This window comes from Andrena cerasifolii, chromosome 2 (genome assembly GCF_050908995.1).
Source record: "Andrena cerasifolii isolate SP2316 chromosome 2, iyAndCera1_principal, whole genome shotgun sequence".
NCBI classification, from domain to species: Eukaryota; Metazoa; Arthropoda; class Insecta; order Hymenoptera; family Andrenidae; genus Andrena; species Andrena cerasifolii.
The window spans coordinates 23,366,255-23,611,569 of NC_135119.1; the positions used below are offsets into that span (position 1 = coordinate 23,366,255).

General features: G+C 41.9%; 17 protein-coding genes and 3 long non-coding RNA genes across 35 annotated transcripts; 9 read left to right on the forward strand and 11 right to left on the reverse strand.

Annotated features, from left to right (window-relative positions):
* The first annotated feature begins 8,885 nt into the window (after positions 1 to 8,885).
* On the forward strand, positions 8,886 to 12,373 carry LOC143378450 (uncharacterized). Its single transcript, XM_076830159.1, has 5 exons — positions 8,886 to 9,064; positions 10,904 to 11,161; positions 11,471 to 11,708; positions 11,821 to 11,999; positions 12,122 to 12,373. The coding sequence occupies exons 1-5, from the start codon at positions 8,924 to 8,926 to the stop codon at positions 12,323 to 12,325; spliced, it is 1,020 nt and encodes a 339-aa protein (XP_076686274.1). The 5' UTR covers positions 8,886 to 8,923; the 3' UTR covers positions 12,326 to 12,373.
* A 60-nt stretch (positions 12,374 to 12,433) lies between these two features.
* Positions 12,434 to 15,618, reverse strand: Lac (septate junction protein lachesin). 2 transcript variants are annotated; one of them, XM_076830157.1, is made up of 6 exons: positions 15,462 to 15,618; positions 14,920 to 15,161; positions 14,587 to 14,843; positions 14,115 to 14,518; positions 13,516 to 13,633; positions 12,434 to 13,394 (listed from the first exon to the last, which is right to left on the reverse strand). In XM_076830157.1, the coding sequence occupies exons 1-6, from the start codon at positions 15,505 to 15,507 to the stop codon at positions 13,373 to 13,375; spliced, it is 1,089 nt and encodes a 362-aa protein (XP_076686272.1). In that variant the 5' UTR covers positions 15,508 to 15,618; the 3' UTR covers positions 12,434 to 13,372. The 2 variants fall into 2 exon arrangements, with proteins under 2 accessions (XP_076686272.1, XP_076686273.1); XM_076830158.1 differs by lacking the exon at positions 13,516 to 13,633.
* A 2,895-nt stretch (positions 15,619 to 18,513) lies between these two features.
* On the forward strand, positions 18,514 to 29,520 carry LOC143378956 (anoctamin-4). Of its 4 annotated transcripts, none has more exons than XM_076831145.1 (14): positions 18,514 to 19,944; positions 20,504 to 20,831; positions 21,560 to 21,707; positions 24,095 to 24,377; positions 24,473 to 24,627; positions 24,738 to 24,983; positions 25,047 to 25,246; positions 25,319 to 25,456; positions 25,532 to 25,749; positions 25,846 to 26,154; positions 26,473 to 26,782; positions 26,850 to 27,055; positions 27,395 to 27,682; positions 27,906 to 29,520. In XM_076831145.1, exons 1-14 carry the CDS (start codon positions 19,906 to 19,908, stop codon positions 28,215 to 28,217), a joined length of 3,180 nt encoding a protein of 1,059 aa, XP_076687260.1. In that variant the 5' UTR covers positions 18,514 to 19,905; the 3' UTR covers positions 28,218 to 29,520. The 4 variants fall into 4 exon arrangements, with proteins under 4 accessions (XP_076687260.1, XP_076687261.1, XP_076687257.1 ...); XM_076831146.1 differs by having other exon boundaries at positions 24,476 to 24,627; XM_076831142.1 differs by having other exon boundaries at positions 27,395 to 28,220.
* Positions 29,403 to 38,313, reverse strand: Sos (Son of sevenless). Of its 4 annotated transcripts, none has more exons than XM_076831114.1 (21): positions 38,048 to 38,313; positions 37,296 to 37,455; positions 36,150 to 36,413; positions 35,981 to 36,064; positions 35,776 to 35,856; positions 35,521 to 35,670; positions 35,238 to 35,446; positions 34,973 to 35,156; positions 34,650 to 34,896; positions 34,331 to 34,555; positions 33,899 to 34,262; positions 33,629 to 33,821; positions 33,309 to 33,545; positions 33,082 to 33,237; positions 32,812 to 32,994; positions 32,617 to 32,734; positions 32,258 to 32,547; positions 31,959 to 32,184; positions 31,473 to 31,798; positions 31,072 to 31,324; positions 29,403 to 30,989 (listed from the first exon to the last, which is right to left on the reverse strand). In XM_076831114.1, exons 2-21 carry the CDS (start codon positions 37,401 to 37,403, stop codon positions 30,898 to 30,900), a joined length of 3,990 nt encoding a protein of 1,329 aa, XP_076687229.1. In that variant the 5' UTR covers positions 37,404 to 37,455; positions 38,048 to 38,313; the 3' UTR covers positions 29,403 to 30,897. The 4 variants fall into 4 exon arrangements, with proteins under 4 accessions (XP_076687229.1, XP_076687230.1, XP_076687231.1 ...); XM_076831115.1 differs by having other exon boundaries at positions 38,042 to 38,313; XM_076831116.1 differs by having other exon boundaries at positions 37,296 to 37,547; positions 38,042 to 38,313.
* A 1,468-nt stretch (positions 38,314 to 39,781) lies between these two features.
* LOC143378924 (uncharacterized) lies at positions 39,782 to 44,016 on the reverse strand. The gene is made up of 5 exons (XM_076831050.1): positions 43,752 to 44,016; positions 43,531 to 43,635; positions 43,096 to 43,218; positions 42,692 to 42,802; positions 39,782 to 40,101 (listed from the first exon to the last, which is right to left on the reverse strand). The coding sequence occupies exons 1-5, from the start codon at positions 43,832 to 43,834 to the stop codon at positions 40,098 to 40,100; spliced, it is 426 nt and encodes a 141-aa protein (XP_076687165.1). The 5' UTR covers positions 43,835 to 44,016; the 3' UTR covers positions 39,782 to 40,097.
* LOC143378918 (uncharacterized) lies at positions 40,583 to 146,091 on the reverse strand. Of its 2 annotated transcripts, XM_076831036.1 has the most exons (8): positions 145,522 to 146,091; positions 144,301 to 144,468; positions 143,894 to 144,146; positions 143,641 to 143,757; positions 139,313 to 139,593; positions 138,871 to 139,221; positions 136,710 to 138,788; positions 40,583 to 41,937 (listed from the first exon to the last, which is right to left on the reverse strand). In XM_076831036.1, the coding sequence occupies exons 2-7, from the start codon at positions 144,421 to 144,423 to the stop codon at positions 138,174 to 138,176; spliced, it is 1,740 nt and encodes a 579-aa protein (XP_076687151.1). In that variant the 5' UTR covers positions 144,424 to 144,468; positions 145,522 to 146,091; the 3' UTR covers positions 40,583 to 41,937; positions 136,710 to 138,173. The 2 variants fall into 2 exon arrangements, with proteins under 2 accessions (XP_076687151.1, XP_076687152.1); XM_076831037.1 differs by lacking the exons at positions 143,641 to 143,757; positions 143,894 to 144,146; positions 144,301 to 144,468; positions 145,522 to 146,091 and adding exons at positions 139,879 to 140,444; positions 140,747 to 141,026.
* LOC143366402 (uncharacterized) lies at positions 51,086 to 65,448 on the reverse strand. Its single transcript, XM_076807470.1, has 4 exons — positions 65,086 to 65,448; positions 61,345 to 61,467; positions 55,216 to 55,336; positions 51,086 to 52,820 (listed from the first exon to the last, which is right to left on the reverse strand). Exons 1-4 carry the CDS (start codon positions 65,199 to 65,201, stop codon positions 52,773 to 52,775), a joined length of 408 nt encoding a protein of 135 aa, XP_076663585.1. The 5' UTR covers positions 65,202 to 65,448; the 3' UTR covers positions 51,086 to 52,772.
* On the forward strand, positions 109,175 to 115,373 carry LOC143378921 (putative fatty acyl-CoA reductase CG5065). The gene is made up of 7 exons (XM_076831044.1): positions 109,175 to 109,458; positions 110,877 to 111,193; positions 111,668 to 111,915; positions 112,406 to 112,589; positions 113,712 to 113,897; positions 113,987 to 114,247; positions 114,342 to 115,373. The coding sequence occupies exons 1-7, from the start codon at positions 109,210 to 109,212 to the stop codon at positions 114,418 to 114,420; spliced, it is 1,524 nt and encodes a 507-aa protein (XP_076687159.1). The 5' UTR covers positions 109,175 to 109,209; the 3' UTR covers positions 114,421 to 115,373.
* On the forward strand, positions 116,635 to 120,592 carry Gnptab (N-acetylglucosamine-1-phosphate transferase subunits alpha and beta). Its single transcript, XM_076831035.1, has 7 exons — positions 116,635 to 116,859; positions 117,051 to 117,472; positions 117,551 to 117,762; positions 117,844 to 118,627; positions 118,724 to 118,895; positions 118,972 to 119,159; positions 119,221 to 120,592. The coding sequence occupies exons 1-7, from the start codon at positions 116,707 to 116,709 to the stop codon at positions 119,528 to 119,530; spliced, it is 2,241 nt and encodes a 746-aa protein (XP_076687150.1). The 5' UTR covers positions 116,635 to 116,706; the 3' UTR covers positions 119,531 to 120,592.
* LOC143378922 (uncharacterized) lies at positions 120,633 to 123,694 on the reverse strand. Of its 2 annotated transcripts, none has more exons than XM_076831045.1 (5): positions 123,358 to 123,694; positions 122,592 to 122,850; positions 122,246 to 122,475; positions 121,311 to 121,658; positions 120,633 to 120,929 (listed from the first exon to the last, which is right to left on the reverse strand). In XM_076831045.1, the coding sequence occupies exons 1-5, from the start codon at positions 123,611 to 123,613 to the stop codon at positions 120,784 to 120,786; spliced, it is 1,239 nt and encodes a 412-aa protein (XP_076687160.1). In that variant the 5' UTR covers positions 123,614 to 123,694; the 3' UTR covers positions 120,633 to 120,783. The 2 variants fall into 2 exon arrangements, with proteins under 2 accessions (XP_076687160.1, XP_076687161.1); XM_076831046.1 differs by having other exon boundaries at positions 121,320 to 121,658; positions 123,358 to 123,688.
* Positions 124,319 to 128,554, forward strand: Iswi (nucleosome-remodeling ATPase imitation SWI). The gene has a single exon (XM_076831033.1). It carries the CDS (start codon positions 124,471 to 124,473, stop codon positions 127,501 to 127,503), a length of 3,033 nt encoding a protein of 1,010 aa, XP_076687148.1. The 5' UTR covers positions 124,319 to 124,470; the 3' UTR covers positions 127,504 to 128,554.
* LOC143378923 (CUE domain-containing protein 2) lies at positions 128,843 to 134,941 on the reverse strand. 3 transcript variants are annotated; one of them, XM_076831048.1, is made up of 5 exons: positions 134,803 to 134,941; positions 133,789 to 133,878; positions 133,359 to 133,695; positions 133,106 to 133,279; positions 128,843 to 132,883 (listed from the first exon to the last, which is right to left on the reverse strand). In XM_076831048.1, exons 2-5 carry the CDS (start codon positions 133,875 to 133,877, stop codon positions 132,623 to 132,625), a joined length of 861 nt encoding a protein of 286 aa, XP_076687163.1. In that variant the 5' UTR covers position 133,878; positions 134,803 to 134,941; the 3' UTR covers positions 128,843 to 132,622. The 3 variants fall into 3 exon arrangements, with proteins under 3 accessions (XP_076687163.1, XP_076687162.1, XP_076687164.1); XM_076831047.1 differs by lacking the exon at positions 134,803 to 134,941 and adding an exon at positions 134,085 to 134,570; XM_076831049.1 differs by lacking the exon at positions 134,803 to 134,941 and adding an exon at positions 134,079 to 134,102.
* Positions 134,654 to 136,594, forward strand: LOC143378925 (uncharacterized). 2 transcript variants are annotated; one of them, XR_013088387.1, is made up of 3 exons: positions 134,654 to 134,794; positions 134,898 to 135,752; positions 135,857 to 136,594. It is a non-coding gene; the product is annotated as an uncharacterized LOC143378925 (long non-coding RNA). The 2 variants fall into 2 exon arrangements; XR_013088386.1 differs by having other exon boundaries at positions 134,898 to 136,594.
* Positions 146,092 to 146,809: 718 nt separating the features above from the next.
* Positions 146,810 to 207,827, reverse strand: Far1 (fatty acyl-CoA reductase 1). 4 transcript variants are annotated; one of them, XM_076831039.1, is made up of 6 exons: positions 207,666 to 207,827; positions 154,369 to 155,081; positions 153,855 to 154,103; positions 152,169 to 152,518; positions 151,153 to 151,749; positions 146,810 to 150,650 (listed from the first exon to the last, which is right to left on the reverse strand). In XM_076831039.1, the coding sequence occupies exons 2-6, from the start codon at positions 154,579 to 154,581 to the stop codon at positions 150,509 to 150,511; spliced, it is 1,551 nt and encodes a 516-aa protein (XP_076687154.1). In that variant the 5' UTR covers positions 154,582 to 155,081; positions 207,666 to 207,827; the 3' UTR covers positions 146,810 to 150,508. The 4 variants fall into 4 exon arrangements, with proteins under 4 accessions (XP_076687154.1, XP_076687156.1, XP_076687153.1 ...); XM_076831041.1 differs by lacking the exon at positions 207,666 to 207,827 and adding an exon at positions 206,013 to 206,032; XM_076831038.1 differs by lacking the exon at positions 207,666 to 207,827 and adding an exon at positions 186,066 to 186,277.
* Positions 207,828 to 213,037: 5,210 nt separating this feature from the next.
* LOC143378920 (putative fatty acyl-CoA reductase CG8306) lies at positions 213,038 to 216,263 on the forward strand. Its single transcript, XM_076831042.1, has 7 exons — positions 213,038 to 213,407; positions 213,971 to 214,222; positions 214,363 to 214,612; positions 214,695 to 214,887; positions 214,970 to 215,209; positions 215,291 to 215,548; positions 215,638 to 216,263. Exons 1-7 carry the CDS (start codon positions 213,216 to 213,218, stop codon positions 215,774 to 215,776), a joined length of 1,524 nt encoding a protein of 507 aa, XP_076687157.1. The 5' UTR covers positions 213,038 to 213,215; the 3' UTR covers positions 215,777 to 216,263.
* A 3,601-nt stretch (positions 216,264 to 219,864) lies between these two features.
* Positions 219,865 to 223,966, reverse strand: LOC143366202 (actin, muscle). Its single transcript, XM_076807057.1, has 3 exons — positions 223,827 to 223,966; positions 221,204 to 221,354; positions 219,865 to 221,111 (listed from the first exon to the last, which is right to left on the reverse strand). The coding sequence occupies exons 2-3, from the start codon at positions 221,327 to 221,329 to the stop codon at positions 220,107 to 220,109; spliced, it is 1,131 nt and encodes a 376-aa protein (XP_076663172.1). The 5' UTR covers positions 221,330 to 221,354; positions 223,827 to 223,966; the 3' UTR covers positions 219,865 to 220,106.
* A 3,010-nt stretch (positions 223,967 to 226,976) lies between these two features.
* On the reverse strand, positions 226,977 to 231,636 carry LOC143366203 (actin, clone 205). Its single transcript, XM_076807058.1, has 2 exons — positions 231,513 to 231,636; positions 226,977 to 228,386 (listed from the first exon to the last, which is right to left on the reverse strand). The coding sequence occupies exon 2, from the start codon at positions 228,357 to 228,359 to the stop codon at positions 227,229 to 227,231; it is 1,131 nt and encodes a 376-aa protein (XP_076663173.1). The 5' UTR covers positions 228,360 to 228,386; positions 231,513 to 231,636; the 3' UTR covers positions 226,977 to 227,228.
* On the forward strand, positions 228,405 to 230,024 carry LOC143366204 (uncharacterized). Its single transcript, XR_013084687.1, has 2 exons — positions 228,405 to 229,762; positions 229,796 to 230,024. It is a non-coding gene; the product is annotated as an uncharacterized LOC143366204 (long non-coding RNA).
* A 5,087-nt stretch (positions 231,637 to 236,723) lies between the features above and the next one.
* LOC143366178 (actin, clone 205-like) lies at positions 236,724 to 238,791 on the reverse strand. The gene is made up of 2 exons (XM_076807019.1): positions 238,701 to 238,791; positions 236,724 to 238,032 (listed from the first exon to the last, which is right to left on the reverse strand). Exon 2 carries the CDS (start codon positions 238,009 to 238,011, stop codon positions 236,881 to 236,883), a length of 1,131 nt encoding a protein of 376 aa, XP_076663134.1. The 5' UTR covers positions 238,012 to 238,032; positions 238,701 to 238,791; the 3' UTR covers positions 236,724 to 236,880.
* A 146-nt stretch (positions 238,792 to 238,937) lies between these two features.
* On the forward strand, positions 238,938 to 240,021 carry LOC143366181 (uncharacterized). The gene is made up of 2 exons (XR_013084684.1): positions 238,938 to 239,243; positions 239,351 to 240,021. It is a non-coding gene; the product is annotated as an uncharacterized LOC143366181 (long non-coding RNA).
* The last annotated feature ends 5,294 nt before the right edge of the window (positions 240,022 to 245,315 follow it).

Genomic DNA, 245,315 nt, shown 5'->3' on the forward strand with positions numbered 1-245,315 from the left:
TGTGTAGAACATGTGCCATTTCGGCGCAAACCTCTGATATGGTCCGTAAAAATTCGAGATTTTCATAAAAAAATTAAGAAGCCACCGGATTTTGGTAGCGCACCTTCATTGTTTGTGTGCTTCGCCGGTGACTTCTTAATTTTTTTATGAAAGTCTCGAATTTTTACGGACCATATCAGAGGGTTGCGCCGAAATGACACATGTTCTACACATCCTGTAATTTTTTCCAAGTCGATCTGAACCTCAATTCGTTCACAATCACGAAAAAAACGAAGAGAAAAAATATTCGAGAAAAACGCATTTAAAGTTTCTGGGCAAAGGCGACGCTATATGTTGCCGCTTGACGTTTTTAGCTGTCAAATCTACAATTTTGCGAATTTTACTATAAATCAAGCGGCCTTTTATTGAGAAAAGATAGTACAATTTCAATAAAAAAATACAAAAGAAAAAATCAATTTTTCGACTGCCTAGTCCCCTTAAACCTTCAAACATGAAGTGTAATGATCTTGGAAGCAGCAACGGAGTGCCTACGTTCGAAGGGAACCATCAATCCGTAGACTAAAAATAGGAGAAAGAAAAGAAGGTGGCTTCCAATCAATCCGAATTAAAACTGTCCACCTAATCTCATCCCTCTAAGAATCACCCTCTGCGGTTGCAACGTGTAGAATCATCTCCTTCAAAAATGCTCCAACAATTCCCACCCTTTTAAAAGACAGAGCTTCAAAGAATTCCATTTTCGGAGAGAACTTTCCTGCACTTCAAGCCGTTTGCACGAAGTGCGAAAAGTTCGAAGTTGGGGATGAATTTCCCGGCGATATGCGTCGCAACGAATCTTCGAGGCTTGGGTGGACAGGCACGAACGAATGTTTGGCTTCTATTCTCGTAACCCTCGTCCTTCGGACCCCTTTTCCGCAGGAAAGGAAAGAGGTCGTACATTTCCGGCTTACGGTGGCTCGAGACGATTCTCAAAGGACGAACCGGTGCCTCGCCCCCTTTTACAACGGCATACATACACACGGCCATGAATAAAACTCGCGGATATACGAGCCGCTTCAATTCTTCGCGGCACTGTGTCTCGACCCGCTGACACTGCACGCACGCTTCCCCACTCGTTAGAAACGTTGAAAATCATCATTCCCTACGGTACAGAAGATAACGTACCATCTTCAAAATAACAGTGACGGGAACACGCGCAATTTCCGAAATCGTAATTTTAATCGAATGCAGAATCTCAGTGAAACAAAAAATGAAGCGTGTCGTAGAATCGTTGGCTTGCAAAAAATTAGGGATCGCAGGAAAAATCTAATTTGCATCCCCTTTCTTTTTTATTATAATATATAATTCGAGAATTATGTCAGCGTGTAAGGAAATTAATATTCGACAAGTGTATCTGTAATGGACACAAGGATAATTTAAACTATCGTTTTTACGAATAATACTTATAAAGATATTTATACAATTAAACTAAGAATATTGGAGATCCAACTGTTTTAACTTGACTCCGTGACTGACACTGGTGGCTTTTGGTATAGTAATGCCGTAGGATAAGGGACTGTGATGAGTTTTAAAGGTTTCTGAATGTGAGAGAGGGGGTGACGGGGTAGGGCAGAATTGCAGGATTTTGGATAGGCGGCGCATTGGCTAAGATAACGATGGGTAGCAGGGATGACGCGGTATTTACATTTACGCAGCATTTGGGTAATTAGTGCGAATCGTACTTACAGAGAAAGTCTGAGAAAAACGATAAGAAAGGGTCAGTACATTACGTATCTACACCAACAGTTTTTAATCCGCTCGATAGATTTAGAATTTTCGCTTCTTTCTTTTCCCCGCGGCAATTCACGCCTTTCCAGACTTCCCCGTAATCGAGTGTCACATGTACTCGGAAATGGAGCCGAATCTAATTATAATTCATCGTCGCGTTTGTGAAGGCCCTGGAAGGGATTGTCGATTCGACGCGAATGTGGGTGAACAAAGGAAGCTGGCTTTGAATGAATCAGAAGAAGAGTCGAACGTGTCCACGTCACAGGATATGCAACCGACACCTGCCTCCTTCTCTGTGATTAATTCGTAGCTAAAGCCCACGCCTTCCTGCCCCTTTTCCTTTTTCCACTTCCGTCTGTCCAACATCTGTCCCCGCGATTTCTCTCCCCACCGTTCAAGAGACGACGCGGGCGTCGTATTTCAGATCGCGGGGGACGTCGCAGTATCTATTCTTACCGCGTTGCATTAACCCCTGTAATCTTCTAACTCCTGCCTGTCGCGGACTGACAATGAGTCCGGCGAAAAGTAGCTGCATAAGCTTTTTATAACACCAACGTGCACCGTGCTTGCCAGACTGGTAGCTTTCAGCAGTCGTAAATAATATAGACAACTCTATTCTTCGGTTGCTTGGATTCTGTAAATAATCTCTTATCAGCGACATTCGGACAAAAACGACGCACCAATTGTCAATTCCATGCAGAAAGCGACAGAGTGTCCTTTCTTTGGATTCCTATCTACAGCTGGTTGCTTGAAGAATTCTAAATCCCTTTACAATCTCGAATGCGAAAATAAACGAACAATCTCCTGCTACAATTTCCGTAGGTGGATAAACATCTCAGTGTACTAGTTATATGAATCAAGTCAATGGCCAAATATACAGGTAAACGCTCCGCTCGCGAGTTACGTAGGTGGACGAACGTATTATCCCTTTGCTAATCAAGTAATTCGCCTTATCTGTTACACAACTGAATAAGCGTTCCACTTGCAACTTACATGGCTGGATAAACATCTCCCCGCTGGTTGCGTAACTAAACAAATATTTTCCTCCGCCAGTTACGCAAGGGGACGAGCATTCTATTCAGTCGGTCGAGGATAGAGTCGTCAAAGCCCACGTTATCGCGACGATTCGATAAAACGAAGGGCAAGTGTGCCGTTTTCAAGGGCCAGCATAGTGGCGCCGCGGGGTACCCGGTGTGTAACAGTGCGGCGTATCAGGGGTTGCATGAATCGGAGGGAGGGGGATGCTCGAGATGCGGCTCGTGGGCTGCGTTTCCTCGAACGGGGAATACATATCGTTTCCACGATCCGATCGTGGGAGAAGGGGTGAGCTGGCCCGGTGACCTAGTTTATTCCCGGGGGTTGAATGAACGGCACTGAACGCGATGACGTCATTCCCGACCTCATTTCCGGTTCCCCGGCACAGCCAGCTATCCCAGCTCCGTCCCGTTGACCCGAAATTTCTCGTGAATCGAAGGACGCTCGTTCATCCCGAGCCATTCTAGCCGGCCATGAATGAATTTTCCGCATGCACGTTGCACGCTGCCCCGGGGAAAAAAACGCTGCGAGCCTCGGGGAATCGGCCATCGCATGCTGCTCCGTGCAGATGGAACGGTGGCCGCGTATAAACAATTCGCGCTCTACTCTGCCTTTTTAGACGCTTTGTTTAAATGCACGAGCTCGTGGGTCCAGCGTACGATGGGGTAGGGCAGATGTCTGTTCGCGGAATTTTAGGGTGAGATTTTGGGAGGCGAGAACCTCGCGCGAAAAGGGGTGGATTTTTCTTTTACGTTGTTGGGGTGGATTTTTCTTTTACGTTGTTGGGGTGGATTTTTCTTTTACGTTGTTGGGGTGGATTTTTCTTTTACGTTGTTGGGGTGGATTTTTCTTTTACGTTGTTGGGGTGGATTTTTCTTTTACGTTGTTGGGGTGGATTTTTCTTTTACGTTGTTGGGGTGGATTTTTCTTTTACGTTGTTGGGGTGGAGGTTGATACTGCACTCCCCAGTTAAACTGTCCTATCTAGCATTTTTTCATTTTTCCAGATATGTTGAAATATTTGTTCCACGCGTCTTTTACCTTTTAAGTAAAGTTAGAAAACTCTACGTGCTTCGTAAAAGTTTATAAACAGTGTAATGTATTTAACCTAACTTATTTCCAAATGGTTATAATATCCTATCTAAAACAATTAATCAATTGGTACGGTAATAATACGTCACCTACCGGTACACCTATTACAAAAAATTATATTAGGCTGTTACGAAATAATGACAACATGTTTTAATTTAAATGAAGGAAAATAAGGACGGTACGAAGTAAATGATAAAACTTCAGTTTTCTCGGTTGTTTCAAAATGTTAGATAGGACATTTTAACTAAAGAGGGCAGGATAGTGGACTCGGAACTTTGGAGGGAAGTTGCTTGACAAACAGGTGGCTGCTAATTCAGCGTCGCGTTTTTACAGGAATAATACCAATTTCGCTGCAATGCGTGCACGCAGTTGGTGCGTTACGTTTACAGGATTGGAATATTCGTTTTGACTGGGAGAATGAACGTACTTACATGTGTGAATTTTAGAGTTAGTTTCGTTTAACAGAGGTAACAGGGGATGGGAAACCTGTTTCAATTTTTCATTGCCCGTAAATTTCACTGCATTGGCGTCATTATGTGGATCGACCTCCTAAAAATTCATGATCTGTTGTAAAAATTTTACTACACCGCTATGAAAGCTTATTTATCGCCATGTATCCAACCAGGCACTAAAGGGGGTCGTACAGTTTCACATAAGGTTCTCATCGACTGAAATCCACTTGTATTCAATTACGTACTGATCAAATGCATCCACTGTGACCCACAAATCAGGCCTTTTTTAGCCTCTTTTTGGTCCCACGATTTTGGAACGGAATTTTGTGCCAAATGATACCTTATTATGAGACATCAATCACAACAAACTTTCGAGTTGAGATGACAATTACTTAGTTTCTGGGATATGGAAGGTCAAAGAAGTGGAAATTCGTTAACGCGTCAACCCATACGTTTCGATGTACGAACTTCTACGTCAGTCCGATAATTTAAACAATTTTTTCCAGGCGTTTTGATGACTGCTAACAACGAATTTGAACTTTGATTTTCAAAATTCACGAAAAAAGAAATAAAAATCAAGAAATATAAATGTCTGTGTAGTGGGTGTTTTTTTTAAATATATCGTCCACCATATTGAATCGGCCATTATGAGTTTTACTGACTACTAACAATAAATTTGAATTTAGATTTTCAAAATTCACGAAAAAAGAAATAAAAATTAAGAAATATAAATATCTGTGTACATAGTTGGTGATTTTTTTAATATATCGCCCACCACGTTGAATCGGTCATTGTGAACTTTGAAAATCTATGTTCAAATTCATTGTTAGCTGTCAGCAAAACTTACAATGGCCGATGCAATATGGTGGACGATATTAAAAAAACACAGTCATTTATATTTCATGATTTTGATTTTTTTTTCTCGCGAATTTTGAAAATCTAAGTTCAAATTCGTTGTTAGCAAAACTCCTGGAAATAATTGTTTAACCTTTAGAGGGCCGGGCTGGACACTATAGTAGCCACCTAAGAATTTGGATATTTTGCCGGCCATTTTGGTGGTATATATACACAATTTTTAAGTAAATAAAATTTACAATTTCAATGTAAAAATCCCGGCCCTCTAAAGCTTAACGAATTTTCACTTCTTTGACCTCCCATATCTCAGAAACTATTTGTCACCTGAACTTGAAAATTTCGTGTGATTGATGTCTCATCATAAGGTATCGTATCGCATAAAATTCAATTCCAAAATCGTGGGACCAAAAAGAGGCTATTTTTGGGTCTCTCTTTATACACGACTCGATAGTTTATATGTTGAGACTTATATGAAAAAAAAATCCTCCCAATTGTTTCTCACCCTTTATTAACCAAAATACAATTATTCACGACTGAGCTCTAGATGAAAATACAAGGAACAAACTAATCTATCTCCTATCCACATTGCTGTCTGCGATTCTGTCCGCTTCTCAAGGAAATGCACAAGTGAAAAATGGTGATACGGAGGAAAAGCTCGACGCTGTCGGGGCTCATCATTTTTGAAGGGTCTCACTTTCATAGTGTTGCCTCTCGACAGAAGGTTTACATTGTAACGCGATGCCCATTGTCCTCGGGGATCACTTTCCTCTACAAGATTTACAACCGCGGTGCTGAAATTGAACGAAACCTCTCTCAGACTCGTAGCAACTGCTGCGGACTGAAATTCGCGAAAATATCCATACTCGTACGATTCTGATTTGCCACATACGCCCCTGGGAAAAATACAAAAATTATCCTATATTCGCGTACTCCACGGTACATTGCCCAACGCCTCGTCAAATGTGATAAGAAGCAACAAACTGATTCGTAAGAATTCTGATTAACAAATATTTCATACTTGAACAGAGATAGGACCAGCAAGAACAGTAACAAAGGAATCAAATTTAAATGGCTATTCTGAGAAAAATCAATTTATTTACTTCGCGAGGGTGAAGGGTGAAAACACCCCTAGCACAGCCCTGATCTTCCAAGTCCATTGAAGGTGTTGGTGTCAGCCAGGCTTTTGAAGCTTCGCTTGTTAACGAAGTCGATTGTCCAGTGAAATATACACCATGAATCGCGTGTATACCTGCTGCAGCCACCTTTTCATCCCATGGCGGTACAGGTGTCGTTTCAGGTACCAAGTCCACAAATCACGAGCGTGCCAAATCGAGCCAAAAGCTTTCTCTACCAGGGACAGGTCTGCCCGGCTCGGCATTGTTGCTCCTCGGAAGAAGAATCGTCCGAAAAGAAGCACCCCCCGAACATTTTCGAGGTCGGATGAACCGTACGATTTTCACGGGACTCGAGGTGCAACCGATACGCGTGACGAAAATACCTTTTCCAGCTTTCCAGCTGCACCACCTGTGATCTTACCTGCCTCACGAAATTCTACAAGATCCAAAGGTCCATCGTCCATCTTCGGAAAGAAATGTATTTTCAGACAAACCTTAGAAACAGAGTTGGGCAAAATGTAATCAAATTACAAATTACGATTAAAATGTAATTGTGTAATTGACTACACATTATTTTCTGTAATCGTTAACTTAGGTAGTTGGCCACAATTTTGTCAACTACCTAAATGATTACAGAAAATAATGTGTAGTCAATTACACAATTACATTTTAATCGTAATTTGTAATTTGTAATCGTAATTTTAATCGTTAACTTAGGTAGTTGGCCACAATTTTGTCAACTACCTAAATGATTACAGAAAATAATGTGTAGTCAATTACACAATTAAATTTTAATCGTAATTTGTAATTTGTAATCGTAATTTTAATCGTTAACTTAGGTAGTTGGCCACAATTTTGTCAACTACCTAAATGATTACAGAAAATAATGTGTAGTCAATTACACAATTACATTTTAATCGTAATTTGTAATTTCTAATCGTAATTTTAATCGTTAACTTAGGTAGTTGGCCACAATTTTGTCAACTACCTAAATGATTACAGAAAATAATGTGTAGTCAATTACACAATTACATTTTAATCGTAATTTGTAATTTGTAATCGTAATTTTAATCGTTAACTTAGGTAGTTGGCCACAATTTTGTCAACTACCTAAATGATTACAGAAAATAAGGTGTAGTCAATTACACAATTACATTTTAATCGTAATTTGTAATTTGTAATCGTAATTTTAATCGTTAACTTAGGTAGTTGGCCACAATTTTGTCAACTACCTAAATGATTACAGAAAATAATGTGTAGTCAATTACACAATTACATTTTAATCGTAATTTGTAATCGTAATTTTAATCGTTAACTTAGGTAGTTGGCCACAATTTTGTCAACTACCTAAATGATTACAGAAAATAAGGTGTAGTCAATTACACAATTACATTTTAATCGTAATTTGTAATTTGTAATCGTAATTTTAATCGTTAACTTAGGTAGTTGGCCACAATTTTGTCAACTACCTAAATGATTACAGAAAATAATGTGTAGTCAATTACACAATTACATTTTAATCGTAATTTGTAATCGTAATTTTAATCGTTAATTTAGGTAGTTGGCCACAATTTTGTCAACTACCTAAATGATTACAGAAAATAATGTGTAGTCAATTACACAATTACATTTTAATCGTAATTTGTAATTTATAATCGTAATTTTAATCGTTAACTTAGGTAGTTGGCCACAATTTTGTCAACTACCTAAATGATTACAGAAAATAATGTCTAGTCAATTACACAATTACATTTTAATCGTAATTTGTAATCGTAATTTTAATCGTTAATTTAGGTAGTTGGCCACAATTTTGTCAACTACCTAAATGATTACAGAAAATAATGTGTAGTCAATTACACAATTACATTTTAATCGTAATTTGTAATTTATAATCGTAATTTTAATCGTTAACTTAGGTAGTTGGCCACAATTTTGTCAACTACCTAAATGATTACAGAAAATAATGTCTAGTCAATTACACAATTACATTTTAATCGTAATTTGTAATTTGTACTCGTAATTTTAATCGTTAACTTAGGTAGTTGGCCACAATTTTGTCAACTACCTAAATGATTGCAGAAAATAATGTGTAGTCAATTACACAATTACATTTTAATCGTAATTTGTAATTTGTAATCGTAATTTTAATCGTTAACTTAGGTAGTTGGCCACAATTTTGTCAACTACCTAAATGATTACAGAAAATAATGTGTAGTCAATTACACAATTACATTTAATCGTAATTTGTAATTAGATTAAATTTTGCCCAACTCTGTTCAGAAGCAATTAAGAATTTTCTATACAAAATCGACTAAGTAGTGCTCCCGTTATTTCCCCAAACTAAAAAAGATGCCATTTTTGAATTGTTCCCACCAACCTAACGCTTTATCAGAATTTACAATCCTCGATCGCAAATTAAATAGACACTGGGATTTCGTCTCGTTGCGTTTGTTCTCCAAGCTATTAGCTCGTGAGTAGGCGCTCGCGAGCATTCGGCGAATAATGTCGGCGCACGGCACCAATATATAAACATGAATCTCGCAATAGGGATATAAATGTTAGATAACTGGCCAACGCGGTTTAGTACGGCCGTGTGTCTGCGACAGGCACGATGGAATTTTTGAGCTTCAACGTGGCGAGCAAGACACTCGATCTGAAAAAGCGTAAGGACCTGCCTGTACCTAAACAGGACGAAGTACGAGTCAGAGTAGCGTACGCTGGCATCTGCGGGACCGATCTTCACATACTAGACGTGCGTCGTTACCATAACGGTTTAAATATTTCTTCATTATTACCTCCAACACAAGTCTCGCATGAACTGCATGTGCCTTTATTTACATTAAAAAATAACATGCCTTTTTCGTCGATGCACGCAAGTGATTATATATCAGAGATGTCCACCAGATTGCATATAATAATATTTCTAAACTTTGCGTACCATGTCGGTGCCATCAATTTTAGCTCCGTTTCATTTGGATATCAAGCAGTTTTATTTTCGTACGATTCGAAGCCCGCGTAAAATTCACGTCGCGTTTCACTGTGCGTTTCGCATCCCCGCCGCGGCTTCTTCCCGTCCATCCGACTTCCGAGCTGTCGCAGCAGATTTAATACCCCAATTTCCATTCGCCCACGACCAGCGCCTCGGTTTTATCGTTCGATTTACATATTTCGAATACCCGTTCGAAATGAAATGCAAACTCGACGCGTATCTGTACGCGGCAAGAACAATCCCCGTCGACGTGTTTCGCGTGGCCCCGCGGACAGAGTTCCCTGGCTTTTATCTAACGTTACGTGACTTGAAGAGCTTGTACACCGATTAATGGCTCGTGCCCGTGCCACGGAAAAGCGTCGCGTAATTTCTTAACACGTATGGTAAGTACAAGTATTTAAAAGCAACAGAGATTACGGCCCCGCTGTACAACGTGCTTGTTGATAAATATTAACCGAGCACAGTGTCGGCTGTTCGCAATGCGAACGTGTTGTTGCGCTGGTGATTGAACTGATTGGAATATTCCCGCGATAAGTAATAATTTTCATATCTCTCGCTGGCTTAGGTTCTTGCGAAACTAAATATGTAACATCTGTTGAAAGAGCAAGTAAGTAACGTGTTCTAAATTTGTCTCGATTTACATTTGAGTTATTTCATAATTTAGGAGGAGGAAGCAACTAACAGAGGTAAATGAAAATATAAATAATTAAATAATAGAAGCACTCTGCATTTTATTTAACACTTTCATACTTAACTTACACAGCATGTTAGCTTTTAAATGGAGCTTCAGGTACCCCTCTAAATTAGCCGCAGGACCAATTAGTCCTTCGAATGATTAAGGGGTTATGCCTAGTCAGCTTTCGAAAAAGAACGCGAGATTCGGGAATTTTTTGTGCAACATCTACTGTATATTTTTTTTACAACTATTCGCTTATTTTAAATGTACATATATGCAGCAACTCTCAGTAATTTTGTTATAGAAAAACATTAAAAAATGAATAAATAACAGCCATTCTCGCGGAAGCTGTTTTAATATCGGTGAGCAAGATATTTCGGAAACCGCTGTATCGATTGACCTAAACGTTTGCAGACTTCTTTTATATACCAAAGACTAGTAGATGAACGAAGGATTTTTTATTTGAACAAGAACTCTATTTTTAATTAACGAGAAACAATTCAGGCATAGAAAAAACCTGGCTTTGCGTTAAACCGCCGTCATTTTGTTAAAAATTAACTTTTTGAAAAAGCCTTCGTTCATCTACTGAATTCAACCATACATTAACCAGAATATTTTTGAATTTTTAATTTTACATGACTCCGATCAGAGAAAACTTGCTAACCGCACAGCGCCTTTATCAAAACAGCTTCAGCGAGAATGGCTGTTATTCGTTTATTTTTTAATGTTTTTATATAACAAAATTACTGAAAGATACTCCATACATGTACTTTTAAAATAAGCGAATAGTTGTATAAAAAATATACAGTAGATATTCCACAAAAAAATTCGGGAAATCGCGATCTTTTTCGAAAGCTGACTAGGCATAACTCCTTAAACAGGAAAATCCCTACCTCGTATTAATTGCAAAGAACTCTATTGTTTAGGGATCGTTCCCATGCAAATCGGAAGGTTCTTTGACGCTCGGCCATGAATTTTCGGGCACGATCGACGCCGTTGGATCGGCAGTCAGGAGCTTGAAAGTCGGCCAAAAAGTCGTGGTCGACCCGAACAGCGGCTGCAACACGTGCGATTACTGCCACAACGGGAATTACCACTTTTGCAGCGTCGGTGGCATAAACAACACGATTGGAATCTACAGGGATGGCGGTTGGGCCACCCACGCTCTCATACCGGAGACGCAGGTTCGCGCCGGTTCCAACGGCGTTCATTTTTCCATCGAGCCTCGTCGAGGTTTAAAAGCGCGTTTAGAGAAGCTATTACTGTACAGTTTCACTACATCTCTGTGAACTTTCGCTGGGGCTCGTTACAACCCCGTTAGGTGAAAGGGCTAACAGGGGTGCAACCCTTACGTCGCGCGTCATCCAAGTCTATTTAGTAAAATAGATTGCTCGTCTATTTCAACGTGCATTTAATTCTGTCGAAGAGGACGAATATAGAAGAATAAGCTAGAGAGCTTCCTTCAAATGCTTTTATATTCTTATCGGTTTAAGGTCCACTTGTTACCCGACGGAGTCGACATGAGCCAAGCCGCGCTCACCGAGCCACTCTCGTGCCTGGCGCACGGCTGGGATAAGATTAATCCTGTTAACGTAGGTCTTAACGTGCTTGTAATTGGCGCGGGAATAATTGGACTTCTGTGGGCTTGCTTGCTGCACTTGCACGGGCTCAGGAGAACCGTGACGGTCAGCGAGCCCCAGGAGAAACGGCGGAAGATGTTACCGAAACTTGGTAATTATACTCCCAGCACACGGCCAACCGTGTGGATGAGAACGCAGTGATAGTGTCCAATACGCTGTAACAAATCCATATGTCGACGTGTAATCAAAGTTACATTTAACAGATTTGGATTACGAGGTGAAGAGCCCGGAACAATTGAAGGAGGGATTCGACCTGGTCGTCGATTGCAGCGGTTCAGGCCCAGCTATGGAAGCAGCTGTACCCTTGATAAGACGAGGCGGTCGCTTATGCATCTTTGGTGTCGCCAGTCCTAAAGCGAAGTTGACCATCGAGCCATTCCAGGTAGTCACTGAATCACTACTGTGCGTCGTCACTTTCCAGATACTTGAATCACCTTCCTGGTAACGACTCCTCTACCAGAACATTCGAAGAGAACAATTAATGGAATTTCCGTTTCTCGGCAGGTTTACATGAAGGAGCTGAATATCGTGGGTGTAAATATAAACCCTTTCACATTCCCCAAGGGACTGGCTTTATTACAGGCGATGGCCGATAGATACCTTAATTACGATAAACTGGGCATCAAAATATATCCTCTGCGCGATTATCGCGAGGCGTTGGTAGCACTGAGGCAAGGAGACATCAGCAAAGCGGTCTTCAAATTGTGAAATCATTAGACAATTATCGAAATAATAAAATGCTGAAGGACTCTGTAATCATCTCGTTTAATTGACTTCGCCCCGAACAGATGTCATGGAGATAAACACAAGGCTGAGTTTCGAGGCAATTGTCGTTTATTAAAGTTCACATTAGTGTAGAAGTAAATATAAAAATGCAAACTCGTAGAAAGGTCATACAAAATCTTACATATTGAGATTCTATGCTCCTACCCTTATAATATCGCGGATGCGTCTGAAAGAGACGGAAAGAAGATAATCCCTGTTATGAGTATGCAGTCTATGTGCTACGTAACAAACACATAAAATATCCTAGTCACAATCGTATAATAATTTCGTGTACAATATACAACCGTCACTCTAGGATCCTACGAACAAATTATACGCTCCGTAACACGATCAAGGTACTAACGTGTATATCAACTTCTTCGTTCTTCTTCTTCTCTCTTTTTTTTTGTTCATTTGCCGAACTTTATATAACAAGGCAGCTATAAAGTATTACTACTGTGACTTCTAATAGAGAATAGAGCATCAACAAGTATTTCAGTGATTAAGTTGTATTGCTGCATTTTTGAGCTCCTACCAGCTTGTGTCTGGAAGGCGGTATTGATATATTCGTAACATTATTATCAATCACTTCCTTTGTGTTTATCAGTTGCACTGATACATGAAAGGACCACATAATAATATATGTATATATATATATATTTATCAAACTATTGTTACGCAATATTAAATTTTTTTTTCTCTTTCACTATGCATCACTATGTACTTCAATCTGGAATGTTAGTTTGTACCTTGCCAACATCTCTTATAAAGCTGGCCCCTAATAGTTTTATATATTTGCTAATATACTTCAATTTCGGTTGTAAATAACTACAAAAATAATCATCTAAGAAGAGTTAAAAACAAATCAGGCCCCTAGAAGTTATCTTATGATGTGTCTAGTATCTATTGTATACGCTGAACCACAGTACTATCAACAGCCACTTCGACAAGCTGCACTGACTCGCTGCTGCCCACCGGAGTCCAGGGTAATTAATATTTGGCGTAGAAATTTCTGAAAATCATCCAGACACATTTTATTGTACATACACGGCGAGACGGCTTGATTGGATGTTTTAAATAGCAAGCCCGAGGAAGCATACGATGCGAACGAATGTATACTTCGGATAACATACCTTATAACAACTGTAAGAAATAAAACTACGACTACCAATGGTCCTGAAGAGATTGGCATTACTCCAGCCCCATAATGGGCTTGACCACAAGCTGGTGGACACACGGGGACAATGGTTTCTGCGCAAAGAAACAAGGAATGTCTAGAACATGCTAGCTACAGAACTAAATAAATGAACGCATGAGAAATCAAATTGCTGAATGGGATCGTGGCTTGCGAATGTTCAAATTAAATAGACCTATGACATTTAAAGGGGAATATCAAATATTCTCATGCACAAACAATTAATGCGTATACATTTATCTAGCCAACATTGCAATTAGGAGAACGAAGTCAGTACCATGCCCGGATGGAAAGAAGTCGGTTGAAATTTCACAGGGGCAAGAGGAGGAGTTCTTCGCTCGCACTGGCTCCCGCCGCCAGTGTCCCGTTTGCTTACTTCGTATTCGTCGACGTTGTCGCGCCGGCCAATAGGAATATACTATTCGGACCTGATATTCAGACCCTAGAGTTTCTCAACCGACTTTCCATCCAGGCACAGTACATATATATAATTCCATTCCAACTATGATGTATTCACATAAAGCTCGCGATACGTACCAAATAATTCAAGTTTCGTTTCTGCGGTTCCCAATTTATTAGCAGCCCTGCACACATACTCTCCGTATTGTCTCTTTTCGATCGTAATCACTCGAATCGTTGTATCGGTAAATTGGTCCGCTGTTGCAAAATGTGATACGCTGTAATGCTGATTGTTCGACAATTGAACATCGTCCTTCAACCATGTAATAGCTGGTGGAGGATAAGCCTCTACGTGACACTCCAAATCCATATCGTACTGTAAGGCTTGACCGAGTCGAGGTCTAGGCGCCGTGATCACAGGTGAAAATTCAACTTCGACGTTGATATTACGTCTAGCACCGCGCCCTACCCCATTTTCAGCGACGCAATAGTACGTTCCTCGGTCTTCTTTGCGGATCGCTGGGATTTTCAATGTATTTCCGCTGGAATGTTCTGATTTCAGAAAACAGTTCGTACAAGTATTTTGAGCAATGCGAAATTGATTATCTACCGGTAAATCGATCCACCAGTCGGTAAAATGGCATTGTTCTCCCTGCGCCACGAGATTCTCGGCGTAGGAAATCCACCGGCGTAACAATCGAGCTGCACCGGTTGCCCCTCGCTGACGACGAGAGATCTAGTCGAGTTATCGCTTATAATTGGTGGTCTGCGGACTTGTAGCTCGACGTTTGCGGCTACGTAATTATTCAAAGATATCAGAACTTTGCACTGATAAAATCCAGCGTCAGTTTCTTGTATATCTTTTACCTAGAGCATTCGTCGGGTCAATATTTTTTTATCAAAAAATACCAAAGCTTGCTACATAAATCCGAAACAAAATTACCTGCAATATAAAGGTGGACGTAGCCTCGTCGTACCTAAGAGCGAATCTAGTATCCCTTATAATTAAAGAGCTACCATGCGAAAGTGGCAATTGGTCATTGGCGATATCTTTATTAATCTTTGTCCACACGACTGGATATTCCTGAGCATATTGAACGGAGCAGCGAAACTCTACAGTTTCGCCGATGTCTTTAATTTGTTCCTGAGAGATGTACGATATTGTTGGTGTACGTTGACCCTTGACTGAAAAGACAAGACAGTGAAATCTTCTGATACAAATACTTAGCGTTGGAGATCAGAATACTAGATGCACCGGATCGTAAAACGAGTAAATACGAAATGCAATCCAATATGTGACCTTGCGTTATCACATCACATTTATTAGAATGCACAATCGGTTCGGTAAACATTAAATTGCGTAAAAGGGTTATCGGTATTCCGCTCCATCGATCACCCCTCGATAAAGACGCGAGCTTGTGAGAGAACATGAAAATTCTACTACGTACAGGATAGTACGTGCGAATAAATCGTTTGTTTATTTACCTGCTTGAAAAACGGCGAGCGCCAATACTGTATAAACAATCTTCATTATGACACACCCAGTACTGGTCTAACAACGCCCGAATAACGTTCACCTTTTTTTCTGTTGCGACGCTTCGTTGCTAGTGTTCCACAACGCCATCAGAGGTCTCCTAACACTTATTATTTCTCACAAGTACCTACTCACGATCACGATCTTAAGTACGACCAGGGTTGCCAGGAGGAGAAACATGGCCGTGAAGAGGGAGAATTCTTCCGGCAATACAACTTCCAGCAACCTCTAATTATCTCGAGCATCTGAGGCAGGATCTGTCCGCGTCATTCCCTCTGACGAATCTGTAGAGGATGCCCCAGACAGAAATCGGGCCTCCTCTCCACCATTCCATTTCCTTTTGTCCCTGCAGCCTTTCAACTCTCCAGGTAGCTGAAAAAGCTGGGTCCTGGGCCTTTTAGGCTCGGTGGACGCCGGAAATTGGGACTATTTAAGTCCCAACTGTTCGTCCAGCAGCGGCAGTTCTGGACGTTACGCTGACTTGTATATGTTACATAATATATCCACTGGTTTCTTGTTTCATCGGACATGAACTCCCGAACATGCACTATAGATACTCCCGTATCACTTGTACTTAGGGATAGCCTTTAAATTATCTAAGGCTTTTTGGGGGGAGGGGGTCGCGAATTTCTTACGATTTCTTACAAGGGGGAGGGGGGAGTCAGGTAGCGTCTTACGTAATATTTTTTAACCTAATTTTCAATAAGTACAAATTCTATCATTAACGTTCCAGAAAAGTAGTTTTAGTTTAAATTTCCCGAAACCGAGTTTTGAATGAATTATATAAACCTTTAAAAGAATTTTAATAACTGAAAAAATTAAATGTGAAAAATATTACGTAAGGAGGGGGTTGGGATATCAAATCTTACGAATTCTTATGCTAGGGCAGGGAGGGGGTAAGAATTCGCCAAAATTACCCTTACGTAGTTCCCTCGTGGGAACAAAATTGTTGCGAAACGATCTAAGATAACGGTAATTTATATATCGTCGCGTTGTTGTCAAATCAACGCGAGTAGACGGGGATCAGAAGGAAGTAATGCTCACAGGTGTTTGTTGATATGACAAAAACAGATATGACGAATAACGCGTTGACTTTCAGGCATTTTGCTATTTAGAATTGTTCACTGAAAGACATCATTTAAGTTCAATACGAATATCACATTCGTACCGCCACATTCGCGCAGCAGTAATAAATTAAAACTAGTGCAAATTAAACGGACAATGATTTAAAAACAGATGATTTGGTCCTGGCAAAGTAGAAAGAGAGTTTATGAATAAATCCTGATTAATAGATGGCGATACTTATAAACGTTGCAAAGTGATGAAGATGGATCGGAACATAACAGGATTTATAATACGTACGTTACTTACAAGCTAACAATTAAGTATAAGGAAACATCACTAGTGATAAAAATTTTCTATCAATTATTTTTTTACAACTATTATTTTACGTGACTTTCAAGTGCGCCCTGTTACGAAGGTTGGGTTATTTAGGTTATGGATAGTACGAGGAATCTAGTTCTGTACTATTTCAGGAACGGCGGGTGTACTAAACCTCGTAACTAGTTCAAGACAAACTTATTGCCATCAGTACACGCGTAATGTCATCTTGGCAATGAAGAAACTGGAGCGCCCTAGAAATAGGACTATGCACACCCTTCGTAATATATTGTTATCCTGCTACAATCTCCCCTCACGATCGCTACGACCGCAACATAATGACCATACTCCGGACGAGGGAAATTAGACTTTACAATTCCAATATGTAAATTTTATTAATATCCGTAATTACAATTTACGTGCTAACGTGAATTATAATTGTAGCCCTCAGCTTTTATACTTATTCGCACAGTTACCGGTATACAAAACCGTGTAACCATAGGTCACATACAACTGCCACAGACGAGCTGGCCTGTGTAGACCCCCCAAACCGGTGACAGAGAAATGCATCGGTTGATAGGTCCATCCTATACCTCGTCTGCGCAACTACACCACTTTTTTATTTCCTCGAGTGTGCACAGACTATAGGGGAGACCGGGGCAAAGTGAACCTCGGGGTAAAATTCGCTTTCTTAATTTATTCTTTAATAGAATATATTTACAAATTTGGTGACGTAATAAATGCGCGTAATGCCACAATGATAATTATTCACATTCAGATATCGCAAGATGGAAATTCATTTAAAAAATTAAAAATGAAGTTTCAGAGACTTCCAATTGGTTTTCTTTTCAATTTAGCTTTTTGGATAAATGAGTCTGAAATGTGTTATTTTAACTCCAAATTCTTTCTGCGTGATCTAGTATCGTCGCGACACGCGCACACGCGCCCATTGCTCCGCCGGTGTTTCAAGTTCGCGAGAGAGCCGATCGGTAATTGCACTGTACAGACACGATACCTAACGTATGTGTGTTGTGATCATTCCGTAACCATAGCGATACGAAAAACCTCGTGGCTCGTTGTTCCGTGTACTCCCTCGATTTACACCTACACGAGGGCTCGAATCCACGATAGCTTCTCGCGTGCGTGAACGCGTGAGTCTGTGGTTATCCGCACGCACGGAAAAGTAAACGTGCGCACGTGGTGTACATAGCCAGCATACGAATGTTTCATTACGAACATTGCTCGTATCTGCTGACACACGTGAACCTAGGTACACACTGTGCACGCTAGACAGGAAATCCTGAATCGTGTACACCGAGAAGCTATTTCATTTCAGCATTGCACGAGACAGCATGATGAATACCCGCGAAAAAACGTTCGTGACCATCCGTAGGCGCACGAGCGGAATCGCATGTACAGTATACGTTTGCGTGTAGAGCGCACGTCCAGCCGCGAGTATAGAAGAATACCGAGGCACGGGCCATACTCGCAAGTACATGTGTGCCTATCCGTGCCGAGGCACGTATATAGTCGCCATTCGTAAATAACACACGCATGGCCGTACGTGCAATGTATAAGTCTCATCCTGACACGAGGAGGTCAGTACGTGTCACAGTTTTGCGGCGGAAGCGGCCGGCGTCACCTGACGGGCACGAACATCGTTTGACAGTTGCGGATACTCCGTGGAATTTCGAGGGAAGCGATAAACATCGATCGTTCCACTACGCCAAAACGGAAAGGACTTCTGCTGGCATTTGGGTCTCCCGGTAACGTTGCTGGGTAGAGTGAACTTCCTCCAACATAGCCTGTCCTCTCGCGAAAGAAAACGGCACTTGTTGAGAATGCTAATTAAGAAACGAGCGACACGTGGGACCGATCTTAAAACACCTCGGAAGATCGAACGCTGTCGTCTGCCTCCCGCGTGACACTGAAGCGCGATCTAGGCATGTCTCGTCGGTTCAGAGATCCGCACGAGCAAGTGTACACCTACATATATTTCGCAACGCCAGTGCACGTACACACTTGCACATCAGCTTCTTGGACAACTTAGCATGTCGCTGTAGATCAACGAAGCAGTGACGACACTCGATAGTGCAAGTATGGGCCATAAATAAGGGCCAAGTATAATTACCTACTACGAATGTATAATAGGACCGGCTATAGCAGCGAAGGGAATAATTATAAACGAAGAGAGGAAGCGGCGACGAAGGGGCAGCGGTCGAGGACCAATGCATGCGACGAGGCTTCTAGACGCCGAGCCGCGGAGGTCGTACTTGGCAGTCGAAGACGCTTTAGTTTCGTGCGGGGGATCTATAGATTTTCGTCGGATCCGACAGCGAGGACTCGACCGGAATGTCAGCACGTTTCCTCGGCGGCCAAGGGCGCGCGGGCCTGCCCGGGTCGCGGAAGGCGATAACTATAGAGCGGACGACCAGTGTTCCATTCATAATTAAGAAAGAATCCAACCGAGCCGAGGCCGCAGCCTGGAACGAGTGATCGATCCTCGTTCATTCAGCGACCACCGATCAGAGCAGATTAACCGAGAGGCTTTACGCCCGCGGACGTCGATCGAGGAGGAATCGAATTTTTCTCCTTGCGAAACGCGATATCGCTGAACAACTCGAAGACAAAGTCCCGTGCATCTTCTTAACGGAATGTGCTGTGTGCTGAGTTCCCTCAAACGCGATGTGATCCCGCGAGTGCAACATCGTGGCGCCTCTCGCAGCCGCGTGCCGTTCTAATCACGATATCTGTCACCGGGATCAAGAGGATTGTCAGAAATTACCGATCGTCGGTGTCGATAATTTAAGGATGATTATAGTGTTCCGTGTAAAGCCCTGCTGCGAAAACAGCTGCACTGTGTTCTTGTTGGAAGGAGACGCGGTATTTTAGTGTCGTCTCGGCTATCAGAATGACAGGATCCAACAGGATCGTCGCGGAGTTTGCCTTTTCCTTAGCTGTCGATGCGGACAGACATTTGTTGCCGACGCTGTCCGTTAATTTCCGTTGATCACGATGGATAGCAGTGAACTTCGGATGGAAGATGATACACAGGTATGATATTTAAAATACACACACCCGAATTCCATTTTTTTTTTGCACCGAATAGCTCGAGTTATGACATACGTGTACGATTGATAGAAATTTTCAGTAACTTCTTTGTCGCGGGGTATATATAGGTTCTACGATCTTCGCGCGAAGAAATGAGACCGCGGCGTGCATTATGTTTGTAAACTGATTTAAATATCATCGCGTTTATAAAAAGACACCGTGACGAGGGAAACGGTGAATATTTAAGCGGTCGTTTTAGTTGTATCCGATTGATGGATCGCGTCGATACGGCCATTATCCGAGTAATAAATCTAAACAGGCCACGTTACATCTAGATCGGTCGTTTAATTATACGCCGCGGTACAAAAAAAAAAGGAGCGCACGTTACTGAATTATCCAGGGCTTACGAGGCCTTTTGCGTCAAACATATTTCTGCAGCTAAATATCGCTCTATCGATTTTCAACTTGCATTACGTTAAAATAATCGCGAACGCGAGTAACTTTTTTTTCACGACTGCGCGCTATCGTATTGTAACCATCGTTCATCTGTCTTTCTTTTTAGAATAATTATAGCAGACGGTGGAGCGTGCCCACTAACAATACGAATCCCGTCGAACTCAGTCCAAATGGGTCCCAGTCGAATGTAAAGACAGAGAATGCCTCGTCGAATTTGTCTCCAGCGTACTCGACGCCCGAAAAGACGAATTCTTCGACGGCGACGAGTTCGTCGAGCGTGAACAAGAGCACGCAGGTAGACGGGTACGGCAGGGAGATGGTGTACGAGATGGATAGAAACGGTATTCAGCCTGGATCACCGAAGATCATTAAACAGCTGTCTAGAAGCAGCGTTTATCCATCCGGAACGAATCTGACTGCTCGAGACGCTTTCGGTGAGTTTCAGGTACACCATTCCTGAACGTGCTTTCGCGTTTCAGGCGAAACACGCGAGGAGGTGATATATCCTCTACCTGCGATGTTTTCTCCATGCACTCCACTCTCATTTTCGAGGACTAAATAATTCAATTGGCCTTGTGCGTTTTAATCACTTAGGGAATAGATTGAAGAGCACACAGAGGATGTATATTACTTAAATAGGCACTCGTGCAATAAGCACACATAGAGGCAGGTATTCCTGACAACGTTAGCCTAGTAATAATAGTGGAAGTAGGTCTAAGTCAATAAACTACGATCAATATGCATACGAATGTCACTATGTCACGAAACGTGGGCTTTAATAATTAATGCACTTCACCGTGGTTATAAAGACCCCGCGTTCGCCGGACCATTGGCAAAGAAACACGTGTAATGTATTATTATCCTTTCTTTTTTTTTTTCGCTGACAGAACGTGAGCATTTCCTTGTACCAGTAATGGCACCCTTACCCCGTGTATGTCTGTCAATCTGTACTTTCTGTATGTTACCTTCGACGCGCAGTCTTCAAACACCAAATAAGCGGCGCAATGCTATCGCGCCGCCAATCCACTCTGTAGATTTAAGGCCGCGAGAAATTTTCACGCAACAGGTGCTCAACTATGTATTCGCGTGCGAATGAAAAACGACTCCGCTATTAAAAGCTGGCTTGGTCTTTTAACTCAATGCAATTGCGACCCTTTCGCAGGCCCTAAGCTCACAGTACCAACTACTCCGGAAGAAACGCCGCCCTTGTTAGAGACTCCAATATTCCCGGACGATGTGCCGAGGGACGCGTTGCTGCGGAAGGACTCGTCGTCGGACGTGGAAGTGGATCCTGAAACGCTCTACTTTCGGTGCGTGATGAATCTATTTATAAGGTATTATAATTCGCGAATATTGCCGAAAGTTGAAGCACTAGGTTTTCTTTTTTAACCGACTTCAAAAAGGAGGAGGTTAAATTCAGCTCGTATGTATTTTTTTTATGTTTGTCACCGCATAACTCCTCAGCATATGGACCGATTTTGATGATCTTTTTTTTTATTTGAAAGAGGGCGATGCTCCGGTGGTTCCGTTCTGCACTGCATCAATATTGGCCCAATATTCTGCCAGTTCTGGTTAATAATAAAGACTATTGTCACTTAATTATTATTATTTTATGTACGTACGCGCATATCTCCTCAGCATGTTGTGTCAATATATATAAAAATAAAAAGTCAAAAGTAAAACAATTAAAAAAAATTAAAACCGACTTCAAAAAAATAAAAATGCAGTAAGACGTAAAAAATTATTTTTCCCCTTGTTTAATCTACGACTCTCATATTTTTTAAAAGATTAAACTCTCATATTTTTTAAAAGATTAAACTCTCATATTTTTTAAAAGATTAAACTCATATTTTTTAAAAGATTAAATAAAAAAAAATTTTAAAAATTAAAACCGACTTCCAAAAAATAAAAATGCACTAAAACGTAAAAAATAATTTTTCCCCTTGTTTAATCTACGACTCTCATATTTTTTAAAAGATTAAACTCTCATATTTTTTAAAAGATTAAACTCTCATATTTTTTAAAAGATTAAACTCATATTTTTTAAAAGATTAAATAAAAAAAAATTTTAAAAATTAAAACCGACTTCCAAAAAATAAAAATGCACTAAAACGTAAAAAATAATTTTTCCCCTTGTTTAATCTACGACTCTCATATTTTTTAAAAGATTAAACTCTCATATTTTTTAAAAGATTAAACTCTCATATTTTTTAAAAGATTAAACTCATATTTTTTAAAAGATTAAATAAAAAAAAAAATTTAAAATTAAAACCGACTTCCAAAAAATAAAAATGCACTAAAACGTCAAAAATAATTTTTCCCCTTATTTAATCTACGACTCTCATATTTTTTAAGTCGGCGTCACATCATTTGCAGTGTGAACATCTGGTGCCAACTTACAAAATATGAGAGTCGTAAATTAAATAAGGGGAAAAATTATTTTTTACTTTTTAGTGCATTTTTATTTTCTTGAAGTCGGTTTTAATTTTTTTATTTAATCTTGGCGGAGTCGAGTTGAGCGGCTAAAAATATTTTTAATGCAAATTAAATAAAATTCATTAGATGAGTAGAAAATTTATTTAAAGAATATAATCGATTTTTTTCATTTTACAAAGCTCTTGATTTTCTTCAGTCGCGATTAACTTCCCCTTTCCTTTTTCTTTGTGGGGTGTCAGGAACCCTTGCCCCTCCCCATTAGAGTGCGCCCGTTTCTGATACATTGATAAAATTTTACAATTTTTACTTATTTCTTTATTCTATGGCGCCACCAAAACTTCAATTTCCGAATTTAAACCTTAACAGAGAGGATTTTTCTGCCATTATGTTCATTAATATGAAGTGGCGGGAAGAGAGAAACTGAGCCAGTACATTTCTCATAAAAAAATGAACCCCTCGTATACCTATGTTAATTTGGACTTTCAGTGCAATCAAACCTTCGACATATTTGTTAAAGACAGTAAATTACTTAATAATGCAAAGTGCACATAACGTGTTTTATTTTTATTGTGTACATACTACTTTCCTCTGAAAACTAGGTACATACTATAATATTTCACAATGTACTATATTCTTTATCCCATTTAGCCGTAAAGTGCTAAATTTCCCATAAAAAAGGTGGCAACCCTAATTGGACTAACACTCCCCCTGTACACCCCAACGTCATCTTTCATTTGCAGAAGTTCCTAAGTTCCTTAATTTCGTGAAGTTGCTGCTGAATGATTCAGGAATTAAAACGAGACCTCAACGGACTCATTGGATTGTCTACCTCTCCAATGCAATGTGTAACTTCGTACTTGTTTCACGGTCACGTATAGATCATCCCTGTACAAGAAAAGGAAAGGCAATGAAATGACCGTTCGCAAAGGCCAGCCTTATTTTTAGGCCGGTAATTGCCGGCAATGTTGGAAAAGCCCTGAACACGCGTAAAAAGGACGTTTACATAATTAATCGGCCGGTGGAGTTGTATCGTAAAGGCACCGCGGGCGAATTGGGCAATTGCAATATTATCTTTTAATAAGCCCACGTCATTGCCTTTAATTTTAGCTCCTCGTTCTGGTCACGGTATCGTTTCCTCCCCCGTGTCTCTCTACAGATACCGTGCACGAACCCCCTCGTACGCAACGCGATCGATCGGCTTGTAATTGTGCCTGCCGTGCGTTATTAACGGGCTGTAGATCTTTATCCTGACCGTTTACAGGGATGGTCGCAGGCGAATCGACATGGTGTTGGTGTACCAGGAGGACAACAACGGGGTGATGACTGAAATAGAAGCGCGACGGAAGGAGCAGAGGCGCGTGTTCCAGCAGAACCTGTTGAAGGAAGGGTTGCAGTTGGAGCTGGAGTCTAAGGAGAGCTCCTTCGATGGGAAAACGTACTTCCTGAAGTTGCACATACCGTGGAAAGTGAAGATCCAGTACGCGGAAGTGATGAACCTTAAGCTACCCACCAAGAGGTTCATCACCATCTCTGTAAAGGCTTGGGTAGGCTTGTCCCTAAGTTGATAAAAGAAAAAATTCGCGTGGAAGTTGGACGCCAGGATTGTACGAAGGATCGATACTATTTCTCTCTTCATTAGCAGGATAACGAAGATGCGAAGGAGAGACCGCGGCTCTGGGAAAAGTGGAAGACTTGGATAAGGTGGATAAAAAAGTTACACACCTGGGACACAAAGAAGTATCCAGAGGAGCCTAGCTTCTACGACAGCATCGATTCTGGGGATCGCGAAGAAAGGTACTGGCGCTTATTATACAGAGACAGATACAGAGTCCTTCTAATAACTTCAGAGGAATGCTGCACCCAACTTGGAGGTTCCTTTTCAATCATTATCCTTCCCTGCGCAGATTCGTGGTGAAAGATAGGGACACAGCTTACACGCCTGCTCAAAGATCACTGATAGTCATGCAAATATTACTGAGAGCACGGTACGACGAAACCCACGAGAAAGCTGGCATCCGCAGACTTCTGGCGGACGGCACTTATCTCGATTGCCTTTCCCTGCACGAGGGTCCTTACAATAAACCAGGGCTCAACGATGAAATCCTCGATAGGCATCTATTGTACCTAATATGGGCCAGACCTTCTCAATGGTAATCCCGCGGACAATACAATTACGCTACTTAGGAAGCGGGAACATAGCTCTGTGCTTCCAGGTTCAAAAAGCAACCGCTCTGGTTGATCAGGCGATACTTCGGCGAGAAAGTGGCGCTTTACTTCGCGTGGCTGGGGTTTTACACAACGTGCTTGTACGCGCCAGCGATAGTCGGGCTGCTGTGCTTCATGTACGGCGTAGGAAGCATGGAAGGGAGCGACAATATACCCAGCAAAGAAATATGCGATTCTAACGTAGCGGGTAACTTTCCTCTCGGCACCTTTTTCTCCTAGAATTCCGCTTTGTCCGATTCAACAGTCTAAATTCCTTTAGGAAATATCACGCTGTGCCCCCTCTGCGACGAAGCGTGTGCCTACCAGAAGCTTGGCGATTCCTGCATCTTCTCCAAGCTCACTTACTTGTTCGATAATCCTGCCACTGTGTTCTTCGCCATCTTCATGTCGTTCTGGGGTACAGTATGCCAAACGTATTCCTTCGTCCTTAGCGTGGCAGACGTTTTATATTCCCTGCTAATGTTCCACGCAGCCACAACATTTCTCGAGCTGTGGAAACGACGCCAGGCAGTGATCATCTGGGAGTGGGACCTGCAAAACGTTGAGAGCGACGAGGAGCCCAGGCCCGAGTTCGAGACTACGGTGAAAACGTTCCGAGTGAACCCTGTGACCAGGGAAAGGGAGCCTTACTTACCGTCGTGGTCGAAAGCGTTGCGTTACTGCGCCACGGGCTCTATAGTATTTTTCATGGTAACTGAACAATCCTCAGCAGAATGGAGTAGCATATGACAGGCCCCCGAGTGTGCGTAGTCCAGCAAACTATGTTCATCTAATTGATCCCCATAGATATGCGTTGTCTTGGGCGCTGTACTGGGAACCATTATTTATCGTATATCCCTGGTAGCCGTGTTTTACCGTGGCGGTGGTCCGTTCCTGAAGAATCACGCGAAGATATTCACCTCGATGACCGCCGCCCTCGTCAACTTGGTGATCATCATGATCCTCACGCGTGTGTACCATCGCCTAGCACGATGGATGGTCAACATGGAGAATCCGAGGACTCAGACCGAGTACGAGTCCAGCTTCACCTTCAAAATATTTCTCTTTGAGTTCGTCAATTTCTATTCGTCCCTGATCTACATTGCCTTCTTCAAGGTTCGTAGGCTAACAAGCGTCTGCCGCCCTTTCCGCGAAATATCATCAACTATTTTAATTTAAAAGAGTCGAGATAACGTCAAAATTAATTCAATATAGCAGCTCACGTAAGAGATATTGCTACCTCGTTATATGAAAAAGAAGTGTACTGTTTTTAAAGGTGTCTCAAGCCTCCGTCTTTAAATCTTTCCCAATTTCTTTCGCCTAAAATTTGCCACTCCCCAAAATATGCCTATGCACAAATTCGCTCCCGCAAAGCTCTACGAAATTACCAAGCGAAATAGATCGCAGTTGCTGAAGAGCCACGGTTATTTACAGGGGAGATTCTTCGTCCATCCTGGAGACGCGGACGCAAGGTCCTCCGCGTTCTTTCGCATAAAGACGGACGTGTGCGACCCAGCCGGTTGCCTCTCAGAAGTGTGCATACAGCTGGCTATAATAATGGTAGGCAAACAGTGCTTCAACAATTTCGTAGAGATACTGTCGCCGAAGATGTGGAACTGGTGGCGGAAAAGGAACCACGTAGCCGCCACGAAGGACCACGACAGACCGTACACCTGCTGGGAAAGGGATTACCAGTTGCAGGATCCTGGCAGGCTCGCTCTGTTCGACGAGTATTTAGAAATGAGTAAGTGCGTTCAATTCTCTGGACATTCGAAAGATAAATTGCTCAACCGCTGCCTCTCTGCCTGCAGTATTACAATACGGATTCGTCACGCTGTTCGTAGCGGCGTTCCCATTGGCACCGTTGTTCGCGCTGTTGAACAACATCGCGGAGATACGATTGGACGCTTATAAAATGGTGAAGGAGGCGAGGAGGCCGTTGGCAGAGAGGGTGGAGGATATAGGGGCTTGGTACGGCATACTCAAGGGAGTGACTTACGTTGCAGTAGTGTCAAACGTACGTAGCGATGATAATACAATATGAATATTCAGTGGCGGATTTAAGAAAAAAGGCCCAGGTGGCAAACATTCTGAGGGGCCCATTTCTTCGGGAAAATGAAAAGATAGTTTACTAAAAACGGGCCAAGTGTAGTAGTGCGAAAAAATATGTAGTGTTTGGATACCTATACCTAATCATAATTTTTTTTTGGAGATGGGGCCCTAGGGGGCCTTCTGAGCAGGGGCCCAGGCGGCAACTGCTCATCAGCTGCTCTGTTAAATCGGCCTCTGAATATTACTTGCAAGAATTTCAATTTACCGTGTCAGAATCGCGGAATGAAAGAATGATTGGTTACAGGCATTCGTTATCGCTTACACCTCGGACTTTATACCACGGAGCGTTTACGCTATCGTTTACTCTCCGACCAACGACCTGGTCGGTTACATCGACAGCTCTCTGTCGGAGTTCAACACGTCGGATTACAGGGAAGACATGAAGAGCGACACGGACGACAAGCACCCGGAAACCTGCCAGTATAGAGGCTACAGAAACGGGCCGGAGCACACAGACCCATACGGACTCAGCCCGCAGTATTGGCACGTCTTCGCGGCGCGTTTAGCATTCGTTGTCGTTTTCGAGCACATCGTGAGTCTCAGGCAGTTGAAGCTTCGAAGCAAGTTCCCCTTTCCTTTGATTTCACTTCATTCAAAAATTCAATACGAGTGCCGTCTCTCAACGACAATCTTACTCCACTGTTATTTTGAACGCCACTGTTTTTCCCCGCCTGCACAGAAAAATAATCACGCTGCCAAAAGAAAGCTGTTTAATGAAATTCCAGGCAATAGTAACACCCCTAATTTCGAATCAGGTTTTCGCTCTGACTGGCATAATGAGTTACGTGATACCAGCGGTGCCTCTGTCCCTGGCGACGCAACAGCAACGCGAGCGGCTGCTCGCACAGGAAGCCAAATACGAGAAGGGCTTGAAGAAGAAGGAGGACGAAGACGATATCCTGTCGATGCTCAGGGAAGCAGGGAGCATCGGTAGGCCCGGAGGCGGCGGTAGAGGTAGCTGGGGGAGACGTTTTAGCAAACTCAGCGACGGATTGGATGCCCACGTCGACCTCGGCGCCAGGACCAATAGAAACAGTGATGGTTCAACTGTGTGGGAGGTCACATAATTCCTTATGTGATCCTCTCCCGTGAAGTGTATATGCTTAATAACATTTCTCTTCGAAGTGCTTTATTCATTCACGACAAGACTTCTTAGGTGACTTATTGTACAGGATGCCTCGTAACCGACGGTACAAACGGAGGACGGTGGATGCTATGTGAAAAGATAAGGGGAAAATATAGATCAAACTCTTTCCGTGGCTCGCTTCGTTCTCGAGAAAATTAAGTTCGAAATTCGGTCGCCCGATGCTCGAAGGGTGTACTGCAGTAAGGAGGACGTTTTTCACTTATCGTAGGGCCTACGAGTAGTTATACTGTACACAACGTAAGCATTGAAGTACCGAGTACAAATTTTAAACACGAACGATACGGCGATTGTGATATTTTAAACACGTGTGTACTTACGTAATGTGTATCTGAAAGGGAAGCAAATGAAATGAATAGTATTAGTAATGAGGTGATAAATGCCAAAATATGTATTTCAAAACTTATTCAAGTAATTGATAACCTATGCAGTGGCGGGTTTAATGCCCAGAAAGCCCCCAGGGTCCCATTTTCAAAAAAAAAAATGATTTTACCCAAACACTATACTTTTTTTCTGTACTACTATACTTAGCCCGTTTTCAGTAACCTACCTCTTCATCCCCCACCCCATACACACACACAAAATGGGTCCCTCGAAATGTTTGCCACCTGGGCCTTTTTCCTTAAATCCGCCATATGAGTCTGTGCTTGATGAAGTAGGAAGAGTATTTATAAAAGATCAATAATGTGCGTGTGATTCATGACACAAACGTTATCAGTATTAACTTACAGTAATCTTCTTTTATAATGCTTAAATCCTGTAATTTATTTTCTACACTGACATTTTATGGAAGTAGCTTTAGAATGAAATATTACTGTAAGTACGAATAGCGTCGATTGGGAAGTAAGCAGTATCTGTTCCTAATTTCCGGATCTCATAGCTGGTTAATGTTAATCAAAATGTGAAAAAGGTTGTGCCTTGCATTTAAATAAAAACTGTGTACATATACATGTAAGTATAACTTGATAGGCATTGAATTATCTTTTTATGTCTTACCAGTTGTCTGAATCTTGTTAAAAGGTAGCGGTCGTCGTTTAGATTTCTAGATGTTCTCCATAATCACGAAGTTAAGTAGGACGAATGGGAACTGTAAGGAATTTTCCCAAAATCTACACAATATACTCTTTATTGTACATAATTTCAATATTTCATTTCCGTCTTACGCTCGACATTATTACAATAATTACTATAGAATATATTTATAATAATATACATGTACATATTTACTTCTTTGCTATTGATCAATTTATATGTATAATTCTATATGTATATTGGCCTATGATTCATTCCATACTGCACTTTCTTGCATCTTCTGCTTCCTTTTAAAATCTAAAAGTGTATCACAGTTGTGTTGAGGGATAGACAGGGATTTTAAAGAAAAAGGAGACCGTTCAGACGACTGGAATCGATATATAGCCCATTCAGTCAGATTCCCGCGGACCCGACGGCCACGTAAACATTTATAACGCAACTCGGCGAACAGCTGCGATGAAATGTATCCTACATTCCCAATCTGCGAAAGCGATCGTTATCCTAATATAAAAGCAGTCTATGTCACTTCGAAATATGAACTGTCATTTTCACTAGGAGACAAATCATAAGAATAGTAATTTCCATCGTACGCCACTTAGAAAACGAGAAAGAACATTGTGTGCGTTCCAGTACTTTCCCCTAAGTTTATCTAGAAGTAAAATAATTTACAACAGCCTGCCCTATCGTAAAAAAGACACACTCTTGTAAGTAATATTATTGCTTCGGTACTAAAGTTATGTTAATAATTTCATAGAATCTTGTAATGGAAAGTGTTATTACAGTATCACCTTTCGTTAGTTGTAAAATTTACCAGGCAAAATTGCTTTCCAGCGCAAACTCGCCGCGATCGCGTCACTGCAACGTTCGCCGCGCCGTTCTATTTTACTTGCAAACGTATTAAAGCTATTGTGCATTATGCAGACACAGGAGACCTCGAATATGCAAAATTTTCGACAGCCCCTCGTTCGTACTGTCGATTTACAAAAATATTTCGCAGACATTTCTTTAAACATTCTGTACACGTTTCTCTATCTTTGGATATTTTCTTCCCTCGGGATAAATGTAGTTTCAACAGAGTTACTCAATCGCGTGGGATACAAGGCCTTACATCTACCGATTATACATCCGCCTCATCTTCGTTATCGATAAAAAAATCTCTAAAAATATACTATATGCATTAAAACATTCTATATCCTCTCGAAAAATAAACTTTCAATAAAAGATAGCGTCACCAAGTATTAAAAGGACTAATTGTAAAGAGGAATGTGACAGCATCTCATCACACGTGGGCCGTGTGTCGAAAATGTTTCACGTTAAACGAAAGGCCCGCATTAACGTGTTTACCGATCGTGTGCCTTGAGTGTCGGCTAAGGTGCAGCAGTAAATACATTAACGCGAAGCCGTAGATAAGTTCCATTCGCGAAGAAGAGAGGCAGCGCTCTCTCCTCGCGAACGAGTAACGTAGCGGTGTGAATTTACATTGCCAGCCGATTAATCCTCCTGAGTGGACTAAATCTCGATTTCCAAAAAGATGCGTTTTAATTTAGGTAAGAGGTAGGAAGATGTAACACTTAACTAGGTCCAGGAGGAGCATTGAAATTAAACATGGTAGTTGGTGGACGTCCCGGCAATGGTTTTGGCGGTAGTCTTGGAGTTACCGATCCTGAAATTCGATATACAATGGGAATAGTGGATATAACGTAACACTGCACATTTCCATCTAATTCCGTTATACAGTTTTTTACCATTAGGTTGCGTAGGTGGAAGTTTGGTAGGGCTGGGCCCGTTGAGAGACGTGTGCCTTCGTAAGTGTACGGTGGTCGAACATGTGTTCTCCAGCGTGGAATTCCGCCTTGCGAGCAGTGCTGAACTACTTGGGTTCAGTGTAAGAAGTCGAGGCGGTAGAATTACTGGCGGCAGGTCTCTTCGCGGTGGTAACGGAGGAGGAGACGTGCCGTCCCTTGGAGGAAGTATTGGCGCGTTTGGAGCTTGTCTCGCCTGTGCATCCAGTTACAGAAATAGTACTTCACAAGCAGCACGACATTTAAGCTACATATATCCGCATTCCATTGGTACATCCATGCTATGCCCTATCTAACAATCTAGCCACGAACCTACTGTAGAATTCAATTCCCTTGTAACTTACTTGTTGCGGCGACTCGCTTATGGAACTCTCTCGTTTCCTATGAGATCTGGGTGGCAAAGGTGGCGGAGGTTGATTGAGAGGTACGTGACTCGGTGACGGCGGGGGCGGCATCGCTGCGCCAGGGCTGCCACCGGACGACGACAGATTAGTCAGAGCTCCCATTATACCTATCGTACCGGAATTGAAGCCGAAGTGACTGTTCTGCGGCTGATGATGGGGGACAGGCAAGTGGCCAGGGGATCCCAATTGCGGGCTGCTACCGGGCGAGCTGATCGAGAGCCCCGACAAGCTAAGAGGACCTGGCGAACCTGGAGGTGGACCTGTGCCTGTATTAACAGTAAAGTACGTCTGCTACCTATGCAAGCACTTTGCGCAACGGAATGAAACCTGTTCTTTCTCCGGTCCATTGAAAATAAGTGTAGAAGAAGCAGCCTACAATCATGTACTAGACCCAAGGCACTAACTTCGCGCTAGCTTCGCACTAACCTCCCAATAAAACAGGTGCAAAGACACTGTGGTCCCCTATGTGAGAAACTGTGATGTGCGACGTGTGCGGTGGAGTCTCTGGTAGTTCTGGCGGCGGAGCTTCCGGCGGAGGATCGTGCAGCCTTACGCTGGAGGCGACGGCTTGCAACGGAGCTGGTAACTTCCCGCTTAAACTTCTAGCTTTAATGCCAGGCGATTTTAAGTTCAAGTCGGGCCATTTGCGAGGCTGCAAAGTTGATACACGGGGTAAACAACGTTATCACGTTTACGCGGCTCGTGATGATACGAGGAAGACTTACGACTCTGGGTGGTTGCCTACATCCCCTCGGCTCTACCTCCAAGCTTTTATTGTACAAATAATTGCTTATGTCCGCATCTTTCATGTTGGGATCGAAGGGCGACAAGTTCTCAATGAAATGTCTTATCCTAGTCTCCACAGAAAGACAATACGGCTGGTTTTGGTACTGCTGAATTTCACCGGTTATTTCCGCCACTTTCCGCCGTTTGCTGAAATTTATCAGCTCCGGACTCCCCGGCAGATAATCTGGGTTCCCTTCCTCAATGTGTAAAATGTTGGTCAGGTACATGCCTGGAGAAACAAACGATCGTTGGAAATTTATTCGAGCCGTCAGATAATACTGCTTTCTCTATTATTTACCAAAGAACGGTACGCAAGGTGGATTTATGGATCGTAATTTTTCTTGATATTTTCGAAAGTGATCGTTATTCAGATCTCGCGCCTCCTCCAGGGCTTTTTCCAATCGTGCCGGTATTTGCTGCAAATAAACGAAAATTCGTGATCGAGTTGGTTACGCTTGAAAGCGTTCTACGAATTAATATTAACAGAACGTACTTGGAAAGTGAATTTTAACCTAAATACAGATGCAGATCCCATAGCACTAACAATCGCTAGGACGCCGTTAAAATTATTAAGATCTTGAAGCACCATCATAATTTCGATTGCTCGCGACACAATCGCTATTCGCTCCTCCAGATTTTCAGCTTCCACTATAGTTTTCTCAAGCCACCGAGTGAACTGTACAATAAAGCAGCGATAACTATTTAATTTCCCAAAGTATATTGTACACAAGTACGGTTAGCTGATTCTCAAAACGCAACTTACGTTCGTCGTGTGCTTTATCATTTTCAGTAAATTGGGAGATGTCTTTTCTTTATCTTTCTTTGTCCATACTGACCCTACCAATTCTGAAGGCTTCACAGTTCTGTACAATTCGAATTCTAGGAGAGTTAACTGCCTTGCTAATTCAATTGGATGTAACTGGAATTTCGAGAAAATCCTTTATTTTATTGTTATCGATCCCCGCGATGATTTGCATCCGTAAATCGTACCGTTAATATTCCCCATTCTTCTTCCGGAACTTTTAGGTGCCATTCAATTGGCGGCGGAGATCGTTCGAAGCTAAACGTGATAGGTCGCTGTTCCGAGGGTTCACACTTTCTCTGTACAATTTTTATCACCGAATCCACCCACTTTCTCATCGACTTTCCGCTCACTGTGTCTAGAAATAATTGTAACCTTTCCAACAGATTTCTATCGCGTTCAAAATCATAAAAATGGTGATCGACCTAATTCAAGTAAGATTTAAATGAATATTAAAAGGGTTCAGAGTTAAAGTATTTCAGATTCAAAGTATCGAGATGTTACGAACCCAGTGTCTTAAAACATTTAAAACTCTGAATTGTACAGGCTGGCAGAATTCCTTCCTATATCTCTTCCAATCTTCCCTCGCGGTTGTTTTACAACCGGAAGGTTTCTCCTCTTCGCCATAAACTAACGAAGGATCTGGTATGTCAAATCTGTCGATTAGCAAAGTCAATAGTTCCTGAGGTGAGCAAAAACTCCTGCAATTCGGGAAAAAAATGTAATTAAAATCTGCTTTCACGCGAGAACCGAACATCTGATGTGTAAATCCACGTACCTATAAGTAGTAAGGAATGTTCGTACAAAAGCTGGATCAGCGTATATATGATAAGTTAATCTTTCTACCAATTTAACCAAAGTCGCGCCTTTAATTAATGGAACACCTCCGTTTTCTCTGGCTTCCAAAACAATATTTTCAGGGCCATCCTGCTCGGCAAATTTATACAAGTGTGGTGGGGGTAACCTTAAGGGATGCTTCCGCTCTTCATCCAAAAGGATACTGTCCAAAGTTCTTTCTAACATACTCTTCGTATTCAACATTACAAGATCCGCCATCCAACTGTTCTTATCTTCGACGGATTTGGCAACAAGAATAACATTAGGATGGTCCCTTGGTCCAATTTCAAAGGCGTTTTTTAATTCTGTAAGAACAATCACTTATACCGATCCCTGCTCTTAATTACAAGCTTCTAATTCCCTTCGAACTTACCCTCGGTATCCTCCCTGTCAATAATATCAACTTTTCTAATAAAAAACCTTTCCTTTAAACGCAGTTCACCTTGGTGAGGCGGGTGGCCCACAACGCCAACCGCTGCAACAGTGACGCTAACTCTTTTACCACCACTAGGTTTACAAAGAACTAATAAACCATCGAAAAGAAGCGCTTTTCGTTCCGTTAGTCTTCTTCCGTTACTCACTTTCCCCAGCATGTCCTCTGTACCATGAAAAGGGGCAGAATCGTGAAAATGTAATGTTACGTAAGTTGAGCGAAGAAGCAAGTGTTACGAAGCGACGCCTCGTTTCCATACCGCGTATAAATTCGTTGCAACACTGGCCAACATCCCTCTGATCCCACCCATCAACAGTTTTCTGTAATTCGCTAGTTTTCTCTAATGCTGCTTGCCTCCTTGCCCTGCTCTGCATTCGCAGGCCTGTGTCCTTTTTTGGAAGACTCGCCATAGATTGTAATAATTCCATCTGCAGTGGTCTCAGAAGACCTTGTACTTGCTCCAAAGTCTCACCATCCTCTATATTTGGTGTACGTTTCTGTAATACCTAAGCAAAATACCACAGAGCCATTAGATTTAACCGCACCCACCGGCACATGCACAGAAACCTATTGGAACCGTACCTTTATATAGTCAAAGTACAAAAAACAATGCCATATTGGTTGTAGTAAAAGTTTTGGCAAATAATATTTCACGGCTTCTTTAAATCCGTGCCCCGCTGCTCGTAATGCGCAATTAGCTTCAGGCCTCGACAATAAATTTGTTAAAACTTCTCGACTAGCTGGACTATTAATGTCTTTTGCATACCTAATGTCGTGATTGTAATAGATTCTGTTTTAGAAGAGAAAATAATACGAGTACGGGATTATTCAGCTGTTTCAAACATACTTTATATAAACATCGAACTCTGCTGCTTCTGCTAGCTCTTCGAAACAGGAGCCGACTGTGGGCGTTTGTTTCTCTTCTGTAATTTCCATTATATCTTCTAAACTACCAAGTAACGTTACAGTAACTTCATAAATATCCATAATATTACTGAAAAGTGTTTCAAGTTCAGTTCTATCTTGCGCTAACTTCGCAATCTCTTCCCGAAATACCTGTTCGAGGGACAAAGCAAATTTTACCTCTCTTATATTAACCGATTTTTTACCGATTTCGCGTGTCGCCGTACCTTAATGATCATATGGAGATCACGCAAATAGTGACGTTCATCGTGTATGAGATCCCGGACAGATTCTTCATAAGTTTGAGACACAACCGCGCCTAGACCACTTTGTGGTCCCTCGGCGTAATCGTCTTGATAGAACAGGTCCATTAATACCTGTTAATAGATTAATAATTACACAAAGCAGGCCTTAAAATAAATCAACAGCGTGCAGGTCGTATCGAGCTTTCATCTGCGAGTTAAGAAGTAAATATACATTACCATGTCTGCGCACATCGCGACTCTTATATCCTCGCAAGATATCTCTACATGGCGTATGTTCTTGACATAGTTTCCAGCTAGCTGAAAAGAAAATAGTCTTAAACATTTTCAGGAATTAGTAATCGTAAAGAGCTTGGCATAATCGTTCGTGAAATACGATGCCAATTAAGCTTCTGAAATTAATCAATAAGTAGCTCTTACCAACCTTCAGAATATCTGCAGAAATGTATTCCAAGACTCCTACTACGAAAAGACTAACTTGCAAATCAATTTTCTGCTGTAATACCTCCTGTCGACAGAAAAGTAAAGCATCGTACTATAAGCCAGCAAGTGTATAGAATTCAAATAAAATATAATCAGATTAATCCAATTACTTTCTGTAACAGTTGATGAATTTTGTCAACGGGAAGAACTAGCGGCGATTTCTTCTTTCCTTTTTCTAAGGCATCCCTCGCGTCTCGTAGTGCCCATCTATCAATGGGTGTGGGAAACGTGCGCCTTACTCTTTCTTCTACGTCTTGAGGTGTATGCGGAGGAGGATGCCCGCAAAGCATGCCCAACAGCCTTAAGATCAAGCTCTCGACATAGTCCAAGGCATCTTGCCGTGCTTTAAGACTATGATGTACTTGCTCCAATACCTATAACAGCAAAGAATTCGATATATAACAATCAATTGCTTCTATTCTCCGTTTTACAAAAGCATCGTGCGTTACGTGAGAATTATTGCTCCGCAGGACTTTTCTGCAGCGAATAACCTCGTATTCGATCGAAATTTATGCTTCAAATAAGAATTACTTTTCTCAAACATATTGTTCTAAAGAATATAGGCTACCCTGCGTGTACATAATGTCAACGGACTATGAATCTGTCAAACCGATTCTGAGGGCGGTATTCTCAGTCGCTACTTATTCTTAAGCGAATGCTTAAGCATGCGGCATCCTCTGCTAACCTAGTAGCTAGTAAAGGACGCTGAATGCTCAAGCATTTGCTTGAGAATAAGTAGCGACTGAGAATACCGCCCTGAAAGTGTTTCAAAGCGTTTGACTGCTCCAATCGTTAAAGCGTTTCATAGTGTCCGTTAGAATATAATCGTCGATAATTGACGGACCAAGCAACAACGCTTTCTCAAGAATAACAAACTAAATTCCCTACGCAACGCTCGCAATGAAAAGTAAACAACCAAGTTTGTCACAAAGGAGCATACTGTGTTTTCAACAGACACGCTGCCTTTAATTGGCGAAGTGTAATGCACCATATTGTGTATCACCGAGTTCAGCGCGACTGATTAAACGAATTCGGGGATTGCCGGAATGTTTACTCCCGCGAGAGCCGAGGTACGGGATGAGTTTTCTGGTCTGCGAGAAGTGGGCATGCGACATCGTCGCGCCGGAGTATCGCGCGACAATGACAATGTACGATTATCGTTGGGCTAGGATCGAATCGACGGGATTCGGTGCTGGGTGACACGGGGGGACCAATGGGAGATTCGGCGGGATGGAATTATCCTCGTCTTCGGATACCTTGCGTAGAGAGTTGACAAACACTCCCTTCCACTTGGCGGCGTTCTCCTCTTTCTGAAAGTCGTAGCCTGACGGCTCGCCCACCACTGACGCCGGCGACGAAAACATCTCGATCCACTAGTACGAGGTATCACGCAGCCGATAGAATAACGCGCACTAGCTAGAGAACACAGTCCGGATAGTTGCCGATACAGTATTCGTCCGTTGAGAGCTCGCAGCTCGGGACCGGCGCGGCGGCGAGCTCATACCGCGCTGGGGAGACATTTCTGAGTGGCTGGCTTCTCGCTTCTGCCTTGCCGAGCGGGCGACGGAGAGGCAGCCAGAGCTAGCCAGAGGGAGCGAAAGCGAGCGAGGAACAGAACGGGACGGACGTAGGCACGACGCCTCCGTCTCGCTCGTTCCTTCGCCTGGCCGACGCTCCGTCCTTCGCGCACCTTCGCGTGCCTCGGCCCGCGTGCGAGACTACACGGAAAATGACTCTCCGTCTGCTCGCTATGTGCTCGCACGCGGGCCGAGCACGCGAAGGACAGAGTGTCAGCCACGCGAAAGATAGACCGAGACGGGGGCGCCGTACTACGTCTGTCCCGTGCCGTTCCTCGGTCGCTTTCGGCCCCCTCTGACTCGCTCCCGTTTCTTCTCGCTCTGGCCCACGGCAAGGCAGCAGTGGAACAGATATGGTGGGAACGTCGACCAGCTTATAATACACAGGCCAAAGCGAGCTCGCAACGAGATAATACTGTATTTACAATGACCATTTCGTCGGGAATCACTAAAACTTGACAGAGACGTCTGTCTGTCCGTCAGTCCGTTTTCTCTCAGGGCGCAGACATCTCTGTGTTGTAATGGGACGGCTAAGCCACACGGTTATATTCCATCGGTATCCTCGCGCCTCGAGCACTTGTTATTCTTGGAAGCATCTCCGAGGCCAACCCGAGAGTCCCCGAGTTATGCCGTTTGTGCATTTTACACGCCCTTTTGCACGAGAATTTTTGTCAGAACCTAGCGCAAGCACCACTACTATCAAAGGATACCATTGCGCGACTCGCATCGATCGATAACTGCGATAGCGACCGTCTGCGACCAGATATTCGCGAGTTCGAGATATATCGCGGCGCACGCGACTATCGATCGCGCCTATCGAGACATTTTTGAAGTTCGCGGAAATGCAAGTTGCTGAATGAATCGTTCTTGTTCGGCGGGACGTGCTGTTTGGTAGTTGGGCGTCGCGATTTCTCGTGATTTCTGTAAACAGTTTCGTAGAATTCGGAACGTTCACGAGGCATTCGGAGAGAAATGGGAGGGTTGGCCGGTTTTGGGCCTGGCGACGAGTTCGGACATTGAGACCTGTTCGATGAAAACATCGAAAGTCCCAATGCCGTGTGGGTTAGGTGTAAACGAATGGCGTCCGAATTCGAATTTATTAATTGCTCAGGAATTAACGGGATACTTGATTTTCCATTTAAATAAATTAGCAAGCGTTTCAGTACGTTGATTAACGGGGCGTAAATTATTTCGTGAAAGTGAGACTTGGACTCGACTGAGGATTTTTCGTGATGAGAAGGGAAGACGAATTTAAGGTACTTTTATTATAATATACTTTTTTAAATTATAAAGTTACTTGCTAGGAGAATTGTTATTTCCCAATCATTTGCATAAGATAGCTATAACTCGTTCGTGTGATTTGTGTGAAAAGTAATACGAATTTCAGATAAACAATCACTAGTTACGAGTTAAGTAATGTTTATTTAAAAGCATTTCTTTATCTCGTATTCCTTATGCAGCGTAACTACTTAATTGGTAGCTGTAAAAGAGGCGTAAAATAACGCAGTAATTATGTAGTCTGTACGTGGTTCAGATTACGCTCACTAGATGGCAGCAATGCAATCATTAGCGGCCGAGATTTCATGGATGTCGAAATTCGAGGGCTACTATTCCAAGCTGATTTCCAATTAGTGAGTGATTTTTTAGTGAAACTTGAAATTATTTATCGCATGATATTACCACAGGTGTAACAACTAATTATTATCATTCTTTCCAATTTCTTTCCTAAATTGTGTCCAAATTAAAATACATTTTTTTTATTCTAAGAAACACTGAACTTGACACTTAAAACATGAATGAAAAGGATCTAGATGGAGGTTATAGATTTACTGGTTGCATTTTGTAACCTGCATTTAATCTAGGTGGAGGTTCTACATTTAATGGTTGTATTTTGTATCCTGTATTTAATCTAGGTGGAGGTTCTAGATTTACTGGTTGCATTTTATAACCTGTATTTAATTTAAATTTCACAATTTTTTAACTATTAATCCTCACTTAACAATGAATTGCTAAGCTTATTCTTCGAATTCAAACTATTTATTTCTCCAATTACTTGCGCATATACCGTTTGTCTATTGTCAGCAGAATCCTTCGCAAAATTACATTTAAGGAACGACATTACAGGGTTAGGTCTGGGTTGTCGGTAAACAGAGGAACACAGCGCGTAATAAATAATACGTTTATTCGCTGAATACAAAAAGAGTAGAAAACTATCTTACGAAATGGTGTATTGTCCATGTACATTAAATAAATAAGTTGCATAATTATAATTGTCATTGGGCGATGCGCGGCAGGCTGTCGTGACGATGATTCTTTTAATTTAAAGAAAACAAAAAACGCCTAGGTAATTCTTGATTCGTCGATCGTTATCGAACCGTGGCAAACGAGTTTCCATTTTCCTTTTTCGGTGGTAGGGTCATCCTTTCAGATTCACCGCACAAGTAAAATTTACGTCGACGTCTTCTGCATCGTCTCGAGGCTTCAGCTGCGAACAAAGTAGCGATAATTAAATTAACTCTGCGCCATCTGCATAAATATTACGTTTAACATTCAGCTGAGTGATCAATAAATAGATAGCTATGGTGCATAAAATTGTTACGCGACACCTCTGCACTCAGCAAGCAAGATATTACAACGCGAGTAATTACATAATCGAAGGAACGCGAGTTTCTAAAGAAAAGGGCGTCGTCGCTCGAGCGCGGCGCCGCGAATAAAAGCGCGACCAATTGCCTCCGAACGTTCCGCGTGTCCGCGGCTGTTAATTAGCTCGCTCGCAGTATCGTCGAATTATTTCTGATGCAAATCGGAATAATTGCGACACAGCTCGGGCAGATAAGCTGTGGCCCGAGTTCGTCTCGGGCAGCGGTCCGACAAGGAGTTATCTCGGAGACTATCGTTACACGCTCCTCTTACATCACTCTCCGCGCCTCCCCCGCGTGCACGCGAATTTCGAGCTTTTTTTTCCCCCCCGCGCGCGGATGCGACCTTATCTCTCGCGGATTACGGCAGAGAAAAAAAGATCAAACAGTTGGAAGCGGATCGGTCTTGCGGCGAACGAGCTGCGCCGCGAGACTTTTTTTTTTTTCCCCAGCGTGAACCAGATTCCCCGAGTCAGCGATTTTCAATCCTGAATTTCTGCGCGTTCGATACTGAGCGCGTCATAGATGCGGAGCGTGACTCCTCGGCGAGGGGAAAAAGAATTCCGCGTGCGTTGATTTTTCATTCATCGATCAGCTTCATCCTCTTGCACCATTGGCGGAGCGAAGCAGTCGAGAATGATCTACGTTCCATGGGAACATTGGTATTTCTGCGAGAGTGATCTCAAAGGATGTACCAAAGTGACGTTGATCAATTCTCAATCAATGAACTCTGAGACCTCTCTGCAGTGCTGGATTAATCGATAAGCAAAATAAGCACGTGCTTAGGGCATCGGGAGAGCGGGGGGCATTTTCTGAATTTCTACATCAGAATTTCAAAATTTCAGTGGCACAGACCCCTTCCTGGGCTCCTTGACTTCGGTAAGGACGGTACTGTATTAGGGTTGGGACTACTTGGTCGAATTTTTTGGTATTCGAATACTTCAGTTGCTGAATTATTTGGCGAATATAATTTGAATATCCAAGTATTCGAATACTAGTGTTTGCACTGGCGCTGGGACTATTTGTCGAATTTTTCGGTATTCGAATATTCGAATACTTCAGTTGCTCAATTATTTGGCGAATACTATTCGAATATCCAAGTATTTGAATGCTATTCGAATATTTAAGTATTCGAATGCTGATATATTCGAATATTTAAGTATTCGAATACTGATATATTCGAATATTTAAGTATTCGAATACTGATATATTCGAATATTCAAGTATTCGAATTCTGATATATTCGAATATTTAAGTATTCGAATACTGATGTATTAGAATATTTAAGTATTCGAATGCTGATATATTCGAATATTCAAGTATTCGAATGCTCATATATTCGAATATTCAAGTATTCGAATGCTGATATATTCGAATATTCAAGTATTCGAATGCTCATATATTCGAATATTCAAGTATTCGAATGCTGATATATTCGAATATTTAAGTATTCGAATACTGATATATTCGTATAGTATGGTGTGAATAATAAATCAAGTTCTTTAGGTTCATTTGTCAGGGTGAAATCTTGTAAGCTAATTTTGACCCACTCCACACCATACTATTCGAATAGTATTCGAATAATAACATTCGAATACTGAAATATTCGAAGTTTATTCGTAGCATTCGAATACTTGTAAAATATTCGAATATTAAATTATTTAAATATACCCAGCCCTATACTATATAGACATGTAACTAACTTACACAGTGGTACTTAGTACTTAGTATTTTATTTATCCTATAAGTTTAGTTTAGTTAGCTTTGTTTAGCTACATATTATTGGCTAATTTATTGTACAGATTCTGCAATTAATACCTGGCTTTATTTTTATGATTTGTAAATCATGGAGATTTCCCGTATAATTATTAATAATAATAATAAATCTAACTTTTGCTAGAAACACTTTTTAGTCAAATTATCGGGAATGCCGAAGAAATCGTACATTACGTTGAAGTGATAAGGGGACCTCATAATCCTGCATAAGGGAGCCTCAGAATCTTTGGGCCTCTAAATAAATCGATGCCACGATCGAGCTACCCCACAGTCATACAGTTTTTTAACCGAAATCTTGCAGGAAAGTCCACGTTTAATAAAAGAGGGCCATTTCAAAGATTTAACGCGTTGGCGAAGGTCGAAGCTGGCAATACAGTGTAGACGGAGATTTAATAGCTTATAAGTAACGATTGAAGTTATGAGTCATAACGTTAATATCGAATTAAGTTCACGCCCCCCTTCAACTTTCTCAATGACTCAACCTATCGGCACCATTATCCAATGATTTCTCCATAACTTCTCAGTTGATTAAATTCGTGCTATCCATTCCCATTATCCAACAGTTGCAATATCTAACGTTCACCTCGCGTTGTGATATCGTGGGCGATAGCTGCGCTCGACAAGTGCATGGCAATTAACTCGGCAATCTAAATTACGTACCTAACGACAGGATAAGCCGGGTTTCCCTTGTAGCCCAGTTTCCCGGACAGTCGGAAGAGTTTCCTCAGATTCTTCATGTTCATTTCGAATATGGAGCGTTTCCTTCGGCCACTGATACAAAGAAGACGCAAGGGTGGTACAAAAAAATGAAGCAAAATATCCAAAGACATCATTGCAAAGAACAATCCATTCGTTGAGATTCGATACATGAGCCGTTTATTTTTAAAGTGACCTAAGTTCATTTATGTTTAAAAAAAATTTTATACATAAATTCTTAATAACAACTTCAAGTTTTACACATTACTACAGTCAACAAAAAACAATTGACAAATCGGCTTAGGCCACTTTCAAAACAAACGGCTCACACATTGGTAGGAATAATACAATATAGCGAAAGCACTCACGTTTTCAACATGTTCAGTTGCCGGCCCCCCTTCGACACGGTCGCCCATTTCTCCATCATATGCGCTAGAGCCATCCGGGTCTCTAATTCTGCTCGCCTTTGATCCGACAGTCGCTTGTGTCGCCTGCGCGCACAGAAATCCAGACGAAGTTGCTTAAGAAACTGTATTTTTTGCACAGTTCCCGGCGCTGACCGATTACGAACTCTGAACCGCGACATTGTTCAATCGAAAAGGAAACTAGGAAGCATTTGATCAAAACGATTCGGCGGTGTTGACGAACTGTTTGGGAGTTCAAGATTCTCTAGCTCCTTTTTTCTTAGTAGAGATCTAGGCTCAGTAAAATTTAGAAATAGAAAGCCGCTTCCTGATTCCCTTTCCCAAACTGGACTTCAGAATTATTCTCACATCCCTCGAAATACAAATCCAAATACTCACTCTTTAACCGCCCCCAGTAGCTCTTCCTTCATCTGCTCCCCGTGCCCAGTTTCCTTGAAATTCAGCAAACCACCCTGCGCGTCCAGCGGCTTTCCCCTCGCGAATCTACCGCGAGGAATATACAATCAAACTCTCCCTTCCCTAAACTCTGAATAAAAAATCCTTCCTGCCCCAAGACTCGAGCATTCCCAACATCCCAAAGAAGAACAGTTGGCGATTACCTCTCGTAGCCAGGGCGCGCAGACACGATCGTCGACAGGTAGAACAGCGTGAAAAGCAACGTCACTCTCATCCCGGATCTCATGTTTAAGCTTGCTTCTTCAAGGTGTCGCGCAGGTTTAGAAGAAAGAGCACGAAACGAATCGAGAGGACGCGGAAAATGACACTAAGATCGTCCGACTTCACGCGATGCTCCTGGAGGCTCGTTCGAGCTTAGAAGTCGAAAGCTGCTTTGTTCGGTATGATTCTACTTGGAACTGTATGTTAGGACGGTCCGGTACGCCGTATATATTCGTCTTGGTGGAGCATCCCCCCCTCTCTGCTGAGGAGCCACTGACGTCGCTTCTACACCCCCTTCGCGTTATCGCCGAGGCGCGATTTCTTCAGCTCGTCGTACGACACGCGGCGTGTGTGCTTCGCAAGCCCCGATAAATCCTGCTCGAATCGCGGATTGATTGGCCGAAATCGTTTCGGCACTATCGCCGAGCGGTATCGCGTGCGGCGCACGAGCTGAGGGAAAACAATGGCAAGCTGGCCCCAAGGTTGCCTTTTCTTTAATTACGCCCGCGATTGCCACTCAGCGACGCGCAGAAAGTTTAGCGGTTCAGGGAGATAAGTAGAAGAAGGAGCCTCGACGCGATGCGTTACGGTGTCAGGCTATTGCAAGGGGTGTGTCTTTAGTCAGCTTTCGTCTGAAGCACTCTGAAGCGGAGAAGGTGGGGCGCGGACACTTTTTAGATTTGATGCTCCTCTTGAAAAGCTGAGACGATCCGAGCAGGTCATATTGCGACGCTGGTTCAGCTTATTTCGTGCGTCGTAATTGTTATAGTTGAGGGAAAATTATGGCAGCTGACGATAATTCGGGTGTTTTTTAACCCTTTTTTGTCACACGAGGTGTATATTTGCCAATATTTCTATAAATTTTCAGAACTTAGTATTCAAGTTTAAAAATTTGGCGATTTTTAACTAAAACAATCGCTTTTTCACACAACTATTTTTTCAAATACAAATTTCATCAGATACAAATTAACGTTTCCAGAAAAAAGACTATTAGAGCATTACGAATGCACAATTATTTATCACTGAAAAGTTTAACGATTCAAAAATTCGGAAATGGTAATTTAAAAATGACGCTGCGGTGCAGCGAACCCCATGTGGCCGATTGCTGATTATAAAAAAGTGTGAGGAGGGTTAAGCTTGTATTAGTTAGCTGTAAGGGTGGACAGGTACCTGCAAGTTGGTCCAACAGAGAAGCAGTTATAGTTTGAATATGGATAAACCTAGTATTGCCTGTTGGCTACCTACTGGAGTTGTTACGTAATAATTCCGACGAAGCTTTTTCTTCGCTTGAAATTGCAAATGTTACATGGGAATCACGTGGAACATTTCCATTTAACGAGCACAGGAACGAGTAGTTTCAACGTAACTGTGTTGCTAGTTTCATCATTCGAGCTCCACTTGCTATCTTCCTCCGCGTGGATGCAAAGAAATACACGCTTCCTATCCATAGTTCCTTCGTGTTTCGTACCTCACCGGAGAATACTCGAAAGACGTGCGCGTTCCACGTTAAAGGAGGACCAGTGGAACCCAGGGCTCTCCCTTTTTAACTACTGTGCCCGTTTTTAGATCCCACTGGAGAACGTCCAGCTGAACGGGAGCAAGAATTTTTTTCATTTATCTTCGTCTTTCACTTATCGTTCGCCAGATAATGCATGATTTAATTACACCGCCAGGTTTCATCATTTCCTAACGGATTCCTGCAATCCGTTCAGCGGATTTTCCAATATCTTTGAATCTGTAATTACAGATCGATTTCCTTCGACTTCCCGGAAGGCGATCGTTCGGTAAAAGTTCGGGTTGGCGGAGCGCGAATTTAGTAATAGTAACGTGTCCTTGCAACACGAGGACTACAATGATACAGCCAAACGAGCTGGACAATAATCAAAGTTTGAGCACAGTTACGAAACCGAGTGTGACGCAGTCGTTTCAACTTCGAGCGATCTTCGAGTTCCGCGAGACCTCTCGCGAGTTTGTATTTTTTTTTTTTTTTTTTGATTTCGTGGCGTTCTTTCCTTGCAAGGAAAGCTAGCTGCTCAATTTCAGATAGCGAATCTCGGGAGAAGCGGTAGGTAAACCCTTGACCCGTTGAGGAAATGGACATGAAATAGATAGCGGTTATAATTAAAGCGGACGTCCGACGATAAACGATAGCCTCTACATAGGCAAAGTTGCTTGAGACGATCTTAGCAAATGAATGCGTATAGACAAAGTTTCCGGCTATTTTATAATCGAGATTCGTTCAACCTTCTTCTATGTGCAGTTGGAATTATTCGTTTTTTAAGGGGGTCATTCCGGTTAGACGGGTTGAAGAAATCGATTTTTTTTAAACATTTTTCCAAAGTACATATCCTCAAGGATGTACTGTTAAATTTTCATGGAAATATTTCGATTATTTTAGCTTCTACAGCGGCATTTTGATGAAAACTTTGAAAGTGTTTTTCTCGAAACGTCATTTGTCCACATGCTGAAGATAAAATCTGAAAATCTATCGAACCGATTGCTTCATAAATTTTACTGCTTATTCTGCACACCTGTGACTCTCGCAGGGACTACAACCAAGTATTTTCATTGAGTGTAACCTACTTTTAAAATCGAAAATAGCAGAAGAAAGAGCCGAAAAAACATTTTTCTTACATATTTGCCTGCCATTTTGCTAATTTATAAGATGAATCACTAATTATAGTCCGAGCGACAGCGACAGACATACTGATCAAGAATCTGTCTGGATTTTTGGGTTCAGCTAAGTCTAACAGCTGAAATCGCCTGCACGACCGAGGCATGAATTTTTAAACATGTCGTCAAGAACACTTTCAAAAGCGTTTGAAAAGCAATAATTTGATTACTTTCGTATTTTTTATATACGGTAGAAATGTAGTTTATTAAATAGAAAAAAGTTTTATTCAATTACTATAATTATTTTCGTCGCAATAAATTCCTGAAAATCGCTGAATTTTCGGCGCGCTGACCGAAATAAACCCCTTATAGCATGCCAATTATTATCTTATATGTGACAGATTCTTTGTAGCGGCCCGACGAAGCTGTAACTTACCCCTAATTCAGGAAAGTAATAACTTTCACATTTCTCTACAGTCTACAGTTTCCAACGATTCTTCTACGAGTGCCTATTGATTATTATTTAGTTTCCACAGTGGATAGAATTCAACTGAGAAATAATCGTTTCAATAATTTTTTCTGAATAAAACAGTGGAGGAGCGGGGATAATTTGAACACGGGGATACATTGGACACTTTTAAAATTGCCTCCAGCATTTCCTTTTATTTGGTGTGAAAAGGGGAAAATAGGCACAAACTAAACAAACAGTTTGGATAATCATGACACTATCTCCCTACCTACTCATTAAAAAATATTTCAAGCGAGGTCCTCTTCTCTTTAGCATCTAGAATTCGTAACACCTTCACTCAATCCAGTTGAAGGCAAATTCGAGAACCATGAAAACTTGTGCGAATCTATATCCGAAGCCCCAGTTGCATCCCCAATGAACAATCTCCCCTTGGGACACTCTTCCACCCCTACAAGCCTGCCTCTAGTTATCAAAATTCTGCTTATACGTTCTCCATTCATAATTCCCACGAAACTCCACCCTTCCTATACCCACCGACGTATCGTCGCTCGCGTGAAAGTCAGGGACGAACCCCCCGAGAAACCAGCAAACCCTGATCTACCGCATTATCAAGCGGCATCGACCCAGAGCGATCTGACGAACGTCGAACAGCAGATAGAAGAGAAGACAGAGTGAAAACAACGCGTATTGTGGCGAAACGCGGAGGGCGTGGAGCGGCGATACGGTGTTTCACAATTCAGCCACCACACCACCGTTTTCAAGATACACTCGCGTGATCGTGAAATGGAGCTGAGGGATTTAGGCGCGCGTATAGTGCCTCGCCGAGATATACACGTGACTGGACCGAAATTCACTCAAGTGGCGTGCAATGGGTATCATTAGCCGTCTACATTTAGTTTTCCTGTACTCTACTGTGTTAGTTTTAGTTTTAAGAAGCTTTAAATGGTAAGGTTAATAACAGCTGATGGCTGTACCTCGCCTTTTGCACTCCTCTAGTGTTATTATATGTGCTATTCAAATCTAATTATTCTTTTTTTTCCCTCTTTCTCTTTCTCGCTTTTTTTATATGTTTTCTATTGTAAAGTCTACTGTGTAAAGAATTATTATTATTATTATTATTGGGGGTACAAGCCGTCGAGTGTGCCCTTTGCTACTTGTTACAGGGCTGCACTTATTTGGAAATATGTACAGTGACTCGCATTAATATTCGCACACTTTTTAAAATCGCATAACTTTTTTAGAATTGGTCCAAACAACTTGAGATTTTTTGAGAAGCTGGAAGGATTAGTTTGCTAACTGACGCGATTCGTCGTTTTGAAAAAAAAATGTACTTGGTTGGAATAGCGAAAAGAATAGTAAAGGTCGACTTTTAAACTTTTTCAGTAATTACTGCAATCTACAAACGGTTATTTTTTTTTAATTTTCATTACAAGCTCAGAAAAAAAAGTTTAAAAATCGACCTTTACTATTCTTTTCGCTATTCCAACCAAATACATTTTTTTTTTCAAAACGACGAAACGCGTCAGTTAGCAAACTAATCCTTCTAGCTTCTGAAAAAAACTCAAGTTGTTTGGACCAATTCTAAAAAAGTTATGCGATTTTAAAAAGTGTCCGAATATTAATGCGAGTCACTGTATGTGCTATTCAAATCTAACTATTCTTTTTCTTTTTCCTCTTTCTCTTTCTCGCTTTTTTATATGTTTTCTATTGTAAAGTCTACTATGCAATAAATAATTATTATTATTATTATAATTATTGGGGGTAGAAGCCGTCGAGTGTGTCCTTTGCTACTTGATACAGAGCTGCACTTATTTCGAAATATGTACGTACATACAGTTGCGCCGGGGCGTTTTCATCCCGACGCAAAGTAGTAGAATAATTAGATGGACGCACACACGACACAACTATATTTGGTACATAGGACACAGGCTATAGATACAGAAAGTTTCAGGCTAAGCCCGACACGTCCGGCCGCGATGGCGTGTGCTAGAAGACCGTCTTCTTGTCGGCCTCCCGATCGTCCTCTTGAACGGAGCCGACCGTCTTCTATCTTCAGCTACGAGCACCAGCAGGCAATGCAAAGGCCTGTACCCGGTGCTCGCAACAATACTTTCTTTTACTGCACTTCTTTACAGCACAGATAAAGAGGCTGAGCCCCCGGTGCTTTTACGAAGTCGCTTTATCTCAGCGAGGCACTGTAGCTTCCATCCCCGCATGCAGCACGGCCGGCGGTGTCCGTTTAATCGGCGACCGGCGGAGTATTGTGCAACATTTTGGAGGCCCGTTCCCCGATTACAACGTAACGCTTCGCCGCTGATACACGCACGATTCGCTGCGCAGTACCGATTGCGAAACGGTGTGCGGCCACCCACGCGGTCTCTGTGTGCGTATTTATGAAATAATTCGATATCTGTCGGGAGTAGCGGGTGCGTCGGCCGATTGCCCCGGCCAATCGCGCCCGCCACGGATCAGCCGCTCGCACGAAAGCCGCGAACCACAAAGGAAACTGGACGCCAGCGGGATTATTGCAATTTCCCGCGGCTCCGGCCGCGAAAGTACTGTCCTCCTCCCTAGGGGATCCCGCTCGAAAAGGCGAGCTATCCCAGTATTGGCACACCGCGTTGGAAAGCTGGCTGTGTCAGCAAGTTCGGATCGTTTCCCTCGCTTTTTCCTCGTGCTCGGGGGAAAGACGGGTAGTCATGTTTTGTGGGAGACAGCTTTGCTGTTTCAATTGGAAATTGAGAACGCTGTTTAACCTGAGATGGGAAATATTTTTATTTAAATAAAATTTTGAATAACGAATAAAAGTTAAAGAATTATTCGTCATGTGTCGAATAGAGTTAACTCAGGTTAACGAAGGAGTCACGAATAAGATTTTTTAAACTTTTATTCGTTACTCGAAATTTTATTTCAATAAAAATTTTGACCGAGTGGGGAGTTTTTGGAGGAATGATTCCTTCCTTCCTTTCTTTTATAATCGGAAACGTTGTTGGTCTGACAATTCCCCTTCCTCTTGTCCAGTCTGTTCCGTGTAAGTAGTTTCTTTAGTCTAACAATCTAAATTGATTATTTTCACGTTGATTTCGTTTCGTTCCGTTTCAATCATGGCTGATTATTAATAAAGATCTCGTCGTCAGGCGTCTGCTTAGAATAGATCCGACTAATTCCAGCCTCTCCTTTACTGCCAGTAGTATAAACTGTTTTTAGTCCGACCGGTGAATGCCCTATCGGTTTTCCCGAGGTAACTTTTCCTCAGACGTGGTCGAATATCCGAATGCAGGCATACAGGAAGCTCGTGCGTGTTCTTATCAGTCGTATCATTAATTTTTTTTCAAATAAACTGTATTTACCGACAGCATTGAAATGCTTCCTTCACGGCTTCTCCAGAGGGAGCTCTGATGCGGATTTTTAATTAATTTGCCGCGGATCCGTTTGAAAATCGGGAATTCTATGTCAACTAATTCATCGGCAAACTTCCAGGTATTTAATTATCTTTTTGATATCGGTAACATTCACCAGAGTTGGGCATTAACTGAATAAAAAATTATTTAAGTAATAAATCAGAGTTACTTTAAGTTTAGATTATTTGACGAACAAAGTTAACTCTTTTATTCGTCGAATAAAATTAATTTTTTCGTTTCAACTGGAGCGTCGAATAAATTTTTAAATTTTAACTTTTACTTTATTCGACACATGACGAATAATTTTTTTAACATTAATTCGTTGTTCGAAATTTACTTCAATAAAGATTTTACCCTCCTCTGACATTCCTCCATATTTCATTACTCATTAATTAGTAGATTTATAGCAAGCGAAGCTTTAACACGTTAAGGTTTACTCTTCCTGCAAATTGCAATGCAGGGGTGAAGCTTTCCCTTTGAGAAGTTCAAAGTGATTTAAAAAATCCGCTGGAGAAAGCAAGCTAATTAAAGCACTAACTGCATTAACGAAATATAATTCGAATACAATATGCAGTTAATCCACGTCCCCACGAGTTCAATACCGAGCGTGTGCACGATTACTTAAGAAAAGTAATCTTCAAAGCTGCGAAGTCTTTGAAAGGCAATCTCTTAAACGTTCCAATTGGCTCGGAGCTCTTTACTATCTATGTTTAACTACTGCAACTTAGACAAAGTAAACTTTTCGAAGGGAACATGTAGGAGGGAAATGGAGCCGATGGAATTAAAATTTCTACAGCTGACTATTACTTTTATTTTGCGTTCAAGTAAATAAAATGATACGCACAGATCGCAAGATGAACGAGAACTACCATCTCGGACGCGTTGCTCGATACATACATCGAAGTCGCGGCACGCGCGACAGTGTCTTTAATGCCTCGCCTAGCACTACGGTGCATTTAAATAAATAAATAAATAAATAACTTAATACAAAAGGTCCTAGGGGTACTATATGCTTCTCGCGTATCAATACATCGTCGAACAACGCGGATTCGTCCGCGAGTAATCGCGCGATCAACGATTCGACATCATCCGGTACTAATTACTCGCGCGCAAGCACGCGCGTGTTCTCTCCCGATATCGTGACTCTCCGTACGGGGCAATAAATAAAATACATCACATGTTCAATGAAATACCGTGCGGTCTTACTAAATATACACGCTTCACATGGAAATCCATTGGCGTAGGATAAATAAATTAATTCGACGAATGAGATGGCGTACGAATCTCGCAGTGACGGCTCCCAAATTCTTCCCAAAAGTAAATCCCTGAAAATCTCGATACCTATCGATCCTTCCTCTAACTGTTCAGTAAAGAGCAGAACAACATTGCCAATGATGCACAGGGCTGCTTGAGACTCTTCTGGAGCCTCATAAAAGAAAACTATTTGCCGCAATCTGGGAACCGCCATGCCACGAAAACGACGAGTGGCGATCGAACTGAAATCAATCACTTCTTTCTTATTGATTTCTCAGTAGTGCCTCACAGTGGCTTAACATTATTTCGCGACGTGTCGGGGTAGAGCCCCAGAGAGGGAGAGTAATTTTAAGCAGATCTCGCCTCGTCTGGAGGCGTTAATGTTGGAAGCTTGCAATTATCGATTTCGGAGGTAATCAGAGGGGTAACTAAATTTCTCAGGTTTCGTGACTTATAAATGCCGCTCCCCCTCTCCAGGGGCTTGGCTGACGCTTCCCACCTGATTCTAGCAAACGCGGCTTAGACTTGCCGTGGCTGTATTAATAACCGATTGCTGTTATTAAAATTTACGCCTTTTAATAATTAAGCCACCGCGGTTAGCTGAAAGATCTACCAAAATCCGTTTCGAGGCACGGAACGTTGTCAGATTGATTCAAGAGATTATCGATGCGGGCCAGTGATTCTTCACCGAGGCGGTATAGCTTTTCAATTTTCCAGCGATTGAAATTGAACGAGATTTAAAGGAATGAAAGTGACCGGTAGACACGAGTCGAGTGATTCCTTTTCACGCTATACCGAGCGCCGATGGAGGAAAGCTGGCCTGAGCTGTTTAAATAAATAATAAATAAAGCTACCTAAATAAATAACTAGAATAGAAGAATACGTGTGTAGGAACGAATACAAAACTAAGATTAACGACGGACGATGCTTCCTGTTTGATTACGCTCGAACGAAGAGCACGTTCCAGTGTGACTTTACCAAATCGTTCTCTTCCACCCTCTCTTCGTTCATTCCCCGCTCGGTGGTTAGTTACTTAGTATCCTAATTAGTGGTAAGTGTTCGTTAAAGAGTTTAAGCTCGGACGGAGGACGGTCCGGTAATACTGCTCTGGCGTTTTAGGGTCGAGAGATCATTAATTTTTTTTTCCTTCCTTCTGTAAGCGTTTTCTGGTCTCTCAACTGTCTTCGTGCTCGCCCTGGATTCCAGCGCGACGCGTCGCTTCGAAGTTAAATAAATTGATAGTCGTCGTCGCCGCGCCGGTACTCTTTCACTTTCTGCAATCAGAATAAAGTATTTTCGGTTAAGACTATGTGGTATGAATAATCCATAGTCGAACGAGTATTTGATGATCTCTACAATTTTTCGTGAATATGGGTTTGAGTTTAGAGCAGGGACGAATTTGGAGATTTCGTGCTCCTAGGTTACTAAGATGCTTATAAAATAATATACATGAAATATATCTAAATTTTTAATTTAAAAAAGTCGAGGCAATTTTAAAATTAATTCAATATTACAACTCAGATATGAGTTATTACTAATTTGCTAGATGAATAAAAGTGAATTGTTTTTAAATTACTTTATATTTTCCGTTTTATTTTATTTTTTCTGTTTATGTTACGTTATTTTATATATAGTTATTGTACTGAATTGTTCAAGCTTTGTATACTAAAGGGTTCTCCCGTCGAAATAGTAATAATAATAATAATAATAATAATTAAAGTTGTTCTAAGCTTCCGTGTTTAAATCTTTCCCAACTTCTTTCGCTTAAAATTTGTCGCTTCCCAAAATTTGATGCTCCCTCTAATTTATCGCTTCCAAAAATTTGTCGATCCCCCAAGTTTACCGCCACGCAGAACTTAATGCTCCCCAAAATTTATCGCTTCTCAAAATTTGCCGCTTACAAAAATTTGCCGCTCCCCAAAGTTTTCACTTCCCAAAATTTATCGCTCCCCAAAATTTGATGCTCCCCAAAATTTATCGCTTCTCAAAATTTGCCGCTTACAAAAATTTGCCGCTCCCCAAAGTTTCCACTTCCCAAAATTTATCGCTCCCCAAAATTTGATGCTCCCCAAAATTTGATGCTCCTCAAAATTTGATGCACCCCAAAATTTACTCCTCCTCGAATTTGGATGCTCCCTAAAATTTTATGTTCGCCAAAATTTGCCACTCCCCAAAATTTGATGCTCTCTAAAATGTGCCACTCCTCAAAATTTATCGCTCCCCAAAGTTTCAGACTCCCCAAAATTTGTCACTCCGAAATATTTACCTCTTCCCCAAATTTTTCGCTCCCGGAAATTTGATGCTCCCCAAAATTTGCTACTCCCCAAAATTTGATACTCCCTAAAATTTGATGCACCCCAAAATTTGCCGCTCCCCAAAATTTACCGCTCTCCAAAATTGTTCGCACCCCAAAATTTTCCACTCCCCAAAATTTGATGCTCCCCAAAAATTTCCGCTCCATATTAACAAAGTATCGTAGAACCTTTCACCAAACAAATAGGTACCTATCATGTGAAATGAGCCACTGGCCCCTGTGCATAATTGCGTATGAGTGAGACAAGTACACACGTACCTACTGTAAAAATCCGGAGACCGGGGAATCTTGGAATTTACCAGCAGATTCCAACACTCGCCGTTACGGGGCGGCAAAAGTCCGAAATATCTGAGAAAACATTCAAACCTCAGGCTTCCACCAACAGATGCTGGTAAATGTCAGGATTTATCGATCACCCTGTTGGCAAAAGCCCGAAGTTCAAATATTTTCAAGATATTTCGGACTTCCAGCGTCGCGCAACGGCAAATGCTAGGATTCACCGGCAAATTCCAAGACTCCCCGTCCTCGAACTTTTACAGTAACATATGCACATACAAGGACTTGCAAAACAATCCATGGACCTCAAAGATTAGCACCAATGTAGGTTAATGCGAAGAATAAAGTAAAGTAAAATAAAATAAAATAAAGAATTACTTGAATTTCGCGCAACATGATGAAATATCGTGCGGCGTTACTGGGAAATTGAAACCGCGTGGAAATGCAAGGCGATAAGTGATTTGTATGTAAATTGCGCGTCTCGAAACGTTGTATCATGAGAAGGCCACACGCTTTTGCATAGAGTTCATGGTACGGCGAGGCGCGTGCCAGCGATCTCCTTAGATTTTTCATTGCCGACAAATTATCGCTGTGATTGCATTCGCAATTAGCTGGCGACGAAGGAGCGTCGCGTGTTATCGATAAAACGCCGGAGTTACGCGAACCATTCAGGATCGTAGTGGCAGAGAACCTCATGACTCGGTTATGTTACATCAGCTAGCGTAAGAAGGATTTAGCATAATTCATTGACGTTTAATGAAATCTTCCTCCGAGCGAACGTTTGTTGCTCGATTTATTTAACTGTTACTTTTCTCGCTTCGAGTCTCCGTGGACTGTTACTGAGAATTCGAAGCGAGTGTTAATCGAATGCCTCACGTGCTACCCTCATCATAGGAAGAATGACTGTTTCATTCTGCGTATAGGAATTTTACTATGCATTATTTTGAGGACTTTGGCACGTCTTAAAGTGTCGGAGTCGGAATTTTTTGCACAATTTAACTCAATTGTTGACGCGTTGAAAGACGTAGGAGGTTTGAAACGAAAGTCGCAGGAAAAGGGCGAAAGAATTCAATGCTTACCAGTGGCAACGAAAGAATCGTTTCCTCGTCGTCGAGCACGTCAGGATTGTTTGCGACAAGTCGTATGATGCGTTGCAGGGTCTGAAGTCTGCTGTTCGTGGCGGATCTTCGTCTACGACCTCTGGAATAAGAAAAGAAAGGGACCGAGTGAGAATAACCCGTTAAACGTTCAAGTCTCGATCACTATTACTCTCTAAAATGCAACCCATTGAACCTTGACTTCCTACACTTGTTCACCTTCGTGCATTTAATTCTTAAGGGGTTATACCTAGTCAGGCGGCCGAAAGGAGGCGAATGTTTGTGAATTTTTTTTTAAAAAGTGGACACATATATTCCTACAGAACTTTTTGCGCTTAAAAGAGCAACATTTAAAGAACATTTGGTAATTTTTTCGGAGAAAAATATTCGCGTTTATAATAAAATAACAAGCGACATCCAAGAAGCATTTTTAAAAATTTGGTTTTGCGGTGAGCACTGCCATTCGGAACCAGATTATCTGAAATCAGAAAACAAAAAAGATTTCGTTAGTATATTAATGTATCCTCAGGTTGACGGAGAGAATTTTCCGAAATATTAATTTAAAACAAAATGGCGGATATTTAAAATTGAAATCCTGATTTTTTCGCGTGATTTTTGTACGAAAAAATCAGGATTTCAACTTTAAATAGCCGCCATTTTGTTTTAAATTAATATTTCGGAAAATTCTCTCCGCCAATCTGAGGATACATTAATATACTAACGAAATCTTTTTTGTTTTCTGATTTTAAATAATCTGGTTCCGAATGGCAGTGCTCACCGCAAAACCAAATGTTTAAAAATGCTTCTTGGATGTCGGTTGGTATTTTATTTTAAACGTAAATATTTTTCTCCGAAAAAATTACCAAATATTCTCTAAATATTGCTCTGTTAAGCGCAAAAAGTTTTGTAAAAATATACGCTTGCGCTTCTTCAAAAAAAAATCAGAAATATTCGCCTCTTTTCGGCCTCCTGACTAGGTATAACCCCTTAAAGAAGAAGAGGGAAATCTCTTCTACTATCTTCTATTATTCTATCATTAAACCTCCATAATTATCGTGAGAGTAAAAATTTCAAAAGCTGGGATCGCACGTATAAACCGCGGTACACAGCGAGAAGATTCAGATATTCTGGTACAACGAGTTCAAGGGGTTAAAGACGAAGGGAATGGCGAGGAAAAGACGAAACGATCGCGTCCCCGCCAGAGATGATTGAGTAGCAAGAAATAGGAAGATTCGAAATGGAGATCACGCGTTCAGCATCGATGCCATATGCTCGGCCAACGGAATGGAATTTTTCAGGCGACCAAATCCAGCAATTCTTTTCCCGACCCGTTCCCTTCTTTCTCGCCTTTGGACTTTGGAGAACGGACGCGCAGAACGGCGTTTCGCACGATCACGCGTGCCACACGTGTCGAAAGCAAGGAAAGGGTACCACGTGCCGATGAAATACCGCCTAGCATGCAATCGTTAATCGTCTAGAATGTCCTGCTGCGAATTATTTCGCTCGAGCCTTATCGCTGGGAACGTGGAATTCTGAGGAATCGTGGAAATTGTGTAAGTCACTGTAAGTAGCTGGCGCCACTACGCTTCTCCCATCCGCTTGTCATTGAGTCAATATTTAACATTTTCATTGCCAAAACGAGCAGTGGTACCTAACAGGTTCTTCCATTCTCATAAATATTCTTTTTTAGTTACTCATGGCGTAATTCCTTCGAAATATCAATTTTCTTTATCGATCGTTGTAATGTTCTTTACTTTCGTTCCACTAAATTCTTTGCGATCCTCGGGTACTCCTCAGTTCGAATTTAAATAGATTTTACTACTTGTTCAGCCGCCTTTTCAGTGGACCGCACAAGAACTGTCGAGGAGCCAGTATTTTCGCTCGGTCTCCAGCTCCCTTTACAAACCTCACGGCCCAATTGAATCCCCGTCAGTATTACAGTGTCACGGTAATTCCATTAGGTTCAAGATCCCCCTTGCAGTTCAAGATCGAAAGCCCAATTCGAGCACGTTTCGCGTGTAATCGAGCATGAGATAATAGCCGAGCTCTGGCAGCCTCGGATGCATTTCCCTCTCGCTCGTTACGCTTTCCGCTCACAGTCGTGGCTCACGCATCTCGACTGCAAATTATTCGCCACGCCAAAAGGAAAGGAGCCCGCGTGCCAATTGACCGGCTCACACTTAGCCACCGAAACCAATCGAATTCCCACGCGAGAAGCTGCAGGCGCTGTTGAGTATAAAGCTCGCCTCCTAAAAATTAAATTCCTGCTGCGCTTCATCTTCGACTTGAGCGCGTGGCTGCAAATGAATCCACGATGACACTTCTTCCAGCGAAGCCAAACATCAGAGAGCGCTCTTCCGGAGGTGTTCAGCCCTCGTCTCGTCTTATTACACCCTTCGACCCTGTTCTCCGGTAAAGAAACTGGCGAAATCGCTCCTCGTGCGCGCACAATGGTCCATCAGACGCGGAGGCTGTTGGCTCCTTCGTTACAGCGAAGCGTCTCCCCTTTTTGCACGCAATTTTCCCTCGAAAGTCAATTGGAGATCTCCGGAGGGCCGGGGACGGTGAATTACGAGTTGAATGTGGAAAATGAAGGGCACAGAGTTGCGTTGCAGTGGTGAAAGCCGTCGCCCCTCGGGATGATTAAGGCGCGTGCAAACGTTAGCATATCGGAGCGAGGATTTTCGAACTCGTCCTCGGCTCCGAGGCGAATTTTCGATGTTACCAGGGAGTGGGCGAGCTCGGCTAGCAACGTGTCTGAATAGAAATTTATTCGGATGGCATTCGGAGCGGATAGGTAACCCGGTTAGAGGCTCCATTACGTACCCAGCATTCTCTGCGCCAGTACCACTCTTCCTGTCTCCTCTTATTCTGCGGGGACCACCTCGTCGCGATTTATATTATTCAGCGTGCATCGTTATGTACGTAAGCGAATAATCTCGCGTCCCGCCAGATGCAGCCGCGACCATGATGCTTACGTACGCCTTCTGAATTCAACTTCTGGAATCACTAGTTTCTGGGCCGGGGTTGCTCGAGTATGGGGAACGTTGGAATCCTCGCGACTCGGATGGGAGGGATCTTATATCATCGATTTGGCGGCGATAAGAAGCAACGACGGCGGGAATGTAACGCGGGAACGAACGGAACAACTTTTGAATAATTTAACTCGGGCTATAACTCTTCCCCAAGCAGCAATCCTTGAAATGTAAAATGTCGTAAGCAGAAGTTAACAACAATTGTGAAGAGCAGAAAGCAGGGTCAAATTATCAAAAATCATTTAAAATTATATTAAAAAATTCGACATAAATTTCGCAGCAGCCAGACTTAATGGGGAATCCTATTTTTTGGGATGAAAATATAGTAGTATTTGGGATTCTTTTTTTAAGAAACTAGCGATGCGATTCGTCTGGAATTTGGATCATGTTTTTATGCATCTTTGAAGGAGTTGCGATTTTTTTATTTTTTAATTAGTAATAATAAGTATAGGAGTTATGCATGATCGACCATCACGCCGCGCGAAAGAGTGACCCACAAAATAGCCTCTTCTTGGTCCCACGATTTTGGAACTGAATTTTATGCGAAACGATACCTTATGACGAGACATCAATCACACGAAATTTTCAAGTTCAGGTGACAATTAGTTTCTGAGATATGGGAGGTCACAGAAGTGAAAATTCGTTAACCTTTAGAGGGCCGGGATTTTTTCATTGAAATTGTAAATTTTAGTTACTTAAAATTTATGTATATATACCACCAAAATGGCCGGCAAAATATCCAAATTCTTAGGCGGCCACTATAGTGGCCAGCCCGGCCCTCTAAAGGTTAACGCGTCAGCCCATTCGCTTCGATGTATGGACTTTTTTGTCAGTCCGATAATTTAAAGAATTATTTCCAGGGGTAAATTCGTTGTTAGCAGTCAGTAAAACTCACAATGGCCGATTCAATATGGTGGACGATATATTTAAAAAAAAACACCCACTACACAGACATTTATATTTCTTGATTTTTATTTTTTTTCGTGAATTTTGAAAATCTAAGTTCAAATTTGTTGTTAGCAGTCAGTAAAACTCACAATGGCCGATTCAATATAGTGGACGATATATTTAAAAAAAAACACCCACTACACAGACATTTATATTTCTTCATTTTTATTTCTTTTTCGTGAATTTTGAAAATCTAAGTTCAAATTCGTTGCTAGCAGTCAGCAAAACCCTGGAAATAATTGTTTAAATTATCGGACTGAGATATAAGTTCGTACATCGAAGCGTATGGGTTGACGCGTTAAATTCCATATCTCAGAAACTAATTGTCACCTCAACTCGAAAATTTGTTGCGATTGATGTCCCATCATAAGGTATCATTAGGCACAAAATTCCGTTCCAAAATCGTGGGACCAAAAAGAGGCTAAAAAAGGCTTCATTTTTGGGTCACTGTTTATCTTTATTTATCTGTCGAATATTTATCTTCCAGGTAATCGTAGACAGAAAAATGCAGCGCCCTTTTACTTCGTACATATGCACCTTCAGTTTGATGATCCAAAAAACAGAATTCACTACAGACTTCCGTATAGACTTCTTAAGCCTAAGCTACACCCCTCGCCCCAATTCAATTTGTCGACGGCAATATTTATCCCTTCCCCTTGAATCTTTATTAGTCGCCCACAAACGCCTCTCAGAAAATATCCCTGCCCTTTGTATTTACAAGTAAACGGGAATTATTTTAGGACCAACAGGTCCGTCCGAAAAGGTCCAGGGTTAATACAATACCGTGGCTGACGTTTGCCACTGTCTCGCGACACCCTCGAGGTACCTTCTGGTTAGCAGTAGGCTGTTCTTCCTCATTTCGCCCCGCGATACGTGACCACCCCCTTCCGCGTCATTAGCCCACCCAGCACCGAGCCCCTCCATTCATTCTCATCCGCTGGAAGGATCACCCCTGTCATGCAGGCGACACGAGAACGTACAGGGCGGAAGCAACAAGTTGAATTTCAATGCAGCCACGCCGCTTCGAGCCGAACGTGCGCCACATTCCCTGCAGATTCCCCACCCCCGTTCGCCCCGTTTCCTCCCCGGCTGCGCTACGCGAGCCCCGCGCGGAAACTCGTCAAAATCGCGACAGACCGCCAGGAAATGAAAAAGGAGGAGCGGCTGGGCAGAAATAAACGGTGTTTGTTTTCGTGACGCGTTCCATGTACGCTTCGGAGATTCCTGAACCCAGAATCAGTCACTGCACTACCAGAATAGCTTTCCTTTTCTTCTTCCATCGCGCAGATCGGTATTTTCGGCGGTGCGATGATGCAACCGGTGGTATATCTGTCTCCTATTTGCCCCGGGAAGCACTGGCGCGCTTCGTTCGCGGGCAATCGAAGGGTCATCTCGCTTCCCCTTATCAGTCGTGCTTCGTCCAGCTGTCGCTCTCCCTCCGCCCGAGGTTGCTCAGAAAATCGGAGCGCCCGCGTTATCCTTCGCCCCCGGATCGTTACGCGAAATCGCCCGGTAGCTTGATCACTGGTTATCGTTCGCACAGGCTCGTTTACGATGTACACCACTCCAGCAGAATTCCCACAGTCAACAAGCGATTCCCATGCGAGCGATAAGCGATCGACGTTCAGCGATAACGTCGAGCACCGATCGTAATTCGCGCCGAACGAGGCGTGATACGCGTTAATCGTTTTCATCCACACGTGCGCACAGTCGATTGCAGTTTCGCGCCAACTAATAATCGACTGGGAACAATTTGAAGGGAATTCGCAAAACGACGGACGCAAACACGATTTCCTCTTATTCCGTTTCTCTGCCCTAATTCTTTGGAACGCGGCATAATTCTACGATCCACAATGCTGCTTTAAATGAAACGGAATGAAGACGGGGGATGGCTGAGGAATCATCGAAATTCGTCGAGGGAATTGATAATAGCCATTCATCGTGGTGAGAGTAATTTCGATCGGCTGATATGATAGGGAAACGCGTAACGCGTACTTTATCAGAGGAATTTTGTACCCGCCTTAGAAGGAGGCGTTTATTAATTACTGATAACCGACCGTGAACAATAAGTCAGCGATACGGGTCAGTCGACGTTTCTGAAATTATGTAATCGGTGATATGTGCTTACATTTTATCTGGATCCAACACGCCGAATGCAACGGGAACCTTCACCACTTTTCCCCTCACGTTCTCCAGGCCCATCAGCGTCTCGATTTCGGCCAGTCTCTGGTCTGACACTCGCCTCTGTCTGCTGGAAAATCAATGACCGTGTATGAGCATCGTGAAATAAGAACTGCCTCTTTTTTGTAAAGTATTTAATAATGTGAACGTAATTGAGTACCATTTTTTTTTATATGGAAATGTGGTGAATATACATATATGGGAACGATTAGAAGGCGATAAGCAGTGTCAAGTTCGAAGTCATCGGTGTTCTTCTAAATTATAGATTTCGATGAAAGAAATAGAAGTCTCGAGCGTCGTTGCTCCGGAATTAATGATTAGCCAGGATATGGGATTAATCATCAAGTCTGTGGGAAATTTATTGGTACGATTAGAGAGAACGTTATGTTTCATGGAAGTCGTGAAAAATCGGAGCAGCTTCGTTCCTCCAAGATCCGATTGCTCAGTGAAGCTAGTTTATCGAAGATAGTGAATGAATTATTTTACCATTTTCTGAGGACGATGTATATTTTTGTCGCCTGATAAACGAAACGATTAGAAATAGCTTTTTGGACTCGGGCAATCTGAACGCGAGGGAGCTTCTTATCTCTTCGGTACATTTGTATTTACAGAATCGGTGTATAAATTAACTGGATTCGTGGGTGAAAATGGGCACGAGTCATTTCCCATGGAAGTGAAAATTCAATCGGACGATCGTTGGATTTCAATGATATAAACAAGGCACTTTTATTGACATCAAAATGGAATCGTGCAGAAATAAAGAAATTCTTTTTAGTACATACTGTGCCCCTTTCTAATATATTTATTATTAACTAAAGATTGATTCGTGCAAACTCTGCTTTCCCACTTAATCTTCCCAAGTTCAACACGCTCTGCGTCCTCGAGGCGCAGAAGAATACTGTGCCAAGCGATTGGAAGAGTATTAATAATGTATCCATGTTTCGGTGTCGCGATAAACTTTTACAACACGCTCGATGCATTTTTACCAACCGTCTGCAGCTACTTCTTTTTGCCAGCGGTTGTCGAGGGAATATCGCAACGCGTCGGGGGGCATTGGGCACGGTACGCGTTCCCACTGTATCATTCTCCAAACGTGTAACGATGACTTGCGCCAATAGCACGTGTAATTACATCAGTGAGTAAACTTTCACGGGGGTATCGAGCAGGTATGTGGAGCCTCGAGAAATCGGTGTTGCAAATCATTCCCATGAGATCACTCGCGCCAAGGAAAACTCGCTAAACGGGAAACCAGCCGTTGTCCCGGGGAAGTGTCATCTTTCCAGCCTCCAACCTGCCGCGAAATCAACTTGCACGCGGCGAGGAAAATTAATAGAGGAGCGAAGAAATTTGAAGAAATCGAGTTATTAGCAATAATGTATCACAGGCTCTACTAATCAGGAAAAATAAGATAGGGAAAATTATTCTTTTTTCAATGTCGATTAGTCCGTTCTGCTCTCAATGCCTTATTCCCCCTTAAATAATGAAGTTGGAATTTCCACCGTAAAATTTTTTTAAAAAATTAAAACATTATTTCGGCGCACAGTTTCGGTCAATTAAAATCTTTTTAATTGACCGAAACTGTGCGCCGAAATCATATGTTTTTAATTATTCCCCCTTGTATCGCACCTCTCGATTCATCAATTCCCAATCAATCCCTCTTCCTTGCTTCGATATTCTTATTAACGAGAATTACTTTAAAAAATCCTTCGATTTGGATAATTCAAAGTTCAATCTATAAAACTCAAGATCCTCCAATATCCCAAGTGTTTTGTTCAGGTCTGATAATATTTCGCTGAAAACAGAAACCCGAAAGTATTTAAGGGAGCTTCCGAAAATAGCTGAACATCTCGTCGATCCACGGTTACGCTCGGTCTCCTCGAGGACCTCGCAGGATCGCCTGCAACGCCAATAGGATATCGCCCGATGATAAAACCGCAATAAACGGCGCGATAAAGCGGCTAAATCGCGCGTCAGAATTTCATATTGGCAGTGAAAAATGGTTGCGGGGGAGGGGTATATTGGCCGGGCGATCGGCGGGCTGCACAGGATAAACCGTGTTTGCGGATCGCCGTTAATTTCGCCATCTCGATCGGGGCGCTAATCTCCCTGAGCGCACGTGGGACGTAAGCTCCGCGTTATCTCTATCTGGGCAGAGCGTTATCGGTGTCCATGGGACTCCCATGGAGAAAAGAATGCAGCATTAATCGGGATCCTAGCATCGAAGGTCCGCCAACGTCTGGCGCGATCTCAAGGGGAAACGTTGGTAGCCTGCGATATGACTAAACTGCCGCGTCGCCGAGTCGAAAATAAATCGATAAAGTATCGGCTCGAGATAGCGATCTAGCGATTGGAACTTGGAGCGTGTCGACGGTGGGATTTTCCCGTTGGAACGAAACCGGGGGACGATTCCCGCGACGAATTGCACGGTGCTCGATCGGTGGCGAGGATCGTTGACGCGTCCCGTGGTCGTTGGCTCGATTCGGAAAATGCGGTTTCCACTATCGCAGGTACAGTGATATCGTGACTGCAGGCAGGTCGATTTTCCGTTGTTGTTTCACGCGGGAACGAAGCGAGGGACATTTTCCAACCGCTGGGCAACAGAGACTGCTTTTCTTTTCGTTGATATTTCAAAGAGGAAGCGCGAAGCGTCTTCCAGATAAGGGAGACTGAAAATCATGCTAGTGCCTTGCTCTTCGCAATTGCACAACCACGCGAAATGCATTTGAAGGATTACTGGATTACTTTGGTAAGAAAGTTTTCAGCTTCTAAGGGAAGAGTGGAACATTCTTGACGAGATCGAGGTAAACTGTTAACTGGATCGTTTGTCGAGCAAAGACAACCCCCGCGCGATTGAAGACGCGGTTTCGGGGATGATTGAACGAGAATTGGATACTTCTACCCACAACGATTGCGATATTCGCTCGAATAGCACAGCAAATTTAAAAACCGATTCCTCACCGCGAATAGTTCAAAGCAGGGGTCGAATGAAACTGTGAATTTTTATAAATAACAGTTAATTATCGAACTTTTAACTTTCAAATTATTTATTTTCTGTGTTAAGTCACCTATGTACATTAATTCTTTAATTCTGTTGTGAGAGTTCAAGTTTTCACAATTATTTTAGGTTCGATTAATAAAGGTGCTGCTTTTGAACAGATATTTAAGGGGAAAATATAAAAGTTGAAAGGAGCAGGTTAAATATAAAACAGAAAGCACATTGTAATTTTTATATAATTATTTTCCCCGGACAGTTTAAGGTTTAACCTTCAGACCTATCTACCCCGCATTTCCAGGAAATCTGCTTGTCACAACTACAACTTTTTTTCGAGCAGAATAAATGTTTCTCTTTAATTAGAACTCTCTTCAACATTCAAGAAAATTAAAGTCTCTCATTTACAGAGAAACGTATGGAAACAGAAGTTTCAGTTAATACCCTGCATTTTGTAACATTTCTCTCGGAACAGAAAAAATAATATTCACAGAATTACAGTTAGTTCATAATCAATTGAAATTTTTAACAGTTTCGTTCGACCCCTGGAGCAAACATTCACGCCGGTGCAAAAATGCCCCCACAAAGGCATTCGTCGAGCGAAACAGTCAGAGCGCCAAAGCTCAAGGTGATTCTGTCCTCTTTCTCCAAAAATTCTGCAATCACTGGCGAAAATTCTCGGCCGACTGGAGCCCTTACCTAAGCAAAGGGGATGGCCTGGCGTGCGTGGTCCCCGGCATCAGAATCACAACGATGGCACATAACACCATCAGCGCGGCAAGTAGGCTGACTTTCGTCCCGGCTACGTTTCCCATGGTGTCTTGGCGCGAACGTTTACAGCCGAAAGAGGTGACGACGAAAAGTCCGCTCCTCCCGAAAGATCCAACAATCCTCGGAACAGGACACTTGAACGAACAGGATCGGCACACTGACTCGCACTTATACCGCTCGGACGTGGCCGACGAAACTCTCGTGTGTGGGGGTCGCGTGTCGATCGGCCTGGTAATCGCGGTTCCCGATACTGGTGGCTGGCCCTATCCTTGTCGCTTTTGTCTCTTGGTGAACTGTAGCGTACCGTCGTTCGCTTCGAGCATATATACTCGAAGGAGAGTGCCGCCTCCACCTCCCCACTCGGCTCGTGGCCCATGCCCCACTCGACCGGATCCTCCCTCACCTTTATCTCTTTCCTAGACTTCGACCCTTTTCCCTGGATACACCTTTCTCCCGAGGAAGCCAGCCAGCGGCGATCACCAGGCGACGAGCCTCGCCGATCGGGGACCCTCCTCCGGCATTTCCCCGGGTCGCGAAATCGGCGTCCACCCGAAAACTCGGCACCTTCGTCCGCGGGCACGGCGCACTCGCGGGACGTCAGAGGCTCCGCTCGATTTTTCTTCGCAGATGTTAGCCTCTGCGATTGCTTTCGCGGTGGTTGGCTCCGATCTCGCAAGGTTTTCGATGGGGGGTGTGCCTCTCTTTAGAAGATGCCCGTGGGCGTTCGTCGTTTGGATATTGACGGTAGATCGCCACTCGGCTGTGACACGTGGAAGGTGGCTGTTCCCGGCGGGAATGTGGGTCGATTATTTGGTAATTTGTTATTTAATATTTCTATTTTATCTCTCTAGAAAATCGAAGGAAAGGGGGGAGGTGCGTGGGCCTTCGACGGAAAAGAACTTTGTAATAGCCGCGATCTACGAACAGGTGGTTCTGCTCGAAGATTTAACGGTCACTTATCTCGCGAAAAGATACGCCAGGCGAGACGCGGTTGCGGATATGATCGAGCAACGTTTGAAGCGGTTAGTTCCAAAAATAGGACTAATCTGCCGATAAAATCTGGCAAGAAAGAAAAGAATATTAATTACATGTTGGAGAGGTTAGTGTTCGCGAATTATAGTAATCTTGTTAGATATAACGGGGCGATCTAGCCGCGGCTCTTCTTCGCGTTTTATGCAAACGTTAAATGACGCAAATGATCGATGGGTTTATTTGAAGTAGTGACATCAATGATACAACGCGGACATGGAATGCGGAGTTGCGAATTAATTGATAGTTTATTGTTTAAACATGAACGCGCCACTTCATATTTTACTTAGAATCGCGCTCGTTTCCACGAGGATCTTTCCAGCGGGGAAACCTCTTGTTGTGATCGCGATCGTGTTACACAATGATTATCGATTTTTCCGTTCAGCCTCGATAATTCATTCCCTTCCAAGATCGGAATAAAATCGAGGCAGGTGCGTCCTTCCTTTGCAGTAGTTACTTCGATCACACAAGCATCGCGAGCTTCAAAAGACTTCTCAACGTAACTCTGAAAATTGCAAACATGGAAACTAAAATTCTGAAGAGAATTTTCTTCGACAATGAAAAGTTGTAGAAACGAAAGGAGAAGCCTGAATTAATTAGATCGATTCTCCAAAGGAATTCGATGGTTTTTTAAGAAATAACAATCCCACCAATCATTCACCAGAAGGCAACAATATTTGCCTGGACTTTCGTGCACATATTTTCGGTCCGTTCCTTATACATATTTCGTCTATTATGTTTCGTCCTATCTTCTTCACACCATCATACAATCCTCCCCAGTTTCTCCCCGTATCGCCTTGCCGAAGGCCAGCACGCATCTCCATATCGTCGTTCAACTATGAACAAAGCACTCCTCGACCCAAAGGCTCGTTTAAAATCGAAAGCAAAGTACATAGCAAAAACGCCCCAGCGAGCTACATTGGTCAAACCCGGCGCTCCGCGTTTGGACCACTTTGCTTTGTCTTGAGAAGCTTTTAAGGGGCAACACCACTGTGACGGCCGGAAAAGTAAGACATTCTTAAGAATTTTTTTTCAGGAATAATATACAGTTTTCATAGAAAAATTTGATTACCTAAGAGCACGCTGTCTTAAGAGACTATACAGAAAAAAATAAATAAGAAAACACCCATCAATTTTAATGTATTAATTAATCTTCTAGGCCCCCCCACGCGAGCTGGTCGAAGGTGTAACTATGGAGCAGCAGGTCCGAAATCAAATTTCTTTTTTTTATATAAACTATATGAGTGTAGTTTCCGTTGTACGTACCGATTTCTTAAACAAATTATTTTTGTAAAAATGGTGCGCCTTAGAAGAAAAGTTTCGAAAATCCGCGAATAAGATAGACAGCTCTTCGAGCGTATTTAAATAAAATTTGTTTTCAATCAAAGAATCCGTACGTACAACGGAAACTACACTCATACAGTTTATAAAAAAAAAATGAAATTTAATTTCGGACCTGCTGATCCATAGTTACACCTTCGACCACCTCGCGTGGGGGGGTCTAGAATATTAATTAATATATTAAAATTTATGGATATTTTTGTATTTATATTTTTTTGTATAGTCTCTTAAGACAGCGTACTAAAGTTAGGTAATAAAAATTTTCTATGAAAACTGTATATTATTCCTGAAAAAATAATAACTCCCCTCGCGTCGAGGGATCTAGAAGATTAATTAATATATTAAAATTTATGGATGTTTTTCCATTTATTTTTTTTTGTATAGTCTCTTAAGACAGCGTACTAAATATAGGCAATACAATTTTTGTATGAAAACTGTAAATTCCTCCTGAAAAAAATTCTTAAAAATGGCTTACTTTTCCGGCCGTCACAGTGGTGTTCCCCCTCAACAGATCCAGGCAGCGCGTTCCCCGAATTGAGTTCCTTAAAAACCCTAGAAACAGTGTTTGTGAGAGCCTTGTTCCGCGTCATCATTCTCCATCGCCTCTACTGATCCAGCAACGCAAGAACCAGCGACGCTCGTAAATCGCTACCACGTCGCTCTACTTCCATTCCTGCCTCGCGATCGATCGCGTCCCACTGTTCCCAGCGAACAGACGGACGAGGAACGATTAATAAGCACCTCTGAGATGCTCCTCGGGGAATAATTCCCACGCGGGTTCAGCCCGCCGACTAATGAATGTACCGCGATCGATCTATTTATCGGTGAACGCCTCTTCGTTCTCCCTCAGCTGCGCCTCACCTTGTTTTCGGTTGTTGCTTGCAGAGGCGAGATCCCAGCGTGGCCGGCGTCTGGCAAGCAGGATGACCGACCGTGACACAGGTGCGAACGAATCCTCGTCATGGGACCACCAGCTGCAGGAAAAATTCCTCAGGTAGGCTATTTTCAGTGACGAGGACCGTTCTTCTTCCCTGCGCGACCTTCCCGGCGTCGCGGCTGGCGAACGGGGATCGCGCGAGTCTTCAGATCCCCGCGTGTTTCTCGCCGATCTTCGACGAATAAGCGGTAAATACCGCGGTGCACCGCGGGTGGGAATTCTTCGAAGGATTCCTATAAATAGCGGGATCTTTTGTCTCGGCGCGAGCGATTTTTCGGAAAAAGTCCGCGGGTGCAGTCGAGTTTAGAGATTCCATTCTTTTACGGGCCTGCCTGCATTCCGCCGCTGTCCGGGTAGCTGGTGCGTTTGCTTCTGAAAGTTTGCGTAATTCGCCGGGCATCTCTGGCGGACGCCCTGTGGCCGTGGACAGGTTCGACCGATTCGAGGAAATGTGCCGCGGAAATTAGGGGGATTTCGGGCGAGGTGGGTGCTACTGTTTTAGAGGTTTGTTTATCGCGGAGGGAGCACTGGGATCCGGGTTTATTTATTTATTAAGATAGCGGATTGTGCGGTGGGAATGGATGCGTGTTGGGTTGCTAAATGATATTGTTGTTTAAAGAATAGTGAGCAGAGTGTATTCCTTGAATTTCTCTATAGATAGCTTGAACCGTTTTCCATTGTTTCTGTCGTATGGTGTTCGTAAGTAATCATTAACTGTTTTTTCAATTCAAATTTCTGCATTCTGTCGCGAGCACCGAGTTTGCCGATTAATTTGAAATCTAAAGGCAGCAATTTCACAACGAATGACCCTTTTTTTGGGGTCTCTAAATTCGTTAAGGACCTCGTTACATATGCACACAGAGTAACAAAACTGGGTATCAACAGCAGCTGGGTTGCCTGTGATGCCTAAGTATTCCTCAAATGCTTACTGACTAATCATATTTACACTCAATACTGTATAAATATTAGTGCTCGGACTCAGTAATTTCACTGTATAGAAATTTGTAAACTATGGGTTTTCCCGTATATAAATAATAATAATAATAATAATAATAATAATAATAATAATAATAATATTAATAACATTAATATTAATATTAATATTAATAATATTAATAATAATAATATTAATAATAATAATAATATTAATAATAATAATAATATTAATAATAATAATAATATTAATAATAATAATAATATTAATAATAATAATAATATTAATAATAATAATAATAATAATAAACAGCGCGACCACTTTCCTTGAAGCTGCAAGTACAGTGGTAAAAATTGTGCAACGAGTGATTGGGGATTCCAAATTAATTTATGAGTGCCAATATTGTGTTATTCCTTTTGAAGCTTTATTGCGTTACCCGTTTTTGGAGCTTCTCGGGAAAAACAAAGCGAGACGAATGCTGCGCGCTAATTCTTTTTTAAAACACCTCGTCTTTACTGGTCGTGACAGTTCGTATTTAGCATCGCTGGCGGAAATTATGTTAAGAAAGGTTTTATTGCCTCTCGATAACGGCCACGGTTGAAAACACGGAATATTCCGCGATCCGCAGATAATGCGCTAATTATGAATTGTTCGGAGGAGAAAGAAGGAAGAATTTTGAGAATCGTCGGATCGATCGAGAATGAAATTTGGCACAGTATTGGGAAAGATCCCTCGCAACGCGCTTATCTGCTAATCTAATGAAATATTGGCGTTCGAGCACAAGTTTTCAAGGTTCCCGTGACTTTTAATTAACGACCGTGGCTCGAAGGAACTTTCCTAACATTGTGTATAATGGGATTAGAAAGACGTTGTTCGAAATCAGAACCGTATCTATGTAGATCGTTGAACGAACGGAACACTTTTTTATTGAAAAGATCGCGCGAAAATAAGGGCATCGAAGCTGTGGAAGGTAACAATATTAAGAAGATAGGTGGACGCAGCTAAAATGGACTTTAATTATAACAAGAAATTTCTGATAAATAATCCCACCCTATACCATCAGAATTTATAAATTTCCTATCACCTTCTCACCCACGTTGATTTTCTAAAAAATTTATTTCCAACATCACAATGCCGCCAGTTAGCGCTCTGATTTTCGAGACAAGGAAACGCGTTGTATTCCTCCGTTTTTCGTTGCCGTTTTTCGCTGATAACAGTATTATCAACGTCTGTACAATAAACTTCATTTTATTGCCTCTTTATCGAGGCCAGCCGAAAATAGTTCACCCGATAGCGTGATTTCCCATGAGCCCGCGATTTCACGGTGACAAGTTCGCGCATGTTGGCTCCTCGATCAAACAGAAATCGATCAAGTCGTCACAGACGTTACCCACGTAGACGTGATTCACTGCGATTGTGTAAACAATGAGACGCCGAGAACTTCTCGTTGTATCGACTTCATAGATTTCCACGATCAGCCTCCGACACGTGTGTACTTAGAATTGGCAAGTTGGTGTGACTGGGAATTCCGCTGGCAGGTCCTTAACGGGCTAGGACTCGATCCAGGGTCCTGAAGAGCAAAGAGGTTTTAACCTGTTTGGCTTTAAACTCCATAGAATCCAGTGGAAAGTTCGTCGAGGCTCGTATCTCGTTGGCAGAAGCTCCTTTCGAGGCGGGATAAAAGTCCTTCGCAATCTTATGTTCGGGGGTAGTTGAAATTCTTTACAAGTTCTTTGCAGCTTCAGCGCCACACTGCATTCGAGTAAAAATTAACTGGATTGAAGAAAGCTTTAAGTAATTGTCTTCGGAATGAAGAAAGGTGAACTGAGAAGCTGTGGGTCGTCTTCTGGTAGCTGGATTCTCTGCCTAGATAGGGTACGTGGTCGATCGACGCCGAAGTCGTCCAACCACAAAACTGCACAGGGCTTCGTATTTAACTAACAATAAAACCGACCCACCCACATCTTTAGGCGTGCATTTTTCTAAAAATCCTTCACTCTGCCCGACAAGATTATCCGCCTCGATCTACAGAAATCATCGAGCACGCGCCGCTATTTAACTTGATCGTGTAGTTTCCATCACGCGCCCGTCGCATGGATTCGAAAAACATTGCGAACAGTCCGACGATCTCTCAGAAACAGCGTACAATTCCACTAAAAATGTCCCTCAAGATCGGCTGAAAAAGTGAACTACGCAATGAACTTTCTCTTCCTGCCGCGAGAACATCCCCTTCGAACCTGCGCGATTAAAGAAACAGCCCCTCTTCGTATCGAACTCGAGCAAGGGCGTCCGTAGATTTTTTTCCAGGAGGGGGCAACTTTGGGGTGACAGCGAAGAAAAATGTAGTAATGAAAACACGAGGAGCGCGCTTGCTTTTTTTAAGTCATTTTGTAGTGCCAATTTAATTAAAATTTTAAATCCGAAATTTAGAAATATTCAGGTTTTTAGTATAAATATAATAAAGATAAGTTTTTAAAATTAGGAGATTTTTTCTCAGAAGCTAGGGAGGGGCAACTGCCCCTTTTGCACCCTCCTCCGGCCGCCCATGAGCTCGAGGCTTCGAATTAAACGAAATCTCGGGGGATACTCTCGAGCTGTTCCACGTCAAAACGGATAGGTGAAAAATTTAGTTTCACCGATTCTCTTCAAAATTACAGCATTTGCAAAACAAAGTATACTAAATTCCAACGGCCTGTGTCAAATAGTTTCCGAAATATTTCATCATAAAGTTTCGAAAATTCAAACAAAATCGGCTGACGCGTCGTCACTTAAACTGTAATATCTCGGTCATTTTTAAAGATAATGCCACCGTCTTGGGCTCATTTTAAAACTGAAGGAATGCTTTCTCAACCCGTGTATAATTTTTTTTGTTTATTGTTAATAAACTTAACAGTAAACGATGTCAAAGTTTCAAATCGCGATTTAACCATATAAAAGATTAGCAATAGTAGATATTCCTACTATTTTTCTCGAGAATACTGAAAATACTGAAAGAAAAATTTGTTTTAACCCATCGTATATAAATACTTTCCTACGCTAGGCTATTGTTTTGAAAACGCGTGCGTGCGGACTGACCATGGGAACCGTGCAGTTCCAAGCGGTGTGCACTATCGTAAGTTTTATTTTTTTATTAACTGTTCCCAAAATTTCTCCACTTTTTTGAAAACGGCATTTATTAGCTGAAAACTTAACGAATCGAATGGTATTTTTTTCAAGCCGGACCGTGGGTGGGAACGACGTCAAATCACGATTTGAAACTTTGACATCGATTACTGTTAAGTTTATTAACAATAAACAAAATATTCTAAATATTCAAAATATTCTATATACTTTTTGAGAAAGCCTTCCTTCAGCTTTAAAATGAGCCCAAGACGATGTCATTATCTTTAAAAATGACCGAGATATTACAGTTTAAGTGATGACGCGTCCGCCGATTTTGTTTGAATTTTCGAAACTTCAACATTAAATATTTCGAAAACTATTTAACATAGGCCGTTGGAATTTAGTATACTTTGTCTTACAAGGTTATCGGCAAATGCTGTAATTTTAAAGTGGATCGGTGAAACTAAATTGTCCACCTATTCGTTTTGACGTGGAATGGCTCTCTCCCATCGGGGCCGAAGGAATCATGCTCGTTAAAGCACCTGCACGCAATCGTGGTACGCACGCCATTTGCTAAATGGTTATCTTGAGGGGCCCGGTTCGCGGCTAGTGGAAAAGTTTCCAAAGTTTCTGCTTCACTTACGCCCAAGGCTCGCCGCGCCGCCGGCGTCTGGACGCGTAAACGGTGGAATTCCCATCTGACTAACGACTCCCGTAAATTTGCTTTCGCAACGTGCAATAGAAAAAGACAGTGCGGCGATCGCGCGGGGGCCATCGCCGGGCGCGTATGTGCTTGCGCGCCTTTTTCTTCTTCTCGAGAGCCCAGCTACCGTGACGTAAAGCAGCCGGCGAATGACCAGCTGAAGTGGAAGCCTCCTGTCGCTTTCGCGGGAATCGTGACGAATCGATTACGAGGGCGTAATCTGTACGGTATCTGAGAACGATTCTATTTGGAGTTTCTGCATCCGTGCCCTAGATATCATCGACGCCACGGGATAACGCGTGCACGATAAGCGGACACCCTCCGCCTCGCCTCTACACCATCTTCGAGCCAGCGTTTCACAGATTTCCAGCAGTCGCTACTTTCAGTTACACCAGGCGCCTAGACCGTTGCGCCGATAATCGTCCCATTTGCGTCACGATATATTTCAACTGCATGTTAGTCATCGATGACGGCGCTGAAACGCTCGATTTCTCTCGAGTGACGATTTTTTTTTCATGCAACCCGGCTGGATTGGGGAAAGGTCCACGTGCCGATCATGTTGGCTAGGCATGGAATTAAGGATAAGTGTTAGGACACCTGCTGTGTCCGCAGAAAATATGATATTTCGTAGAGATTCAATACTTCTCAGTGGTTCTAATTTGAAACACCTGAGCAAAGTTTCTTAGAGGTGTTCAATTTTGCAACGCTTATGCACAATTGGGTCTAGTTATGAAGCTACCAACCCTCAGTGGTCTGAGACTGAGTAAAAGGTTGAAGAATTTAATTGTTAAAGAAAAGTAGCTTTATTTCTATTCGCTATATTTTATTTCTTATTGTTGATTTGCAGTAATTTCTAATGGGTTATTTAATAGTAGTACCTGTAATTAATATTATTTTGTTCTTTAAGCCTAAAGTGGAACTATGGCTTGGTAGTTTTAATAATTGTATAAAGTAAGAGTTGTTCTATGGCTTGGTAATTTTTTGCAAAAAGGAGGAGGCAAAATTATAGGATCCACTACGTTTAACTAATTTTTTGTGATTTTGAGGGTTGGTAGGTTGTTTGCATATCTAGTTATGAACGACAGTATAAAGTGGTGGTACTTAATATCGCCTAGCAAAAGTTAAACCACTGTTAAGTGAATAATAATTGATATTTCAAGAGTCCTTGTAGAAAACACTGCAATTACATATTACCATTGGCACTCAGAACATTTCCCGATAAAAAATTTAATTTTGCCACTTAAGGGTGTTTTCTACAAGGACTCTACATTTTTGTGTGCAATTTGTTTGAAAGTAAATTGCACGCAGTATAAGTTAGAATCGCTGGAACCTAAATTTTAATCAATTCTTAACGGTATTAGCTACCTATCTTCACCCTACAGTTGTGTAGTAGGAGTGTTTCATAGAATCATATAATCAGGAAGTTTACGGAATTAACGTTGAATCGACGATACTCGACGAAGCTAAACCAACAAGACAGCTGTTCAGATCCTTTCGTTCTTGCGAGAATTTATGGGCCTTCCTCGAACAGGACATGAAAGTAGTTTTAGTACGAAAGACTACTTGACCCTTGGTTTTCGACGAAAGTCCTCCGAGATCTATAGCAACGTCGTCTCTTTTCAATTTCTCCATCAGGAATCTTCCTTCCTCTCCTGCTGTGTACATTTTACAAGAGTTCTACCAACATCGAATTCCGTCGACTTAAATATCCGCGGAGCAATCTGAATTCATCGCGAAATTCATTGTTTGTAGAAGACAGGGCTCTGATCACCCATTGATTCGTCGGAATCAATAGAGAAATGGAATTTCTGGGATCCGGAGTGATTTCTAGGTCGCTCGATAAAAATTCACGGCAAACTTATACGGCGGTTTGAAGGTCCTCCCCAAGGCGGGCCGTACGTTCGAAGCGATAAAAAGCGGGACGATAGAAATATTGTTATTACCGCGCTCCTTGTACGAGACTTTTGAATTTCAAGCGTCGGACACGTTCGAAAGTTGCCGCAGCTCGTGCCCGACGATCGACAGACATCTGGAATGCAAATTTCCTTCCACTTAAAACTTTTCGATCGACTTCGTAAGGAGCCGGGGCACTCGACATTTGCAGGAATCGCGTTTATTTTCACAAACTTCACGATCGCTTGATTCCGTTATCAAGATATTCTTCCTCGTTCGTCCTCGCTTATGGGAGCAGGCGAGCTTGGGCAAACTTTATCAGATCTCCTGGCTAAAAGCGTAATTTTCCAACCCACTGGAACTCCCCCGTAGATATCGGAGTTGTTTGAAAAAAATCTGAACGAATCCTCGTTAATATCCGCGACTCTCCTATTTCAGGATCCGTTTGGATCAACAAATTGCAAGCAACTGCGGTAACGTTCGTGCGCAAGATATAGGCAGTTCTCTGGAATTCGCGATCGTTAACGATCCGTCGGAATTTAGGTACCCGCGCACGTCGATAATTCATTCTACGTAAACAAGGATCCATTTGATAGTCATAATCACAGGTAGAAAATACCTTCGCGGTCGACAGGCCCGAGAGATCAAAGTTCCGTTTCTGAACTCGAATCTCAGACATTTCTAATCAGCCGACTGTCCGTGGGAACTCCGATTGATGAATCGCCAGAGCGAGTCAGCGCTGAATGATAGAGGCTCGTGCAGAATCTCGATCCTCCTCTGGATTGTCTATGAAAGGTTGCCTTTATGCTTGCGCCTAACTTATGTACTACCGCCAGATCTCCGGTGGGTTCATCGAATTATCTGCTATCCGTCGATCAGCGATTAATAGAAAAATTCCGCGCGAAACGCTGCCAGCGAACGTCCTACCTCCTTGTCCCACCATCTTCGATATGAGCGGACGACACTCGAATCCAGAATTCGAAGTGTTCTGTTTTCCAGACGGATAATTCCTCCCCTTTGATAATTCCACGTTACTTGAACTATGCTGCCCTCCCCAGTTAAACTGTCCTATCTAGCATTTTTTCATTTTTCGAGATGTGTTGAAATATTTGTTCCACGCGTCTTTTACCTTTTACGTGAAGTTAGAAAACTGTATGTGCTTCGTAAAAGTTTATAAACAGTATAATGTATTTAACTTATGTATTTAACTTATTTCCAAATGGTTATAATATCCTATCTAAAATATAAAAAAAATATATAAAAAAATATATAAAATAAAAATATAAAATGTATATATAAAATTATATTAGGCTGTTACGAAATAATGACAACATGTTTTAATTTAAATGAAGGAAAATAAGGACGGTGCAAAGTAAATGATAAAACTTCAGTTTTCTCGGTTGTTTCAAAATGTTAGATAGGACATTTTAACTAAAGAGGGCAGTATGGCCGTCGCGCGTGTAACTTTTCTCTTCTCGCCCGATTTCCACGAATTTATTCGCACGAATTGATAACGATGGGAAATGTTCCTGGGTGATAGGGAATTGTTAGCGAGAGGTGCTCGTCAAGTTGCGAAGCGTGTGGCTATGTATACACTTCTTCAGCCGTAGGCAAACATTAGGAAGGATGGAGGAATGGGAATGTTAAAGAAATTGCAGCGTCATACTCAAGCCTACGAGAGATACTATGAATATTGCTCTATTATTTAAAGTATTATACAGAGTAAGGATATATCGTCGTATTGTTATTTAATATTAAATAGAGTAACAATACTAGAAAGGATATACCTTTATCCTAAAATATTCTAATTTACAGTGAGAGAGTGGGATTAACGTTTCAAGGTAGAAAACAAATCAGGGGCGTCTAGTGCTTTGGGTGAAAAGGGTAAGGAACGAAGGAAAATTAATTTGGGGCTCCAAAAATATTAGAGCCCATCACTGTCCTCTATCTTACGGTAAAGGGAAAATATGTAGCAGACTTTTTATTTAGAGAGAGCCAGAGACACGTAAAAAAAAGGAAATGCGTTGTGTTAACTAATTTACAACAAATTTTTATGGTTGCGTGACTTGAATTAATTTTCTTCGATTTTCGTGAAAGATAGCATGGAATTTCACGTTAAAAGTCACTTGTGGTCGAATTAATTATTTGTTCACTCGAGATGATTTTTGTTCGTAGCAACGTTAAAAAAACAGATAAACAATATTCTAAATGACGTTAGATCGTTTCTAATGTAATTACCGCGGTCGACATTGTTTCAGTCGGGAGGATTGTTAAAATATTTCTCCCCAAGAAATTCCTTAATGGAATCATTTTGTTTAATAAGAGTTAGGTCGGTTTGTTAGGCGGTAAGCGATATTAGTATTCAACAGGATCCACGGCCCTTATTTGGTGGAATTCCTAGATAACTTTAATAAAAGATGTGAAACATCGTTTTGGAACTCGGGATCGTAGGCGTTCTGTGAGCGAAAGAGAATAGATTAAAGAACGTCGGTACCTTATTATTGGCACGTACGCTGCTATCGGCGAGAAGATAGTTAATAAAACGTATGAACTCAGGACGAATTAATTATATTACACATGAACAGTAAAGACAGATTAAGTGCAAATTAAGCAAACTCTCTGCATCTTATCGGCTGTCGAGCAACCGCATACGTTTCCACAAAGCACATACAGGTTCCCGTATTTTATGGAACTTCGTTACTTCATTGAAAAACTTTAAATAAAACAGAATGGGCAACGACGTCAGAAGAAGATGTCACAAGACGAAGCTACGTGCAAGGAGTTACATTGGTCTAGGCTAGTTCCATTTTAATCAATTCTTAACGATAGCGAGAAGTGTTCGAGATAAAAGTTGAAGGGTCTCGAAGAGGACGTTGCACGGCGAACGTGACTTGGTGGAGGCGACTCGAATATTCGAAGGTCGAATAGAATCGTGTACCTTTTTCGCGTCACGTCGTGGCTTCGGGTAAGATAAAAATAACGAACTGCGTTAATCAAGGCCATGCGAGATCAGTTTGCTACATGGTGGATGGGGGATAATAATACCTTTAATTTGGATGAAACTTTGGGTCCAAGATTGAGGACACTCCATCGAGCATCAGTACCACAAACTATTTCATATCTACATACAGGTTTATAAAAAATTTCATTTGGTCATCAAGAGGAATAGCTTCATCTATAAGAGTAAAAAGAGAAATTAGAATTCCATTCCAAATTGAAAAGAATGGCACCATTTATAATCGACTCCCCCTGGTGGCTTGAAGTCATCGCCTGCAAATAAGCGCACGTGGATCAAGCAACGCCATCCTGGGAAACTCCACCTGATTCGATTCGTTTTCTGACAACGCATCCCGTGGATTTACTAAAATTGAACATCGCGTGTGCTAAAAGCGACGTGTTTGCGCTATCAGCGTGGGGAGGAGAGGCACCGCACGGCTCGTTGTTAACACGTTGTACCAACAAGCCAAAGTGTTGTTTCCTAGTATACTGGGACAAGTACCTACGCGTGTCCAGCGGCACGAAATACGTAATAGCACGATTTTACTTGGAAATTGGTGTCGCCGTTACTAATAACGCGATACGCCCTCGTCCTCCCTTCGTCCACCGCCACACGACGCATGGAACTTTAGTGGAAAGTCATCAATGGATTTATCCACCTGACGCGCGTACTTGGAAAAGCGCACGTGTGATCCACGTAGCAGCGTGTGCATCAGTCTGCAGAATGTTAAGTCGCTGCATTTAGATAATGGTCTGACGACAGCGATTATATCTGTATTGGATCGGCGTCCGAGAAGAGTTAATACCCCCCGACATATGGATGCTCGAGATAAGCTGTTTCGTTGACGCAGAGGGAGACGGTGAAATGGAAATGAATTTGGTAACGATCTGGAGTTTGCCTTTAATTGGGGATTCGTATTTCCATGGGGAATTGAGGACCGTGCAGCGAGAGGGGTGCAGCTCCATTCTTTACCACCATGGAGGAAATTGAAAAAAAGCTTTGTATAAAAGTATTGCTTTGACTTAACATTAAAAAGAGAACACTAATTGAAAATATAGGTATATATTTTCACAGCTCCATATTTACCACCTTGGAGGAAATTGGAAAAATCTTTATGTAAAAGTATTGCTTTGACTTAACATTAAAAGGAGAACACTAATTGAAAATATAGGTATATATTTTCACAGCTCCATCTTTACCACCTTGGAGTAAATTGGAAAAATCTTTATGTAAAAGTATTGCTTTGACTTAACATTAAAAAGAGAACACTAATTTAAAAATATAGGTATATATTTTCACAGCTCCATCTTTACCACCTTGGAGTGAAATGGAAAAATCTTTATGTAAAAGTATTGCTTTGACTTAACATTAAAAAGAGAACACTAATTGAAAAATATAGGTATATATTTTCACAGCTCCATATTTACCATCTTGGAGTGAATTGGAAAATATTTATGTAAAAGTATTGCTTTGACTTAACATTAAAAAGAGAACACTAATTGAAAAATATAGGTATATATTTTCACAGCTCCATCTTTACCATCTTGAAATAAATTGGAAAAAACTTTGTATAAAAGTATTGCTTTGACTTAACATTAAAAAGAGAACACTAATTGAAAAATATAGGTATATATTTTCACACCATAAGGACCTCGTAGTTATTGAGTTGACAAGATTATATTTCTACTTTTGACTTCTTTGACTTAGGTATTTCTATGTTTATTTCTATTTAATATTAATATTAATAGTTTTATTATACAGTATTTTTTCGCCAAAAATAGAAATAAAAACTTATCAACACAACTACTACTTGTTGTGTGAAAATATATATTTTTCAATCAGTGTTTTCTTTTTAATGTTAAATCAAAGCAGTAATTTTAATATTACTATTAATATTTTCAGTAGATTTTTTTTTACATCTATTACACATCATAATTCAAAAACTGTAAAAAATGGAGCTGCACCGTTCTTGCTGGAAAGTCCTCAATCGTGCAGGGATTTTTTAAGGGTTTTCAAGTAGGGATAAGGGTGATAAGTTAGGGCGAAGAGTGGAAAGTGAGTTGAGTGGGAAGGCAGTAGAAACAGATCTTACGAGCAGACCTGTTTCTATGCTTCCAGTTATACGCATTCTTCTGTTCTGTGTAATAATCGGCATTACGGTTAGTGTAGATTCCATTGAAATGTTTACAAGCAGGGCTTCGTATCTCGTCCGCGGCCTTGTTCAACCTGTTTTCCTCGATTGGAGATTAACGGGAGTGTCTTCTTTTTGTATGTGCAATTAGTGGAAGTCCTACTTAACGCAATATTAGATGCCTGCTCTGCAAAATGCTCCGTCACGGCCGCGAAGTTCCTCGATCCACCCTCGTATTCAGTGTCAGCAGTGGCGGGAGAGTTACAAATGGACTTTCATCGATTTCTGTGGATTGAAAACTTCGCGGCCTTAACCGAGTATTTTGCAGACCGGATCGAGAAACTTTACCCCTCTCGGCATCATGGCATTACAAACAACGATGGACCAGATGTAGAGATTTGAAAGGGGTCTAATGTTGAAAAATAGTCTAAAGAAAAATTCTTAATAATTACATTCCTCCTATGTTAGGCTCCGATCTTTCCCCCTCTAATTCACTTTTTAACCGATTTCAAAAAGGAGGAGGTTATAGATTCGACCCGTATGTATTTTATGTTTGTCACCGCATAACTCTTCAGCATATGGACCGATTTTGATGATCTTTTCTCTATTCGAAAGAGGGCGATGCCTCGGTAGTCCAATCCTACACTGCATCAACATTGACCCAATATTTTGCCAGTTCTGATTAACAATAAAGCCTATTGTCACTTAATTATTATTATGTTATGTACGTACACGCATATCTCCTAACCATGTTGTGTCAATGTCTATAAAACTAAACCGACAAAAAATTAAAATAAAAATTAAAACCAACTTCGAAAAAATAAAAATGCACTAAAACGTAAAAAATAATTTAATCCCTTATTTAATCTACGACTCTCATATTTTTAAGTCGGCGCCAGATTTACACAGTGCAAATGATGCGACGCCGACTTAAAAAATATGAGAGTCGTAGATTAAGTAAGGGATTAAATTATTTTTTACTTTATAGTGCATTTTCATTTCTTTGAAGTCGGTTCTATTTTTTTTTATATATTCATTAATTACCCATTTCATAAAATCTAATATAAAGCTTCAGACTCTTCCATCTGCCACTGTCCGACACAAATATTAATGCAGGCAACTATACTCCCTAGATGCATCGTTAAATCGCAGCGCGCAAACGATAACCCATATAAGTTTTTGTTACAACGCTGTGCACGCAGCACGTCCTTTCACAAACTAAGTATCTACTATCTTCCATCGACGCTAAATGCCAGTTCGCTGAAATTAATTGAAGAAACTGTGCAGCCGGTGAGCAGCTCTGTTATTGTCGTCCTCGTTGCATGTCGCCAGGCGCCGCGGGGGAGAGTGCACCTCCCATTGTTTATTTCTAACCAGCGTTACGCGATATTTGTAATCGCGCTGTTATCGTGCTGAATTATCGTGGCTGGAAGATACAAAGAGGCTGGAGCGCATGTTTCTTTAAATAGATTTATAATAGACAGCGGGTATCGAGTGATAAAATGTAAATAGGTCCGCCGTTTGCAACGCTGGTATCGCTATAAATAATATATGCAATAATAATTCCAGATCACGTCGGTGATCGTTGCCTCGCTCTTTCTCCAGCATCGTGGAGCAGAGCGACGGAACGTATTATTCGTTGACGTAAATGGGAAAACTGCAGATCCGTTTTTAACGAGGTGAATCGCGGACGGATCCACTCGGTGTAGAGGAAATATTTCGCGACGAACAATATGTCAACGATACTCGTAGTTTAGGCTCGTTACAGCGACTTTAATAATCCCTGTATAATTGTGCATTTTGCGCAGGTGGTCTTGATACGTGATTCGTGACGATACATTTATTGGCTCACGAATTTTCCACGCCCCGATTGATTAACGAACTCGAGAGTTCAAGTGCTCCTGCGCGATATGGTCAGCGAGGATCGAAGCGGCTCGTTACGGTGATGTAACGTTTTTCGGGATCGCCCTTTTATCTTTGCTTTTTCTTTATGTAACCGCCTGCAACGAAATGATGCAATGAAATTCGACGTGTCTCGTCGGCTGGCAGATTAGAGATTAGATACACTTCGTCACGCTCGCGATTTCAATTGCCTGATGCAATGTCACTCGGGAAAGCAAACCCAGAATGCCGTTCCACGAAGTGGGCAAATATGATTCAATCATAAAAAAAAACCTGCTCTTGCGTCGATCCGAACGAAATTCTGCAGTCGAAACGCGATCAAAGTGCAGTTCTACTTTCACTTGTTCTCACCTAGCCCTAAGTTGCGTTACTATTGTCGAAACGTCGTTGCTTTGCTATCCCGCTCTGATTGCTCCAAGCTGGTGATTAAATAATTGCAAGCAACGGAAGCTAGTGTTAATGCAATCGGCCAGCTTTCAAGAATCGCCCTTGCCTCCGCTACCCTCGGCGAACAAAAGGGACAACTTTAAAATGGACTCAAAATGGTCTCTAATCTCTCCGAAGCTGAAGTTACTTGGGGCAACAGAGAGGATTCGATTTATGTCGAAGCTGGGTAAGGTGCAGGTAGATCCAGGTGGATGAGTCTGAAGGAACGTTGGTCGTGGACGTTTTCAATTTTCCACGTGAAATTCTATTTTAAGCGCGGCGCTCAAACATTGAAGTAGGACAAGGAGCGATTAGGTAACGCAAAAAGCGCGATCGACGTAGACGTGGGGCTACGTCACGATTCTTTGCTCCCGGCTGATAATCGCCGTTTCTTCCATCCGAGATTAGAACTTAGCAATGACTCGATACTTTTTAGCCGCGTTGCTTCGCGCTTCCCCTTACCGAGATTCCGCGTTACGTCACGCTTGTGCGTGCGACCGTTCCCGCTCGGTTCGATCGAACCGGCGCACGTTCGCAGCAGCGTCTCCCAACCTTCATGCCTCTACAAACAATCCCTCTTCTGCCCCCTCTGTCGCTGAAATTGATAGAAAGTTCTATCGTTTCACTGATTTCTCCGGGGCGGATTTGTGTATGGGTAAATTTTGAGCAGTGGAATATTTGGGGAGAGGGGGCAAATTTGGGGGAGCCGCAAATTTTGAGGAGTGATAAATTTTGGGGAGCGTATATTTTGGAAAGTGAAAATTTTGGGGAGCGGCAAATTTTGGGAAGCGGAAAAGGGGAAGTGAGAAATTTTGGGGAGCGGTAAATTATTGAAAACGGCAAATTTTGGGGAGGGAGAAATTTTCGGGAGCGGTAAATTTGAGGGAACGACAAATTTTAGGAAGCGACAAATTTTGAGAATCGACAAATTTTCGGAAGTGGAAAATTTTGAGAAGCGATAAATTTTGGGGAGCAATAAATTTTGGGGGAGCAAAATTTCCGGAGCGGCAAATTTTGAGGAGTGATAAATTTTGGGGAGCATAGATTTCGGAAAGTGATAAATTTTGGGGAGCGGAAAATTTTGAGGAGTGATAAATTTTGGGAAGCGGAAAAGGGGAAGCGAGAAATTTTGGGGAGCGGTAAATTATGGGAAACGACAAATTTTCGGAAGTGGAAAATTTTGAGAAACGATAAATTTTGGGGAGCGGTAAATTTGAGGGAGCGACAAATTTTCGGAAGCATCAAATTTTGAGAAGCGTTAAATTTTGGGGAGCATTAAGTTCTGCGAGGCGGTAAACTTCGGGGATCGACAAATTTTTGGAAGCGATAAATTAGAGGGAGCATCAAATTTTGGAAAGCGACAAATTTTAAGCGAAAGAAGTTGGGAAAGATTTAAACACAGAAGCTTGAAACAACTTTAAAAACAATTCACTTCTTTTCCATCTAGCGAATTAGCAATAATTCATATGTGAGTTACAATATTGAATTAATTTTGAAATCATCCCGACTCTTTTAAATTAAAATATTTGATAATAATTCGCAGGGAAGGTAGCAGACACTTGTTAACCTAGGGGCGTCAAATCTCCAAATCGGTCCCTGGCCTTCCCTTTTCCCTGGAACATGATCAATTTTGAATTTCAGTAAATCGTGATTTAGATCTGTGTTTCTGTACTCCCTTCTCGATAAATTTGGTAAAATATGCTAATTCTTTGCCCCTTTTTCTGTTTTCCTTCTAATTTCCTTGAAATTCGATGGATTAAGAGCTGTTTTGATTGGGAGGTTTAATTCTGGTTTTCTTGAGTGAGTAGGAATCAAGATACACAATTACATTTCGCATGCTTCGTTACGTATGTTCTTGAATATCTTTTCGGTAATATATTCGGAGCTATATCCCAACTAGAAGTGTGTTCTTCCAAGCGAAATTAATATCGATTCGATAAACTCTGGATCTCAGATTTTAATAACATCTGTGACCCCACATCGAAAAGTATGTACATATGCATTATGTATGTTAGTCGATAAACGACACGAAGGTACCATTTGAAATTAGTGCAGATAGTTGATGCAATCGAGGCAACGAACCATTAAGAAACTCTGCGCTAGACGATCCTATCGACTCCATAAAAAGAGGTTTCTCCATCCTCTAAGCGTGATATGCGAAAATTAAAATCATCGAGGCTGACCTGGCGTGGCGCATAGAATTCGGATCGTCCACGACCACCGATCTCGATTCCATTTCACACTTCTACAGTATCACCTTTATTCCACTCTTCTATCTGAGAACGAACGCCTCGTACTGTCTTTCCCCGACTTCTTATGCAACTTTTTATAAATGCACGAAGCAGTAATGAATCAGCGATCAGAATGCAAAAATAAAACAATTTCTTTTAATCACTGCAAATTTTCAGTCGTTGCAAAAGTTCGTTCGCTTTACCGAGCCAGTCTTTATTGAAGGTAAAAATATATAACGTGTTTCTTTAATCAAATTATTTGGCTATGTATCTGCAACGTTTTGTTACTTCTCTGGTAAAAGATCACTTTTGCATTAACCTAATAGAATTTATAATTCAACGGCTGCGAAACCTGTCTATGATCCACGCTGGTGCCGTTAATTACGGTTAATCGGTGCGCGCCGTGTACATTAGATTAATTAATCTAATCGATCGCAGTTACTAGAACGAGTGTACGCGTCTAGCGTTTCCAAGGATGTTTCTTTTCACAAGCAATATTCGAGTGCCACTGAATCATCGGATCCGGGATTCCGTAGCGTTCAATGAAATCGACGCGTGGGCGGTGTGACAAGGCAATATTTCCGGATTGAGTGGCCCACTCTTAATACCGCCTATATATAAATTGGGAGACCCGTTAAGAGATCGTCGATTTCGTCTATTTTTATAACACATTAGCGCGAAACTGCTTGTCGAACAACTGCCGAAATACAGAAAATGATTCTTCGAGGGGGCGTAACTAATTATCAGCCGATTAACGTCACAAGTGATACAACTAGTGTTCCTTCTCGAGAATGCAATTTCGAGAATTCCTCGAGAAATTTTATAATTGCTTATTTCTTATTTCTCGAGAAATACTATAATTTCTCGAGAAACTTAAGTCCAGGGAAAATATTATAAATCTCATTTATTTTCGTAAATGAATGTATTACTAGTTAATCGCGAACGTATAAACACATCTACAATTTCTAATAAATCTTATTAATAACATTAGAATTCCAATAGAAAATCACACAGAAGATTCTATATTATTAACTGCTGAAGGTGCTCTTAAATTCTTATTAAAAAATTTAGAAAAATTGTATACTGAATTAAGTACCCAAAGAGTTTCTTGTGGCTATTAAAGAAGAAATATAGAAAACAGGAGATAAGACTATTGTATCCCGTATAAAATTTTTACATGATTCAGAATTTCTTCCAAAAGGGTCAAAAGACGCATTTTTTCATTTAACAGCCAAGATAGATATATATAAAACGTCAAAATATAACAGTAACAGATTTTGCCACAAAGAAGGAATAGATTCGCTGAAGCTACATTAGACGCATTGTGCTATTTAAAAATAAATTTTAAAACCAAAAAGTAATGTTTCGCTTTGTACAAATTTTGTATTAAATAAATAAATTTACTAATTATATTTAATATCTATTTTTTCATTTACACAAGTTTTGTATAAATTAGACAGGGATAATGATTTAGTTAAAGTTTTCTTGTATTTTTGATAAATATTATCAACATTATTCCAAAAATACAGTTTTTACAATATTTTTTTCAATTTCTCCAGAATTCTCGAGAATTCTCAAGAAATATGACCTCATTTCTGATTTCTCGAGAAACAAAAAATATCGAGAAATCAGGAACACTAGATACAACGACCTTCCCAAAATTTCTGTGGACTGCAGACGCGAAGGAGCTTATCTTGACGAAAGAAATAACTCGAGTATCGAATCATTAAATTGCACATTATTATTCCCTTGATACCGGAAAGTACGTGAATTAAAAGTAGCATTGGAGACTGATAATTTCTGGAAAAACAGAGGAAATCATTGTAGGCAGGAGAACACGACCTAATTAGATAAACGAACGTTTAATGTTACACTGATATTGTTACGCCACTGATCTAATTGTAAGCTGAATAGGAGGCAATAAGTCATCGTTCTAAGGCTATGATAAGTAAGTGCTACTGACGAGTGACAATACGTAAATGTAATCTCGCAGTTTTGCACTTGACGCTTCGGATGACTCGTAGAGATATCGGAGGTCTGATTAAACGTATGCACTATGCAAAGAAATCAGTCACATTGCCACATCTATGGCAACTATGCTAGATAATAACTATTCCACACAACTGATGTAAGTATGTGAAATTGGCACCGTAAACTGGGTAACCATTTCCCCTTTATTGGAACATTTTGCTGTATAATATAATAATTAACATTTTTGCAATTGTCGTTCACAGGGTAACACTGGCACACTACACCTATAAATAGCACTAACAGCTACAGTTTCACCTATCTAAACTTACATTCACACTTAAATTTATTTCTTTTTATGTTCAGTGCACTCTCTTATATTTTTTTTTAAGTAACATTTTTAAATTTGCTATTACCACATCGCATCTTCTGTGATTTCACTAAAAGTGTGGAAATGCATCGAATTTGTGTCCCTTTCTTTCTTCAATACACGTCAAGTAACTGGCAACGTTCCCCCAGTTTACTGTGCGACAGAAAGGGGTAAAAGAGTGTCTGTAAACCTCGATCGCACCCATTATGACGTCCACCACTCTTCCACCTGTGCCCAGCAAAGTGTCTCCTTGCTCAAACACATCCCCAGCGATTCATACCCTCTTCCCTTTGTATCCTCGACGAAAGAAGAGAAAATGTATTTTCATCGGGAGAGGGGAAGACAGTCAAAGGACCGAAATAACCCCCATAGAACCCCGATAGATGGAACATGAAAGTAGAGATCGATCCGCGGAGCTGAATGGAATTTGTGAGAGAAACATTTACATTTCGGAGCGATGAGACAGCGACACGATCGGGAGGATCAGAATAAGTCGCGACCCCCCGGAGGGTTGGCGGGGGTGGGCCTACGTGATTCTGGGTGCGTGCTCCGAGGGCCCCGTCGCGAAGATGTAAGGTCAGTTTCCAGCATTCCGCCGGCTCCTTTCTTCCCGCGTGGCGCGGCTCTCGGTCAAGTAACTGCCGCGCCATCGACGGCCGTGGCGGGACGGCATTAAAAATAGTCGAAGTCGCGTTATTTATAGAGGCGGAACGTGCAAGAAGGTAGAGGCGACGCTTAAGATCCGGGGCTGTCCCTCTCCCGTGATGGTGAGAGAGAGGGGAGTCGGGTTTAGCGGCCAGGGGAAGGGAGAGAGCTGGATAATTATTTAATTTCTGTTAATTTCTCACAGCGATGGAGCGTGGACCGTCTGGAGGCCGCCGCGCCGAGGATGCCGAAGATCCGCGATCGCTTTTCGGAGACGGAGCTGTGGAATTTTTGACGCGAATACGTCTGTAAAATCGGAACAGTACCTACTGGGGGACATGCACGAAAATTGCGACAAAAATGGATGATAGGTAATGTTCGTCTTATAATTTCAAAATTAAAAGCAAGGTCCAAGCAATAAATATAGCGTGGAGTAGACAAAGGATGTCATTACCTGGGATCAGAGTTGGGCAAAATGTAATCTAATCACGAATTACAAATTACGTTTTACCCAGCTCTGCCTGAGATGACTTTTGGACTCACAAATAAGTAAACATTCAGTTATAGGGAATAGAGTTCTCCGATTTGGAGTATATATTTTTATAGTAATCATAGTAACTAAGAAATCCTGAAAATTATACCTGCAATGGACCTATTTTACTCATGTTATCAATAACATTCAATATGGCTTATGCGAAAAATGGCAAAATCCTCTTACTTAAGAATAATTGGCTAAATCCTGGCATCTGTATTTTTTTTTGCGGTGCTGAATGCGAATATGACGTTATTGTTTGTGTAACAAAAAAATCCTAAGGTACTTCTCTTAAGGGGGAACACCACTGTGACGGCCGGAAAAGTAAACCATTTTTAAGATTTTTTTTCAGGAATAATTTACAGTACAAAAAAAAACGTAATGAATCTAATGAGCTTGAGGAAAATACGGCGTTCTCTGAATGTTGTGCATTGGGAAAGACGAGATTTGGCAAATGATTGGAGCTGACGGAAGCTTCCCTTAAAGCTGTTGTCGTTGCATCGCTGTACCTGTGTAATACTTTTGCGTAACCTTGTCGCCAGCAGACCTGTGGAGAACGGAACAGCGGACAGTCGGGGCTGTTGAGAAAATGGAACAAGTAAATGTAAAATAAAGAGCGATGGGAAGCAGTGGGAGGAACGGCGACAAGAAATAATTGAAACGGGATTAGCACTACGGCCGATCTGTTTCTAAATGTCAGCCAATCGGGAATTGGGCTATCGGCATGTGGCGCCGGAAAGAGGGTTAACGAGCAAAAAAATAAACGCGGGTAAGGGAATCGAGCAGCGGCGAGGAAAGTAAGCGGCATCGAAGTAAGAAACAACGAACCGATTCATTGTGGGCTTATGCAACTCGGTTTTACGTTTAACGCGGTCAACGAGTGCAATTATTTTCGCCTGCGCGATTAGGCGTTTCGCAAACTTGCAATTTGCAGATGGCTTCTTCCGCGTTTTAATAGAGGGACTGCGGTGTAGTTGTAATAACAGTTTGTTTAAGACGAACCAAAAATTACGGCAGAGCATGGGAACAAATAAAACTGCATAATATCACAGGGAAATTAATAAACTCTTATATTTCAAAGTCTCAGTGATAATAAAAAAACAAAAAGTAGCTGAAACTTTGGTCTAAATGAAAAACGACAGGAAGTATCGATTTCGTTGAGTAATTCGGAATGCCGGTATTTCCAATTTACCTTCGCTTTATAAACTTGAAAGTTTCAAGGTGAAACAAACAGGTAGATAATAAATTTATTTTCTTTTATAATCTAATCGGGCTAAAAAATCACAATATAGGAGCAATCTTGGGTAAATATAAATGGACGACAAAAGCTAAGCTTTGGAATATTCCAAATTACTTTCACTTTCGGTATTCTAAATTATCAGCATGGCATTGAAACCTAAAATTTCGTGTCACACTTTGTATTCTCGAAATTATCGTAAAACTCACGGGGGATCATAGAAGGAGCATGCAAATGAGTAGATTAGGTGTTTAACTCTAAATTTTTTTACATATTTTAACGATTGAATACTTACTGAAAAAGTTTTGCAGTGACGCTTTCTTACTCTGCAGGCTAATAAGGGGAGGACATTATGTGGTAGACATCGATTTTGATGAACCTTGGCACGATGGATCTATGTCGAAAATAAGTAAATAGGTGTCCGAGCGTTTCTGCCAATGGGCCTTAATAATAGAGATATTTACATATAAATTATTAATAATTTCATAGTGGCCCTGGAGTTTTAGTGGGTAAAAATCCCACAACTACCCTGGCGCCCGCGGGGATTCCCCTCTGGAGAAGTCGGGGTGACTTTTGAAGATTTTCCCAAGTTAAAAAAAAGAATTTATAAATTTTTTTTTATAAAAGAATTTATAAAAAAAATTTAAGTTAAAAAAAAGAAGTTATAAAAATTTTTTTTATAAAAGAATTTATAAAAAAAAAATTTTTTTTTTAACTTGGGAAAATCTTCAAAAGCCACCCCGACTCTTCCAGAGGGGAATCCCCGCGGGCGCCAGGGTAGTCGTGGGTTTTTTACCCACTCGGACACCTATTTACTTATTTTCGACATAGATCCATCGTGCCAAGGCTCATAAAAATCGATGTGTACCACATGGTGTCCTCCCCTTGTAAGTCGAAAATGTCAAAACGGCGGTCCACTCGCAAATGTCACTATCTACTCTATTATCTACGGTGTTACAAATTAGATAACGTTTAAGTACTTAGTTTATTAGATATTTCGATATTCCAAATTACCAACAGTATTCCCAATATGCTACACTTCCTCTAGAGCAAGCGAAATAAGCCGTGACGAGGGCTTGAATAAATAGGCTTCATTCCATGGGCACAGACATTTCTACATTTACTTACACTAACCAGTAGACTCTTGATGATTACATAGTTATAAATAGACAAGTATCTTAAATATGAAAGTAACAATTCTTTTCATACGAAATTCGAATGCCACCTCTGTCATTACCGATAGACGTACTCGTTTGCTTTAACCCGGGGGGAGGCGCACCCCATATTGCAACACAGGTTGTCGCTCCCGGGTCAAAAATCCCCAAAATTTTAACGTAAAAAACCACGGTTTCAGAATACATATTTTTTTTAACTTTGTAATTTTTATATTAAAGTACAGTGTTTAAAGAATCAAAGAAAATTTACGAAGTACCTTAAAATCTTTATTAAAGTTCTTTAAAAACTCGTAATAAAAACTCAAACACTCTTTATATTTTCGCATCTAGCGCCTCTGTGGCAAATTTTACCCAGTAGCGCCTCCCGGCGAGTTAAAGAAACCTCCAGGGTCATTACTCCCATCCCCAATAAACTAGCGCGATTTTAACCGTCTGTGGAGAATAAGAAAGGTGGCGTTAGACCGTCCCTGCCCGTGTCACGATCAAACTTCCCAACACCGATTTCTCTATAAGCCGAAGAATCGGCGAGACGCCCGAGCAGTGCGTCGACTAAAATTCGCCGACCTTTCCAGCTTCAGGGATATTAAATTCCACCGGAGGGAAAATAGGTTCCCGCGGGAAGTTTCCTTTTACCCGTTCGATTGAAAAGCCCGAAGAAAGCGCCCCTGTGGATCGCGGCCGCGCAGCCGAGCGTGCTTAATCCAGTTACGAATAGGAAAAACGGATGATCCACTTTTGCACTCGCCCCGCTCGAACGGCAAGGGAATCGTTGACGAGCGAGCCGCATATAGCAGCGGCACGCATAGGCGTTTTTAATTTCCAGACCTGCCGGGCGGAAATGCGCGCGAAGGTAGCGTCGGGAATTACGCAAGGGCACTATATGAAAGCTGTGGTTCGCAATCGTTCGAAAGAAACGGAACTGGGGCCTCCTAATTCCGAAATTGAATTTCCATCAATTCGATCTTCGACACCGGTCCACAGTTCCTCGACTACATCCTCGATGGATTATAATTCGCTTGGTGTTTTTATTGGCGCGGACGCAACGTTTATTTATCCGCCCAAGCTAAAGTTCAAGTTCCCTGCTTTTTGCTGAATTGCAATGTAGACGAACTTCCGCGTATCGCCAAGTCGAGGGAGATAAATGACTTCGAATATGTTAATGTTACGTTGTTGCTGCGACAGCAAATCAAAGCGGGGGAATCACTCACGACGCTGAAGCCTTTCGAAAGTGATTTTGGTAGAGAGTTGCAAGGTAAATCGCGATAAGGGGTACAGAACTTACGATGGTCGATTGCTCGATGCTCGTAATAAAGGGAAAATGACACCCCTGGCGCTGCCGCGCTGTTTATACGCGCCTGTCCCACTGGTCACCGTCACCCAGGCTCTCGCTCCACAGTTCAGTGTGCCAAGGAAAGGCACAGTCCTTCTAAGATGCCTCTTAGCTCACGGTACACCGTAAAAGTATAATGTATTCCAAAAACGATGTAAATGTGTAAATTTAAAAATGTAAGCTCCGAACAGTAACGCTATCAAGATGTGAATTTTAAATGGCCCCATGTGTCACCGCGGGACTCGCGCAGTAATTTCGTAACAATTACATAATGAGCCACGTTAGACTTCTATAATCTCATCGCTGTATCTATTTCGCGTCAATTAAATAACGAGAAACGCCTGCTCGCTGCCCCATCGTTTCGTTCGTTCACCTTAAATTCACGGACACCCGAAGTGTCCCGAAGCCTGCCCGGCACAGCGAAATAAATCGCAGGATGTTGAATGTCACTCGTTCAATGCCATCCCCTACTAGGATTTGAAGCAGCGCCGCTTCTTTCGCGCTAACCTGCCCGTTTTATGCATCAGTAGTAGGGGCGATGGTAATAACCGGCAAAAGGTATTTAGGAGAGTACGATGTTGGGCCTGATTCCAGTTGTGCAAGAAAGGTGCCACGGAACCAAGCCACGCGAAATCGCTCGTACGTTAAAATTCGCTCTCTCCGACGAGGGACACCGTGCGCAGCCGTTCACTGGTAAGCAAACATCCGCTTCTCTTCATTCTCGATTCTCCCTTCATCCACGCTCCTCGCATTTCCCCGTTTCTGGCCCTCGCCTCGTATTTCCATCCCGCGTTGGAACACTCCGGAGCCGTCGATATCTCCAATTTCCCCATTTCGAGCGCTGAATTTGAAAATATTTCTCCAAGGGACTGCGCTCCACGCTGTCCTCCGTGCGTTTTTATCCTCGCCTCGAACACCGAAGCCTTGGAACCGTGGCTGTTGCAGCCAAGCTTGAATCTTCTCTCGAACGTTCGCTGTTAATTCAAGCGAACTCTTTCTCTCATGCTTTTCGTAGACGATTCACGTTGCCGCGTGGAGTAATCCTCGTCTTCTACGTCGACTCCCACGCGATAATTTCAAGCTGATTAATCGAGTGAGGTTTCTTAAAAAAAGCTTCGTAACTTCCTTCTCCATCCAATAACCGGACTTCACTGCAGTAAGAATAATAGCGTTAGAATAATGAAACCTAATATTTCCCACTCCTAGGATATTTCTATCGCGCCTAGTACTTTCTAACGTGCGTCATTCGCTTCGGCATTTCACTTGGGTGCCTCGCATTTAGCCCGTGTAAATCTGCCGCCATCGGTGAGGATCGGTGTCCGTTAGTAATCGGTTCCTCGGGGAAAGACGATAGACTACGATGAAACGGAATCACAGGCGCGTTACGTGAACACCGAGGAGAAACTTTCCACGGTCTCTCTCACTCGAGGCGGCATCTTTCATTTCGCGAAATTCGGCCGACTGATTTCGGTGGAAATTCGCCCGGCGGACGAACGGAGGTCCGATGGAAGGAACGTTTCCATCGACCAGCGAAAGGAACGGAACCGCCGGAGAAAAGGAGGAAGGGAACCGAGTGAAGAAAGTATTGCGCAACCTGGCGTGCACGCGTTGTGTTCGTCTGTAGGCAACACGGAAGAACTTTCTTCGCCGGAGTGTTCACGCAATGCAGGTACACGCTTTTCCGTCGTTTTTGCTCTCGCTGAAAACAGGAGCGAGATCCCAAAATCTGGCCGCGCTAAATGTTCGAGGACGGCTTCGCACGGTCGGCCCTGTTTCCTTTAAACGTTTCTACTAGAGATCCCTATTTCACGTGTATTTAAATACACGTGTACACGTGTATTAAACGTATCTGTACCTCGATCCGTGTATATTTTAGTACACGGGTACCCGTGCACTATTTCACGTGTATTTAAATACACGTGAATTTAGATACTCGTGTATTTAAATACACGTGAATTTAGATACTCGTGTATTTAAATACACGTGAATTTAGATACTCGTGTATTTATAAATACACGTATATTAACGTATCCGTATTTTGATTCGTCTGATTTTTAATATCTACAGATATCCCAGAACTCTGGGGGATTGCGAAATTCATAAAAGAATTAATGTGTTTAAATATATTTACTAGAATAATATGCGGAAAGTATGGTTTCACAAATTTTCAGATCGTAACTAATAACACAATTATAAAATTAACAGGATTTATTTAATCGATTACCTATTTTGATACAAAAAATTAAGGCATTACTGGTAATAAGCGAGCTACTTTTTAGACGCAACGATAATCCTTAAAATTGAAAAACATCACTCGGTTTTATTACACTTATTGCTTGAGTGACCGCCATTGTCCATTCTCCCATAGTTAATGCCCAATTCTGATCGAAATACACAAATACGTTGATACACGTGTATTTAAATACACGTGAAATAGTGCGCGGGTACCCGTGTACTAAATGCTACACGGATCGAGGTACGGATATATGTAATACACGTGTACCCGTGTACACGTGTCTTTTTACTACGCGTACCATACCATGGTCTCTAGTTTCTACGGTAGTTCGCGAGCATGGCTTAGCGCGAGACATTTTTTACGAATGAAATACAAGAAGAGACATTACTTATTTCAGTATTCAGTTTTCCCAACCTTCACCTCTCCAATTAACACGCCTTCCTTTTTCTTCTCGTTATTACACTGCTCTGTTACGTTATTTACTTGTTTGTTTGCGTGGAAATTTCACTGTGCTTGGACCCCCGATATTTGAATCTTACGAAAGTCATAATAATTTAATGCTAATCGCTAACCTTTATCGACTGATAACTGACGCAAAGAATCAATACTGCATTTGCATTTGCATGTTGAAAGACAAATACATTATAACTATTATTATTATTCGGCTTTATTACATCCAGAGAAGAAAATAATACATAAAGACAAGCGAAGTAAATGGCGAGGCTGCAGTGCAATACTGTTAGAAGCCTAACCATAACTAAATAACTAATTAAATGACGAAAAACTAAGTAACGTTAAGAAACTAGAAAGTTATTGCGACGCATAATGTAACCATATATATCGCCGAGCTTTACATTTACAATCAGGAAACGAATTTAAACCTCGAATGTCAGGTGGCAGGGAATTATAGTAATGAGTCGAAATATAAGCAAAGGATGATTCAAATTTAGATGTCAAGTGTGCCGGTATGGAAAGGAGACTCTGGTGTCGAGTAGAAAGAGAATTAGGCCCGTGGTAAGAAAGATTATTGCGAAGAATATTATAGAGATAAGGCAGGAATATTACACGTGGACAAGAAAATTAAGTCTTTCTGGAATTATGTAAATTGTTCTCGCAAAGCTCAGTGTCTTCCGAAAGTTATGTGGAATGGTGACGAGAGGGCTGATGCTGCGCAATCAATTGCAAACCTCTTTGCATCGCACACTGGGGTTGCACCTAATCTAGTTGTTAAAGGGTTATGCCTACCTGCAAGGTCTGAAAACGCAAGTATATTCGTGATTTTTTTTCTTCAATTTGAAGACTTTTTTTTAAATTAACGGTGGTATATTCGAAAGTATATATTTTAAAGTTCTTGTAGTTTTTTTTTGCAATGCGATAACTAAATAAATAATGGAATCATAAGCGATCTCCCGACAGCGCTTTTTTTATTACGGTGATCACTATAGCTACGACCTGGTTCATCAGAAATAAAAAATTCGACCAAATTTAGTCAGTATATTAGATTAGCTTGTCCTTAATCGTGGGTTTTTCATTTCCGTTGGGTAGTTGTTATTTTACAGATGGAAAATGATGAAACATGAGCGCGATTCTGTGGTGAAAATCGATACTTTTGCTATGAGAAGTTGCCATTTTGTAGCAAATTAATATCTTGGGATAATAAACGATTAAGGACAAGATAATCCGATATACCAACTAAATTCCCGCGAATTTTTTATTTCAGATGAACCAGGCCAGAATTAGAATGTTCACCGCAAACTACTGACAAAAAAAATCGCTGCCGAGAGATCGCTAATATTTTTTTTTTATTTATGCTTATTTTCCATCGCAAAAATTACCACAAGTAGTTTAACATGTACTCTTTCGAATACATAAAGGTTTATTTAAAAAAAAAGTCTTCGAGTGTTTTAAAAAAAATCCCGAAACTACTTGTGTTTTCAGACCTTGCAGGTAGGCATAACCCCTTAATAACGCGGTTCATATCGCGTGTTTGAATGTAAAATCGGTGACATCTTCTCAAAACTAAATAATCTTGATGTACATAAGAGCTCAGGAGTTGATGGTACACCGCCCAAATTTTTTAAATCGTGCAGCTTTATATTATCGCGTGCTTCAATTTAATTAATAATTTTTAACACCTCTTTATCCACTGGAATTTTTCCAAACGCATGGAAAACAAGTGCAATAACTATTTAAGTCTAGCGTTTCGGCCGATGTTCCTAACTATAGACCGATTTGTATTATTGACGTCATCCCTAAATTATTTGAAGATTTAGTTGTGGACAAGCTTAAGCCTTACATTACTAATTTTATCTGTGAAGAACAACATGGTTTCATTGTATTGTATGCTTTTTTGTCTTTTTCTCTGTTTTTGCTCTTGTACACTAATGGGACTTTATCCCGTATATATTATACTAATAATAATAATAATATTAAAATGAAATACTTCTGCATTAAATTTCCGTTTGAGCACCGCGTATGGTCCACACATTAGTGGCCTCAGTTCGATGGAAATAAAAAGGATGAATGGCAGACGGATTCGAAATAAATCATGGAAATAGAAGTGTTCTAGGCGGGAACCTGTGGCTTGGCGATGCCCTAAACCATGTTCGAGAAATACTGTAGAAATGTGAACGACGAAAGAAAGCCAATCGATACCATTCGCGAGCTCGAGGCAGTTACCTTCGCCTATTAGTGTCTTTATTAATTACATGTGTGTCTTTATTAATTATATATATTACTGTTTTGAAAGTGCGCAATGTGAACGTACAAAGTAGAACGCGAAACTGAAGGAATGGGCTTACCTCACTTGTCAACTGAAACGGTCAACTGATTCGTGAGGAAGAGGGAATAAAGGATTAAACTGTATCCAACGCGGCTAGTTTATTAAACGTTGCTGAACTTTCATCGACAGAAAGAGGCGTCCTACGTAATTCGAAAAGAACTGCGCGCTTTTTGCAAAATCATGGCGAGGAAGACGATTAAACGGGAGGAATTAAACGTTGCAGAGTGGAATTAAAATCCGCGTCGCGGAGGAAAGAATTTAAAAGCTACTGCAGCCTGCGAGCAATTAAGACGAGTGAATTTAGCTAGGATTAATTTCTAACATCTCTTGTGTCTCGTCCTGGGGGAGAAGGCGAGCGTCGGGGGGATGGAGTGTAATTAAATCTGTGGAACAGGTGGTTGCAGCGTGTTCAATTATGAGTTTCCGTTTAAACCCGGACAAGTTAAAGTCGCAGATTATTTATCTCCGAATTATTGCAGACGCAATTCCTTGGAATATGCAAGCGTAGTTGATGTAACTATTCTTTCCTCTATCACTTTGTTGAGAAATCGATCGCGTGTTGAGAAAATGGCACGAGCTTTCTGCCCATAAAATACTTTTTAATACTTTGCCCTGAGAAATCCGCCGGAAGGAATATACCGAAGCGCGTTCAGTCGATGTTTCAGTATTAATTTATTTGAGGAGTTTAAAAATTTAAAATTCCTCCAAGAATAGCCGTTTCAATATTGATCGATAAGCGACAGAAGATTGGAATGCTTTCTGCTAAGAATGTTGGCACGCAGTCGTTCCATTCAACCCCTAAAGGCCACCCTCGCAACTAGCCCCATCTAACAGGGGGTGCCACCACTAGACCGACTGGGTGGCGTGAAAACTTTACCATGAAACTTTATAACGTCGCTAGCATCTTCGTCCGTGTATCGCAACAAGGGGTAGAGTGCCAAATCTAAGCAACCCCTCCAGCATTCATCACCACTACCACCCTAGACATGCATAGAACTACCTTCGTTACCACTCTGTCCTTATCGAGCTGGCCCATCGAAATTCGGATTGGACAAGTTCCCTGTAATACCCGTTAATTACATTGCTAGCCCCAGCAACTAGACGTCGAGGTAATCATTAAAATCACCAGTGACCCACTCCCACTGCCTCCGCTAACAGTGACATCAACTCCAGAATCTATTCCACACGAGCAGCTTTAAAAATGCCAATACACAGATACGCAACTAATCTAGAGACTCCGGATGCCTAAATCAGCACCCTCGAATTTTAAAACTCCCCCTCCTTCTCAGACAAGAATCCATAAACGCAAAATTCCCAACAAGCATCCCCCATTTCGCTGCACAAGCTGAACCAAACTCCCGCCACCCCCTCCTGTCGCCGGCAACTGTAAACAGAGAAATCACTCGACGATCCCCCTCCCTTAGCCTCGATGCACGGGACGAGACCTTCGCCGACCCCCTTTGTGCCAGCCAGTTTCGAGCGGGCGGCGAACACAGCGAACAGTTGAGAGTAGCAGAGCCGCGACGCGTCGGGTTTCCATCACGCTCCAGCTGGCTCCCGTGAGCGAGCCACCCATGCCAGATCCCCACGGCTGATCGTGACGCGGCTCGACCACCCTTTCGAGGAGCAACCCCTGCGAGTGTCGGCATCTACTGGTCGTCAGCTGGGCGGCCGCGTAAAGTCGCTTGACGAACGTCGACAAAGCCAGTCTCGTCCCTTCGGTCACCACGAAAACTTCTCGAGCGGCCCGTGCACGCTCGCGAGCACGCCTCTGACAGGGACGACCTTGCTGGGAAAGGGAGGAACGGCGGCCGGGTGGCCGAAGGGAAGGCGGTGCGGAGCGGGGTGGACGAAAGGGCGGAAAAGTGCGGGGAGTGGGCGAGAGGGAGGAGACGTTCGGCGGTGGATAGAAAGTAGGGAGCGGGTGTGGGGGGTGAACGAGGGGGGAGGGGAGCGTGGAAGGGTGGGCGAAAGGGAGGACAGGTGTAGGGGTGGTCGAAAGGGAGGAAGTGTGAAGGGATGGACGGAACGTGTGCAGAGTGACCGTGAAAAAGCACGGGCGGCCGATACGGGGGCGATGTTCGAGGGTGCGCGACCCCAAGCTCGCGAATTCCGAAGGTTACGTGCCTCACGAAAATCCGCACGTGCCGACCAAACCGGCGATCGACCAGCCACGCTCGCCGATTTCCCTGGATCCACGGCGAGCAGGGAGGAGGAATTATCGACGAACCCTTTGCGCCAGCTCGTCAGATAGAGTGAGTTTCCTCCAAGGAGATCCTTGCGTTTTCCTTCATTTTATTCGTCCCCAAGTACGCTTGAAACGGAACAGGGCTTTCGCGTGGAATGGGGTGGTTCTTGGAAACTATCTTCGATCAAGCTCGACTGTTAAAAGATAGAGCTCTCTGCCCAATCGGGTTGCCTCCGATCGCTCTTTGCGCACCAGTGATGGAACTGCTTGTAGCTTCGATACTGATGCAACGAACTCTTGCGTTGCATCCCCTTTCTTTGTTTCACTCGAGATATCGGGCAAGGTGTTTGAGAAGTGAGGAAATAATTGCACGCAGGCCAAGTGGCCTCGACTCCGTCGAGGTATTTATTCTTTTGATCAGTCTGTGTCTTTGTTCTTGTATGAAGAGTTCGTCTGTAGAGGTACGTTTACGTTGAAGCTGCGATAAAAGCTGTAAGAGGGTCGATCAGAGCGGCGATCATCAGCGGTTAGTCATCAGCGGTTAGTCATTAGGCGCTGTGATTAGGTCTTAGGGCTCGGACTGTTTTGTTTGTTTTTATTTATTTTATTTCACTTTATTTCATTTTATTGTTTTACATTTTATTTTATGTTATTTTTTGTTTCTGTTATGTTTACTTTATCTTTGTACTAATCTGTTCTATACTTTGTATCTAAAGGGTTCTCACGTTAATTTAATAATAATAATAATAATCTACTTATACATATATAAGTAATGTGTATAGTAAGCGTTCTTCTGCTCGCTACTTTCATAGTACTTCAATGCCAGCAATTCAAAAACTTCCGGCATAAAAAAAATGTAATTTATTTCGACGCTTCGCTCTTATCGCCGCTCTGATCGTTTACCGCAGCCTCCGCGTAATCATACCCCGAGGGTACGTTTCAGAGAAATAAATTATATTTTTTATGATGGAAATGCTTGAATTACTGACATTGAAGTGCTTATATTAAAGCAGCGAGCAGAACAACGCCTACTAACAAGGGAACATCCCGAATCCGGAAATTCAACAAATTCGGAAACTTTGTGAATATGTCGGGAATTTCCTCCTGATTAAAACGCAATTTTCGTTTGCTGCCCAAATTCACTCTGAGGGGGTGTAATTGACCGCTGAAAATCCGGTTATTTTCCGATTTTGTGTTATAACTCATGAAATATAAAATAATTTTTTTACCAAATGACAGATCTAATTAAAAGAAGTAACTTTTGTCTTAAAACTTTTTTTCTATCTCTGACAGTTCGATAATTATGTTAAAAATAAAAAGTTCTAATAAGGATAATTTATATCCAGCAGTTCCCTTCTTCTCCTCTATTTCCATCCGATATATTTGCCCGATGAGTAATTGCAGACAAAAGTATATAAATTATCTTACTTTCCTACTACGCGTATTATTTCCCAATAAATGTTAGAAAAACATTGCTTGTCGAGGAGCACAGTTCCGCAATACAACAACAGTTGAAATTGTATGGAAAACAATATGGATTACGCTGTTCGATAATTATTTAAACATCCAGTTCAGATTTCACGTGAAAAAAAAACGAACTTTAGAAAACATTATTCATATTTTTGTTTATAACTTTTTTCTAATTGCTTAAACAATTGATTAAACCTCTACCATTCGATAGGTCTAATTAAAAGAAGTAACTTTTGTCTTGAAACTTTTTTTCTATCTCTTACAGATTGCGTGTTACAAAATAAAATCGAGAAACAGCCGAATCTTCAGGGGTTAATTTCACCCCCTTCGAGTGAATTTGGGCAGGAAGCAAAAATCGCGTTGTAATCAGGAAGAAGTCCCCTACATATTCACAAAGTTTCAGAATTTTTTGAATTTCCGGGTTCGTGATCTTCCCTTGTAAGTAGATCACCAACCACCAACCGCTGATAATCGTCGCTCTGATCGACCCTCTTACCGTTTCCATCTCAGCTCCGGCATAAACGTACCCTTACACTTCTTTCTGCAAATCAATTGCTAAAATATCATATTATTCTGTGTGTCTGCTATTTGCGTTTTGTTGTTGTTGTTGTATCGACTAGAGATTGGATTTATATTTACTAGCATTTTGTTCCTAAAACGCTTGCAACAAGATCAAGGGATTATTAGGGTAAGCGATACAGTTATTGAGCAGGGTACAGACGTTGACCACTTCAAATTTCTACCACCATAGTCTAATGAACCAACGCGTCTCCGCATCAATGATGCACTTTGATCAGAAAAGACAGTACCTACCTACTACCTTACATTATTGTTCTTCAAATGTTACACAACTCCCTCGAGTTATTGCGCTTTAATCGTATTAGGGTAACCCCGAGGCAGTCGGTCGACGTGACATAAAATGGCTATTAAAACTAATACTGATATTATTTATTTTATCAGAATAAACCTAATATGTTCAGAATTTTATGCTGATTAAAAAAAACTGATATGTGCTTTAAGACAATATTTCCTGGGCTCCCTTAACTCGTTTAGGACGCTGCTATATAGGCTAGTTAATAATCTATATGGTGGTACTTAGTTTATTCTAAGGTATAATTATTTTTTCCTCACTAGCTATTAATTAAGTGTTCAGACTCTGTGATCGCACTTGTCTTTTCCTTTGTACACCATGGGAATTCCCGTTTAATTAATAGTAATAATAATAATAATAAATCAGCTTGAAAGCTGAAGTCATGATATCTGACCATCCCTCCCGAGTTGCGCGTACAGAGTCTGAAATATAGCCCCTCGAACAACTCTCCTGCCCGACCGATCTGGAAATATTAATTTTTATCGAGAACACCTGTATCTTTACTTACCCACAAAAACAAGCAAAAATAATCATAAATAAGTAGAAATAACTTTGAAAATGATTAAATACTTTTAGAGCTAAGCGAAATTATTTTTATATATATGTACAGGAAAAGATAACGACAAAAATAATTTCGCTTAGCTAGAATCCGATTTTAAACTACTGTGCAACGCGTTCCTCGCAAAGTTCGGTTGTTCTTCTTTCAAATTACGAGCAACGTGTCACAAGCATATCAGTTTACATAATTCGCGAGTGAAGAGGAAAGTATAAGCTATGAACAAACAATGTACTACAAAAAGACTATGAAAGATGACGATGAGAAACGACGAAAGAGTTCCTGGTGACGATAATTAAGGCAAAGGCAAAAAGGGCGAAATAGTCTGATTCCTGTTTCCCTTCCGCTTTCTCTTCCACTCTCAAGGTACCGTGAGAGCAAATTGCTAGTTTCCAGCCCGGACAGTGTCAAATGGCGCACTTGAGCCCGTGCCAGGGAAATACCAGAGGCAACCTGTTAGACGTTTGTTTACGAACAAGGCAAAGAGAGCTCGAAACTGGTAGCTTACACGTTGCACTCCGAATATATTGCCGGTCTATTTTCGCCAGGGGACCTGGTTTTACGCATCAAAGATATTTTTATAATGTACAAAGAGGATCTCCAAGCCTCCCTTAAATTAAAAGCAATTGCCTGGCTTTTTCGAAAGCATTTAGCTCGCGTAAACAAGAGCAGAAAGATCCCAACGCAATTGGAAAATCTTGTTCGTCGATCAGCGAACTCCGACAGTTTCCACCGGAGAAAACTATACCATCGAAGTGAAAATATTTTCTCTCCATCTGGAGCAGACCGTTTGCAATTTCAGAGATAAGATAAGATCGAAAGTACACCTCTGCCGCATTATCGTGGAGAATTAATCCAGATTCGCCCGGATCATTGAAACGAGACGTGTCACGAAGTACCGGAGAAGTCGAGCGCTCAAGTAACCTTGCCCCGGCGACGTCGAACTTGTCTGCCACTTATTCGAAGTGAATGAAACCGTTCGTAGGTAAATTATTCACGTTCAGCTTCTATTCTAAACTTTGCATTGCGCTCTGGATATCGCTTGGGGAGTCCTTGTATTACCGTCAAATTACCATCGTGCATCTCAGCACACTTTACCTTCCAAACATTAACGCTGGTTAATATTTCGCACGGTCGCTCGCCAGCCAAGCCCACTAATAACGACACTTACTTCCCAGATGAATGTGCAATTAAATGTTCAGCTCCGGGAGCAGAGTGATCGCAGCGAAGTACAATTTTTAACGTCAAATGCTTCGGACAACCACTCACCGTTTTGACTTCCACCTTCGTAATTTCATAACGTGCATGTAACACAGCTTTCTGGCTCGCAGCACGTAAATGGCAAAGTGCCCTGATTTCCATACGCACGATTTCCATCGTATCATCTGTATCGCGTATAATTACGCGTGATGTGGGTGAATTTGAATATGTTTAGTTGCTAACTATTAAGTACGTAGCTCTAATTTGTCGCTGGTAACAGCGGGCGCGGGGTGTGCTCTGTGACTGCTGGGATTTCTTGTTAAGCTAGACGTATAAAGGTCGAAGGAGTTCCGATATAAGTGGCAGGGAGGCTCGATTCTAGCTGAGAATCGGCAGCAACGAATTTGAAAGTTGGAAGCAGTCCGCCGCTCGTCCATGACACGGGTGCACAGAATGTAGGTTGTGAAATGGAGGGACCGATCGATATACAGAATGTCCAAGTACACGCCGATCAATTCTTTCAGAAAGCGTTATGCGAACTGCATACCTACTGGCTGCCACTGCGAAGTGCGGTCTTCGCGGTCATCTAAGCTTTCGTGCTGTGACTGTTCGCGATTAAAATGGCAATTCGTTGCGGCAGATATGCGGCTCGTTTAGTTTTATCTCCTCCTCGCGTTTCTCAAAATCGACGACGCGGTCCTTGGTGAATTTGAGGGTCGGGGAATTTCTCTTGCAGGAGGAGCTTCTTCCTTGGTTTAACTTGAAAGAAGGGCATGTTCGCAATAAGAACGCGATCTGGTTGGAAATTTGCGTTAATGCTACTTGATGCTTAATGATCGATATTGGGCTGTGCACATCACACGTCGGAGTGCAGCTTAAGTTGCGCTCCCACGTGCTTAGTTTGCTGTAGAGGATACACTTGGAGGCTTAAGAGAGTATAGATTGCCGAAGGTAACGAAGAGGCTTAGAAGAATTAGAGAATTGTAGTAGGAAACGAGTAGGTTTCCCCGGTTGAGAACGTATATAATTCGTGAGTGTTATGGCCTGCCTAATAACAAAAATTCCTTACGGTGATCCCGTCGAATCAAGAGGTGGTCTTTCAGACCTCGCTCTACTTTCCGTCCACCCTGTGGCCTGCACGGTGGTCTCCTAGGAAGAGATAGTAGCTTTTTGAGAATAGGATGGATGGAAAATTGGTTGTATTAATTGGGTGTTGATTGAATTCTGTGCTACATGTTGCACATGTGGGATGGTGACTTAAGGGGAGGTTTCGGTTTAAAAGTCGATTTTTTTTTATTTCGTTTTTCGAATGTTCAACCTTTTAGGAATGCGTGTTTAAAAGGATTTGTTGAAATTCGTAAAGTTCCCGAAGTTATAGGCATTTGAGTAGCGGCATGGGTAACAACCGGCCACTCGGCGCCCACGTAAAACTTTAAACGCGTTTTTCTCGAAACAGTGTTCTTAAAACGCTGGGACCTGTATCTCCAAAAGTTATTATCCGATTCGACTGAAACTTTTTTTACTTTGAAGAATATACTTCTGGCTAGGAGGGAAACGAGAAAAAAAATACAAGAACTGAAAATTTATAATTTTCAAGGGCGTTGAAAGGACGAAAAATATATGGGAAAAGTGATTTAAAACTTCAAGTGTTGTTATTTTCTTAAAAAATGTCATTTTTGTAATTTGTTCTGGTTTCCCCCTAGCCAGAAGTATATTCTTCAAAGTAAGAAAAGTTTCAGTCGAATTGGATAGTAACTTTTGGAGATACTGGTCCCACCGATTTGGATGAATTTTTTGACGCCTTGACGTTAACGACTCCCCAGTGCCGTCTTTGCGATGATTAATTATAAAACAAAAAATATATTTCTATAACTTAAGACATCCTTAATACAATGCAAAAAGTCCCATTAAATTATATACAGTAGTTTACCTTTAATTAATTCCTAAAGATCACCTATTTTTTGGGGCTCTAGACCGGAACCTCCCCTTAAGGTGAATTCTAGGGTGTAAATGAATTCTGATTATTGAGTATGAAGAAAAATTGATGTATATGTATTTTCTTCTTCTTTTATTTAAACACCCCGTAAGGGATTGTCTTACGACACTACAATCTGGCCAAAGTAGACGAATGAGTAATTTTGTTATATATATATATAGGTTTAATATTTTAAATTCGAACAAATTTACTCATTCGTCTACTTTGACCAGATTGTAGTGTCATAAGACAATCCCTTACGGGGTGTTTAAATAAAAGAAAAAGAAAATACATATACATCAATTTTTCTTCATACTCAATAATCAGAATTTATTTACACCCTAGAATTATATATAAAGTACGGAGCAATTTAAGAATAATAATAGTAAAATATATATATATATATATATATAAACATTATTTTTTACTATTATTATTCTTAAATTGCTCCGTACTTTGCTATATTAATTTCAACGAGCTTTGCGTCTTACGTTGCACCATGCATGAGCGTGACTCTACACATAAATTTTAATAACAATTAAATCCGTTTCAGCGGAATTTTTACCATCAGCTTTAGATTATGCTTATCAATGCAACACACGTCTTTTTAATGGATCACTAATCCAGACATAAATTATTCCATCCTCCCTGAGATACGAATTAACAAAGCCCAACGTATTAAATAGGAGTCAGGTCAGTGTATCAATGCTGATGATAACGATTATCCCGCCATACACTTGGCAGAAGACGGTCCACTTTCTTCTCTTAATACTTTCTCTCAAAAAAGCATTGATCGAACGCGAATCAATGCAGACGATGCGACAAGCAGTTCCGATTAAACATGCAAACATCGAGTTTTACTAAAAACTTCGATAATTCCACAACTCGAGCCTACTTAATCTAATTTAAAACACAATTTCAGAATAAAAAGCCTGACAATTCCATGACAGAATTATTTCCCACTTCCTAGATTTTCTATTTCTTCACTGCACCTTTCCAAAGCGTCCTTCAGAACTTGAAGGCAATATTCCTTTTACTCACAGGGCTTCACTGTCACGTCCTTGACCTTGACCATAAAAAACCGCGGTAGTTGTGAACTGCAGGTTACTCGAGCAGTCTCGGTAATTACCTTCTAGAACCTATTAATTTAAAATAATAGCATGAAACAGGAGCATGTAGCCTAATGCGCGTGTATAAACTTTTAATTTGAAGACTGAATGAAATTCGGGCCGATAAATTCGCATTCGAAATATAAATGGTTAAAACAGGACCACCGCGAGCGTTCCTACTCATATATGCCTGAAAATGCGGGAAGTGTTTGCTGATAATATAAAATACCTGCTCGAATGGGGACTAAGCGAGCGATCGCGCAGTAAACCCTTGAAAAATTGGTAGCGTTTAGTAGCCCCGACTTCTAAGCTATCTTAGCGAGCAATCCGTTTAGCGAAAGACGATTTTCACTTGCCGCTGCGAGGAAAGTGACGCTCGCGCCGCTTTGCGCGCTGCTTTATATTTTCTGGGACAAGGCTACGCTGAACTATTTCCCTGCGAACCGTCATCTCATTGGCATAATGAATTATCTGTCAATTAAATATGTAAAATGTCCCTGCATACCGAACGTCGCGTACTCGTAAAATATTTATTAGCCGGCTGGGAGTACAAGAAGCTGTTCAGCGCGGAGCAGGGAACTTGAAAGGAGAACAAAGTTTTCCTCCCCTTCTCAACCAACCGTCATACTTTCATGAAATTCATTCCAGAGTGCATTCTGGGATGTTGGAAGAGAAACTAGAATTTGCTACCACTGTTTCTCAAGCAGCCTGCTTCCACGTTTCGATGGTAGGGAATCGTTTCGAAGGGGATGTTAACGATTCCCTTCAATGTCTAAGCAGGACTCGCGCCATAACAACGACAGGCTTTTAACGATTCATGGATATCGATCGTTAACGAAAGGGAAGCCAAATGTCATGATTGGTCGAGCACGAGGCAAGGCACGCCTGCTCAGTGTCTGTGATATAATTAAATAGATCTGTTCCCTCGTTATCCTCCAAGGGAACTTCGGTAACCCGAAGCTACACGAGGGAAAACACAGATGAACCTTTAAGGAGTGTTTTCGCCCTGAAGAACCAAAAAATAGCAGAAATACAAAATTCTCTATATCTACTAAAGTCCCCTGCAAACCTTCGAGCTTAACAGCAAATGGGAATTGTCGGGTTATGGAAGTTCCCTCCTTAAAATTATAGTGCTTCTCTTATTTAGGGCGTATTCTCGTCGAGAAGGCCAATTTTGTGCCTTTCTTTAGGGACGACGCACAAAGAAACTGTGCAGTTTTCACTGATGAGTAAAAAAAAATTGTAAAAAAGCTTCAGCCATATATTATAACAATAATTAATGGAGATATGGGTCGTATCGTAAAGCGCGTGCAAAAAAAGTTGCCTCGTGGTGCGCACGACCCTTGCTGTTCCGCTAATCTAACACAAAAAAATACAAAAGGATTCTTAATCAGTAAGAATGTGGCTACAGACTAGGGCTGGGATTATTCGAATAATTTAATATTCGAATATTTTACAAGTATTCGAATGCTACGAATAAACTTCGAATATTGGAGTATCGAATACTATTCGAATACATCAGTATTGATAGTAATTGCTCAATTATTTGGCGAATATAATTCGAATTTCCAAGTATTCGAATAGTATTCGATACTCCAATATTCAATATTTACTCCAGTAAAATTCGATACTCCAATATTCAATATTTACTCCAGTAAAATTCGATACTCCAATATTCAATATTTACTCCAGTAAAATTCAATACTCTAATATTCGAAGTTTATTCGTAGCATTCGAATGCTTGTAAAATATTCGAATAGTATTGATACTGATGTATTTGAATAGTATGGTGTGAAGTGGGTCAAAATTTGCTTACAAGATTTCACCCTGACAAATGAACCTAAAGAACTTGATTTATAATTCACGCCATACTATTCGAATACATCAGTATTCGAATACTTAAATATTCTAATACATCAGTATTCGAATACTTAAATATTCTAATACATCAGTATTCGAATACTTAAATATTCTAATACATCAGTATTCGAATACTTAAATATTCTAATACATCAGTATTCGAATACTTAAATATTCTAATACATCAGTATTCGAATACTTAAATATTCTAATACATCAGTATTCGAATACTTAAATATTCTAATACATCAGTATTCGAATACTTAAATATTCTAATACATCAGTATTCGAATACTAAATATTCTAATACATCAGTATTCGAATACTTAAATATTCTAATACATGAGTATTCGAATACTTAAATATTCTAATACATCAGTATTCGAATACTTCAATATTCTAATACATCAGTATTCGAATACTTAAATATTCTAATACATCAGTATTCGAATACTTAAATATTCTAATACAACAGTATTCGAATACTTGGATATTCGAATTATATTCGCCAAATAATTGAGCAACTGAAGTATTCGAATATTCGAATCCCAGTAGAATTCAAATTTGAGATCTCGTTCGATCACGGAAGTTAAGCATCGCGGGACGCGTACCGCGAAAAGATGGGTGACCGTTTTTCTCCTGGTGCGTCGCTTGCTGCTGACAACCTTTACGGGTGGGTAGGTGTTTCCCCGGATGCGAACGTATATAATTAATTCGTGACCAACCGTTTACGGCCTGCCCAATAGCAAAAACTCCTTACGGTGTTGATATATCCCATCGAGTCAAGACGTGTACTTAGGGGGACTACTTAGTCTCTCTCGCAAGAATGTTGTGAAAACGTTGCTCTGTTTCGTAAGCCATCACGTGCCCGTTCTCTTGGTTGCAGAGTTTTGGAGCGGCGCTCGTTGAACTGCCTCCAAAATGGGTACGACCAATGCACAAACGAACTCGAAGCATGGGAACGACGACGCGTACATTAACGGAAGTTCCATCGAGGCGTTCTTCGCCGAGTCGGTGATCCTGCTGACCGGGGCGACCGGTTTCCTGGGGAAAGCTCTACTGGAAAAGCTGCTGCGCTCGTGTCCACGCCTGGCAACGATCTTTATCCTGATCCGTCCGAAACAAGGCCAAACAGTCGAGCAACGATACAAAAAGCTCCTAGAAAATCCCGTTCGTACACTTCTATGAATCGCTTACAGCGCGTCGCAAACGAGGGGGGCGCACCTTTTCAGGTTCAATCGATGAAAGCCATCGCCGGGGTCGCATAGTGTGTCAAATCGAAGTCGAAGAATTTCTGGGGAACAATGACAAAGTGGGCACTATTTGCACACGTGGGCGTTACAGCTGTCAGGTCGCCCACACTTTTTTTTCAAGTCAGATTTAGATAGAAGCGACCTGAATTAGTCGAGATCGCACGTCATTTTGCCAATTAATTACGGTGCCTTCGAATGTCACCTATCATCTCGGCTAGCGATGGTTATTTCGAGCGTCAACGTTTAAGACAGGCTACTTGCCATGCACTGTATCAATTAGCAGAGTAACCTCGACGAACTTGGCGAATATAAACCAGCGGCTTCACCTTTCCTTAAAGTAAAATGTCACGCACTTGATAAATAGTCGAAGAGAAAGGAATAACGATCCTGAAATGTCGGACGAGTCTGTAACTGCATACAGAAATTTTTGCAACGCTAAAAAACACTTTGATTCTTTTCTAAAGCGTCCAGTCACCGTTTATCGTTCTCTCAAATGGACTTATAGTTAATAAAGTAATCACAGCACAGAATTTAATGAAGGAAAGGTAAAATCACGGTGCTATCGATTACGTAGCGCGTATACTTGCCAAGTAAGGATATGAAAGTTTGGATGTACGTGCACAGTAGCAGAGTTACGCGTGGGACAAATTATGAAATTGTATTTGAGAAATAGATTTTACTGGTAAAGGAAAAAGTAGAGACTTTACTTATGCATCATCCCTGTAGAAAGGAACACGCCGCACAGAGGTAATAATGACATTTTTTGTTCAAATCACCCTACAGGTCGTAATTTTTCAGAAAACTTGACGATTTTTTTTTAAATTCTTCGCGATTAAATTCTCTATCGATCTGTCCGGCGGAAATTTTGAATTTCGTTGCTGATTTTGTTATATTTAGCGAATTATACAGCACTTTTCGAAGATCAGTATCTGTGGACTTTTTTGGCCGCCTGTTCCGAATTTAAAGTCAGATTTTCGAAATTGAAGGTAGCGAATCCAATATGTTGAAGGAAATTTCAGAAAACGGGCTTATTCGAAAGAAACGTAGCGCGTCTAGATTTTCGGGGACGCTGATTACGAATATGACGTAATTATTATAAAGATAAAATTTTTTATTTGTACCACAAATCTAATACTGCAGGTCAAATTGTAAAATTTATAATCGCGGATGGACAGATCGATAGAGAATTTAATTGCGAAGAATTTAAAAGAAAAATCGTCAAGTTTTCTGAAAAATTACGACTTGTAGGGTGATTTGAACAAAAAATGTCATTATGTACCACTGTGCGCCGGGAGAATCGAGGTTTGGATTAATGTGTGCAACGGTTGTTCGCAGGTTTTCGGCCGAATCCGAACGGAGTTCCCTGATGCGTTCAATAAAATCTACCCGGTGAAGGGTGATGTAAGTTTACCGAACCTGGGTCTCTCGCCAGAGGACAGGAACACGTTGATACAGAGGGTTAACATAGTCTTTCACAGTGCAGCCACTGTGAGATTCGACGAACCGTTGAAAGTGGCCGTTAATTTGAATACAAAGGGCACGGACCTTGTCATAGAGCTGTGCAGGAATATGAAAAATCTAGTTAGCATTATCCACGTTAGCACAGCTTACAGTAACGCGAATCGACAGGAGATTAAGGAATCGATTTACACGTAAGCATAAATATCCTTCCGTGTCTGAACGGTAAGGGGGAACAAAAAAGAAACAGGGAACGTTCATTTTTCGTAATTCTGCGATTTGTAGGATATTTTGTTCGTGGCAACTGGGACCACAGAACTATCGAATCACAATAAAATTACACAGTTATTGAACACTATTAAAACTTAATTTTCTCGACAAAGCTGTTTCGTGGCGTTCACAGTTCTTTCCCCCTTACCGTTCATTTAAATCTGCCTTCTCAACTGGATCCCGCCAGACGCTTCTCACAGCGATTGTACGCTTATGAAGAAATTAATTAAAAATCGCCAAAGCGTCGATAAAGTCGTGCCGCGAGTAATTGTCACATTCTTCTCTGAATTTCTTTCCGTTCCCGTTTGCTCCCCTTTATACTTGGTGAAAAGTAGCGTTGGCGACTCTCGCGGCTATAGTCTAACGAGGATACTCACGTATTATTCATGACGGCGCAGCACAAAGGTGAAACCATCCACGGTGATCGATATGTGCGAGAGCCTGGACGACGAGACGCTGAAGGTGCTCGAGAAGAAGATTCTGGAGAATCATCCCAACACGTACACGTTCACAAAGAATTTAGCCGAGCAACTAATCCTGACGAAGGCGAAAGACTTGCCAATAGCGATAGTGCGGCCGAGCATCGTCTGCGCCGCCCACGAAGAACCGTTTCCTGGATGGGTGGACAATCTCTGCGGAATCACAGGTTATTATTACGCCCTTTCAACGATTACCAGGCAATAGTCAGAGAGGGTTCGAACCACATTCGAGAACGTATACCTTCTTTATTTGAATGGCGCAAGGTGTTGAAACGTGCCTTTCTGAGTCGTCAGTCGATCAGGCTTTCCAATCAGAAGAGTTCTTCTCAAAGCGTGCACAGTGCACAGCTTCAAAATAAGCATTGATGAGCTCCAGAGCGATACTTTCATTGCGTCGACGTCAGTCAACGCGTTGAAGAGTAGGCTGAATCGTTGTCGCGCGAGCAGCGCTTAAATCAATCGGTTTGCTAAGCTGAAACCCATTTAACTCCGTTCCATAGTGGAAGAATTAAGAGCAGAAGTCACTGCCATTGATCAGTCGCGAGAAGCGACTCTGTCCGTTGCTATTAGACTCGTAATTAGACTAGCTATTAGACTGTTTATCCCTAAATAGATTGCGACTATTCTCTGGAAGCTGAGTTACTTCATATTTTACAGGTGTCATGCTGGAGATTGGCAGAGGCACTGCCAGGAGCGTCATGTGCGATGCGAATATGAATCTGAACATAGTGCCTATTGATTTCGTCGTCGACACGTTGATATGCGCCTCGTGGCACAGTACGATGCAGCATAATAACACTATCAAAGTATATAATTGTACTACCAGCGGGGAGGCGATCAGGTAACTGATTCGATCTATTAAAAAACAACTTTTTTCACCCATATAACTCGTAAGGATTAGTGGATTACAATATACAGGGTATTCCTTCATTAGCGAACCTATTTTAAAGAATTATAAAAACTACAAAGACACTGCCAATCAGGGTGCACCCTGTGTATCCGAGCTCCACACATAAATTACTACACATCAAATACTATTCGAATACATCAGTATTGATAGCAGTTGCTCAATTATTTGGCGAATATAATTCGAATATTCAAGTATTCGAATATTATTCGATACTCCAATATTCAATATTTACTCCAGTAAAATTCGATACTCCAATATTCAATATTTACTGCAGTAAAATTCGAATATCCAAGTATCGAATACTATTCGAATATTCAAGTATCGAATACTATTCGAATACATCAGTATCGAATACATCAGTATCAATACTGATGTATTCGAATAGTATTCGATGCTCCAATATTCGAAGTTTATTCGTAGCATTCGAATGCTTGTAAAGTATTCGAATAGTATTGATACTGATGCATTTGAATAGTATGGTACGAAGTGGATCAAAATTAGCTTACAAGATTTCACCCTGACAAATGAACCTAAAGAACTTGATTTATAATTCACACCATACTATTCGAATACATCAGTATTCGAATACTTCAATATTCTAATACATCAGTATTCGAATACTTCAATATTCTAATACATCAGTATTCGAATACTTCAATATTCTAATACATCAGTATTCGAATACTTAAATATTCTAACACATCAGTATTCGAATACTTAAATATTCTAATACATCAGTATTCGAATACTTAAATATTCTAATATATCAGTATTCGAATACTTCAATATTCTAATACACCAGTATTCGAATACTTAAATATTCTAATACATCAGTATTCGAATACTTAAATATTCTAATACATCAGTATTCGAATACTTTTTTCACCCCTATATCTCGTAAGGATTAGTGGATTACAATATACAGGGTATTCCTTCATTAGCGAATCTATTTTAAACAATTATAAAAACTACAAAGACACCGCCAATCAGGGTGCACCCTGTGTATCCGAGCTCCGCACATAAATGCTAACACTCCCAATCCCTTTGGCTTAGATGGGGACCGTTCAAGGATCTTATCAACAAATACGCCATAGAGTGGCCGTCGAAGCACGTGATGTGGTACCCAGGTGTCACGTTTAGAACCAACAAATTTATGCACAATGTTATGTCGTCCATCCTACACATTCTCCCGGCGTTTGTCGTGGACTTTTTCTTAAGGCTTCTAGGCAGCAAACCCATGTAAGTATTCATCCGCGGAACGGTAGGTAGGAGCGCGATATCTAGCTAACAGTCTCTAGCAACAGCCGCGCTGGCAACCGTCCTTTCAGAATGATGAAGATCGTGAAACGGTTCGAGCGGGCGGTGCACACCGGCTCCTTCTTCTCCACCCACGAGTGGAAGTTCGATAGGGGAAATATGGACGATCTGTCGAAGAAAGTGAAAGGGCTGAACGACTCCAGCCGATTCAACATCGACATGCACGGCTTCGACTGGGACACGTACGTTCGCAGCTACACGTTAGGGATCAGGAAGTATATTCTGAAGGAAACAACGGAGACCATAAGCAAAGCTCGCAACCGATTGTTGATGTACGTACGGTAATATTGGTAACGCGCGCCAAGCTAAGTAGAAAGCGAATTTAATCGTTGCTCGGTGAATCAAGTTCGGTTTCGTTCATTTCAGACTCTACTGGGTGCATCGACTCATGCAGGTGTCGAGTATAATCATCTTATTGGCGATGATAAAGCGCGTCGGTCACTGACCACCGAACTCGACGACCGCACTCCTTCGATGAGGCCCAGGAGGATCGAACAGTCAGAGAAGAACGAATTTTCATTTCAGCCCGGTGACTCGTTCTCGTCGCCTTCGCGCCGGATTAATATATAAGCGAACACATTGCCGTTAACTTGCCGGTGGATATTCTACGTAGATAGTAAAATATATATTGGCACTTGATTCGTTTCAACCTCCCACGCGTGGCTCGCGGGACGCTGGCGCTTTACTGGCAACGTTAAGACGCAGGGTGCAACTTCGTTAGGTAAATGATAATCAAGGGTAATCTGGGTAGTTACCTTTCTTTACCCGAGACAGTTTCAAAATGCGTTTGCGCAGTCTCTATGCTCGGTAAAACTGTAGAAGGAAAGAGGAATGTAACACGTCGGGTGCAAAGCTTCTCTTAGACGTATGGTGTGTAGCCTATACTTAGGGTGGCGAGGAACGGAGTCTAGGATAACATATCATGAGGACCGTGAGTGATCTACGACGATAGACACGCTATCGCGACGATTTGTATATTTTTAATATCGATGCGTTCTACGTCAGAGGAAGGACTATATTTTTTAAGTAAAAAGTCACGTTCGTCTAGCGTGTGAGAGATATACTATTGCAGGATAATCCAGCGAAAGTAGACCGCTGCTTAACTGCTTTCAGCTTCGAGGTAACTTCTCGGCAGGCCTGAAGATGACTGGTATTTTGTCAAACGGGGCCGGAACGGTGCGCAAAAATAGTCGAGCATTAGTAAAGTAACTTATTCGCTTGAATATCATGCATCTAATCATTAAACGATCCCGTGCGGCATTAGCTAATGTAGATCATTGTAATCGTCTTCTCTGCTCTGTCTTTGGCGGACCACCCTGTGTAGTATAGTACGCGAAGGCGCTTTTCGTGGTAGAAGGGTCGAAACAAATACGAATACAAGGCAAATGTGACGTGGGATATGTGTGTGGTAATTTCTTCCGTTGCTCCACTATGGGATTAAGAGAAATGCGTTTAAAATACCTCCGTACGCTGTCGATGAAATCATTAGAATTCTGCTACCTGCAGGACTCACCTGTACAACTTACTACGAATGGCCTTACGACTCTAAACACTTTACCTCGCTAAACGAACATATCTTGATGACGTCAAACATTGTACCAATACACGGAGGCGCATTTTATAACGATTCGCGACGCGTTGAGTACGAGATAATAGTACGATAGTTCCTAACGTTAATGAAAGAGCATTCAATCCGGCGGCATTCGCAACGAGAATTTTGAATAGATCGTGCATCGCGATACGAATTTTTTGGGATATTTCTGGACCATAGAAGGGATTTAATTCGCCCTCGCTTTCTCGTGGGAGATCGTGCAAGATCCGCGGGAAACTGTTGGATCAATAGAAGGCATAACACTTGTCACTACAGAGGGTAGGATTATATGTCACTGTACAAAGGTATTCATGGACGTTCCTGTCTCGTCTTTAATTGTAAGGTTTCGGGTGATTTGATCGCGCGCACGCATGCTTACCGTGTACGGTCACTGATTCGTACGCGGACTTTACGACGATGGCCTCGTAAATCTTTTTTACCAAATAATACTGTGCATAGTGTATACTTTTACGGGGTGTTAAACTGCATTACGAGATGTAATTATCCAGGGAAATAATAGCATTTGTAATTAACATTTTGTACGTTTAACGCAAACGTTTGTGCATCTAATAATAAAGATAAACGGTGGTACAGATCCAGCGGTCACCTAATATCAGTATACTGAATAAGTACGTACAGGCATCCGCCAGGTGTGCAAATATTAAGAGATAAGAATAGAAATAGGGGTAGAATCGAAATGGGTATAGAATATAGGGTAGAAATGGTGCGGTGGCAGATGTAAGTGCGTATATGTTGGCTAAGAAGGGTAGTGGAGAGTATATTTAAAGAACAGAAAGAGGGTGGGGATAGTAGCGAATCCGGAAGAAAGGGAAAGGGCGGGAAAGAACTGTTCTCGTTTGATTATATCCCCCACAAAAATAGAAGACCAGCATGAGCTCGGTAATAATCTGTATTTCCCCATACAGTATTTATCGAGACACTAATATTGCAGGTATGAAATAAATAAACAGCCTTGCAGCGTGACTGCACCGCTATTGGTAGTTTCTTCCAGTTTATTCTCGGCCTCACCGGTTCCATTTTTGCACCGGCGTCCGGCACGATCCCCTTCGATGGCCGAAGCGGCCGAAGTCAGCCGGAGCTGTAAACAGTGGTGTATGGATTCGTACGGCGGCTTTAGCGATGCCAATCGCTTGTAGAATCGTCATCAATATAATGAGCACATGGAAATTGTTACAGCGCCGATGTTACGACTTACTCTCGTACAAATATTCGCTGCTGGTGATATTAATGGCGTTCACCTGCATATTTATCGGTATCATTCATTTCGGAGAGGTTAGGGAACCCATGATTTTCCGCTGTTTTGATACCGAATCGTAATCGTTGATCCTTGAAAATACGTCTTTCATTGTTTGCCATTGGTCTTAATTTGTCGAGTCATTGTTACACAAAGCGCGCCTTCGTATTATTTCAGTTCTTTTCCTACTTCGTATGATTTAAGTCCTGTCTTAAACCTGCCCTTTCAGATATGGGTAGCTTGGAGTAAAGAGAAATACGAGGCGGTATTTCATTCTTTTAACGACAACATACTGGGTGTCTCCTTTCAAAAGAAACTATGCCAACATGTCCCCATAGATGTTGTGTATACGTGGGTCAATGGCTCGGACCCGATGTTCCTGACGAGCCTCAAGGAACACGTCCCTATCACGGACGTCAACACGGCAGCCTCCAGATTTAGCGATAAGGATGAATTAAGATACTCGCTACGTTCCTTGGAGATGTACGCGCCTTGGGTTAGGCACGTGTACATCGTCACCAATGGCCAGATACCTAGTTGGTTGGATATGGATAATCCTAGAGTCACTCTCGTCACTCACGAAGACATTTTTTTAAATAAGAGCGATTTACCCACGTTTTCTAGTCCTGCCATCGAAAGTCATATTCACAGGTAATACGAAGGTCATCTGTGTTGTAACAATTCACAGCTCTCGCTATCAACTTGACGCATTAATATTTACTTGTGCAGAATTCCTGGAATTTCAGATAAATTCTTATATTTTAACGACGACGTAATGCTAGGAGCCGAAGTGTGGCCGGAAGATTTCATTACACAAGCGGGCGGCCAAAAAGTATATCTAGCATGGTGGGTTCCAGATTGCTCCGACGTATGCCCTTGGGCCTGGGTGGGCGACGGTTCGTGCGATCCTGCTTGTAACACAACGTTATGCGAATTCGATGGTAGCAGCCTTTATTCCTCTTTTCGATTCAGTAATCGAATATCGTAACACGCCTGTAATAACGTTAGTAATCACTTCGCAGGTGGAGATTGCGATAGCACACCAGTTCCTACCGATAGCGAAGCACTCGAGGAAGAGGTAGACTATCCGCACAAGTTTCTACAAGATACCCAGGACAATAATAACTATGGGTTAAGATTCTTAGATATATTGAGAAGCAGAAATGTTTCCACGTGGAAGAATACGGAAGCGTTTACCCCGCAATCGTTGCCAAATGAGTCTATGCGCGCGAAGCTCGATGTAAATAAAGCTTACAATTTTAAAGACGATAAGCACGCAAGTGGCATTGAAAACTATTTCGACAAGCACGGAAACGAGCAGATTATATCCACTCAGAGATCGATGCTATCGAAGATGATGAGTAAGATGGCATCTCAGAATTCGAATTTCAACGAAAGGCGACTTCAATTGAAGCGTTACTTAAACGACGAGAATGTGATCCTGCCGCGTGCTAACAGTACTGTCAAAACTAATGTTAAACACCATTATTCTGACCAATGGAAACTTAGAACCAGGCAACTTGATACGTACGCGGAGTCGTTGTTGTACGTGAACAGAATATATAACGTGGCATATGGATTCGAGCGCAGGAGAGTGCCTGCTCACATGCCCCATTTAATAGATAAATGGATCGTTGATGATATGCAGAGAAAGTTCGGTCACGAGTTCAAAAAAACGTCTAGTCACAAAGTTAGAAACTCGGAAGACATGCAGTTCGCGTTTTCTTACTTTTACTTTTTAGCGAGCGAGAAACAGGGAGTGCCAATTGAGGAAATATTCGATAGGTTCGATACGGACAGATCAGGGTATAATATTTCATAAAACAGCAAACTCTACGTTTATCAGCTTTTATTCGTCATTTGTCGTTAAGATGCACGAATTAACATTTCTACTGCTTTCAGAACTTGGTCGGACAGAGAAATTCGGACACTGCTGTCCCGATTGTATCCACTACCCCTCGATTACAGTCTGGTTGTAGAATTCGAGAATGCAATAACTAATTGCTCGAATTTCATGAAAATCTCGAAAATATCCCATCCGCCAGTGGGGGAACGATATTTAGATTCGTCTCTTGTAAGTGTATCCTGTTGCTTATAAATTGTATTTAAACAGGAAATATAGTTATGTACATCTCCTGCTACTTCTGCAGCCGATTGTCTCCAAAGAATTGATAGCGAACTGTGAATCGGTTTCAAAAACCACGGAAACCAAGTTCGGCGAGAGAAAGCTCTATCCGCATGAGATAATTAAAGCCGGGAAACATGAAATATTCGAAATGTTGACGAGCAACGTATCTCTGACGGTGCAGCTGTTGGACGAGATACGCAGAGATCCGAAGTAAGTTGACATGCTGATTTCCTTATTATTCTATATGTAATAAACAACAAACAAATTTTAGAAAGTTCATATGCCTAAATGACGACATGGATCCTATTCGACATTCCGAAAACGAAATCGTTCGGGCATTATTGAACGACTTCTATCGCTCGCTGTACCCATTGCGGAGTACGTTCGAATTACCTTTGCAATATCGGAACCTCTTCACTCATCGCCACGAGCTTTTCGAGTGGAGGGCTAACCGCGCAAAGGCGAGAAATTTACTGTTATGTCTTATCGTTTTACTCCTCGTCACGACTCTCTATCATTTATTTTACCACCAAATGCGTCGATTATTTAGAATACGAGCACTGCCCACCCTCCTCGTTTAAATCGTTAACAGTCGTACTAAGCATAGGTGTAAAAATAGGATTACAAAAAGGCGTATCAATATCTTCCGCGATAACATGAACAGGGCAGTGTCTTCTAAAAAGATTTGTTGATAGTCAGATTATGTATATAAGGCATTATACAGATCGTTCCTTTACAAAAGGTTGCTGTTTTCTACATGTACGTGTTGATCCACGATTTGAGAAGCTTAATACCATCTCGAGTAATGAATCGGGCATCGCGATAATCGTTTATTTATTTAAGGGAATCGATACACTTTTATGAGATTCGATGTACGAAGATCTGAACGGTAGATTTTTAACATCATGTTTTAAAATTAAGTAAAACGTTCCTGTGATATTGACTAAGTACTGATTCTTTCCCTTTTAATGGAAGTGTAGATGCGACGAATTTTTCTACGAAGTAACTGTACAGTGGGGAATTTATTAATATTTAATGATAGTAATTTAATATTTCCTTTTGATACGCATTAGAATTTTCTACGGGGATGTTTACTCGACTTACTATTGTTAAAGGCATACTATATACCAAATTTGTACTTACTAAAATATTGTAGGTATAATCGATGGAAAAGTGTCGGTACACTTGAATGTCTTTTGAAATTCAATGTTTATATTTAGCCTATTTACAGAGTCATGTAAATAACTTCCTCTAGGTAAAGCTGTACAGTGTACATTACCTCGTACGACTGACAAGGGAACATCCCGAACTCGGAAATTTAAAGAATTCTGAAACTTTGTGAATATCCCTACATATTCACAAAGTTTCAGAATTTTTTGAATTTTCGGGTTCGGGATCTTCCCTTGTGCGATCTATCAATCGCGATACAATTTAGGACATAAAACTATCACTAAATGTGAATTAAGTCACTGCTCACAATAATGTTATGATAATAATGTCACTCAAGTATGCTAATCATGTACACGGTACTGTACCTTTTATATTTGAATATATTCTGTAAATTGCTGTGTTGATACAGGCACAAATGACAAATAAAAATGGAGAAACTGTGAAACGAGTGAAGTACAGTGACATGAATATTATTTGGTAATATTGCGTGATCTATCTCTTGTTTCTCTATTGTGTTCTTTGCTGCCAAGTGTAACTGTGTGATATAAATATTTAAATGTGTTAACATTAAAGCGTTACTTTCTCGACATCACTTATCCGGAACGAAGCTTTTACAATCGTGTCATTCTTTATAAGCGAGAATTCATTTTTTGTTGCGTCATGATCACAATGTTTGCTGTCTGTCTAAGGGAGGACAATTCATATGGCGTAGATTTCGCGGGCCGACCATCCCTTCTTGCACCCTTGCGCACTCGCTCATCCATATCGCCACGCAGGCCACCTCTTCGGCCGAAAGCCGAGGGCCTATACCTACAATTTTCAAATCCATCAATTACAATCAGAGAAATATAACAAAGTTACGCCATCAGTGGCGCACTCGGAATTCAATCTTTAATTTCAATCTTTGAACGGCAAAAAATATTTTTAATGCAAATTCAATAAAATTCATTAGGTGGTTATAAAAGTGTATTTAAAGAATAAAGTTGGGTGTTCTTTTCTTTTTGCAAAGCTCTTGAATTACTTCAATCGTGGTTACTATTACATCTCCTTTTTATTTAGGGGTGCCAGGACCTCTTGGCACCCCTCTGAGTGCGCCACTGTACGCTATACAGTCTTAAAGTCGATTCAGTTTTAATTTATAAAAAAAAAACTCCAGCAACTCTGCGATAGAATTTGTAATGATTCTCTCACTTTTCTCACCAGGGACATTTGGATAGTACTTGAGAAATTTCGGATCCACGTGTTTCTTCCTCCTCCTTCTCTCGTTCGAAACTTTGTCCTCCGCGCTGCGAGCACTCTGCTCTTTACTAGAATCCCTTTCAAGAGTACTGCTGCCAACCGAACTCTTTCCGGATACATTCTCGCTCCTGTTCGACATCTTCCCGCCACCCGACCGAGGCTTCCTCCCAGATTCGCCAGAGACCTCATTGTTACCTTCTATCTTCAAAGTCCCCTCGCTGGACGAACTCTCTTCCATTTTATCCTTAGTCATCTTTTTCTGCCCGTTAGAACTCTCGCTTAATTGCGGCGTTGTATCGGCTGGAAAAGGAAACGTTTCTTATTAGCAAAATAAGCACGTGCTTAGGACATCAGGGGAAAGGGGGCGCCGTAGAAGTTTTTGAATTTTAATATCTAAGGGGTCGTCCTTAAATTACGTAGGGGTACTTTTGGAGATTTCTTGCCCTCTCCCTCCCCCAGTATAAGAATTCGTAAGATTTGATATTGCAACAACCCCTTCTTACGTAATATTTTTTACATTTAATTTTTTCAGTTATTCAAATTATTTAAAGGTTTATATAATTCACTTAACTCGGTTTTGGGAAATTTAAACTAAAGCTACTTTTCTGGAACATTAATGATAGAATTTGTATTTATTGAAAATTAGATTAAAAAATATTACGTAAAACGGTACCTCCCCCTCCCCAAAAATCCTTACGTAATTTAAAGACGGTCCCTAACTTTCATTAGGCAGCACTTTTAGTTAAATTATCGGAAATGCCTAAGAAATCGCAAATTGCGTACACCCTGTATAAGGGGGCCTCAAAATCTTTTAAGTGCTTAGGGCCTCTAAAGTTCTCAATCCGGCCCTGGATCGCAAAAGAAATAATGAGAAGTATCAAATATACTTCTGGAAGAATCGGCGTCTCCCTTCGACACCAGCTCCAAATCCAAATTCACGTCCGCCTCGGTGTCTTGGCTCGCGACGGAGCAAACACGATCCACGGAGAACTTCTCGCTGACCTCTTGGCCCACCAATGACGCGGAATCGTTCGACTCGTAACGTATGATAAATTCTGTGGGATCTTCGTCCGAGGAATCTCTTTCACTTCCGTCGCATCGAAGTCCTGCCAAATAACTGGACATTCGACGAAATTATTCAAGCCTCGAATTGTCATTGAACCTAACTTGTTAAGAAGCATATATACACGCATAGCTTTCGCGGAAACATTTTACAAATTTCGTTCAACGTACCCGTATATCTCCATGAACAACGTAACAGGGACCATAGCCGAGCCGCCTTCAGGCTCGTGAGTGAATAGCTCGCAGATCATTATCATCGTCTCGAAGAGACTCGATCCTAGAAGGCCCACCGCTATGGCCAGAAACTTTTTCACCTGGCACTTTCGCCGAAACTTCCCGATCATAAGGATCAGATTCAGATCTCTGCGATCCAGGCACAGGCAGTCCCATCGCTGTAGAATCGTTTCCACGGGCAACGATTTGTTGTAATCTACTCGACAAACGTTCTAAATCATTTATCTCGACTTATCATTGTGTAAGAAAGAATGTACTTAAAAGTTGCGAGATGGGACGTGGAAATTAATGGCCTCCCTAAACGGAAATACTCAATGGAAGCTTCTAGGTACAGGTGTCTAAAGAATCGTCAGTCGGTACAGTGTTTAAAACCGCGTATGGCAGTGTTTCCCAAACTGTGGGTCGCGAAGTGTTCCTAGGAGGGTCGCCACGGTTATTTTTAGTGGACGATTTTTAGCACTTCTTTATTTTAATATGGTACATTGCCATGCTTTATTAATAATGTCACACTGGTTTTTCATAAATGAAAGGAAGGAAATATTTACTTTACCTTATATGGGGTGGGTCGCAGGTTATTTGAATAATATAAGGAGATCGCGGCTCGAAAAAGGTTGGGAAACACTGGCGTATGGGATAAAGCGTTATTGGAGATATTAATCTGGCAATAATAGCATACGCGCGATTTACACGTTTGTATCGATACCCCCGAATTGTCGAAGCAAGATCCGAAGGAAGCCGAGCGTCAATCCGGAAGCGGTGCTCGGTGGCGGATACTCGAGCCTGAGTTTCGTTGGCGGCTCCTCGCCGTCGGCCAAGGCTCGAAAGTACGACCTGGACCACTTAAGCAGATCGTACGGCTGCGTGCGAATAGCCGCCTTACAGAATTGCTTCAAGATTATCGGCAAGCTCGGCGGCACGATGATCTCCTGGCTCGCGACCGATTGCTCGATAACGGACATCCTTCGCCCGAGCACTATTACCGTCCGAGTTTCCGTTCGCTCGCGACGAATTGAAATTCTCGCGAACGGAGCACTGAGACCGCCGCGGAACAAAGTAGATCAACTTGAGCACCGTAGTACATACGTCGTGTCAAGTGTATCGTTTGTTGGCATTTCGCGGGGTACCGTCGTCTAGGAAACGATATCGATGCAAGGGTCTCGTGCACGACTGGGGATCAATTTCTGGTAAGAACAATAACGTTAATCGACTGGTTATAGGTTAGGAGAAATTCGAAATAGAGTCTCTCTCCTTTCTCTGTCGTCCGATTACTTGCAAATCCTAACGGGATTATCGTTAATACTTCTGCAAATTTTGTGTTCCATTTTAGTAGAATTAAAGACACGTTTTCCAAGTAAATAAATAACAACGTCTTGTGTTATGTAAATTGAGTATTAGATGGAAAGTTCCGGGAAAAAATTATGGGAAGAAATCGAGTGTATTAAGTTTTAAAGTAACTTTATTTATTAATCGCGAAAATGATGATGTTCACATGAACACCCCATGTTCTTCGATTCGATAGTAAAATAGAATTTACATTATCGACAGGACTGCGTCCGCGAATGACATTATGGAAATAGATTTGAATGTTTCTCCGGTTACCGCGAGAAGATCCACGGATGCGTGTAGATGTCGCTAGTAACAGTTTTGGAGGGACAATATGGCGGCGATTGGTGTTGTGCGTTCGTGAACGTCAGGGTGAAGACCGGTGTAGTACACACAGTAGAATCGTGGTTATATCAAATACGCGTTTGCGTGGACGTTGGGCCGATCAGAGCTCTCCTCTTGTTCGTAAAGGGTGGCTCCCGAATTAGTCGAAATGTCGAAGACAGACGAGACCGCGGACACGGGGGACACCGGAGATAATTCGAATGCATCCTCGGCGGAGACCACGTCGTCCCGAGGCGGTGACTTCGAGACGAAGCTCGAAACCGACCGAAGTAAGCGATTCGATTACTTGCTGAAACAGACCGAGATATTCTCCCATTTCATGACCAACAATCAGAAGGACAAGGCCGGGAGCCCTTTAAAGGTGAAAGCTGGCAGGCCCAGGAAGCAGCAGCCAGAAATCCCGGTGAAGCCTGACATTGTCGATCACAGACACCGTAAGACGGAGCAAGAGGAAGACGAGGAGCTGCTGGCGGAGAGCAATGCCAGCGTAGCGCCCACTACGCGCTTCGAATCCTCGCCGCACTACATCAAATCCGGTGAGTTACGAGATTATCAAATACGAGGTTTGAATTGGATGATATCGCTGTACGAGCACGGTATCAACGGCATTTTGGCTGACGAGATGGGCCTGGGTAAAACCCTGCAGACCATTTCGCTGCTCGGTTACATGAAACACTTCAGAAGCATTCCTGGTCCGCACATAGTCATCGTTCCGAAGTCCACTTTGGCTAACTGGATGAACGAGTTTAAGAAATGGTGCCCGACCCTCAGAGCTGTTTGCCTGATAGGGGACGCGGAGACTAGAAACACGTTCATCAGAGACGTCATGATGCCGGGGGAATGGGACGTCTGCGTGACGTCCTACGAGATGGTCATTAAGGAGAAGTCGGTGTTCAAGAAGTTCAACTGGCGGTACATGGTGATCGACGAGGCGCACAGAATAAAGAACGAGAAGTCTAAGCTGTCGGAGATATTGAGGGAATTTAAGACAGCCAATCGCCTTCTGCTGACCGGAACACCTCTGCAGAATAATCTCCACGAACTGTGGTCGTTGCTCAATTTTTTATTGCCGGATGTGTTTAACAGTTCGGACGACTTTGACTCCTGGTTTAATACTAATAGTTTCTTAGGCGACAATCAACTAGTCGAAAGGCTGCACGCCGTTCTACGGCCGTTCCTTCTGAGACGCTTGAAAGCGGAAGTGGAGAAGGGGCTTAAGCCTAAGAAAGAGATCAAGGTGTACATTGGCCTCAGTAAGATGCAAAGGGAATGGTACACTAAAGTGCTGATGAAAGACATAGATATAGTTAACGGCGCTGGTAAGATCGAGAAGATGAGACTGCAGAACATTTTGATGCAGCTGCGTAAATGTTGCAATCATCCGTATCTGTTCGACGGCGCTGAGCCTGGGCCTCCTTACACCACCGACGAGCACCTCGTCTATAACTGTGGCAAGATGGTGATCTTGGATAAACTGCTGCCGAAACTGCAGCAGCAGGACTCGCGAGTTCTTATATTTAGCCAAATGACGAGGATGTTGGACATCTTAGAGGATTATTGCCACTGGAGGTGTTTCCAATACTGTCGCCTGGATGGTAACACGGCGCACGAGGACAGACAACGCCAGATCAACGAGTACAACGCCCCGGAGAGCGAGAAATTCATTTTCATGCTGTCGACTCGGGCTGGCGGCTTAGGTATCAATTTAGCAACGGCCGACGTAGTTATAATTTACGATTCGGACTGGAATCCGCAGATGGATCTGCAGGCGATGGATCGGGCTCATCGTATAGGGCAGCAGAAGCAGGTCCGCGTGTTCAGGTTCATTACGGAGAACACTGTAGAGGAGAAGATCGTGGAGCGTGCAGAAGTGAAGCTGCGTTTAGACAAATTAGTTATTCAACAGGGCCGATTAGTCGACGCGAAGCAGACAGCGCTGAACAAAGACGAGATGCTGAACATGATCAGGCATGGCGCGAACGAGGTGTTCGCGTCGAAGGACAGCGCCATCACGGACGAGGATATAGACACTATTCTACAAAAGGGCGAAGCAAAGACCGAGGAGATGAAGCAGAAGCTGGAGAATCTGGGTGAATCCTCCCTGCGCAACTTCACGGTAGACGCGCCCACGGACTCTGTGTACCAGTTCGAGGGTGAGGACTACCGTGAAAAGCAGAAGATCCTAGGATTAGGCAACTGGATAGAGCCACCGAAACGAGAGCGTAAAGCCAATTACGCGGTGGACGCTTACTTCAGGGAGGCTCTCAGAGTATCCGAGCCGAAAGCGCCAAAAGCGCCTAGACCCCCTAAACAACCGATAGTCCAAGATTTTCAATTCTTCCCGCCACGATTATTCGAGTTGCTCGACCAAGAGATCTATTATTTCCGACAGACTGTGGGTTACAAGGTTCCAAAGAACCCTGAGCTGGGGTCAGACGCCGCCAGGATCCAGAAAGAGGAGCAGCGGAAGATAGACGAGGCTCAGCCGTTGAGCGACGAGGAGGTCGCCGAGAAGGAGAAGCTGCTTACCCAGGGCTTCACGAACTGGACCAAGAGGGACTTCAACCAGTTCATCAAAGCGAACGAGAAATATGGCCGGGACGATATCGAGAACATCGCTAAGGAGGTGGAGGGGAAGACACCGGAAGAGGTGATGGAGTATTCGGCTGTATTCTGGGAGCGCTGCCACGAGCTGCAGGATATAGACAGGGTGATGGCTCAGATAGAACGCGGGGAGGCGAAGATCCAGAGACGAGCCGGCATCAAGAAAGCCCTGGACGCCAAAATGGCCAGATTCCGCGCGCCGTTCCACCAGCTGAGGATAGCTTACGGGACGAACAAGGGTAAGAATTACACGGAGGAGGAGGATCGTTTCCTTGTGTGCATGCTGCATAAGCTCGGCTTCGACAAGGAGAACGTGTACGAGGAGCTCCGAGCCACCGTTAGATCGGCGCCGCAATTCCGTTTCGACTGGTTCGTCAAGTCCCGGACAGCCTTGGAACTGCAACGGCGATGCAACACCCTGATCACGCTGATCGAACGCGAGAACCAGGAGCTGGAGGAGCGGGAGAGGCAAGAGAGGCGAAAGAAGGGCGGCAACATAGGCGCGAAACCGGCGTCCAAGCGGAAACAGGAGAACCTACCGGCGCCCCAGGACAAGCCGCGGAAAAAGAAGAAGTAAGGGCGCAGTTGGATACCGTTCTTCGACTGCCCTTCCAGAGATCACGGACTTGACCAACACAACGACCCCCCTTGTTTCTTCGTCGTTCATTCGCCTCCTTAAAATTGTCGAAAGGGCACCCATTGTTCGAGTTCAAGTTGAACAGTATTTCGTCGCAGCCCTTGCCCTCGTCTCATCCCCTTGCGGACTACATTTCTATACAACCTCGTTCAACTCTCGCTTTTTCTTTAATGGTAATCGGTCGTGTGCCGGAGATTTCCACGAGCAAGGAATTCGCAACGGTAATAATGAGATGGTATATTTATTCATAACGAGCATAATAGAATGGTCGATGAGTTTCTAAATGTAACGTCGAATGATTGCTCTTTGTACTTTTATACAGGGCGACTTTTCGCGATCTCTGAGTGAATGTACTTTGAAAAGTGTGCTGAGGTGAAGCAAATTGGATGCGTTAAGAATTGAGGAAAGGTCTACGAGTGAAAGTGTCGGGGTAACTTACAGGTAACTTAACTTTTGAAGTAGCATTTGATACATTTACTGCGCTCGATCCTAAGTCTTCAATGATGAATCTAATTTAGTATTTGAAAGGATAAATTGATAGTTTTATTAGGAAATTTTGAAACGTTTTAATGTTACGATTAGAATATTTAAGCTTCTTGCTGTCTTTCCTTTTAACATTGAAATGTCCAATCTTTCAGTTCAACATATTTTTTAAAATGCATGTACTTGTGAATGGAAGAACAGTCACCCGGTATAAATTCGCGTTAAATTTAAGAATAAACTTTCAAGCGTTGATGAAGTTAAAATTAAAGCGAGACTTATGATATACTTAATTATCATTAAAAGAAAAAGAAGAATGTTCCTTTCGTTTCTTTCACACGTGTATAGTCATGTTGCGCGCGCGACACGAACTCCGATTTCATTTTACATGAACACTCGTAATTGCAATATTGCGCGAGCTATTTTATTTATTTGCTACGATTTTAATGGCGTTGTAATTCGTTTTACGAATAAAATACCGTATGCCGCATCCATACGAAGCACGTAGTAATACCTTTGCTTATTTACCTCGAGCGGAAACGAACTGGAGCGGAGAGGGAAAAGGCGCGAGAACAAGGCTGAACCCATCTATAATTTCTGTATTGTATAGCTATGTTTATTGAATTTCAGAATCCTTAGCAGCGAGCCAGGAGGAATATAAATCGAATTACTTGTTTCTAAATCGAGTCTTAGCGCACAGTTATCAATAATAATAATTATATAAAATATATAAATAGCGAATGTATTGCTCGACCGTTAAGAAAAGAACTGATCGTCGAAATCAAAGTCGATCCGTGAATATTTTTCGACGGATAATAGGTATTCTCATCTTTTATTTTTATAGAACGCATCAAACATGCACAAATAAATATGATGCTTGATATAATATAGGTTATACATTTCAGAAGGTGTTCCACCCCCCTCGTTACAGAGAGACTTAAAAAATTAATCGCATACACGTCGATAGTATATCTTCTAAAATGCATAAAACATAATCCTAAGCTACAACATCCCTTCTACGAGGATTTCTAAATAGGTTCGTGGGCATTATTCGCATAGAAATGAAGTCTCGTTACTTACATAATAAAGAAAATACAGCGACAATTAATAGTTGGCTGACGAAACGCGCTTTTATGCCAATTTCAAACGTTACTGCGGCGAATTTTGAACAGCACTGACTTACTACGTCCCTAGAATCTTCGCTACTCTTAATTATCAATAATAGTACTCTTTCCTCTATCGGTTTAATTGCGCTTTAGCCTAATCGACTGATTTACAATGATCCTGACGTAAGGAGTAATTTTTCCTCCAGAAATTGTGTTCTTATGCAGCAAGTTTATTTCTCATCGAGTATCGCTATAAATAATCGCAATTTTCAAAATATCCCGACGCTATTGTATCATATCTTGTATATACTTAACGTAGATAGAATATGGTTTAACGAACTCGAGAAACAAGGATCCACTCATATACGACGATTCTCATAAAGTGTTTGTGTCCAGCAACATCTTCGCTTTCACTTCTCCATACATTCAAGCAGATGAACGAATGCATTCTTTAAAGTAAAGAGAAACGCTCTTCCGATCCTTACATTATATTAATGTTATGGAAAATAGGTCCCGAACGGATCTATCTGAGAAAGTAAAATAGAACTATTAATGTACTTTTCTTGAATCACTTTGTAAGGCCCCGGAGAGTTCATGAATATCACCACGGGATATAATATTCTAATTACATACTCTGCGTTTGGTGTTACCGTACTTCAGTGTCGCTGAGAGTAATGCTTCCCCCTCGATTAACAACGAAACCTCGTTCAAATCAACGTCGATATCTATTCCAAAAATCAGAATTCATGTGAACGCAATTCGCCCTCGAAGAGATGGACAGTTACATATATACAAAAACAGTTTCTCGTTCGATTAACAACACACTTTTCATTGTTAAAGACACGGCTACTCAGCGCTTGTATTCGTAACCATAAGACAGAAAGCGAAACGTCCTCGCTCGTAGAGTTCTAAAGCATTGTTACGACTGATTGTTACATCGTTCCATAGCAATGGAAAATATATCATTGTTCGAATGGACACCTCTGATTTTAATCACAAACTTTTAGGAATAAATCCTTCCTCACTCTCGCGCCAATAAATTGCCAAACGAACTGAAACATTTTGTACGAACGTCACCGTTGCGATTGCTAACAGAATAAGCCACGGAACTGTCGTTTCAAACAATAGCAATCGGACGCTGGTTTTTGCTTATAAAAGAAGCTTACGTGTAAATGTACCTTAATAAATCTAAATTCTTTATGCGACCTTAATTCCACACTCTTAAGAAATCACACGTGATAATCATATGTGTGTAGTAAATATTGCTGATGGGAGATACGCATATGTTACATCGACGGATGTACAGAAATTCGCAGGAAACTAAAGTACTCCACTTCGCGGTGATCACTTAATCCTACTGTTTGCAATATTTTTTCTTTTTTCATAGTTTTCTCTCTCTCTCTCTCTCTCTCTCTCTCTTTCTCTCGTTTTAATATCTCTTTAACGTACCGCTATCTTACTCTATTACACATACTTTCGGAAATCTTACAGCAACTTCGTTCCGTCTGAGATTAATCGGCAGTAGAATACATTTAGTTCACGGCGAATACAATATGTTCGTTCAATAATTACAATCATCAGAAATCATACGGCTGGTTTCTCGTTCACATAATCGCCTATGGCAAGGACCGGCCCAACTGCGAAACATCCAGATGTGTTTATAAACCCTTTCCTTTCCACTTTTGTTAAACGCATCGAGCAGCTAAAACGAAAGGCTACGAACAGGGAAATAAATAAGATTCGTCGAGACCAGTGTTCGAATAGTGTACAAAAAAAAAAATATAATAAAATAGAATGGGCCCGAAGGAAAAGGTAGAAATTTATGTTTCCAGTTTAGTTACACTTGTTGCATCGACAGCAGTCAGCGGTTGCGATCGTCATGACAATTTGGTGCTTCTATCGAACACGTACTCTAGCATAATCGATGGGCGTCGCGTCGCCCCGACACGTAAATACCCTAATATTTTAATGATTACATCTGACCTACACTTTAAAGTTTGCAATAATAGCAATAACAATAGTAATACTGGTAAATTATATGGCGCGGTAAGCAAACTTTTATCCCGCTTAGATATCTAGTATATATTTGCCTACCTAATACGTATACATACTAAAATTCATTGTCCGAAATCTACAGCTCGATAATAGCTCGCGATACCAAAAGACTTAGTACGCGCACTGTTCACTCCCTAGTTACAGAGACGACGCTTCACTTCTTTTCTTTTCTTTTTTTTTACAATAGACAAATTGTGTTGAACTTTCCATCGTCGATCCCGATTACATTATTAGACAACAATTATTACCGTGCATGCTTAAAGTGACATTTATTCTGAATCTCTTGATGTTTCCGAGTTAACGTGCACATGAAAGTTCCTAAAAATTCATTTATTGTTGTATTCCATTTTACTTGACTGCGTGCCCGCAAGAAGATCGATTCTCTCGCAAGGATATAATATCACTTATCGTTTTATCGTCCTTAAATATGACTTCGTTACATACAGAAGGGGGGGGGGCGGGGGGGAGAAAAAAGGGAGAAAGATCTTCACTCGGTTCCGATAACTTTTCAACGGCAAATTAATCGAGAGTTTTCCCATTGTAACATTATAAAATATACAGCTGAAATCTTAGCACGTGTCGTAGACTTAATTATAACAGTAATGCAATAATCGTTCAGTACTTCCTAAGAAAAAAAAAATGAGACACACACACACACACACACACAGTATGCATAATAAATAAAATGTGCATATGATATTGAGAGTGCGAGAAGGATATGCACGTGTGTAAAAATGCGAAGTAAAATGATTATCGTGTCGTAGACATAAATTTTAAGTCAAAAGGCAAGCTTACAATAGCCGCTCGTTAGATTATATTAAATAAATTTCATATAAACGAAACCTTAACTTCCTCGCGTATATTTAAAAAATCAAAGAAAATCAGAATATCAATAAATTACATTAAAATAAAGGCAGAAGTTTATTCGAAAGGCGTCCAGACGATGGACACCGTTCATCCCGCGACCATTTTACGCTCAATAGAAAAGAAAATAAAAAGACAACAAAAAAGAAAAGCTTGAAACGTAAATTAAATATTATACGTTAACAGGTACTTATATACTGCGATGTAATAGTAAAGAATATTCGCGATGTACCGACGTCGAGACCACGTATCCGTAGCTCAGTATGAGCTGCGTTTACCGGTTTAAAATGCTACGAATCTCTCTTGTACCAGATCACATAAGATAATATCACGCACACAGAGAAAGGATTATCTCTAAAATCGACAACAGTGATTGGACCAGACGGATCTGTTTCAACGTAGAAAGAAACGGAGGATAATGCTGCACGCGTAGAAATTCAACATCCTGTCCATGATCACTCTATAAGCGAGAGAAGAGAATCTAAGTGAAAGCTTTAATTGAAAATCAGATGCCTCCAAGGGGGTGGATCGGGTGGTGGAGGCAAAGGGACTGGTTACGGTCGGCAGTGGCCCCTTTTTCTGCCACCTTCATTTCCGTCCTCCTCGTCGCCGCCCCTTCTTACTTCCGTGTAACGTTCACCTTTAACGCTCACGATCTTGTTATCGAGATAGCGCACTAGCTTTTTCGGCTCCGTTTTCGGGGCGACTGGACGATGCTCGCGCGAATCGTCATCCCTATCCACGTAACTATACCGTGCAATGATACGTGATTTCAGCTCCTCGTCGTTCACTCTGGCCTTGTTACGACCGTTCGGCTGCCACAAGATAATTATGCTATTTTATGTCGTTTAACTCATGATCGTTAATTAACCGCGTTCGCTACCACGGGAATCCGGCTGCATGCATATAATTTAAACCGACTGCGTAGCGTTTTCAAAAGGGGGCAAAGGCAAAGTTACCTTATTCCAAAGTGATAGGGGAACGAAACGTGCTTATCGACGAGATAAAGTAAGAAGCATAAATAGTAGAATACTTACTGTTAAAAATGTAAGATTACTGACAATACTCTGTCCCGCTTCTTGCCGATGAAGCGCCAGCTGCGCTGCCTTTCCTATGTCACCCCCGGCGACCGCTAGACAATGCCTGGCTTCTGCTGCACTCGCGGATGGGAACATTTCTTGCAGAAGCGCTACTTGATCCCACGAAGATTCCTGGCGAAGGATCAGCAAATATTTCTCATGCGATTAAAGGGAATGACAGCGAAGGGTGAAACAGGTGAAAGTGGCTCACTTCGGAGAAGTATTCGCCGCTCGAATCGCTTCCAACATCGCTCGTTTCCGAGAGATGATGCACTCTCATTCTTTGCGTACCGGGAGGTAACAGCGCCGTCAAACTAATATGACTCAAAGGATCGTGAGCTTGGCAATTCTCGCTGTCTTTACTTCCTTGCCGTAATTTACCTTCGATATCCAACAGCCATTTGGATACTGCCTCCTTCTCGATGGCAGAAAACTCGGGGAGACAGGCGGAAACCATTTCGCACAGTCCGTCGACGTCCAGGTCTTCTTCAAGGGCACTTTCTTCTACCATACTCACCACGTAACTAAGAACGATATCATCTATTAAGCTGAAAAGAATGCCCTCGTAAATTAGGCGGACGATGCTTAGATGCCGCGAGTGTTCCGAGCGCAAATGGTAACTGTTATTTAGATTCCTTTACCTTAATTGGGCAGTGGGCACTTCCTTCCTTACAAAACTAAACAGAGACTTCTTCACCAACTCTTCCTTCTCGTCCATTGTTCGATTCATTCTGAAATAATTGCGTTCGCAGCTTCAACACGTTTGAAGAGAACAGTGTCCGCTATATTCAACCAAACGTCACAAATCAATCGGTGTAGGGTACTCGTAGGACTAATGCATTATTTATGAACGCTTGCATCATATATTTGGGGCAATTAATTAACTAACGTTATATATAAAATTTTACGAACTGAACGTAAAACAAACATACTTTACCTTTCTTCGATTATATTAATCATCAAAACGGCGAATTTATCGATGTAATATCGTACAACGAAATCCCCACTTTACAAGTACAAATACGGAAATGTTACTTTAGGAAAACATTTACGTTCTCCGCGAATATTTGACGAACATGTAAAGCAGACCGCTTCCCTCTTTCCATTACATTTGACCCCGGCGTAAACTATTATCTGAACAATCTACCGAGTAAAAATTCATCAATTGGGAATCTCTAATTACGGGATCGCCGAAGCCGTGCAATTTACTACGCAGTACATCAGCCGCGTCGGCTAACTGAAAGTCGACGGTTACGCGTCCCCACGTCGGTGCTTTGTCTCAGAAAATTCGTTTTTGAAAGTTAATCGCGGTTCAGTGGCTCGCTTTCCCAGTTAGGTTAAGAGAAATAAGGCAGAGCTGATAATGCAGAGCCCGTGGCATAATTCTGCTGAATGAAGGCGGCCCATTTGCGTCGCGATCATTCGCGGCCGAGGAGGAATCGTTACTCCCAGCGCGTCGGGACATAGAAATTAAACGGGGAAGGGTGGCGAGGGAAAACAATGGAAAAAAAAGTGACGAGGAGAAATTGACAGGAAAGGTGGTAGCAGCGCCGGTCACCTCGAGCCTTTAACAATTCCGTCCGCCTGCGAGGACGAAAGTATCTCGCCAGCTGACGCCAACGTATCCCGACGCGAGAACGCGGGCAAGTACGAACCTGATCTTTATTCCCTTGTTCCAAGTCCCCGGACCGTAGTTGTCGCTTAAACTGATAAAAATTTCGTATACAAACAACGTTCCACAATTTGACAGTTCGGCAAGGGGAGGGGTGGAGATAATGTGGCGCCATCACGGTCCGCGACCCACTTCGGGATCAAATCAGCAATTTCTGCGAGAGGAATTTTAATAACGAGAGTAACCTACGTTTATTGATACATAGAGTTTTATAGAGAAAATGAAATAGCGCTCTTCGTTCGCTGCAGGTGGGAAAAATGTACGTCTCGTGATGTTACAATTATAACGTGTACTTACGTTACATTGTAGAAGCTGGATTTATATCGGCGTGGGAACATCGATAATTTGTAACCCCTACGATGTTCGTAATGCAAATGTTAACTTGTGTGCGTTACAAGCTCTATTTTCTAACTGCGCGATACTGGGTTAAATATTTGCGAAACTTTATGATCGAAGTTCCATTTGTTTAATGGAAATATAAGAGAACCAACGAAATAAATTTGCAGATTTATTTCCGATTAATTTTGAATCGATATAATCGTGATTGTAGTGTTGTTTCGCATTGGTAATGATGACTAAATGTTTTTTTATTTAAAGTACAGTGTACACATTGTAGCAGATACAACATTCCGGAGACAATTGTTGCATGTATGTGTTTAAAGTCAGGCTGGCGTAATGTCTCTTTGCGTTACAAGTCTGAATTTTCTATGCGCCAGTGCCGTTTTCACTCCTGTGTGGCAGAGAAATTATTGACCCACGCGTTTGATCTCGGAATGCTTAAGACCACTGTTAGTTACGACGTAGGTTTCACGTAAATGAATTTAGAGTAGATACGATAGTAACGTAATACTATGTCTGTCAAATATTGGTACCCTTCCGTCGATAATAGAATTATTGGAAGCGGAAACAATATTAACACAACGCCTTATTAAGGTTAGTTCTATATATAGGTTAGAGGTGTGCGACACATGAGTGTAGGAAATAACGCAATTATGAAATCGTATTATTCCTGAAGATTGTTGTGTAATAAATTACAGTATCTCTACTCGAGGTGTAATAGTACGAATCCGGCAATATTAATATGTGAAAGAAGTTTTTATGATTCACATTTCGAACGAGCATTTTAGTTCCTACATGCCACCGCTTGGTTTAAGTACCTTCGAATCGCACGCAACGTTATCGATTCAGAATAGAATATGATTACGACACTACTAGCGGTTGGAATTAAAATTAAGTAGAGCAAGATTCTTTTGTACGTTATCGATACAAGCTCACTTTAAAATTTTTCACTCTGAATTGATAACGTCGCATGCGACACGGAAATGGTAAGTGTGACAAAGTTTACATTGAATATAAGGTCTATTCTATGCCTCGTCTGTGGTTTAAACTTGTTCTGTTGCGTGATATGTACGTACTGTAAGTAGAGCGATCATTAATCGTGTATATTTCTGCTTTACAGGTAGGGAGTTTTTACATAGAAGACATTAAATGCGACCGGCTGTTTTTTGGTCTGTATTCATCGGTATGAAAATTGCACAAGATATTGTTTCATCTGAATTATGAATTACATTTAAGTGACAAAAGGGTTTTGTGTTGGTATGCTGTACGATTGAATTGCGCGGGAATTTATAATTTTTTAAATGACTGAAGTGGGTCACTAATGTTTTATATTTAGTTATTCTTTTATTGTAAATATTTATTGGTTTCTAAGATTTTGTTTAATATTTTTAAAACAGTTATATTGTTCATAACATAATTTGTCCTCAAACAGTTAAGACGTGTTTTTCTCTAAAGTAAGGATCATTCATAACTGGATATTCCCCTCAAGCCTTTCTTCCACTACTTACTCCTTGCTATTCATGGACCTAAGAATTAATTTATTAGGTCCACGGGGAAGTTTATTATGGACGTGTATCTTACAGAAGTAATGAAACCGATTATTTTGCTATGTATTGTTATAGCAATTTATTTATAAGAGATAATTTCACATATTACAATGTACACATACTTTCCAAACGTGCACAAATTTTTACAGTAAACGAAACTTCACAGCTACCTTTAATTTAATACGTACCACATACGTAGATAGTTACTTTTACGTACACGTACAATTTTAAATAATTACATCCTGTAAACAATTCTTTCTCCTAAAGGAAGTTACAGAATAATCTAAAAACCTAAAAGTGGAGTTAACGATGATATAATGGAAATCATAATTAGTCAATTGGTTCTCCAAGAGTATCTAATAGTAATCATTCTTTACAACTAATGTATAAATGCATCGATTTTCAGCTGATTTACTAGCGAATTCATTATTTCGTATATCATAATATATAGAACGATACAATGCCAAAATAAACAATGCTTTACGCAGTACGAATTACGAAAGATTATCGTAAAATCCTTTCTATATTCATTATTCATAATTCACAGGTATTAACGTTGTACTGTTTCTCGTTAAATCATATTGCGAACATCGACTTAAATTCATCACGTACAATTAAATTTTCTTTCTCAAGAAACAAGGCTTTTTTACAGCATTCGCGCACACGTGTACACTCACAATTCACGATTAAAGTAAAAGCTTCTAATCTTCAGCGAGAATTCGAATTAGAAGTCACATTGTTAAAACTGATTAATCAACTCCCGTTCGCTCGTCTACGTCGATCGTCGATTTTACACGCAGATCAATCATCTTAGCGATTAAATTAATATTAAAAACGCAGAAGTCGTGTACAGAACATCCTACGAACCACACGGTAAAACTGGTATAGGTACTTCGTAAATATATACAGTGAATCGTTACATTACGACTTAGTTGAATTTAAATCGTACTCTCTAGACTCTATCGTAAATCTTTCTCGCATTGGAATATCAATCTCGAGCAGCGAACATGGAGGAGATGCTCGAGTATCGTATATAGCCGCTACGATTCATACAGTAAATGGTAAAAATAGTTTGACTTTATAATTACGCACGTGTCCTATTTACAGTGTCGATGAAATAGTTGTCATATCTCTCCGAGAGGGAACGACACAGTCCCAAACAATGATTTCTCTTTGCGCATCGCCAATTAAAGCTGACGGATGAAATGGATAACATAGATGAATATCACAATAGTATAAACGTTTTCTTTCTCTTCTATACTGTCTACTTTGAAAGGGAATCATCAGAGTCGATGGCTACATTTAATAAACTCGGAACAGAAGTCTGTAATTATACTTTCATAGCAATACTGCATTAGAGTCCTTTAAGAAAAATTAAAGCGTAAGTGTCGTTACGTTCGTTCCCGTTCTTTCCCCAGCGATCTAAAACTGTTAAATAAATTTCATTGAAACTTCATCGGTCGCCTTACTAAACCGGCTTCTTCTCGTCCGAACATTGTTCATTCTCAACTTCACTTTTCTCGCCGTCTTCGAGCTCGGCGGAGCTATAATCTCTCGACTCTTCTTTGCAGTCCTTATTAGAGGCCGTTTCCATTTCATCAAGTATTTCCTGTTCCTGTTCCAGAAAGTCCGTGGGCACGAATTCCATTTGATCCTCGCTGTCGTTTATATCCGGCGGCTCCGGTATCTCGCAGAAATTAATTTCCCTTTCGCCGTCGGTGGTCTCGTTGCCACCCGGGTCGTCCTCTTCGTGCAGGCTCATCAGCTTGTCGAAGTTCGAGGGCGTGGAGCTGTCCTCGTTGTTCTCGGGGAACATCTCCGTCGGGCTGAGCGGTATATCTAGGGGCTCCAGCTTCACCGTGGTAGTGGGCGACGTGGGCGTGGCTGGTCGTTGTAAGCGTATCTTCGTGAACGGTTTTGGCTCGATGGGCTCTGACTGTTGCCGTTTCTGCGCGCGTTTCGGACTAGAGGGTGTAGAAACTCCGGAAGCGGATGGTTTCTCTTTGGTCTCTGTGGGGGCTCGAGGAACTGGTTGTGTCGCTACTGGCTTCGACTGCGGGATAAGTAGTGGTGGCTTTGGATTCTGGAAAGACGGTATGCTTTGTAAAAATAATTCCTAACGGGAACCACGATTACTTCAGAAGCAAAACAAACGTGTCTTTCACCTGCGAAGAAGGATTTGGTCCAGCTAATCCCTTCACCTGCAACGCCTCGGCTGCGTTCAGCAACTGCGGCAATTTATCATGGGCAACGTTAACTTCGCCACGGTACATGAATTTGACTAGCGCTTCGACTTCCCAGAATTTCAGGTCCTTCATTAAGATAATTGGATGCTGACACGGGTTTTCGCGCAATAAATCCGCGAGATAATCGCTGCACGACGACAAGATCATTTTATGACACTTCAACGAACGACCCTCGCAGGCCAAGGTCACGTCGACGAACTGCTCTGTGTCCAACAAAGATGGGAAACTGTTTTGCATGTTGCTGTGGTAACTGTTCCATCTTAAACAGACCTGGAACACATAAACGTCGCGTATAAATTAGTCGCACGGGAACTGGGTCATAAATAATATCCTCCAGTGTCCCGCTTCTAATATTAAATACCTCCGTAGGTTGCTGGTGCACGATATTATGAGGTAATCCTTGGTTGCTCTGATTGGTCTGGCGAGGTGGCATCTTTATGGTTGTCGGTGCGATTTGTTTTACTTTTAAAGGTATCGTTTTTAACACAAGAGTCTTTGGTTGCCGTTGCTGGTGCTGCTGCTGCTGTTGCTGCTGCGGTAGAGGTGCCGGTGCTATGTTTCGAATGTGAGGTCTTACCAAGGACTGCGCAGCTATTCTAATGGTCTTGCCAGTTGTATTAGTTTGCGACGTCGACTGCAGTACTGCAAAAGAGATTACTGTTACCTTTACCATGAATGTAAAGAATCGAAACATACAATGAGACTTCAACGGTCAGGAAAACAGGTATTTCTCTTTCCCCTATCGCTTCAATGATTCTCCAGAGGATGCGAAAAAGGTATCGGATCAAGCACGGTGCTTTAACTCGCACCCGAAAGCTAGAACATCCCTCAGGGCCTTCGAAACTCTGTCAGCATTGCGCGATGCCACTCCAAAGCGGAGCACATCGTCGGACGAGCAATGAAAATAAAATCCAACTGCATCATTACCGTGATAACGACTGCCAATGAGCCTGCCACCGTGGTGCACCCTAAGGTGCCTATGGAGGTTCGTCGTGCCGCACTGCCTGGGGTTCGCGCCTCCCCTGACAACGACTGCCCCGCAGATACGGCACTGCGCACGCAGAGGGTCGTTTGCGCACAGGTCGAAGTGCGCCCAGACTGCGCTAGGGTTTGTCATCGCCCTTAGGCTGCGTGCGTGCGAGCGGACCCTGTGAGCGGAACCCGCGTGCCGGCTGGCCGACAACGGTGGCGACGGGGACGGCATCTCGGCCGTGTCGAGGTAGCAGTCCTCCTCGTCCTCCGGCTCCTGCTTCATCGCGACGTCCTCGAGGCTGATGCCCTCCACGATGTCCTCGGTGGAAGACGTGACCGGATCCCTGTCTCTGTCACGTTGCTCCCGCAGCAGACGGCGGGCAGTCAGCTTCGCGGTGTCCTTGCAGGCCACCAGCACAAACCGACCCGCCGTCGCGGCCGTCGTGCTCGTTCTCCTAGCGCCGCTTCGCGATCCAATTCCACGCCGATCGTGTTTCCGTTTCCACGGACCTGCCGTCTCTCTGCGGGACGAAAACGCGCTACTCTCAGACACCGCGACAGTGGCATTCTTTTTCTCTCTCTCGGCGCGGTCCCGTGAATCGATTAAGCATAATTCGCGACCGCTTCCTCCGCTGCGTAGGTGTCCCCGAGAGTCGAGACACTGTCCCGCGGCCAAACGCGAATATTCGTCTTTACTAATTAGGGAGATGTAGGTACCGTGTAAAAAAAGCAGCTGGAATATCGAATCGGAATTACGAGAAAACGGCTCGATCACCGTCCGATCGGGTCTCGGTGTGTAAATGTGCGTCGGTAACTTAATTACCTATCGAACGTAGGACGACATGTAACGTTTATCGACGGATTCACCGGACGCAGTCCCTCGAGAACTGTGTCACGCCGTTTAACCCATTTCGAAGCCGCGAGTTGAATGAAAAATCGCGCTCCATGATTATTGCCGAACGAATTCGAGATCTTGATATCATAATGCCGTTTCACGGGCACTACTTTCGGAGTTTCGAGAGACCGAGGAGAGGCTTTTTTTTCCCCCTCGAAGCTCGAACGCGCTTCTCCGCAGAGGTTAGGTAGATTAACGTAAAATAAATTTCGATGTCCTCCCTCGATGTTTACTATACGGTGTGAATTTGAATGTTACTCGAAAAGTATAAGAATCATACGGCGATAAAGAGTTCCGAGTATACTGCACAGTTCTAAATATACACGGAAGGTGTTACATGCGTCGCGTATCAACGTTATTATCAATTCGTTGACCATTCATGGCTGCAACGAACCAGTTTTCGGCATGGTGTTTCTATAAAAAGCGCCAACGATAATCGTTCGGTAGGAGTAGATAAAATGCCGCACGGCGCGCTATCTTTCTCCCCCCCCCCCTCTCTCTGCGCCTCCCCATTGCTCCCTCCCCTTTTAGCGCACTATGTCATCATCCAGCAGACGACGCACGGATAATACGTATTAACGATTTATCCGATGAGAACGTGCGATAGCACGTACGCGGCTGTGTAGATCGATATTACGGCAGGTATTCGAAGTCATGAAAAGTTACCAATGAGCGTTCGAAATAGGTCTCTATAAATCTTCGCGTAGATAATGGGAAACGGTCCAAAAGCATCCGCGGAAAACTTCTACACCTTCTGCAAAGCTCTTTTCTTTCTTCTCCTCGCCCCTTCCTTTTCCCGGTTTCTAAACCTCCCACCCTCCTTTCCCCGCCCCAGAGCCCCGTTTTATCCTACTCATTCTCACTCTCTCTTTCTCCCTCTCTTCCCCTCGGACAAACGCGCACGTGCACACACAAGCGCGCGTACGCGCGCGCGCGCCACCTATCCCCGTCTCTCTCGCACTCTGTTAAATACTCCTCTGCCCCTCTGTTCTTACTCAGTCGCTCCCCCTCTCTTTCTTTGCCTCCCCGAAGATCTCTCTCAGGCGACCGGCTATAAAATGGCAACCGTTGCGACCGAGCACGGTATCGAGTGGCATTACGCCGCTGCTACGTCGCTCGTTCCACCGTACCTTTGGTTCGTTCCTTCTATCCCTGTGCCGTCTATCTTTGTTTCTCCCGCGGTGCTCACTTAGAACGCAATCCAGCCGCTCGATTCGCGGCCACGAAACCGGTTCGATTTCGTATCGTATCGTATCGTGCCGTGTCGTGTCTGTGGCGACGCGTCAGAGAGCCGTTGTACCGACAACCACGCGACAATTTATCGACCCCGGACGCGACGATTGCTGGCAGAGTGTGCGGCGATGCTCGAGTCTCACGCACGGGAGGCTCCTCCACCGATCTTTTTCTCTCCTTCTCGTTGTTCCGGGTTGGCTGTCGGCGGACAAAATAAAAAGGCCGACACGAAACCGACTCACTGGGGCTTCCTATCGCGTCCACGGTGCGCCTATCTTTCTCTCCCGTGTCGAACGTCCGTCACGATTACCGGTATCAGATTGGCCAAGTCTCCCTGTGCGTATCCGCGCCACGGCACCGCGGGATCGCCTGGTATTCCTGCTCTATCTCGTTCGACGCTCGGCAGGGAATGGTTGTGTTGTCGCCGGCGAGAAAGATCGCCGAACGGTTCGGCGAAGGAGACGTCTGTATTCCCCTCGCCTCGATCCGGAGAGAATCGTCGCCGAGTTACGGAGCGCCGTTTTTTTTTCCTCGTTCCACGACGCGTCTGCAACGGTCCTCGCCACGAGAGCGGAACGATTTTCCCCGAAGCCGAACCCGGGAGTGACTAAAATCGAAATCGGTGGACGAACAGGGGCGCGTCGGGGCGCGCATGTGCGACGGCGCCGCCGGTCGTCGACGCATATTATCCGTACCGTGTTTCGGTGTTGCTATCGTGCGGGGCGCGTTCCCGGGTCTCTCTTCGCCTAAGGAATTACTAACCGACCTGATCACGTTCGACTCGCTCGGGGCTCGGCCCCGCGGATTCCCATCGATCGGGAGGGCCGGCTTCCACGGCTCCCTTTTTTTCGCGCGCATCTTCAAGACGCCCGCCATCTTGGATAAGAGCAGGAGAAACGCAGGCCGAAATGCGTCGTTACGAGTTAATCGCTCCGTCGTCCTCGTCGTTTGCAACGCGCCGTTGCAATTTATTCGCGCGTCGGGTCACGTTTGAGTTTCCCGGGTCAAAGATGGGCGCCGTGCGTCCCGATCGCCGGGATCACGTGCGATTAATACGCGACGCTTGCCTCTCGGCATGGGAAATATTTATTCAATGCCACGCGGTCCTTTGCATTTCGAATGATTGTGATTTTAAGCGAAAACTCGAGTTATTCATTATCTGGAGCAATTCAACGCCTTACTCTAATCTCTTCCGTAAGGCTCGTGGAAATTTAAATAGATTAATGATATAAACAGTTAATAATTATACCTCCGTCCTTGCTGTTATTCTTTTAAAGATTCAAAGCAGGGAATTGTATGGGTAAAAATATTTCGCACAGCATTTAATAAGCGCAAAAGTGATACTTTCGTTTGAAGCTCTCATGCAGCTTAAATGCGCCATTTAATGGCTATTGCTGTCTCTATGTGATTGCAGGGAATAAGAGATTGCATTGATCTATCCTTTGGAGAATCATTTCGTTAACAGCGCGCGTCAACGTCCGATAATCTACTAACGAAATTCTTATGCTGATAATAACAACAGACTTACAATACAGAGAAACTTGCGACCATCAAAAATGACGAAACAACATCGTACGTATAGCGCTTACCTTTTCTGGCCGTCATACGCGTTTTCGGTCGATTCCTCGGGTCTTCCGGGAGAACATCATTTTCTTTGTGGAGCATCCGTTGCGACACGTTAATTGATTTCTGGTTTCCCCTCACGTCTGTGAAACAAATGAAATTCCCATTCCTGTACTCTCCGAAGACGACACAGCCTTACATTTCATTCCCGTGGCTGCTTTATGGACTTTTAATGACCACGAACCAAGTGGACGTTGAATGGAAAGTTAATGTACTCACTCGCTAGCACGCAAGGTTTCCCAAGCGCCAAGTATCGTTTCCTGGCAACCTGGGCGGCCGCGAAGTCTGGCTTATGGTTATGTTCCTTGCGGCCTCGTGGCTTTGTGCAATTCGTCGCCGTGACAACGCTACCTTTGCAATGCATCGTTCTATTCACGCATCTCCATCGAATGTTGTACGGCTGCTTTTTGTGCAACGTGTACATGTAACCGCAGTGAATCAATTTCGGGCCGCCTTTGTTCGAGAGCACAACCTGTAACCCAACCAAACATAAATTTATAAAACGCAATCCTCGTGAAGGATTCCTGCCGGCCGACGTAATCGATGCTTCGATCGAGCGATTTATTAAATTAAACAATTCCTGGCCAGATACGAATCTGAAGTTTACAGGATCCATTGTTTCGTACCTCGGCTACGTTCGGATCGTCATCGTCGGGGTTCTCGGGCGAGAGAGAGGACGAAGTAGACGCTACCTCCTCCTTCACTATTTTCTTTTCACTAGCCACGCAACTTTTCGCACGGCGTGACATCTTGCTCGTGTGCGTCCGTGTTCTCCGCTCGTACGCCGCTGCGAGCTTTGAAGAATGCGAACGTGAAATATTACAGAAGACAGGTCTCTGTTATCGTTCAAAATGACTGTATAGTTTAAATTTAACTTATAATTAAACCTAACCCATTTACCTCGATGTTCCCTGTAACGTATATATTCAAAAATTACGTAAATCATACTTCATGGTATAGGCACGTTTTCGACCGTCAAGATTCCGAGAACAGAGCAGTATCGACCGCGTGAGTCGCCCGTCGATTTTTCCGTGCATCTATAGATCGAGATGAGACGGCTCTTTGATTAAGCTTCGAGCAATCGGTATCCGGAATGATATACCGATGCCACGATTTTCGCAATTGCATCTGTCTGCTCGGCTTCTATTACTGTGAAATCGCTTAAACGTCTTCGTACCTATGCGCGGTCCAAAAATAGCACGGTACGAAGAGATGAACAGCGGGTCTATAGAACCACAGAAATCGCGCGTGCTAGAAATTTCAGCGCGCTGGGTATTCCGCCGCGGAAGATTTTTTTTTTTGATATTCTTGTAACTCACGGGAAATATATTAAAGACACTCGAAGACTCCCAGAAGCAATACTACGTTATTATCACGAAATGTTTATTCTCAAAAGTGTATAATCCTCCCGTACCCCTACCTTTTTTAATACGCATATACGTTCCTCCATATATTTCTTCTTATGCATCAAGCACAGCGTAACTAATTCACTGACGGAGAAACTAGACCTTTCACTTTTTCATGTTAATATTCAGAAACAAACAGGATCATTTCCGAAGGAAGATATATAATAGTTCCTATAACCTTTCTGCTTTAATTTTGTTACAATGCTAAAATATGTAAGCACTCTCGCAGAATTGAAAGAATAGTATACAGTATATATATATATATATATAAAGAGAGACGGCAAGCTATTTAAAAAATGACCCGAATAAACCGTTTATCGAGTTACAGCTATCAATGCCCTACCCCCACCACGATTTCCTAACTTCATCTGAATGAGACGGTTCGGCAAGCTTCGCACGGCATGTGCCATTATTCGCCCAATAGAGAATAATAATACTCACGTGTTACTGGCGCGTAAAACTATCCGCAAAGCCCGCAGGAACAGCCGGTACAGTCGCCCATACGAATAAAGTGCAATTGAAACGGAAGAATGAGAGTTAAGGAGGGCAATGCCGTGCGCTGATCAGCCGTCGGGGAACGTAACCGTGGACGAGGATTCTCGATCTTGGTCGAATTGAATCGATACCCAGTAGCAGGCGTAACAGCCGCGTATGTACAAGTCGTAGCCGTTTTCGCTTTTGGCTAGCTGTATGGCCAACAAAAATGGCGAAACGCTGACGATCGGATCTTGCGCAATAAACACGGCCGGCCTGGAACGAGGAATATGGCACCGGACAAGCGCAATCAATGAACGGCACTATGGCACCCGTGTGCAGCGTATTCCGCGCAGCGCAAACGGTCGTTTCTCACTTTTACCATTTAAGCCTAAGCGGCGCGCGATACAAGCTTCAGTTTCCCGCGTGCCCGCCACTATTCCCATTGCATCTGCGATAAAAACGCGTGTCCATAGAAACCAGGCGAACAATGGCGACACGGCACTCGTGCTTCGACTAATACGACCGTATAACCGTATTTCTCAATCTTCCACGCGAAACCTCGCGTTTATTTCTGATTGTTGCACGTGTAATCGTTCGTCATTTAAACGCATACGTTTTGAAGAGGTTCTAATTGGTTGGGTTAGGAATTTCTGTAACACTAACGTTATCTGCAAGATGATAGGTAAATAAGAATATGTAGCGCGCCGTTGTTTTCAGTCTATCGAAATTGTCAGAGAATCAATCAATTGTACCCAACGTAAATATTGCGGGGTTTGAAAGTCTGAGATCTGCCGCTCTTATTCCTGGCAACGTTATTTTCGTTTTGCTTCTTGCTGTCCAACCGATGCTCCGTTACGTTCTACTTCGTACAGTCCGATTCTAGTTTCCACGCTGCGGCCCTGGCGCACCATCTACCTAGTACCGCACTAACTTGCTCTATTTTACTTCATGCTATCTTAAACTGTCTTGTTTCGTAACTGATCAACGTTCACTACCATCTTACCTTCCGATATCCCGGTTTCTTATTATAGGTGTGCTTTATATCCATCATTTAACATGGGAAACCGCAGCGCCAGAAATAATCTGTGGGAGAAGAAACAGATCGATGCTTTTCCAGTTTTTACAGACCACATTACATAAGTCACTTTCGAGCGTGGTTCCTTGATCACGATCTCGTAGATCGCGCTCGCTGATCGGCGAGCTCTTTCTGCTTTATTGGCCGATCGTTCTGAGGGGCATGTGAAATGATCCGTTTGCAATGGTTCATCGTTTTTAATGTAATTTATAAGTAGTACAGTATAATATTAATTAAATTGATTATATTAAATATTGTTTCCTTGTATGCATTGTGTAACCGAATAACGATACAGACGAGACTAGCAGGTGGTGACCTTCGGTAGCGCTACCCCATTTCTTTCATCTTTCATTTATCCCTAGCGCTAAGTAATAATTATTTTTTTTTTTTAATCGTTTCTTTACGCCGTTAAACGATTCCGCTCAACGTATTCTCCGTTTCCCTTCTTATTCTTCCTCTTCTCCCACTTCCTCGCGCGCAGCTCCTCATTGTGTCTTGTGGCAGCGTTTTGTGTACGATGGATCGCGAAATAATATTCGAGAAAGGAAGCCCCGTTCGAACTTAGAACAGACGACCAGACGAGTCATGCGAAACCGTTTCGTTTGTAGGGAACAAAACATTGCGATCGGTTAAAGAATGGCCCGCGGGCTTAGTCTTAAAGGCACAGGCAACGTTTAGCACAGAGAACGTACGAGTATGGCGGATCCTGTTGCAAACCAAAGATTTCGTTTATTACTTCAACCCTCCGTCGACCATTTTATCCAGTACAATGAAATACACAGCGTAATCGACAATAATTGCTGCACCGATGGATTAGGGTAACTTTCGTCGACGTTGTTCGCAACGTCCTTTAAATCGTACTAGTAATACTTTGGGAAACCTTCGAAACAGAACGGTGGTTCAGCATGAACACTGAGAAAGTAGACGCCGAAGAAGCAACGGGCTACAGAGGGTTAAAGAACGCTTCAGAAAACATTCGCAAAGTACAGCATACGCGAAATTAATGCAACCAATTAATCTATTCGAAATTTGTGTCGTGTGTTTCTAGCGACATCGAAATGTAACGAAGTGCAGCCGTTTGTATATTGTCGCAAGGAAAGTCGTCCTAAATAATTCATTCAGATAGGTGCAGAGTGTAGCGTAAGCTTACGTTCAAACTTCCAATATCCATCGAGTTACAAATTTCAGCTAGGTTATCGCGCGACAGAGGTGGCTAGTGTAACACCTTACTGATCACGAGAGACCATGGACACCAGACGTTCATTAACGGATCACCGGGATACAGATTTTTAAGCCTTACTTCTACACACCTTATCAATTATTATATAAAAGAAGGCTGAAACTTGTGCTAAAATTTCGCATAGAGAATTACAAGTAAAAGCTTCGCGGTGTCCTCGCGTCAAGATTTTTGGAGGGTCTCTAATCCCAAAGGCAGTTCGCTGCCCAGCGAGCTGCCGGTATCCGCAACGAGCTTCTTGTCTTTGGAAATGAAACAACTGGAATGTGTACTGTACATAGGATGTTGCGAATAAAGTATATACGTGTATTAAGAGCGCAGTGGCGTGAGCACGTGTTTGAATAATATCTAAGTACACGAACGAGTCGCGAGAACATATCCACCGATTACATGTTATATAAAATTGTCTGCTTCGTTAACATCACTAACGTGTATATACAAATATATGCGTCTGCCTCTGCCGATTCCATCGTTTTCGGCCATCTCGCCGCCTAGTCGATCAGCCGTCCACCACAGTTGTTACGCGCGAAGAGCTCGACCGGAAGATAAGTATATGTTGCCAATGCCTTCAGAATTTCTAGCGCCGGTAATAGCCGTGACCATAGTATGCGTAAGATACATAGTAAGATTTGCGTATGTTGGCTCGATCTCGCGCCGAACGTTTAATGACTTCGTCAACCGTTTCTCGCGCAAGAAGCCCGCCGATATTCTACGTTACATAGAACAACAGAAGTCGCTACAAAGGACTTTGTAATTTATACAGGGCTTGGAACTGTGACTGAACGGCCTATTAAATTTTCGCTACTCTTCGAGAGATTCGAAAGCTCGATTCGTTGGTGGCGGCTATGTATCTTACGTCGCAATAAAAACGAACAGAAAATATGCCAGATAGCGACGACACAAAGGCACGACGAATTTGTAACTCCTCTAGCCGGCATTTAAATTTTCCAATTAATCCTTTCGAGTCTACAGAGACGTTACTGCTTCTTCTCCGCGGAGGAGTATCTCCCCGAATATCAGAGAGCAAGTATATGCGTGTTTCATATGGAAATCCTGCTTACAATCCAGAGAAATCTGATATTCCAGAATTAGACTCGGAAGGATTCGATACTGGGCTCATGCTTAATCCTTTGGGTTTTTACGTATATATATATTCCGCCGTGTTACGACTCGTTATATTAAATCGTGAAAAAACTCACTCCAGGAGCGAGGCTAATGCTTAAAAACCCAGTCTCGAAAGGATTAAACGACCCTGTGCACGAAGAAACTCGCGTTACCCCTAACACCATAAAAATTACGAAAAAGGAAGGAAGTTTTGCGGGCGTTAAAATTTTTGGCCATGTTAAAATACATATTTAAATATATATATATATATATATGTATATATATGTATATATGTATATATATATTTATATATATATATATATAATATATATCTACCGCTTCGATTTATTTCTACAATTAATATTAAACCTGCTTTTTTTCTTTGTTTGGCGAAACAAAATAGCGGGACGTGTTTTTCCTCGGCAACGGAATACGGTAAAACCTTGTCGATCAAAAAAATTCAGAGGAATCGAATCACAGACTCAACACGCTACTGAAATCATACAACAGGTATTTTTTTTTCTTTTTAAAAACGAAAATAAAGGAAAAGAAATATTTAAACGCAGCAGAGCATGTTTTTTTTTGAAACGTAAAAGTACGTGTAACAAATGAATCTCTTGAAGTGTAATGCGTAAAATATTACCGTTTCCTTTTGGTCTTCAAGCTAAAATGATACGGTTAAATATTTTATAAAAAAAAAAGGAAGAAGAAACAACAGCACTCAACGAAGATATCGTGATGGCGAATCACAAGGTTTTCAGGTTGTATCGAATTGTCGACCAGTATTCAAGCTGCCGGCTCATGGAGTTCACGCGTCGTATTATTCCCAAGAGGCGGTGCGATGGTACCGCGATAAAACACCGAGACAAATATCAAGGAAGTTTTCTGGACCGAAGGGTCTTCTGGCAACTAACTTGATCGAATTACTCCTAGTGTCGCGTCATTACAAACCGACGATATGCGAAATATCGATGTCCAAAAAACGAAACACCACGGTGGCATCGGAGAACGCTACAATGACGACGATCGAATCTATCCCACATTAATAAATAGTCGCAACAAACAAAAAAAAGGACCGAACGTTCCTTTCCGCTCCTTTCTTTCCCCTCGCCCGCTGCCTCGAACGAAGAAGATGCCGCAAGATGTTATCCAACAAACGAACAAAGAAATGCGAAAGAAAGGATTCTACTCTGGGTAACGATTCACGATTAACGATAAAGATTCGACGGTAATTTCGGAAGCTTCGGGACACACGTGTCGTTTTCCGCCCTGCGCGATGCTTTTTTTTTTCTTTTTAAAACGTGACAACCATGACCACTTCCCGCGGTATTACACCCCTAGCGAACGCTAATTATTTACGAACAAATAGAAACATCGAAAAGGCCAACCGATGGGATGGTGTGAACATAGCGATTTATCGTCGGGAACGCCGAGCAATGAAGTCGAAGGACAATTCGCACCTTTAAATTATGCTTTACGATTAGCTTTTGTTTCTCGTTACGCTTGCCGCGATCATCAGCCGTGGTTCTGAGCCGTCAAACAATCATACGGCACATGCGTAACACAATAGACAGCAGTGAAAAACATGCAGTTCGGGTCACGGAACTGCGCAACAACAGAAAACGCAGCACTAACAACAGCATTCCGAATTGTACAGCTTTGTGAAGCCAATATAACCTGGAACACAAGTTCAAATCATAATACACACTGTACAGTTGCGACGGTAATTCAATATTAAATTTGTATATCATGAAGCTGGGGATCCACATGAAAGCTAAGCTAAGTTGTGCTATGCTATGCTACGTTATACTAAGTTTGAAATGAAAAAAATTAGCTTCAAAACACACCTTATGGAACAGTTTCCATCAAAAGCTAAACTAAGCTGTGCTAAAACTTTTATGTTTTTTAGCACAGTTGGACATAGCAAAGCCTAGCATAGAATAGCTTAATTTGCAGGTGGATCCTCAGCTCAAGAGGCTTGAAAGAAAGGCTAGTCCTTTCTGCGATCTCTCCTTATAAATTAACTAATGATCATTACCTGCCCCTTCCGACTCCCCTGACAGTTATCATCAGGGCGACCTATTCAATGTTAGTGAGTGATTTGGAGACGGCGCATCGCAATGCAGTGGCCTTGAATATGTACAACCGAGTGCCGTGAAAGGCTCGGGAAGAGACTTACTTTTTAATATGTGAACGAGCAGCTGGCAGTGTGTCCGGGCTCTCCTTCAGAATGAAGTGCCGAATTCCCAATATGTAGTGTTCCAGATAGGATGACCAGTCGATTTGTCTGACGTCGAACATGAAAGTCTGTCGCTCCTCGGGACTGAGCTGCTCCCCTAGCCGCCGGACGTTGTCGTCCCTGAAGTTCCACTGATGCGTGCTGAAGTACTCGAGGCATTTCGCGGCTTTGTGGAGCTTCGACTGTATGCCGACCATTATGGTCGGCTTGCCCTTCAGCCGTAGGAAAAAGTCTAGAATGTGCGCCGGCAGCATGTGCTGGAAGACCGAGCACACCTTGTTCATTAGGGCGGAATTATGGCAACGGCCGCCTGGGTACCAGATCGCCCCGTTCGGCGGGTGCATCCGCGAGTACTGGAACGTCATGTTGACGAACTGCTTCCAAGTGATCGGATTCTGCTGGCCTGTACAACAGTTGTACACGGGGATGGTCTTCGTGCGATTCGTGGCGGTCCTCCATGCCGCGCAGATCATCAGATTGATAACGATGTCGACTGGCACCAAGTCCGCTATCTTGTTCTCGTCGCACAGCATGGTTCTGCAACGAACAAGTGCGCTCGACTATTAACCATCGAGCGACGGAACACGTGGCCCACACCCGTCGTACAAATTTCGTTCATACAATTCACATAAACAGCTCTCACACTACGCTCTAATCTCTTATTCTCTTATATCGCTGATGCTAATAAGTAACGAGTGACATAAGTATTGTCAGTTGGGCCCCCACCCTCTGGGCGAAGGTCCAGATGGCTACTGTAAGGGGCAATTTGCAGCAACGCCCTACGTATATGCAGCAGCAAAGAAGAGTTTTGTTAAGGATCAGACGAGAGGGTGTAATGAGACCATAACCATGCCGGGCGGCTCTGAATATTGAAGCCATAAATGGAGCCACTGTAGCTAAGGTAGACAATCAGTTAGAGGATAATCGCTATAATGGGATTAGAAAATCTGTCGTACCTGAAGAAACCTTTACCAGCGGCGGCTATAATGCCAGTCGGTCCATTCCAGTTGTCCACCCATCCAGCTACCGGCTCCCTGAGCGACGACAGGACGATAGACGGTCTGACGATCGCCACCGGCAAGTAGCCAGACTCCGACTGCAGCAGCCTCTCGGTGAGGGCTTTGGTGAACGTGTAGGTATTCGGTCGGTTGCCGATCAGAGTCGGTGTTATATCGTCCACCATCTTGGCGTCCATCACCTTCGTCAGAGCGATCACGTGCTCCGGCTCGGTCGAGAGCGGATAGATCTCCTCGGCGACGTCCGTGCGGTCGCAATTACAATATGCCGTCGAGACGTGGATGAGAGCCTGTTTTTTTTTTAAATTGAAGCAGAGACGTTAGATCAGTATGCCTATCTTTTCAGCTGTGCTTTAGAAGGTAACAGGGAACTGGAGATAAATGTATTAAGGGGAGGTTCCGGTCTAGAGCCTCAAAAAATAGGTGATCTTTAGGAATTAATTAAAGGAAAACTACTATATATAATTTAATGGGACTTTTTGCATTGTATTAAGGATAACTTCAATTATGGAAATATATTTTTTGTTTTATAATTAATCATTACAGACGGCACTGGGGTGTCGTTAAAGTCAAGGCGTCAAAAAATTGATGCAAATCGGTGGGACCAGTATCTCCAAAAGTTATTATCCGATTCGACTGAAACTTTTTTTATTTTGAAGAATATACTTCTGGTTAGGGAGGAAATCAGAACAAATTACAAAAATATTTTTTTAGAAAATAACGACACTTGAAGTTTGAAATCACTTTTCCCATATATTTTTCGCCCTTTGAACGGCTTTGAATATTATAAATTTTCAATTTTTGTATTTTTTTCTGGTTTCCCTTCTAGCCAGGAGTATATTCTTCAAAGTAAAAAAAGTTTCAGTCGAATCGGATAATAACTTTTGGAGATACAGTAACTTCGGGAATTTTACGAATTTCAACAAATCCTTTTAAACGCGTATTCCTAAAATGTTGACTATTCGAAAAATGAAAAAAAATCGACTTTTAGACCGGAACCTCCCCTTAAGGTGAATGTCCCAATTTCTGTTCATTTCGTATTTTTCTTATTATTATAAGAAATTATTGTACTATAGTTGCAACAAAATAATTCTAAATTATTTAAATATATACATACATACATCCCTATTTTTCATGAGCACAAATTACTAATAGTTAAACATCTTGAAATATCTTTCTTAAATAGTTTTCGAATTGGCTGATTTATTATTAAAGTAATAATCAATTACTCTGCAAATTTTGATCACAAACAAATTTTTTACACCTTCTTTATGACGAGTTACCTCTTAAATGAGCAGAAATTGGGACATTCACCTTAACCACAGTGATGAGCAATTGTTTCAATTGTGAATCTATGCCAGAAGTAACAAATTCGCCTGATAATACAAAATTCTTTGACTGGTGTATTTAAGTATCTAATATTGCCGCTCGCGTAGAGTATTAGGCTCCCACTTTCGACCCCCTACGAGCCAGAGGTTGCTCATCACTGAGCTATACTACCTCTCCTCCTCGTCATCTATAAATTTATGTATATTATTCGCTGTTCGCCTTCTACGGCAAAGCCTCGGGGGAACTTTTACATCGCGCTGTCTACGGAGAGTAGAACGCGCGCGGGGGAAACCTTACCTCTAGATTGTGCATACGATGGCACAGATTCAACAGCTGCTTAGTGCCAACCATGTTGATGGTGACCGAAAGCTTCAGCGCCTCGTCGAATTTTACCGTTGCGGCGGAATGGAAAACGACCGACACGCATTTAATCAGCGTATTCTGGTCGGCCTCCGAGATGCCTAGCTCCTGCTCCGTCACGTCCCCAGCCACGGGGATCACCTTCGAAAGCTCGAGAGGGGAGTCCCGTCGCAGTTTCTCGAACAGCTATCAACCCACAATACATGAATATTCGAAAACCCTTCATCGTTCACCAGTCACAGACGCAGGTCGACAGAATCAGTCGACTAAATTACATCCTTACAATATTACGACCTCGATATCCGAATTAACGCTAAATACATTCGCAAAAAGGAAACGCTCCTTTCACCGGGGATCAACGATCGCCCAAGCTCAGAGCCGTCAACAGATTCTTTCTCCCCTAGTCCAGCCTGCGGTAGACGGCTGCGGAAGCTAGTTTCCATTATCTTACCGGCCCGTTTAGCAATTCCTGCAGCCTGTGCTGAACGTCCTGGCTCTTCTTGGGTCTCATCAGCAGATAGATATTCTTTATACCCGGACAAGATCTGAGTAGCTTCTCGACGAGCACTTTGCCCATGAAACCAGTGCCGCCGGTGATGAAGATAGACCTGTCCCTGTAGAAGTCCTTCACGGACGTGCATTGGGGGCCGCTCAGTGTACTCATCTTGACGGTGTTCGTCGCGAAGCGAGACGATCCTTTTCTAATCGCTTCCCTTCCTCCACGGGTTAGAGCTTTCGCGTGCTACTCGATTGAGGAAGAGAGAGACAGAGAGAGAGAGAGAGGGAGATAGAGAGAGAGAAAGAGAGAGAGAGAGAAAGAGAGAAAGAGAGAGCCTGCGTTCCTCTTCTTTTCGCTGGAGGCTTGGATCAGAGAAGAAAACACTTCCGATTCTGACGATCCTCTTCGGCTTGTTCTTTGGTTCTGGATGCGATCTTCGTTATGTATGTATAGTCCTCTTCTAACGCGACTTCCTCCTCAAATCCGTTCCTGTCGCTGTACAGTGGAAGAAAGCTCCCTCAGAGATGGGGAAACAGGCTTTGGGGAAGATGCAACGAAAACTGGCACACGTTCACGCCGTTCCAGGGTTTTCCAAGCGGTCTGCGAATGGACTTAATTTCGGCTGGATTCATTTCGTGCCTCCTGCGACCACAGCTTTTACTCAGCTGAAAAGAGAAAACGGGAATTAGAGAGTCGCCGGCGCACCAACGCTTATCTGGGGAACGGAAAGGGGGATTCTATACATCTGCGACGTTCCTACGCTAGAATCTCGCAGTATTGATCCTCTCTATCGGATTCTATCGTGATTTTCTGTGACTCAACGTGACACACGGGCCACCGACGGTCTTCTGCGCTCCCGTTCCCGTTCCTTGGCAATTCTTAACGGGCTACGAGATTGAGACGTACTTCGCGCGCGAAAGTGCCAGTTGTAATCAATTGAAGAGTTTTTGTAGAAAATACTGTAAGTGGGAAAATTAAAAAAAAAATTGTAGGCAATTTTATCGTAACAGTATAATGTGGAGTTTGATTTCTGGCAATTAGGTACAGTGCTTTCTACTGGAACTCCTCAATTAATGTCTTTGGTATTTCTAAATAGCTCCCGAATAAAAGATATCGCTCTGTTTGCGTTTTAGTTTAAAGATAGCTGGATAGGTAAAAAGCAGGGTCGGATTAAGAGCTTCAGGAGCCCTAAGTACTTGAAAGAATTTTAGGTCTCCTTATGCAAAGTGATCACTTCAACGCAACGCACAATTTGACTAAAAAGTGTTTCTAACAAAAGTTAGATTTTAAAATTCAGAAAATCTCTATGGTGCCCCCGCGCTTATTTTGCTCGTTGGTTAATCCAGCACTGATGAAAAGATACAAGGAGGAAGGTGGAGGATCGTAGATTCGCGCAAACAAACGGCTGCCACAGCGGTACAGCGCGGCTTTCGAAATAGCTAAGCGAGTTTAAGGGGACCTTCCAGTCTGGAGCCCCCAAAATAGGTGATCTTTAGGAATTAATTAAAGGAAAACTACTATGTATAATTTAATGGGACTTTTTTCATTGTATTAAGGATGTCTTAAGTTGTAGAAATATATTTTTTGTTTTATAATTAATCTTTGCAGACGGCGCTGGGGAGTCGTTAAAGTCAAGGCGTCAAAAAATTGATGCAAATCGGTGGGACCAGTATCTCCAAAAGTTACTATCCAATTCGACTGAAACTTTTCTTACTTTGAAGAATATACTTCTGGCTAGGGAGGAAACCAGAACAAATTACAAAAATAACATTTTTTTAGAAAATAACGACACTTGAAGTTTGAAATCACTTTTTCCCTATATTTTTCACCCTTTCAACGGCTTTGAAAATTATAAATTTTCAAATTTTTGTATTTTTTCTGGTTTCCCTCCCAGCCAGAAGTATATTCTTCAAAGTAAAAAAAGTTTCAGTCGAATCGGATAATAACTTTTGGAGATACAGGTCCCACCGTTTTGAGAACACTGTTTCGAGAAAAACGCGTTTAAAGTTGGGGGTGTTTCGAGAAAATCGCGTTTAAAATTGGGGGTTTTTCGAGAAAAACGCGTTTAAGGGTGTTACCCATGCATTTGCCGCTACTCAAATGCCCGTAACTTCGGGAATTTTACGAATTTCAACAAATCCTTTCAAACACGTATTTATTTACATAAATAAAAAAAATCGACTTTTAGACCGGAACCTCCCCTTAAAGCAGACACTTAATTTGTCCCCGCTGTAGTTCCCAGCGTAGTCGGGAATAATAAAAATAAAAATTGGGTCAAAGCTACGATCGCGGAAAATCACGACCGTCCACTTCTTTTCTGGCAACGTGTAAAGAAAGAACCCCGGGGACGTCGCTTATTGGACAGTCTCGCTCCTCTGGCTCGCAAAGGCCCGCGAATTCTATAGCTAAACCCCGGATCGGGATTAACAAGCTACTCGCACGTAATCGAGCCTATTTAGAATTAAAATATTCGAGCGCGATGAACGCGGCCGGCCGCGAATTTCAAAGCAGAATTCTGCCAATTAATCCCCCGCGCGGTGAAGTATTTTCGAGGAAGAGGAAGCCGAGGGCATTGAATTCGCGCTGAAAGGCGTCGCGGCAGTCCCGCGGAATTAAAGATCAACAGGAAAAAGGCGTTAACTGGCGCCGCAGAAGCTGCTGTCGCGGTTAGCTCGTTACACTTCCCGTCCAGTGAGTCTTTCGCCCCGCTCCACATCCACGTTCCATGTAACACGGGCGAGGGAATGCCTATCGAGTGGATTCCTTATCTTAAGCCTGTGATTCCGTTCGGCAGAATTATCTCTTGATATCGCGCGACCAGGTGTGGCTTACGGCCCCGTGCACACGATATTTTGGAAACGCCACTGACTCGTGGAAGAGAAACTTACGCGCGGCGTAACAGAATCTTGATAACCAGTGGTCGCGAACGCTTTTACCGGGAGGCAGGTGTTTCACGGTGATCGACGGAATGACTTTGTTCGCGGGGCTCCTTCTGTACCAAGGGGGCGAAAGTTGCGTTTAAGGGGTCATTCCGGTTAGCGCGCTGATAAATTCAGCGATTCTCAGGAATTTATTGCGACGTGAATAATTATAGTAATGGAATAAAATTTTTTTCTATCCATTAAACTACGTTTCTGCAGTAAATGAAAAATATAAAAGTAATCAAATTATTGCTTTTAAAATGCTTTTGAAACCGATCTTGATGACATGTTTAAAAATTCATGCCTCGCTCGCGAAGGCGATTTCAGCTGTTAGACTTATCTGAACTCAAAAATCCAAAAAGATTCTTGATCAGTATGTCTGTCACTGTCGCTCGGAGTATAATTAGTGATTTATCTTCAAAATTAGCAAAATGACGGGCAAAATGCAAGATGAATGTTTTTTGGGCTCTTTTATTTTATATTTTCGATTTTAAAAGTAGGTTAGACTGAATGAAAATACTTGGTTGTGGCCCCTGAGGGAGTCATAGGTGTGCAGAATAAGCAGTAAAATTTTTGAAGCAATCGGTTCGATAGATTTTCAGATTTTATTTTCGCGATGCGAAAAAATGACGTTTCGAGAAAACCGCGTTCAAGAGCCTCTGCGCTCCCTACAAAATGCCTCTTGGAAGCTAAAATAATCGGAATTTTTCCATGAAAATTTAAAGGTACATTCTTGCGGATATGTACTTTCGAAAACTGTTTTAAAAAAAATCGATTTTTTCAACCCGTCTGACCAGAATGACCCCTTAAAGCTCCCGCGGGAGTACCTTTCTGTGAAAGGCAAGACTGTTCCGATGAGAATTCAATTTTCAACCGCGGGGAGTTTAACCCATCGTTGACACTCTGGGTGTGAGCCACCCATAAGCTGATTTTGACGCTCTGTACCTTCTACGTGCAAAGTAAATACCATTTCTCCAAAGCTGACTTATAAACTATTTTTCTTCTCAAAGTATTATATTTAAACAACAACTCTGTAGATTTTTAGCTTCTGATATTGAAATTTGTAAAAGTTACAATTTTTTAAAGATTTCCTTCGTTCTTCTCGACATATGGTAACCTGGAATTTTTCCACAAAAACTGTGATAAAATTTAAATAAAAAAAACTATTTTAATACATTCTAGAGACCTTGAAAATGACCCATGATTTTTTTCACAACGATTGGATTCTTTGGCTGAGAATGGCAGCCGTTCAAAAATCGCTCTGGGTGTGAGCCACCCTACTGGTCAAAGTCGATTGAAAAAAAAGGTGTGTCAACGAAGGGTTAAGATTCTTCAACTACGAATGAGCTACAATTTTTCTATGTTCTTCCTAACTTCACTGTGCTTTGCGAGTACCTTGAATTGAGGCGGCCAAATCGAGACATCTAAGGGTTTCTAAAATGTTTTCTGTAATAATAATGATATTAATTACAGTCGTCAGGATAATTTATATTCCCGGATGAACCCAGATCGATATCAGTTGGATGTTAATGAGATGGTGCCGAGTTAGGCGGACGGAGGTAGCGTCTGATGAGATCCTTGAAGGAAGGCGGAAATGCACACACGTCTGACACTGCTCGCTTCGATTATTCGAATCAGGAGCACTTAGGTTAACTGATTACATGCCAAGGGGCCTCGAGGAAGAATAGCCTTTCTGCGTTCAAATGCCCCCAATGCCTCGGGAAGCTAGAGGAAATTCTTTCACCGAAGGAAGAGGATCGCTACAGGCACACGATTGCATTCTACTAACGACTCGCTCCATATCAGGATTAAAATTATAATGATCAAAAGAATCGCTTGCGAGGTCTCGGCAAGGCCACCTGAAGACACCCTCTGATCAGCGGGAGTACCGTCTAACCGGTGCGCGGCCGATCCTACAGACGATTTTCCCTCTGGAGCACCGTAATCCTCTGAAATCTCGGCATCTACTCGCTCACTTGCTTTCCACTCGCCATTTAGACTCTCCTCGAGGAAATTGCATTATTAACGGTATTTAGCGAGAAGCTCGAAAGAACTCCCCCTCCGCTGCTCGAGGAACAATGGAATGGAACACGCCAACGCGCACAATGCAGGCGAAAGCAGCGAAATTCTCCTGGAAACAGTCGGCAATAGGACGCAGGGCACTGCGTGCACCCCCCCCCCCGTGCGGGACGTCTATGAACGCTATGCGCCGGTCGTGGTTGCTGGACGCCCATGGGCGTTCGCAGCACGCGGGGAGCCGACCGGTGGACAGTTCGATGTATGATTCCGTTAGAGGATTTAGCGGTTGAAGAATAGCGAATAAAGGGAGCAACAGAAGTGGGGCAAGTTAGTGTATCGAAATTCCTGCGGGATTTACCAAATCTGTATAGCACGTGCGGATTGCAAAATGTTGGTCTAACTTCGGTAGGTGACTTAGCTGTCTTCAACAGTGTACGTACATGCTACAATCATGGAGAACGATCTGGCACACTCATCAGATGTAACGAATACGTTACAAACATTGAATAATTCAATTTCTACAGCGCACTGTCACGTACCGAGGCTATATGAATATTATTAACCTTCTAATCCAAAAACTAACAGGTAAACGTGCACAGTGATTAGAATTTGTATTCGATCGAATGTCTCAACAATTCCTTCATCGAATTCGAATCGAACTTAGAGGGACTGGGTAGTTAAATCGCTCGAAAATCGAGTATTTTTTTTTTGCGAATTAATTACAAGGAGATGTATACAAATTGGGGATAGTACTTTTGGCTACTGTTTGTTAATAGTATAAATTTTAAACAATTTTTTTTTATGATATATACGTATATATGACGGCGCTAAAGTCGTCTGAAGCGTAGACGGGTTTTCTGTGGTTTTGCGGTGATTGTAAAAAAACGGAGGTTCGGATCGACTTGAAATTTTTACACCACGTTCAAAATATTTCCCTTTCTCCACTGAACCTCAACATTAAAGTGTGAAATCTCTAGTTTCGGAGATAAAAATAGTAAGTACAATTCGCCTTCTCCTAGGCACTGTTTTAATAATTTTGGTTCAATTCTTTTTTTCTGAAGTTCGGAGAGAAATTGCAGGCTCTAGGAGAAACATATTCCAAGGAAACCGCTGTGTCTTTATGTTTAAGCTCAATATCAGTGCAAGGCAAAAGACAGTTTTTCTAAAACACCGTATAATCAACCTCGCGTGGTGCAATTTGTAAAATAGATGCTCATAAAAAAGAATTTCTTACTCTACGTGGTACTAATAAACATTGCATAAAAGGAAAAGTCGGTGCTTGCTTTCATCTCCTTGTAATTAATTCGCAAAACATACTCCTCCATCGTTCAGCGACTTGACTGCCTGAAGGTAGCAGCTCATTTTCTCGAAAACGAAGCGCGATATAAAAAAAAGTCACTCTTTCTTTTCGACTTGTAACAGGTAACTACGTCGAGAAGGAGGAGTAAAATTTTTTGATATCGCGCTTCGTTTTCGAGATAATGGACTTCGAAGTGCAACATAGGCACATCGGCGCATAGTCCGATTTTTAGAAACAGCGTCTCGCTGAATCTGGCCCATTGCTCCACGAAAGGCGAACCACTAACAGCTGTATCCCCAACGTGCCATAAACCGCCGTTGTAATAAATACCTTATAATCCTTATAATAATTACTATCGCCCATAATTACCATGCTCCGAGTCGCCCAGCCTCGATCACACTTCACCATACGAATGCCACAATTACACGCCTATTAAATCAGAGATCCATCCACGCGGCGACTAAAGGGCAGGCATCGATCCCTCATACCCCCGCGGAGCCGCGCACACCCAGCAGCTTGCAAGCTAAGCCGGAGGATTCCGATGCTCCTCCACAGGATCAAACGCGACCCCGCGTGCCACATCGGAGCACATATTCAACCTCCATTCATATCCCCCACTCTGGCGAGCCTCCGCACACCGAGGAGACGCACCGAGGCCCGCCGCGAGCGAGCGACCTACATAATACATCGCCGAAAACCCAGGTGTCATCGATCCTTCGGCTGTCAATGGAACCTGCACACCTTCGCCAGCCACTTTCATTCCCGGGCGGAGGATTTATTTTCGCGATTCCCTCCTCGGGCTCGGCGGATGATTACATCCACCTTATCGCCGCTCCGGGCTCGCGGCGATGCACGGATCCGGCGGGGGGGAGGGGGGCTAATCGCGGCGGCGGGGTAGGGGAGGGCCGGGGTTTTTTAGAAATCCGTGCTAGAGCGCGCAGAGAGGGGGCGAGGGAGACGGAGAGGTTTCGGTGGGATTCTAGGTCAGCGTCGCGGCCTCGAAACAGACGGTCACGAGAGCCCAGCCCGTTCCTCGGCCTCCAGGGACGATGGGACAAGGAAGAAAGAGAGGAACGTCGCTCGACCCCGTTACATGAAAACCCGTTATGCGACGAACAACGACCGCCGCCGACCGACTGACTGACAGAATCTTCTTTTCCTTTCCGACGCCTCCTCCTCCTCCCCCCCCGCCCTCCTCCTCATAGCCGTACCCACGGCACGGCCGTCTAATCGAGTCGCCTTTTTCCTCTCTGTCTCGCCCATCGTCACCCACTTCCGTCCACCCCCGTCCCGCACCGCACGCGGCAGCGCCGTTTTTCCTTAGCGATTTTATTCTGATTACACGTCGTTTTTCTCCGGCTCAGTCCACCATGTCTCGTGGGAATAGTTTTGTGGGAATTGCGGCTGGTTGATACGCTGGATTAGCGAGGTTCTTGTGGGTTAGTGTTACTGCTGGTTGGCTGGATGAGCGATTTGTTTGGGGCGCTCAGTGGCTTCATTCGGTGCCGGGGAAAATTCGATTTAAGTGGCTTTTTAATTGCGATTTAATTCCTGCGAATTTGCGATTTTATTTTAATTTTAAATTACGACTTGGTCAGGGGCGCACCCGGATGGAGGTGGGGGCTGGCAGCTCACCAAAAGAAGGGGCGTTGTGAGAAGAAAAGAAGGCTGAATTGTAGTCTTTAATGAATACATTCTAAATTTATATATATATATATATATATATATATATATATATATATATATATAATTCCTTAGCGCGATTATAGAAATTTATTTAAGAATTTGTTTCCTATTTATTTTAGATTTTTTAGATTTTTTAGATTTATATATATTAGCGCGATTATTAAAATTTATTTAAGAATTTATTTTCTATTTATTTTATATTTTTTAGATTGTTTAGATTTATATATATATATATATATATATATATATATATATATATTATAGAAATTTATTTAAGAATATAGTTCCTATTTATTTTAGATTTTTTAGATTTATATATATATATCTAAAAAAATTTAAAAATCTAAAGTAAATAGGAAATAAATTCTTAAATAAATTTCTATAATATATATATATATAAATCTAAAAAAATTATTTAAGAATTTATTTCCTATTTATTTTAGATTTTTTTAGATTTTTTAGATTTATATATATATATCTAAAAAAAAATTAAAAATCTAAAATAAATAGGAAATAAATTGTTAAATAAATTTCTATAATCGCGCTAATATATATAAATCTAAAAAATCTAAAAAATCTAAAATAAATAGGAAATAAATTATTAAACAAATTTCTATAATCGCGCTAAGGAATTTTATTGAATTTGCGCTGAGAATATTGTTATCCGCTCAACTCGGCTCCCTCCAAGATTAAATCCTGAACGCGCCACTGTTGTAGTTTTTAACACTCTGGCTGGCGAATGGATTTCAGAGATGCCTGCTCGAGTCGGTCAGGCCTTTCCAAGTGATCTTTGCTGCAGAGAAAGTTCTGCTCCACTCGCGCCGAGGAAATATTCGAGGATTCCTGGGATTACTTTCGATGCTTTCCACGAAGTATGAACGCGGAGGACGCGACGCAACTGTGCACAGGGTGCACACCCCTCGGCGTGCAAACGCGCCGACGCTAGTACAGTTAAAGTAGAATTGAGCGATGCGATTTGTTCAGTATCTAAGTTCAACGTTTGAGTGTTCCGCCGAAGGATACGTTTGCGGCGAATGTCACTAGACCCAGAGGAGAGGCAGACTCAGTAAGATCATAAACAGAGGGTTAATGAAAGGGTAAAATGCGTACCCTTGAGCAACGCAGATTTATGTGCGATATGGTATTCATGTACAAGGTGCTAAACAATTATATACATTGTACCGAGATATTGACACTTTTCAAACTACACGTACCACCTAGGATACTGACAAGGGGACATTCCACGCGAAATCGGACACTTTTTGGAGTAACATTTCGGATGTGGATGAAATTGGAATATATTGCAGGGTAAAAGACCCAATTACTGACACCTAACCAATTACTGTCACCTTAAGCTATTTTACTTAAAATAACGAACAAATAAACGTTGTAAAGTCATACACAAAAAGAATTATGTAATTCAACCTATAATCTATACTATAGTTTATTTATTCGTTATATTAAGTCAAATAGCTTAAGGTGACAGTAATTGGCTAGGTGTCAGTAATTGGGTCCTTTACCCTAGTCTTTAGGGATATGTAAACATATCTCGATGGATTTTTGACAATTTCGAAAAATGTCGATTTTACAGCTGTTTGAAGGTCTGGGTTAGCTCGCGAGTTACAGCAGAAAATCGGAAAATAACCGAATTTTCAGGGGTTAATTTCACCCCCTCCTGCTGAATTTGGGCAGCAAACGAGAATTGCGTGGTAATCAGGAGGAAATCCTCTACATATTCACTAAGTTTCAGAATTTTTTTAATATTCGGGTTCGGGATTTTTCCTTGTGAGAAGGCTTCCCATCTTCCATCTAAACTCTTACAAAACTACCTTCAGTAATGGTATCATTATCAATAGACTATGCAAGTCTGCTAACAAAGTTGAACCTCTGGATGACTTTTTTTCCGGATCCCTATATACGTTCAAGAGCGCAATAGCTTAGTAGACGACCTTTTACCTACTTAGTATATAAGTTATCAATAATTAATTCCAAATTATATTACTCATGTTTGTACCAAAAGGTGCGCTCCTATCTTCTATTTTATAATAATAATAATATTTATTTAGTACCCGTAAATAAATATTATTATTAAATATTATTATTATTATATCTCCTCCTATCTTCGCTCCTATCTTCTATTTTATAATAATAATAATATATAATAATAACATTTATTTAGTACCCGTAAATAAATATTATTATTAAATATTATTATTATTATATCTCCTCCTATCTTCGCTCCTATCTTCTATTTTATAATAATAATATTTAATAATAACATTTATTTAGTACCCGTAAATAAATATTATTATTATTATAAAATAGAAGATAGGAGCGCACGAACAAGCTTAATTGTATAGGACCAGTTTTACTACTCAGCTTCGCCCGTGATTTAGATTCTGACTTCATAAAAATATAAATATTGTTTTAGTTTTTTTTTTTTTGTGAAAATGGTGACATTTACCAGGATTAGACAGGCATAATGAGCTGATGCACATTTCGTGATCCAAGAGTTCACCAAAAGTTATTCAAAAGTTTTTAGGCGACAGAAAAACACACAAACATTTATAAACTTTCTGATTTACATATCCAGGGCACGGTGTAACGGACAGCTGTTCCGACTCAGCACCTTCAGCCCAGCGATTTTGTGTGCCGATTTCTGTTTGGTTCTTCTGGTCGCTGCGAGAGGCGTCTTCAAAGAAATCCATGTACGCGTGCATTTATGTGATTGTAGTAGCGGAGCTTTTAGTAGTATTATGCGCAAAAGCTCAGCCTTTTCTGCTCGAGCGCCAATCTAGTAGCCGCCAGAAGAACTAGGACGAAAAACTCACACATTTTGAAAAGCAGTCGGAACAACACCTGTCTATTACACCGTGACCCAGGGTGTTCCAGCAATATTTCGCTCGTTTCATAGCTTTAGTTTGCACGGCCCGAAGTGAGTTGCTGATGTGACGAAAGCAATTGGTAATTGCTATCGTTATTGCGAGGGTATCAAAGTTGATGAGGAAGAGGAGCCACTTCTATCCGGTTCGCAATAAAAATTTCACGTGCCACGTATTTAGTCTGCAGAGCCTCTGTTGCGTATTCACTGTCTCAAGTTTGATAACACATTACGTACTACGAAGATAAGGGCAGGATGTAATTTAGTAACGCTCGGCGCAGCAGAAGATTAGACATTGCGCCAGCGTGCAATTAAAAAGAACAGGCCCAGTAGTCTGTGATTAATGAAAACTATGGGACACAACAGTGAAAGTCCCTTCGAGCAGGTGCGCAAATTTCTGCGCTGAACTTCGAGAGGACAATCCGCATGCTTGGCAGACAAACCTGCGACGAGTCAGCCGACCAAAATCACTCCTACTCGAAAAGTTCGAATATGAAAATAATTCGCCCAATTTGCGATTAACCCTTAACTGGTATACTGTTTTTGGCAAACGTGGCTGGTATACTGGGGTCGCGGCAGACCCCAAATAAAAAAGGACACAGAAATTTGTAAAGTCGACCCTGAATCAACCTCTATGAATATTTTGTTCTTAGGTAATGTGTGAAATAATAGAAACCTAGAAAGTTAAACTATTATTATAAAATTAATTAGAAAAACAGTCTACAAGCTTAGGCAACCAAAAATTTTGCAGCGAACTTTGCGTGCCTGGGGTCACGAGCGACCCCAAGATACCAGTTAAGGGTTAATTAGATAGTAAATCAGCAATAATTTTAAATCTCTGATCCACGCTCCTTTTCTCACCCATGTCCCAATTTCTTCACTCCACTAAAACGTCCCCCCGGGTCATTTTTAACTCTCTGAGGATTTCTGGAGAAGCACAAGTTACTGCTGATATATGCTTCCAGCTCTTCGACGTTGTGGTAAATGCAAGGCCGCGGCAGGTCGGAAGAAGAACCGCAGGGGACAAGCGGAAGCATTCGCGTCGCGCGAAGTTGCAGCTTCGCGTGTTACGCCTAGCGATAAGTTTGCCCCCGCGAGTCTATCGATAAAGAGTTATTATTATCGCGCCTCGAAGCCGACTGAAGATTTACCTTCGAAACTTGGAGCGATCCCCCTTGCCAATTGCCGTGGCGGTTTATCATCCGACGACCCCGAGGAAAATTCCCGTTCCTCTCTACGGAGACGCTATTATCACGGCGATCGATAGAAAACGGCGTTACGTAGCTATCGGTCCTCAAGTATCCGTTTGGCAGATGTCCAAAAAACACATGTCTCGCCGGCAGCCGTTCGGGCATTAAACGCGCCTTATTCCCTGGATAACGTCAGAGGAACTTCATTTTCTGCTAGTTTCGTTCTGGAAAAAGCGCGGCGCGTGCTCCAAGCCGAGACCGCGGATCAGGGATGTACCGTTGTATTTTGAAACCGCAGATTGAGCGGTGGAGATACGAGAGGCTGCAGGTTTCACTTCGAAGGCGTACAGCTTCCTCGTACAAACTGTATAAATATTTTTATTGGCGTCACAGTTAGGGCAATTATGGGGCCTGGTGACGTAGGGTTGCCTACGTGGGGGCGGTTGCGTCATCAGACGTCTGGAGACTTTGGAATACTTTTATAGACAACCGCGGTTCGCACGTGGAACCGTCCAGGGCGCCGGGCAGAGACTACTAGAGGCGTTGGAGGTGTGTGACCGATTGGGAAATGTTCAGATGAATTTGATTCTGATTCGGTGATAGGTTTGAGTATTTTTGATAGTAGGGTAAAGGACCCAATTAATGACAACTAACCAATTACTGTTACCTTAAGAGGTTTTAGTTAAAGTAATGAACAAATAAACGTTGTAAAGTCATACGCAAAAAGAATTATGTAATTCAACCTGTAATCTATACTGTAGATTATACACTATAGTTTATTTATTCGTTATTTTAAGTGAAGTAGCTTAAGGTGGCAGTAATTGGTTAGGTGTTAGTAATTGGGTCCTTTACCCTAGTGCAGCAGTTTCGTATTAAAAAGGAAAAGGGACGTAGAATTTGAGATGAGTTAATAATTAAATTGAAGAATTTGCAGCGAGAGGGTGCAGCTGCATTTTTACCAACTTCGAGAAAATTAGGAAACACTGTTTATGAAATTATCGCTTTGTGGTGACATTGAAAAGAGAACACTAATTGGAAAATATATATTTTCACGGAATAAATAGTAGGCGAGACCAGGGTTAGTTGATACGTTATTCTGTTTTCAATTTTTTTCACTTTTTATTTGAATTAATTAGTTAATAACAAATATGCCAAAATATACTTTGGTCCTTCCTCTTTAATGTATTGTAAATGAAGAGTATGGAAAATGCATACAAAATGAATGAAAAAATGTTATTTGGACGAAGGTAAAATGTATCAAAACTACTGCAAGGCTAGTTGATATGTTATTCTGTTTTCAATTTTTTTCATTTTTTATTTGAATTAATTACTTAATAATAAATATGCCAAAATATACTTTGATCCTTCTTCTTTAATGTGTTGTAAATGAAGAGTTGAGAAAATGCATACAAAATGAATGAAAAAATGTTATTTGGACGAAGGTAAAATGTATCAAAACTACTGCAAGGCTAGTTGATATGTTATTCTGTTTTCAATTTTTTTCATTTTTTATTTTAATTAATTACTTAATAATAAATATGCCAAAATATACTTTGATCCTTCTTCTTTAATGTGTTGTAAATGAAGAGTTGAGAAAATGCATACAAAATGAATGAAAAAATGTTATTTGGACGAAGGTAAAATGTATCAAAACTACTGCAAGGCTAGTTGATATGTTATTCTGTTTTCAATTTTTTTCATTTTTTATTTGAATTAATTACTTAATAATAAATATGCCAAAATATACTTTGATCCTTCTTCTTTAATGTGTTGTAAATGAAGAGTTGAGAAAATGCATACAAAATGAATGAAAAAATGTTATTTCGACGAAGGTAAAATGTATCAAAACTACTGCAAGGCTAGTTGATATGTTATTCTGTTTTCAATTTTTTTCATTTTTTATTTGAATTAATTACTTAATAATAAATATGCCAAAATATACTTTGATCCTTCTTCTTTAATGTGTTGTAAATGAAGAGTTGAGAAAATGCATACAAAATGAATGAAAAAATGTTATTTCGACGAAGGTAAAATGTATGAAAACCACTGCGGGGCTAGTTGATACGTTATTCTTTTTCAATTTTTTTCATTTTTCATTTGAATTAATTACTTAATAACAAATATGCCAAAATATACGTTGGTCCTTCCTCTTTAATATATAGTAAGCAAAAACTTGAGAAAATGCATACAAAATGAATGAAAAAATGTTATTTGGACGATCAATTTGGATGTATCAAAACTATTTACTTTTTCTCTATATAAATGAAAACAGTTAAAAAACGATTGTTAACGTCAGTGTACAAGTAAGCTGGATCGTAGGAAAGAATTGAACAACAATCTTCACATATCCTGCTCAAATGGAGCTACATATATACGGTGTCGAGATAATTCGTCTGTATCAAACTTGCCCCGGTCTCCCCTAGTTATTGAGTGGATAATTTTGTATTCTGTAATATTCTATAATAAAAATATTAATATTAATATTTCTATTTTAATTTATATTTTAATAAACGGCTCATTTATTATCGGGTTTCCATCAAACGCGCACCATGTGACGTAGAATTTTTTTTACGTATATTACACGTCATAACTCAAAAACTGTCAATAATGGAGTTGCACTCACAGAAGCGAATCAAAATTACATTAGTTGCTTAATAATATTTCATTCAACGAACATAGAATATTAATGACGACGAAGATAACAGAAAGGAAAGTAGTCCACATCCATCTGCTGCTCGTTTTTACAGTAAATATACGAAATATAAAATTTGCAGCTAACTGCCGCGGGCGCGCCCACCAAAGGGTTAAAAGATAAAATGCGAAGGGTTAAATAATAATGAGAATGATAGCGATGCGGGATACCACACGCCCCCGAAATAGCAGAAGCTGCAAAAGCGATTGAGGGAAATTTGCTGCCGTCGAAATCGAAAGACAGGTACGAGACGTTGTACAACAAATTTATGGAGTGGCGAGAGAATACAAAATTCTAGTCATTATCGGGAGCAGTTTTTGCAGAATAAATACCTCCTTAAATTACAATACTGACCTACCGAGTCGTTAACCTACGTGGAGTGTAATTCCAATTTTTTATACGCATTTCACTTTCCGGTAAATTCGAAAGCTCGACCGAAAGACAGAATCTTCGCTGTGTAAAACTGCACGATACGTGGCTGAATCAGAGGGGGTTAAAATATCGAAACCTGGGGTTCAATGTGACTTTACGAACTAGTTATTGATCGGGACTTAATTAGACTCGCTAAAGCGTCCATCGAAAGAGGAAGATTAGCTTCGTGGAGAAATTTATCCACAGACCCACAACCGCAACATCGTCAGGCGGCACATTTATACACGGATAATTAGCGCAGCACTCTTCCATTCGTAACAAATGATTGGTCTTAATTATCCGCGTATCTGCCGTTTCTTATACCTCCACGTTTTACTTCCGCAACATTTCTCTTTGCCTCCCCCTTTTCCACCGTTCCCTGGCTCCTTTTTATGTAACCCAGCATTGATCGGCACTGCGATTTCTGATTCCTCGGTGATGTAACGGGAAATTCTTTCTCCACGAACGAAGAAATCAAAGCGAAATCTAATATTTATGCTCGGCTCCGTTTTTGCGAGCTGAGTTAGCAAATTTAAAAATAAATTAAATAAACTTAATTAAATCAGCTTAAATAAAAAACAAATCATCGAAATCGGTGCACCTATGCGGAAGTTATGCGTGAACATACAAACATAATGAAATTATACGTGACGAATTGAGTAACCTCCTTCTTTTTCAAGTCGGTTAAAAACGAAAGCGTGCTGAAGCCTAACAATTAGCATATCGACCAAACAGCGTAAATTTGTATCAAACAAGTAGAGCTGTTCGAGTACCCGGAAAAAGCGAGCCGAGTACTCGAAAAATTCGAGCGGCTCGAAAGAACCGAGTAGCTCGAATTTTTGCGAGCGACTCGAAGAGAACCGAGCGAGTCGAAAGAATGTTTCGAATAGTTTATCTACAGGGTAATGATTCGTAATAATGTGAGTAATTAAAATGTAAACTGCAAATGAAAATATTCTCTAACTATTGAAAATTATTTTTCGCGTATGTATGATTTAATAATATTTCTTCTTGCGCTTTCCTTTATTTTTCTTTCTTTATTGCCTTTTCCGTATGTAGTATATTTCTGTCGAGTCACTGTTAACAAAGGCTGTTACCCGTTGAAAAGAATGAATAAGTATAAATAAATAAATAAAGAAATCAAAGAGTCAAAATTAAGATTATGGATTTTTCCATGTGTGTCTAGATGGAATCTGAATGTTTATAAACAAAGCGAGATGGCAATTCATGATGTGTCAAAGTTTTTGTTGACCTGGAAGACTTCTAGGATGAAATTAATTAAATTTAAAAAAAAAAATTAATCCCCACACCTTTCCGTAGAAAAATGGTTACTATTATTAATTCCCTGCCTTAAGTTACCTACTATTTCCATATTCAGTTAATATTTTGATTAAAGTTTGGTAATGAACAAAAAAAAACGAAAGAAAAATAAAGGAAAACGTTCCTAATATCGCCAAGGTTCCTAATATCGCCACTCGCTATATCTCGCAAAGTAAGCACTACAATTTACCAGTTGTGCACTGAATTAGTACCTAAACCTATGTCGGAAGACGTACTGTAATTGCAGCGTCGTGTGATCAACAACTACAGAAAGGGAAATATTTTAGAGAATCTTAATAGTGTAAAAATTTATTGGACTTCCACAATTTTACATCACATTCTGAGAAGGTAAGTCTAATAATTCAGTGAATGCAAGAATATCTACTAGAATGAAAGACGAAGTGAGTTTTCAATCTGATTAAATCATAAAGGAAATAATTTTACTATCTACATGTTTCTTTTAAGTTTATAAAATGAAGGTAAATTAGAATACCGGTATTCCAAATTACCTGCACTTTAACGAAATCGATACTTCCTGCCATTTTTCAATTAGACCAAAGTTTCAGCTACTTTTTGTATTTTATTATCACTGAGAGTTTGAAATATAAAAGTTTATCAGCTTCCCTATGATATTATGCAGTTTTTATTTGTTCCCATCCTCTGCCTTAATTTTTCATTCGTCTTAAACAAACTGGTATTCCAAATAAACTGCACTTCCTCTACACTTTTTTCAGGATCAGATTTTTGCATGTCTTACATTTGTTAATTCCTAATTAAAAATTTATAGGTTTCAACAATCCTAATTTACACTACATGAAAGATGAATAATTTCCCTTTACTTTAAAACGAATTGCACGCAAAGATATAAATTATTATTCAATTGACAGCGATTTAACTTTTGCTAGACGATATTAGGTACGGTCAGCCTACGCGAAAAATTATTTTCAATAGTTGGAGAATATTTTCATCTGCAGTTTACATTTTAATTACGAACAACCATTACCCTGTAGATAAACATATGTACTCTAAAATATTCGAGCCATTCAAGCTTCAAACTATTCGACATACTCGGACTGCTCGGTTCTATTCGAGCGGCTCGAAAAAATTCGAGTTCTCTGTTTTCTTCGAGCCACTCGGTTCCTTGGAGCCGCTCGCTTTTTTCCGAGTACTCGGCTCGGCTCGGTCCGAATCGCGAGCTACTCGAATATTTCAGTACTCGAACAGCCCTACAAGCGAGCGGGTATGAATAGTGTAGGAGTCATCAGGTCCCCGAGCTGATCGTGGCAGTTGAGCGACAGCGGTGTCATTGAAATTCAAAGGAGCGTTTCGTTTAAATCATATCAAAGGCGCGCTCTTCCTGCCGATCATTCTCGCATTACAATTCGTAAGTCGACGTCCTCGTGACACACTTCGCGCAATCTATCTAGCCAAGGCAGCTGCTACCTACATGGACATCCAAGTTTACGCTGTTTTCTCGACCGGTTACCCGGCTGTTCAACGAACTCGAAAATCACGACGCTCCAATCGACCCATTAGAATCGTACGAGCGGTGTTACAGTTTAGACGGTGGATCCTTCTGCGAGGATTATTTAAATTGTTTAGGAAGAATATGTGGTACTTAAGGGGTACCATTGACAGGTTGGATAATAAAGACATTTTTGTGATTTTTTTTTCTTCATATAAAGAAAGCACATATTTAGAAATCAAGATATAGACCTTGTTGTCTGTAAACGAAGCTGTATTTCCGCAGAAAAGAAATTTGGTTTCTACCAAGGCCTCTTCGTAGCGACAGCGTTTGCGGTACCGAAAATATCTCAAAGATTAGTGGACCGATTTGGAGAAAATTTTGCACGAATATTCTTGACACTGTAATCTAGTACCTGTCGAAGCTGACTTTGAATAAATTTATTTCTTGAGAAATGGCAGCTACCCAAAGTCAAGCATGCGATTTTCTAAGTTTTCATCTTCCTTTGTTAATAAAGAACAAAACAAGGCACTGATCGAAGAATCGTCTCGACAAGGGTTAGATTAGGGGTGTGTAACCCTCTACGAAATATCAAAGGTACTTAAATTTAATTGCAGAGGGCTGAATCAAAGTTTAGTTGCCAGACGAAGTGCAAGAAACAAGATCTACATGTTCGTATTTATTTATTATTTTTATTTATTTAAGTGTATCAACGGGATAAACCCTTTGTTATAAGAAGTAAAAATCGCACAAATCTACTAGAACAAACAATTAGAAAGTACAAAAAAAATATAATTAGAAGAAAGAAAAGCAGAGAAGTAAGCGCAAAGGAACCATTAATGATAGTGACGAACTAGATATAAAAAAAATCATAGTAATAATAATAGCAGCGAACATAGTAAAAGTTAAGGGGCATGGGAACTACGAACAGCGATTAGAGCAGAGTAATACAAGGAATTATTAAAGAAGTCAACAGAGTTACAGTACCGATTCGAAGTTATTAGAAGTCGATTAAGACTATTAACGTCGCACGCTTCTATCAAGCATGTTACATATAAGCACACGCAGTATTTAGTTATTCAAACTTTCCTTGATAAAGGTCTAAATATTGACCGAAACGTCAAAAGACGGTACCTCTTATATTTGCAAATTAGTTTTTATTCTCTTAATTCACCGAAACTGTGCGCCGAAATCATACGTTCTAATCTTTTATAATAATACAATTAACGTTAGAATTTAAATTAACGGGCGTGTACAAAGACGTTCCTGCGAGCCAAAGCCCGCAAACGATATTCAAAGGTGGCCAAAATACCATTAAAAAAAATCAACATGTTCGCTATAACGATTCGCTAATTTACATATTCTATGAATGGAGTTATTCGTCCCAAACGACGCGCTGTGTCCCGATAAGTAAAATAAAAAGAGAAGTCGATCTTAGAGAAACAATAGGCGCATACAGGTTAAGCAGAGTTATAGAGAGTCCGTAGTGTGGTGATGTTAGGGGATGACTTACAGGTGCGGTGAATAAAACCGAGTGTTCTATACGCGGAGTTAACAATATGTTGATAATGATAATGGAACGTACTAGAGAAGTATATACCAGGTGTTATATAATTTTCAGTTAAAGAGAAGGAAGAGTTTGCGTGGGAATGAGTTTAGAACATCGCCAAGCTACTTGTGACATCGCGAGGATGGAGATAAGTGGCAGCCAGTGGATTACTGTAACTCGAATGAAACGCTACAGCAGCGAGTGCTGTTATAATTGCGGTATAACGGATCGAAGGTAGCTCGGGCACTAGCCTGCTAGATGACACGCGGCACGTACGCGCTTTTTACCTGGTCGCACTTCCAATAAGCCGTTCCCCAAGAGATGCACGGACGTATCGACGCCGAGATGTGATAAATGGGACTTTAAACGCTAAGTCGAAGGTCGCTGAAGTGTGACTTCCCTAGCCGGAATTGCGCGGCTGAGGGAAATCGCGGTGTGGCTACGAAAGGAAAGATTATTCACCTGGTCATAGTGCAAAGAAGCTGAATGCCTGTTTCGATCTCTCGGATCACAGTCCTCCGCGAATGGGACGGGCAAATGGTAAGTGATCGCTTCTTTGTGTGCTAGAGACTGTTGTTGCGATACGCGCACCCATTAATCGGCCACTAAACCTTAAAGGCTGTGGAACGCCACCACTTTTTGCATTGCAATTATGGCACGTACACAATAACGACTAGAGCAACGAAGTGCAAAGTTAGCCACGTAAGACAACTTGCAGTACGATAAGCCTAATGCCATTTGATATACATTCATGTATACGGTGCTCGAATTATCAGGCCTGTTTTTCCTTTGAAATTAATGCGAAGAAAATGGAAGATGGGCGAGCTTCGCTACCTCCTGCATAAGGAACGCGAGAAAGAAAGGAAAGTTGGGATGGTTAAATAAACCTTGAAATACCTAAAGATGACCTTAAGGGGGTGACGGCCGGGAAAGTAAGCCATTTTTATGAATTTTTTTCAGGAATAATATACAGTTTTCATAGGAAATTTTGATCACCTACCTTTAGTACGCTGTCTTAAGAGACTATGCAGAAAAAAATTAATAGAAAAACATCCATAAATTTTAATATATTAATTAATCTTCTAGACCCTCCCACGCGAGCTGGTCGAAGGTGTAACTATGGAACAGCAGGTCCGAAATCAAATTTAATTTTTTTTTTATAAACTATATGAGTGTAGTTTCCGTTGTACGTGCCGATTTCTTAAACAAATTATTTTTGTAAAAATAGTGCGCCTTAGAAGAAAAGTTTCGAAAATCCGCGGATAAGATGGACAGTTTTTCGAGCGTATTTCAAAAAGTTTGTTTGCAACCAAAGAATCCGTACGAACAACGGAAACTACACTCATATAGTTTATAACAAAAAAATTAAATTTGATTTCGGACCTGCTGTTCCATAGTTACACCTTCGAACAGCTCGCGTGGGGGGTCTAGAAGATTAATTAATATATTAAAATTTATGGATGTTTTTCTATTTATTTATTTTTATATAGTCTCTTAAGACAGCGTACTAAAGGTAGGTAATAACAATTTTCTATGAAAACTGTAAATTATTCCTGAAAAAATTCTTAACAATGGTTTACCTTTCCGGCCGTCACAGTGGTGTTCCCCCTTAAGGAGCCATTCTACTTTGCTCGGCCGAAAGTTAAGATATTTTCAAAGATATTTTTCTCAGTAAATATAACATATAACGAAATAAAGCTTTTTGATATTTATTCAGCTACTTTTATATTATACAAAAAAAATTTAAAACAATTTTTTAATTTCTTTTAAATATTTTTTACAGCGTCAATATGAGAACTCAAGAAAAAAGTGTATCCGTGGCGCAGGTGATTTCTTCATTATAAAAAAAAACATTTAAAACAAATTACAAAAATTCTTTTTAAATTTTTCTTGTACAATATAAGAGTAGCTTAATAAATCCCAAAAAGATTTGCTTCGTTACATGTTGTATTTATTGAGAAAAAAATCATTAAAAGTATCTTAATATATCGACCGATTAAAGTAGAATGGCCCCTTATCAGTTAACTATTTGTATTCTTCCAACTAATCTAATAAATCCTCTAATCTCACAGAGCAACTATCGAAGCAAGTTCGCAACCCCGCCTGATACAATCCCAAAAACCGCACGAAAACGAAAAGCACAGACGAGCTTCCACTAAAAACGAGAACCAATAACAAATATCCTAGCTTCGAATCGTTTCGAGTCATCATCCATTCCCGATTGAATGCAAAAGGGATACGCTGCGCTCATACCGTTCGCCTGCGAGAACAATCGAAAGGCAATTGTTAATAATAATAATCGAAGCACCTTGTGCATCCGCCGGTCATTTACATCGGCAATAATGGCTCGTAAATTGAATCGTTCGTTCCGGATGCCGTTACACAGGTGAAGCATTAATTGGACGAATGCTTTAAAACGCGGAAAAGCTCTCCGATTTCCATTCGCGGCGCTGGGATTTTAATTTATAATGCGCCGGGCGGCGAAGAGAACAACAGAGATCCGCGGCCGCGATTCCTCGCGCTGCGACGAGCGTCGTATGGAAATCGTTCGACCTCCATTCGAACATCGAACAAAGGGGACCCCCGCCCGAATTCGGCCGCCGGGGTCAGGAACTTTGCGCCCGGCGATAATTAAGGAAAAAACTCAATCGACCCCAATCAGCCTGGCCAGTTTGTATGCAAATTTCGGAACAAACGAGGCAGCCGCGATACCTGTCCACCGGTTAGCATTATTACATAGTTGGAGATTCATATCGGGCACACAAAGAATCTGGGCGAAGCGGGAAACTGTAACCTACGACTGGGACAGTTGGTACCTACTTCGTACGCGCAGAGTTCGCGTTTCTCTAACCGCTATCAGCGTTGTTAACCTTTTTTCTATTGCCGATCTGCATCGAAGTTATGCAACTGCGAGGCTAGCGCGGGATAATGCCGCGAGACAGAGCTGGGTTAATTCGATTTAAAATGGAAATGAGAAATTCAATGCAGTGCCTCTGTCTTCTATTTGCGGCGGAGTTGAATTAAATAACGAAACCGTGCTCGGCATTCTCGAATTTATCAGGCACCGGTGCAGGGATTATTAAGCTTCGGGGTATAATTAAGGGTGTACCAAGCGCTACTGTCAAGCTGTTATTGTTATCGTATTGGTGGATAGGTGTTCTCGTACCTTATGGCAAATTAATTATTGCCCTGGGTACTAGTGTTGTTGAAATGAGCTTCGGGCCGTGAGCTTCAAGAGCTCGAGTCGCGGTTCAAACTCTAAAGGCTCGAACCTTTAAGGCTCGAACCCTGTAGCTAGTGTTCCTGATTTCTCCATATTTTTTGATTCTCGAGAAATCAGAAATGAGATCATATTTCTTGAGAATTCTCGAGAAATTGAAAAAAACATTGCAAAAATTATATTTAAAAAAATGTAAAAATTAATATTTATCAGAAACAGAAGAAAACTTTAACTAAATGATTATTCCTGTCTAATTTAAGACACGAAAAAATAGATATTAAATATAATTGGTAAATTTATTTATTTAATACAAAATTTGTACAAAGCGAAACACTACTTTTTGGTTTTAAAATTTATTTTTAAATAGCACAATGCGTCTAATGTAGCGTCAGCGAATGTATTTCTTTTTTGTGGCAAAATCTGGTACTGTTATATTTTGACTATATATATATAACAGTACCAGATTTTGCCACAAAAAAAATACATTCGCTGACGCTACATTAGACGCATTGTGCTATTTAAAAATAAATTTTAAAACCAAAAAAAATATATATATATATAGTATAAATTATAGTATTTCTCGAGAAATAAGAAGTAAACAATTATAAAATTTCTCGAGAAATTCTCGAGAAGGAACACTACCTGTAGCCGTGAGAGCTCTAGCCTTTAAAGCTCGAGTCTTCAAGCTCGAAGGCTCGAAGCATCTTTCTCTGTGTTTAATTTTAACGTTTTACAATAGTGGTTGCACAAAATAAGATATAATATCAAGGACTCGGAGTTAACTTCATTACTATTAAACACAAGAGCCTTCAGCTTGGAGGCTTGAGCCTCAATGCTTGAACCTCGAACTTCGAGAGCTCGAGCTTCATATGATATTAGCCTTAAAGGCCGAGTCATTAAGGTTAAGGCTTAAAGCTTTGAAGACTCGAGCTTCATACAACACTACTGGCTACCTACTATCCTAATTTAAATAGTAGCACTCCAAGCAAACGTAACAGGAAAGAAAACTGAGATCCTAGTTGCAGGAGAAGCTGAGGACTAAATTGAAATTAATAGAAGTGTGTTCGTTATCAAGAAAGGTGCCATTCATCAGCGCTAAGTGCATTTGTGATTCTCAGAACACGAGCGATTAAACACCCCCCCGGCAGTCTCAAAGATAAGCGGATCTACCGAGAAGACAGCTAGAGGCGGAGGATTCTTCCAAGCAACCACCATCCACTAAAAAAATTCGCCCGATGATCGATGCACGCTCGATGACAAATGCCGCTGAGACTTATCGATTTCTGCGTACAAGATTTTCCCAGAAGAACACGACGCTCGGCAAACAGCAAGTGTTTACACTGAGTCTGGAAAACAGTGCTGGACGAAACGGGCCGGGCAGAAAGTCGCCGCAACCTGCTTCCACCGTCGGCATTTCGCGTTGATTTTTTTATCTAGCGGCTCGTCGAGACACCCCCCCCGCTTTCATTAACACTTTCTCGCCCATTCGTTTGCCCTCGGATCATTATACTAGCTCGTGTCCTCCGTTAATCTACGAACGCTTCCATTACCACGAAAGGTTTCGGTTGTTATCCCAGCGACAACTTCCCTGTAGACCCGCAGTCAATTTGCAGTTCGCGTTAACAGTTTTTATTCGCCGAGCTTCGACGTGGATAGTAAAATTCGCGCCCAAATAGGCTCGTTAGAGTTCCACGGCGAGCGGATGAAGTGACGATTTCTAGAGGAACCTGCGTGTTAAATAATTGAGCGAATGGAAGGGGCGTTTTTTTTTTTTTTATATATGTTATACTTGGACAGAGAATTGCGACATTATGTAGGGAAGTTGATTGCAAAGAAAGGTACAGTGACTCGCGTTAATATTCGGATACTTTTTAAAATCGCATGGCTTTTTTAGAATTGGTCCAAACGACTTGAGTTTTTTTTTAGAAGCTAGAAGGATTAGTTGGACACTTTTTAAAATCGCATAACTTGTTTAGAATTGGTCCAAACGACTTGAGTTTTTTTTTAGAAGCTAGAAGGATTAGTTGGACACTTTTTAAAATCGCATAACTTTTTTAGAATTGGTCCAAACGACTTGAGTTTTTTTTTAGAAGCTAGAAGGATTAGTTGGACACTTTTTAAAATCGCATAACTCTTTTAGAATTGGTCCAAACGACTTGAGTTTTTTTAGAAGCTAGAAGGATTAGTTTGCTAAATGACGTATTTGGTCGTTTTGAAAAAAAATGTATTTGGTTGGAATAGCGAAAAGAATAGTAAAGGTCGATTTTTAAACTTTTTTTTTGTGAGCTTGTAATGAAAATTAAAAAAAAAAGTTTATAGATTGCAGTAAGTTGTATGCGTGCCTAAAATTTCATCAAAATCGGTTAACGTTGCTCCGAGCTACAAACGTTTAGAGATCGCAAAATAAGGTCGAAAATCGCTGATTTCGGGAATTTTCGCGATTCTCGACCTTATTCTTTTTAATATTAATTTAAAACAAAATAGCGGCTATTTAAATTTGAAATCCTGATTTTTTCGCCTGACTTTTGCACGAAAAATCAGGATTTCAACTTTAAATAGCTGCCATTTTGTTTTAAATTAATATTTCGGAAAATTCTCTCCGTCAATCGGAAGATACATTAATATACTAACGAAATCTTTTTCGGTTTTTGATTATAGAAAACCTGGTTCCGAATGGCAGTGCTCACCGTAAAAGCAAATTTTTAAAAAGGCTTCTTGGATATGGGTTGTTACTTTACTATAAACTTAAATATTTTTCTACAAAAAAATTACCAAATGTTCCTTAAATATTGCTCTTTTAAATGCAAAAAGTTTTGAAAGAATATATGCTTCCGCTTTTTCCAAAAAAATTCACAAACATTCGCCTCTTTTCGGCCGCCTGACTAGGTATAACCCCTTAATTGTAGAGAGAACTGAATCTGCCATCCGCTTAAATTTACAAGCGCTGCAAGTGCCAATTCTGTCTACATTGTTTTCTACAGAAGTGACTTTGGGGTGGTAGGTACCGCTGGTGTGTCCAAAGTTTACCAGCGGCACCATTTACCAGTATGTACTGGTTACTTATTTCCAAAGGAAGATTACAATAATTGCATTTTCACAGAACATTTTCCGATAAAAAAAGAACTAATTTTGGCACTGACAGTGTTATCTACAAGGCCTCTGCAATTATTTTCACTTCGATCAACAGCGGCGAACAAAGGACAGATTAAAATTCATATTTTCACATACATATCCGCGCGACAGACCTACCTTACGTTATCACCACTAGTCTATACAGTGCGATCCCTATGAAACTGAAATCTCTCTAACGGAGCAATCTTTTCCCGTCACCGTTGGCAGTGTAAAATTAATTTTTAACCACTGCGCGCTAGAATTATCTGCGTGGAATTTATTACTTGCTATCAATTGGATGGTTACAATTACCAGAGCCAGAAAAAGACTCGAGAAGTCGATGGCGCTGCCACATGCGCAGGCTAAGGATATGTTAATGTCCTTAATACCTTTTACGCTACGTACAGTTCCGCAATGCTGGACAGATCAAGCACACGACACCCAAGCGCTACCGCAGAGGATCGTGGCTGGCGAGCATCACGAGGGGGCCCATCAATTTTTTAAATTAGAATGTCGTAAATTATTGTGACGAGCGCGCGAAAGGTATGCCAGCTTCGTGAATAATTTACTCGCGTAGTAATCCTTGTCCAGCACCGATTTGTGAATCTGACTATACGCGACGCATCTGTGCTACTGGTAGAAAGTTCGAAAGCAAAAAAGGATAGAGAGACAGAGCCTGGACTCGTTCGCGAATGTCAGACGTAAGTAAGTACTTCTCCGCGTGGGATCTCTAGCTTCGGGGATCAAAGACGGAACCGGCGACGCATGCTAGCCTAAATCTCTTAAGGGGGAACACCACTGCGACGGCCGGAAAAGTAAGCCATTTTTAAGAATTTTTTTCAGGAATAATTTACAGTTTTCATCAAACAAATTTATTACCTACCTTTAGTACGCTGTCTTAAGAGACTATATATAAAAAAAATAAATGGAAAAACATCCGTAAATTTTAATGTATTAATTAATCTTCTAGACCCCCCCACGCGAGCTGTTCGAAGGTGTAACTATGGAACAGCAGGTCCGAAATCGAATTTCATTTTTTTGTTATAAACTATATGAGTGTAGTTTCCGTTGTTCGTACGGATTCTTTGATTGAAAACAAATTTTTTGAAATACGCTCGAAAAACTGTCCATCTTATCCGCGGATTTTCGAAACTTTTCTTCTAAAGCGCACCATTTTTACAAAAATAATTTGTTTAAGAAATCGACACGTACAACGGAAACTACACTCATGTAGTTTATATAAAAAAAAATAAATTTGATTTCGGACCTGCTGTTCCATAGTTACACCTTCGACCAGCTCGCGTGGGGGGTCTAGATGGATTAATTAATATATTAAAATTTATGGATGTTTTCCTAATTATTTTTTTTATATAGCCTCTTAAGACAGCGCACTAACGATAGGTAATAAAATTTTTCTATGAAAACTGTATATTATTCCTGAAAAATAATTCTTAAAAATGGCTTACTTTTCGGCCGTCACAGTGGTGTTCCTCCTTAAGGCCGCTGTATCAGTGGAGACGCGTCTGGACTTCGCATCCACGTGGTTAAAATCCACGGCCTCTTTCTACCAAGATGCGAAGGACGTTCTTTTCACCAGTCAAAAACAACCCACTCGCTATAAATCTCATTAACTGACTAAATGGCCTTGCGCAGCCGTCACTGAGCCATCACTCCTGAATCTACTTCGCGAGACACAATGTCGCGCAAAAAAGCGGGTCCATTACAAATGTGAGAGCTAATGGAAATAGGTTGCTGAATAAACCACAAAATACTTATTCTTTTGAAACTCTCGTTTATTAAGGGGAGATTCCGGTCTAAAAGTCGATTTTTTTTTATTTCATTTTCCGAATGTTCAACCTTTTAGGAATGCGTGTTTAAAAGGATTTGTTGAAATTCGTAAAATTCCCGAAGTCACAGGCATTTGAGTAGCGGCAAATGCATGGGTAACACCCTTAAACGCGTTTTTCTCGAAACACCCCCAACTTTAAACGCGTTTTTCTCGAAACAGTGTTCTCAAAACGGTGGGACCTGTATCTCCAAAAGTTATCATCCGATTCGACTGAAACTCTTTTTACTTTGAAGAATATAGTTCTGGCTAGGAGGGAAACCAGAAAAAAATACGAAAATTGAAAATTTATAATTTTCAAAGGTGTTGAAAGGGTGAAAAATATAGGGAAAAAGTGATTTCAAACGTTAAGTGTCGTTATTTTCTAAAAAAAATGTTATTTTTGTAATTTGTTCTGGTTTCCCCCCTAGCCAGAAGTATATTCTTCAAAATAAAAAAAAGTTTCAGTCGAATCGGATAATAACTTTTGGTGATACAGGTCCCACCGATTTGGATGAATTTTGTCACGCCTTGACTTTAACGACTCGCCAGCGCCGTCTGTAATGATTAATTACAAAACAAAAAATATATTTCTATAACTTAAGACATCCTTAATACAATGCAAAAAGTCCCATTAAATTATATATAGTAGTTTTCCTTTAATTAATTCCTAAAGATCACCTATTTTGGGGGCTCTACACCGGAACCTCCTTAAACTAAGCTTGGAAGGACGTCTGCACTGAAGGCAAGACTCGAAGTGAAGAGAAAACGCGAAGGCAATACGACAAGTCCGTTGCCACTTGAGATAAAGGAACAGGCCCGCGTTCTGTCTTTTACCCTGTCAGTCAGGTATAGACAAACACTCACAGAGGCCCACGGGTCCGCTGACAGTTAGTTTACTGCTTTCGGCAGCGGTCGTCACACGTAACCAAATTCATATTTGTTTTCTTGCTGACGCAATTGTCACAAACGATCCAACGAGAGCACCCGGTGGCCTTCGGTGTCATTGGTCTTTCGCGGGGCCGTAGGGCCAAGCGAATGATAATCCATTCGGGATGAATAAATAAATAAGCTTCGACAGGCGCGCGGGTCCGATGAATCACGTGGCACGTTAAACAGTCAATTAACTCGGCGCAATGTCGATTGGCCTCTGTCGTGTAATTAATTCGTTCACCATTCCGGCCGGCGCTTCCTCCGTAACGAGGATGGCGATTCAATGATCGAGGGGGTATCAATGTCGTGGGCAATGACCCTTAGAGAGTGGCCGGCGGCCGTCGTCGGGAGGCAGAGGACATCCTCGTGACGCGATGAAATTTCCTCTTTAAAACCGGCGATTAGACGCGGCTAGAGCCGCCCGCCACCGCATTAATTCATGCCACGCTTCTTATTCCACTCTGCAAGTGTGCTAGGCCGCTTCCGTTAAGCTCGTGATCCGCGTTAGCTCGCCGCGCCGCGAGGAATATTATTCGCCGGGGAAAAAAACGGGCCCCGAGACGTTCACGCGAGTTCTTGCTGAGAATTAGTTAAAGAAATTAACCAAATACTCGGCGAATAATTAGCTCGTGTCGCTGTGACTTACAGGCGATATGCTCGATAACTTTTTACACCTCGGTTAGAAGTGATTAGTCGATCTGCATTTTAAATTAATTTATTGCTTCGCCGACGAACACACGTCAAATTCGCGGGTAAACGACAGTGGGCGTTGTCTTTGCAGCATCGATTTATCCAGTTTAAATATGACTTAAGGGGAGGTTCCGGTCTAAAAGTCGGTTTTTTTATTTCATTTTCGAATAGTCGAGATTTTAGGAATACGCGTTTAAAAGGATTTGTTGAAATTCGTAAAATTCCCGAAGTTACTGTATCTCCAAAAGTTATTACCCGATTCGACTGAAACTTTTTTTACTTTGAAGAATATACTCCTGGCTAGAAGGGAAACCAGAAAGAAATACAAAAATTGGAAATTTATAATTTTCAAAGCCGTTGAAAGGGTGAAAAGTATAGGGAAAGTGATTTCAAAACTTCGAGTGTCGTTATTTTCTTAAAAAACGTCATTTTTGTAATTTGTTCTGATTTCTCTCCTAACCAGAAGTATATTCTTCTAAATAAAAAAAGGTTCAGTCGAATCGGATAATAACTTTTGGAGATATTAGATCCCACCGATTTGGATCAATTTCTTAACGCCTTGACTTTAACGACTCCCCAGTGCCGTCTGCAAAGATTAATTATACAACAAAAAATATATTTCTATAATTTAAGACGTCCTTAATACAACGCAAAAATTCCCATTAAATTATATATAGCAGTTTTCCTTTAATTAATTCCTAAAGATCACCTATTTTGGGGGGCTCCAGACCGGCAGGTCCCCTTAAGTATATACAATATTGAGCTGCTAAATAAATTACTAATAAGTGAAAAGTATTTTCCCAGAAATTATCGGAGAAGTGGTAGCTATTGAAGATCGTTCTTCATTCTCGTGCTTATCCACAAAGCAGCAAATATGATTTCTACTTAGTAGGGACATTTCTGTCGCTGTTTCATTAGTGCATTAATAATTTCACGAATAAAGCAAATATATCTGGATTATTTATGCAATTAGCCTCCGTCAATTCGACGGCTTCCGTCGAAACAGGTGTGCTACGCATAGCTCTTAAAAGTTAGAAGGCCTAGGACGAGAGTAGCGTTAACGACACTTGCACGTAACCTTTCAATTCAATGTTCGGCGCGCTAAATTATTTTTGCCCTGGAATAAAATTCGCGGTTCGTAGCTGTGTGATTCCAGCGCCTTAATCTTCGTATCAGACGCAAGAATTTGTTTCGAGTCAGTCTCCGTGTCAACGTGGACGGTGAAATGGGTTGGCGCGGTGAAAGTTTCGCTTCGATTAGCTAATACAGTCGCAAGGAAATTTCGTTTCACTCGTAATTAAGCGAGCCGAAGCGGCGCCGCGGACTTCAGCAATTTGGCGGACACGGGAGAGTGAGAATAGAATTTGGTTGGATGTTTTTGGCTTACCCATTCTGCGGCGATCGACGATGGGTTCCGTCGTGCTCGGTCTGCCCGCGGCAAAGGAACGAAAAAAGAAAAGAAAAACACACGTGCGTCAGAAGCAATTCGGAAATGTTCGAAGCGGGTAACATGGTTGGAAAGGAAACATTGGAAAGTCGTTGCTCGCGGAGTCTCGTAACAGTTCAAGTGGCTTTAAAAGATTCACCCGTGGTACCATTAAAAAATCTCGGAGAAACGAATCTGTTTCAATTCCGAAATCAAAAATCAACGATAAATAAACACTTTCGACTTCCCTTCTCTCTTAATTAATTACTACGCTTGAAATCAACCATTCTTTTTATCTCGAACAATTAAAAAACTCAACAATTATTTTTATTTAAATTTCTGGAACGTTTCAAACGACGTGATTCGTAGAAAGTGCTCTAAAGCTTCCCGTAACTTTCAATCGACTTCCGTCTCACCGATCCGACGCACGATCGTTAGAAACCACAAAAAATCACGTCGGCTGCGTAAAGCATCTCGAACACCATCCTCGGTTTAAAACAGTGCTCGACTCGAAGCACAGGAAAGCGGGAGAAAAATAAAAACCGCTTGTGGAGTATTTTTCTACAAATTCGATTCTATATTCAATTACAGGCCACAAGCAAATCACTCAGGGAGCCAAGCCACTGTACCAAACCGATTATCCAACCGGCAGCCAGCAAAGTATCGGTTCTAATTAACGCGCGAAAGAACTTTACGCCGATCGTTCACCGTTCCATTACACAAAGTTCCACTACCTAAAAATCCCACCCTCGCACCGAAATACATACGCGAGGAACGGAGCCCTGCTTGCTTCGGGAACCGAAATATCAGAGGCTCGAGGAACCTACGCGACGCGAAGTCCTCCGGCAGCTCCGCGCTGCGAGCTCGAACCGCGCTCGATGAAAGTGTGTTACGCGTGAAAAAGAAAGCGAGCGAGCCGAGATGAAGCGAAAGAAAACGGAGAATAAAGCGGAATAAAGGCCGCGGCCACTTCGGAGGAGCAGGTCCTCGTGGAAAGTGGGAAAACTCACCGGGGCAAGCGTGAAAATCCGACTAAACCGATCGATCGGGGGGCCAGCGTGTGCGTATCGAGCGTGATCGAGTGGCTGCCTCGGTTTATCGTTCTCTCCCCCGTGGCTGGTCGGTCGACGCGAACGGTAACGCGCGTCGAGGATTACTAAGGGGATGATATGTGGGCCAGCCACTTTTAAGACGATGGCAACTACCGAAAGGTGGACTGAGCGCACCTGGGACCAACCAGAGTTCCTTATACCTGGCCGCCGTGAGAGGCCGGGACAACTTCCCCCACCGCTCCTGTCTATTGACGCATCCACGCCGCACGCCAATGCTCTGTGCATAATCCTTCGGTGAACTTTGATACGGAAATGTTCTCCTTCTTTATTCCTTCCTTGCTCCGAAACAAGATAACAATAGCCGTGATGAATCGACTCGATTATTGAGCGCGTTACCGGCGGCGCGTCCGAAGAGCACTCGCGCTCAATGAGGAATAAAATAGGATCGAAGAAGAAAAAAATGGAAGGGACGCGACGAATGTGGTGGATGCAATTGGGAGTTCTAGGTGGCAGCGTTTGGGCCAGTTAGGGGGTCTAACGTCGCCGTGGTGGGAGCTTGGAATGCGCGTCTAGTGCGAGTGGAGCTTTGCCTAAATCTGATTGGAACTTACAAGGGAACACCGCGAACCCGGACTCACCGATTGGAGCGCAACTTTGTGGGTTCTTAGAGTGATTCAGAATAGGAAGAACGGGGTCTTTCATTTGGGCCCTGTCGCCCTTTAAGCGGGGGAAAACTAACCGCAAAGTCAAATTGGCACTTCCACTTTTTCGCGTGTAACTCGTAAAGTACAGCGGACAGAAAAAAATGTTTCAAACAAAAGTTTAATGGTGCGATATGCGCTACAAATTTGTGTTAACAAAATTTTGAAAAAAGTTTTTTCCATCAGTTATATATATTTTTTTTAACTCTTTTCAAAATTTTGTTAATGCTAGTTTCTAAAGTTTATCGCACCATTGAACTTTTGTTTGAAACATTTTTTTCTGTCTGTTGTACTTTAGGAGTTATACGCGAAAAAGTGGAAGTGACCGTTTGACTTTGCGTTTAGTTTTCACCCCCTTAAAGGGCGGTAGGGCCCAAATGAAACGCACAAAGTTGCGTTCCAATCGGTGGGGCCGGGTTCGCGGTGTTCCCTTGTTAGTTTAGTTGGGTATTTAAAGGTGCGGACTAAACCGCGCGAAACAGTTTCGTTCCGTATTAAAATCGCCGGTGCTGCATTCATTAGAAATCATCATTTATCGAAGAAAAAGCGGAGTTAATGAGGTTATATCAGTATTAATAAGTAGAAGCATTTACACGGGCAACAAATTGTTAAATTACCTGCGCATAGAAGAGGCAAGACGGTTTGAAGTTTTTTGTTGAATATTAGCTGACGATGTTGAAGCTTTGATTAATTTATTGCACCGACGGTCGTCGAACGCGCGTTTAGCCTGGACCCGCCTTAATGCGATGGAGGGGAAGGAGAAATAGTAGGGTTAACGAAATGAGAATGGGATCAGGGGCGGATTTGTGTGTCGGCTAAGTGGCTGCAGCGTGGCGTGGCGAATTTTGGGCAGCGACAAATTTTCAGCGAAAGAAATTTGGAAAGGTTTAAACACAGAGGCTGAGACTATTTTGAAAACAATTCACTTGTCATTCATATAGCGAATTAGCAATAATTCATACGTGAGTTTGCCATATTGAATTAATTTTGAGATTGCTTCGAATTTTTTAAATTAAAATATTTGATAATACTTCGCGAAAAGGGCGGTAGGAAATCTCTAAATCCGCCCCTGAATGGGACTGGATTGAATAAGGAACAATAAATAGAGTAGTACTAGCTTTAATACTCGGCTTCGCCCGAAATTTAGATCCTGATTTTACAAAAAAAAATTTTTTTTTTTTTTTTGAAAATAGTTATCTGGATTAGCTAGGCACAATGAACCGGGACACATTCCGTGGCCCCAGAGTTGACCGTTCGAAAGTTTTCAGGCGACAGACAAACACAAACACATTCTGCTTTATATATTAAAATTAATGATACTTGTCTGCACTGTTCAAATGCTAGTTGCAAGTCTGGGCCTTGGTCAAGACGAAGGGCGGACAGTGTGTATTCCAACTTTGCATTATTGTCCTTCGATAAGTCATTTCCGGCTAAGCATTAGAATAAGTATGCTAGGATTTTCATTCCATTTGCACTAATTAAAAAAAATATTAATTTTAATGCTGCGTTTATGCAACAGGAGCTGTTAATGGGTTAGGGGGTTATGCCTAGTCAGGCGGTCGTAAAGAGGCGAATATTTGTGAATTTTTTTTTGAAGAACTGACGGAGAAAATTTTCCGAAATATTAATTTAAAACAAAATAGCGGCTATTTAAATTTGAAATCCTGATTTTTTCGCGTAATTTTTGCAGGAAAAAATCTGATGCTCACCGCAAAACCAAATTTTTACAAATGCTTCTTGGATGTCGCTTGTTATTTTATTATAAACGTAACTATTTTTCCACGAAAAAATTACCAACTGTTCTTTAAATGTTGCTCTTTTAAGCGCAAAAAGTTCTGTAAGAATATACGCTTTCGCTTCTTCAAAAAAAATTCACAAATATTCGCCTCTTTTCGACCGCCTGACTAGGCATAACCCCTTAAGGTAAGTCGGTAGAGGAGCTTTCGAAGTATCGAAGAATTCGGTCGAACAGAGGATTCGTTAATCATCATCGATGAGAGTCTATGGTGAGTGAAAGAGACGAATAAAATGGTTGGGGAGAATGCTCAGATTGTAATTCCAGCACTCAGATTCGCTGATGCTAGGTTGCAACAACCTGCGATGCACCATCAGTGAATCTCAGCACATTGGTATTCCCCTCGTGTGTAGTGGTGTGTTATAGAAATTTCTGTTGCGCAAGTGGCGATACATTTCGGGCGGGTTGCGCGCTGCAAAGATTGTTTAGTAACACGTATTCCATTGTGCGCGGTGCCTTGATCTCTTTTACCTTAGGCGTAACGTAGAAAGCAAATTTCGTGGCTGCAGATGGCGGATGGAAAGGTTGAAGAACTTCACCTCGGTATCTTTTGAGCAATCGGTTTATCAAATTGAGAAATTAATTTCAAACTACTTTTAACTAACTTTCAGATTCACCGATAAGTTTCCTTTACTACTTTATTTGTGCAATAGAATTTTATTTAGATCCACTTTTCAACTGAATTGATTTCAGATAAATATCACTTCGTAAAAAATGGCACAAATTGGAATATTTCAGAAATTATTCGGCTACAACGTTTATCAAATATACTCCAACTACTTGAGTTTCAAATCGTGTTGCTGTAATACTATTAGTATATTAATCTTACTACTCTAGCATTTTGATTGTTTATATAAAGAATCATATTAATTGTAATTGATATCCGTGAAACTCTAAACAAAAAAAATTCATTCATTAAAATTATTTAAGTCTACACAAAAAAGCAATGAAAGCACACCTAACAATATAAATTCTATACTAATCAAAATTATTAAAATTCTATCTTTACAATTATAAATTAAAATAAAAGTTAATATAATTAATGCCCCAAAAAATTAAAAAAAAATTTTTTAAAAAATTAAAAACATTATTAATACCCAAAATTAATGTTCTAAATTAAACTATTTTTAGAAAATACACCTATGACAGACCCAACATTTTACATAAATATAATATTTTTACTAATTATGATATCGAAGGTGGATACTAATTATGCGCAATACGCCCAAACGTAAGTGATTTCCCGGGAATATTTTCAAGTGAACCTCCGCCAGGAATCACTGTCCCGGTTTTGCATGGGGCATCTGGAAATTGGTTTAAGAAATTTTTCCTGCGAAACGAAGCGTAAGTGCTTACAATGCACTTAGCATCGTGCTACGTATTTGTCGCCTGCCATGGTCAAGTGTGAAGAGCATCGAAAGCATTCCACGTTGCAAGTTCGATGCGTGCAATAGACACAGACCGAAAGCGTTCCTAACTACCACCTTAAGGTGCAAATCCACGATAAGACGAAAATATCATGTCGCTTAAAAAATTCAAACTCACGAGACAATTATTTAATTATATTTTAATTATTTCGTCGTTAGTTTCACGATATATTTTCAAAAATCTCATCTCTGGCGACTATTCCCATTATTTACATTTAGTTGCTGAACTTTTTGTCCCACGATAAAAGAGTCTCGTGTAAAATATCATCGTGGATTCGCACCTTTAGCAACGAGTCCAAATAACACGAATCATCTCAACTTGAAGTGCTAATTGGAAAGACATAAAATGCTGTTACAAGTAGCTAACAGTTGCAGGCGCATACTAAAGCCGCGTCCCCACTTATGCGACGAGGATATGGAAATATATTCTCAGAACTCGACGAGTACCCTTCTGCCGAGATAACGTGAGTCCAAGAAGTGTCTGCAGAATAATAAATAATATTGTTCAGACGTCGAAATATTTCACACGTGGGAATGGGCCTTAAGGCGCATTCTCGCGAAATGTTTTATTCACGACGGATCGAAGTTCGGGGGATTTAATTAACGCAGCAGTAAAAACAAGGAAGACTGCGGTGACGATTGCAGAAACATAAAGCCACGCCCCCACGTGTGCAAACACTCGAAGAAGATCGCTTTACAAAGGCAATGTGCGCGAGGCAAAGAAGCCTTGACTATAGTACGCTGTCTGCTGTACGCAAACCGCGGATATTTCTGCGACAGATACAGAACTAATATCGGTGAACACTTTTTCAGGCACCGAGGGACGCCGAAGTCGTTAAAGGTGGGTTCTCCTACACGCAGCGCGAAGAATTTCAAAGTAGATTTTCTCGAAAACGAAGCGCGATATAAAAAAAAATTACTGTTACTTTTCGACTTATAACAAGTAGGGCCATTCCGGGAGAGACGCACCTAGCGGAGAAATGCACCACTTCCTGTTCCGGCCACACTACGTAAATGGCAGCACTGTTTCAACGCTTAAGACGCGTGTTCTTATCTACAAACATAACCTTATTAAACGAATCACATCGATGGTGCGGTTTAAGTTCATTAAAATTTGAAAAAGACTTTTCGTCGTGTTGGATTTCAGGCGAAAAATTTGTGCGAACGGTGAGTAAATTGGATTCGTTGCCCGGAGTGCTCAAAATAGCTCCACGAAACATGTACTATGTATTCTCCCCTCTGTAATATGCGTAGAAGAGAAAAAAAAATGAAACTAGGGAGAAGAGGGTACCAATAACTCCCTGTCATTTAAGAAGGAACCTGCCGATCGACGAATTTAGACCGGTTCTGCGCAGGTTGACGCTCATTGGTGCCGGGAGAAGCCACTATTGGCTGTACCCCCACCAACGCTTTTTCGGAGCCAATGAGCTCATTCTACATGCGCGAAACGGGTTCCTTCTTAAATGAAAGGGAATATAGATGCATCACCCCGAATCTGAAGTGCATCTCTTCCTCAGGTCTGGGGTTAGATGCACTTTTTCGAAGTTTTTTAGAAAGCGTATTTCAATATTAAAATAAAGTTTTTATATATTTAATATGTTATTTTGTGAAGAGTTTTTTTTTCGAAGTTTTTTAGAAAGCGTATTTTAATATTAAAATAAAGTTTGTATATATTTAATATGTTATTTTTTGTGAAAGAGTTTTTTTTCCAAAGTTTTGTAGAAAGCGTATTTTAATATTAAAATAAAGTTTTTATATATTTAATATGTTATTTTGTGAAAGAGTATTTTTTCGAAGTTTTTTAGAAAGCGTATTTTAATATTAAAATAAAGTTTTTATATATTTAATGTTATTTTTTGAAAGAGTTTTTTTCGAAGTTTTTTTAGAAAGCGTATTTTAATATTAAAATAAGGTTTTTATATATTTAATGTTATTTTGTGAAAGAGTTTTTTTTTCGAAGTTTTTTAGAAAGCGTATTTTAATATTAAAATAAAGTTTTTATATACTTAATACATTATTTTGTGAAAGAACTAAATTTCCAGTTGTATTTATTTAAGACTTTCTAAGCAATCGAAAAAAAGTGGTGCGTCTCCCCCGAAATGACCCTAAATTACTTAGCTTATTCCCCATCTACCTCCCTGGTAATCTTTGTTCTTATCTAGCGTTTTTTTCTCTCTCTCTTTTTTTTCTTTTTCTATATTTTGCTGTAATTATCCCCTGCTATATTGTTCTTGAGCTTAATGTGCTTGTCGCGTAAATAAATAATTATTACTAAATACGTCGAGAAAAAGGAATACAATTTTTTGATATTGCGCTTCATTTTCGAGAATAGCGACTTTTAAATTCTACACACTGCGTCCAGTCGCGTTGAAGAAAACCTGCCTTAACGAGATAGACAAAGACTATTAACAAATTGAACAGGGATTACCGAATGTGTTCTACTCACGCCGCCGACACCACGCGTTCATTTCTTCGCTTAGTGCTCACTTCAACTACACGTTAACAGAGAGTTACAGTTCTCCTATCGATAGAGTTGCCAGTCTCTAATTCAGGGACAGACTGTTTCACAAATCGTTGCACAAGTAGCGCTGGACGTCGCCGAAACTATTCGCTGGCAACCTGAGCATCGACGTGAAATACGGAAAATCGCACGGACAGCGTTACTAGTTCCATTTTGAGCGTGCGGCCGACTAAACGATCGCCCTTTTTCCGCGGCCGAGAAGTCGTTCGACCACCTTGATCTAAATACTCGGCAAAGGGGCAAAAGAGAAAACGAAAACCGGCAAATAAACGTAGGGAATTATGGGCACTCTATTCGCTGGGCGAACTTTTACACGGAGTCTGTGACAAGTGTAATTGCAGCCCGTTATGAGGTATGTTAATCGGTCTTTCATAACATCCTGCGGTAGGTACTCTATGCTTTTTAAACTGCAACCGCGAGCCATTCGTCGAGGTGAAAAGAGCGATCGAAGTAGTACTATCTGCGGCTCGTAAATAAAAATCCTAATTACCGGATTTCCAGAGCTCTGGTGAGTAGCCATTCAATGAATACCGATGAATCGAGGCACGAACGTGGAGAGACACTTTCCGAAGATATTAAAAATTAGTGGGACTGAAATCAAATCACAGAAGACGTTTTGAGCGAATCGGTGAATTGATGGTTGAATAAATTGATGTTGAATTAGGACTCGAGTGGTGTCCAAGTCGAGCCGAATCGACGTTATAGCTATTAAATTTCGGGAACGACATAAACCGAGGTTGTTTCGTTGTTTATTATCCAGTTGTCGCGTTCGGTCTGAGAAAGTTCGCCACACATCGCAGCCGCAAAAAAAAAAATGCGAATTGGCGATTAGATCCAGTTCCCGGCGCTCGGATAGACCGGAATATTGCGTTTCTCGCTAGCAAGGTCGTAAAAATCAAGCGAATTATGTCGATTCGTGCAGATGCTACACCGACGAATGCAAATTTTCGCGAATACGAATCGCGATCTCGCGTGTCGCCGCGATTACTCCGCCTTAAGCTGAAACTTAACTAACGTCGATCCCCATTTCGCGAAACGTTCTTGTCCAGAAGGACACGGAGCCGATCGAAATTTTCCTTGTGTCGCGACAGGTCTAACCAGGGGAAACGGGGGCGGAGAGGGTGAAAAGCCCGTACGTACGAAAGCTTTCACGCTGCAACCACCATAATGTCCTATAAAGCCAGCTCCGCCACCTTCGGCGAAGCTTACAAGTTTCCCTCAGCAGGAACACGTCGTTCTTCGACATGCCACTCCAATACATGGAAATTGAAATACGTCGAATTTATTTCTGAAAGAAATATTTCAGCAGAAATATTTTCTTTTTATTTTCCTAAGTTTAACTTTAACCTTAACCTGAATTTTAACATTAACGTTAACTATAATTTTAACTTTTTAAGTATAATTTCAAGTTTAACTTTAATTTTAACTGTAACTATTATTTCAACTTTAACTTTAATTGTAATTTTAACTATAATTTCAAGTTTAACTTTAATTGTAATTTTAACTATAATTTCAACTTTGACTTTAACTATTATTTCAACTTTAACTTTAATTGTAACTTTAACTATAATTTCAACTTTAACTTTAATTGTAATTTTAACTATTATTTCAACTTTAACTTTAATTGTAACTTTAACTATAATTTCAACTTCAACTTTAATTGTAATTTTAACTATTATTTCAACTTTAACTTTAATTGTAACTTTAACTGTAATTTCAACTTTAACTTTAATTGTAATTTTAACTATAATTTCAACTTCAACTTTAATTGTAATTTTAACTATTATTTCAACTTTAACTTTAATTGTAACTTTAACTGTAATTTCAACTTTAACTTTAATTGTAATTTTAACTATAATTTCCACTTTAACTTTAACTATTATTTCAACTTTAACTTTAATTGTAACTTTAACTATAATTTCAACTTCAGCTTTAATTGTAATTTTAACTATTATTTCAACTTTAACTTTAATTGTAACTTTAACTATAATTTCAACTTCAACTTTAATTGTAATTTTAACTATAATTTCAACTTTAACTATAATTCCAACTTTTAACTTCAATTTTAATTGTAAAATTCCCCCAGGAAACCACGAATTTTATCTTAAAAAGGGAAGTACTCTTCCCTTCCAATTGATTAAAATTCTAATAAGCGGAGGATTTTTATGAGCTTTGGCACGATGGATCTATGTCGCAAATAAGTAAATAGGTGTCCGAGCGTTTCTGCTAATGGGCCTTAATAATATTTAATGTAAATTATTAAAAATTTCATAGTGGCAAGGGGCTTTATTAAAACCCCATTAGGGTAAAAATCCCACACTACCCTGGCGCTCCCTGGGGATTCCCCTCTGAAAAAGTCGGGGTGCCTTTCGAAGATTTCCCCAAGTTAAAAGAAAAATTATAGAAAAAATAATTTATACAAAAAATTTATAAAAAAAAAAAACAAATTTAACGTGGAGACATCTTCAAAAGGCACCCCGACGCCTCCAGAAGGGAATCTCCCGCGTTCGCCAGGGTAGCGAGGGATTTTTACCCACTAAAACCCCACGGCCACTATGAAATTTTTAATAATTCCCACGTAAATATCTCTATTATTAAGGCCCGTAGGCAGAAACGCTCGGACACCTATTTACTTATTTCCGACATAGATCCATCGTGCCAAGGCTCATCAAAATCGGTGTCCACCACACGGTGTCCTCCCCTTTTAAGTGAACGTCAAGTGAAACCACGAATCAATGATACCAGAAGACCGATGGACTCGCAAGTCACCCACAACATTCATCACCAATTACATACCCCCTGCCTAAAATGCCATGCAAAATTGAAACCACCGAGGCGCAAAGAGTATCCAAAATTTATGCTGCACGCGTGTTGACAGATCGAAGGATATGCACGTGTCGTTTCTTTTCAATATCCCTATTGCACGCTGTGGACTAAGTGCTCCTAACCGGATATTTAGAAAAGAGTAAACGTGACCGTGGCATTGGCCCAAAAAAGACGCACCGCTGGTCAGACACCACTGCCCATCAATTAATTTCCCTCCCGTGCTTTTACGTAACCGCACCTAACCAGCCACTCTTCTGTTCCTTTTTTTTTCGTTCCTCGTAGTCAATGTCCAACAGAACTATTTTAGCATAAACATGTTATTCAACGCGGTTGAAGCTAAAGACCGCCGAAACAGGCACCTCGTCGCCTTGACGCGTTACGAAATCCTCCTAAAGTGCCCTTTACTATACATTCTCCTCTAATTATAACGCACGACCCGCGGTAATTGAGACCAGTCGCTGAAATCTGTTGCACGCCGCAGACAAGTGCAGTTGCTCACGAAAATGATCGGCAGGGAGTGGTGCGCCGAAACCCTCGAATCTTTCCTTCACTTTCGCGCCGTTCACCTATTACGTCTCGGGCAGGACACATTCGCGAAAAGTGACCTTCAAACAGCCGTGAACCGAGGTTCTTTGCATTTTTCAAAGTTCGAATATCAACGGTGCTGAGTTACCGACGCTGCCGTGATGTCACGACAGATTTAGTGGCCGAACCTATCCAGCTTCGCGCGATTCTAAAAGAAAAAAAACACCCGGAATGTATCCGCCAGGTGTATATGGGATCCAATTAAGAAGAAACTATTTTTATGTTGGACGAGTGTCGTTGGAAGAATATTTCCTGCATTGCTGGTACAGAAATAGACTTGGCCGCTGATTATACAGATAGGAGGATCGCGCAATGTTTAAAGATAATTTATGGTAAAAGACTCGGAAATTTTAAGTACGGCCACGATCTTTGAAGAGAACAAAAATTTAAGAAACCCTGAATTATTTTTATATATTTTTTTCCTCCTTTGCCTCGCGAATTTGTCCCTCGCGATAGCATAGATAATTGCAAGAAAGTCCTAAAATTGAGGATATTAATTCGCTGTCTAAATTATTCGTTATATATTTATATTTATTTCGATGTTAAAGATCAGTAGAGTCGAGACGGTCTTCCTCGAGTCCCGGTTTGTAACCGACTGACTTTCCGTCCCGTGGGAAGTCCCCGCTTGTTCTTTTGGGGAACTCCTAAGGACCCCGATGCCAGTTTATGGTGTTTATGGCGTCGCACTGGTCGCTGCACGCGTCACGCTGGCCGCATCTGCTTAAGCTCAACCTTGCAGCCCCTTTTGCCAGGTGGTGCTTCAATATTGCTAACATAATATCTAACGCGGCTTCTGTACAATTAAGATACAGTAATATTAATAATATTCGCGGAAAATAAAGAAACGTGTAGGCAACGCACAGTGGCAAAAAATAGCTGCGGCGCACTTTGATTAATAACTCGTTGCAGATATTATACGTTTAAAAATTCCAATCAGGTTAGAGTGTAATGATAAGAAACAAAGCAGAGTTAAATACAAACTTGCTGAAAATGAGATTAACCCTCGTCAGACGGCACAATTTTACAACGTTAACAGACGTCAGAGGCACAATTGCACCTTCACATATTTTATATGAATATTCTCACTGTCGTTATAATTTGTACGATAAATTGATAACACTTAGACTCAATGAAAATCAGTAACAAAAATCTCCCAAATTTTCTCTTATAATGTAAATTATCTATTTTTTACTTTTTTATAATAAAATAACGTTATCATTAAAAAAAATCGCATTCTTTTTTCCTTGCATTAACTTCATACAATATATATATATAGGGGCGCCATTGTGCCTATGCGGCTGTTATGGATGCAACCCTCAACTCACCCCCTATCTCGGAAGAGGGTTGAGATATTTTTCTGAAATTTGTTCTATATAATCTAGACCAAAAATTTAGAACCGAAAAGAAACGAAAATTTAACCCCGGCTTCTCGAAGAAAGTTATCGCAATTTAAAAACGCAAAAGTTAAAATTTACCGTCTGACGAGGGTTAAAACTTCTTGCTTGTCCCATTTACTGTACCCGCCCTACTGTAAGCAGACTTATGTAAGAAATGCGCCCAGGAGAGAGACCGTGCATAACTTAAAATACAAAGAATATGACGACGTATATACAGAACCAGGGCCGTTTTCATAGGCGGTTCATTGATCACTGAAAAGCACCAGCGAGCAGGGTCGACCGCGTATTGGTTTATTAGAGCGTGATCGAAAATAGGGGCGGATTCTAGACGAGCAGAGGACAATGAGCAGACTATTTCCACTCCCGTTCCTGTTTCCATTATGCCTGACAGCCCATTTCATTAACACTCGCAGGCCCTACGCCAGCCCCGCGACAGATTTTATCGTGTTTATTTCAATACGCGGCGCAGGAGAAGAGCCACGCTCGCCGGTGATTTAAAGCATTCCAGCATAGAATTAATATTAGACAGGGCAGCCCGAGGAAACCCCCGGTGCATTATTACGGCCCGCGCGCACCACTGTGCGCGAAACGAAAAATAATTTAATAGCGCGTGCAGTCAGAGTCGCTCGCGAACGGCTCGTTAATGGTGGAGTTTGGAGAGTCCTGTGACGTTCGCCGGCTATAAAGCGCCAGGTCCTCCCTCTCGGCTTTTCTACGTGTACGCGGTGAGAGGCCTAGAGGTATCCTGATACGCGGAGAAGTAGCGAGACGAACAAGGACCAGCTAGAACAACAGGACAAAAATAGGACCGTGAAAGATTAATGCATTCTATGAAACCACGCCAAAGCCGAGCGAGCCGTCAACAAATTCTCCTCCCCCTTTTGCTGGCTAGACAGCAGAAGGACAACAGTTTCTTGTCCCCCGTCGAAAGGATTATCCCTGAGGTCACGTTTCTAATTTTTTTTTTTTTCGCTCTTTGTAAAAAAACGATGTCCGACGTTTCCAGGCATTAAATTTCAGAATTTATCGAGCCTTTTGCAGGTAAACACGGGGAGGAAAAATATCGAATCCACGCGTGATGATCGTTAAAAGTCATCAGGAAACCAGTAACAGAAAAATATATTTTTCAAGGAGAAAAAACGGGGAATGTCGCAAAACAGCTTTTTCGAGAAAATTAAGTTTCGACACTTGGGTCAATTCTGGTTTTGCCTTGAGGACGGGAGCTTGTGCGTAGGCAAAGAGTGGGGACATTTTCTGCTTTTAACCAGTAGGTATATACTAAATTTTTAATGCTATCTTACGGGGGTATCTGAAGTTTATAGCCCTTTGTGATTCGACAGTTCGGTAGTCCCAGTTGTAACTAACAAAATCTTAATGAATAAAGCAGAATGTGTTTGTCTGCTACCTAAAAATTTTCGGAGGGTAAACTCTGGGGTCAAGAAATGTGTCCCAGCTCGTTATTACTAGCTAAGCTAATCCAGATGAATGCGACTATTTTCACAAAAAAATAAATAATTTTTTTTATAAAATCAGAATCTAAAGTCCGTGCGAAGCAGAGTAGTAAAACTAGTAGGGTAAACCAACCAGTGAATGACCGAATTGTTGAACTTATGGGCCTTTGAGATTAATACTTGAATATATTTATGTGTAACAATCAAACAACTGTTGAAGTTGCATTTCAATTTATTTTTCTTGAAAATTCTATAAAAATAATTACTTATTCTTATCGTAATTTAACAAAAAAAAATTATAAAATGCAAAACGTGTAGAAACCCAGTAAATGACCGCATACTTTTAATAAGAATTGTACTTATTAATGTTTGCTTAATACGCGTAACTAAAAATATAGGATATTAAAAGAGCAACTACACTCCATTTATAAACATATAATAATGTTTAAATTTATAATTGACGAAATCACCAAAAATGTACGTCCCCTCTTTTTAAACTATTTTATTTATTCAGCTTCGATTCTCTGTTTGCATGCTTGTATAGTTCAAATCTGGCGACTCAAATTTAACCCACTTCTAACTATCCAATTGTCTTGAAACTTTGCAGGCGTGCGTAGTTTGGATGACAATACAATATTTAAAAAAAAAAATAACTCCGAGCGGATGAAAAAATTACCCAGTCATCAATAAATATAACCCATAACCACAAATAAAAGCCACTGCGTTCGAATGCCTCTGCTGAAAGCTCGCAACGTTCCGCAAACTCTTCACTCGTCCCCGGAACAAATATGTTCCGATGAGTCCTCCGGAAAGACTGTTCCCCTGAGCATCGGGCCCAATTGACCAATAAACGGCCTCGCGGTATCTGCGTTCAGAGCGAAACGATCCACGAACGTTGCCCCCTATTTAGAAGCGCTTAATTACGCGGGGAAGCGTTGCGCGAGAATAGGTGGAACTCGGTTCGCGGTCAGGCTACGCTAAAAACGGGAATCCACGTTGCTTAGGATTTCAGTGAACGGTGCTCTGCTCGAGACCCGTCGAGCCGCGTCGAAATTGATCCCCGTTACTTGCCGGGGCCGCTGGCGGCTCTGCTGTCTTATTTCGTTGCATTCTCGCGGATCGAAAAGCGATGCTCCGCTAACAGCGCGGAGCTGCGTCTTAACAGTTATCGGGTAACACGAGGGAGGACTAATGGGCAAAACGGACAAGTAAATTGTTGACTTTCCAGCGGCACTGTTTCGCAAGACCACGATCTCTCGAGGTTCATTAGGTCCAACGGACTCTCGAGGCAATGATTTGTCTATTTACTCGATGCTCAATAGAGGACGTACGCGAGAATAGTGAAGTTAGAAGGTAATTAGGTACCTAGGACTTAGCGAAACGGGGAAGAAAAGAAATTTAGAGTCTGTAACTATGCGTAGGCACTCTAATAAATTTGTAAAATTATTACGCAAAAGTAAACGGCCAAAAAAGGGTGGTCTTTGGAAATTTTTTACTCAAAAGCTGTAGCACATTTCTCAAAAATTTTTTTTTGTTTTAAGGATTGCATCTAGTACCGTGCATCGTAATTTTTTTATTTAAAAATATTTACTAATAATTAAGTTATTGTCCATCACTCGAAGGTTCTCTTTTTATGGGCAATAACTTCGTTGTTGATAAATATTTTTAAATAAAAAAATTACGATGCACGGTACTAGATGCGATCCTTAAAAGGAATATAGATTTTTTGAGAAATGTGTTATAGGTTTTGAGTAAAAAATTTCCAAAGACAACCCTTTTTTCGGCCTCCTGACTGAGCATGACCCCTTAATGAGCGGCTCACGAGCAGTAGCCGCCTGGGTTCCAGACTTGAGCAAAATGTAATCTAATTACAAATTACAAAGTACGATTAAACTGTAATTGTGTAATTGATTAGACATTATTTTCAGTAATCGTTCATTTAGATAGTTGACAAAACGAAATGGTCAACTACCTAGATTAACAATTACAGAAAATAAACTGTAATTAATTACACAAACACAGTTTAATCGTAATTTGTGATTTGTAATTAGATTACATTTTGCCCAACTCTGCTGGGTCCCTGCCCAGAAGATCCTCCCTACGGCCCATCTTCAAAATAAAAATTACGGATTTATTGAGGCACAATATTTTGTTCTGTGCTCCTTCAATTTTTTAGTAAACTATCTCTTCATCTTTCCGAAGGAATGGCCCTTCCACGTTTGCCACCTGGGTCTTTTACCTTAAATTCACCACTGTTTATTCACCTACTAGTTGGTACAAAGGACAGCACGAGCGTGTCCTTTTAACAGGGTCGCCAGAAACGTAATTGGTTTCGCAGTGTACGGTGAAACACGAGTTGCTGGTTAACTGTGAACGCATTTACGATCCTACAGACTTTTGCTGTTTTTAAGACGGATAGAGTATCTACTTATTGCGCACTTATATACACACCTTCTGTGCTAAATGCGAACTGTACCGTGTTCTGTAAATATAATGTAATCTAGACTAGCGATTCCTAATCGTGTGGGTTGCGAAGTGTTTTCTAAGGGGTCGCCACGGTTATTTTTAGTCGCCGATTTTTAGCGCTCATTTAATTATTAAGTTAGAATTATATTCTGAAATACCTATTTTTAATGCGTTTTATTTACCTTATATGAGGGGGGGGAGTATCGCAGGTTGTTTGAGTATTATAAAAGGGGATCGCGGCTATAAAAAGGTTGGCAAACACTGATATAAACGTTCAGGGGAATTTATGTATTAAATGTTCGATTATAAAGCAGTGTTGAAGTCATCGATCAATACAAATTCAATGCTCTGCGGAGACTAGGTATTAGGGATTGCAAAATTACCGAATGTTTCAATTACCGGTAATTCGGTAAAATTTTTAATCAAAACCGGTTTACCGATAATTTACCGGTATTTTTAAGATATCGAAAATGTAAGAGTAAACATTACAAAAAACTGTTTTTTAACTCTGATCGAGCATTATAAAAAATATATGAAAATAAAACTATTCTGAACATAAAATATAAAATGATATAACACAAAATAGATATATTTGTATAAATATTGCCAATAATTATTAATATGGATCGTCACCACGAAAACAATGAAAAGAATCTTAACTTACATACATATTTAAATATTTTTTATTTAACAATTCTTTTTATTAAATAAGCACGCAAAAACATACCTAATTCGTTTAAACTTTGGTGTCCTGATCGCTACCTAATTTTTGTACAAAATAATCCAGCCACGGATAAAGCGCTCTCAGATTCTACACTTGTTGGCCGGGTAGGCATTAAGAAATCATATGCCATTCATAGTATATATTTTCTCCTTACTGTTTCTACTTGAAAATACGTCCACTTTTTTAATGACTGATTAAAATTCTTAGTTTTCTTTTGGATCAGAGTTGGTTCTTCATGAGATACTTCGGTTTTCGTCTTTATTAGTAATTGAAGTGTTTTTTTTACTGATAACATAGTAGATGTCGATGGAATTAATGAACGCATATATGCGCTATATTGCTATATGTAATTTATCGAATTACCGGTAAAAATTTTAGGGTATTTTTCGCGGTTTACCGGTATTGCAATCCCTACTAGGTATAGCAGCTTAGTAGATATTTATTAAGAATCCAGACGTTTGCTTCGCTCTCAAGAGTTTTTTCAGAGGCGCCATCGACTAATTGTTTTGAACGACAGGCGGCGGAATCACCGGAGTCCGCCGTTCGATAGTGAAATTATCGGAAGATATCCTGCCTGGTATTTTTAGGTGGAGAAATATGCGAATTTAATTTCCCCACTGTCGGCGAATGAAATATGTAACTCAGCGAATGAAATACGTAACACGCCGACGCGACGTTCTCTTATTCTACGCACCAGCAACACCGTTCTTTCTAATCCGATAATTATCGCATTATTCCAGTTTAAAAGCCATCCCATGTCCACAGTGGGTATCGCTAAGTCCGTCCGCAAAATTAAGTACTTTTTTCTGACCGAATAATTGATCCCCCCAGAGAAATGCCGTTTCCGCGACTCGCCCGACCAGAATTTTCAGTCCGAAAACACGCGAAACAAAGCGCCGCCTTGAGCGCGCAGTGCTACGATGAAAAATAACATTTCCTGGTATTCCTCATCTCGCAGCTCGTCGCAAGCCCAAAGTGCAACGGTGAAGCTACGGAGCAGCGTTCGTCGCCTGCATCAGATTAAATATTAAAATCGAAAGTCAGCGTCTTCGCAGAAGCGTCGGTGACGATTCTCAAAGCAGTCTCTCTGCGAGGTTGAAATCAGTCAGCGGTGGATCCACGCGTATTTGCCCATCCAGATAAGGAACGTCTATTATTGCGATAAGCTACTAAGAAGCAGCGCGCCTGAAAGCCTTTTCAGTTTCATTGACAGGTACCTTTGTCAGAGGAGCGAGTTAAACCTCGTCCCCGCTTTATCAAAAAGAGTTACCGCAAGGAACTTATTTTTTTTTTTGGCGCAATTTTATTTGGCAAGACGAAGCCTTCCGAGTGTCGATGCGCTTTAAATATCGAGGTTCCATCGAGTACAAGGAGTGCTGGAAATATCGAGAATTGCCAAGTACTCGCAAGTACTCGGCTGGTTGTTGGTTCGGTTGGAATAGCCGTGGCGAGCCGTCCCGTGTGCACAGGGACAGTGGAGCCCGCGATGCTGCACGCCCGGGCGTGCAACAGCCACCTGAATACGGGTCATGGCGCAAAAACCGAGTACTTGCTTTAATATTTGCTCGCGCGTCTTCTCAGAACGATCGACGAGCTAAATTCCTAATTAATATACGAGCGTGACTTCATTACCTCGTGACGTGGGAGGCGCAAGGACGCGCCGCGGGAGATACATAAGTATCGCGAGGAGTGGAAGCAACGCGATATCTTCGAATTTACGAATAGTTTTTTTTTTTCTCGACGAAAATCGACTGGGGACGGCGGCCGCGTCGTCGAAGAGCACCGATGACGAATTGTCCCCTGCCTGAAATTCGTCGGACCCGTGGACTGTTTCCCACTGCACCCTAGGGAGGAGGTTGGTTCTCGGAAACGGAACGGTCGAAAAGACACGCGCGCGTACTGTCCTGCGAGGGAATAAATTCGCCGACGAAATTGACAGCCGTGCAGAAAAAACTGTACGCTATTTACATAATGTGATAAATTAGTGCTCGGACTTCTGGAATTCGTAACGATCCTGTCGCACGTCACATCCATGTCCCGTAAGCGATACACCGGTTCCATCCTGTGTCGCAAATATAAATTCCCAGCTAATTTTAGATCTTATCCCATAAGATCAAGTTTCCATTCCACGGTAAGGTAAAAAATGTATTCGATCGAAGGAAGAATCGACTAGCCCTCGCTCCACCTACTCGCGGCACTGACGCGGCTTGGATACTCGGAGCTGGGGCAGATATTTGTAAAAGTAGCGATGGGCTCGAACGACTCGCGAGTATTTTTGTTTGAATACTATTCGATGAAAGTTAATCTTACGACTAACCCTGCTTCCACCTATTCGCTTCGCTGATAGATCGGATACTCAGAGCTGGGCTGATCAAGTTTTGAAAGTAGTGATGGGTTCGAATGACTCGCGAGTATTTTTGTTTGAATACTATTCGATGAAAGTTAATCTTACGACTAACCCTGCTTCCACCTATTCGCTTCGCTGATGGATCGGATACTCAGAGCTGGGCAGATATTTGTGAAAGTAGTGATGGGTTCGAATGACTCGCGAGTATTTTTGTTCGAATACTATTCCAAGAGACTGAATGTTACGACTAACCCTCCATCTGTTCGCTTTACTGATTAATCGGATATACTCAGAGCTGGACAGATATTTGTGAAAGTAGTGATGGGTTCGAACGACTCGCGAGTATTTTTGTTTGACTACTATTAAAAGAAATGGATCTTACGTTACTTAGACGTACGTAAAGTTCTTTAGACAGAGAGATAAAATATCTGTAATATTTCAGCAGAGGTAGAGAGCGAGGGTCCACGGTCCTGAAACTTCCCCTATCACCCGAGTCGATTCTTTCGCCGACCCGATTAGAGTTCACTATGTTTCTTCCGTTCGATATACGCTCATTGCACACCGTTAACCGAAGAAAAGAGAGAATAAAGGCTGGTCGAGTTAGTCGAACGTGCATGGAGCAACCCTCGTCGCGAAGGCAACCCTTTTACCCGGAACGGACGAACGCGGAAGCAACGCGCGTTGTATTGATCACGTTCCACGGATTTACCGACACCGGATAAAGCTTCCCGGCGAAGAATAGTATTCAGTCTTGGAAGAATCTTAACCCAAGTATTAAACACACCGCAGCATATGGCAGGCGCATGGTTCACTCTTGTACGCAGGGCAGCCACTAATTAATTATTCTCCACCTTATAATCCGATCAGTCTCGTTCTATTCCCGCACACACTTCGCAAATTAGTTCCACTAACTTTTTTCGTTCACCTTAAACTCTGAAGAACTAGCCCTTCCTTCTGTGCGTTGAAAAATGACAGTCACTGGAAAGCGACGTCTAGAAGTTGTAGTTTTTTTTTTTTTTAGATTAAAGTCTTCTATGCTGTTGAGAATATTTGATTAGAAAAGAAATCTTCGCAGGGTAGCGGACTCCAGCGACATTTGTACCCGATACAGCGATTTATATTGCAACTCTACGCCTGCGGAGCACGATATAATTACACGGTCGTACGAACACACCGGAATCGCGGTGACAAATTAACAAATTAATTAACGAACAACCTCGGTGAATCCAAACGCAGAGGTTGCACCAGAGCTCCCCTACTTGAACTTATTACGAGTCCGGATGATGTAATTGTTCCCATTACACGTGGAACTGTGGAATGCCCGATTCGCCGTGTATGTGAATTACGAAATTTTATCGCCGCGTGTCATCTTTCGTCCAGTCGTCCGAAAATGTTTTTAGCACGTCAGAAAGACGTTGCGAAGTATAAAGGAAACCGCTACATACAATCCGAACTCGCCGTTGTCACTCCGACGAATAATATATTCGCAATATAATTAGCATATTTATCTATATGCCTGCATAGACCTGGGGGATCATTACCGCGAAATTACGTAACACGTCAGAAACGAAGTACACGCGAGCCCCGAAATTTGCATGGCTTTTCGATGGGCGGGCATAAACAACAATCTGAATGAACGTGATTAAGGATTCGCAGACGACTCACCGCAGAAATCCTGTCAGCGAAGATCTTATTGCCATGGCACGCGATCCCTCGCGATAGAGAGCAGCGTACGTGGCGTTTCTCCACTCCCGTTACCATATCAATCATATTTATTTACTCTTCTATGACTAACGCGATACACCGCTATAATAAACCGCTCGGCACCGGTTCAGGCACAAGAAAATTACAAGCAGATAGGAATGCATCGGCACTGTCCTTACACCTCTGTCCACAGAGCCATCTAACTCTTCCCTGCATAGATCACCATTGGCAGTGTTCAATCGTTATTAGACACTGAATGGACGTACGTATCACTAGGACAGGGTTCAATCACCGCCGACAATCGACACCGGTTCAAACACAGGGGGAATAACGACAGAATTGTACGTCCAGGATTCTTTCCAGCCGCGCATACTGCCATCTATCCGCTCCTTGCAACTGTCATATTAGCCCTTACGGTGCTAAGAATTCAAAGCCAGCACGCGGCTGTGTTGCAGAAATCGTTAACCATATCCCTTTAAACATATCTGCCGGACGCCAATAGGCGTTCACCGCAGCACATCCACTAATTGGCTGACCAGTTATAAGCGTTCACAGCACCCGAAAGGTCAACGATATTCGTTCTCGACTTATTCTCGCCTCGAGCACGAAAACTGGCAGCCACGTAGAGATGCGACTACACTTCCCGCATAACCGACACCCGGCCTCGGCGAAACCGACAAACTCTTAGCGATTAGCATTGTCCGTACGTAGAAATTTCGTCGAGGTCCCTGGTTGGGGCGGGGGGAGAAGAAAATTCTACGCATAAGAACGACTGACCAGAGCGCGCGGCGAGGGCGATCCCTTTGCCTAGGGACGTAGACATGTACGTGTACCTAGAACACCACGAAGGAGCAGCAGGAGAAATCAAGGAGATACGAGTCACGACTATTTTACCCGATGAACCGGCGTGCGGGTTCGCGTTGCGCACGCCAAGAAACGCGCGCGCACACACGGCCCACCGCGGAGAGCTGTAACGCACCCACACACGCAAGGCACGGGGAACACTGACACGGGTCCGAGACAATGCGTCAAAGGAGGCGGTAATCATCGGCTTTGATGCAGAAGCAGAGGGGTAAAAATTATGTTCCCGGTGACAAGGCGGAGGAGCCACTCGGTGGCGAATGCGGCGGTGCCCGCTGGTCGGGAACGGCTCGGGAATGGATCCGTCGAGAACCAGGAATAGGATGATATTTATGAGATATCTCTGGACGGGCACGGCGGGAAAGTCGCACGTCTGGAATCGAGTATAATCGTAGAATTACGCTGGCGGCCGTTCGACGGCGGTTTCTGTTATCAAACGGCAAAGCAACAGATATACACGGGAGAATATAATCGGGACGAGTCGGCCGTGCCACTCGACCGTTCGATTTTCGCATGCCAACCTCAATATCCCCACTAGAAATTTCCGCAACGCGATCGCGAGCCTCCGCGGCGAGGATCCCGCGCCCCGATGATTTTGCTGTCAACGCGAGGGATTAGCGGCACGCTGGTTAAATACGGGAAGAGAGACGTTCCATGCACACCCACGACATCGTGAGCCCACGATAGCAGTAGGCGCGGCTTTTCACCCCGTACCGAGAGAAAACGGTCCCGTGTCACTGATTTATCACGTACCTAGATTATCCGAGCGTGTCTTCTTCGTCGACGATCCTCGAGCTGTCCACGCGTGAAACACGCGCTACCGATTTAACACAGAATCGCGAACTTCTCGCGGTCTCGGCACTTTTCAGCTCGTGCTTGTCGCACGCCAACCGAGTCCGCCATCTTGGGGCAACCGCCAAATCCCCCCAGGCAAGGCAATTGTTTCCCGTGAAAAGTCACTAGGCGGCCCTCTCCAGCTTCATCCACTATCTCTCCTAGTCCCACCCTTACGACGCAGCCGACCATATTTCCCTTTATTCCGCTCCCTGTCGATTCTCTGCCACGAACCTACGTGCGCTCTAATTCCACGCTTACCTGTAATATCGATTTTCATAATTACACGGGTTGTAATTTATTTCTCAGTAAAGTACTTTATCGTTTTTAGTTCAATCGCTGAGTTATTCTAACCCCATTCCTCTTTCAGTGATTATTAGAATTCTGCTATTCAATTCTTATAAGTATAGTGACTTTATCGGATTATACGTTTAACGTAATATGTAATGTAACTTTCGGAAAATTTATTGAGGATCTGATATGCAGATTCTTCTGCTTATCTTATCGCATTTATTAAACCGACTTGACATTTAACTGTCCTAACTGAAATTTAGTTGATAGTTAAATGCGGCGGAGTTAAACTTCTTAATTTGCATTATATGGAGATGTATTTGGATTTTACGGGATTGATGAGGTAAACAATATTCATATGTATCATTGAAAACTAGGAATTATTACAGCGGCACAACGTGCCATGTCGTTGGGGTTTTAGCAGTCGCGTTTGCATCTATAATTTTATTACACGCGTGACATTTCAGCCACGAGCGCGTTTTAGCGCGTTTCTAAGTTACAATCTCGCGTTCGCTTCTAAGTTGCACAGTCATAATTCGCCCATACGTGGCGATTCTAATATTACAAGAAGTGCACGCATGTATTCTCGCTGGTTTTTATAAACAATCAAAGTCGTGCCAAGTAGATCGCACTGAAAACTGATCGAATTAAATTTGATTAAATAAGCACTCGTCTTTTTGCGAATTCAGGCGCTGCAAGAGGGCGTTGAGGAAACTGCCGACTACGGAGTTATGCAGGATGCCAATATTCAAGGGGCGCCGAGAAAACGAGAAACGCGCCAGCGTTAAACGCTTGCAATACAAGTTTACCGAAGCTACAAATTACCAACCTAAACCGAATATACTATCTAATCAAGTGCGTTTATTAAATAACAGCGAAATTAAACTCTGCCTATAAAACGTATATAGAATATTAATTTCAGTAACAATAACGAATCCCTTTGACAAAAATATAGAGCGTGGATTTATAAAACCCCCCAGCAATTCATTTACCAGAATCTTTAAAAGTTACCAAAAAATATTATCCTCCTTGTTTATCAATCACTGCAAACATCTGACTGCGATGACGCTTTCCGAACCCACCGCCAGAGGGCTACGAGCTGGATAAATTAAGGAGTCCAGCCGCACTCGTGGTAGAAAATTTCTCTCGATTGAATAACCACCCCAATGAAATTACTTCATTATCACCTTATTTAATCTCCTACCTCTTGCCTGTGTCCTACATAAAAGACAAAATACTCAAGCTTGCAGGCGTACATTCTTCGTATCTCAACTGAAAGGGTGAGCTGGCGATGGTTAGCAAGTGCAATATACCATATCTCCAGTGGACTGACTTAAAGTTCGTTGGGCAATATAGGACTGGGTCCTGAAACGCCATCTTTTGTAGGAACTCTACAAGAGAGAATAAAAAACCTAACCTATCTCCAGCGATTCGCAATCGGAGAAGTTACTCCGAGGTAAAAATCTCCGATATCGACGATAACAGCTGCCGTGAAACGCTTTCCCCTGCTCCTAAACGTCATCTATTTAGAAGCCGTGGCAACAAGATCTAGCCTGACATCTGTCGGGAATAATTTGCACGAAACGCAACGTACGGCTTGCGCCATAATGGGAGGCAAGTGGATACCTTCATTCTGCGGCCTTAGCTGGTAACGTAGACTTACACGTGTATCATACGTCGCGACGTTTACTTCACGATTCTATTATCCCTTTGCACGCCAGAGTGGAGATCCCGCTGTTAACGAATTTCTGAAACGTGCAGACGCAATTCGGTGTACAGCGTACGGAGGTGAACGTTGGAAAGAGTTTCGCTAGATTATATGACTTGATGCATTTACATATCGCTGCGGAATAGAAAGCGGTGGAAAGTGATAGTCAACGGAAATACTTACTTTCATAATTACAGCCGAGGAAAGGAGGACATCGAGCCGGGAATTGCATCTATCTCTATATATTCCGAAGAATTCGTGTCAGGACGAGTTGACCGAGGTTTCAGCCTGCCAGTTCGTCTGCCGAGGTTTTTCTACATTTGCGTCAAAGACCACGAAGAGGAAGTCTAAAATGTAAATCGAATTAGTAAATAGCAACCGCAATTATTAAACGGTTCGCCGGGTAATGCGAACCAGCCTTCAGGTTTTGCTTCTCCTGCTTATCCGCAGCGGACACTGCCGACAAAAGCAGGGGTCTCGCATTACCGTTCGCAGCAATTCTTCCCGTTAAAGAAACGCGAAACTTGCATTTATTTTTCGGCGACGGACGTGCACAGGCCATTCAGTGCGACGCGCATAATGCATAACACAATCCTTGGGGTGTTTGAAATTACAGGAGTGCGCCGGAGATTACAATACAAATATGCGTTCTACATTTGCGGAGGGCTAATTTTCTGGGGAATTGAGAAACGCAGACGACAGTGGGCAGACTCATCTACCACCCAGCGTCTCTCAATTTTCTAAGCCTTACGAGCTCTCTAAATTACGACAGCAGCCTTGCGACATCTTCTGTACTGTTGTAATTGTATTTCTGCAACTCATTGCGGAATAACACGCGAATTCTGTGCAGCATTCCATCTCGGCCCGAATATACTAAATTTTCGAACCTGCACTTTCTTCGTTGTTCTACAATTCGTAGCAGAAAAAGGTTCGGAAGATGATTTAAGGCCTGGTCGGTAAAATTATTAGAGTGAAAATTTAGCGAGTTAAGTTATAGGCGATAATTCGCTCGAAAGAGTTCTGCAAATATTGCCGAGCGCTTTGAGAAGCACTGTCGAACGCGGTTCTCTCGTTTTTGCTCCTCCGTCATTACCATAAATCTACGTAGCTCCTTTTTAACACAAATTTGTATTTACGTTAGTCACTCGTGCCATAATCAAATATTACGCAATTTTTTTTAATGGACTTTGATCGATTTTTTCGTCACGTAGTGCGTCCGTCTAGCGGCACTGTACTGTTGACTGACTGGGAGTCTTATAAGAACAAAGCATATTGCAATCAAATACTAATTACGGAGTAAAACATTGTTATATATTAACGACGAATATTTCATGTTTAATCAGTTAATGCGTTTCTTCTAACTTAGTCTGTTACTACATACACAAGTGACTTGCGCAATAACTAACGGTACCAATTAACTTCCAACAACATTAGTTCCCTAAATTCAACACCTACGTTAGCACCTACCCACAATCTTCTCCCAGCAATTAAATTGCCAAGTAATTCAAGATGACTGGGGTTCAAACTACAATCCTTCGTCAAATGTTTACTACTCGCCGCGGAGGGCGTCAGGAAACCAGTTTCCAATCATTTGTGAAATAAAACTGCTTTTAAAAAAAGTAAAGACCCGACTTCAAAGGTGCGCGAAAAAGAATAAAATATTTTTCTTTAAGTCGGTGCCAAAATAGAAAGAAAATTAAATCTACTGGACGCGTGACGTCTCACTAAATTTCTGGGCGCTCTAATTCCCGGGCGTTAGTGTGCTAATGGACTATAATTGATAAAGGTTTGGAAATTGATGTTTGTTTCTATTTTGGCACCGACTTCACAAAAATTATTTTATTCTTTTTAGCGCACCTTTGAAGTCGGGTTTTTACTCTTTTTTTAAGTTTTTTATTTTTTAATTTTTAGTTACCTTCGTGGAAGTCGGTTAAAAAACATTTGTTATGGTACCAATTGGGGAACATGGTTTGTACGGCAACGAAAGAATCATCCGAATCAGTCCACGCGTTACAAACTTATACGCGAACGTACATTAAAATTGGAATTCTAGAGAATTCTAGAGTATCTAGATAATAGTAAAAAAAATTAACATGGAACCACCGGCTCTTGGTACTCTTTCAAATAAAAAAAGAATCATCGAAATCGGTGCACCTGCGCGGAAGTTATGCGTGAATATACAAACACAATGAAATACGTGGCGAATTAAGAGGTCAGTCCACTGTGACGGTTTAAAAAATTAAGCTATTTTTTAAGATTTTTTTCTCCGTAGATACAACATATAATGCAATAAATCTTTTTTGTACTTATTAAGCTACTTTTATATTATACAAAAAAATTAAAAGAATTTTTTTAATTTGTTTTAAAACCTAAAACGCAATTATCTGAAAACATTTGTTTCATTAGGTGCAGGTGACTGCAAAAAAACTATTAGACTAATCTGTCTAAAAATTTTACACGTTATTCAGAACATCAGTGGCTATGCCCGGGACCAAGGAAACCTTTTTGGATTAACCATTTCATACTTTTTAAAAGGCAAAATGATTGAAAAATTCACCATATGTCGACACTTAAACTTCAAACCCCCGCCATTTTGTTAATTTTTTAGCAGTAAAAATAATCCTGGTTCCGGCGATAACCACACTCATAATAACACTTTGAATTTTCTGTTTCAAATGCGTCGCTCTCCCGGAACCACCTGCACCAGCACTGCATCGCTTTCTCAAGGCACTCACATCAGTGCGAAATATATTTTAAAAAAACTGTTTAAGATTTAAAATAAAATTTTTTTATACTGTCAATAAGTGTATTAATAAGTAGACAAAGCATTATTTACGTTGGACATTCCGTTTACTAAAAAATATATGCTAAAAAATGACAATTTTTCATGAATTCACAGTGGACTGACCCCTCAAGTAACCTCCTCCTTTTGAAGTCGGTTAAAAAACCCTGCATCGTGACGATTCCTGCATAGTTTTTTTTTTTAATTTCCTGCAGCCTATCTAATCGTGCGCAGAGGACTACTAACTGTACTTGCAACTGTACGAGCTGTGGCACGGACGACTGACGATAGTGCCACGACGCATATCGATTGTTTCGCGATGCTACGGCGATATTTTTTATATTTAATAATATGACATTAATCCCAACGTAATTACTGCTTATGTTTCGATGTCGCTAATTATGCGGCAAGCCTGCAAAACCATGTTCTCCTGGCTTCATTTACGCACTCGCCTATCCCACCTACATAGTTGATTCGTTGGACGCCCCGTGGCGGGCATTCTCGATTCCTCATTCCTCATCTTTCAGTGTACGACGAACCAGCGCCGTAGATGCTGCGTTTGTTGCCGGCAGTTGTCGATGCGTAGTACGGTACATTTCCATCAGTAATAAACGCATACTCTGTCGTTAATATCTATTACAATTTGGAAGTGAAGCCCGGGGCAAAGATACTCGACAAACGAATCACGATGACATCGGGTATAACGAATTTCTACAGCGGCAAAACTGTGTTTATTACCGGCGGCAGTGGCTTCCTCGGGGTCTGCCTGATAGAGAAGTTACTACGATCCTTCCCGGACTTGAAAAATATCTATTTATTGCTACGACCAAAGAAAGGAAAGCAGATAGAGGAGCGATTGGAGGAGATCCGGAAGAATTCGGTACGAAACTAGACGAGTGCCCTGAACGCGATATCTTTTCGTTGAAATGCCGCTGAATCTAGAATCATCCGATAACCTTCACCTTGATTTCGATTAGCTTCGTCTTTTTTCTTAAATTCATGGGTGTGAACGTAGGCTGATAGGTGCTTCCTAATTCATGCTTGAATTTCCGTTTGTTATTGCGGAATGTAAGTTTGAAACGCGGGCCGGGATATTAATAAATAGAAATACAAATAAATTCGGTATTTATTTTATAATTATTTACTTTCTGCGGTGCATAGAACGACTTTAGTTCGTTGCCACGTGAACAATTTAACTATCGGAGGGCATTGGCACTTCGATCGAAGGAAAAAATTCTAGCTACGAACTTCTAGGAATTTCGTTTGTGTTTAGGGAAACGCTAACCTGTATTTCTTACATGACCGCGGTTATTTGATTTCAGTTTCATTAATTTTAATTTTCGATATTTCTTAAAAATTATTAACGTTTAAGGGAATTATACGTGTTGATTTAACAGTTGTTCCAACTACCAGGGCTTCCTCTGACTCGTTTTACTATTTCAGGTGTTTAACAGGTTCAAGGAAGAAAATAAGTCTCATCTTTTTGACAAATTAATCGCCGTCGCCGGTGATGTTGGAGAAGAGAATCTAGGATTGTCATCCGCGGACAGATTGACTCTGGTCGAAGATGTTCAGATCGTTTTCCACTCGGCAGCAACACTGGACTTCGAAGCCGATTTGAAATCCACCACCACGATCAACCTATTGGGAACGCGGCGAGTAGTCGAACTCTGCCAAGAGATAAGAGACCTCAAGGTGAACTGCTTTCTCTATTCCGAATATTTCATTATATTTCCTGGTATTTTATTGAATCCAGTTATTACGTTGAATCCAGTTATGCTAATTAAAGGATGCCTAGACCTTGGCATGATCCAGATGCTTTTTGTCCCCCTTAGGCTCTGGTACACGTGTCAAGTGCATATGTCAATTCCGTATTGCAAGAAGCAGACGAGCGTGTGTATTCGCCGCCTTTCGACGTGAAGGAATTACTGAAACTGGTGGAGAATTTAGACGACGCTACGTTGATAGCAGAAACGCCTAACATATTGAAGAACCATCCAAATCCTTATACGTTCACGAAACACCTGGCCGAACATGAAGTCAAGAATGGGCGTGTGCCTGCTGCTATCGTGCGCCCTTCGATGAGTGCGTATACTTAGAATATTTTTAGACACAAGCGCTCCTCCTTACAGAGTTCTGTTCGTTATTGTGTTTGATATTTCCACAGTAACGGGAGCATGGAAAGAGCCAGTCCCTGGATGGACAATATCGAAGAACGGTCCGCAAGGATTTCTGATGGGTGCCAGCAAGGGCGTCGTAAGAAGACTGCCAGTTGCGAAGCATCTGATTTACGATTACATTCCGGTGGATATTGTTGTAAACAATCTTATCGCTGCAGCGTATGCTGTCGACCGAGATGGGTACAGTGGGATTTCGTTGTTCGCATTAGAGTGTAGTTCTGCGAACAGTTTCTATACAGCTTTGTACACGTTTCTGTTACAGCGGAAGGGAGCTGAAAGTATTCCACTGTACGTCCAGTACAAGCAATCCGTTCAAGTGGCTGACCGTGGAAACAAAGATTAATCATTTCCTGCACAAATATCCGTTGCGCAGCGCAGTTTGGTATCCGCATCTTAAACTCCTGCCGTCGATCTTCCTGTTCAGGCTCTCTGCGATTTTTGTGCATATGATACCTGCGTACATATTGGACACAGTTACCAAGTTAGGGGGAGGTCGGCCGATGTAAGTTGTAAATTACGGCTCGTTTACGTATGGTATCAGCATATATAAGACGAAGTCGGCGAAACTTGTGATGCTTTTCAGACTGGTGCGATTGCACACCAATGTTAACAATTCGCTGGACCGTCTGAAGACGTTTATCTTTACCGAATGGAGATTTCATAACCCTCGTACCATGGAGTTACATAAGTCGCTGTCGGAGACGGATAAACAACTGTTCGGTGTAGATATTAGGCCACTGGTATGGGAAGATTATTTCGTGGACTTGACACAGGGAGTCAGGACTTATCTGAATAATGAATCTCCAAAGACATTGGAAAAAGCACGCGCCAAAGATAAAATGTACGTGTAATCGGAGCGGAAGGAATTTAGTGGGTTCTTGAAAGTGTACAACGATTCTTGTAATTTATTTATATTTTCGTATCTTTCAGATTAATGGTTGCACACTTGGGTTTGCAAGCTGCGATATTAGGGTTCATTTGGTGGCTGGTGAAAACTCTGCTGGCCAGTACTTGGACTAAGACGGGCTTGATTGTCCCACTTACGTACCTCGTCTTCGAGCAATTATAAAAATTGGTAGATTGCACTCGTTCCGTACTGATCTGAACGCACAAAGGTTGGTGAACTCTAGGACCTGACTAGTGCGCGCTTATATTAATGCGGAGCGAGTTCAGTTAGCCGAGAGTACAACAGATTTGATACATTTCTATTTATACGTTATCATTCATTTTCACCTTAGCCTCCTAACGGTGTTGGCAAGTAAAATTATTTAAGTATCATTATGAATATTTAAACTTACTACTGTTTGTGTCAAAGAATACGATATAATATAAATACTATATGTATATAGTTTAAAATTGAAAAATGAAAGATTTCGTTATTTCTAAACCTTCGTAAGGATAATTGTTTGAACCGAATTGTTCGGTATGGTTTTAATAAAAAAAAACGTTGAAACAAAGTGTTTATTGTATTTTAAGGGGCAGAATTCTTCAACGTCTTGCACACGGTTACTGTGAAATTGTTTAAACGTTTGAATAAAGGCGTAATAATCACTCGAGCTCTTGTAGACCTTATACGCCGTTCCTACTAGCAAGAGGAGTTAATTAAAATTCCAGACATCACCGTCTATAGAAAGCAAATTGTACTTCTAAATATTTTTACAAATATTCCTGCAAGTATACATTTACACGAAGTCCAACTAAAAACTATTTATATATTATAATTAATACTTTGCAATGCGTATAAACATTAACATTGTAGCTATATATAATTATAGAATTAATATAGCTATCAAGCTATGCTAGTAATGATTCCACTAAATATAAAGAATTGAATGAAATACTTTTTTTCTAAGATCGAAATTAATGGAAGTAAGCATGATGTAAGGATATAAGGTGTGCTCTCGCGCACACTTTTCAAATTAGCCAATAACGTGCTCTTCCCAAGATCCTTCATATTGGATTGTCAACCAATAGGATAGAATGAATTTGTCAACATTTCGATATGCGTCCGTAAACTTGCATATGCATTCATATATACATACATATTTTAATATGGCGGAGATTGGGAGTGCGCAGTAAAAGACGAAAATGAGCCGCTCGGCGAGCACACCTTATATCCTTACATCATGGAAGTAAGTGCAAATTGTGTTTCTATCAAAATGTTTCTTGAAATCAGTTGTAACATTCAGACCGTTTTAGTTTTGAATATTTCAGATAACATTTAATTTTAATTCCCAGCACTCGTAGCATTGTAATCTTATTTTAGACTGAATCGATAACGTTGGGTGTGACAGAAAAATGGTAAGAGGGCTCGCGAGCCCCCTAAACGTATAACACAAAATTACATACGTAATTGCACAGACGAGATATAGGATAGACTTATCACCCAATGCATTTTTTGTCACCGGTTTGTGGGACCGTAGGGCCCCATTACCATTTTAATGTCGCATGCAACGTTACCGGCGAAGTATCCAAACAAATTGTAACGCTACGCGTAGTAGGAATTAGAATTCAACGCGTGTAAAACTAGGTCATTCGAAACCCGCGATTTACAAATGATTCTGTTAGAGTAACAATTTAAAGTCGTTTTATAGACGTATTCACAACAAAACAAGACACATACGCCTTTCAGCATTTCAACACATTTCAGAGTAGTTCCTGAGTTGGACGCTGTTCATGAGCAGATGCCACTACATTCAGTCGTGAAATTATGGGTCGGTAGCGCAGTTTGGGTGGCAACACGACATCCATAAGGTGATAGGTCTATCCTATACCTCAAGGCTCTCCAAGTTCGCTTACGCAGAAGCTCGGGGTTCCCCCACTCTCGTCCGCGTTGCCATGGATACCGCGCGACGCTAACCCCGAAGCCGCTAATATCGCGCGGTCTCCTTGACAACAGAAGGCAGCTGCGCGAAAGAAAGATTGGAAGGGGAAGCAGGCGCGTGAGGGGCCCCTGCGCTGCAGAGCCCTGCTATACCTCGTTTCTGGACTATCCTATTCCTCGTCTGTGCTGCGACGAGGATCTCCCGATGGTAAAGAAGACAAGTAGGAATGCTGAATTTCAACTCTAACCGCTTCTAGCATGGTGATCGTATTCTATTCTAAATCGGTAACGTCGCGTGCGATACGAAAACGGAAAGTAGGCTCCGAACCTCCGATCCGTGCGATGAAAACTGAATTGTCCATTCTCCATTACAAGTGTAGAAGTTTCCTTGCAACTAATTTCTCACTCCGAATTTGCAACACAACAGAGTGTTGAATAAATAAGGAAGACCATGCCAGGTAAATTACCTGAGGCAATCAGGACCGCATTAATGTCCCTGCCAGCTCCACACACGTTCTTCCTCTTATTCCTCGCTGCACAAATATAGCATTGAGGAATCATCGATAACAGCGTCTCCGTATTATCGAATAAAACATTGCGTCTCTGTTATATCGCACCACTCCCCAATTAAGAATAAAATCAGAAACGTAGGTTAGAAAGTTTCATGCGTAATAACAGTCAGCGTACAATCGAGCTCACCTAACCTTATTCTCTTAGTCAAGCTGATACGCGTGACGATAAATAATCGAATCTAGAGAGCTGCATCCCACGCAATTTAATTGAGCACCTCAGTAGCCCAGCTGATCAGCTCGATAAAGTAAAATATTCAGAAAACTAACATATTACTCTTAGCTAACATGCTAGCTCTAATTATCTGTCTGAATACTGGAATTGAGAATGTTACAGAACGCGGAGTCGATCGGTTCAGCTCTCCGAGAGGAGTAATTTATTAACCGAGCCAATCTGTCCTGTTGTCTCGCAGCAGTACGAGAGCTTGCTCGCCGGAACCCGTCGCTGCGGAGGACTGTACGCGATAGAGCCGGCCTAAGCTGGCGCGCGACCACCCCATGCAGGTGCACGCACGCGTGCATGTGCGCCCCGAAGAGTGCGGTGCTCTAATTTTAGCCCAAGAAGCGTCAGAATAAACGTAAGTCACCCAGGGGCCTTGTAAGGCTAGAAGACACTCCCGGGGACCCCCGGCATGTACTCCGCGACAGCCACGGCATCCACATTAGCCGGCTACCGACAATTCTATTTTTGCTATTTCTTTATTCGTGCCGCGGTTTTGCCCGCCGTGTTAGGTTACTGCTTCGTTTGTCGCTCCTCCCTTCGTGGAAAGGGCTCAGCCGCCTCCGAAACAACGGCAGATACCACGTCGAGGATCGCACCTATACCAGCGTTCCTAGGACCAGGGCTAAACATCCTAAATTGCTCAACGCAGCACGAATAGAAGATAAAGAAAACACAACTGAACACGTACAGCCCGAAAGAATGTTGAGAGATCAGAAGGGAATAGAGAAGTGAACAGAGCGCTTAGATTTTAACCTCTGCGATTTAAAGTCCTCCTAAGCAAACAGACGAGGCCCGCAGAGATAAGCTAAATTTAATTGCTTCTATTCTCGGAAACGTTTCGCCGCGATCATTGTCTGATCGACGAATACGAGTTACGGCCAAGCTGCGCCCTGCCGATACTATTCCCAGATCGAAGTAACTATTGTTATTTATCTTGAAACGATTGAATTGTACTGAGCGAAGCCAAAAGCGTACTAGTCGCGTCCCTTTCACTGATGCGCGAACGATTTCGTCCCGATCGAGGCAAATGAGAAATATAGTCGCTTGAGGTTGCGCGGGGCTCTGGCCGCGCGCCAGAATACACTGTACTCGCTGATAAACATGCCGAAAGTGCGGAGCACAATATTTCTCACGAATTTCTCCGCGTATGGAAGCGGCAATTTGTCCGCGTCCATTATGCCACCGCGTTGAACGCCCGCCAATTGTATCGCTCGCGGCAAGGTTCACATAATCCGACAGTGTTATTATATAATACAGTTTTATTATCATTAATTGTATGATATAATAAGAAGAACAATACGCCAGGCAGCAATATGAGCCGACGTCGATGCGCCTGGTTACGGTTCCGTTTTTTTTCGTCGTATACTTTAGTCTCGCGCCGATTAACCACCCCCGTGCGTATCGCAAATGCCAAATTACGTGAGCGCGCGCGCGCGATTTCGAGAAAGCCTTTTGCGCGTGCCTGTATCCGTGTGCGTGTACATGCTTACAGGACCGAGAAGGGCTCGCTGCAGTGGCCGAGGATATTATCAATAAATTAATTAACGTTAATAACAAACAGTCGTGTTGTATAAACTACAAAGTAAAGTACAGTCTGATAAATGTGTAGAATAAAGGCACTTCAGTAATTTTCGTTTCCCAAACCTCGCCCACCCCCGGCAAGAAAAAATTGTTACCTTCCTCTCTCTTCCTCTCTCCTAAGCTGGGTGAGCGGATAGGAGAAAGAAGAGAGAGAGGAAAGCAGGCGAAAAATCGTGAATCTCCCCGTGCTGGGCGCGACACCTTAGAAGCACTTGCGGTGGACGATGCCGGGGCCGGACTCGTCGTACTCCTGCTTGGAGATCCACATCTGCTGGAAGGTGGACAGCGATGCCAGGATGGAGCCGCCGATCCATACGGAGTACTTCCTCTCGGGAGGAGCGATGATCTTGATCTTGATGGTGGACGGGGCCAGGGCGGTGATCTCCTTCTGCATGCGGTCAGCGATACCGGGGTACATGGTGGTGCCGCCGGAGAGCACGGTGTTGGCGTAGAGGTCCTTGCGGATGTCCACGTCGCACTTCATGATGGAGTTGTACACGGTCTCGTGGATGCCGCAGGATTCCATGCCCAGGAAGGACGGTTGGAAGAGTGCCTCTGGGCAACGGAACCTCTCGTTGCCGATGGTGATGACCTGCCCGTCGGGAAGCTCGTAGCTCTTCTCGAGGGAAGTGCTGGCTGCGGCTGTGGCCATTTCCTGCTCGAAGTCCAGGGCCACGTAGCAAAGCTTCTCCTTGATGTCGCGGACAATTTCACGCTCAGCCGTGGTGGTGAAGCTGTAGCCTCTCTCGGTGAGGATCTTCATGAGGTAGTCGGTCAGATCGCGACCGGCCAAGTCCAGACGGAGGATGGCGTGGGGAAGCGCGTAACCCTCGTAGATGGGCACGGTGTGAGAGACACCGTCTCCGGAGTCCAGGACGATACCGGTGGTACGACCGGAGGCGTACAGCGAGAGCACCGCCTGGATGGCCACGTACATGGCCGGGCTGTTGAAGGTCTCGAACATGATCTGGGTCATCTTCTCGCGGTTAGCTTTCGGGTTCAAGGGAGCCTCGGTGAGGAGGACCGGGTGCTCCTCCGGGGCGACGCGGAGCTCGTTGTAGAAGGTGTGGTGCCAGATCTTCTCCATGTCGTCCCAGTTGGTGATGATACCGTGCTCGATGGGGTACTTCAGGGTGAGGATACCTCTTTTACTCTGCGCCTCGTCGCCGACGTAGCTGTCCTTCTGACCCATACCGACCATCACACCCTGGAATGGTATTGAGAAATGTCAGTGACGAGTCCTGAAAACGGGGCAAGGTAGCGGAACCAGATTATGGGCGAGCTTCGGGTATGACGAACCTGGTGACGCGGGCGGCCGACGATGCTGGGGAAGACGGCGCGGGGGGCGTCGTCTCCAGCGAATCCCGCCTTGCACATACCGGACCCATTGTCCACGACTAGTGCCGCAACATCATCGTCACACATCTTGAATTGTTTTTAGTGTTACTTTCTGTGGAAATTTCATTGAGCTAGTGAGCGCGGATGAATTCTATTAATCAGTTTATATTAGTCAGGCATTAAATCCTTACACGATCAATGAAAATTTTACCCTTTAGAATTTATAAGGGAAGCAACAATATATTTTAACTTCTAAATCTGACGGTACAAAGCAATTGCAAATAGGGATAATAAAGGGCTCAAGGAAAAAGAAAACTGCGAGATAAATAAGGGAAATTTAAAGCAGTTATCTAATTACAAATTATTGTAGGAAGTAGTTAGCGTAACTAATAAAGTTCCCAGGGTACCGAAAAAGTTCGTTAGTAATTAGTCTTCCTTACGCGATCAATGAAACTTTTATTCTTTCGAATTTATAAGGGAAGCAACAATATTTTTTTAACTTCTAAATCTGACGGTACAAAGCAGTTGCAAATAGGGATAATAAAGGGCTCAAGGAAAAAGAAAATTGCGAGATAAATAAGGGAAATTTAAAGCAGTTATCTAATTACAAATTATGGTAGGAAGTAGTGAGCGTAACTAATAAAATTCCCAGGGCACCGAAAAAGTTCGTTAGTAATTAGTCTTCCTTACGCGATCAATGAAACTTTTATTCTTTCGAATTTATAAGGGAAGCAACAATATTTTTTTAACTTCTAAATCTGACGGTACAAAGCAATTGCAAATAGGGATAATAAAGGGCTCAAGGAAAAAGAAAACTGCGAGATAAATAAGGGAAATTTAAAACAGTTATCTAATTACAAATTATGGTAGGAAGCAGTTAGCGTAACTAATAAAGTTCCCAGGGTACCGAAAAAGTTCGTTAGTAATTAGTCTTCCTTGCAAGATCAATGAAAATTTTACCCTTTCGAATTTATAAGGGAAGCAACAACCTGGGTATTTTAACTACAAAGCTGATCCCATCAATAGAGCTATGTATGCGGCGAATCAATATCTCACTGATATTGATGTGCTGTCTATATCGCGTGATTCGTTCCGGCACAAATTGCTCAGTCGACTCTCCGAATAACTGTCCCCGATGCGTAAGCACATATGCTTAGGATATTAGAATAAGTTACCAGACTCATTTCGTTTTCTACTAGTTAACATGATTTGTATACTAAAGGGTATTCCCGTTGATAATAATAATAATAATAATAATAAAAAAAAACAGGAGAGAAAATTGAGAAATACATCAACCTAGCCGAGGAAATTAAAGACATGTGGCATCAAGACAAAGTAGAAATAATACCAATAATACTGTCAAGTACAGGAGTCATACCACACAACATGCACCAATACACCCGCGCGTTACAACTCCCTGCAAACATATACATACAGTTAGAAAAATCAATAATTATCGATACATGTACAATCGCCCGGAAATTCTTAAATGCACCATAACTCAACAGATATAAAGAAATCACGCTTGACCGAGGTTCGCGTGCTGTCTATGATCAACCAGACACAAGTCTGAGAAAACAGAGAAATAATAATAATAATAATAATATCTTTCTAATTTCTTCTAAACCTGATGGTACAAAGCAATTGCAAATAGGGATAATAAAGGGCTAAAAAAAAAAGAAAACTGCGAGATAAATAAGGAAAATCTAAAACAGTTATCTAATAACAAACTAAGGTAGCAAGTAGTTAGCGTAACTAATAAAGTTCCCAGGGCACCGAAAACGTCTTTAGTAATTAGTCTTCCTTACACGATCAATGAAAATTTTACCTTTCGAATTTATAAGAGAAGCAACAATATATTTTAACTTCTTCTAAATCTGACGTTACAAAGCAATTGCAAATAGGGATAATAAAGGGCTAAAAAAAAAACTGCGAGATAAATAAGAAAAATCTAAAACAGTTATCTAATAACAAACTAAGGTAGCAAGTAGTTAGCGTAACTAATAAAGTTCCCAGGGCACCGAGAACGTCGTTAGTAATTATAAACGAAGCTACTGACGTAATCAACGAGTTACCAGTCTCCACAAGAAAATTCGAATTTCAGTAACCAAGATACATCATACCCCTCTAAAATCAGAACCGTCTCCCAAATCCAATCGGTCATTAATAACTACTCAGAGGACAATCGCAATCAGCACCCTCGACCAAAAAAAAAAAAAACAAAAAAAAAAGAATTACGTTCCCCGCTGTTACGTCAGAACCAAGAGCCTAATCGTTAATCGCCGGTCAGCAACGTCGGCGATTACAGAAGCACAAGCATCGAAATCACATTCGCGGAACGTCACTTCACAAGCATGCAAGATCCCGGGAGGACGATCGGCGAGGAATCGCGGCTGCGCTCGGTCCTCCCCGATACCGATTCCCTGCGTTGCAATCGCGCGTGACGGATTCACTGTATCCCGCCGAAATTCGCTGGCTGGAAGGACCGAGGCTGTGCGCGATTCGGGCTGGGCGTATCGTCCACCGCGATCGGTGGATCGGCGCGAGAGGGATCGCTAGAATCCCAGGCACACGTTCGATTTACCGTTCACTAATTGAGTCGAGAGGATCGGCAACGGTCGCTTAGGGCGTGCGTGGTGCAAGAGACCGAGAGCGGCGAGTGGCACAGTGCCGGCTCTGTGGGGTCCCTTTATCCATATCGGTTCGCTGCCGAAAATAGCGATCCGCCCCTTAGATGGAAATCTATCGTGTATTAACACTCGTCCCAGCCCGCCGCCGCCGCCTAGTCCTTAGCCGCCCTAAGCAGCGACGCCGAGAGGGAGAGACGCCGCGCGTCGCGACGAGGCGGCGGCCGACGGCCCCCCGATCCAAATAAGGACTCGTCACGCGCCAGGGACGCCGCTCGTCGGGCGCTAATCATCCAAGGGCCGACGGCCACCGCGTTATCACTGGCTAGCCATCGGACACGCGTCCATCGCGGCGATCTACCATAAATCCCCGTGAATCCTGAGCCTCCTTTCCTGGATCCTGCGTCCGATTCGCGTTGAGGATCGAGTGGATGTTGCGTCTGATAGATTCGACGACGCCGATAAAAATTACACCCTCTTCATTGCGGGGTATCTGTATAATTGCTTAGCTTTGTTATTTGCATGTAAAAAGAAAGGGGACGTTTAGAGTTATCGATGATTCAAGTTGCATTTGCGCTTAGGTAACGAGCGAAAGCTTGTGAGATCGCTGGAAAGTCTGCGGTAATCTGTTAATATGATCTCGTTAACTTCTGTCTACTTTGATTTTATTTTATTCCACTCTGCTTAGGCGTTTCTTGGCTCGCCACTATTTCCTTCTTCCTTTATTTTGTCCATTTTTGTGTTTCTAATTTTACCTATTTCTCCTCCAGTGGCTTTCACTATTCTCTATGCACCAAAGGGTTTCCCGCGTATATTAAAAAATAATAATAATATTGATCGGAGGAAGCTCTATGCTATTATTATTATTATTATTATTATTATTATTATTATTATTAACGGGAAACCCTTTAGTGTACAGAGATACAAAAATATTACCATTATTACATAGAAGGATAAAAAATAAGAGAAAGTTATAAAATATATATATAAAATAACATAAAATAAAATAAAATAATATAATATGAAATATGTTCGTGTTGCTCATAGCAAAAGCCGAGAATTCTGTGCGAAATTAATGGCACTTGAATAGCTCGTTCAAAGAGACTATCAGCTTCCACTAGAATCAAAGTGAACACAGAATCTTGATTTAAGCTCGCCACGACTTGTCAGTATGTAATTTCTCTCCATTCCCCGTCGCATTAAATCAAGTAAAACCCTGGTGTGACGCGACGGACGTGGGTGGCTCGTGCTGGATCTATTATTCGTCATTAAAAACGCCTGGGGTATCGCGTGCTCGGCCCGTGCCAGCAATAATAATAATACAGATTTCGCGCGAGCCGCGACGCGAGTTTCGATGTTGAACAATATCAATTTTCAGCGGGGTGCGACATCGGGAATAACCGATCGGATTTGTCGATGACAGGAATCGAGTTGTCGGGCGAATTAGGCTGCTTTCTATAATTGGGAGTGCGCGGGGCGACGATGCGTCTCGAGCCACCGCCGATCCCCACCACCTTCTCGCGAGAGCGACTGTCGACGCGTTCGGTTGGCTCGGCGGGTTCGCATTGCCGAGTTTCAACCCCGAAACGGCGCGTCTTTGTCGCAAAGGGGACTTTCGCACCGATTCCCGTCTACGCGCACGCGGTGGTGGATTCAGCGGAGCCCAGCGAGAGTTTGCAAGTTCCGCGAGAGCCAGGAGGATGACGATGATATCGGACAGGATCGAAGGTGACGAGCAATTTTTTTCGCGTCCAAATTCGTGAGAAACCCAAGTACTTGGTGAAACGTAGGGTTGAAAGCATCGACGTTAATACTGGCCACTATTAGCCCAGTTGAAACGATACTGCAGTTAATTAATTAATTTCATTTCGCGATAGGTATATCACGGTTGGAGTTAAGACGATTTTCATCCCTATCTGTAAGCGTAGGGTTGAAAGAATTCTGCGAGAAGATCACGACTAATGTTATCCCCGAGAATGTTTGAGAATGTGAAATTTGAATATTCGGAGGCTTTAGTTGTTGTTTGATTAAGGTTCCGAAGCACCTACGCGAATCTTGGCCCTAATTTGCGCTGAAGTAATGAATCATTTACAGGTACCAAGGCAGGAGGAACGGTGGTGGCAGAATTAATCAAGACGTGGACTTCGTTAAAGGGACGAGGCAGTGATTCCCACGAACGTGTTCCTGGATGAACGTGCGTCTGTCGCGGACCTGTCGGCACCAAAGTTCGTCCCGATAGCGTAGAGAAGCTCGACCCGAGATTCCCGGTAATTTCGACAGAGGGAATGACCCCTTGAATCATTCGGCCCATGCATGGTAGATAATGCTACTACTATCCCTCCCAGAATATTTATGACGCGAGTGCCGCTAGATTTTTATACAGCAATGCAATAAACGACTTTCTCCCAGAAACTTCTTCTTAATATCTAATTACGCCCCTCTGACCCATCCACTCTTGTTGCTCCGTGTAATATATCCCACCACGCGGAACCCCGAGTGTCTCAATTCAACGGCGATCGAATATCCACCCCTATTAAGTGTTTAATCAAACTGCAAGTGCACGGTACCAATGACAAATCACCCGTCCTGCCCCCAAACTGTCCCTTCGTGGTCACACGGGGTGTGTCGCACCCCGAGAGCAATTTTCCGGTTCGAATGCCTGTGAAAATAAAATTAAAAATATCGCTCCCTCCGCAAACGAGAGGAATAGTTATTCTCGAGCCACGAATTTCATCGTATCGAGATTTACGTCTCCAGAAGAAGGCTATTGGAGCATGATTCCGCGAGCATCGCGAACGTACAATCGTCACTGAAAAGTCAGAAGATCCAAAAGTTCGGAAACGGCAGGTGAAAAATGACGATGGGGTGCAGCGAGGCCCATGTGACCAGCTTGTGATTGTAAGAAGGTGTGACCACGGAGGGTTGTATTACACATTTTAATCATAATACAGTGCTGCGTACGGTCTCGATTAGACACGCCGGTCAGACCAGTCGATGTCCTCCAAGTTCGACCGATGAATAATTAATGCTCGACAGGCACGCAGATTGAAAGCCGTCGGGCGCGTGAGGCGTCGAATCCAGGGATCGTAACACGAAGGCCTACATCCCCATTGGTTGTAAGAATATAAGACTGATTTATTCCGTAGATGTAAACTTATATACAAAAGATGACGTGTATGCTCAGACGGTGCTCCTCGAGAAATATCATCTCACCGCCGCGCAGAGACAGTACCGATAGGGTTTGAGCTAACGGAGCCGCTGGACGAAGCGGTGCGGCAGTGAAAACGGGTACATTTTGGGAAAAGGCGTGGCAATAACAATATCGATAGTGATAATAATTTTGAATCGAGCATAACTGCTTAGAAGCACTTGCGGTGAACGATGCCGGGGCCGGACTCGTCGTACTCCTGCTTGGAGATCCACATCTGCTGGAAGGTGGACAGCGACGCCAGGATGGAGCCGCCGATCCATACGGAGTACTTCCTCTCGGGTGGAGCGATGATCTTGATCTTGATGGTGGACGGGGCCAGGGCGGTGATCTCCTTCTGCATGCGGTCAGCGATACCGGGGTACATGGTGGTGCCGCCGGAGAGCACGTTGTTGGCGTAGAGGTCCTTGCGGATGTCCACGTCGCACTTCATGATGGAGTTGTACACGGTCTCGTGGATGCCGCAGGATTCCATGCCCAGGAAGGACGGTTGGAAGAGTGCCTCTGGGCAACGGAACCTCTCGTTGCCGATGGTGATGACCTGCCCGTCGGGAAGCTCGTAGCTCTTCTCGAGGGAAGTGCTGGCTGCGGCTGTGGCCATTTCCTGCTCGAAGTCCAGGGCCACGTAGCAAAGCTTCTCCTTGATGTCGCGGACAATTTCACGCTCAGCCGTGGTGGTGAAGCTGTAGCCTCTCTCGGTGAGGATCTTCATGAGGTAGTCGGTCAGATCGCGACCGGCCAAGTCCAGACGGAGGATGGCGTGGGGAAGCGCGTAACCCTCGTAGATGGGCACGGTGTGAGAGACACCGTCTCCGGAGTCCAGGACGATGCCGGTGGTACGACCGGAGGCGTACAGCGAGAGCACCGCCTGGATGGCCACGTACATGGCCGGGCTGTTGAAGGTCTCGAACATGATCTGGGTCATCTTCTCGCGGTTAGCTTTCGGGTTCAAGGGAGCCTCGGTGAGGAGGACCGGGTGCTCCTCCGGGGCGACGCGGAGCTCGTTGTAGAAGGTGTGGTGCCAGATCTTCTCCATGTCGTCCCAGTTGGTGATGATACCGTGCTCGATGGGGTACTTCAGGGTGAGGATACCTCTCTTGCTCTGCGCCTCGTCGCCGACGTAGCTGTCCTTCTGACCCATACCGACCATCACACCCTGGTGACGGGGGCGGCCTACGATCGAGGGGAAGACGGCGCGCGGAGCGTCGTCTCCGGCGAAACCGGCCTTGCACATACCGGATCCATTGTCGACAACAAGGGCTGCTACTTCGTCGTCACACATTTTGTTTCTTCTTCGTTTTCAATTGCTCTGCAACAGAAATCGGTGGCCTTTCTTGGTTCCTCCTTGTCCTTTCGTTTCATATAACGTACGAGAGCTAGTGACGGTTAGGTTCATCTTAATATCTCCCTGAATACTATTTCCTCGCGAGTACTCGCTCCCCAGTAAACTCGATTTACACTTCGATATTTCTGACAAGGAGAGTATTTTAGGTGTCCGCCTCCGATCATTTTGATTTTTGGATATGTTATAGAGGACCGAGAAATAAGAAATACGTGTTTTTTTATTTTTCTCTGTTTTCATATTTGGGGGGTGAAAACTGCGTTCAAAGTTAGGGTTGGAAAATCATTTTTATGGATTTTCGAAAATCTGGTGAGGCAGTCATGTTTCGCATTCAAAGACACAAAATTCGTTCATTGACACTATTCATCTATCTCTAATAGTTCTCGAGATATTCCACAAAAATGAGTTTCCAACCCTAACTTTGAACGCAGTTTTCACACCCCAAATATGAAAACGTAGAAAAATAAAAAACACGTATTTCTTATTTTTCGGTTCTCTATAACATATCCAGAAATCAAAATGATCGGAGGCGGACACCTAAAGTACTCTCCTTGTGAGAAAGATTATCTCTTTTTCTCTTGTATCATTGATTTTTTAATCTCCTTTCGTTTAGCATATTTATACGTCGTTTTATATTACGATACAATTTCTTAGGTCGTTTTTGTAGATTACTCATTTACCAATGTCTATCTGTCTTCTAAGTCTCTGAAGTCTGTCTGGTGTGTCGCGTAAGTCCGACGGAGGTTCGCGACGAGGTCGCACTGCCACCCAATTCACGATATACCGTTTCTGAATTGAAATTTACAAAGAAAGGGACGCTTTGCTTCGCGGAAACAGCTGGGAATTGAAACTACTGAATCCGAATGTAGTTTCAAATTAATTATCAACGTAACGCGTGAACACTAACTGAACACAACCCTCGCTCCATTCAACTAATTACTAAATGAAAAATCTACAAAAACGACCTAAGCCTCTCTAATTATAAAAAATCGTCGTATGGTAGATGTCCCCTTTACTGCCAGTGTCCCTATCACTGCCACTTTATTTATTTCACTTTAAAAAAAACTTAACGCATAAAGAATAAACATAAAAAAAGAATGTCCAATAATAATAATAAGAACAGTCCCAATATTATGCTAAATTATTTTTTAAACTATTCATTATACATCGCGTGTTTATTAAATAAAATAAATGAAGTCGCACTAACAGGGACACTGGCTGTAATTGCGACATTTACCCTATAAATCTGCAAAATGAAAGTATATTAAAAAATCAACGAATGTAGTAAAAAGAAAGAATCTTTTTCCGAAATGTCGAAGTGTAAATCGAGTTTATTGGGGAGCGTGTGCTCGCAAGGAAGTCTGTATGCGCGGGAGCCGTGTGGCTCGGCGAAGCTTTCGCGGAAAGCGTCGATGCTCGCCAGAATTGACCCAGTTGCCTATAAAACGATAGGCAAGCGGCCCCGGCGTCGCGGCACTATTTCGGTGCGCCGCGGCGCTAACTTTAGACGTACGAGCGACGGGCGATCCCTAATAAGTGCAAGCGACGATTATGGTGGGCAACACCCGGCTCCGTTCGCCGCGGCTCGCCTCCGACCACGAGGATGAGGCATAACGACGAGGGCCGCGCGTGCCAAAATTATGCCCCGCTTCACAAAAGGACGAGCCGCGCGCACGGGCAAAGACCTCGAATATGCCTAAACACGACGATAGGTGCCGGCCGTTCGCCCCGTGCCGCGTATTTCTGGCCCGCTCCTGATTAGCTGGTTAGAAGAATTTCAAAGCCAGGGGAAGAAACACCCTCGACGGATAAAACGGTGCTCGCGCGGCAGAAAGGATTCTACGCGAAAATACTACTCGCGTCTTGGCCGATGGAAAGTGTCTCTCTCGTTGCCAGGTCTTGCGTTAGAGATAGGCGAAATCGCGACAGCAACTTGTTGAATCGTTACGTTTCTACTTGAGCACCCGAGGGCACGATTCAGTTGATAAGCAAACGATCAAATTTTTGGGTATTTGGTTATGGATTTGGGTGGAAAAAATTTTGGAAGAGCTTTGAGATTTTAGGATACAATTGGAATCTACTTGTCGAGGTTTCTTCAGCGTTGGGTAAGCTCTTTGGGTTTCCACAGCTGCTTAGTTACGTTGCGAAGTGTGGTAGGTATTTCCTGAGTGATTAGGAAGTTCCTTTGAAATTGGAACTTATGGGAACCAGAGTGACGTTGGATCTTTCTTTGTACTACGAGCTCTAGGGTTTTGCATTAGCCTCTCAATTTACTCGAAACATGTGACAAGTTATTAGTAAAACATTGTTCTTGCAATTCAGTGCTCTAAACTCTAAACAGAGAGGAACTCCCTCTTCGAACTGGATAGTTCCTTCGAAGCTGTTAGGAAATAAAAACTCTTTCAATTGCTTTGAAAACCTCTACCCGAGACCTGGCTTTCCATCAGCAGAAACGAGAGTATTAGTAAAAAATAAGACACTTGAGCTGAGTATAAATAAAAAGCGTTGGATACTATCGGCTACAAGAATAAAATACACCGCACCATATTCCACCGCAGTGACATCAGAGATTAAATAAAAGCTGACTAAAATATTCCTTAAATTAAAAAAAGTTCCCCTGCGATCCACAAATAACGATACACTTAAATCGATACCCAGTTCCCCATAGAATCACTAAAAAATACCACTTCAAAATGCCCACTAAAATTCAATTAAAAATAAAGATCAAATAGAATCCCCCACCTTAGTCCAAAGAAAATTTCCAAATATACCTTTGTACTAAAAGAAGCTGAAACAAAGCTCGACAGCACTGAACCGATCGGCGAACCGATTTCCCCTGAACAAAGCTACGACGTTCGTTATCCAAAGGCACGAGTATATTTAACCCCGGCTGCTATTTCAGGCACGAGATACCGGAAGGAAACTCGACCGCTCCCTTAAACCGTGGAGAACCGTGGCCACGGTGGAACCGAACGGTCGAAGCGAGCCGCGGATCGGCGAAGGGTGTCGATCTTGCCTGCACCGTCGGCGCTGCCGATAGTATCCAGATAGACGGGCTATATCGTCGCCCGAAATCGTGTGCTTTCTACGTACCGTGCACGGGACAGAGTTGGAGTGGCGTCTGTGCCTCGGGAGCGTCGCGACGTCGAATATATGCTCTCGTCAGGACGCCCCCGCATTCTCGTGGGATGGTGCTTGCCCGACAGGCACGAAAAAGGCTTGCCTCGCGTGGCGTCGCGACGCTCGCCGAACTAGGCGGCCCCAGGCCCTAAGCGGGCCGGGGAGAGCGCGCCTCTCCGGCAACCCTCTATCGCCTCTTCCTCCTACGCTCCCCGATCCTCCCTCCCGATTTCCCACATTTAACAAATTCCATACAATTTCCACCCCGGCACGCGATCCTCCGCGGCATCGCTCCGCCGAGGCTGCCCGTTTCCCTCGCCCATTTCGGGAAGGGGTGGCTGGGTGCCTCCGTTGATCAGCGCGAATTCGGTGCGGCAATTTTTCCCTCGATTTTCGGTAATGAGCTCTTAGTGGTTGCTCGGAGGATCCCAGGGGCGGATATCGCGGGGCTTATAATTAGTCTCTGATGCGGTGGTCGTGGATTGTTTAAGGGAGGTTCCGCTCTAGAGCCCAACGAAAATAGGCGATCTTTAGGTATTAATTAAAGGAAAACTACTATGTATAATTTTTATGGGACTTTTTGCATTGCATTGAGGGGTCGTGCTCAGTCAGGAGACCGAAAAAAGGGTGGTCTTTGGAAATTTTTTGTTTAAGAGTTATAACACATTTCTTAAAAAATCTTTTTTCCTTTTAAGGATTGCATCTAGTACCGTGCATCGTATTTTTTTTATTTAAAAATATTTATCAATAACTGAGTTATTGTCTGTCACTCGAAGGTTCTCTAAAAAAAGGCTTCTGCGGTGACCACTGCTGCTCGAAAGTCGATCATCTAAAATAAAAAATTCAAAAGAATAACTTAAAAGGAAAAAAGATTTTTTGAGAAATGTGTTATAGCTTTTGAGTAAAAAATTTCCAAAGACCACCATTTTTTCGGCCTCCTGACTGAGCATGACCCCTTAAGGATGTCTTAAATTATAGAAATATATTTTTTGTTTTATAATTAATCATTACAGACGGCACTGGGGAGTCGTTAAAGTCAAGGCATCAAAAAATTCATTCAAATCGGTGGGACCTGTATCCCCAAAAGTTATTATCCGATTCGACTGAAACTTTTTTTATTTTGAAGAATGTACTTCTGGCTAGGAGGGAAACCAGAACAAATTACAAAAATGACGTTTTTTAAGAAAGTAACAACACTTGAAGTTTGAAATCACTTTTCCCTTATATTTTTCGTCCTTTCAACGCCTTTGAAAATTATAAATTTTCAAATTTTCGTATTTTTTTCTGGTTTCTCTTCTAGCCAGAAGTATATTCTTGAAAGTAAAAAAAGTTTCAGTCGATTCGAATAATAACTTTTGGAAATACAGGTTCCACCGTTTTGAGAACACTGTTTCGAGAAAAACGCGTTTAAAGTTGGGGGTGTTTCGAGAAAAACGCGTTTAAGGGTGTTACCCATGCATTTGCCGCTACTCAAATGCCTATAACTTCGGGAATTTTACGAATTTCAACAAATCCTTTTAAACACGTATTCCTAAAAGGTTGAACATTCGAAAAATGAAATAAAAAAAAATCGACTTTTACACCGGAACCTCCCCTTAAATGGGCTTCCATGCCGGGGTTGTTCTTTTGCGAGGGATGGACGGGGGTGCAACGGGCACTCGCCCTGGGTCGCTTTGGCAAGTGAGGTCGGCGAAGATGACGAGGGACGCGGTTTGTCTTTTTGGATAACTTAAGGGGACTAGGCAGTCGTTTTCTGTGAAAGAAACACTTTGTTTTTAATGTATTTGTAGAAAAACGAGAGCAAATCCAGATGTATCCTTTTACACAATGTTTATTATTATCTTAGAGATTGAAGAACAGTTGCTACGAAATATAGATGTGCTTTAAAAATGACGGTGACTGGTAAACATTTTAACATTCTTCTGTGGTTTTGCTGTAATATTGGTCTTAATAAGTGACGTAATCCAATTTCAAGGTGTGATTCGTGTTCGTTACATCCGTTGTTTCCCGCGCAACCGATAAAAACTAAAATTGAAACAGAATTACTAAATTGCTGGCCGCGAAACGGCGATTATTTCTGGGAAAATTTAGTTGTGTTTATGGGTTACTGAAAATCCGCGACTTTCAAATTTTTGTATAAAAATCGCGAATTTTTACGGACCATATCGTAGGGTGCGCGGGAAATGGCACGTGTTTTATGAATCCTGTAATTTCTCCAAGTCCATCTGAACCTCCGCGCACTCGCAACTAGGGGAAATCTGAGAGAAAAAAAAGATTCGAGAAAAACGCTTTTAAAGTTTCTGAGCAAAGACGCTGTAAGTTGCCGCTTGACCTTTTTAGCTGTGAAATCAACAATTTTGCGAATATTAATATAAACCAAGCGGTATTTTATTAAAGAAAGATAGCACTTTCGGAAAATGCAATAGAAAAAGTCTATTTTTCGACTACCTAGTCCCCTTAAGGGTTTTTATGAGCCTCTGTAATTTGATTACCTTGCAGCAAGAGGAGTGCAACTGTATTTCTGACAGTTTGAAGCAAATCCGATAACAAATGAACGATTTATTGCAAATAAATAAAAACAGAAATGTTAATATTGATATTTTTATTACAGAATATCTTTTCGTGATAAATAGAAATAGAAACTTATCAACTCAATGACTACCCTTTATTGTGTGAAAACATATATTTTTCAATTAGTGTTCTTTCAATGCCAAGTCGAAGGAATAATTTTAAAAATAGATTTCTCTAATTTACTCCAAGTTGGTAAAGATTTAGCCGCACCCCTTTCGCCGCAAAGTCCTCAATTTCTTCGCGATTCTATTGCCACAGTTTGGGAGAGTATTACTCGAGGTATTCCAAGGTTCGAGGTCCCTTATTACTTCCAAAAATATTTTCCTACGCGAAGAAGCAGTGGCTATTGCGAGGTCTCGTTACTTTCAGTGAATCCATGAGATTCAGTCGCCTCAGTGATTTCATGTAACATTCGTACTTGTCTGCATGGAAGAAGATACGTGTCTCACACACAACAGTTGCTGTTACTTGATTTAGTAAAGCTCTCTTTCAAGCTGGAGACATAGAAAACTGTCTGTCCAGCTTTTCCTCCCTTTTCTCCCCTAATTCTATTCACCCTACTTCCTTTCGTAACATACAGATTCATCAGCAGCCACCTTATTCGTATAAAGAAATCTCTAGCTGCTAAAACACACTCAACATTTATTTTTCTCCACTGCTTCCATATTCCTGCAAAGTTTCTCGACGAAGTACAGCTTTAAACTTCAAAATTGATTAAACCTCACTGGCCGACTCTGCACTATTTATACCACGTAGGTAACGCACCAAGAAACAAATTTCTTCCCACTTTAAGCCAGTGAAATTTACAAAAAAAAAATACTATTTCCTAACAGGCATTCTTCCTTCAAAAACATCTGCGCAAGTCAGTCTCCTAAATCTGGACGAAAGTGTCGCCATATTCAACGTCTATTTCCCATCGAACCACCAACTACAACTTCATCCCCGATCCCCTCAGATCCGAGGGGATTTTAACAAAAGATCGCCCGGTTTGATGCTAGCAGTCTCTTAAAATCCGCTGAGCAGCGCGATCAGATTTAGTTGTGAGGCCGACGCGGGGTAAAGAGCTTCACCCCTGCCGCGATACCCATTCTCCTCTCTTTCCACCAGATATCAAAGTAGGAGGAATATTTCGAGATTACGCACCGGGACGAAAATAAGCCGCAGGATCCGCGGCTCTCTTTTATCGGGCAGCCCTGCCCTCCCCCTCCGCGGGCCTTATCGGCGAGCATCGACGAGGCAGAAAGAAAATCCCTCGGCGGAATGCAGCGAAGTATATTCCGCCGAGAAGCTACGAGCCCTCTAGCAGTGTTGATGCTCTAAATCACGCGGCCGAAAAATAAAGCCCAGCTTTTTTTAGGAGGCATCCCGTGGGGTGCTGCCCACGAGAACTGTAAGGGAATCGAGCAGTTCAGCCGTAATAGGCCAAGGTCATCCGTTACCACGACGTCGGAACAATAGTTATTTTAAAACAACTTGATCAGCGGCAGCCTCCCGTCGCTCAGGAGCAGACATATTCGGTCTTGATCCTAGCGAAGAAAACAGCAATTCTTTCTTACATAAACGCCTGTGTATATATACAGCTGTGCGCATATATATTATTTTATATTATTAAATATTGCCGGTGTACCAGGGCGAAGAGAGGTGGGCGCGAATACTTTGGCAACCAGTTGCGATCGCACGCAGCTTCTGTGCGTTCTGTTTACGCACGACGTGTATTTCAACATTTTGTAACTTTATCTTCCACGAACAGCTACGGGCCACGCGTGCGTATCCTTTCATCGTAATTTTTATATCGACCTCGCGCGCTTCGGCTTGGCGCAGCGGAGAGGAATGTCGCAGGTGGGAGGCGAAGGTCCACGCGGATGGTTGAGGTAGTTGAGTAGAGGTTTTAATTGAGTAATAATATGTTGCAGGTCCCTTGCTGGCAACGGGGAGGAGCACCTGTGCAACTGAACGCGAAGTGTTCCCCGAAGAGTGTCCTAAACCTCCTCGAAGAAAGGTACTCGATGCATTGGAGAGTGATTTAAGATACGGGAGCTAAAGGGTGTAAATAATGGTATGAGACAATGTATATTTAATTTGAGTTTGATATCGTATAACAATATAGCAATATAGTGTATAATATTTACAAAATAAATTAAAGTAGAAGTATATTTGATGGTGGCTCTGCCTCGATTAGCAATCTCAAGTGTGATAGGGTTAAGAAATTCGTTGCTCGGAGGTGCAAGGATCTCGCGTGACAGTGAAAGAAGCACAGCTTTCCTCGGAGTTGGTCCAATCCCGTCGAAGATCCTGTTTTCATCGCCCAGCGTCCAGAACGTCCCTTTCAATGGCAGAAAGGGTGCGTTTGGATGAGCTGCACGAGCCGGTTGCGCGTCTGTAAACTAGGCTCCCTTCGATATTCAGAAAAGGAATGGCCTTTCCGCGAGCCAGCTCTGCACCGAGAACCAACGCCCTCGCCGACTCCCACGGCCTTGATGAGGCGACAGATGAATGCGATCCTCGTCACCCATCGGAGAGCTCCAAAGGAGCGACAGTGCCGTCAGCCGGGCGGTCGTTTCCTGCTTCAGCGACGTGCATGCCGACGGCAATGAATATTCGATGAGATCCGACGATGATCCGGATTGTATGATGCTCCGATAACGTTCCTTTATTGCAGCGTAATGATCGCCCCAAGGGTGGGCCGGCAGATCGTAGGCCGGATCCCCTTGAGAGCCCGCGATGTTTCTTCGATGTTCGTGCGACGTCGATGATCCCTTGACGGGCGCGCTTAGAAGCATTTGCGGTGGACGATGCCGGGGCCGGACTCGTCGTACTCCTGCTTGGAGATCCACATCTGCTGGAAGGTGGACAGCGACGCCAGGATGGAGCCGCCGATCCATACGGAGTACTTCCTCTCGGGTGGAGCGATGATCTTGATCTTGATGGTGGACGGGGCCAGGGCGGTGATCTCCTTCTGCATGCGGTCAGCGATACCGGGGTACATGGTGGTGCCGCCGGAGAGCACGTTGTTGGCGTAGAGGTCCTTGCGGATGTCCACGTCGCACTTCATGATGGAGTTGTACACGGTCTCGTGGATGCCGCAGGATTCCATGCCCAGGAAGGACGGTTGGAAGAGTGCCTCTGGGCAACGGAACCTCTCGTTGCCGATGGTGATGACCTGCCCGTCGGGAAGCTCGTAGCTCTTCTCGAGGGAAGTGCTGGCTGCGGCTGTGGCCATTTCCTGCTCGAAGTCCAGGGCCACGTAGCAAAGCTTCTCCTTGATGTCGCGGACAATTTCACGCTCAGCCGTGGTGGTGAAGCTGTAGCCTCTCTCGGTGAGGATCTTCATGAGGTAGTCGGTCAGATCGCGACCGGCCAAGTCCAGACGGAGGATGGCGTGGGGAAGCGCGTAACCCTCGTAGATGGGCACGGTGTGAGAGACACCGTCTCCGGAGTCCAGGACGATACCGGTGGTACGACCGGAGGCGTACAGCGAGAGCACCGCCTGGATGGCCACGTACATGGCCGGGCTGTTGAAGGTCTCGAACATGATCTGGGTCATCTTCTCGCGGTTAGCTTTCGGGTTCAAGGGAGCCTCGGTGAGGAGGACCGGGTGCTCCTCCGGGGCGACGCGGAGCTCGTTGTAGAAGGTGTGGTGCCAGATCTTCTCCATGTCGTCCCAGTTGGTGATGATACCGTGCTCGATGGGGTACTTCAGGGTGAGGATACCTCTCTTGCTCTGCGCCTCGTCGCCGACGTAGCTGTCCTTCTGACCCATACCGACCATCACACCCTGATGACGGGGGCGACCTACGATCGAGGGGAAGACGGCGCGCGGAGCGTCGTCTCCGGCGAAACCGGCCTTGCACATACCGGATCCATTGTCGACAACAAGGGCTGCTACTTCGTCGTCGCACATGTTGCTGCCTTTTTAGTGTCTCTGGAAGAAAACAGTCGTTCGGGTTAGCCGCCTCTGCGGATTATAATTACGCGATTTCCAATCCACGCGGAGGGTGCTCAGTTCTCACTGGCGTCCCTTCGCACCTCCGCGTTCTTCCTAGTTATCATGCGCGCATCGAGGGACCTTACTTCGATTCTAAAAATAACGAATATGTATCTACAGAAATTTAGTCACCGCTGCGGTTTGCCAAATGACGTTTCACGATCTCGGGATAACAGAAGTCGAATCTTTGCTTCACAAAAGCGACTGTCTAGCAATCCTCTAGAATACCAATTCGACGAGCCTCGAGATTACATCCGTTCGTTTTGGAAAACTCGCGAGAGCTCAGAAGTTTAAGAGAGAGAGAATGAAAATTTCGCATCGACGTTCTTAATTTTTCCGCTCGACCTCTCCTATCTCAGTCGACGTTAATCCCTTCCACTTGAAACACCGCGGAGTGTATCCGCGCACCTATTCTCACGCGCTCGACTACCAAATCCTACGGAGTGATTTTTCTACGGGCACTGTTTGTCACCACAGAAGCACTGCACACTGGAACGTCGCCGTGGTACGAATTTGCGATAGAGGCGTGGAGGAGTGATAGAACGACAGTGCAAGAGAAGCTGAGCTGAGGGACAGAAGGATGAAGACTTTGCAGAATTACCAACCGTGGGGGGTGAGTTGTGAATCGACGGGCGGCTGAGGAGCGGCTGAGGCTCGAGGGTGCCGCGACGCCAGATATAACATCCGCAGCGTACGCGACGCTACCGAAGATGGGCACGCGGGACGCCTCCAGGGCTGGCCAGCGTCGCTGCCCACGCACAGGCTCGGCGTGACGATGTCTGCGAATCAGACACGCCGCGAACCAGGAAATCAGTATAGCCCAGACGTCGGAATCTCGGCAGAGGGTGGACAGCCAGACGAATTTGGACGGCCCTGGCCGTCCGAGAACAGCGGTGAGAATTATGCGCCTGCCCTCCCACCGGCGCTCCAACCTTACCCAAGTAGAACATAATCTCAGCTAGAATTAGTTTTTACATCGATCCCATCGCTATCCCGATTTCTTTACCGCCCGAATGCCTCGCACAACCGCGATTCGTCGCGTCGAGAAGCCCCGAAAAATCGGCAATCGGTGTTTAGAATCGAAGCATCATTCTGCCGCGCTTTTCGGCTTTATCGTCGTTCAATTCGGAGCTGCCTTCTTGATCTAGGTAATGCGTCTGATCTACAGAATTAATCTCGTCGATGCTTGTCCTGTTTCGAGTTCGCAGAGCGATTAATTACTTGCAGATTAATTCTTGAATTTGTGGATTTTCAGCTGAACTCATATTTCTGTGGAAATTTATTTTTTCCTTTTTGCGAACCATCGCTTCGTGATAGTTGAACAGGTCACTGGCTCGGGCTGAATGTGCCCGCAACCATATCTAGACATTGATGTGATCGGAGGCACTTAAAATACGTGTCCCGCGTTATTCTGAAACTGTACGGTTTCCATCGCACTGACTTACCCCGCGTTACTACCAACTTCACAGTGCCCAAGCTACCGTGGAAGTAAGTAGATTTATTAAATTAATACGCGAGTTTCTCACATTTCTTTCCAACCACTTTGTTCACTCGTTTTTTCAAATTTCGAAACTCGCTGCGGCGAACGGCAGTGGTTATCGGTGTCCGGGTGAGATAATTTAATCGGACTCCCGAGAATCTGCAATTATCGAGCTGAGCACTCGTTGGGTATTGCGATCAAAGGCGATAGGTTTAATTGTACGATTAGGGAACGATTTTAATCTGTGATAGTATTTCAAGTTCCCAAGGACGTTGCAAATAATAGAAAGCTCGGTTGTTTATCGTGTTAAATTTGTTACGCTCGTCATTCCGATATCGCGTACAAAAATACACGTGTGCGGCAATGGCGCGTCATTATGTAAGACCAGCGTTTCTAAATGGGCAGATTTTCTCTTAACTTTCAATAAATCTTTAAAGTGACTTTGATCAATTCTGGTTTGCCAGCGTTCTTCTGCTCCTAATTGTTTACGACGGTTTTTAAAATATTTACTGTAGACGCTTTGTCATTTTAAATAAATTATTTCATGCTGTTGTAACGCCATTAAAAACGCAATGTACTATTTGTACATTATTTCTGAGATTTCATCGAGATCTTGGGCTTTTTGGAATCACAATTTTTCAGGGAAATTGTATTGTAAAGCTGATTATAATATCTTTACGTTGATTATATTTTTTAATGGTATAAATGTATTTATATTTATTGTTATTATATTTATTATTAATTCTTTTATGCGAAATTATATGTAGCTGCAGTTCTTTTTGCGAGGGCTTATTTGCAGACACCTCCACTAACCTGTTGCTTACGAGCCGTGTCTGACACGTGAGGGATACATTTCACTTAGAACGTTAATACTGCAACGAAGCGTGACACGTTAAATTCCCTTGCACTTTGTACCAGCAAAAATATGTCCTCCTTTTGCGTAAGTAACCTTAAGCCGTTACTCAAGAGACATTTCTATATTCCTATTGATTTTGCAGTCAAATTGATTAAATTACGAATTCTAATACCATCTTCAAAACCCTCGATCTATTAGATTACCCAAAACAATTTTCCTCCTCTATTACTAGCTTCCTATAATTCTTTACAATTTTGAAAATTCGTTTAACTTAACATTGAAATCGGTTAAATTGTGTGAATATCGGTATCACAATTTGTATTAATAAACAACGTACAAATTTTTTTATATACTTGTTTCGTGGAATTTCTTTCATGAAACTTATAGAGAGTTTCATATTCCTCGTTATATTATTCCTTTCATTCAGAAAGCTAGGAAAACTGCTTCTGATTTAATTTAATATATTTAAAATTGTATTTAGCGAACGCTATACCTACTCAACAAACAATCTTGGTGCTGGTTTAGAAGCAGACGAATTCTCTTACACGTACCCCAGGGAAATATTCGATTGTTATACACAAAATACGTGGACGAGTAACCGTTTCACTATTTTTTATATATCTGGTCGCAGTATTATCTCGAACGATTAATACAACGTACACATAAACTCATCCAACCGAACTTGCAATTCTGGTTTGCTATTAATAAATTCGTTCTGCTCATAAAATTCTTTCAGACCACTGCTATTAACTTCACCACTCTACAGAATAATTTAAGGATCGCAACAACACAATTTCCTTTAAGGTAGAAAAGCATGGGCTCTTTTATTTCGAGTCCACGAGCAATTTCTTTTCAGCCACCTCTGATGATAAAACTAATTCCATTATTAATATTCAAGAGTGTTACTGATTGCACGGAGTAAAGTTACTATCTAAACACAGTGGAAACAATTAATCATTAAACTGCGCTCCATTTATGGTCGCGAGACAGGGATTTCATATCGAGGCGATTCGATAAGATGATATCATCGATGATAGTGCAAAACCGCGTGTGAGCAGTTTGTAAATACCGCGGTTCTGCATTTCAGCGATTTTTACAAGAGAAAGAAAAAATTTATTACTTCAGCCATTTTAGGGGGGTTTTCTTTGATTGAAATTTTTCGGGACAGTTTTAGCGATCCTTGTAATAAATACTAACATCAATTCGTCATAGAAATGCTTAATTTCTGTGTAAAGTCACTTTCGCGCACCAAAAGTGCCGTCATTTCATCTGATTTCTCTGTAAATGCGCGATTTTGCCGCCAACTTGCTAAGAGAGACAGATTCACGGTATCCTTGAACCTGCTGGTTCCGCTGGTAAAAAGGCGGCTTCCTCCTGGCTATTTCGCATGGCGTGACTTTTAAAAAAAAAGCGAAATAACTTTTGGCAACCGTGGGCACGAAATCTGAATTTTGCTAGTTTTGCAGATACGCGGTATTTACAAACTGCTCTGGTTTTGCACTATCTTCGACGATATCATACATTGAATTGACGAATGTATAGCCTCAGCTTGCCTACTGGAAATTGGTATAGATTGTAAAAACGTAAAGCGACATGTGTATGGCTATCAGGAGCGAGGAATCTCGTGAATTATTCGAGTATTCATAAATTAGGAGCCTAGGACTACAGGCGGCTGCCGAAACGAGTTTCCTGCACGGTTTTGGAAATGCATATATGCGAGGAATGTAAAAGTCTTTCAGAATTTCTTGGTGTGGAGAATGCAATAAAACTACTTGCCAAAAGAATATGTTATTTCCATTGTTTACTGTATCCTACTTCCCCACTGGTCCTCTTGGTTGACTAATTTTCATTTATAAAGAAAGCAACAGATGTTTTATAAGATATTGAAATTTTGTAGAAGGTACTTTGAAATTCCATGTAATTGTGCGTATGATAAACGTATACATAATATTATCTTCGTGCTCCATGAAGTATTCTAAAATTGTTCGAAATGGAAGATTTTATTTTATTAACCCTTAACTGGTATACTGTTTTTGGCAAACGTGACTGGTATACTGGGGTCGTGGCAGACCCCAAATAAAAAAGGACACAGAAATTTGTAAAATCGACGCTAGAGCAACCACTATCAATATTTTCTTCTTAGGTAATGTAGAAAATAATAGACGCGTAGAAAGTTAAACTATTATTATAAAATTAATTAGAAATTCAGTTTACCAACTTAGACAACCGAAAATTGTACATCGAACTTTGGGTGCATGGGGTCACGAGCGACCCCAGGATACCAGTTAAGGGTTAAAACACAAATACTGCCTTCCTTACAAGGGAACAACTTTGTGGGTTTTTAGAGTGACTCAAAATAAGAGCAAAGGTGTGTTTCATTTGGGCCCTATCGCCCCTTAAGGGGTTACCTACCGTCAGGGGGTAGAAAAAGAATCGAATCTTTGGGAATTTATTTCGGAAAGGACGTGCATATTTTTATGCAATGGCTTTTGTATGCAGATGAAGGACACTTTAACAGGCTATTATATTACGTTTTGGTAGAAAAATTATTTAGTTATTGCACAATTACAACTGATTTCCCGGAAGCTGTTTTTAGAAACATGTTTTGCGGTGACCAACATTATTCGGAACTGAGTTATCTGAAATAAAAAAAACAAGAAGATTTAGTTAGTACAATAGTTTATCTAGTCTTTAATCGTTCCGTTTTGTGAAATATTAGTCTGGGACAAAATGGCAGGTGTTTAAAGTGAAATGATCGATTTTCGTAGAAAAACGCTCATTGTTCATCCGTAAAATCAAAACTATACATTGGAAAAGCAGATGCTTCGGTTAAAGACTAGATTTGAATGTCTAGAAGGAACCTACAAAGTTTCAGAAAGATTGGTGAAGCGGTTTTGGAGAAATCGTGGTCACCGGTCTAAAAACAGCTTCCGGGAAATCAGTTGTAATTTTGCAATAACTAAATATTTTTATACCAAAACATAATATAATAACCTGTTAAAGTGTCCTTCATGAAGCTAGCAAACTGATTTGACAAGTAACTTAAGCAATAATTATTCAAACAATTCGAGATTCCCTTTCGCGTAAGACTCGTCGAATCTTCAGGCTGCATGTTATTTAGAAAACAATTCATTCCCTAGACTCCTGCTTCAAAAGAAGTCAGAGTTAGTGGAACGCGAGATGGGTTCCACTTCTCTTTACGACATTGTTATTGAAACAGGCGACCATAATTTAAAAAAAAAAATAACAGTATTCAAAAAGTCTCAGATTTCTGCGGTAAGACGTGGCTTAATAAACTTATTTGCTTTTCTAAATTGAATTCCTTTCGTCAAGCATATCTAAATTCCGCGGCACGCAAGGCTAGTGCTATATCGCATTATTATAAACTCTCGTTAATTTTATGCTACCGACTGCTACTTTTTCCCTGAGTCTTTCCTGAATTCTTCTTTACTCTGCTGGATAAACTCGTTTTACATATCCGTGAAAAATATAGAATTTCAGAATCTAAAGTTATGATGCAATCTATTATTATTAAATAATAGAAACATAACGTACTCCTCGGTATTTTTCCAGATGCAATCATAAGTAACTTTTCAAAATACTGTACAAATGCAAGATGCGCGAGAAACGTAAGAATAATAATCGCTTCAGGATAATAACGAACATTAATATTTTATAGAACTGCAAAAAAAAAGGTAACAAATTCTAGCATTGAAATTTTTATATTACCTATAGCTACAGAGCTACTATGGTCAATAAAGATTTATGCAAAAAAATTTGTTGACTCCAATTCGTTTTTTCCTTTTTTTTATTATAAGCAATTTAAAGCCTATTTCACTTCTTACAACAAAATAAGTATTCTGCGCACAAAACAGAATCAGCAGTTCATGCTTCAAGAGCTTCGAACCCTGCGAAATTTTCGGATGTCAAGTTTAAAAAATGTAAAAATTAGCTTCTAATCCACCCCTAATTTTATTCTCGCCATTTTGCCATTTTCGCAAATATGCTTGGCGACATCCTTCGAGTCACAAGGAGCAACGAGTCTCAGTTACGAAACACTTGCATCCTTGACTATTCCGATTTTTCTTGGCCTTCGTTTTGAAGGAGCTTGCCTGAAGCGTACCCCCTGAGTCACGAGTGATATGAATAAATGAAATTGGTGTACCGCGGCGCATGATATTTTTTATTCAATTCCCGTAAGGGGGGCCGTTGAGGCCAGCGCGAGTCGAGGATGGCACGTTCCTCGTATTAATTCGCAGTGTACAACACGAGCGATGGAGAAGAAGCCGGAGGACGCTAACGGAGGTTTAACCATCAAGGACACGCTGTCCTAGGAATGTAAAACTCGCCGCTAGTATAGGCGGTTATTAATGCTAAGCAACCGGGCCGTTAGTTCCGACGAGGGTATAAACAATATAAAAGAAACTACAAGACCTTGGAGAAAGTCGACTTATCTACGTGTACCGTGTACGCCGACGCGGTATGCTTCTTCAAGGTTCGACAGCACTATGACCCGCGTGGACGTTTTTCCAACTTTTGCATTCGTGCAGGGTCGATTTCATATTTGTGATAACGCGTTCCTGGCACAGTTGTGTCAATTGAATTACAGTGTAATTGAATTACACTGTAATTCAATTACACTGTAATTCAATTACATTGTATTTCAATTACACTGTAATTCAATTACATTGTATTTCAATTACATTGTAATTTAATTACATTGTATTTTAATTACACTGTAATTTAATTACATTGTATATCAATTACACTGTAATTTAATTACATTGTATTTCAATTACACTGTAATTTAATTTCATTGTATTTCAATTACAGTGTAATTCAATTACATTGTGTTTCAATTACACTGTAACTTAATTACATCGT

Coding starts and splice junctions, on each gene's coding strand:
- LOC143378450 (XM_076830159.1), top strand. CDS start 8,924: ATGGAATTTTTGAGCTTCAACGTGGCGAGCAAGACACTCGATCTGAAA. Junction 11,709..11,820: donor GAAGATGTTACCGAAACTTG/GTAATTATACTC, acceptor TACATTTAACAG/ATTTGGATTACGAGGTGAAG. Junction 12,000..12,121: donor TGACCATCGAGCCATTCCAG/GTAGTCACTGAA, acceptor GTTTCTCGGCAG/GTTTACATGAAGGAGCTGAA.
- Lac (XM_076830157.1), bottom strand. CDS start 15,507: ATGAAGATTGTTTATACAGTATTGGCGCTCGCCGTTTTTCAAGCAG. Junction 14,519..14,586: donor ACTGGTGGATCGATTTACCG/GTAGATAATCAA, acceptor AGAACATTCCAG/CGGAAATACATTGAAAATCC. Junction 13,395..13,515: donor TTTCTTACAGTTGTTATAAG/GTATGTTATCCG, acceptor GATGATTTTCAG/AAATTTCTACGCCAAATATT.
- LOC143378956 (XM_076831142.1), top strand. CDS start 19,906: ATGGATAGCAGTGAACTTCGGATGGAAGATGATACACAG. Junction 20,832..21,559: donor GACTGCTCGAGACGCTTTCG/GTGAGTTTCAGG, acceptor ACCCTTTCGCAG/GCCCTAAGCTCACAGTACCA. Junction 25,457..25,531: donor CATCTTCATGTCGTTCTGGG/GTACAGTATGCC, acceptor TGTTCCACGCAG/CCACAACATTTCTCGAGCTG.
- Sos (XM_076831114.1), bottom strand. CDS start 37,403: ATGTTTTCGTCGCCGGCGTCAGTGGTGGGCGAGCCGTCAGGCTACGAC. Junction 34,263..34,330: donor TGACAGGGAGGATACCGAGG/GTAAGTTCGAAG, acceptor TTGTTCTTACAG/AATTAAAAAACGCCTTTGAA. Junction 31,799..31,958: donor TGCACCTGTTTTATTGGGAG/GTTAGTGCGAAG, acceptor CTGTTAATACAG/GCACAGGTCCACCTCCAGGT.
- LOC143378924 (XM_076831050.1), bottom strand. CDS start 43,834: ATGAGATCCGGGATGAGAGTGACGTTGCTTTTCACGCTGTTCTACCTG. Junction 43,219..43,530: donor CTACTGGGGGCGGTTAAAGA/GTGAGTATTTGG, acceptor CTGTGCGCGCAG/GCGACACAAGCGACTGTCGG. Junction 42,803..43,095: donor CAACTGAACATGTTGAAAAC/GTGAGTGCTTTC, acceptor TCTTTGTATCAG/TGGCCGAAGGAAACGCTCCA.
- LOC143366402 (XM_076807470.1), bottom strand. CDS start 65,201: ATGGGAAACGTAGCCGGGACGAAAGTCAGCCTACTTGCCGCGCTGATG. Junction 61,468..65,085: donor AGGCCATCCCCTTTGCTTAG/GTAAGGGCTCCA, acceptor TTGATTTTCCAG/CAGACAGAGGCGAGTGTCAG. Junction 52,821..55,215: donor CGATTCTTTCGTTGCCACTG/GTAAGCATTGAA, acceptor TTCTGATTGCAG/AAAGTGAAAGAGTACCGGCG.
- LOC143378921 (XM_076831044.1), top strand. CDS start 109,210: ATGGGTACGACCAATGCACAAACGAACTCGAAGCATGGGAACGACGAC. Junction 109,459..110,876: donor AAAAGCTCCTAGAAAATCCC/GTTCGTACACTT, acceptor GGTTGTTCGCAG/GTTTTCGGCCGAATCCGAAC. Junction 112,590..113,711: donor ACCAGCGGGGAGGCGATCAG/GTAACTGATTCG, acceptor CCTTTGGCTTAG/ATGGGGACCGTTCAAGGATC.
- Gnptab (XM_076831035.1), top strand. CDS start 116,707: ATGCCAATCGCTTGTAGAATCGTCATCAATATAATGAGCACATGGAAA. Junction 116,860..117,050: donor GTATCATTCATTTCGGAGAG/GTTAGGGAACCC, acceptor CTGCCCTTTCAG/ATATGGGTAGCTTGGAGTAA. Junction 117,473..117,550: donor ATCGAAAGTCATATTCACAG/GTAATACGAAGG, acceptor TTACTTGTGCAG/AATTCCTGGAATTTCAGATA.
- LOC143378922 (XM_076831045.1), bottom strand. CDS start 123,613: ATGTCCGTTATCGAGCAATCGGTCGCGAGCCAGGAGATCATCGTGCCG. Junction 121,659..122,245: donor AGACGCCGATTCTTCCAGAA/GTATATTTGATA, acceptor TTCCTTTTCCAG/CCGATACAACGCCGCAATTA. Junction 120,930..121,310: donor AAATGTCCCTGGTGAGAAAA/GTGAGAGAATCA, acceptor TGAAAATTGTAG/GTATAGGCCCTCGGCTTTCG.
- Iswi (XM_076831033.1), top strand. CDS start 124,471: ATGTCGAAGACAGACGAGACCGCGGACACGGGGGACACCGGAGATAAT.
- LOC143378923 (XM_076831047.1), bottom strand. CDS start 134,107: ATGATTAATATAATCGAAGAAAG. Junction 133,879..134,084: donor ATTAATATAATCGAAGAAAG/GTAAAGTATGTT, acceptor CAATTATTTCAG/AATGAATCGAACAATGGACG. Junction 133,696..133,788: donor GTGCCCACTGCCCAATTAAG/GTAAAGGAATCT, acceptor CATTCTTTTCAG/CTTAATAGATGATATCGTTC.
- LOC143378918 (XM_076831036.1), bottom strand. CDS start 144,423: ATGTCACGCCGTGCGAAAAGTTGCGTGGCTAGTGAAAAGAAAATAGTG. Junction 144,147..144,300: donor ACGATCCGAACGTAGCCGAG/GTACGAAACAAT, acceptor GTTGGGTTACAG/GTTGTGCTCTCGAACAAAGG. Junction 139,594..143,640: donor GCGTATGACGGCCAGAAAAG/GTAAGCGCTATA, acceptor TCTCTTTTGCAG/TACTGCAGTCGACGTCGCAA.
- Far1 (XM_076831039.1), bottom strand. CDS start 154,581: ATGAGTACACTGAGCGGCCCCCAATGCACGTCCGTGAAGGACTTCTAC. Junction 154,104..154,368: donor AGGAATTGCTAAACGGGCCG/GTAAGATAATGG, acceptor GTGGGTTGATAG/CTGTTCGAGAAACTGCGACG. Junction 151,750..152,168: donor GCTGGTAAAGGTTTCTTCAG/GTACGACAGATT, acceptor TGTTCGTTGCAG/AACCATGCTGTGCGACGAGA.
- LOC143378920 (XM_076831042.1), top strand. CDS start 213,216: ATGACATCGGGTATAACGAATTTCTACAGCGGCAAAACTGTGTTTATT. Junction 214,613..214,694: donor TATCGTGCGCCCTTCGATGA/GTGCGTATACTT, acceptor ATATTTCCACAG/TAACGGGAGCATGGAAAGAG. Junction 214,888..214,969: donor TATGCTGTCGACCGAGATGG/GTACAGTGGGAT, acceptor TTTCTGTTACAG/CGGAAGGGAGCTGAAAGTAT.
- LOC143366202 (XM_076807057.1), bottom strand. CDS start 221,329: ATGTGTGACGATGATGTTGCGGCACTAGTCGTGGACAATGGGTCCGGT. Junction 221,112..221,203: donor TCGGCCGCCCGCGTCACCAG/GTTCGTCATACC, acceptor ATACCATTCCAG/GGTGTGATGGTCGGTATGGG.
- LOC143366203 (XM_076807058.1), bottom strand. CDS start 228,359: ATGTGTGACGACGAAGTAGCAGCCCTTGTTGTCGACAATGGATCCGGT.
- LOC143366178 (XM_076807019.1), bottom strand. CDS start 238,011: ATGTGCGACGACGAAGTAGCAGCCCTTGTTGTCGACAATGGATCCGGT.